Genomic DNA, 243,793 nt, shown 5'->3' on the forward strand with positions numbered 1-243,793 from the left:
ATCTCCAAGGCAATCGTGTGTGCAGTTTGAGGGTTTGGGAGTCAAGTCAGGGAGCAAAAATACCGTATTTCTTCAATAACCAATCACTATGCCAGCTAGCTATGCCAAAAGTAATAGTCTAAGCAGAGAGAACATGAGGAGATTCATCTGTCAGAACTCACCTCTGAGTATTGCACCTGTATTGGTGGTGAGTCTGCCAGCACACTGGAAGGCCCTCCATTTTGTAGTGTAGTTTCAGTTCACGATGGCTGCTGTTAGTGAGGCTCACACACTGTGCTCTTTCATAGAGAGACTTTACACTTGCTCCTTGGTTTGTTGTTTTCTTTAATATTGCAATGAATCTGCCAAGCAGTGAATCACTGGTTTTCTCCCCTTTCTCAAGGGGATACTCGGCTAGTCATAGGTGAGCAGGGAAGGAATTCACTTTGGGGGCATCCAGCAGCAGCCTGAGAGTTGGGACAAAGAGGCTGGGAGAAAGGCAGAGACAGCAGGGAAACAGGCTGTTGGCATGTTGTCAGCAGCAGCTGAATATAAGGGAGGTGGCCTGTAAGCAAGTGGTATGAAGTAATAAGCTTGGCTGGATGACAGGAGAACAATCCTGAGGGCCCCAATGAGACTGAAGATGATGCATTGAATCCTGATGGGACCTACAGGCCAGTATTTAATTGTCCTCCACCACCTTCCTCTCATAAATCCTTCTCAACACCTGCCTCTGCTGGGAGCCTAGCACTGATTAGCCTGGTGGCCATTTGCAGCTACCATAACCACTAATAACTGTGGCAACTATCATATGCTCTGACACCACTCATTTATGCAAACACACCCATCTATTACCTCTCCCGTGCTCTACCACCATTTGCAATTTCTTTATCCACCTATTGAGTCTTGTCATAATTAGAACAAGTTGAAATGTTTCATGCACTAATTTTTCCCCTGAAAGATACAATTTCATCAAAACACAAGTGTAGGCTGGTGGGGCCATCCCTCCATGTCTGCGTGGGCGGGGGGGGGAAGAAGGCATGCCTCCCCACGAGTTTGGTCTGCAACAGCCTTCTCTGAGCAGAAGAGTAGGGGAATTAGCAACTCACACGGGGCCCCATCCTTCAAGTGGGGCGGGATGTACATAGTCTGGGCTCCGGCTGGCGCCCAGGGGGAGCTCCAGCTGTCTATTCACCCAGCTTTTAGGCAGGGCAGTTAACGGTCAGGGCTCTGGCCTGCAATCAGGCAGATCTGTAGCCCCTCTTCCAATATATGGGCCATGGGTTTGGGGCAAGCGTCACACACAGTCTAGGGGGCTCAGGTTTGGGGTTGAGCTGAGGAGCACAGGCCTCCTAGAGGTCTACAGAGGAGAAGTACTGCCATCCCAGGGGTGGGGTGGCAGGAAGGATGCAGGCCTACCCAACTCCACCACATCCTAACCCAGGGCCCTATCAGTGGCAGAGCAGTCTGCCACTGGGTAAGCGAGGATCCACCCACAACACACTGACCTGGTTTCCAGCTCACTCCCCACCAGACTACTGCCTGTTTCCCCTGGGTTACTTCCTTCTCTTCCCCTCGGGCATACCAGGATCCAGAGGTTGTCTTCAATCTCCTCCGGGTACACTGCCAAGGGTAGTGGTAGGAGCTCCTTGGTGTCAAGGCTCCCTGGAAGCTCCAGCTGGTCCCTGGGGCAGTAGCAGTTCTTCTTGGTGCTCGCCTCCAGCGGTGGGGAAGAAGCATCTATCACCTCCAGCAGCTTCTCTCCAACTGAGTAGCTGGGCCGGCCTTTTATAATTCCCCTTCCTGTCCCACCCCTCTGTTTCCATGAGGGAGCATCTACACTATTTTTAGCCCTCCAGCCTGAACCACACAAACCAGTCAATTGACCCAGGCTCTGGGACTCAGTGATGCGGGCTTTTCTTTGCAGGGTAGATATATCCTCAGAGACCTGAGGGAATAACCACTAGGGATTTTGGAAGCGTGGAACTATCTATCAGTTTTAGGGTTTGCCTTCTAGAATAATAATTTTGTTTCTTTCCTTTGTCCCTTTCTCTACAAATGTAATGCCCTAAAGCTTCCCAATAGGAGTTCTTGCAAAATATAGATAAGCATTCACTAGGGCGTTGAGTCCTTACTGTAAATTACAATATGTTGCCTATTTTATATACATCCCCATTAGGGCTGGAGCCACTGAAAACACGACTAACTGATTATATGAGATCCTATAGACTATGAATAGACAATATTATAGTCAAGGTTAGTACCATCCGGACAAAATGATCCTGACTCTTTTCTACATATCCGCTAAGGTCACATAATGGAAGAAGAATTACACAGGTTTCATTTCTATAGTTTAAAAGTCACCATTTATGTTGCATTTAAATTTTAAAAAAAACAAACTCATTTTAAACACCTCTTATTCATTCTCTCTTATTCCCCGTCCATCATTCTTGTCTCTTTTCTTTGAAGTTACACCTGATCCTTCATTATGTATGGACATTGAAGTTACACCTATCTTTTTTCAATTTCAGTCCATAAATACAGCAAACTTAAAGAGTTATCTACATTTCTAAAGCTTCAGCCATTGAAAACATTAAGATACTTATTAGATGACTCAGTCTTAGTACTTCAGACAGGACTGGTGTATTTAATCTGCTTGCTTGAATCTTAAAATAGCACTGCTCCCTTGATCAGAATCTGTTAGATCATAAAGCAACTTCTTTCATGTACCATAGATATCAGAAGAATAAGCAAAAAACATTTTGTCCTGATTTTTTTTTGTCCTATACAGTTACATCCCCTCCTTTAAAACAAAATAAAGCTTCAGAAGTCCTAAGCAGCATGATGACGAGGTGTGCTTTTTCAGTTATGTATTCCCTACAGAATGTGTAATTATTTTCACAAAGCCTAATGTTTAAAAACCTGAATTTTAAACTGGGGGAAGAGGGGAATGGTTAATTTTTTCCTGGTCAAGGAAAATGGCTCTATTGCCTGTGAAATTCTGAACTCACAGAGGTGAAAATGGGACATTAAATAGCAGTTTGCAAATAAAAGATGTTTGAGTCATTGCAGAGGGCAAAGAAACTGTCTTTCAGTCTGACAAAGATATACTCAGTATTGAGGATGGGGGGAAATCCCCAAATTAGTTAATCTTAGACTACCAAGAGACACTTAAGTCTCTTCCCTCACTTTGATTTAAGATTCCCAATGGAAGGAGATAAGGGTTTAAAAAGGAAAATCCCTGGTGTTGCTCTACCTTTTCTTCATGGCATCCAGACATCTAGAGCCTAGGGACCATACCCTGGCCCCAGCAGATCAAAGGTACCTCTGCATTGTCACTGGTGAGAATTCCCCTTGTGTGAAGGAATCCCCCAGGCATAGGAACAGCAACACCCTTGGTATGAGGAAGAAGGGGATCAGGGCACACTGTATTTCAGCTTACCCCAACTGGAGGACAGCTCTGTGGGCTCTAAGCTCTCTTGAGGTCAAAGCCAGTATTAGGTCAGCCAAGGACTGGGGAGCTTCCCCATGCTCTGCCACTTCCAGAGACTGAGCAGAGCAAAAGATCTGGGCCACAGAGTGCTAGAGAAGATCTCAAAGATAATGGACAGTAAGTTTTAATAACTCACTCTACCTTATCCTTCAGGGAAGGATTTTTTCCATATTATAAAAGCCTGCAACTACTTTTCCCCAACACAATTTCTGTCTAATCTACTTTTAGATTCATGTTCCCTCTTGCTTTTAAATTTCTTGTACATAATAATCAATACCAAACCTAAATTTGATTTCACAGGTTAGAATCAGCAGTAGCTCCACGGAAATCAGTGGAGTTATACTGAAAAACTAGCATAAAATCTGAGTCAAGCCCTAATATTAATAATTTTCTCTACACAGCATTACCATGCAGGCAAATCTGTCCAATCCTCATTAGTTGGGACAGACAGGAATCTGACTATCAGACCCAGTGCCTAAGCAAACCTCATGTTTTACACTGGCAAGAAGTCAGAGAATTTTCTCCGCTATGGTGTAATCCAAGAAGTCTTACAGTTTTCCAGGCATTTCACAAGGGTGAGTGTAGAATAAGTTGTGGTGACTAGAGGAGAACTAACACTCAGAGTTCAAGTAATATGAACTTGAACTCCTGTTAAGTGCTATTGTAGCCAATGAAGATACAATAAGGCTAAAAAGCAACTCTTTCAATAACAGCCGAATGATTGGTGTTTTGAAAAAAAGAGCTTGGTGTCAAAGGTATTTCTTCTAGCAATGGAAAACTTGATCTTATAACAAAGGAAAGAACATGTGGGATATTTAAATATTTAGTACTGTACTGCAATAAATCAAGCTTTTTTCAGCATTAATTGAGGTGTAGTACTTCATAGGCTTAGAACTTTGTAGCATGATATAACTGAGTGTTGGCAGTTGAAAAGTTAGTACTCATTTCATAGAACCTTTTAATTTTTTTCTTCTTTCAAGCCTTTGTGAACACTGGAACTGCCAATACAGTAATTCCGCAGTGTGATAAAGACAGTTACAATATTTAAAGACACAGACGACCCTTATCAAGGGTATGTACTTTCATGGTAACTCTGCTTCAGATTTTGATGGCGGAATGTAACTCAAATTTCAAAAGTAGGTGATAGAAAATTCAAAAGAACCACAGTAGCATTACAGCACTGACTCCAATGCTTCAAAAATGCAAATTAAAATGCACAGTCTTCAGTGTGCATGTGATTCCATCAGTGTGACTTGGATGTATGCTGGCATTAAGTTAACCTGTATGAAAAATACAACACATTTTAATAGGGGGAATGAAGGGGAATGATATGAAGGGGAATGATATTTAGGCTTCTTTTGTCATGCTAATGGCTGTGAAAGAAACAAAATGAAGCTATTAACCTCTTAGTGGAAAGTTCAGATTTTTTATTAGACATCTTAGAAGCATCACCCTCAAAATCTGTTGTATTAACCTTTCAGAATCCTTTTGATTGTTGTTGTTTAAAAATGTCTTCTCAAAACAGTACTTCAAAGCACTATATGGCTTCATTTCAGAAAGCAGAAATACTGTATCTATCACCAAGGATAGAGAGAAAAAAAATCAAGAAACATGGTTACAGCCATATCTTCCTCCAATGGCAGTTATAATTCAAGGTAAAAAGTGGGTAAGCCAACTAATATAGTATTAGATTAGATAATACAAAAGACAAAATAACATGAGACAGTAGAATATGTACATGTGACCATACAGTGGGACAATGGCTAGCCACATTATATAGCACTGCTTGAAAAAAATGCACCAAAAATGTCTTTATTTTCTAAGTTGTTCTGTATTATAATAAACCAGAAGTCTGCAACAGATGCTGTTTATCCTAATCATCTGACAAAGAATAAGGTTTTCAGTTTACTCAAAGTTTCTTTAAGAAAAATAGAGTAATTTGGTATTTATAGAGTGAATGTCTGACACTAACTAGTGACTATTAGGAGCAAATTTTCAGTGGCTAGCACCACCTGCCATGACTCATGGATGCAAATCTTAGCACTTTATAGGGCTGGATGGAAAACTGAGTTTTCAATTAAACTAAGTTTTTCAGAGAAAGTGTCTGCTTTCCACACAAAATTTAAACTGCTTGCTAAAACCAGACAGCTGGAAACCAAAACATTTGTGGCCAAACCCAGAAATATTAAAATTTTGAAGTGCCTCATGGGAGTTGTAGTTCAGATACCTCACATGCCCCCATTCTCTCTTTAGGCCAGGCTCCCCAGGCTGACTTCCATTTCCTAGGATGCACCACAATGACTCTTCGAGGGGGGAGCCTGTGGTGCATTATGGGACATGGAGTACAGCTAGATAGCCACTTTATAGAGACAAATAGGAGCATGAGGCACACGTGCTACACATCCCATTAAGCACCACAGAGACACTTCCTAATTGAAGTATTTCATCTTGGGTTTTGGCTGAAATATTTCAGGTTTTTTGTTCTTCACTAAAAAAGCTGAAATTCCCTCCCCCTCCCTCTCCCCCTTCCTTCTTCAATTTTTCTTGAAACTTTCTGACCAACTTTTGGAGCAGTGTTTATATCGTTTACTACCTGACTGCAGGCACAACTCAAGTAATTAAAGGTGTAACTAAGGTATGTGCCCCCATTAATTGTGGGTGCAAATTGCACTAGCAATCAGGGACATAGAGCCTCAGGGCATCTGAGAAATTAGCACAAACAGTGCAGGCAGATACTATACAAAATTCCTAATACCGCTGCATTAATACAATTCAGCCATAACAAGTCCTTTCCAGTTCTAGTAATCTGTGGTGGCAGCTTCACCCATCATGCTGAATTATGTCATTTGTGAACTGGATCAGTAATTAAGCCTCTCTTCTTGCTCTATGAATTTACATTCTCCACAAGGCTTGTTGAAATTTTGCCTCCCTCAGTGAGCTATTTTCTAGTGCATCAGCTTCTTGCAAAGTAGTCCCTTGCAGCAAAAGATTACTTTTGAATTCTAGACAAGGTGGAACATTCATTTTACAGCTTTAATCTATTTAGCATAGTAAATCCCCAACCTGTTTAATAATCTTGTGAGTTGATGCATAGAAATTGGAATTCTTTCTTGCTCATTTAAAATATTCTTGACCCATATTTCTTCTTTAAAATTTAATGTATAAACTAAAAATAGGGTGCATCTTTTTACATATTAATGATCAAATTGGCATGTTTTTAAACCTTTTGGTATGCTGATTTGTGCATGTGAGATATACCATTCACCATAGAGTAGACATGATCTTTAGAGCTCATAGCACAAGCCGCACTGGGCTCAAGGAAAGAAAATGTAAATATTGTTCCATTGTATTCATACAAATACACCAAACTTATATGAAAGCAAAAGGCAGACCAGAAACCCACTATAAATCAATTAGATTATCAAACTAGCCTTAAAGTAAATTTCTACAGGGCTTTCTTCAAACAAAGCCTCCACCACACTGATTTCTTATGGTAAGACAGGACTTTATAGATGCTTCCTATCATACCTTACTCTGAAGGGAAGAGCCCTCTTCCAAAGGGTGTTCATACAGCCTTCCCCAATGCAGTACAATGAAGAGCAGAGCAGAACACAGCACAGTAAAAATCAGTGAGCCACCATGTTTAAAAACAAAGAAAAAAACCAGTACAATAAATGGAAGTTGCAATTGCCATAACAAACAGAACCAGCTATTCACCTCCAATCAAAGGAGAGCCTACAAGACTGATCCAATCATATCCCTGAAACCATCCCTTCCCTTACTGGGAGGAGGGAGGGGGATTGAAAAAGTAACCTATTAAGGTCATTTTATCACATGCTAAATTGACTGCCCTAGCGACACAACATCTTGTTCTCCACAGAACCGGCACAGCAATGGCAGTGTCAAGAGGGACTGCTGGAGGCTTTCAGCCTTGCTACTTGTGATGAGATAGTAGGCATGACTCAACAAAGGAGAAATAGCCATCATCTCAGGACTTCTAAAATATGTGTCCACCATAACTGCCCTCAGTGGCCATTCCAGCAGCTGGGGATCACCAGAGCATAGCAGCCCTTCAGCCATACTGCTGTGCTCAAGGGGAGATGGCCTGTAGGGGATGGACTACATTACCTATGGATTCCCAGAGTAGCACAAGGCGTCTTGCAGTAGGGGCTGGAATCTGGCCAATGGAACCAAATTATGAATCAGCTATGTCACTATATAACATCTACTCACATTGTAATTCCCATTAAAGGTATCTGTGTAACAGAGAGCAGAATTTCTCCAGTAATGCACTCTTGAGTGTCAGAGGCCACCCAGCCGATAGGTTACTCACTGCAAAATTGCAGTAATTTATTCTTGCTCCTTATACCATTAAAGCTTTCACAACTTTGGCTGCCACGGGGTGTGAACTTTTGTTCCTTTCTCTGTATCGTAACAGAGAGGAGAATGTAATGTGGGTTACTTTCATAAGCAAACACCAAAGGAGAAGGTAGCTAGCAACTAAAATCTAGACTTCTAGGTGTACTGCATCAGTGAACCGTAAGTGAAGCTTCCTGAAGGATAATGGCACTTGCAGTAAAATACACACTGATCACCTAATCCCATGTGTAGCCAGGACTGTGACCCTACACACCCCTGTATTCACACCCTACACACTACTGCAGTATTTGTATAAAATATGCCTTGTGAGGTATCACTTGAAAACTAATATCATACTGGTCAATAACATCATTATGAAATGAATATGACAATTCTAGATATGAAGTTATGAATACTCACTGATGTTACGCTTTCAAGTGTGTGACTAAAAGGTGTTTAAAGCAGGCATGTCAGAGGAAGCTGATAAACAGGTTCTCCCCAAAGGAAAGAGGCCAACACTTCAAACCAGAAGTGGTCAAATTCGGTGGGATTTGTACTGAAGATGCAGGGAGAGAACACTAACTTTGTAAAATTGCAGCAGGAAGCATCACATTGGAAGATACCAGAGGACACTTTAATTCAAATGGAGTCAGCCCCCTAGAGGATATAGGAGACTGAACCCCAGGGAATCAATTTTCCCTTGAAACAAAGGCAGTCTTTGAGTTATAAGGGGACACAGAAAGACTTTGGATTACTCTTCACTTGAAAAGACAAGGAAAACCAGCGCCTTGGACTCTGTGGGGACCCTGGCTAAAAGAGTCAGCTATTGCTGGGAAAGGAAGATCGTTGGAGAAACTACCTTGAACAAAGACTGCAGTTTGTTACATCTTAGCCATTAGAAAGTGTAGTTTTACATTTGTTCTGTCTTTATTCCTTTTACTTGGTATCACTTACCCCAGGTTGTTTTGCTAATAAACTTGTTTTATTTTACTGTAAACGAACTCAATGCTGTGTTTGAAGGGAAGGGTGTGTGTACTCCAATTAAGTGAACGTAATGTGCTGACTCTTTAGAAGAGCAGCAAACTTAATATCTTCTGTGAATGTACAGTGATCGAAGCTGCGCATTTCAGAGAAACATCTCTAAGGAGCCCAGGAACTGGAGTTCATTCATTATTACCTACTAGGCAAGGTTCAGGCTGGGAGATCCTTGAGGAGTTTGCTGGTGAGGAAAACAAACTGATGTGGTAGGGACTGACACACAGTTTCGTCTCCAGCAAAGCTCACTCTTGCTGAGGTGGAGAGGTTACATAGTGGCTCACAGCTCTGGGTGTTTCCAGTAGTGTGTTACAGTGACAAAAATCTGCAGATCACCATTAGAAAGGGCTCATCTTAGCATGGTGGTATTCCTACACTCTTCCAAAGCACAAATAAACAGTACATGTGATTAAAATTCCTTTACTTTTATTAACACAAAAACCTCTAGCCCAACCTTTCTCCCAAAGTTTGACTGTTCCAAAAGTTCCTCCCTTAGAACTGCCCAACCTCAGACTCTAGATCCCTCTTTTCAGATGGCAACTCCCCCACCTCCCTTTTATCCAGAGGAGTTAGTCTATATCTGGCAGTGAGTCATCATGAACCAATCAGCATCTCCCAGCATGGCTGCAACACCTGCCAACACCCGGGTCATCAGGAGAACCCAATCAAGTTGTTACTGAACGAATTTTCCTGGATACCTGGGAATCAATATAAGAACCCAAGTGAGCGGACATTTCTTTAGATAAGTCAGAAGGGCAAGATTGCTAGACATCCATGGCAATGAATGTCTATTTTGACTTCCCACACTTAAGAAAAGTCTTTTCACTTAAGGGCCAGATTCAAGAATAAATAGAAAAATAACTTCTGCCTTCACCTTCCTTCCTGCAAACCAAGTTTGTGTGTCCAGTCAACCTAGAGAGAAGATATAATGATCTCTGCAGAATGCTCCAGCAGAACTAAACAAACAGGGGCTATGTGAGATGGCCATCTTTCATCTGAACACATGCAGAGGCTTTCTAGCCCTCAAAAACCTGTTTTGCCTCCTGAAAGCATAGATAACAAGTTCTACTCAGAAGAGGCTTGTGCTTGTTTGGAAATCCAACACATAGCACAATGGGGCTTCTAGGTACTACCATAATACAAATAAATAAAATAAAATGCAATGAGCAGAGCTAGTCAGGAAAAAAGGTAACTCCCTGCCTTTAAAAAAAAATAAATCTAAAAATCTAAATTTGAAAGGTGCCAACCAGCTCTGTAGTTGGCTCAAAAAATGAGAAGGGGGACGCAAAGGGGACAATTGGCGTGATGGGGTTTTTTTTAAATTTCAAAACATTCAAAATATTATTGAAATTTTGAAGTACAAAATATTTCCACTGGTTGTATCAATGCCCTTCCCTAGGACTGCACCTTGATGTGATGGGAAAACTTGTATGTTCCAATGACCCCATGAGCTATGCTGGTGGGAGTTTTAACTCCTCATAGGGCCATCCGAGCCAGACAGGTCAAAAGGCAGGGACTGGATGAAAAGCAGTCCATCAGTCCTTTAGGTTGGGGTTTGAGCAATAGATCCAACCACCCACCCTCACAGAAAAGTTATAAAAAACACAAGGTAGCCATTCTGGCAAACAGCATGGCAGACAGGGATGGAGGACACTTGTTTGTGCTCTAAGCAACCTCTGACAGCTCAGAAAGGATTTGGATTGAATTAATGAGGAAAATCCTATGATGATAGTGGATTACACCCATCAAAGTGTTAGATGTGCTCTAGGTAAACCATTAACTTTTTAAAAAAATGAATTTAAGTGTTAATGAAAGGTGGTGGTTTGACAATTTGTGAGGATGAAGTTATCTGTTTAGATACAGATCAGGAATGGCATAGGCAGTAGCTAGGCAAGTTTCCCCACACATTACTACAGTGATCCAATCCTGTTTTGCTCCGACCATCACTGGGGGTAGGGGAAGAAGCTTAGTCTAGTCTCTGTGCCTATTTAACCTTGGCCTCTGTGAGGAGACTGGCAATAAGGGTGCCAATATATAGTGATAATTTTTCAGGTATGGGTATTTTTTCACTTGAACATAAATTGACACCAAACACTCACTTCAAATTAGTCAACAATTATCTGAATCTTGACATTTCAAAAAAGGTTCAAATTTTGAAATAAAAAAGGTGAATATTCCAAGTTTTATTTAAACAGGAATTTTTTTGGTCAACAATTTTCACAACTCCCTCCTAGCCCACCACCCTTTTTAGGGGGGCAGAAGGACGGGTCTAATATCACAGCAAACAAAAAGTTACTAATTACTTACTTATAGTTACAGCCACCTTCAGACACAGAAGTATAAACAATGAACACCCACTGATGGATGGCCAACATAAACATTAGAGAACAGCACTGTGCCTGGTCCTTAAACTGCATATCACAAAGGAATAGAGTGGAACAGAATGTTTTTCCACATTCATTCCACTCCAGCAGATTAGTACCTTGGCTTGTCACTATGCAAAGAGCCTGCTACTGTTTATGACAAGAATTGAAAGAATAACAATGGTCTTTCCACTTACTGAACAAAAAAGACACCTGACCAGCTGTTCATCCCACGCTCCCACTCAGGCTTTCTCTCATAATACAATTTAAAAAACCCAATTACGTTTCCAGTTTGTAGCACTAGGCCAAGTAGCCTTGACTCATCAAAATGCTGTTCTAAGTCTGAATCATTCAACAGTGCATTTTTACTGTTTTCCTTTTTGATTTATATAGAATTTAATTCCACTTTTCAGCTACTCAAGTGACCCCAAACCCACCCATTATTCTTACACTCCTTTCTATCTTACCAGGAGATCGTATCATCCCAGAGAGATCCACACACAGAGGGAGCCCTTCATGCAGAGATCTCCCATTTTCTGCAGGGAGTGGGAGGGCCTGGGGTAGTGCATCCCTCCACAGTTCCCTGAGGATGTCTCTCTCTGGTGAGGCACCATAAATACTGGGGGCAGGGCTCGGAGTTTGTGGACAAGGGGAGAGGCTGCTTTCTGTGGCACCATCACTTGCTCTGTCCCCAGATTTGATGCAGAAATCCAGGCTTGAGGTAATCCAGTTCAGAGTTGTATTGCTTCTATCCGAGTACTCTACAGAAGCTATTCATTAGCTGGAGAGGAGATGCTGCCAGAAACAGTGCTGTTATGGAGGACGGGACCCAGAAAGGCAGCAGATGACTCAAGTCTCATGGTGGTGCAGCGGTTTCCTTTAAAGCACATCCCCTATATCTCTGAGTGGGAGTAAAGCGTCAAAAATTCACCTTCTCAGAGGGGAATGGTTCTGGGGAAACTGCATGAAGGGAACTTCACAATTTCATACCCTCTGGGCACCATACTATTCTCTGTGTGGGTGGGGGTAAACTAGGTCACTGTCTGGGTATAAACCTCTGAGTGGCATAGATTTGAAATATAGGCGGTCCTATTGTAAAGTTACTGCAGAACAGTGCTTGTTTTTATTCCAATGGTTCAGCTAATTTTTCCCCTCAATTACTTTTATTTCAGCACTACCCTCCATTCCTTTTGTAGCAGGAGCTGGAAGCAGAGTTACCACAAGGGAGATTTTCCTCTCACAGTACTTCCAAGCTGGATCAGAAAGTAAGCATATGAGATTTCCTACCAGTTTTACGGGCTGAGGGAGTTTGGATAGTCCTGATGACTATGCTATACTATTAGAGGGTGGATTACTACAAAATGAGGGCATAACTGGCCAAAAGACTGTACTCAAAGAGTAGTTTTAATGGTTCGCTATCAAACTGGAATTATCTAGTGGGGTCCCAGGACCCACCACCCCCACCGTCAAGTTAATATTTTCACTAATGATTTGGATAATGGAATGGAAAGCATGCTTATAAAATTTGCAGATGACACCAAGCTGGGAGGGGTTGCAAGCACGTTGGAGGACAGGATTAGATTCAAAATGACCTTGACAAATTAGAAAATGGATCTGAGTTCATCAAGATGAAATTCAATAAAGATAAATGCAATGTACTATACTTAGGAAGGAAAAAATCAAATGCACAATTAAAAAATGAGCAATAACTGGCTAGGTGATAGTATTGTAGAAAAGTATCTGTGGATTACAGTGGATCACAAATTAAATCTGAGTCAACAAAGTGAGGTAGTTGTGAAAAAGTCTCATATTCTTGTGTGTATTAATAGGAGTGTCATATGTAAGACATGGGAGATAACTGTCCAACTCTAACGGGCACTGGTGAGGCCTCAGCTGGAGTACTGTGCCCAGTTGTGGGCACACACTTTAGGAAAGATGTGGACAAATTGGACTGAGCCCAGTGGAGAACAAAAATGATAAAAGGTTTAGAAAACCTGATCTATGCGGAAAGGTTAAAGAGACTGGGTATATTTAGTCCTGAGAGAAAAAGACTGAGGGAGGCCCTGGAAACAGTCTTCAAATATGTTACGGGTTGGTATAAAGAGGACAGTGATCCCTTGTTGTCCATGTCCACTGAAAGCAGGACAAGAAGTTATTGGCTTAATCTGCAGCAAGGGAAATTTAGGTTAGATATTAGGAAAAGCTGTCTAACTCGAAGGGTAGTTAAGCACTGGAATAGGCTTCCAATAGAGGTTGTGGAATCCCCATCATTGGAGGTTTTTAAGAACAGGTTGGACATACATCTGTCAGGGATGTTTTAGGTTTAGTTGGTCCTGCCTTAGTGCAGGGGGCTGAACTAGATGACTTCTCAAGGTCCCTTCCAGCCCAGCATTTCTATGAGCATTTAAACTTTAGTCTCTTGCTCAGCTCTCTGAACTACAAAGTTCTTTCCTCACTAGTGTCAAGTTTACAAAGAAAATATTTTCAGGGGACCAACAGTGTTTCAATTTAAGTCAATGGCAATACTCCCCCACACTTCCATGGGAACTGTGTACAGAACAAGAATGTATTTTATTAGTCTGATTACATACAGTGTAATTATACTAATGAATTTAAAAGACAATTTGAGATTCCAAAGAGTACAGATTGAGGCATGTGCAGTTGACAACAAATGTAGAAAAACTTGACAATAAAACAGGCAAAATATTGCGTACCAAATGCAATATTTTAAAAAAACACGTTTTAATTAGACATGCCACATTTAGTTCATTGCTATTTTGGAAAGTAAACTAATTCATTACTAGAACAAGCATCCAAAACTGGTTGATTGCAAAGGAGGAATCTTTTGCCATTCTCCTCAATGAGGTAGCATTAGATTATGTGATTTCCTGTCATTTTTTAGGGAAAGAATGCTTTCTAACATGTAAACTACAAACAGTTTGTGTGTGCACAATTTAAGTATGCACACACACACGACCATGTGCACTGTATATCACTTAGTTTATATAAGTAGTAAAGTCTTACCTCACAAGCAGCGAAGTGAAGGACATTAAGTAAGTAATAAGGGACTATAGTTTGTCCATGTCCAAGTCATTGGAGAGTGTCTTGAGAGCACTGCAAGACTGTTCAAAATACCTACAAACGGATACAATCCATTATGGCTTCCTTTTTAAAAGCATACTTCACTAACACACAAAACACTCTCTTTCTCTAGCCCCAACTGCTGAGTCAGAGTTTAAAAGACAATTACCTTAAATTTAAGGCTGCTGTCACCAAAAATTGAGGTCCTCTCCATATAAGTTTTCACACTGTTCAGGGTAGCTAGGATCAAAAAGTGATGTCTATTTGTCTCAGAAGCCAAAAATATGCAAGTGTCACCCAATTGGTCATCTTCCTCCCCTCATAGGCAAACCACTCCATACTGGAAAGCAAGTCTAATAAAATGTATACCATTGGGAATACTTGTGTATACAAGCAAGGTGCCTGACAAGTGCATGGGGAACTAAATGGTTCTAGGAAGGATCAGGCTTGGTCTACACTGGAGAAGTGCCACTCAAAATTCTACCTGGTTTTGAAACTGCTTAGAGAACCCTAACCTAGATTTTAAAATTGTTGGTTTCTATCTTTGTCTTTCTATATAAACTTAGAGTCATTTCCTCCCATCGTATCCCTTCAACATTTTCATTGAACTTGCTGTGAGTCTAATGTGAGAAGAAAATGTATAAGATGTCTTTTTATGATGGTATGATCAAAATATAGTTAATAATGTGACTATACTTGGAAGATATTAATCTTTACTGTCCTTAATCCTAAATGAAATTAGCATGGAAGAAACATGATTTTTTCCTCACAAACCCATTTCATAATTCAGATATATTTCCTCTATTAATGTTATGCTTAGCTTCCATGGACGTTTGGTAGATCTGTTCTGAGATTAATGCTCTGTGTAGTATTCTCTATGCAGTGAGCAAGATTCTTACAGATAATTCACAAAGTTACTCAGATATGTTAAATTCAGTAAATGCTCAGAAAGCACAAAGGGAGAAAGGAGGTCCTCAGGACTTGATCACAAGATGGGAAAGAGCAGGATTAAAATTGGCTCACTAGTTATTTGTCAGTTCTGACTAAATCTTCTGACCATCTCCGAGCTGAATTCAATCTACCAAAGTCAGACTTTTATAAATATTTGCAGTTTAGACACTTCTTTAACAAAAATTAGGGCTCTCTACAAAAATCTATATATAGAATAAGGGAATTCTTCCTCTAAGTACAAAATAGTGCAAATCCAAATATATTTCTTTCAAAAATTCTATTGCTGTTTTATTAAGACTCAGAATAGAAATCTTTTTCTATGTTTCATACATAAGTACAAGAATTTGAGACAGATTGTACGGCAGTACAGTTCGTGTTCAACTCATTTTGCATCAAACATGCAAAATTCAAATACTATATGAATTTTAATTTATATTTTTGTTTGTTATTTATACATGCTGAAAAATAAATGTTTAAAATGACTATTGAAATGACAACTCTGGTGTTACCTTATATTATGGTGGCCTGATAGTGACACCATAGTTGTGAAGACACTGTCCTAGCTTCCTCCTCCTTTACAGCTCTGCACCTAATTCTTCAACTGCAAAAATTCTGCTAAATCCTATACCAAGCCTTTCTTAAGCAAAAGCTGACAAAATGTTTCAACTTACATGCTGTGGAGAAGTAAATTAATGTATTTACCTTATGTCACAAAACAAAACATCTCTGGGTCTGCTTCACATAAGAAGGATGCTGCTACTGTCAAATTAGGTAATTAAGAACATAAGAATGGCCGTACTGGGTCAGACCAAAGGTCCATCTAGTCGAGTATCCTGTCTGATAGTGGCCAATGCCAGGTGCTTTCTGTTACCAATCTGCCTGAGGTGTCAAGTGATCAGGCTGAGGCCACAGGATCGTTAAAGGAGGAAATGACGGAACACACCAAGTGTCTAAGTTTTAAAGCTTTATTGATAAAATAATAAAACAACAGCAGAGAGTAATGGGTGGTCCCCACGTCACTCAGAGGAAGGAAAAAAGTGTTAGTGCCCCCAGCCCCAACCCACTTTCATACTCACACCCACACTACATGAGGCTGGCCAGGCCTGGGTGTAACATAAGAAGAAGAGGGGGAGGGGTGGACAGAAGTTCTGTCCTGTGCGCACAGGTCATCCAGGGTCTGCTGCCAATCTCCAATTTGCTTCAGCTCTCGGGAGGGTTTTAAACCTTAGGGTCCTTTGGGGGCATTTCAGTCCAGGACTTCTGCCCCCCCGCCCCCCCGCCATGCTCTTTGTACCAGTCTGAGCCGGCCTTTCGTGGCTTCTTCGGTTTTCCCAAAACATCCTGGCTTTAGGGACGCTACATCAGTGGTTTTCCCCCTCGTTGGCCTTCACTGTCTCACTCAGTTTTGCGGCTGCTGCAGGTTTATGCAGTTGAATCTTCTTTTCTCGCGGCTGGTTGGAGTTGGAATCCAGGCCCCCGCCCCGTCTTTCTTGGCAGGCTGCCGAGAGTCAGTTGTGTGCTGTGGCCTTGAGCTGGAGCCAGCGTTTTATCTTCAGACCAAACTAGCCGAAGTGTTGAGTTAACTCGTTCTCTGCTCTCTCCCTCCCTCTTTGGCCCTTTGCAACCTGCAAAGGAACCTTTCACCCACACTCACACCTTTAACCCTTCCCAGAATACTTTGCAATGCCTACAACAGTATTAGCAGCATACAGTGCTGATTTGCCTTCCCAGGGAACCCCTGGGGGGGTGACACTGTCTTCTGACAGTGGCCAATGCCAGGTGCTTCAAAGGGAATGAACAGAACAGGTAATCATAAAGTGATCCATCCCCTGTCGCCCATTCCCAGCTTCTGGCAACCAAAGGCTAGGGACACCATCTCTGCCCATCCTGGCTAATAGCCATTGATGAAATAGATAAATTCAGGGAAGTTAGGTCCTTTTTTGAACCCTGTTATAGTCTTGGCCTTCACAACATCCTCTGGCAGAGAGTTAAGTTCTACAGGTTGACTATGTGTTGTGTGAAGAAATACTTCCTTTTGTTTGTTTTAATCCTGCTGCCTATTAATTTCATTTGATGACCCTAGTTCTTGTGCTATGAGGAGTAATTAAACACTTCCTTATTTAATTTCTCCACACCAGTCATGATTTTATAGACCTCTATTATATCCCCCATTAATTGTCTCTTTTCCAAGCTAAAAAGTCCCAGTCTTTTTAATCTCTCCTAACATGGAAGCTGTTCCATACACTAAATCGTTTTTGTTGCCCTTTTTCTGAACCTTTTCCAATTGCAATATATCTTTTTTGAGATGGGACAACCACATCTGCACCTAGTATTCAAGATGCTGACATACTCTGTATTTATATAGAGGCAATATGATATTCTGAATCTTCTCTTTTCCAGAATAAACAAACAGAATTTTTTCAATCTTCTGTCATCGGTCATGTTTTCTAGACCTTTAATCATTTTTGTTGCTCTTCTCTGGACTTTCTCCAATTTTTCCACATCTTTCTGGAAATATGGTGCCCAGAATGGGCCACAATACTCCAGTTGAGGCCTGATCAGCGCGGAGTAGAATGGAAGAATTACTTCTTGTGTCTTGCTTACAACACACCTACTAATACATCCCAGAATGATGTTTGCTTTTTTTGCAACAGTGTTACACTGTTGACTCATATTTAGCTGGTGATCCACTATAACCCCCAGATTCCCTTCCGCAGTACTTCTTCCTAGGCAGTCATTTCCCATTTTGTAAGTGTGAAGCTGATTGTTCCTTCCTAAATGGAGTACTTTGCATTTGTCCTTATTAAATTTCATCCTATTTATTTCAGACCATTTCTCCAGTTTGTCCAGATCATTTTGAATTTTAATCCTATCCTCCAAAGCACTTGCAACCCCTCCCAGCTTGGTATCCTCTGCAAACTGTATAAGTGTACTCTTTATGCCATTATCTAAATCATTGATGCAGATATTGAACAGAACTGGACCCAGAACTGATCCCTGCAGGACCCCACTCTCTATGCCCTTCCAACATGACTGTGAAACACTGGTAACTACTCTCTGGGAATGGTTTTCCAACCAGTTATGCACCTACCTTATAGTAGCTCCATCTAGGTTGCGTTTCCCTAGTTTGTTTATGAGAAGGTCATGTGAGACAGTATCAAAAGCTTTACTAAAGTCAAGATATGCCACGTCTACCACTTCCCCCCCATTCTCAAGGCTTGTTACCCTGTCAAAGAAAGCTACCCGGTTAGTTTGGCATGATTTGTTCTTGACAAATCCATGCTGACTGTTACTTATCACCTTGTTATCTTCTAGATGTTTGCAAATTAATTGCTTATTTGCTCCCGTATCTTTCTGGGTACAGAAGCTAAACTGACTGGTTTGTAATTCCCTGGGTTGTCTGTATTTCCCTTTTTATAGATGGGCGCTATATTTGCCCTTTTCCAGTCTTCTGGAATCTCTCCCATCTTCCATGACTTTTCAAAGATAATCGTTAAGGCTCAGATATCTCTTCTGTCAGCTCCCTGAGTATTCTAGGATGCATTTCATCAGGCCTGGTGACTTGAAGACATCTAACTTGTCTAAGTAATTTTTAACTTGTTCTTTCCCTATTTTAGCCTCTGATCCCACCTCATTTTCACTGTCATTCACTATGTTAGACATCTAAGAACTACCAACTTTCTTGGTGAAAACCGAAACAAAGAAGTCATTAAGCATGTCTGCCATTTCCACATTTTCTGTTATTGTTTCCCCACCACCACCTCATTGAGTAATGGGCCTACCCTGGCCTTGGTCTTCTTCTTGCTTCTAATGTATTTGTAGAATGTTTTCTTGTTACCCTTTATGTCTCTAGCTAGTTTAATCTCGTTTTGTGCCTTGGCCTTTCTAAATTTGTCCCTACATAATTGTGTTATTTGTTTATATTCATCCTTTGTCATTTGATCTAGTTTCCACTTTTTGTAAGATTTTTAGATCATTGAAGATCTCCTGGGTAAACCAGGGTAGTCTCTTGACATACATCCTATCTTTCCTATGCAGTGGGATAGTTTGCTCTTGTGCCCTTCATAATGTCTCTTTGAAAAACTGCCAACCCTCTTCTATTGTTTTTCCCCTTAGACTTGCTTCCCATGGGATCTTACCTACCAACTCCCTGAGTTTGCTAAAGTCTGCCTTCTTGAAATCCATTGTCTTTATTCTGCTGTTCTCCCTCCTACCATTCCTTAGAATCATGACCTCTACCGTTTCAGGATCACTTTCACCCAAGCTGCCCTTCACTTTCAAATTCTCAATCAGTTCCTCCCTATTTGTCAAAATCAAATCTAGAACAGCCTCTCCTCTAGCAGCTGTCTCCACCTTCGGAAATTAAAAAAAAATTATCTCCAATACATTCCAGGAACTTGTTGGATAATCTGTGCCCTACTGTGTTATTTTCCCAACAGATGTCTGAGTAGTTGAAGTCCCCCATCACCACCAAGTCCTGTGATTTGGATGATTTTGTTAGTTGTTTAAAAAAAAAATCCTCATCCACCTCTTCTTCTTGGTTTGGTGGTCTGTAGTAGACCCCTACCATGACATCACCCTTGTTTTTACCCCTTTTATCCTAACCCAGACACTTTCAACAAGTCTGTCTCCTATTTCCATCTCAACCTCAGTCCAAGTGTATACATTTTTAATATATAAGCCAACACCTCCTCCCTTTTCTCCCTGCCTATCCTTCCTGAGCAAGCTGTACACTTCTATACCAATAGTCCAGTGGTGCGTATTATCCCACCAAGTCTCTGTGATGCCAACTATGTCATAGTTGTGTTTATTTACTAGCATTTCGAGTTCTTTCTGCTTATTCCCCATATTTGTCACACTAGTACACACTGAATAGCTCAGTCTTTCCTTTATACGGCTTGGGCCTTTGATCTTGCCCTCATGTAACAGGTGATCAACAGACAATGGCTCACTCTTCAGGGCATAGCTTCAAAAGGCTGGGGTTTTGCATAACCAGAGATGGGAAATTTGCATTCACCTTTCTCTAGATATTCTGCAGGAAAACCACTTATCACTTTTTGTTCCAAAAGTCCATTCTTATCTGGAACATTTTCAGTATAGTCCTTTGAAACCCTGGCTCTCACATCTGTCACATCTCTCCCTCCGCTTCCCTCCCCCCTGAGAGATTGCATACAATCCTGGTCCACAATAATACATAAACCACTCATTTATGCATCCGATGAAGTGAGCTGTAGCTCATGAAAGCTTATGCTCAAATAAATTTGTTAGTCTCTAAGGTGCCACAAGTATTCCTTTTCTTTTTTCATTTAATACAATGGACCCCTGTGGCAGGGTGGTCCCCCCACCTGGCCTTGCCTTGAAAGGCTTAAAACAGCCCTGGGAGAGGGCTGAAAGGGAAAAATCTGGGCTGTTTGGGAAAAACAGCCACAGTGGTAGCCTGTGTAATTAGGGCCCAGCTGGCCCTTATAAGAGGGCAGTGGGCCAGAAGGAGAGAGACACTCTCTCTAGCTACATGGAGAGAGGAGGACCTGGCTGCCTGGGATGCTGAGGAGGGTACCTAGGGCAGAGCAGTGCTGGGGAAGGGCAGAGGGAGCTGGGGAGCTCCAGCCTAGCAGAGCCCCAGGCTGCAGGCCAAGGTAAAGGCCCACAAAAGGGTACTAAGGCTGCAGAGGAGCAGCCCAGACCTAGATAGAGGCAGCTGGTCCGACCCCCATTGCCGGTGATGAGTGGTACAGACTGCAGTCTGCCTCAGGGAGCGGGGACTAGACGATGACTGACAGTAGCCACTGAGGCAAGGGAGGGATAGCGGGTTGGGGGTTCCCCGGGGGAGGGGAGACCCAGACTGAGGGAGTACTGCCAGGGGGCAGAACCCTAAACTAGAAGGGCACCAGGGTTTGGGAGGGGCACGGGGCCAGTGGCAGGCGAGACACTGACCAGCAAAGGGCGCTCCTGGCTGAAAAGAGCTAGTTCCCTGGAGAACCAGCAGGAGGCGCCGCAGCAGTGAATCATCACCCCGCAACAAGCCCAAACATGCTTATGTTTAATTCAGTGACATCCCCCCGAGGATATGGCAGAAACTCGTCATCTCGGTCAGTTAGCGATTTTGATTTTTAAATATTTGGCAGCACTTGGATACTACAGTAAGGAAAACCACAAGTACCTAGAGATCGAGATCTGCATTTCCTTTGTATGAAGCCAAGTGTCCCCAACACACTCTACAACTGACATGGGAGGAAAGCAGCGGCTATTCGTGCGATTGCTGCTGCAGCCCACTGCACTTCCCGATTTGAAAAAAATGGATTTCACTTCCCAGTCCCCTCCCTCACTTCACAAAGCTCAATTACTCTGACTTTGAGGGTGAAATAACAATACCTCTAGCTTATTTCAGATTCCCATATGATGTCCATGAGTGATTCATTTTGTATTTACTTCTGCAACATAGTAGACGCAGATCTGTTCTTTCACAGATAAGCCAACAGCTTCTTATTGATGATGCCTCTGAGCAGGCTCATGTGTGTTCATTCTAGCAAGAATATAAACAGGGACACATTTTCTACATCATCAAACCTAAGGAAAATTAAGAATGGGATCTCCTATTGTCCATTCAAGGCACTTTAGAAACACTGTGGAGAGAAAGGCTGGTATGCTAGTTTCACTCAGGAGTATGGCCTAAACCCCAGCTATTTGCAACTACAGACATTTAAGACCAAAACTAATGATTACGTTAAGCACTTCAGTTGATTTGGTGAGTTTACCCCTTTCATCATGATGTAGTTTTTTTAAACACACTGTTGTGTGACAAGCCAATTTAGACACTCAAAAATGAAGTCTTTGCTGATTTTTTGTTCTTTCCACTTGATTATGTGATGGCTCATAAAAAACCCATTGAAAAGACCTGTCTCATTATATGTTGATAATTTTGGTCATCACAGTATACACTGACTCTTCCCCCTGCCATGTAACTATAGCTCCCTGGTGGCCAATGTGGAGTCCACTCTGTAGGTTGGCTCCTGCCAAGAAAAGGCACACAGAGGGATTCAGCAGGGAAACTCCCTTCCACCCCTCGGGCACCTCTTCCAACCTCCCCAGAGTAAAAACAAACAGACACTGGAATAGAACAACAAATATAGGAAAGGGATGGGATGAATGGAAAAAGACAGCAGGAAAAGATAGGGGAGCAGTAAAACAGGGTTACATCCAACAAAAGGACCCACGGTTCCAGTGGTACCACCATATAAACCAATAGAGCTGAGCATCACCTCTCAACTCAGAGTTCCAGTGTGGCAGAGAGTCTTGAGGGCTTCTGGTCATCTTTGGTGCCACTAAACTTTCCCCTACAATGCCCTCTCCTGTTGCTCTCCACAAACCCATAGAGAGCAACAATCTCCCTCCTTATTCTCAATGCAAAATCATAAGCCCAAGTACAGTACTCATGGTCCCGTATAGTTCTTGGCAATGGTGACGCAGGCTCCGACTACCGTTTATCCTTCTTAAGTGATTCCATACTGGTATTCGCAAAAAGAAAAGGAGTACTTGTGGCACCTTAGAGACTAACCAATTTATTTGAGCATGAGCTTTCGTGAGCTACAGCTCACTTCATCGGATGCAAACTGTGGAAACTGCAGAAGACATTATATACACAGAGACCATGAAACAATACCTCCTCCCACCCCACTCTCCTGCTGGTAATAGCCCATCCAAAGTGACCACTCTCTTCACAATGTGTATGATAATCAAGGTGGGCCATTTCCTGCACAAATCCAGGTTCTCTCACCCCCTCATCCCCCTCCAAAAACCACACACACAAACTCACTCTCCTGCTGGTAATAGCCTATCCAAAGTGACCACTCTCCTTACAATGTGCATGAAAATCAAGGTGGGCCATTTCCAGCACAAATACAGGTTTTCTCACCCCCCCCCCTTTCCAAAAAAACACACACACACACACAAACTCACTCTCCTGCTGGTAATAGCTTATCCAAAGTGACCACTCTCCCTACAATGTGCATGATAATCAAGGTGGGCCATTTCCAGCACAAATCCAGGTTTTCTCACCCCCCCCCCATACACACACACAAACTCACTCTCCTGCTGGCAATAGCTCATCCAAACTGACCACTCTCCCCACAATGTGCATGACAATCAAGGTGGGCCATTTCCAGCATAAATCCAAGTTTAACCAGAAGGCCGGGGGGGGGGGGGAGTAGGAAAAAACAAGGGGAAATAGGCTACCTTGCATAATGACTTAGCCACTCCCAGTCTCTATTTAAACCTAAATTAATAGTATCCAATTTGCAAATGAATTCCAATTCAGCAGTTTCTCGCTGGAGTCTGGATTTGAAGTTTTTTTGTTGTAAGATAGCGACCTTCATGTCTGTGATTGCGTGACCAGAGAGATTGAAGTGTTCTCTGACTGGTTTATGAATGTTATAATTCTTGATATCTGATTTGTGTCCATTTATTCTTTCACGTAGAGACTGTCCAGTTTGATCAATGTACATGGCAGAGGGGCATTGCTGGCACATGATGGCATATATCACATTGGTGGATGTGCAGGTGAACGAGCCTCTGATAGTGTGGCTGATGTTATTAGGCCCTGTGATGGTGTCCCCTGAATAGATATGTGGGCACAGTTGGCAACGGGCTTTGTTGCAAGGATAGGTTCCTGGGTTAGTGGTTCTGTTGTGTGGTATGTGGTTGTTGGTGAGAATTTGCTTCAGGTTTGGGGGCTGTCTATAAGCAAGGACTGGCCTGTCTCCCAAGATTTGTGAGAGTGTTGGGTCATCCTTCAGGATAGGTTGTAGATCCTTAATAATGCGTTGGAGGGTTTTTAGTTGGGGGCTGAAGGTGACGGCTAGTGGCGTTCTGTTATTTTCTTTGTTAGGCCTGTCCTGTAGTAGGTGACTTCTGGGAACTCTTCTGGCTCTATCAATCTGTTTCTTCACTTCCGCAGGTGGGTACTGTAGTTGTAAGAATGCTTGATAGAGATCTTATAGGTGTTTGTCTCTGTCCGAGGGGTTGGAGCAAATGCGGTTGTATCGCAGAGCTTGGCTGTAGACGATGGATCGTGTGGTGTGGTCAGGGTGAAAGCTGGAGGCATGTAGGTAGGAATAGCGGTCAGTAGAGGCTCGTTCACCTGCACATCCACCAATGTGATATATGCCATCATGTGCCAGCAATGCCCCTCTGCCATGTACATTGGTCAAACTGGACAGTCTCTACATAAAAGAATAAATGGACACAAATCAGATGTCAAGAATTATAACATTCATAAACCAGTCGGAGAACACTTCAATCTCTCTGGTCACGCAATCACAGACATGAAGGTCGCTATCTTACAACAAAAAAACTTCAAATCCAGACTCCAGCGAGAAACTGCTGAATTGGAATTCATTTGCAAATTGGATACTATTAATTTAGGCTTAAATAGAGACTGGGAGTGGCTAAGTCATTATGCAAGGTAGCCTATTTCCCCTTGTTTTTTCCTACCCCCCCCCCAGATGTTCTGGTTAAACTTGGATTTATGCTGGAAATGGCCCACCTTGATTGTCATGCACATTGTGGGGAGAGTGGTCAGTTTGGATGAGCTATTGCCAGCAGGAGAGTGAGTCTGTGTGTGTGTTGGGGGGGGGGGGGTGAGAAAACCTGGATTTGTGCTGGAAATGGCCCACCTTGATTATCATACACATTGTAGGGAGAGTGGTCACTTTGGATAAGCTATTACCAGCAGGAGAGTGAGTTTGTGTGTGTGTGTGTGTTTTTGGAAAGGGGGGGGGTGAGAAAACCTGTATTTGTGCTGGAAATGGCCCACCTTGATTTTCATGCACCTTTGTAAGGAGAGTGGTCACTTTGGATAGGCTATTACCAGCAGGAGAGTGAGTTTGTGTGTGTGGTTTTTGGAGGGAGGTGAGGGGGTGAGAGAACCTGGATTTGTGCAGGAAATGGCCCACCTTGATTATCATACACATTGTGAAGAGAGTGGTCACTTTGGATGGGCTATTACCAGCAGGAGAGTGAGTTTGGGGGGGGGGGTGGAGGGTGAGAAAACCTGGATTTGTGCTGGAAATGGCCCAACTTGATGATCACTTTAGATAAGCTATTACCAGCAGGAGAGTGGGGTGGGAGGAGGTATTGTTTCATGGTCTCTGTGTATATAATGTCTTCTGCAGTTTCCACAGTATGCATCCGATGAAGTGAGCTGTAGCTCACGAAAGCTCATGCTCAAATAAATTGGTTAGTCTCTAAGGTGCCACAAGTACTCCTTTTCTTTTTGCAAATACAGACTAACACGGCTGTTACTCTGAAACCTGTCATACTGGTATTGTGTTCTCCTCCTGTCCTGGGACATCCAAAGTCAGTTGCTCTGTCCTTCCCAGGATTCAGGTTGGTTCTTGAATCCTTCAGTACATGAGGGCCTGCTTGCAATACTGTCTGGAACTACAGACACTCACATGCCTGTCACTCTCCCTCTCTCAACACCCTTCACCCTGGAACAACCAGCACTTCCTCTCCCTTAGGATGGGGTTTTAAAGGGACTGTCACTAAACCCCTGATGTTACACCTGATTTTCCTATGGACCACAAAGCAATAGGACTGTGATCCATTCATTTCCTTGTTCATATGCAAACATAAATGGTATCAGCACAATACAGATGAAGCATATGTACCATATGACTTAAGTAGATGCACAAGTTTCAGCTGGAAGATAATGCCCATTTCAGTGTGACTAATTAAATTTGGATTTGCACATGGCAACATCTATAAACAGGTTCCACCAGTGTAAGAAAATCTGTTTTTCTTCTTGTCGCTAATCTCTATGGTGTTTGCATAGAAATACTGCTGTTACCTAAAGCTATGATCGAATTCTTCATCTCTGTCCATTAAATTCCAAACTCTTCATATTTCTGCAAGTGGTCATTTTACCTTTATTGATTTAATTCTTTTATTTCTTCCTTACTTCATCTTAACTGTCTAGTTTAGATCCCATCCTTGCCACCCTCGTTGCCCTTCATGTGTCTCTTTCCATACACAAAGGGCAACTACATACTTTCAATGAGGCTGTCCTTTATTTTATGTTGAAATAACAAAGCACAAGACAAGTCCCCATGGCAGCATATAGTGTGTCCCCCTCCTCAGTAGCTGCTGACTTACAAACACAAAATGGCAGCAGCATCTGCCGCAGCGAGGGGGACTTCCTTCCATTTAAAGGAGCAGTATGTGGAAAATGCCACAAGCTATTTACATTGTGAATATTATTTGCAAAATATTGTAATGGGCTTCTCCTCCCCCACAGTGGCAGAGCAGCTGGTGACTGTGGTTTGGAAGAGATGCTGGGGGAATAGGACTAAAACAAAGCATAACAGTGGCAGGTGGGGCAGCTCTTGGCAGGCACTCTCCTGTCAGGCCTTCACCTGGGCAGGAAACTGTTTTCTTGTCCTGTGAAATTGTTTGAGATTGTTTCACCCTAATGAGGAACAGGAAAATTTTTTGCAAAGCTCCTCTGAATTTTTTTCCATGAAAAACTAGAGAGACTCCCACCCGAGAATGGCCAATAGCCTAGAGAGGTTAGGGCAATCTTGTGAGAAACGCAGGTTTCAAGTCCCTTCATCTCCTGTTTCCCAGAGGAGGGTCCTAACTACTGGGTTACAGAGTCAATCGCTCTCTCGGGCCCAATGTATATTTAATTTATCATAGAATATCAGGGCTGGAAGGGACCTCAGGAGGTCATCTAATCCAACCCCCTGCTCAAAGCAGGACCAGTCCCCAATTAAATCATCCCAGCCAGGGCTTTGTCAAGCCTAATCTTAAAAACCTCTAAGGAAGGAGATTCCACCACCTCCCTAGGTAACGCATTCCAGTGCTTCACCACCCTCCTAGTGAAAATGTTTTTCCTAATATCCAACCTAAACCTCCCCCACTGCAACTTGAGACCATTACTCCTCGTTCTGTCATCTGCTACCACTGAAAACAGTCTAGATCCATCCTCTTTGGAGCCCCTTTTCAGGTAGTTGAAAGCAGCTATCAAATCCCCCCTCATTCTTCTCTTCTTCAGACTAAATAATCCCAGTTCCCTCAGCCTCTTCTCATAAATCATGTGCTCCAGCCCCCTAATCATTTTTGTTGCCCTTCGCTGGTGTCTTTCCAATTTTTTCCACATCCTTCTTGTAGCGTGGGGCCCAAAACTGAACACAGTACTCCAGATGAGGCCTCACCAATGCCAAATAGAGGGGAATAATCATGTCCCTTGATCTGCTGGTTGTTAGGATATAGATATTCAGGCCTGTCTGTAAAGGCCTATACTCTCAGAATTTAGGTGTATTTTTATCACTTGGCTAGTTATAGAGGTATAAAAGAAAGAATCAAAATCACTGTCTGCCAGTGTAAGGTCCTTCTCTTACTGTGACAGTCTGAGGCCCTGTTCTAAGGCTAAGGCCTTTGGCTAAGCAACAGAGGCAGCCATAAGCTGGGAAGCGAACGGTCACATCCTCACATTCCAAACTAGTTACATTGAAATAAGGTGCTATTGGGCTGTTAGGAATACAATCCTGTCCTGATAATGCCTATCGCCTCCAGAGAAAGGGAAGTGCCTAGAAAATGTAAAAGGAAACTCAGTTTGATAGCATTCTGTCTGGCAAGAACTCACTTATCAATAGCTGGGATGTGAAATCCTCACTTCTGTATTGTTTTGTCATTATAGTTCCCACTTTGCTATTGTTTGTCTGTATAATCTCTGTCTGGTTCTGTGTTTGTTCCTGTCTGCTGTATAATTAATTTTGCTGGGTGTAAACTGATTAAGGTGGTGGGATATAATTGGTTACATAATCATGTTACAATATGTTAGGATTGGTTAGTTAAATTTCAGGAAAATGATTGGTTAAGGTATAGCAAAGCAGAACTCAAGTTTTACTATATAGTCTGCAGTCAATCAGGAAGTGAGTGGGTTGTGGGGGGAATGGGAAGGGTTGTGGGGGGAATGGGAATCATGTTTTGATAAAGGGGGAAATGGGAACAGGGAATGGGGGTGGGGAAATTGGAATCATTTTTGGCTAAGGGCAGGAATGGGAACAGGGATACAGGTGTAAGACTCTGTGGTGTCAGAGCTGGGGAGGAGGACACTAAGGAAGGAAACGGGAATCATGCTTGCTGGAAGTTCATCCCAATAAACATCGAATTGTTTGCACCTTTGGACTTTGGGCATTGTTGCTCTCTGTTCATGAGAGAAGGACCAGGGAAGTAAGTGGATGAAGGAATAAGCCCCCTAACACTGGCAATGCTCCTACTTATACAGCCCAAAATGCTGTTAGCCTTCTTGGCAACAAGGGCACACTGTTGACTCATATCCAGCTTCTTGTCCACTGTAACCCCTAGGTCCTTTTCTGCAGAACTGCTGCCTAGCCGCTCGGTCCCTAGTCTGTAGTGGTGCATGGGATTCTTCCGTCCTAAGTGCAGGACTCTGCACTTGTCCTTGTTGAACCTCATTAGATTTCTTTTGGCCCAATCCTCTAATTTGTCTAGGTCCCTCTGTATCCTATCCCTACCTTCCAGCTTATCTACCACTCCTCCCAGTTTAGTGTCATCTGCAAATTTGCTGAGGGTGCAATCCACGCCATCCTCCAGATCATTAATGAAGCTATTGAACAAAACCGGCCCCAGGACCGACCGTTGGGGCACTCCACTTGATACCGGCTGCCAACTAGACATGGAGCCATTGATCCCTACCCGTTGAGCCTGATGATCTAGCCAGCTTTCTATCCACCTTACAGTCCATTCATCCAGCCCATACTTCTTTAACTTGCTGCAAGAATACTGTGGGAGACCGTGTCAAAAGCTTTGCTAAAGTCCACTGGAATAACACGTCCACTGCTTTATTACATTTATATATATAAATTTATATAAAGTGGAACAGCACTAACAAGAGAGACAGAGGCTCACCACAGAATAGCCCAGCTCCTAGTGGTTAGGACACTCACCTAAGATGGAGGAGACCTGGTTTCAAGTCCCTGCCCCAAATCAGATGGAGCAGAGACTTAAGCCTAGGTATCCCACAACCCAGGTGAATGTCCTGACCATTGGGGTGGGTGTCTCTCTCTCTCTCTCTCTGGTTTGACCAGAAATTCCTTCCTGGACTTGAGAAACCTTCACATAAGTTTAATCAAAGCCAACCCTTCCCCACCAAAATATTTTATTTTGATGAACTGGCATTTTCCAAAGAAAAAACTTTTGGTTGAAAAATTCCCACTCAGCTCTCCCTAGGACTCTGGCTAAATTAAAAGTTTGTTGTGTTTTAGACAATGGGATCTTGCCTCATTCAGTCAGATACCCCCGATGTTATAGTATTTTGCACAGCCCTATAATACATGAGAAACAAAAACCTGTATCTTGAGAGGCAAGGCCAACAAAGCCAGCATTATATTTAGAAATGTATGAGTCAATTTCACAGGTTCCAGTGTAGCAGCTTATGCTCAAATAAATTTGTTAGTCTCTAAGGTGCCAAAAGTCCTTCTGTTCTTTTTACAGGTTCCAGTGAAGATCAAAAGACACAGCTAAGAACAGCACGCTGCTTTTTTGCCGTGGAACAGCTGAAACAAAGGGAATTTGCCTTCCCCTAACAATGTCCCTTCCCAAGGTAATCTTTTATTCCACCATTACCTTTCTGGGTCTGTGCAGTAGAGAAAGGCTTTCAAGGCACCACACCAAAGCACAGAACCACACACGGAGATTAACTTGGGATACTTTTGTCCCAGCTTTAACGTTGCTTAAACAAAAGTACAGTTAAAAACTCTACAGAAAATAGTGCTGCTATACGCTTCTAATGGAAGCCACTTTTTCCCCCATCTTCTGACGGAAAACATCTCCCTAAAAAGTATTCCTCGTCCTCCTTAGCATGACTAATTAAGCCATGGAACTACTCCTCCACAACAACACTGAACTCTGGCTTCATAACCAGGCAGCAATCAGTGATCTGATTGTGCCGCATCTATCCCCTTGAAATGTATGTGCTAACCTCATTCCAGACATATTTCCCTGGGCTGTAATGGATTTACACCCTGGATGGATTTGACCCATAGTTCCCCAAGATCAGAGAGCAGTGGAGATTTTAACCACATCCCTGAACCACTGCCCTGCTAATGTCCATGTCCCTGAGCCTGCAAAAAGTCACGCATCTGTTTAACCGTTTATAGGATCAGGCTGAGGCTGCAGCACATTTGAAGAACATAGTTAAAACAAAGGTTGATAGGACTGAACAGTGTTTTAACAACCTCAGGGAGCTCCCAGGGTGGGTAAACTGCATTTCAGCTGGCTGCTGGGCAACGGATGTCACTGCAGCATTGTAACAAGGATCCAAACCCATTAATGATATATAGTGCAGATGGCACCTCAAAAAAGGGTCAGACATATCCGCACCAATAGGAAAGGTAAGATTTGAGCCACATAGCTGAATGGCTGCTTTGAAGAGTGATCACTAAACAGAATTCCCTTGCCCTTCACCCCAGTCTACGCTGTTTTGCAAATCAAGAAAATTACCCTCAAATCTCCTTTCAGCTGGCTTGTTCTGTGTGTGGTTGGGTACTCTTATTGAATTTTTTAACAAAGAGAGGTAGACTCTTATTTGGAACTGGACTTGAACTTTTCAGGTGCAACTGATGTGCTGGTATGAAGACATATTTACTATGCTGTTAAAATGTTACCACCGCCTGTGTTAATACACATGTATATGTATAACCCTTAGCAGCCATAAAAGGGTGCTACACATTGTAAGAGCACCTAGAAATATTTATAAAGCTTAACATGAGTTAACATTCTGAATAAGCATCTTTGATTATTGTGATACTGAACTAGAAAAATTAAGAGCATTTTTTCTCTTTACTTTCTTTGAACAGGGAGTTTAATGTTATAATCAAAATGACTGTGCAATTTCTACTCTGTATAATGGCACATTTTACGTACTACTCATATACTGCAAAACTGTGTAATAAATATTATCCATTAGACACCAGAAGAAAAAAACTAAAGCCAATGAAGTCTGTTATTTGCACCATAATTATGAAAAATCAGGCCTTATACAATTAACAATTACAATTAAATAAAATATGTAGGAGGCAGGGTTTTGATTAAACTTGAAAAGTGATTCAAAGATGTGCAGTAATATAAAGTATCTGCATTCCAAATTATTGCTTGACACATTAAAATTCCTATAAAGGACAGAAAGCAGCATAGATTGCTATACAAATGCTTATTCAAAGCAGGAATTCTAATCTAACAAATATATGTAAATAATTTGTTCAGTGATAAAACTTACAAATTATCATTATTTTTGCTTAAAGCAGGGAGACAATGAGACTACACTTCCCATAAGTGAGCATGGAGAAATTTGAAAGAAGTATTTCATTAGGGACTTTCAACTTCTGCAATTGCCAATTTTTATTGAGGAACTGAGTATTGCCATTCAGCATTATACCCTTTGCTAAATCAAAATTTTATTCCTGTTTCAGAATTCAGACTTCATAAAACTTTGTACAAACGTTATTTCTAGTGCATCAGAATTTGGCACTGAAGCATAAACTGTACATATCAATTTCATTACTCCTGAGGGAATTCTGCACCAAAAAATAAAAATAAAAATGCTGACCACAATATTTTAGAATTCTGCAAAATTCTGCAAATTTTATTTGTCAATAAATAAATGTAGAGGTTCCAGCATGGCAGTGGGGAGCACAGGCCACTGGCTGCGTGGAGGTCTGGGATCACCCTGCAATGACCTCCTGCATAGGCACCGACTTACCCTCTGCCCGAGGGGTGCTTGACTCCCCTCCACCTCTGGCCCCATCCCTGCACTGCCCTCACCCCACCCCCATTCCACCCCTTCCCCAAAGTCCCCGCCCCACCCTGCCTTTTCCACCCCAGCCCCACCCCCTTCCTGCCCCCATTCCATCCCCCTCCCCCAAGTCCCCACCCTTGCCCTGCCTCTTCTCTGCCTCCTTCCCTAAGCACACTGCATCCCCGCTCTTCCCCTCCCTCCTGGAAAGTCTTAAGCGCGACCAAACAGCTGTTAGGCGGTGAGGGGGCGGGAAGCACTGGGAGGGAGGGGGAGGATTGGGGATGCAGCTTATGGTGGGTGTGGAGCACCTGCTAATTTTTCCCTGTGGATGCTCCAGCCCCAGAGCACCCACGGAGTCGACGTTTGTGACCCCCCTCACCTGGGACAGGGACTTGACAGTGAGGCTGCACCTGACCCTGACACAGTGCAAGGGCCAGGGCTGCCCCAGAAACACCCTGGAGCCCTGCCCCTCTGTGGCAGGCACACACAGCCCAGGAGGATCCAAGTATAGAGGGTCTTAGTGTGGTGGGATCTAAGTGTAGGGTGAGAGGGTTCAGTTACAAAATGGTCACTTTAGAACTACACCTCTCTGTATCTGTAAATGTAAAGGGCCAGTCCCATCCCCTCACCAACTTGTCCCGAGAAGAAGTTCTTATAAAATGGGCAGTATTGGAGTAGGTAGAGTTAGTAAGAACTAGCTACTTGCAAAGAAAGTTATGTCTGTGAATAGAGGCTATATGTTACATGTTGCTGCTCTATCACATGTTTTTGTGTGGTGCATACAAAGGTGTTGCAAATTTTGTGAGCCATAATAAGATAAGCTTTCAAAGTAAAGTTCTTGCTGTTTTTCCTCTCACAGAAGTGGTAATCATCTTCAATAATACTCCCCCTCTTTCTCTTAGATATTGTGACCCACTAGAGCAGTTTTTTTCAAAGTTTGGGTCACGACCCAGTACTGGGATGTGGCATGTAAGGCACTGGGTTGCCTTGCTCAGCACCTAGGGACTCTAGCAGCTCTGGTCAGCATTGCCGACCGGGATGTTAAAAGTACCATCGGCAGTGCTGCCCACCTAAGGCAGGCTAGTGCCTACCTGTTCTGACACCACACTGTGCCCTGGAAGCAGCCAGCAGAGGGTCCGGCTTCTAGATAGGGAGGCCACAGGGTTCCGTGCGCTGCCCCCACCCTGAGCACCGGCTCTGCACTCTCATTGGCCAGTTCCCGGCCAATGGGAGCTGCAGGGGAGGGGGTGCCTGTGGGCAAGAGCCACGCGGAGCCACTTGCATACCTTCGCCTAGGAGCTGCACCTGCTGCTGGCCACTTCTGGGGCGCAGCGCAGTCCATGGTGCCAGGACAGGCAGGAAGCCTGCCTCTGCACCCCAACTGCGCTGCTGACTGGGAGCTGCCGGAGGTAAGTCCGCACCCCAACTCTGTACCCCAATCCCCTGCCCCAGCCCTGAGCCTCCCCAAACCCAGAACTGCTTCCTGCACCCCAAACCCCTCATCCCCGACCCCACCTCACCCCAGAGCCTGCACCCCCAGCTCAGAGCCCTGACCCCCTCCTGCACCTGAACCCCCTGCCCCAACCTGGAGCCCCCTCCCACACCCCTCATCATAGAATATCAGGATTGGAAGGGACCTCAGGAGATCATCTAGTCCAACCCCCTGCTCAAAGCAGGACCAATCCCCAATTTTTGGCCCAGATCCCTAAATGGCCCCCTCAAGGATTGAACTCACAACCCTGGGTTTAGCAGGCCAATGCACAAACCACTGAGCTATCCCTCCCCCCAACCCTCATTTCCGGCCCCACCCTGCAGCCCTCACCCCAACCCTCTGCCCCATCCCTAAGCCCCTCCCACACCCCAAATCTCAGAGCTTGGGTCCACAAACTCAGGCTTGCGCTACGGTGTGAAAAATAGCAGTGTAGATGTTCCCCCCTCAGGCTCTGAAACCAGGTCTCGGAGCCAGAGCAGAAACATCTTCACTGCTATTTTTAGCACTTTAGCTTGAGCCTGAGTCCGTAGACCTGGGCTCTAAGACCCTATGTCATGGACGATTTTTGCGTTGTACACAAACCCTAAGGAATGACTTACATGTTTCTGGATCTCGGCACAGGTATAGAATGACTTTCAGAGGCGTTGAGCACTCACAATTCCAATGGGAGTCGCAGGTGCTGAGCTCTGAGTGAGATAGGTATTACTTAGGCAAAAAATGAACATGGAATTTCAATAGGAATCTTGGCTGGTAAAGAATGCAGGATTTAGTGCAATAGTTGAGTTTAATTGGGACCAATGACTGTTCACCCCAAATGCGCTTGACTTTTTTCTTGTTTTAGCTCATTCCCACTTTTTTTTTTACCCTTCCCATCCTTTCTCCAGCAAGGAGCATAGGTGTGCCTTGAATGCACTGTATATTTGCCTCCTCTGCCCTTCTGATAACTGATTCCATGACTCCCATTCCCTTGTTTTACCCTGAATTGCCTATTTACTCATAAGATTGTTAGACCCTTCTTAATACTGGCAAGGATACAAAACTTAGATACTGGCTTTATCAATCTACTTATTAATTTTGAAATTGTCTATTAGGTGACAAAGTCCCTATTTTACTTTTCATTGAGAATGAGTCTGACTCCAGGGCATCAGTAAACGTTTCTCACATGTTGGAGTCATACAAAATAGGGAAGGTATACACCCCTAGCTGGAACGGAGCAAAATGAGCAAGCACATCAGGGTGGTCCCATTAGGAACAGAGTGAAGGCACTCCTCCTAGAAAAATTCAGATCTGATAACCTGTTAAGAGGGGATGATGCAAAGATCATTTATTGTCTGAACCTTGGAGAGTAAAATGCTAAAAGGAATAGCCAAAGAGGAAGCTGGTTGTTATACTGGTAGGTATAGCATGTACTGACTCCTGCAGTTAAGGATTCTAAAGGATTATTTTCAAACACTTGTAATCCCTGCTTATAGGAAGGGGAAGATCACTGCTATCCTGCTCCGATGAGCCAGGGAGAGGTCTCTCTGCTTCTAGGTAACCAGCACTTTCCCTTCCGCAGATCTCTTCAACTTTCCTCCCTTCTCAGCTGGTGCAAGTGAGAGCTCCCCTACGTGTGTCAGTCTGCTTCAAGCACCACTAATTGTCAAACTTTTACCTTCTAAGATGAAATTTAGCATACTTGTTGTCAGACTGGAAACAAAGATGTCTGGAAAGTGTGAGGAAAAAATGGTTCAGCCACTTTGAAAAATAAAAATGAAATATATTTAGTATAAGAGATGCCACTAGAGCTGTTCATAGAATAAGGCAGGGTTCCTGCAGACAAAATAATATGTATTTACCTACTGTACAGTAGTGCATATGCATAAGAGCACAAAGTTACAGCACTCTCATGAAAGGTAAGATTTGAACAGGGGTTTCCCTTCTCCCCCTCCAGCAGAGGAACAGGGCCCTGAACCTAGATCTCCAACATCCTAGATGAGCGCTCTCCCCAGTGGGCTAGAACTTATATGGTGGGCAACATCACCACCACCACCTCTTCCAGGCCCATTTTGAACGGGACCTTGGCCTCTGAGAATGCCTACCAGATTTGGTCCCACGTACAACATAGGTGTTTGCCTGCCTATCTTCCCCCAATTTGTGAATTGCACTAGGATTAGAGAAGAGAAGGGTGTCTAGACACTGACAGTGGGCACATCCAGAGGCAGAAATTTAGGTAGGGGTGGCAAGTTCTATGGGCCCGTGGTGCCTGGGCACCAGGAATATTCCTGGCTCGAGGATTTTTGAGGCTGGGTCTCTTCCTCGGCCACACCTTTCAGCCCCAGGCGATTTAAAATGGCCTGGGGCCCCCACCCACCACCAGCAGTGCAGGGGAGCTGAGTGGCTTCCTGCCTGCCTACTCCATGTGGCTGCTAGCCCCTGGGCAGGGTGGGCCTGTGTCTATGTGTGCTGCTCCCATTCTAAGCGCCCCTGCTGCCAACAGGAAGCTGCGGGGGCAGTGCTTGGGGGTAGCAGCGCATGGAGACCCCCTGGCCTGCCCAGCCTAGGAGCCCCAGGTAAGCGCCGCACCCCTTCCCAGAGTCTGCACCTCCACCCCTTTCCCACACACCCCCTCCCACCTCCTTCCCAGAGCCTGAACCCCCTCCCCCTTCCCACACACACTCTCCTGCCCCCAAACTCCCTCCCAGAGCCTGCACCCCTCACCCCTCCTATACCCCCACCCCCTGCCCCAGCCCAGAGCCTGCACCCATCACCCAAACTCTGTCTCAGAGCCTGCCCCCCCACCCCCTTCCAACACACCCTCTCCTGCCCCCAAACTCGCTCCCAGAGCCTGCACCCCAGCCCTCTGCACTCCCTCCCTGAGCCTGCACCCCCACCCTTGCCCTAACCCGGAGCCTGCACCCAAACTCCATCCCAGAGCCTGAAACCCAGACCCTCTCTCCCACCCAAACTCCCTCCCAGAGCCTGCACCCCTCCTGCTCTCCAATCCCATACTACCCCAGGCCAGGGCCTGCGCTCCAGACCTCCTCCCCCAACCCAAACTCCCTCCCAGAGCCTTAGGCAGGTTGGGGGCAGAGTTTAGGGGGGAAGGTTCTGGGCACCACCAAAATTTCTACAAACCTGCTGCCCAGAACCTCTTGCCTTGAAAACTTAGTGAGTTTAGCCACCTATAGAGTTTGGCAGGAGCTGTGAGGACCAGAATAGAGCCTAAAAGTGGGACTTTAGGCACCTAAAATGAAGATTTAGGTGTCAAAGTACCTTTGTGGATCAGCTGTCACTAATTCAGTAGTGAGTATCACAGGAACTATATAAATTTCAGTTATCTGAAAAACCCAAATTGCTTGATGAATGACATTCTTTGTAAGAGCATTTGATGCTTAATTGCTGCTGAGATGGTCGCTTCTTTCTAAAACATCTCTCATGCAACTACCTATTTGTATAAAGGAGAGTAGCATTATAGGCAATAACCTTTGAAGAAATTAAGGGAAGTCCCATCTCATTATTTCAGGAAGGGTGAAGGAGTATGAATTCTATTGGCTTTTGTGGGGATATTTATTAATATAGGTGCAATAGGGAGATTTCTAAAAGAATGTTAAGGTTTGAGGTTGGTAAGAAAGCTTAATGGCTTATTGTAGTGTAAAGTACTAAACATGAGAATGGCAGAATCCGGTCCTCTGCAAGTCAAAATAATTAAAAAACATACACACACCCTGCAAAGCCTTACTCCCCCTCTTATTCAGTTGTAACATTGTCAATCCACTTTCAATTTAATAATTGTAAAGGTAACTTACTCCATCTTATTCCCTTTCTTCCTGGCTTCATACCAAATTTTCTTTGTTAACATAGATAAATGGAACTATTTTTCCTGCACGGTTTTCTGTCTGATCCCCCTTTCCTTCTCTGTCTGATGATGTCCTTTCTTTTTTTCACCCACTTTTCTCCCTCTTTCCCCTACCACCCACAGATATTCATCTGAGCACAGACTTTTCCCCCTTATTACATAAAGAGTTGCAAATCTATGAACTCTGATCCCTGACTCCCCCTCTCCAAGAAAGTGTCTTGACTAGGCTGGTCACCAGTGAGGAGCAAGTGACTGAAAAGCCCCACCAAGCTCATTTCAAGCATATTAGCCTTGGGCAAAAGGAGTTTTCACACCCTTCCTATATCTGCAATGGGGCATGTTAGCTCTTAATCTTTATGCTCCTGGTGAGAAGGGTGTGTGGGTGAATATTCATGGAATATAAATAGAAAATAGGTATAAGAAAATTTGCATTGATTTTCCTGCTGCAAGACTTCCTTTTTAAACTTAGCACTTCCTCTGCGTAGCCCTACGTACGGAATGCTGACAGTGCAGCTTGCTGAATAATGCTTGAAGCAAATGTTCCACTCATCTCATTAAGCAAAATAATCAGTGGCTTTTCTAAATAGCTGGTTGAATTCTCATGTAATAGTCATAATTAGAGACCTAACAGTGTTTTAATTAAAAAAAATGCAAACAAGTGGTCTGATTTGGAGTAGTGCTGGGCACCTGCTACTCTCCATTACAGCTGGTCTATTACCACCTGTGCTGAATTGCTCTCATGAATTCATTAATGAATTCATTATGAGGAAGGCATGAGAGACTCAGTGAGGCTAAATTCTTCATTAACTTTACAGTTTGTCCAATGCTACTGAAGTTAATTTGGGATGTTAGTGGAGAAATTGCTCCCCAGTATATAGATATATACAATGATGCAGAAAACACAAAGGCAGGAACTGAAAGGATCACAAAATATATCAGCCCGGGTATTTCCAAACTGTGGACCTGATGCTGAGCATCTGCTAATCCCATTAACTGATTCAAGAAAATCTGTTTTCACCCACACAGCCATTCAGTTACGTTTCCTAGCTCTAGGGACCAAAATGTAGTGTTCAACTTTCTTCCTATAGCTGCACCTGCTCCAAATCCCTCTATCATGCTGGCTTGGTATTCATTCCCACAGGAGTTGATCGGGAATGAGTTAACGTGCCTAGAACAGGGATATGTTTGCAGGAGGATGGAGATTTCCTATTAAACAAGATGGAGAGGAACTGGTGTTGCTCTCAGCAAGGGCAATCAAAAAGGGAGTGACATCCTTGATCCCTGAGGGCTCATATTGTCACAACAAGGCTCAGTAGTAAAAAAGCTTCTACTCCCTATGGCACCAGCAGCTGAACAGTAAATATCACACACATTTCATCCTGTCCCTGCTGGGGTCCTCCTGTGGCTGTCTGGCTGACCCAGTTCATATAGTGTCTATTCTCACTCCTTGTTTCAGTAGCCCCACGCTGCTGCTGTTTGGCATCTCTGAGTGGAATGAGCAGTGGCCGAGGCGAGAGGCGTAACCACCTGTCAGCTTCTTGCATAGCCTCAGCTGAGCAGGAGGAATTGGCAGGAGCCTGCTAGCCCACCCAGCGGGAGCAACTAGTCCCTCTTTTATGCCAAAGCACCAGTATTAGCTCTCCCTTCTTAATGCCTAAGTAAGAAGATGGAATGGGATGAAAAAGTAGGAGCCCCACTGGACCAATCCCCATGTCCTGCGTGAAGGGGCATGCTATCAGCCAAGGCGCTGGGAGGGGCAGGAGTGACTGAGGAGAACCCTAGACACCAGCTGTCCAAGTGTATGGAGGGGGGATGGCAAACAGCTGAAGCTTGTTAGTCTCCCTGGACCATATAAAAAGAAGCGTAGCCTAGGAGAAGGCTTTTGTAGCCGGAGTGGTAAAAACCCTCTCCTTCAGGGGGGATATATACTACTGATGGATTATAACTTGGGGGTTTTTTCTTTCCCAAATAGGTTTTAAATTTGGAAAATAAACCTGCAAAGCCTGCATCCCTGGAGTATGCATATAAGCCTACTGGGCATTATGTTAGAGAAAAGACAGCTTCTAAAGGACTGTAGCTTGCTGACTAGCTGCAACCTCTATTCCACTTTGTTCTCCTTTGCTGTGGGGAGGAAAACAAGTTGCTAGGAGGCAAGTAAGTATGGGATGGGAAAGAGTAAAAGTTGCTACTAACCTTCCTTGGGGTGAATTGGAATCTTTTTTCAGCCGTAATGAATTCCTCTAAAACATCTATCACACCTGCTGGGAGTAGGGGGCAGAGAGGCTGTGTACTGCTATGCTCAGGAATAACTATTTAAAAGCCTAGTCATAAATTGGTGGCTAATATAATTAATGAGAGGGGGATCCTCTTATTAATTGTAACCTCTGTGGAGCAGAGACCATTACTTCAGTTGCGCTTGGCACCGTACTAAATTCTTATCACGGCTTTTAGCTGCTTCTGTAGTACAATCTACATATAAGATGAGACAATATGTGAGTAAAGCAAAAAGACAGAAGGAAAAACAAAGTAACAGTGAGGCAGTTATGACTGGTGTAATAAGCAGTGGTCAATACACACTGCTGTCAAGTAACTTGTAGGCATCGTTCTATGGGTGGAGGTACTCTAGGAAAAGATTTGAAGAAGGAACTGTAGAGATTCCTAGCTTGGACTCTGACTACCATTGCCTATGCTATACCTGTTTGGGGGGGATAACTAGAGAGTTTCTATCACCATCATTGTCAGTCAAGCACTTTTTACCAGCATCAAATTTCTTTGTTTAAAAAAGAACTCAAGGTGTGGCAAAAAAAAATAATGCTAAATCAACATCTCCAGAAAGGCACTTTCACATTCACAAGTAAAAAGAGTGTAATGGTTTCAATTTGAAGCCAAGAGGAGACCACAAAATTACCACAGTTTAATAATAAATGATTATTCCTGTTTAGCAGCAGGTGTGGACAGGGCAGCAGTGAGCTGCATAAAGTGTGCCATGTAAGGTCATTTGTGTTCATGTCAGAACTAAACCTCCACTCATTCGAGGAAGGGGTGGGGGTTACATTATTAGCATGGATAAAACTGTATTAGCTAGTGGCAAAATCTGCAAGACAAAGATTGGATTCAATTTAAATCTGGAATTTAAAATGTGCAATAGTCCTTAGTGACCACCCAAGGAGGTGTCCTTTAACAATGGATTAAAGAACACTTTCCTGGAAACCTGGGAGAAACTACAAAGTGGATGTGGTTGTTAGTGCAGCTTTCAGTGTAGACAAGTGTTTCGTGTAAAACACTTTCTAAGTGATACATAATGCAATTCAACTTTCAGCACCTCTAGCTTTTAAAGCTTGCTTGCTTGCAATGACAGATAGTGCTTGGTTTAGTTGGAACAATGGCTTGGTTTGGTTTGTTTTTTTTTAAATGCAGCTGTTATAAATACTTATGTGCCTCTGTGAACAACAATTTCAGGCTGAAGTGAAGGGAGAGAAGTATGTGATCTATTTAAATACTTTTAACATGTTCATCAGAACACTGGGTGAACCAGATGCTCCTTTATGCAAAGGGAGAGAAGTGAGAGAGGCAGCTGGCAGAGCAGCCTTCACCTTCTAGAGCAAACAGTGCGGAACCCACAGGGTGAACAGCACCATGCACTAGGTGAGCGCTATGGGGGTCTACCCAGTCCCACTCGCCATACTCAAGATGGGCTCCAATTTGGATGACACCACCCAGGGCCAACCTCCTGTGCACTAGCTGGTTTCCAGAGTCTCCTGCAGGAGGATCAGAGTACCCTCTGCCCAAACATGGGAGAGTACCTGACACTTGAGGACACTCACCTACAGCTCTCAATGTTGGACCTTCTTTGGGGGCATGGAAGCAAGCTCAGCAGGGGCCTCCTCTTGAAAGGAGGGATGGAGCTGGGCCGTGAATTATGTTTATCACGCTTACTTTTTGAGACAAGCACCCAGCCCTCATTGGTGATAACAAAAGGAGGGCTAGCAGGGGAAGGCTTGGCAGGTAAGGATGGCAGGATGGGGGCGAAAGAGAACATGACTAGGGAGAGGGAAGGCCTTCCTCTAAGGGGGAGGAGGGGCTCTCCCTTGCCCATCATCACACATGCACCCCTCAAGGATCCTGCCAGATGGCTATCGAAGGCTGGGTCTGCCTGCTCAGCCAGGCAGGACAAGGATTCCTCCTGATGCCCCAGGGGAGTAGGCAGATGTCAGCTTTAGATGGAGGAGGGGAGCTGGATGGGAAAGGTTGCCAACAGTGGTGGTGCTGCTGCTGTCCGGAGGCCCAGGAAGGCCCAGTGCCCCCTCTTTGCTAGGCCAAGGGGGACTACCTTTGGACATGCCTCGGTGCTTGCCAGGGGAAGCAAAGAGCCTTCCCCGGTAAATAATGTAGAAGACCCCTGATGGGCACCATGAACGACCCCTCCAGGCCGCATCGCTACCATGTGCCATTGCTGGTAGCTGGAGGGTATCCTCTCAGCATTAAGATCAGCTGAAGGAGGGCAGGGTCCTCACAGCCCTGTGGCAGTAAGGTGCTATGGGAGACCAGCTTTCCCATGGCAGAGAGAAGAAGCAGAAGAGCAGGAAGGAAGGGTGGAACAGAGGGGAAAACCACCCGTAGGTCCAGATCCTCCAGAGTCTTAAGGTGGGGACAAAGACACCTTCACTGAGATGCCCTTCTCCACATCCACCTGGGCAGCAATCTCCACTGCCAGGGGGAAGATGGCCTCCAAGATGTCTGGGCAGGACATCTCCACAGCTGCGAGCCCCGCTACTTGTGCCAATGCCGCTGCCCCACGTAGGTCTCAATGTGGGGTAGGGCAGTCATGAAGGAAGAAGCAGTTGTGTGGGGAGGGGCTGCGGCAGATGGTATGGCAGGCCCAGCCATAGGCACGTGGGTGAATGCCCCCGCAGCTGGTGGAAGGAATGGAAAAGGAGGGGCATAGCCAGGGCAGCTGTTGTGGAAGGGGGCTTCCAGGCAGGGCCCTATCCAGTCCCTTTTTGCCAGCTGAGGTGGCCGCACAAGTGGTGGCAGCTGTGAAGTCTCCACTTGTACCTGCTATTGGTGTTATGAAAGCACTTGGGACCATGCGGGGGCCAAAACCTGAGGGGTACAGCAATGGTGATTGCCCCCCCTTAATTTGATCCTTCTTACCCTCCCCCAATAAAAGCAGCAGCCTCAGCCCTGGCTGTGTCAGGGTGTGCTGTGGGGGGGAGCTAAGGCTCTTCCCCACTGCAGTGGGGGCAAACACAAGCGGAGACAGTCAAAATAATGGGGGAAGGAGAACCCAGGAGGGGAGGGGACCAGCTCCTTTGGCTGGACAGGGAGTGGGGAACTCCACAAAGAAAAGCGGGCAGGGAAGATTAGCAGCGGAAGGAAGCAACGCATGGCAAAAGGAGAGGAACAAACTGAAGGGGGAAGAGCTGGGGACCGGCTCGGTGGAAGGGAACTCGGGGGTGGGGAGTGAGTGAATAATAAAGGGCGGGAAGGGGGAACGGCTCGGAAAGGGCGGGGTGGCCAGGTGGGGGAAAGGGCCCCCCTTCACCGGGGTGGGAGAGCCCGGGTGCTCGGCAGGCAGGGGGCTGCTGTCCCCGCTCCCGCTGGCTGTAAGGAGCGGTGGGCGGGTGAAGAGCTCCAGGCCTCCCCCCGACAGCAGCCGATCAGAGCAGCAGCCTCCGCCTCCTTCCTGAGCAGCCGCCGCCGCTTGCAGGCTCAGCCCCCGTCCAGACTCAGAGCAGCGGCGGCTGCACTTTGCTCCCCTTGCCATCCAAAGGGGCTCCGCAGCCTGGACTAGCGCCCCGCTCCGCTCCGCTCCGGGAGCTGGCGGGAAGCAGAGGAGGATGCGGGTGTCCCGCAGCACAGGTGAGAGCCGGTTTGCTTTGAAGTGCAGCCAGCCCTGGCGTGAGAGGGGCTCCTGCTCTGGCTGGGGGGCGGAGGAACGCGGTTGAGCGCGGGCGCTGGGCTCCTGGCTCGTTCTGCGCCCACATGGGCTGGCTTGCATGCCCCTCGGTTATACCTGCAGACGTGCAAGCCACTCGCCTCTGCAAACGGTCGGGGTCTTGTTTCTGCCTGCCTTCCGTTACTCATCGCGTGCTGGGAGATCAGTGCACGAGCAGCGTGGACGGCGAAGTGCATTTGTGCACCGTTACTTCGTGTGCCGGTTTACAACAAGAAATCCATAATGTTTCTAACACCGTTTGAACCCCTCCCCCGTTTATCTAGTAGGAGAGTGAGGCTGGGTGAAGGAGAAGACTCTAATTGAAGAGATTTTCCTTCCCACTTCTTGGTATCGGAGTCTTGGTGGCGAGCCTTTAATCTCCACCAAACCCCCTTGCTCTGAATCTAAACGAAAAGTTGCTGCTGCTTGGGAAAGTGGTGGTCTCGAGCCGTCTCCGTCTATGCTGCTTATCTTGCGCTCTGTGTACGCGGAAGCAGGGCAGCCCGCTGTGCCTGCTGCAGGGACAATCCGCATTTCAGCTGTTGCATACAATAGCGGAGCCTGAGTGTGCTGCTGCCTCTCAGGGGCTCTAAGAACTAGTTTAATACTGAGTTAATTCATCTCGCCCTTTCTCCCGTCTGTGTTCGGATTTCTGGCTAACTCCTCATGAAATGCAAAGGAAAATAAACTGCATGGGGGAAATTAAAATTTAGTCGTCTGTGTCTCTAATTTCTCTATAGATTGATGCCTGTATATTCGGGGGGAAAATACTTACAAATATAGTATTTGAAACATAGGAACTATATTAAATTATTAAAGCTGTAGCTCTAGTTGGCTTTTCACTGTTTTCTTTTTCAAACTAAGTGAAGTGTAAAATTTAGCTTAATTTCATTTTGGTCACAGCTTGGTTTTAGTTATTTTCACGTTTTAATGTGCTCCTGCTCTAGCACAATGAACTAATGTTTAGATCCCAATCACAGCAGGAAAATGTGTGTTTAAAAATATTCCAATAAAAGCTTGTTTTTTAAAAACATGTTTTGGAAACATTATATATAGTTCTTAAGTTTTTATATAGCTTGTTTTAATGAACTTAAATTTGGGTCAGATTTGATCTGGTAAGGAAGTTTTATTTCCCCCCTACATTGTTTTTGTGTTTGCATGATATACACATACCATAGATATTTGTGTATACAGTGCAGATGGATTTTTGTAGGTCTCAGAGTGTGTGATTTCATATGCAAAATTTCATCTGAAGTGCAAGTAAATTTTGAGTCTTCACAATGGTAAATCGTAATCTTTCATCTTAATTCTGTTTGTGAATCCTCCACTGATTTACAAAATCATCCCAAACAAATCAAATTGTTTGTATTATCATAGTGCTAAGAAGCTTCAGTCATGGATCAGACTCCATTGTGTTAGGTGCTGTACAAACACAGAACAATGAGAGTTCCTGCCCAAAAGAGCTTACAATGTAAATGGTATTCCTCCACACTATAAGTAGTTAGATTCCATTTAAGGTTCAGAATCATAATGAAATCTGCCTCCAACTTCATGTTCCTGTGGAGTTTCCTCTGAGAAAAGGAATTCAAGAATGCAGAAGTTAGGAACTATATGCAATGGCTGTTAGGTGCAAGTTTATAGTGGTCGAGGGCCTTACTGGATTGGGCATAACATGCCTTTCTATAAAGTATGAGTATCCTGTTTTGGGAGATGTTAAATATTCCTTGTCTTCTTTCTCAGGTATATCCTTGTCTTGTTACACACTCTGATTTCTTAGAACTTTGAACTCTTCAGGGTCTTATCCCGGTCATGCACTGGGAGTGGTAACCTGTTACAAAAAATTACTTTAAAGAACAAGACTATTAGTTTAAAAGCACTGTATCTCTTCACTTGGGAGGAAAAGAACTACAAGAAAAGCTATTTTTGATCTTTGTAACCTGAATGGAGCCCAGGATCATTGGCAGCCTTGTTAAGAGTATGTTCTTGGGAGGTTTCCAACCCAATATCCAGACCATGGAGGATTGGAAACATGGACAGCCATCCTTATGCTTATATTGGAACCTATAGCTATTTAAACCAAGTATGCTTGTATTTGAACCTATCTTAAGAAGCTTTTGTTGTTCACCCATCACTTGCCCCCTTATTGTTAAAAATAGAGAATAAGCAATGATGCAGCATGGAATAAGTAGTAGATGTTGAGCTGAATATCAAGATCTATCGACCCAGGTGGTAAATATCTGCCTTTGGGGACAGCAAGTCGTTTTGTTCTCCAAAACAAGAATCACCACATATGTCACTGTTAAATGTATATTGAAGGGTGAATTATGCGTCCCTCTGCATGCGTGTGTTAGAGAGGGAAGTGTAGGAAGTTGATTCTCCCTCCATGGAGGTGTGGGGGAAATTGATGTTAACCTTGCTGTTGAAACTGACCCCATCCCATTCTGCGTCAAAATCTATGCACTGTATGCAACATATGCAAGAGCTGTAACGCAAGAGGCCTACAGGCCTGTATCCTGTAAGACTTGGCTTAAGATAAAGCATTTACATGTGCTAGGCTGTGGCACTTGACCCAGATAATGGACTAGGCCAATCTCTAACTAGAAAAGAACCAAAAGTCCCTAGCTGTCCATTATAGGCACCCTCCACCCTGCAAAAGTCTGTAGTCAAAACACTGCCACAGTAAACCGCAGATCTTGATAAGATCTTAATAATAACATGGTGCGTCAGCACTGTGCTAGTTATGAAACTGCCCTTCCATTCATTCCTTTATAAAGCTTTATTAATAATGCTTGAGTGGTAAGGAAATGTATCATTTGGCTTGAATTTGGACCTATATAAGTCTAGTATTATAGGGATAGGGCAGAGAGAGACCAAGGTGGCACCTGCACGTGACCATCTCTGTCTCCTTCTACTTGCATGCTTGTATTCAATAAAGGACCTCAGACTGTTTGAACCAAACCGATGGTGTGACTCATTTTCCACAACATAGGGATTGGGTGTAATCTAGCTCTCCCTTCTGAGGCCTGAAGGACTGAGGTGGGTAGCACTAGTGACTTGAGGTGGGTATTGCTGGATGGGCGAGGCTAGGGCTGTGACTCCTTCACTCATGGGCAGTGGGTATCCTAGTACAGGAGAGGCTGTGCCTCCTCAAACAGCCTGGTGTGGCCCCGCCCACGCTCCACCCCCCCAGATCCTCTGCTGCCTGCTTCCAGTTTCCTTCCTGCTCTTCTGTGGCAGAGAGGCTAGGGTAGGCAGGCTGGGGCCAGTGCTCGTAAGGCCTAGGGCAGGAGGTGCTGGGACTGAAGCCAAGTCATGCTGCCCACCCGGTGCTCCAGGGCTGGGGGTGCTGGGACCACTCTGCCTGCCCGGCGCTCTGGGGCTGGGGCGCATGGGGATCCGACGGCCATGGGGTGTGTGTGTGTGCACGCTTGGCTCTGGTGAGGGATGGGGGCTAGCCTCCCCCAATGGCTCATTCACCTGCTTTCACTGTTTTCCAGGAATAGAAAGGTGCACTTTTCACAGTAATGCCCTCATGCCCCTTCCAGGCCTCTGGAGTTAAGTCTCCTCACGGGCGGGTGTGCTGCTTTGCCATTCCTCAGCACAGAAAGCTCAGAGCTGCTCAGGATGCTGCTCCTGGCAGCTGAGAAGGCTGTGGGAGAACTTGAAGGGAATAACAGAACCATAGGCAGGCAGGCACGCAGAGCGGGTTGCTTCAGGAGAGACTGCTGTGCCGAGCAGAGCCGGGGGCTGACCCTCCTGCTGCCTCAGGATAGGGTGGTCAGCCTGCTGTCTCCCCCAGCCCCAGACACCACTCTCCTCTCCTTCTCCCCTCCCCACCCCCTTCAGCTGAAAAAGCGGCTGACAATCTCCTAGGATGCCCCTGGAATGATGGGATTGAGAAACCTGCATCATGTGATGCTGGACCTGCCCCATGAGGCATTGCAAACCCTTCCCAAAGCACCCTGTGGCCAATGTTGATGCACTCTGCCAACACAAGGAGTTAGTGTGGATGTGCAAAAGCGGTTTTAATTAAAATGCTTTAGTTAAAGCGGCATAACTTTCATTGACAAAACTTTGTAATGTAGACAAGGCCAAGGTGGGTGAGGTAATATCTTTTATAGGACCAAGTTCTGTTGGTGAGAGAGACAAGCTTTTGAGCTACACTGAGCTCTTCCTCAGGTCTCGGAAACTTAATCAGAGTGACACAGCTAAATACAAGCTGGAACAGATTGTTTAGCATAAGTAGTTAACACATATTTCAAGGGCCATTTCACCTTGAACAGTCCCATTAACACCCCTCCGGTCATAGGGAGGAAAGGAAGAGGGCTGGGGAAGGAGCTCTGGGGTTTGTTAGTCAGTTACAGATTGTTGTAATAAACCATAACTCCAGTGTCTCTATTCATAGAAGATTAGGGTTAGATGAGACCTCAGGGGGTCATCTAGTCCAACCCCCTGCTCAAAGTGGGACCAACCCCCAACTAAATCATCCCAGCCAGGGCTTTGTCAAACCGGGCCTTCAAAACCTCTCAGGATGGAGATTCCACCGCCTCCCTAGGTAACCCACTCCAGTGCTTCACCACCCTCCTAGTGAAAAAGTTTTTCCTAATATCCAACCTAGACCTCCTCCACTGCAACTTGAGACCATTGCTTATTTAGTCCCTGATTTTTAGTATCTAGCAAAGTTATGAATTTAAGCTCCCATGCTCCTCTTTTGGAATGACTGGAGGGGTGTTAATAGGCCACTTCAGCTTATGCTAAACAGTCTGCTCCACTGTGTATTTAGCTGTGAGACTCTGATTAAGGGCTTGTCTTCCTGTACAGTGCTACAGCAAAGCAGCGCTTTAGTGAAGATACTAGTATGCAGACTGGAGACCTTCTCCTGTCAGTGGAGTTAGCTACCACCTCTCGGGGAGGTGGATTATGTCGACAGGAGAAGCTCTGCTGTTGACATAGCACTGTCTACATGGCGGGGGAGGGGCATGCCATATGACACTTTTGAGCCAGTTATAATCAGCAATTGTGTCAGCACCAATGTGTGTCATACTACTGTTTGTTTTGTGAAATTTAAAGTTAATTAAATATCAAACTTCTTTGTAAATTTATTAATATCGGGGCTTAAATTCAGCTGGATCCATCTGGAGCAGAGTTCCGGTAAATATTTTCAAACCTTGGGAAGCTCCGGCAGCCCCATGCAGAGCTGAAGCCCCATGCAGGGCTGAAGCCCCAAGCCCCAGCAGTGCTGGGAAATACTTTGAGAATTTAAGCCCTGATTAACATGCCATTTTTTAAAATGGCAACATCTAAGATTACTATAACTGAAAGAGTAGAAACCTTTTTTTCAGTTTTGTTGTGTCCATTTTACAACACTTCTCTACACCTGGTTTCACTAATAGTCTGTTTAACTGGTTCTTTATGAACCTTTCACCTAGCAACAGGGGAGAGATGAAAACAACATGGTGGCAAAACCAAAAAGAAACCTACTTTTATGGATGGGTGTTGTACCTGAAACTACTTTCAACACTCTTTTTTTTTTTTTTTCTTTTTAAAGGACTAGATCGCCAGTTGTTAGTTATCCCACAGGGCACCATCTAAACTGCCTGAAGTAACTCGTATTATTATCCACCCAAATGACTGACATTAGGTACCAGACTTAACCTTATAATAATGCAATTTTATTATTTGGTGGGTGGCATCTCATGGCTTCTTGTGCATTAGACTTATTTATTTTAAAATCTTTATTCTTGCCTGCAGGTTGTATGGGTAATTTACTCGGGCAAACAAAGGTTATGGAATCTCTAATTGAAGCTTCAGCAGTTATGGTAATTCTAGAAGAATGCTCATTTATGTCACAGTGGTGCTTAGCAGGAAGGATTCCTCAGCATTATCCTGCAACTACTCTATTAAAGAGAAATTGGTTATGAGCTATTCTACCTAAATATTACATTTCTCTGCCTCCTGGTTCTATTATTTTCAAGCTAATTATATGTATCAGACATAATATTGCTATTTATAATCTGCAAACACAATGTAGAAATAAAAAAGTAGAAATTATTATGCAACAATAAAGCAGGGCCGCCCTTCAACTGGCATTTAGTAGGCTTAGTAAGATGGTTGAATAAGGCTGCTGCTCCTGATGTGCCGAGCACTCTTCATTTGTATTATAGTTATAATACAAAATGAAGACATTCTACAAGTGTTTGCCCTTCAAAATATAAATTTAAGTGTTGCATACGTGAGTGCTGCAAACCTCTATTGGAGGGAATGGGTGGCTATTTCTCTACTCCCCTATTCTTCGTCTCCTTGAAGAAATGCGCACGTGAGCCATGGACCTTCCAAGCTTCATAAGTCTGTCCCTAAAAGGTTGGAAGATAAGGTGTCCTGCTCTGACACCTCTGAGTTTTCCATTGCCTATTGTATAGTTATGTCAGATCACCATTTGGGAGTATGGTGCAGTACCCAAGAGGTGACACAAGGCTTAGTTAGAAGTTGACAATGGATGATATTGTTGTCTTTTACAGTTGTGCATCTGTGTGTCTGCACATATGTAGTCTTTCCACCAGCAGATGAAGTATGTGAGCCCACAGGAGGCTAAACAGCTGTTAATATCAAACGTGGCTTTTTCCTATTGCGAAATACCAGAAACTTGGCACTCAAAGGGGAGCTCCCCAAGGACTTCAAGGGCTTGTCCACATGGCAAGTTAATGTGTTGTAATCGGGGGTGTAAATCTACAGTGCACTAGGTAGCCAGGCACCAACAGGGCATGTGGATCCTGCTATCATGCACCAAAGGTTCCCTAGTGCTCTTTGACGTACTGCTGCTTCAATATGTAGTATGTTGTAGATTTACACCCTAGCTTGCCATGCATTAAGTCTTCCTGTGGACAAACCCAAAGACACTGGATTCACTTATGAATGAGAGAATTTTGGCACAACTCTCAGTGCAATGCTGCCTTTTTGTAAAATACATCTGCACCACACCTTGCTGAATGTGTTTAAGCACTGTTTTTAATCATCAAAATGCAAGATAAATTTCAAAACTTGTGTTTGAAAGGCAAGCAGACCAAGTTGCAGATATGACTTATCACAGTGAGAAATGGCTGCCTTGGCAAGCTCCTGGATAATTCCTCCAAAGATGATCTTTGAGCAGTCTGATGCAAATTCACCCCATATGTAAGAACATGCAGTTCCATTATAACTAGTGGAGTTATGGCTGCTTACACTTAAGGATGGTCTAGATAATACTTAGTCTTGCCACGAGTGCAGGGGACTGGACTAGATGACCTCTTGAGGTCCCTTCCAGTTCTATGATTCTATGATAAATTTGCCCTTCTTTGATAATGGAAACTGGGCAATGATTCATAGATATTTAGGTCAGAAGGGACCATTATGATCATCTAGTCTGACCTCCTGCACAACGCAGGCCACAGAATTTCACCCATCACTCCCGCAAAAAACCTCACACCTATATCTGTGCTATTGAAGTCCTCAAATCGTAGTTTAAAGACTTCAAGGAGCAGAGAATCCTCCAGCAAGTGACCCGTGCCCCATGCTACAGAGGAAGGCGAAAAACCTCCAGGGCCTCTTCCAATCTGCCGTGGAGGAAAATTCCTTCCCGACCCCAAATATGGCGATCAGCTAAACCCTGAGCATAGGGGCAAGATTCATCAGCCAGATACTACAGAAAATTCTTTCCTGGGTAACTCAGATCCCACCCCATCTAATATCCCATCACAGGCCATTGGGCCTATTTACCATGAATATCAATATATAAGAAGCAGGAAACCTACAGGAGACTCAGTGGTTCTGCTGACTCACCAGGGAGCAAGAAGGATATGGCAAAGGAGCTAAATGGTTAAGAAATCGGTCTTCACCACAGAGAATGTTGAGAAGATAACTGTTCTCTTCAGGGAGCAAAGATGAGGCATTATCAGGGTTCAGGGGTCCAAAGAAGTAGTGCTGGAACAAACTGATAAATGAATGAGCAAAAAGTCACCAAAACTTCAGAATTCTTAAGTTTCTTCAGAACAACTAGGGATTAGGAGAGAGCAGGAAGGAAATCAAAGAAGGAAGGAGAGGAAAAAGACAAAGTCCACCCTGCTGGTAATATTCTTCCTGTTAGCCACAGAATAGCCAGATTTGCCATAAGGATTTTTTTCATTAGTTTTCCTAATGTAGGGAAACTGCTGCTGGTACTGCAATAACAAAACTTGACACAGGGGAGAAGAGAGAAAAGAATGTGTTTTTAGTGGTTAAATATTTCCAGCCTGCAAAGCACTTCTGGGAGAGCAAACCAACCCCCCCCGCCCGCCATCATCACCACCTTCTCCTCTCCCCATCCCCCAAATTTGATTTGGGATGAAATAAAAATGTAATCAAGTTTAGCCTCTTCTTCCCCCTCCTCTGCCAATCCCATTTAACTGTGAATCCACTCCAACAGCAATGCCTCTGCTTCCTTAAAATTGCCCCCAGAGGGAACTAACTATTGGAATCTGCGGGATGCTGTGAAGCCTCTAAAGTCTATTCTCTCTCTTTTTCCTGCATTAACCTCAATTAAGTAAGATCAGCATTTGCCAACAGTTGTGGCACAACATTTAAAATGTTTGGCTTGGCCCTTTATTGCTCCTTTTCTTGAGGGGGGAGAAATATTACGTCTTTACTTCCCTGTTCTTCAGAAGAACTGTGGTGGGTTAGTGACCTCACAATAAGCTGAAACCTGACAGTAGGTGACCTTGCCCCTAACTGAGCAGGGAAATAAGTCAGAATTTTTTTCCCACTGAAGAAACAATGAGGAGTCCTTGTGGCACCTTAGAGATTAACAAATTTATTTGGGCATAAGTTTTTGTGGGCTATAACTCACTTCATCAGATGCATGGAGTGGAAAATACAGTAAGCAGGTATAAATATACAGCACATGAAAAGATGGGAGTTGCCCATTCCCACATCCACCGTAACAGAATTGCCCTTGTTAGCACTGACCCTCCAATTGGTAAGGCAACTCCCATCTTTTCATGTGCTGTGTATTTATCCTGCTTATGCCCAAATAAATTTGTTAGTCTCTAAGGTGCCACAAGGACTCCTCGTTGTTTTTACTGATACAGACTAACATGGTTACCTCTCTGAAACCTTTCCCCTCTGAAATATTTTAAGTTTTTGATGGAAAAATCAAAACTGAAATATTTCAATTATGAATTGCTGCTACACTGCCTCATGGGAGCTATATCTCAGGTGAGATAGAGAGGCCCATTCTCTATAGCGTGGGGTTCCTGCTCAGACTGCATCTCCCATGTTGCACCACTGTCTCCCCATTGGTGAAAAGAAAAGGTATATCATGGCTGCATTGCATCATGGGAGGTGAAGTCACAAAAGCTAGTTGAAAATCTAATTTTCTGTTGAAGAATAGTTTTACATTGAATTTTCAACCAGCCCTACAGGAGGTGTTTCTAAGTGATAGATCCTGCTCCTGTTGGATTGGACCCTTAGACTACATAGGAGTCAAATTCCCCTTCTTGCTCTGTTGGGGGCTGTGAGAGCTACAGCTCAAGTTTGTCTGCTTTACAACTACATAATGATTTAGGGAATATACCTAAACCTAGCTGTGGTTGGAATTAAATGTGTGCCTAAGGGATTTATGGTGATAAGAGAATTTGGATGGGTAAGGCAGATGAATTGAAGCTGCTGTGGATATATGTGTTTATCTGATTTCCTGGAGTCTTAATGATTGCATTGATAGAGAATGCACTTGAGCTACCTTGACTCTAAAGCAGGGGTTGGCAACCTATGGCACGCGAGCCGATTTTTACTGGCACCCTGCTGCCAACCAGGGTCCTGGGCGCCGCCGGCGGTCTGGGGTTCTGTCCGCCGGTGTAGTGTATTACATTTCTCCCCATAGGAATGTGCCACTTGCAGAGCACCAGGACTGGCAGCCGTAAGTAGAAAAGGAGGACTTGTGGCACCTTAGAGACTAGCCAATTTATTTGAGCATAAGCTTTCGTGAGCTACAGCTCACATAAAATGCATCAGATGAAGTGAGCTGTAGCTCACGAAAGCTTATGCTCAAATAAATTGGTTAGTCTCTAAGGTGCCACAAGTCCTCCTTTTCTTTTTGCAAATACAGACTAACACGGCTGCTACTCTGAAACCAGCCATAAGTAGTATACCATAAGTAGCACATTCCTATGGTGAGAAATGTAATACGCTACACGAGGGTAGGGAAGGCTGTGCATCCCCAAACAGCTGGCCCACTTCCACCCCCTCCTGCCTGACTGCCCCCCTCAGAACCCTCCACCCATCCAAACCCCCCCCCCCCCCCGCTCCTTGTCTCCTGACCACCCCCTCCCGGGACCCCACTCCCGTATCCAAGCCCCTCTGACAGGCCCCCCGGGACTCCCACGCCTATCCAACCACCCCTGTTCCCCGTCCCCTTACCATGCCTCTAGGAGCATCAGGACTGGCAGCCATAAGTAGTAAACTGTAAGTAGCACATTCCTATGGGGAGCAATTTAATACACTACACCCAGCCCCACTTAACCCACTGATGGTCTGGAGTTCTCAAAATATGTTCTCTCACCCCTTATTAAAAATTACACTGCAATTAGCTTGAAAACTTTGTTTATATATTACAGTAATCGTTAAAAAATGTATAATGTTAATAAATACATAGGTTTGATGAAATAAAGTAGTTGTACTTATGTGCCTGTCCTTAATTTGTGTTTTTGATGATTTACCTTCTAAAAAAATCTCGCACGTCTCGCACCCCCGAAAGGGCATCTTGCACCCCCAGAGGGTGCGTGCACCCCAGGTTAAGAACAACTGCACTAAACTGATAAGATCTGCATTTTAATTTAATTTTAAATGAAGCTTCTTAAACATTTTTGAAACCTTGTTTACTTTACATACAACAATAGTTTAGTTACATAATATAGACTTAGAGAGAGAGAGACCTTCTAAAACAGTTAAAATGTATTACTGCCATGCAACCTTTAAATTAGAGTGAATAAATGAAGACTCGGCACACCACTTCTGAAAGGTTGCTGACCCCTGCTCTAAAGCCTTCTGTGTGGGCTTAAGTGAGGATTGTATCACTTATCTTTAAGCAGTGTTGAAGGCCATTATACACCATCCCTATAGTAAGTATGCTGTATTATATAACAAATGGAAAATTTTCTTGCTAAAGGAATAGAGGCTGTGTTATAACTGTATACTTTAAACTCCAGATACACAGGTTCTGGTTCATGTTGTACTTGTCTTTTCTGTTGAAAAGATGTGGGGAATCCTGTTCATGTAAAGGAAAAATTGCCAAGTTTTTGGTCTGTACACTAAATGAATTATTACCGTATGCAAGCCCTATGATAGCACTGAATATAGGGATGTACTCCCTTGATACTTTTTGAGTTTGTTTATACTAAATTAAATATTCTCTATGTAAGTTTGGCTGGTTGCTAGGTTTTAATATGAAACAAATGATGTGGCATTTACTAAGCAATCTTGTAACTCATTTGCTTGTCAAAATAATGGACTACATCTGACATTGTGTTTGACCCTAAAAGTTCAGAGTGGCTGGGTTCTTTTGTTGACCAACTGTTAGCTGGTGTTGGAAAGGTGCCAGGAGATGCTGACTGTTGCTAACTTACCCTGGTTAGGTGTGGCTCAATAAGACTCTGAAAAGAAGGGAAGTGCTGTTGAGTCTGAGGATATAGAATCTAGAACAGAGAACTGTCCCTAGAGAAACCTTAGCAACAGTTTAGGGAGACTTTAGGCTGAGATTTATTGGTAACTCAAATGTCATAAAGCCAAACCCCAGGAAGTGGATAAGTTTGGATTAAATGCAGGATGGGAACCTGCACTCTAATTGATGACCACATTATTCCTCTTCAGCTGATGTGACAAATCATAGGACTGGAAGGGACCTCAAGAGGTAATCTAGTTCAGTGGTTCTCAACCAGGGATCTGGGGCCTTCAGTAGGGCCGCGAGCAGGTTTCAGGCGGGCCACCAAGCAGGGCCAACATTAGACTCTCTGGGTAGTAAGCTGAAGACCCACTGCATGGGGCTGAAGTCCAGGGCCCTGAGCCCTACCACCTGGGGCTGAAGTTGAAGCCTGAGCAGCTTAGCTTCACGGGGCCCCCTGTGGCATGGGGTTTGCCTGGCTTGCTACCCCTAATGCCAGCTCTGGCTTCTATATGCAGAAAACCAGTTTTATTGTGGCACAGGCGGGCCATGGAGTTTTTATGGCATGTTGGGGGGTGGAAGGGAGCCCTCAGAAGGAAAAAAGGATGAGAACCCTGGATCTTCTTAACCCTTTACAGGTAAAAGGGTTTTTCCTCTGGCCAGGAGGGATTTAAAGGTGGTTAGCCTTCCCTTTATATTTATGACACGCCCCCCCAAATCACAGATAGGGTGAAACGCTGGCTGTGATTTCTTCCTGGAGCTCTAGGAGAAAACAGAGTTAATAAGACACATGCACCTCTAAATATACTACCAAGTATATAAAGACTAACAATATTTTCCACATCTCAAGGACCAGTTGATTCTGGGAAACTTTCACAGGAGAGTGCATCAGCCACTTTGTTAGAAGCTCCTGAGATGTGTTGTATGTCGAAATCAAAATCTTGGAGAGCTAAACTCCACCAAATTAGTTTTTCATTATTTCTGGTGGCGGTATGAAGCCACTGTAACGCAGCATGATTGGTTTGCAGGTGGAAACGCCGTCCCCAAAAGTATGGGCGTAGCTTTTCCAGAGCGTAGACAATGGCGTAACGTTCTTTTTCACTGACTGACCAGTTGTTTTCCCTCTCAGACAGCTTCTTGCTGAGAAACACTACAGGGTGGAGTTTAGAGGTGGGGGGGGGGAATGCTATGAGGTAATTAACAGCTCCCAGGCGCTCCTGGACCGTGAATGGCCCTTCCCACTACGCTTCCATTTTATGGGCCTGGAGTGCCTTTATGACCATGACCTGGTCCCCTACATTGAAGGAATGCTCTCTAGCATGTTTATCATACCAGGCTTTTTGCTCTTTTTGAGCATCCTGTAGGTTTTCTTTAGCAAGGGCTAAAGAGGTTCGGAGGGTGTTTTGTAGGTTGGTTACAAAGTCCAGAATGTTAGTTCCTGGGGAAGGAACTAACCACTCCCATTGCTGCTTCACCAACTGTAATGGCCCCTTAACCTCAGCCATATACAAGTTCAAATGGTGAAAATCCTAAACTGGGATGTGATACAGCTCTGTAGGCAAAGAGCAACTGCTGCAACACTAGGTCCCAATCATTGGAGTGCTCATTTACGAATTTACATATCATGGCTCCCAAAGTTCCATTAAACTTCTTACCACCATCAAACAAATGGCATGGTGGAGGAGTGGCAACCAAGTGATTTACCCCATGGACTTCCCAAAGGTTTTCTTAGTTCCTGCCAGGAAATTAGTCCCTGCATCTGTGAGGATGTTGGAGGGCCAACCTACCCTGGCAAAAATGTCTGCTAGTGCCTGGCACACACTTTAAGCAACACCAGGGCTAAGAGCTACTGCTTCCGGCCATCAGGTGGCAAAATCCATGAAAGTCAGTATGTACTGCTTTCCTCTGGGTGTTTTTTTTGGTAAAGGACCCAGAATATCCACAGCTACTCGCTGAAATGGAACTTCAATGATGGGGAGTGGCTGGAGAGGGGCTTTGACCTGGTCTTGGGGTGTTCCCACTCTTTAGCATACCTCACAAGACCAGACATAGGTAGAAACATCCTTGCCTATTCCCTCCCAGTGGAATGACCTCCACAAACGGTCTTTGGTCCTGTTCACCCCAGCATGGCCACTAGGGGGATCGTGGGCTAAGGTCAAGAACTTTACCCGGTACTTAGTTGGAACTACCAGCTGTCTCTGAGGATGCCAGTCTTCCTGGTGTCCACCAGAAAGAGTTTCCTTGTATAAAAGTCCTCTTAGAAGAGCTGAGAGGCGGTGGGTTGCTCTGTGCCGCCATCCAAGCTCTCTGGAGGAGTTCATCTGCTTCCTGTTTGGTCTGGAACTGTTCCCTTGATGCTGGAGACATCAGTTCCTCATTGGATAGTGGACCTAGGTTTGGTCCCTCTGGAAGTGATGTAGGGAATGGGGCTGTTTCCGTTGACTGTGAACCGCTCTCTGCTGGTGTACTATGTTGGGTTTCAGGCTCTGGCTGAGCCTGTTGTATAGGGTTATCGGCTGCTGCCGGTTCAGGTTCACTGGGGCCCTCTGGTGTTGGGGTTGCAAGTACTGGATTCAGTGCTGGCAATGGGTCTGGTACTGGTTGTTCTGCCGGTTCTGGTTCTGGGACTGGCTCTGTCTGGGTCTCTGGGACTTGATCCACTACTGCTGTTGCAGACATTGGCCTGGGGTCCGGGTCCATCACCTCTGATCGGGTCCTGGTAGAAGTTTCCGGAACAGAGCTAGGCGTGACGGCTTGCTTAGCCTGGCTGCGGGTGACCATTCCCACCCTCTTGGCTAGCTTCACATGATTGGCCAAGTCTTCCCCCAACAGCATGTGGATGGGATAATCCTCATATACTGCAAAAGTCCATGCTCCTGACCAGCCCTTGTACTGGACAGGCAACTTGGCTGTAGGCAAATAGAAAGAATTTGACTTGAAGGGTTGTATTGTCACTTGAATCTCTGGGCCGATTAAATTGGGGTCCACTAAGGAAGCATGGATAGCCGACACTTGTGCTCTGGTGTCCCTCCACGCGGTGACCTTCTTCCCGCCCACACTCGCAGTTTCCCTCTGCTCCGAGGGTATCTGGGTCTGAGGACCTCTGGTGTGATTCTGGTGCAATGAACTGTAATCTGTTGGGATTCTTGGGGCAGTTGGCCTTTACATGCCCCGGCTCGTTACATTTAAAACATCGTCCAGCTGACGAGTCACTGGGGCGAGGTGGGTTGCTGGAGAACGGTGTGGCAGGATAAGGTGTCTGGAGTATTCCTTGGTGTGTAGTTGGGGCCTTGGGCTGCCCCAGGTAGTAGGGTGTGGTCTGAGGGTGTCCCTTCTGGTATCCACTCCAACTGTGACCAGGGTTGTTCCTCTCTCCTCCCTCCACCCGTTTTGTTCCAGCTTGCCCCGCCTCTCTGGCGGTCTGGGACTGCTCGTATCGATCAGCATAAGAAGCAAGACTTTCTGCTGAGTCCATTTCCTTATCCCATAAACACTGTTTTATTTCCTCCTTGGACATATTCAGGAATTGCTCCTGAGCTATCAAATCACACATTCCATCAAAGCTAGTGGCACCCCTTCCTTGGACCCATTTATCTAACAGATCCTTCATCTGGTTTAGATAAGCCACATTACTTAGCCCAGGCCCTCTCTTAAGGGTTTGAAATTTTACTCTGTATGTTTCAGATGTAATTTGAAATTGTTTTAAAACCAAATCCTTGAACTTATTATAGTCAGAAGCCTCATCAATAGGCATCTTATTGAATATGTCCAGAGCTCTTCCAGTCAATTTTGCGACCAATGTGGTCATCTTGTAAGCTTCAGGAATTTTATGGAGAGTGCATAGTCTCTCAAAGGTGAGAAAAATTCAGAAATATCACTGGATTCATCATACTGTGGACACAGTCGCTCCCATTTGTGGATTATTGGGGAAGGATGGTTAGGGTTATCCAGTAGATTCCGCTCAGCCCTTACCTTCTCCAACTCCGGTTCATGTTTCCTCTCTTTTTCCCTCTCCTCCATTTCTTTTTCCCTTGCCTCCATGGCTCTCCTGTGAGCAGCCTCTTGGTGTTTTTCTGCCGCTATAGCTCTCTTGTGGGCAGCCTCTTGGGGTTTTTTCTGCCTCTTTTGCGGTCTCCATAGCTCTCCTGTGGGCAGCCTCTTTGGCTGTTTCTGCCTTGGGCTCTGTCATTTTTGTTTCTCTGTTTTTAACTACTTTACATCCGAGAGTTAGAAATCAAACAAACAAAAACTTGGCTTGTCAAAAAAAAAAAAAAAAGTTGTGCTGTAACCGGATACCTATGTTCTCTGATAGTGATTGTCAGGTTTTTTTTTTTTAAAAAGGATTTTTCTGTAGGCTAACACCTTTTGTCTCCAGGCAAATAGACAGAAAACCCCTCGAGTTGTTCTTAGGTTAAAAAAACAAACAAACAAACTTCTTCAGGTCTGTGAATTTCCCTGCAGGAGGTTAACTACCCTGCCTTTAGGTAGGGAAAACTCCAGCTCACAAAAGACAATTCCCTTTTGTCTCTGCTCTGGCCCCGAAGCAGAGAAAAAAAAACCTCTAATTGCTTTCAGCTTAAAACCTGCTTTCCAGCAGCACAAAGGAAAAAAAATTCCCTTTTTAAAATCTGTGCTTCTGGTTGAAAAAATCTCGAATTGATCTCAAAATGATTTCAAGTTAATCCCACCGCTCTGCCACCATGTCAAGGTTCCTTCCCCACTCTGAACTCTAGGGTACAGATGTGGGGACCTGCATGAAAAACCCCCTAATCTTATTTTTACCACCTTAGGTTAAAACTTCCCCAAGGTACAAACTATTTTACCTTTTGTCCCTGGACTTTATTGCTGCCACCACCAAGCATCTAACAAATATAAGCGGAAAAGAGCCCACTTGGAAACGTCTTTCCCCCCAAAATCCCCCCAAGCCCTACACCTCCTTTCCTGGGGAAAGCTTGATAAAAATCCTCACCAATTTGCATAGGTGAACATAGACCTAAACCCTTGGATCTTAAGAACAATGAAAAATCAATCAGGTTCTTAAAAGAAGAATTTTAATTGAAGAAAAAGTAAAAGAATCACCTCTGTAAAATCAGGATGGTAAATACCTTACAGGGTAATCAGATTCCAAACATAGAGAATCCCTCTAGGCTAAACCTTAAGTTACAAAAAGACACAAAAACAGGAATATACATTCCATTCAGCACAACTCATTTTATCAGCCATTTAAACAAAACAGAATCTAATGCATATCTAACTAGATTGCTTACTAACTCTTTACAGGAGTTCTGACCTGCATTCCTGCTCTGGTCCCGACAAAAGCAACACACAGACAGAGAGAACCCTTTGTTCCCCTCTTCCCCCCCCCCCCCCCCCCCGCCTCCATCTTTAAAAGTATCTTGTCTCCTCATTGGTCATTTTGGTCAGGTGCCAGCGAGGTTATCTTTAGCTTCTTAACCCTTTACAGGTGAAAGGGTTTTTCCTCTGGCCAGGAGGGATTTAAAGGTGGTTAGCCTTCCCTTCATATTTATGACAGGGGTGCAGAAGCAGGGGGACACCCTGACATTAGTCCCCCTCTTTCTCTCCCCCCCCCCCGCCCCGCACCTCACACAACAAGCAGGAGGCTCTGGAGAGCAGCTCCAAGGCAGAGGGCAGGAGCAGCACAGGGCAGTGGGGGGAGGGACAGCTGAACTGCCCGCAATTGATTGCCTGCTGTGTGGCTGCCACACAGGGAACTAAGGGGGGCTGCCGGTCCACCCTGGTTCCAATCCCCCACCACCAGCTCCGACGGGCTGCTCTTCCTGCAAGCAGTGAACAAAGCAGGTAGCTGCCAAACAATGTTATAAGGAAGCATTGCACAACTTTAAAGGAGCATGTTCCCTAATTGATCAGCAACATAAGGACTTTAATCGGGAGGACTTTAAGTGAGGAGTTACTGTACAACATAACATGATACAGGCTTCTCAATCCCATCATTCCTTGGTCATCCTACTAGACTGCAAGATGCTTTTCAACTGAAGTGGGGGGAAGGTGGGGAAGTGTCTGTCTCTCTGCTCTCTTCCTCCCCTCCCCCATGCTCTCTGTCACACAGTGTGTGTTGTGGGAGAGTGGGTGTGTCAGCATGCTGTCTTGTAAGTTCAGTCCTGAGGCGGGGTAGGGGGCAACAACCCCTCAACATCAGTCCCCGCCTCCCTCCCCGGCTCTGCACAGCAGTCTTTCACACACACCTCCACCCCTGCCTGCCTGCCTTGTGTTGGTAGAATGGTAGAGAGCGGAATTATTCCAGGTTAATGATTCGCTCTTTGTTTCCTGGAGCAGAGCAGCATGCTCAGTTGTCAGAAGCGAGTTTTGAAAGGGGAAGGGTGCATGCCTGCAGGGCTACTGAGTTCAAAACAATGAGCAGAGCGGTCAGGGCAGGCATTGTGGGACACCTTCCGGAAGCCAATTACAGCGATAAAATCAATCACGGTGTTTACACTGGCACTTATGGCGATAAAACTTCTGTGTAAAAAAGCCTTATGACTCTCTCGTCAAGGGGGTTTCATTACAACACTCCAACTGAGAAATTTTTGTTGCAAAAAGTGGCTTTGCAGTGTGTACACCTCCAATGTTTTGTCACCAAAAACTACCTTTTGGCGAAAAAAGTTGGCAATGTAGACAAGCCCTTACTAAAGATATACCACATCTACTGCTTCTCCCCCTATCCACAAGGCTTGTTACCCTGTCAAAGAAAGCTATTAAGTTGGTTTGACAAGATTTGTTCTTGACAAATCCATGCTGATTGTTACTTATCACCGTATTATCTTCTTGGTGTTTGCAAATTGCTTTATTATTTGCGCCATTATCTTTCCATGTATTGAAGTTAAACTGCCTGGTGTGTAATTCCCCAGATTGTCTTTATTTCCTTATTTAGAGATTGGCACTAGATTTGCCCTTTTCCTGTCCTCTGGAATCTCTCCCATTTTCCATGAGTTTTCTAAGATAATTGCTAATGGCTCAGATATCTCCTCAGTCATATCCTAGAATACTCAAGGAGCTATTTCATCAGGTCCTGGTGACTTGAAGACATCTAACTTGTCTGAGTAATTTTTATCTTGTTCTTTCCCTATTTTAGCCTCTGATCTTACCTCATTTTCACTGGTATTCACTGTGTGAGACGTCTAATCTCTACTAACCTTTTTGCTTAAAACTGAAACAAAGAATTATTTAACACTTCTGCCATTTCCACATTTTTTGTTTTTCCTCCCCTCATTGAGTAACAGGCCTATCCTGTCCTTGATCTTCCTCTCGCTTCTAATGTATTTGTAGAATGTTTTCTTGTTACTCTTTATGTCTCTAGCTATTTTAATCTCGTTTTGTGCCTTGGCCTTTCTAATTTTGTCCCTACATACTTGTGTTATGCTGTGTTTGTGTTCATCCTTTGTCATATGACCTAGTTTCCACTTTTTGTAGGACTCTTTTTTGAGTTTCAGATCATTAAAGATCTTCTGGTTAAGCCAGCATGGTCTCTTGCAATACTTCCTATCTTTCCTACACAGTGGGATAGTTTGTTCTTGTGCCCTTAATAATGTCTCTTTGAAAAACTGCCAGCTGTCTTCAGTTGTTTTTCCCCTTATACTTGCTTCCCATGGGATCTTACCTACCAACTCCCTGAGTTTGCTAAAGTCTGCCTTCTTGAAAGCCATTGTCTTTATTTTGCTGTTCTCCCTCCTACCATTCCTTAGAATCATGAACTCTACCATTTCATGATCACTTTCACTCCTGCTGCCTTCCACTTTCAAATTCTCACCAATTCCTCCCTATTTGTCAAAATCAAATCTCGAACAACCTCTCCCCTAGTAGCTGTTTCCAACTTCTGAAATAAAAAATTGTCTCCAATACATTCCAAGAACGTGTTTGGATAATCTGTGCCCTGCTTTGTTGTTGAAATCTCCCAGCACCACCAAGTCCTGTGCTGTCAAGTTTCCTTCCCCACTCTGAACTCTAGGGTACAGATGTGGGGACCTGCATGAAAGACCCCCTAAGCTTATTCTTACCAGCTTAGGTTAAAAACTTCCCCAAAGTACAAACTTTGACTTGTCCTTGAACGGTATGCTGCCACCACCAAGTGTTTTAAACAAAGAACAGGGAAAGAGACCACTTTTAGACGTCTTCCCCCAAAATATCCCCCCAAGCCCTACACCCCCTTTCCTGGGGAAGGCTTGATAATAATCCTCACCAACTGGTACAGGTGAACCCAGACCCAAACCCTTGGATCTTAAGAACAATGAAAAATCAATCAGGTTCTTAAAAGAAGAATTTTATTCAAAGAAGATGTAAAAGAATCACCTCTGTAAAATCAGGATTGTAAATACCTTACAGGGTAATCAGATTCAAAACACAGAGAATCCCTCTAGGCAAAACCTTAAGTTACAAAAAGACACAAAAACAGGAATACACATTCCCTCCAGCACAGCTTATTTTACCAGCCATTAAACAAAAGAAAATCTAATGCATTTTCTAGCTATATTACTTACTAACTTTACAGGAGTTGGAAGGCTTGCACCCCGCTCTCCTGCTGGTAATTACCATTTTTTCATGGTCTGTGTGTATAAAAACATCCTCACTGTATTTTCCACTTTATGCATCCGATGAAGTGAGCTGTAGCTCACGAAAGCTTATGCTCAAATAAATTGGTTAGTCTCTAAGGTGCCACAAGTACTCCTTTTCTTTTTTTTTTTTTTTTGGTCTTGTCCCCTTATTGGTCATTTTGGGTCAGGTGCCAGCGGGGTTACCTTAGCTTCTTAACCCTTTACAGGTGCAAGGGTTTTGCCTCTGGCCAGGAGGGATTTTACAGCACTGAATACAGAAAGGTGGTTGCCCTTCCCTTTATATTTATGATGTGATCTTTGGATGACTTTGTTAGTTTATAAAAAGCCTCATCCTCTTCTTCCTGGTTTGGTGGTCTGTAGTAGACCCAACCATGACATCACCCTTGTTTTTTCCCCTTTTTATCCTTACCCAGAGACTTTCAACAAGTCTGTCTCCTATTTCCATCTCGACCTCAGTCCAAGTGTATACATTTTTAATATATAAGGCAACACCTCCTTCCTTTTTTTCCCTGCCTATCCTTCCTGAGCAAGCTGTACCCTTTTATACCAGTATTCCAGTGTTGTGTATTATCCAAAGCCTCTGTGATGCCAACTATGTCATAGTTGTGTTTATTAATTAGCATTTCAAGTTCTTCCTGCTTATTCCCCATACTTCTTGCATTAGTATACAGCCATCTAAGATACTGATTTGATTTTCCCCTTATGTTCTCTCCTGTCTCTCCCTTATCCCTGCGATAGCGGCTCGTGCTTCTCCCTCCTTTCCCCCCACTTTCCTCCGATTCCAACCCTTCTCCCAGGTCTCCACGTTTTTGACTTACCTGTGGGCTTTTGTCACTTGCCAGCATAACACACATCCATTGTAGAGAATGGATGAAGATGATTATTATGTGTTCTTTCATCAGTGGAGACCTCTCTGCAGCTGGCAGGATGTGGAAACTTGAAATAGAACTGTGTAAAAAATAATAAGATTCTTGATACACGTTGGTATGTCCTGGCTCCTGACACACAGCAGCAAGAAGACTCCCCTGCAACTAGGAAAAACACGATTAACAGCAACAACTGTCAATCCCTAAATTGGGGGGGGGCTTGGTACAGAAAAGAAAGTAACCCCTGCTACAGTCATCCCTCTTTTTTGGGGAACTGACCACAGGAGGAGGTGCACGTAGGTCCCTATCCCTCCTGTACATGGACTGCATATGGGAGGATACTAAGAAAAAAATCTTACAGAACCATTTTGTTCCAGGTTTTCTGGCTATGATTCCGATAGCTGTAAGTTTTCAGAAACAGACGGTTGCAATACTTCTTTCAGCGTCACAATATGTGAAGCTGTAACTTTAAAATCACCCTTCACGGCATTGCCTGCTTACATAAAGGGAAAAATAAAAACAACTCAGCAGTGCACGAGTCAGCCAGTGGAAAGAACGCTGGCTTTTAACAGAGGCTGCACTGGACAGAGAACCTTTTCCTTCGCCACACCAACAAAATAAAACAACAAATGAAACACAAGTCCTTAATTAAAGAAAAAACGGAGTGTGTGTGTGTGTGTGTGTGTGGAACTGTATGGTTCAGGAAACTAGTGACTGGGTGGAGGGCCTTTCACCATGGCATTTTCAGACCCAGTCTGTAATGACTAAATTGGGGGATGCAGTTCATTTTCCAGTGGACAGCTTTCCACATCAGCAATACCTGGCTCTTCATCACTGTTGAGAAGACAAAGACTGGGTGAGCATGGTCGCAGGCAAGCCTACAGACCTTCAGTGTTGGGTCTCCATCCTACTTTGCAGCTTGGAGGCAGAAATCAAGCCTGTGATGTACTGGCATAGGACATAGATCTGTCCCTTGAAAAGACATCAAGTTCTTGCTGCCTCCCATTGCTGCAATGGGTAGTCTCATCCTCTTCCACTGTTAAGCAACCTGCTCATACTGCACATCCACAGACGCTTAATAGGCCAGATACTCTTTACTCACCAATCCTTGCTGTGATGATGATGATGCAAAAGCTAATGATGCTTGCTTTGACCATCAAAAAAACCTCCCACAAACCCTTACCTCAGGAGAATGGAAGAGTTGAACTTTGCAAGGCTAACAAAATATTGAAGCTTTTCTTCTTAATGATCACTTTGAGAGTTTGTGTTTTAAGTCTGTGAATCATTTTACCTCTTTCCAAGGGAAATGTCTGCCACTCTGTCCTCCCTGAGGTGTGCTTCTAAATAAATTATCCTTGAATTCATCTTAATGACATCATTGTGTAATGACCCTTCTTGAACAAGGCCCTTTTCTTTTTAAAGAGAGTTAATCAAGCTCATTTGAGTTTATATTCCATTTAAGGCTTGTTTGTTTTTCTGTTAGTCAATCCAGATCATCTCCTCAGATGATCTCGCTGTGAATCCGGGGGACTTTCTGTGAAGTCACATGAAAACTGGCAAGTGCTGGCGGCAAAGATGGCATCTCCATCATCACCGCTGTCTACTTCCTCTTGCATTGTCTAAAACCTTGAGGTTTTTAAGAAACAATTTTAATTCTAAAATTAAGAATCTAAGGTTGTGTTGGTAACATTTTCTTGGGCCTCAAATTTTTGTTCCCATTTCCCACTTCAAAGAACTCTCAGTAAGGCTGCTCCTTGGATAAAGCCAGGTGAAGTGGATAAGGCTCTGTTCAGTTCAATATACTGTGAGCCAGCTGTGGCAAAACAATATACTGTGGCAAAACAGTGATGCAAAATTTTCTGTCCTCAGTTACCTCCTTAAGCTGCATGAGCTTTTGGCACAGAACTCAGTGATGGTTTGAACTGTTTGTAGAGGAAATTTGCCTTAGCGAACTCACTATCTTTGCGTGCAAATACTAATTGAAAGACAAAAAGAAAAGGAGTACTTGTGGCACCTTAGAGACTAACCAATTTATTTGAGCATAAGCTTTCGTGAGCTCTGTAGCTACAGAGCTCACGAAAGCTTATGCTCAAATAAATTGGTTAGTCTCTAAGGTGCCACAAGTACTCCTTTTCTTTTTGCGAATACAGACTAACACGGCTGCTACTCTGAAACCTAATTGGAAGACAAAGATTGGTGGTTTAAATGAAGAGTCTAGTAAAGACAAACTAGGTTTGTGGGCGTTTTCCAGAGGCTGTCTCCAAAATGTGTTTTGATATTTAGTGTTACAAAGAGGGAAAGTGTCTGATGTGCAAAATTGAGGATTATTGAACACTCAGTTTATAGTTTAACAAGGGGACAAAATTAATCTTTTGCACCACATCCTGTTAGCAGAGGTTGGAACCCTGCATGAAGATGCTGATGGATTTCTGTTGACTTATTGTGGCAGTTGTAGCTCATTAATGAACTGAAGACTATAGTGAGGGCTCTTTAAGTCAAAGAAGCTGGGGTCTGTATAGTGAGGTCTCTGCAGGTTGACATATTTGCTGCTGTGTGAGTTACTAGTATGTGGATAAGTTTATGGACTAAGCTGAGCATATGTAGATTCTGTTCAGAGCAAGGTGTGAACTCCATTTGCTTAAGCTACTAACAGACCAAAAACTAATTACAAGAAGAAAAAGGAGGAAAAATTACAAGTTTAAAAAATACTTCCACAATAAACTGGTTGCAAATTGTTAGTTTATCATTATCAATACGACTGCTATATAACTAGGGTAACACACTGATTCACAAATAGACTTTTATTTCTGAATCTCTATTTTTTAAAATAATAAAGAAGGTGATACTGTAATTACTGAGTAGACGGAGTCTTAACTTTTTTTTTTTAAGCCATGTTTAGGCTGCTTCTCGTGGCTGTGAAATGGCAGCTGTGAATTCCAGACCAATCAATGCCTCCAATATGAGAAACAAAAGTTAAAAGGGAAACTAATTTTCCTTACTTTCTGTAACATTCATAAGACTTTAAGAGTCTATATATAGTCCAAGTCAAAGAAAATGTGACTTTACAATGATGTTGTACCTTAATTATCCCTTCTCAGTGAGCTTATGTTTCATTTTTATATTCTTGGGTAACAAATCAAGTTTGCCCTTCATTTGCTTTGTCCTTGATCTTGTATTTGAAAACTATTTACTCATCCCTGTGTTGTATATAGCCATGTGTGTGAAATGAACATAATGCATATACTCATTCCAAGCTGCTGAATCTCTCTAATTGAACAAAAAGGGTGCCCAGCTGGGCTGTAACTTCACCTGTGCTTTCAGCCTACAGAAATGGTATCAAAAAGAGAAGTTTAAACAAGAAGGTAGGAAAAAGGAAAACCAGATGATGAATTTACAGTGAAGTTCTTACTCCTTTTTGGTTTTTTTTAGATGCCATCCTTAGTTTACAGTTGCTGCTTCTTAGTGCTGCACCTTTACTGACTAAATGAAACATGAAAGCATGACATATTTCATTGCAGAAAAGAAACAGACATTAACTTTCAAGCTGAAAATTCTGTAAAGCATGTCAATCATTAATAGTCAGCTAGCAGAACTGCTGAATGCAGCAATAATTAAATCTTTCTTTTTCTTTTTTTTAGGTGGAAACTGCATCTTATTAACTTCCAGGGCTATACTATACATTCTGAAGCAAAAAATAATTCTGAAATTTATAACAACTTCTTTTGTGGGGGATAGAGAGAATGGGGTCTATGGGTAGATCAGTGGTTCCCAAACTTGTTGCGCCGCTTGTTCAGGGAAAGCCCCTGCCAGGCTGGGCCGGTTTGTTTACCTACCGCGTCCGCAGGTTCGGCCAATTGCGGCTCCCACTGGCCACGGTTCGCTGCTCCAGGCCAATGAGGGCCTTTGGAAGCGGTGGCCAGTACGTCCCTCAGCCCACGCCGCTTCCAGCAGCTCCCATTGGCCTGGAGCAGCGAACCGCGACCACTGGGAGCTGCGATCGGCCGAACCTGTGGACGCAGCAGGTAAACAGCCCAGCCCGGCAGGGGCTTTCCCCGCACAAGTGGTGGAACAAGTTTGGGAACCACTGGGGTAGATTATGAAATCAAATGGAACAGGAAAGAAAATATTTATGGAGAAGGGAAGAGGTTGAAATTCATGAAAGCAAAGTCAGCAGTATGAGACATACACACTTCATTGATTAATCATAGTTTTAGTTAGGTGGGTGTGTGAGACCTAATTGATTCCCAAGCACTGGAAAATAAAAATGTTAATTAAGGAAAATGAAAGCAAAGCTTAGACTCAGTCCTGTTTTGCTGTGAAAGTGTATTCTGCCATCCATTAGAATCAAGGTATTGCATGCAAGGGGACTGATTATTTTCTTGATCTTTGTTTGATTGGTCACCTGTCTGGCAGCAGCATCACTGTACAGAATGTAGGCAGAATTGCAGGTGTACCTGATACAGTAGAATGAGTGGGGAAAGACCCTTGTAAGCAGTGTAGAACCAGTGTACCAAGAGATCTTGACTGCAGCCCACTGTCAAACCAAACCAAACACATCCCTGCATGTGAGCAATGGGCATAAGAAAAGTAAGAAAGCCTGGGTGCGCTGAATGGGGAGCTCTACTTCCTACTGCCTTCCTACTACATAAATTACAACGATTTGGACATATCTGTGCATATTTATTTGTTTTTCCTAAATTTAATTAAGTATTTTAGGAAAAATATACTCTGAGGCTACCAGAAAGTTTGTTGTGTGAACCCCTGCTTAGAGCTGTGTGGAAGGTCAATACAAACTATGTAGTCTGTGGGTTTCTTTAACTGAAGGGTGGAACAACAATTGCCCCTTCCCAAGTACAAAAATACAAGCCTTGCAATTAAGACTCTACAGGTTTATCATGGTGATTTTAAGAAAAGACACAAGAAGGTCATATTAAGGGCAAAAGGCACAGAAAAATCAAGGAGTAGAAATTGTTCTCCCCAAATAACCTTTTTATTCCCCTCCAGTTTTTGTCGCAAACAACAAGAGGTGTGCATGTGTTGTGATAATAGTGATTAGTTTGGCAGTGGCACTGTCATATCACAGCAGCCCCTGGATCTGCCTACTCTGAAGCTCTAGGAGAAGGCGAAGCTTGTTCTCCCCTCTTCAGTAATATAACTGGGCAGCTTTGTGGGACCTAGTGTAAGGGTAAGTCATAAGTCACATACTTTGTATCCGCATGGACTGCTGTTCATTGCCAGTGGCTTCTCCTAAGGGATAGGAACTGCAGTTGCTCCTGAGCCTCCCATGAGAAGTACTACTCTCATCTCAGGTAGTCTTTCTGATTTCAGGTATCTACTGTTGGTAGTCAAAGGTACGCTATATTATAGGGTCAACTAAGTGGAACCTTACAACTTGTACAAATATTTGTTACACATGGTGAAAATGTCAATCTGAGATGTGCTTTTTAGAAACCAAATTACTTCTAGTAAACACCATATGGCTCTGTAAATTTTCATAGAATTTTAATAGAATTATTAACCCACCTACTCTGCCCATAAAATGCCCAGATCTGAAAGTCATTGAATCCATGACAAAAATCATGCATTACTGTTAGTGGTGTGATTTATTTCTTAGAGTGGAAAGAGATGAGGAGAAGGCATTTGAGAATTATAGTAGTTGAGTTCTGTGTGTCTTTTTTTAGTAAAAGATCTACTGGAAAAGAAGTGGGGGAGAGATCAATCAGCTTAATCAAATGGGGAAGCATTTATTTATTTTAGAAAACTCTGACTTCATTTTAGAAACTTTAGAATATTGATATCACTTCTGCTGCTGGAATTTTGAGAGGAAAAGATACACTGACTATCAAAGAAATGCTTTTCTGGGGCAAGGGTATTGTGGCCTTATTTTGTTGCATACTTTTCCAGAGAATGGATGCGCGTCAACAATATAGTAAAGATTTCTGCAGGAAATATAAACCCAGTTACAAAGAAATATATTTTTTCTCCACACTACTTTTGAACATTATTTCTGATATTAAAGCTATCTTGGGCAGGACTTGGATGTTTTTTTTAAATCTCTGGCTTTCTATCATGGATTTACCACAAGCTTCTCTTTTATTTCCTGGAAACAAAATCTATGCTGCAGTAGGGAAATATTTAAAGCACTCTAGTTTCCCATTCTCCCCCCCTGCCTTTTTTTTTTAAACTAGTCATATGAGCCTCAGATGGGGAGTATAGCTTCTGTGAGTGTAGAAGGGTCCACATAAGGAAATAATCACCTCTGTTCATTTTCTGAAGATCTGGCGTACAGCGGATTGCTTGTAACTATCCCAATTGCCTGTGGTGTGAAATCCCTGTTGGGCTAAGTAGAGAGGCAAGCCAGCAAGTACCATCAGAAACCTCTGGCATGCATAAAGACAGTAAGACTATAGAAGAAAGCATGCACAATGTTTTACGCACAAGTCCCATTACTGGCAAATGGTGATCAAATGGGTAAAATGGATTACAAATAAGTATATGGGGAAAGTGAGACTAACCACTGTCAATCATATTTGCAGACCTATTCAAAATGTGGAAAGGCTCCACCAGTAGAAATTAACTGTTGTCACCACCCAGTGAATCATCGTTGTTCCTTTGTTACAGGTCAAGGACTGAAAATAGGAGCATCTTGAATTTGGAATGTGAAAACTATGTCTCATGCAACAAGGAAAAGATAGGTATTAAACAATCACCACAGAGCAGGGATGAGGAAGAGAAATTATATGCATAAGAGACATCACTTATTCCGAGAAGAATGAACACATTGCCCCAACACTTACGTGACACCGAATGGCAGACTTTCAATGTCATACAAATTCAAATATAAACCATTCCTATGCCTTCATTTCAGGTGTTCTCCCTTCCTCTGCAAGGAATAGTGACTCCACAAGGGCATCAAGAAAAGGAGCACTTCTGGTTGCCTTGACTTAATTTGCTTCTTCTTTGTAGGCTCCCTCACCCCTTGTTTTTACAAGACTTCATTTGGCAGATGCTACTCTCCAGCATGACCATGTCCGATCGTTACAGTGAATATTTCCAGTTCTCCAGCATTGTGCAGTAGAAGGAAATGGGTTTCAGGTAGAAAGTACAAGGGAGAAACAGGAAGAAATGTGTACTGTGATCATACATACACAACTCCCACCAGGTTGGAGTTTCCAGTAGAATTTTTTTCACACCCATGAAAAACAAAACTAAAAGAAACAACCCTTCAGAAGCTGACCTCTGCTGGAATAAATGTGTACTGTATATATAAAGCAAATATCTTGACACTATTCTATGCTCTAAAATTCAAAACTTCCAGACCTTAGTTGGATTTAAGTGTAGAAACATATTTTTGACAGTCTTCCCCTTTTTTGTAAATATATACATTCAGAAAAGCCCATTAAATGAATCTCTTTGGAAACCTATTTGTTAAAATTATCCAATGCAATGTCTGAAAAATAAAGCAAGGCCCATGTGAAGAATTATCCCTGTCGGTAGCATCCAAGTAAACAAATATTCTAGAAATAGTTTGTATTCACGTCTACCAGTATATGTGGATTTAGCATGGCAGGCACTGTCAATTGTGTCTTTGCTATTGTACTCGTAGGGCCTTGGGCGAGTCAGTTCTCTATCATAGGTACTTATGTGGCCCTCATTACCATAATATTTGAGTGCTTCAAAATCCTTTAATATATTAATCCTCCCCACGCTCCTGGGAGGTAGGGAAGGTTACTCTTCTCCCCATTTTACACAAAGAGAAATGTCGTCATTTTCTCAAGGTCACACGGAGAGACTGTGGCAAAGCAGGAAATGTCTCTGCCCCAGTTTATCAATCTGTAGAATCATAGAATATCAGGGTTGGAAGGGACCTCAGGAAGTCATCTAGTCCAACCCCCTGCTCAAAGCAGGACCAATACCCAGCCAAATCATCCCAGCCAGGACTTTGTTTTTTCTATCTTAAAAACTTCAAAGGAAGGAAATTCCACCACCTCCCTAGGTAACGCATTCCAGTGCTTCACCACCCTCCTAGTAAAAAAGTTTTTCCTAATATCCAACCTAAACCTCCCCCACTGCAACTTGAGACCATTACTCCTTGTTCTGTCATCTGCTACCACTGAGAACAGTCTAGAGCTATCCTCTTTGGAACCCCCTTTCAGGTAGTTGAAAGCAGCTGTCATATCCCACCCCCATTCTTCTTTTCCGCAGACTGAACAATCCCAGTTCCCTCAGCCTCTCCTCATCAGTCATGTGTTCCAGTCCCCTAATAATTTTTGTTGCCCTCCGCTGGACCCTTTCCAATTTTTCCACATCCTTCCTGTAGCGTGGGGCCCAAAACTGGACACAGTACTCCAGATGAGGCCTCACCAGTGTCGAATAGAGGGGAACGATCACGTCCCTCGATCTGCTGGCAATGTCCCTACTTACACATCCCAAAATGCCATTGGCCTTCTTGGCAACAAGGGCACACTGTTGACTCTCATCCAGCTTCTAGTCCACTGTAACCCCTAGGTCCTTTTCTGCAGAACTGCTGCCTAGCCATTCGGTCCCTAGTCTGTAGCAGTGAATGGGATTCTTCTGTCCTAAGTGCAGGACTCTGCACTTGTCCTTGTTGAACCTCATCAGATTTCTTTTGATTAGATTCCTCTAATTTGTCTAGGGCCCTCTGTATCCTATCCCTACCCTCCAGCGTATCTACCTCTCCTTGCAGTTTAGTGTCATCTGCAAATTTGCTGAGGGTGCAATCCACGCCATCCTCCAGATCGTTAATGAAGATATTGAACAAAACTGGCCCCAGGAGCGACCCCTGGGGCACTCCGCTTGATACCGGCTGCCAACTAGACATGGAGCCATTGATCACTATCTGTTGAGCCCAACAATCTAGCCAGCTTTCTGTCCACCTTATAGTCCATTCATCCAGTCCATACTTCTTTAACTTGCTGGGAAGAATACTGTGGGAGACCATGTCAAAAGCTTTGCTAAAGTCAAGGAACAACACGTCCACTGCTTTCCCCTCAGCCACAGAGCCAGTAATCTAATGGCCTTCTATGACGAGATAAGTCAGGTATGACTTGCCCTTGGTGAATCCATGTTGACTGTTCCTGATCACTTTCCTCTCCTCTAAGTGCTTCAGAATTGATTCCTTGAGGACCTGCTCCATGACTTTTCCAGGGACTGAGGTGTGGCTGACTGGCCTGTAGTTCCCTGGATCCTCCTCCTTTCCTTTTTTAAAGATGGGCACTACATTGGTCTTTCCAGTCGTCCAGGATCTCCCCACATCGCCATGAGTTTTCAAAGATAATGGCCAATGGCTCTGCAATCACAACTGCCAACTCCTTTAGCACTCTCGGATGCAGCGCATCCAGCGCCATGGACTTGTGCTCATCCAGCTTTTCTAAATAGTCCCAAACCACTTCTTTCTCCACAGAAGGCTGGTCACCTCCTCCCCATGCTGTGCTGCCCAGTGCAGTAGTCTGGGAGCTGACCTTGTCCGTGAAGACAGAGGCAAAAAAGTATTGAGTACATTAGCTTTTTCCACATTCTCTGTCACTAGGTTGCCTCCCTCATTCAGTAAGCGGCCCACACTTTCCTTGACTTTCTTCTTGTTGCTAACATACCTGAAGAAACCCTTCTTGTTACTCTTAACATCTCTTGCTAGCTGCAACTCCAGGTGTGATTTGACCTTCGTGATTTCACTCCTGCATGCCTAAGCAATATTTTTATACTCCTTCCTGGTCATTTGTCCAGTCTTCCACTTCTTGTAAGCTTCTTTCTTGTGGTTAAGATCAGCAAGGATTTCACTGTGGAGCCAAGCTGGTCACCTGCCATATTTACTATTCTTTCTACACATCGGCATGGTTTGTCCCTGTAACCTCAATAAGGATTCTTTAAAATACAGCCAGCTCTCCTGGACTCCTTTCCCGCTCATGTTGTTCTCCCAGGGGATTCTTCCTGTCAGTTCCCTGAGGGAATCAAAGTCTGCTTTTCTGAAGTCCAGGGTCTGTATTCTGCTGCTGTCCTTTCTTCCTTGTGTCAGGATCCTGAACTTGATCATCTCATGGTCACTGCCTCCCAGGTTCCCATGCACTTTTGCTTCCCCTACTAATTCTTCCCAGTTTGTGACCAGCAAGTCAAGAAGAGCTCTGCCCCTAGTTGGTTCCTCCAGCACTTGCATCAGGAAATTGTCCCCTACACTTTCCAAAAACTTCCTGGATTGTCTGTGCACCACTGTATTGTATACAGGGATAATACTGCTCTATCTTGCAGGCATGTTGTGAGGATTAATTGGTTCATGTTTGTAAAGCACTGTAGAAATGGTAAATATTTTCACTGAAGTTTTTATAGAAATTTTCAAATACCAGAAACCAGTAAGAGGAAGTAGAGTTGCTGCTATAGAAACTATACCAACTATATTGCCTAATAATGGCCCTGAAGCTTTAGTGGTTTGGCTCAGAGGATTGGGCCCAAAATAGCCTCTTTGTTGCTGTTTTGGGGTGTGGGTTGGGGATCAAGTGAGCAGGACTAATGGAGCATAAAGAATCAGTTTGGATAAAAACCTGAACATTCACCCGTGACTCAAACTGATCTTTTCTTGGTGATTCAAATATTAGCCAACTCTGATATCTTTGCTAGAAAACTCATAAGAACAGGCTCTTTCGGGTGCTATTGGAAAAATTGGTTCTGCCACAGTTTCATTTCTGTTTTCCAGATTCTTGAATGGGACCAGAAGGCAGAGAAAAATGAAGATAGCTTTGTCTTCCTGCAGTAACTTCACCAAAAACTCACATGTCTAGTACTTAACAACAAAAGCTTGTGTACAGCAAGGGGGAAGGAGAGGGAGAAATACATAGGTTTTCTCTTTAATAACTTATGAGGCATAGATGTGTGTGTGATGTAAGAATCTAGATAGAGGGGCGCACTAGTATTGCATAGAATTGTAAAGGTATTGAGGACTTGAATAACTGAGGTATGTCTATACTGCAACGGTGAGGTGTGATTGCAGCTCAAGTAGATGTACCCTAGCTAGGCTTGAGGCCTGATGCAGTGAAGCTTTGATATTATGTGCTTCAGCACTGACTAGTCCATTGAGTAGCTATCCAAGGTTTAGGGCCGGCATGTAGAGCCCATGCTGAAATGTGTGCTGCTGCAGCTTCCAGGACCCAAGATGGCTCGATTAAAGATAGTTTGGGTATGTCTACTCGAGCTGTCATCGAACCATGGGATTACAATATAGACCTAGCCTAAGATTCTTGAAGATGAGACCTGCTTGACATTTTCTACAACATAGTATGCTGTCCTGTTTGTTTTTAAATCATATTTCTATAATTTGGGAATCTCTACTTGGAAAACAACTGGAAAAAAATGGCTGAGAGACACAAAAATTGGAAGTGAGTGACAACCTGGTAATAGTGGCTTTTCTCTATATTTCTGAAACAAAGCGCACTGACCATATGGATTGAACATCAGCTAAGCAGAAGAAACCAATGCTAATACGCAGAAGCCCACTTCAGACACGAGAGCTTTCTTCTTTTGCTGCCTCTGAATTCTGAACTGTGTGGATTTTTTTTTTATTTATTTTTTTTAAGCCGTGACACACTGGGAACACTTTCAAATGTTTACTTTATCCCAGGCCTGACCATTTGTAAGAGTGTACTTGAATTCTTAATGAGAACTACTCATTTTTGAATTGCATCATTCTGTAATGTGTTCACTGATTATTTAATGTGCAATACAGATGTGTCCTCTCACTGACTTTATAATTCTCTCATTATAATTGTATACGATTATTGGATGATGACCCAAATGAGAACTCTTTTTGTATACTGAGTGGAGGCTCATCTGTCTTACTCACAGAAGCATCTTTCATTTAAAGAAATAAATACTAAGATCAGCCTGAAAATAAAGCCATTTATCTACAGAGATTTTTCTGTTGTGCAGCATGAGCTATAGGAATCGCCATTCTGAGACCCCCCTGAGTAATTCCAAGGATATGAACAATGAAAAAATAGGATATTTAATAAATTGGCAAAGAAATTAAGAGACAGAAAATCGGCTAAACAAATGTTCAGTTTTGATTAAAACAGCCTTGTTTTGTGGTAGTCGGAAAAGATCATGTTCCTCTTCCCTCTGTCACAAATTGTCTGGACTAATGACTGTCCTGTGAATGCTGGTACTGATTAGATGACCTTTGAAGGACTGAAGCAGTCAGTGACTTTTTCTCATAAGGGTCAGCGTGGGTAAGTGGTTAATCTTGATTTCAATTATTTTAAGATTTTGGTGGCCCTTTCCCTGAGAAGCCCCTGTTTCCCTGCATGCGGTGGCTGCCATATCGTCAATAGCTGGGGTACCCAACAGAAGCACCCAAGGGCAGCACAGGTTGCCTGGAGATGAAACATGCTAATCTCCAAGGGAGGGAGGAACGAATAGTATTGTTTGGGGACAGGAGAATGCCTCTCCTTCCAAACCCATTCCAAAACAAGGTGATACTTGTTGGGCAATTACTCTTTCTCCTCTCCTGTAAGGGATACAACAAAGATTTGTGCTGCTACTTTTCTCATTTGAGGCATATACTCCTAACTGTTTTGCATTTAGTAAAGAGAGATGGGAGGAGAGATCTTCAGCATGCTGCAGAAACTCAGCAATCCATATGTTTTTCATCCAGCCCAGAGAATGTAGTCCGGTATCTTTTCCCCAGTGTCTAGGGAAGACTGGGGCATGTGTATGAACAAACTGGCTGAGATTCAATCCAGATTAGATTGAAGGGATCCATGATGGTTTGAAGGAAGCAATTGCAGGAGTTGGCTGAGATATATATCTACCCTCTGGAGGTTATTCTATTATCATTATTTGTTTGTAATTTATGAGTCTGGTTAGATTCCCAGCTCTTCCTAAGAGGATCAAATAGAGTCATTGACTCAGACTTTGTTTTCTGCCCTATCAGAGTCCAGGAAGGAAGTTGCATGCCTTTTTCTTAAGGGCAGACCTTCCTACTGCAGTCCATGTTTTTTCAGTCTCTATACCTTCTGATCTCCTCATTCGTGATCATAAACTGAATGAGGAGATCAGAAGGCATACAGAGGTGACCAGTGTAGTGCAGGCAATGTATGATGCAAAGCTAAGATGGGCGGGTTATGTAGTCTGCAGGTAAGACAATAGGTGGAAAACCCACATCAGTGATTGGATCCCCAGAGACCATAAGCGATCGCTGGGCAGATGGAAATATGCTGGGCCAATCCCATGACAAAACTCTTTGGCCAGAAATGGAAAGAACATGCTTGCAACAAAATAGAATGGTGTGGCATCAACTTACATTCATGGAGGGACGCACGAGGACAAGCCAGACCAAGGTGACACTCTACTACACTTGGAAGCCATTTTAAAAGCTGAAGTTACTGCATGACATGTCAGCTTGTTTGAATGAACTATCACACTGTGAGCACATGATGCCCCTCTGCAATGACTGCACACTTGCTTCCTGGTGCAGTGTAAGGTGATTTTAACTTAAAAAATGCTAAATACCTGAGAGTTACTGGAGGCAGGGTGCCCTTGATAAAAGAGGCTGAGCTACTGGCCAGGTGTTTTCTGTGAGGGAACCCATGATTCTGGAATGCACTCACCTCCCTCTTGGTCCAAGAACTGTGTGCATTCTTTAATCTTCAGAACCCTTTGCAGTTTCCTGCTTTTTTGAGTGATGTTTGGGAAAGGCTGAGGGGGCTGTGAATGGGGCTTTCTTTGGGAAGTTGTGGGAGGGAAGATCTTGATTTAGTTCCATCTTGCAGCCTGGTGGTTGTTGGTATGAAACAGGGAAATGTGGTACTGATTTGATTCTTAATGACTGTATTTATGGAAATTTTAACTGATAACAAGGGCTCCCAAGACTGGGATAGGAGTTCTATTAGGTGTGTGGTTTTTAACCTTTAAATAAATGTCAGCCATGAATTTTCCAACCCATTATTTAATTTTGCCAAATAGTATGTATGTAATTGATAGATAGGTGACCAAATCTTTACAAGTAAGATTGAAACTGAGTTACCATTGTACATTTCATCTTCCTAGTTTCCTCGCATTTTGCTTTTTGATAACATTGACATTCTTGCCAGGCTTTAACACTCATGTAACTGATTGAGTTTCATCTGGGAATACAGTATGTTGTTAAGAAGCTCACTGGGATTGGTGATGAACAAGAGTCAGGATAAATTTGATGAAGTAGACACACTGTTAGTCCTGATAGCTATATATGGCTTCTTTCTAAGTGTTCAGAATGACCGTAATCTAGCCTCTTAGCAAGTGCTATGGGGCACTTCTGACCTTGTTTCATGCCATTGAGGAGCCTGGTAACCTCTTTTATGACCTCAGCCGTTTTGCACAATGTGCTGACCAGTTCTGGGGGTGGCTGTGCTGGAAAAGGACAAGAGCAGGCACGGCAAGGAGCAAGCACAGAACTGTTTGGGGGAGGGAGAAATTATGTAAATGAACTTCCAGTCCTGTGCAGAACACAATGCTGTCTTTTCCCCTAGCAGGGATTGTGAGGGGGAGTGTAGTGCAGGCAGGAAGAATGGATCAGGGGTTAGTATGCTGATATGGGACTTGGGAAACCTAGGTTCAGTTTCCTTCACCACCACACACCTCTTGTGTCACCTTAGACAGAGAGAGACTAAGTGATTTGCCCCAGTTCCCCATCTGTAAAATGGGGATAATAGCACTTCCCCACTCCACAGGAGTGTTGAGGATAAATAGATTAAAGATTATTAGGTGCTCCGGTATCCTGGTAATGGGGGCCAGATAAGTACCTAAGGCCATGTCCACACTGGCAGAGGTTTTTCACCAAAAGTTTGGTCAACGACCAAAAAGCACTAAAAGAAGATTGTTATTACCTGTTCACACTGTCTTCCTCTCTCTTCAGAGCGCCTCCTCACATGGGGCAGAAGCATCGACAGCAGAGCAATGCACTGTGGGTAGCTATCCCACAGGTCAGCTCTCCACCTTCTGCCTCTAGGTCTTGTGGGAAGGTGGAGCGGATCACAGCGCATCATGGGTCCAGGTTCAATGTCCCATGATCCATTGCTTTCTGTCCCAACATTCCATGTGCTTCCATCTTTGTTTCATGGCATTTTTCAACATCCCTTGTTTTATGCTTGCCCTGCCATCTCTGTCTGAAAGAATGGATCCTGCACTGCTCTCCAGTGCTCTGCTAGCTGTCAGTAGCAAATAGTGAAGTTCCTATCTCAACGGGATTCATAGTTGCCTGATGTGCTGTTTGACATTGATAGGGGCAACATTAGATTACTTTTGGCATTCACAGAACAGCTGCCCATGGTAGACCGTAGCTTTTGGGCTTGGGAAACTAGCACTGAGTGGTGGGATCACATCATATGCAGGTCTGGGATGATGAGCAGTGACTGCAGAACTTTCAGATGAGGAAAGTCACCTTCCTGAAACTTGGTGCAACGCTCGCCCCAGCCCTGTGGTGCAAGGATACCAGAATGAGAGCTACCCTCTCAATGGAGAAGCAAGTGGAGATCTCAGTGTGGAAGCTGGTGACTCCAGACTGCTACCGGTCAGTCACGAATCAGTTTGGAGTCGGGAAGTCAACAGTTGGGGCTGCGTTAATGCAAGTATGCAGGGCCATTAATCGCATCCTGCTGTGAAGGACCGGGACTCTTGGCAATGTGCATGAAATAGTGGATGGCTTTGCAGAAATGCATTCCCCTAACTGTGGAGGGGTGATAGATGGCCTGTTTATTCCAATTCTGACACCGGATCACTTTGCAACTCAGTACATCAATAGGAAGGGGTACTTCTCCATGGTGTTGCAGGCGCCTGTGGATCACCAAAGGTGTTTCATTGACATCACCGCAGGGTGGTCCGGAAAGGTGCATAATGAACGTATCTTCAGGAACACTGGCCTGTACAGAAAGCTGCAAGTGGAGGCTTTCTTTCCAGACCAGAAGATTAGGGGGATGTTGAGTAGGGGATGTTGAAATGCCCACAGTGATCCTGGGAGATCTGGCGTACACCTTAATGCCATGGCTCATGAAGCCTTACATGGGAAACCTGGACAGCCATAATGAGCAGTTCGACAATAGGCTGAGTAGGTGCAGGATGACCATGGAATGTGAATTTGGCATATTAAAGGTGCACTGGGTGCTGCCTTTATGGCAGGTTAGATCTCAGTGAGGATAATATTCCCATGGTCATAGCCGCGTGTTGTATGTTGCACGATATTTGTGAAGATAAGGGTGATAAAGGTGTTTCAGCAGGCGACTGCTGAGGTATAGACCTCTTGTCCGCTGCTTTTGAGCAGCCAGATACCGGGGCTATTGGAGGGGGGGGGTGGGAGGGGAAATTCGAATCAGGGAGGCTTTGAGGCAACACTCTGAAGATGAGAACCAGTAATATATGTTACTATGCCTGGGACTGCAGTGCTTAATGAAATCGAGTTTTGCAAGGAAGCACTTGTGGTTTGTGTGGCCTAAGATTCAATGTAAGCAGATGATTAAACAGCTTGTTTACGTGTTGCTGCCATCTGCTATCACAGTTTGCAGGAGACAAATAAAGATTGCTTATCATTCAAAAATCTTTGCTTTTATTGCACAAAAAAATACACCCTCCCTCCCCATATACACACATGCTTGGGGAGAAAAGGAGGTGTCAGGGGAGGGCTGACTTTCAGAGCTATGCATAAGACCAGCTATCATTTGATAAGGTGTCTGTGGTGGGTGAAGTGAATGGGAAAGCAAGAAATCCGAGAAAGCAGAAAGGAATGTGCAGGTGGAGTTTGGGGAGGGCATGGGAAAGAGTTCTGAATGTGCTGAAGGGGAAGGTGGGTAAACATCTGCTCAGTCTGGAGCGTTATGAGGGACTTCAGCATCTTGCTTTGCTGCTCCACAATTTTAATCATCCTCTCAGTTGTGTCCCTAACAAATGCCTCATTTTCTTTTCTGTCCTGCCTTTCGATTTCCCTCCACTGCCTGCATTCCCTCTTTTTCTGCATCTGAGTATTGCAGCACCTCCTGGAACATGTCTTCCTTGCTCCCTCTCAGGCACTTTCTTATCTGGCAGAGGTGTTCTGCCAGTGGTGTAAGGGGTGCCTCTGAAGGCCATATCTGCAGAAGCACAAGGAACAATGTACAGAAGCCTGAGTAAGTACACGTACAGCACTGAAACAGTACCGTAAAATATGCACCTCTGGTGGCATACCAGTCACTTTCTCACTGACCCTTGACAAGCACACATGCGAGCGAACACCCCAAGCATGGTGAATTTTCCCTGGGGCAGGGGGCATTGTACATAGGGAGAAAAGTAATATGAAAGGGTCGTGTTGCAGTCAACTAGGGACAATATTCTAAAGTTCCCACCCTTTTCCACAGGCGGGGGTCATTGTAGCAAATATCTCACTCCTGAGGGTAAGCAGGGAAGCAAGGCTGTATCTGCTACGTGCTTGCAGCTTCTGCCCCGGTCCCTATGCTGCTCACCTGTGTGCTGCTTTGGTCCCTATGCAAGTGATTCCATGGGGGAAGGGACAAAACAGTTCTTCCAAGGAGAAGAGTTCTTCCAAGGAGAACCTTTGGCAGAGGATTGCCAAGTACCTCCAGGAAAGTTTTCCATTGGCCACTGTCAAAAGACAGGATACTGGGCTAGATGGATCTTTGGTCTGACCCAGTATGGCCGTTCTTATGCTCTTATGCAGAGCTCTCTCTGGAGGATTCCTGTGAAATCACGATGTGCATCAACACCCTGTTCCGCCACAGTGCTTAGCTGTACGGGGAAATGTCCAGCACACAGAAACACAGCAAGCCTTATACATCTCTATGCCCTCAACCCACCTCCGCACTTTACAAAGCAAAACCACTTACCAGGGGTCTCCTCTCCCACTTCTTGCTCACCGGAGAGCGACTACCGAGACTGGCTAGACACCTCTGGAGTGGAAAACAGCTCCTGACTGCATGCAGCATCAGGCGACCCCGCCATGGGCTCCACATTGTCATCTACCTCCACCTCTTCATTGATGACTTCGTCCTCCAAGTTAGGTCCACTTTCTGCCAGCTCCAGCCCTTCCGAAGTATTCATGGGACTCTAGGCAGTGGAGGTGGGGTCGCCGCCGAAGATAGCGTCCAACGCCTTATAAAAATGGCAGGTCTGTGGCACAGCACAGTTTGCCCCCCTTGCCTTCTGGTACCCGTGCCTCAGCTCCTTGATCTTTGCACTGCACAGCAGCATGTCTTGATCATAGCCTTTTTCACACAAGCTTCAAGAAATCTGCCCATAGGTATCAAAATTCCTATGGCTGGAGCGCAGCTGGAACTGCACAGGCTTCTCTCCCCAAATACTGAGCAGATCCAGAATCTCTGCATTGGTCCAAACGGGAGAGCGTTTCCTGCATGGAGCCGCCATTGTCAGCTGGGAATATGCAATGTGAGCTCTCCACGCCAAGCAAACAGGAAGTAGAATTTCAAAAATTCACAGGGCTTTAAAGGGGGAGAGCAGAAGGCTGCTTACCTAGCTGCAGGACAGCAGAATTGGAATTGCTGACCAGAGTGATCAGGATGAACATTGTGAGACACCTTCTAGAAGCCAGTTAAAGCGATAAAATCAAGTAGGTTTTCTACACTGGCACTTTGGCAACAAAACTTTTGCATAAAAAGCCCTGTGGCTCTCATCAAGGTGGTTTTTATTTTGTCACCAACACTGAAGAGTTTTGTCACCGAAAGTGGAATTGCAGTGTGTACACCTGCACCGTTTCATTGCCAAAAGCTGCCTTTTGGTGAAAAAACTCTGAAGTGTAACCAAGGCCTTAGACAGACAGACAGACAGATATCCCCGGAACCATCTTCTTGCATCTCTGTGGACTCTAGTCTACTTAGACTCTACTTAGCTCTTGGGAGCTTGTCTTGCTATTTATTTGTACTGATGGGGGAATATGAAAGCTCTTGCAGAACAAAAAATAATAATCCTATGCGGACAAGATGAGAATGAGAGAGACGGGAAACAGGGTCTCTGCTTTTGTTGTGTGGGACCATTCCTGGCGTGAATTTTCTCCTCCTTTGTTGACAATGTTGGGGAATGGGTCCTCATGGACCCTCCTCTGTTCTACTTGGCTTGCTGCTCTGTTTTGGAACTGTTAGCCAGGAGATCTCTCTTCTGACCAAGCAGCCCATTCAGTCTCTCCATTACTAACTGACCACCTGTTGTAGTAGCCAGGCAATGTACTAACAAACTTCAACAGGACTTTATTTTTTAAAGTGGAAACCTCTTTTCCAAGCTGCTGCTGCACCCTCAGTAGCTCTCCCTCAGCCTCTTCAACTCCTCTCCCCTCCTTCCTGTTTCCTGTCCTTTCAGACTCCCAACAGCTAGTGCTCCCAATTCTAATAATTACAAGCAACATCTAAACACCACATTCCCTCCTTCCTTAAAAACTCTCCCAATTAAAATAAACATTGTTGTTCTAACCACAGGGACAAATAGGAAACAAGGTACTATACTGTTGACAGAAATATTACACTGAAAACACTGTAGATACTACATAACATAGTCTCTAGTCCAGACATGTGGTCATCTGGGTCTGACAGGCCAGTATCTCAAGCCCCAGTTCCAGTGCAATGTCTTGTTGTGTTGATACTACGGTGAAGTCATCCAATGCAGACTGGGTGTTGGCATAATCTCCTCTTGGTGCATAGACAGGTGCAAGAGAAGAAGCATTCCATACCCGTCCATCAGAAAGTCGATAGGTGTAAGGTTCCTTCTTTATGATTTTAAGAGGAGCTGTGAATGTATGGTCCCCCTTGTGTAAAATTCCAGGTTTTCGTATTCTAACAAAAGAACTACACTGAAACTTTGGTTGCTTAGCAACCTGCCGCTTGTCTGTGAAAGCCTTATACTTTGCTTGGTTCTCTTCAACTGTTCTTCTCACATCCTCGGTTGGGGCCTCAGGTCATGCCTTTAACAGTCCAGCAATGTTCAGTTTAGATTCATCTGTTTCCCATGCAGTAACTCTGCGGGTGATCTTTGCATTGTGGCATGTCGTGTAGCCTGGTATGCTTGCAAGAAATCAGTAGTGAAGGTTATCCACAATAGCCCTTCCAGTTTAGCTGTTTGCAAACTCTCTTTCAAACTTCTGTTAAACCGTTCGATTTCCCCATTGGCTTGAGGGTAGTATAGGGATGACCTTCTGTGTAAAATGTTCCTCTCTGCTAGAAAAGTTTCAAAGTCCAAGGAAGCAAATTGACTACCATTATCTGAAACCAGTTCTTTGGGGTTACCGTCCCTGCTAAAAACTGAAGAGAGGAACTTAATTACTGTAGAAGAAGAGATTTGTGATGTAAACACTACCTAAGGCCATTTACTGAAATAGTCTATTAAGGTGATGGCAGTCACTTGGAGCAGTATCAAAGAGTCCTACAATGTCAATCACCACTTTTTCCCATGCAGATTCAGGAAGAGGAACAGGCTGTAATGGAGGGGTACGTGTCACTGCTGTCTTATCATGCATTTGGCAAGTGACACAGGATTTTATGAAAAAAGAAAGAGTACTTGTGGCACCTTTAGAGACTAACAAATTTATGTGAGCATAAGCTTTAATGAGCTACCACTCACTTCCTCGCTCCTTGATCTGCTGTCGCTGCATATGCCCAAGGGTCATGGAGAGGTTCGCCTCTTCCACGCCACCAGCACTTTTCCCTTCGTAGTAAACACCTTCAGGCCACTCAGTGTCATCGCCTCCCTGGGCTGTAAACTGACAAACCTTTAATTCTCTGGAATAAAAGGGCTTTAGAGAATTAATATGGTACACCTTAGGCTTTCGGTTGGAGGTGGGGAATGCTATGAGATAATTAACAGCTCCCAGGCACTCCTGGACCGTGAATGGCCCTTCCCATGACGCTTCCATTTTATGGGCCTGGAGCGCCTTTAAGACCATGACCTGGTCCCCTACTTTGAAGGAATGCTCTCTGGCATGTTTATCATACAGGCTTTTTGCTCTTTTTGAGCATCCTGTAGGTTTTCTTTAGCAAGGACTAAAGAGGTCCGGAGGGTGTTTTGTAGTTTGGTTACAAAGTCCAGAATGTTAGTTCCTGGAGAAGGTGTAAACCCCTCCCATTGCTGCTTCACCAACTGTAATGGCCCCTTAACCTCGCGGCCGTATACAAGTTCAAATGGTGAAAACCCTAAACTGGGATGTGGTACAGCTGTAGCTCACGAAAGCTTGTGCTCAGATAAATTTGTTAGTCTCTAAGGTGCCACAAGTACTCCTTTTCTTTTTGCGAATACAGACTAACATGGCTGCTACTCTGAAACCAAGGATTTTATGAGTGCTTCAGTTTGAGAGTCCATCCCTGGCCACCAATACATATCCCATAGTCGTTGTTTGGTTCTGACAATTCCTTGATGAGTATCGTGTGCCAGGTGTATGAGTTTTGACTGTAATTCTTCTGGCACAAATAGCCGGTATGTACCTCGTAGCACACAGCCATCGAGCAAAGAAAGTTCATCCCAAACTCTAAAATAAGGCAGCAAAACTGGGTCAAGGTTTTTAGGGTCACTGGGCCATCTTTGTCAGAAATTCCTGTAGTTTTTGTTGAAATGGACACGCTGAACAAGCAACTTGAAATTGTTCTCTTGTAACTGCAGTAAGAGTGCTTGTAATAAGCGCAACTACTACATCCTCATCCTCCAGTGGATCATCTGGTGAAGGCAAAGGCAGGCGAGAGAGGCAATCAGCGACCACATTTTGGTTTCCAGGCTTATATTCCAGTTCATAATTGAGAGAGTAGTCTTGCAGACCAGCGAGCAATATGGTATCCGGCTCTTCCCAGTCCTTTCGTGGTGAGCAACGTCGTCAAAGGGCTGTGGTCTGTGCGCAACTTGAACATGCGGCCCCACAGGTAAGTTCTCCATTTTTCAGTAGCCCAGACACAACCAAGTGCTTCTTTTTCAACTGTAGAATATTTCCTCTCAGCATTACTTAGTGTCCTTGAAGCAAATGCAATAGTCCTCTCTGTGTTGTCCTCATGAAGTTGTATGAGGACAGTACCAAGTCCATAATCAGAAGCATCAGTAGTTACAATTGTGTGCAATGCAGGACTGAATAGTGCAAGTACTGGACTACGTACAATCGAGTCTTTCACCGTTTCAAAACTAGCTTGGGCATCCGTTGTCCACACTAAGGTTGAACTTCTCCGTAGTAATTCTTGTGACTGTTCAATGACAGAAGCATAATTGGGAATGAATTTTGCATACCAGGAGCTAAGACCCCAAGAAGGAACGTAAGGTTTGCAAATCTGTTGGAGGAGGAGCATTTGAAATTGCCAGGATATGAGCCAGATCAGGTTTTAGTCCAGCCTGTGAAATTGTATGCCCCAGAAAGGAGAGTTCAGTTTGTCTAAATTTGCATTTGGACCTATTGAGCTTGAGGCCTGCTTTGCTGATGTCGTTTAGTACAGACTGCAGGTTATTGTCATGCTTCTCCGAAGTATTTCCAAACACGATAATATCACCCAAATAGCACTGAACTCCAGGTTGATTCTTCAAAATCAATGACATCATTTTTTGGAAGGCACTTGGGGCTGATGGCAAGATGGTATGGAACACGTTTAAAACGGAATAGTCCCTCGTGTAATAAATGCTGTGAGGTCTCTGCTATCTTCATGCAACATAACCTGGTGGTATGCACTCTGCAAATCAACAGTAGAAAACATCTTTGCTCCACGGAGATCTGCAAATACTTCTTCTATGTGAGGAAGAGGATGGCTGTCAATCACAATAGCTTTATTTGGCTCCCTAAGTCCACACAAAGGTGAATGCCTCCACCCTTCTTCTGTGTCACTACTATAGGTGAAACCCATTCTGAGGAGTTAATCTCTTCAATAATGACCTCTTGAACGAGTTTTCTAAGTTCCTCTGAAACAGCTTCCCTGACTGAAAATGGTAAGCTCCGTAATTTCTGTTGTAGAGGCATCACATTATTCTGCATTTTAACTTTATGCAGAAACCTATAAGCACAGCCGAGTTTCTCCTCAACCTGGTGTTGGGTCCCAGCTGAAACTGGTGTGTGTACCACAAGAGTGCTTTGCTGAGGAAGATCAATTCGTCCATTTACTACCCTGAGATTTAAAGCAGCCAATAAATCTCTGCCAATGATAGGAGTGCCTTTGTGGACAATATAGAACTCTGCAGCTACACAGCAATCACCAAAGTAACTATTACTGGCAGGCAGCCATGTACTGGAATATTGTTTTTCAAATAGCACACCAAGTGAAGCTTGGGCTCAGTAAGAGGCACATCTTTAAAGTAATGCAAATAGATGGAATCGGTATAGGTATTGCTGAGCCAGTGTCCAACATTAGCTGAATAGAGTGTGGTTTGCCTGAGGGTATGGTGTAAACGTTTACCGTGCACTTTATTTGTTCTGAAATATGTGCAGTAGTGATTTTGTCCACGCTCAGCACAGTAACATCTGGTATTGTAACTGCATGCACCTGTTGATTGAACTGGCTACTGTGACATACTTTGGCAAAATGTCCAATATTTTTGCAATGATTGCACTGAGCTACTTTAGCTGGACATCCTGTGTAGCTTGCAAGGTATTGTGGGGATCCACAGCAAAAGTATGCTTTTACTATATTTTGAATTTGCTGATTTGGTGGTTTTTCATTAGTTTTCCTCTTGTAATTGTTTGTCTGCAGCGATAGTGAACTTTTCTGCAAAGGAGTCACAGCCTGGACTGTGCCTCCTGTATCCATGCTCGTTATTTTGGCTTCAGCTGTAGCTGACTCAATCTGGGTAGCAATGGTTATTGCTTTTTCTAGCGTAAGTTGTGGTTCTAGAAGTAAACGTTCTCTTACACAAAGCATGGTTGTTTTCTCAATGAGCTGGTCTCTAATCATCTCATCTGCCATATTCCCAAAGTCACAAGTTACAATCAGACTCCTCAAGGAAGCAATATACTGCATTATAGTCTCTCCTGGTTTCTGCTCATGCTGGCGAAATCTGTAGCAATAAGCTACAACATTCACTTTTGATACAAAAAAGTTCTTTAATGCAGTGAGAGCAGTCTCATATTTATCATCTGCAAGGGGAAAAGTGTAAAATATACGCTGCTCTTCTGCTCCAAGGCAATGGATTAGCAGAGTACGCTTTCTTACTTTAGAAATCTCTATAGCACTGATTGCAAGCAAATAAGTCTCAGACATATGGATCCAGGTAGTAAAAGCAATTGGAGGCTCACCTGAGCTTTGTAGAAAGGGTGCAGGTGGGTTCAGAGGCAGAAGATCCATCCTCATTGCCTGGCTACTACAACAGTTTGGCAAAGTACTAACAAACTTCAACAGGACTTTAAAAAATAAAGTGGAAACCTCTTTTCCAAGCTGCTGCTGCACCCTCAGTAGCTCTCCCTCAGCCTCTTCAACTCCTCCCCCCTCCTTCCTGTTTCCTTCCTTTCAGACTCCCAACAGCCAGTGCTCCCAATTCTAATAATGACAAGCAACATCTAAACACCAAACCACCAAGGGAGGAAATTGTTTATACATGCTGCCTGCCCTGATCTTCGATCCAGAGGCCTAATTGCCATAGATGGGAATCAGGTTTGATATGATACAGGAAGTGGAAGAGGGAAGAGTTAAGTATCTCCATAAGCAATGTGTAGCTGCCTTGAGGAGATGAACGCTTTAAGAGCTGTGCAGGTGTCCTATGGACCCCAAGCAGGTTATGCAGGTCTTCAGGGCTTTATGAAGCAGATGTGCCTGGGATTTCACCCATAGCTGGGGATAAGATTGCATGGGGAGATGCCTAGGATTTCAGCCATAGCCACAAGTAAAACTGGGTGGGGAGGGGCAGGGAATAATGGTAAAATCTCAGCCCTCTCCCTAACCCCTATGTGGAACACCAGGATTACCTGCCACTCACAATAGGTTCTGTACATCTTCATAAAATTACCTTCATTCTTTTTCCATGCTTTGCATGCAGAAATATCAGCTGGTTGTTGTCCTTCCTTGCATGCTTTGAGTGGTGAAATATTGACATTTTAAATTATCACTAGGCTCAGGCGTTAGCACTGCATTGAAATGAATAGAGGCAATTCACACTCCTCGCAGAGCACTTTCAATTTCTGTGTAGACTCAAATGAAGATCACTGCATTGATTTACTCTTGTTTCTCAGTTTGAAATCCAATTTTGCAAACACAAGAATGGAAACTTAAAAATAAACTTAAATAAATATACAGATTTCTGGAGTTCAGTATGTGAACATTCAACTGGCTCAGTGACCCTCCACGACCCAACCTAATTAAGCCCTTGTTTTTAGTATAATAGAAAAGGCTATTAAAAATAATTTCTAGAAAGTAGTTGTTTAGCAGAATTTCAGTCTGAAAGGAATCTGATACAGCACAGATGACCCCATTAATTAGGTCTAGAAGAATGAAAATCCTTAGGCTTGTGTAACTAGAAAAATTGGTTTTACTTTTATAAAGGAGGACTTTCTTTGGTCTGAAATTTTCATTTGTGTAGTATCACCTTCCAATCACAAAGAATGCAGCTTGACTTTCAGATCCCAGGTTTAGGTTGCATGAGTGTACCTCAGAGAGGGAAAAATGAGTGTGTAAAAGTGGCATTATGGGGTTTCAAAGTTATTTTGTAAAGGAAAAACTGCATCTTCTGAACAGGGAGATACATACCTACCTGTTTTAGCCAGTGTGGACACTTTGGTGTGGTTGGAACTTGAGATCTCTGTTTCCCCTGTGCTTCTATATTATGCTTTTGAAAAATCTGATGATCAGATCTCTTACTGGATGCAACCTTATGAAGAGACAACACTAAGATAACTATGTGATTAGTCATAATAGGCTGACCTCTTACCATTTTGGAAATGTCTGCACCTAGGATTTTGCTCATGATTTTTTTCCTCTTTATGTACTTTGTGTGTGTTATATAGGGAGAACATAGTTGTGGACTTGTGAGTAACTCCAAGGGTAAAATTGCATTTGTAAGTCAGTGGGAATTAGACTCCTAAGTTATTTCATGCTTTTGAAAATTTTTGCCAAAAAACGTATGTCCTTGGGGTATATTGTCTGAATTCAGTCTTCGGTTTCATGCATGGGTCCTGACTCAGATCAGTGGGGTTTTGCGGGGATGTAACTGAGGGCAGGATTTTCCCTGTTCTCTTTTGCTATCTAGCAGAATGATGAGTAGTACAAAGCTAGTAACTGATGGCTTAATTTTGGATTTGGTGGCAAATGGTACTAGTCAGGGACCATATAACAGCAAGTTCAGTGTAGGCTCTTTGGATGAGACTTAGACACTTATCACAGCGGTATCAAAAACTTTCTCTTCTCATGGGAAATTGGTTTAGAAAGCATTGTTACAGCAGATTTTTTAAAACAAAGTTAAGCGTTGTGTACAATATGGAGATCAAGAGTGTAACTTGCAGTTTTCCAAGCTACCCCAGTTAGTGTGCCTTAGCGGTATCCTAGTGGGACATACCATGTCAAGCCCTTGGCTTCCGCTGAGATTACCAACCAAGGTGCCAATTGTGATAATGGTTTTGGTGATGTAAATACCTGCCTGCTGGGAATTGGACTAAATAGTATTAACTTGTGTCACATACGGATAGGCCATTGAACAATTGTTGATGTAATAAACTTTTAGTACAACGTGCTGCTGCTGTACACTTTGCAAAATGAATCACATCTTAAAACTGTTGGTATCTTGTGGTGGTGAATAGGGTATAAAATAATACCAGGGTTTGGTTATTGTAATATTAAAAAACTACTATGCAGAGTCTTCCAGGGAGCACTATATTTTGATTGCAATAACTGTTTTCTTCTCCGCTTGCCTTAAAAATCTTTGATCATTCAGCCTACTCTTGAGCTGAAGGAACCTGAGAAGCAGATTGCTAGGCAACAGATGCTGTAAAGTGGACTTTCCACTTAGTCCATTTTAATGATGAGATGGCAGTACAGACCCGACAATGCTGGAAGTCCTCTCCTTCAAAATATTCAAGACAAAGAGAGCTTAGTGTTACAAAAGAGAGACAAGTGAAGCAAGAAATAAGGTTGAAAGCAGGAGTTAAAAATAAACTGAGAGGTAGGTCAGAGAGAATACCAGAAAGATGAAAGAAAAAGATGGAATGGGAGGAAACAAAAGGCAATATAAAATAAAGAGGAGTCAGAATAAAAAGAGTGTGAGAGGAGGTTGAGAATCTAACTAAAGAAATGATAAAAACAAAGGGCAAGAGAGAGGAAAATGGAAACATAAGTATTCAGTCTACTGGTGCTTAAAATGTACAGTTGCCATCAAAAAGGGAATATAAGCTTAAATCTATTGGTGACTTATACAAATGAACCTATTGTTAAAATTCTGGGTATCTTTACAATATAAACAGTATAAAAAACATTGCCTACCTGAAGAAGTTGTCCTCACCTCATCATAGTCTTTATTCTCCCACTCAATCACCCTCTTCTCACACTCAACCCAGGATGCCCCCTCTGCCTTCCCACAACTCTTAGCGGCAGAAGAGGAAGAGATGCTCTGTGGGATAGCTGCCCAGAGTGCACTGCTCCAAATACCGCTTCAAGTGCCGCAAGTGTGAACATGCTATTGCGCAGGCAGCTGACAGTGTGAACACACAACAGCAGTTTCCTTTCAGCACTCTCTGAGCAGTGCTGTAATTGCTGGTGCCAGTATAGACCTACCCATAGAAAAAACAGATTAACTTTGCACTCAGCAAGCTCATATTTTGTCAGATCAACAGGGACAGTGAATTCCAGAGCTGAGAGTGCCCCACCCACTGAGTTCAAAACTTGGGAATGTTAGCAAGAGCACCGCATCTGTTTACAACTGAGGAGATGGTGCATGAGGGAAAGTTGACATGCAAGGTATCCAAGTTCCAAGCTCTGTAGGTCTTTATAGAGCAAAATCAGCATCTTGATTTGCACCCAGAAAAAAAAATTGATAACCAGAGTACAAATCCACCGTGCTTCATGCAGCTAGCTTAGCTAAGTAAGCAAGAGGCTGCGTTCTCTGCTAACTAAAGCTTCCGAGTGGTTGTCAGGAGCATCCTGCAATCATCTTATCTGGAAGTTGTGAACTATAGCATGGTATTGCTCACCTGAAAATGAGCTTTTATTTATATATATATATATATATATATATATATGTAAGTATAGAGCAGTATCATGAATTAAGAACAAAATAAAGAATTCTATTTAAGCCATGTATTCTCCTCACTTATGAGTTTGCTATTTAAAATCTACTGTTATACTAGTTTTTCCTCTGATATGGCCACTATTACCAGCTCCGTGCTGCTTAAATGCTTCTAAACGGCTGTTGTATAATACTCCAACATGTAAGAATCCGAGTGGCACAGCTAAATGCAGGGTGGAACAAATTGTTTAGCATAAGCATTTAGCATACATTCTAAGTGATCGTTCAAGGTACAGTGGCCCGTTAGTGCCTCTGCATTCATGGTACTGAAAGAGTGGGCCAGTGGGTTACAGATTGTTGTATTAAGACACAAATCCAGTGTGTCTGTTCAGTCCATCATGGACTGAACAGCCCCTCTACCTTGAATGGTCCCTATGTGCTAACTACTTATACTAACAATCTGTTCTGCCTTGCACTTAGCTGTGATGCTCGGAGTACCTTTCCCAGACCTGAAGAAGAGTTCTGTGTGGCTCAAAAGCTTGTTTCTTTCATCAGTAGAAATTAGTTCAATAGAAATTACCTCACCCACCTTATTTCTCTAATATCCTGAGACTGACACGGCTACAACTTCATTGCATACAAGTATTTCCCTGACTAAGAACGGACACGAGGAAGTCTAATCTCACCTCTAACTGCTGTTTCAATTCCCATGCACTTTACTACTGTTGTTATTAACTACAGCTGTAAACCCCAACATAGAAAACACAGAAGGGCTGCTGAATGCTCTCCCACTTTATTTAAGTAATTTAGCAGACAGCTAATGCAAGGTCACTCTGTGCAGAGCTCAGGTCTCCAGCATGACAAAATTTAGTCTTATCCACTGTGTCTCAATGCTTTTCAGAGTCACTAAATCAATTTGGATTATCCTGTCTTTAACCACTGTAAACCCTAGTCTTCTCCAGAGACAGAATCCAGGATTTCTCATCCCCCATATTCTACTGCTGACTAGTAAATAGTTGTGTAATCCACTGGGAAGGTCTATGTCAAGTCACCCTCTAGTGGCTGGGTTAAAAAGGGGCTGATAATTACTCCTGTAACTTAAGTCTTTACTATTTCATCAAGGGGTTCAAACCCTGCTGCTGATCTATTGGGGGTGGTGTGTGTGTGGTGGGGGGAAATGACATGGCTGCAAGTAAGGAGACCTGCATCAACAGGTGGAAATCTTGATGGGACCAGTGGTGATTGGGACAGCCCTAGTAGTAAGCGGGAGGAGATAAGGTTGCTGGGAAACTCAGAGATGACTTGCTGGAAGAGGTAGGGAGCTGATTGGTCCCTTGCTTTAGCCTTTCATTAATTTAAACCTTAGCTTGGACCATGACAAGCATCTCTGTTTCATTTCCTCCATGTAACTGTGGTTTCAGAGCTGTGTTTTGCAGATGCTGTGGGTGTAACTGTTTGTTCGCCTGTTTTGAGGTCAGGAAGGAATTTTTTTCTTTCCCGTTAAAGCCAAGTTGGCAGAGGCCCAGTGTGGGGTTTGTTTGTTTTTTCCTCTTCACCTTCCTTGCAGCATCCTGGAGGCACAGTTAAGTTAAATACCAATAGGATTTAGTAATTAGTGGTAGTACTTGGTAGAGGTGTTAGCTCGTTGCAAGTTATGGCCAGTTCCCAGGGTGGTTAAAATGACCAGTTCCCAGATGTAAAAGACATAGTATTTTGCTGATGGGGCTTATGCTCCTGGGATGGGGGCAACCTTGTGGCCTTCATGGGCTGAGATCTTCTCTCCCCTTTTAGTACCTTCTGTCCCCTTTGTGGGAGTGGAGGGTGATAGGACTCAGCCGAGCAAGCTGAGTCCTTGGGATAGGCTAAGCAGAGGGTACCCCGAGTTATGGGTTACATGGAAGGAGCCCTACAACCACCACACTGGAGTCACTTAAAATGCCTTGTACATGAGAGTCTGGGTGAAAGGGTGGGTAGCATCCCTCCCCTGTGCTAAACTCAGTAAAGTTGTGGCCTGTCACTTAAAACTCATCCGCATGTCTGTCTTCATTCACTACCAGGATCAGAACAATACAAAACCTTAACAGTGACCTAGGCAGCATTAACTCAGAATAACTTCTCAAATGCATGGAATGTGTGATAGCCAAATGGCAGATCTGTTGATCTAATGGATATAAACATAAGTGGTCACTGAAGGACTGCAAGTTTGATGAAGTTGGAGTATGTTCTGTATTGCTTTAGGGTATGTGTTTGGGAATGGAAGTGTAAACTCTGTAGAATGGTGGAGTTACTGACGGCGTTGTAGGCAATGTGAGGGTAGAAAGGAATTCACAAGTCTTCCCCTTCACTTCTTTCTTCCATGCTTTTAGGTTTTTGAGTGGAGGAGAGATGTCCTGTTGCAACCTTAGCTAAGGCTATGTCTAAACTAGCAGTTTTGTTGGTGTAACTTGGGTTGCTCAGGGGTGTGAAAAAAAACCACACCCCTGCGCGACATAAATTATACCGACAGACGTGCCGGTGTGGACAGCGCTATGTTGGTGGGAGAACATCTCCTGCTGACGTAGCTACCATCGCTCGTTGGGGATAGTTGAATTCTGCCGGTTGGAGAGCTCTCTTCCATCGGCATAAAGCGGCTACACGGGAGATCTTACAGTTGTGCAGCTGCATCGATACAGCTGTGCCCACAGCTGTAAGCTCTGTAGTATAGATGTGGCCTATCTCTAAATGTTACTGAGCAAACACTACTGCTGTTTTTGTCTAGAGTACTTCACAGTTAGAGCAGGGAACTGGGAATCAAGAATCCTTTGCTACTGATGCCTGTCGTTTAGGTAATTCAAATAACATCTCTGCCTCATTTTACTCAGACTTGGCTTACCGCTCAAATTTGTTGTGACATTTAATATTGGTAAAGTTTTGTGAGATTATGATGAAAGGGACTATGTGAATGAAAAGTACAGTTAATCTGTTTAATTTCCAGAATTGCTCTTTAGAAGTTGGTCACCCTTCAGTTTTGTTTGTTGTTGTTGTTGTTTGGGGGGGGGGGTGTCCGGCTAAGGTCAGTTGGGTATTGGTATTTACAAGGTTTGGGCCCTTGCACTCTTATCTATGTATCTTGCATGCCAACAATTCTCTGTTTCTGTTAGCATTTTTAATCCAGGTAAACTGTACTTCTCTGTTTAACCAAGCCATTTTCCTTCATGTCTATTATTTTGTAGTGCATATGGTATCTTCATTAATTCTAAATGTACTATCTTCTGTAGCAATTGCAAATATATGGAATAAATTTCAATTTTGTGATTTCTGCTTTCAGCCTGATTCTAACTTCCTCATTAACTTTCTTCTTGAAAATTAGTGTCAAAACCATCTTGTATAAGCAATACATATTTCTGTTGTGTTTATTCAGTGAAAAAGGATAGAGGACCTCAGGACTGAATAGATAATTTGATTTAGAAATAAAGAAATATAGGTACAATAAAATGTATAAGAAACCAGTATAGTTATCTGTTCTCTTGAGTTATCTCCATGTAGTTTGCCTTTATAACAATTCATCATTAGTTCTACCATTCAGTTTGATTGACAGACTATTTTAGCTGGGAATAAAGTTTTCTAGCATGTTTTTCTCTGTTCTATGTTGTATTTAATTTAATTTAATATATTCAGCTAAGGCTTGAAAAACTTACTAGATATAAACAAGCTAGAGAAAAATATGAAAGACATGTGAGAAATCTCCCCAGCGGCGCAGGCCGAGGGATGTGCTGGCCGCCCTTCCCGCAGCCCCCATTGGCCTGGAGCAGCGAACCGCAGCCAGTGGGAGCTGCAATCGGCAGAACCTGTGGATGCGGCAGGTAAACAAACTGGCCCTGGCTGCCAGGGGCTTTCGCTGAACAAGCGGCAGACCGGCTTTGAGAACCACTGCTGTAGAGAATTCTCTGTGAGCAGGGGAGTCCTCTGCTGGTGTACTAGGTTCCTGCATGAGCAGGTCCCCCACCCTCAATTTAAGGGGAGGGAGGGAGCTGCTCAAGATGGGGCACAATAAAGTATAGCTGCACTACACACAATCCTCCATGGGTGTAAGATCACAGAAAAACCTTTGTTAGTAGTGTAAGACAGAGCTGTGCCTCAGCAATGAGTTTTGCTGGGGCAGGGTGGAGAATCCGATCCCAAAGCTATTCTAAAATCCAGATTGCCATGCATTTTTTCCCATTATGAAATTTTTTTTTTAAATCTTTGTTCTCCAAACTCCATTTTCCACAAAGTGAGTGTACAGAATGAGACATTTCAAATGTGTTTTGTGCTTTCAGGTATTTAGGATGATTTCTTGTAAGCTAATTGGTTTCAAAATTGTTACTGATTTTTTCATTCTCAAAATTTCATTTTTAAAAATAACTTGACAAAATGGTACGTTTGCAGCAAACTTTGTGTGACCTGGGTTATTTCTGGATATCCATAGCCTATCTTTGTCAGCCTGTCATACTTCAGAAGAAAACAATTTCATATTGTAACAATCAAACCCTCATAGTAATTTTGAGAACAAAAAATATTTTCACTCAGTTTGAAACAGGCTCTTCACAGAAGTGAAACCTCCTGTTAAAATCTGTGTTTCTTCTCCCAAAGGCACCTACTGTATAATGTGAGAGTTTATTTTCTGTTTTTACAGAGACAGTCTAGCAAGCTGAACTGAACTACCCATCATAAACAAATTTAGCTAGCTGAAAATATAACCTTTGAGAAACAATTGTTGCTTTCCCTCCCTTCCTCTAACGTGCAGTTCTACTTGAAAAGTGACTGTAAAAGTAGCTTCTGGAAGCTCTATAGTTATATCCATTTTAAATATTCAGAATTTTCAAGTTAAAAATGTTTTTTCTTTCAAACTGCCAGTTCTGCAAACTCAATCTGACAATCATGCTGGGTCCTTTTCGTGCATAATTACCAGTAACAAAAGTTCTATGGCCAAATTATGCCCTCAGTGGCACTTATGAAATCTGATATTCATCAGTGGTTTCATACAGCTGTTACTGTCCAGAACTTGGTAAACAATTCTGATGTACTAGAAGTATTTGAATCTAATCTGCTGTCTCAGATGTCCGCCGCCATACAGCTAACATAAGAAAATGCTATGAAAATGTTAGTGTTAAAAATAAGTTAGGTATGACTCCAAATACACATAAATAACATACCTGAGTGAGAGGCCATTTATGTCAATCATTTTTCAGACTATAGACTTTGAGAAAGAATTTATCCTCTTGATTATAAATTTTGGAATGATTGGGATTTAATGCTGCTGCTGTTCACATTTATTTCTACTATATAAATAAAATATATTCCTTTTATTGTCTTTAGTTTCTATGATACCATACCAAGACTTACCAGGGGAAAAGTTGTTTTTGTTCTTCAATTGAATAACACATTAAATAGTGTTAAAAAGATCACTTTCTAAAATTTCTATTTCTTTTAATTGCTTTAAATTTCAGAAGACTTAATGTTTAGATCCACTGTGTTGCTCTAAAGAAATAGCATGGATGGTAAGCAGCCAGGGATATTCAGTATTAAGTTCAAAGTAATTTCTCATTTTGTTAAAATGGACAAGCTGTTAATTTCTCATAGACCAGATAATAAATATGAAGACTGTCCACCACACAATGAATATGTTAAGGAGAAAAAATCAGATGGTTAGATACCAAACTTGATTACACCAGTTTAAATTTAAATCTTACATTAATGGACTTACTTGGAATTGCAGATACAACTGAGATCAGAAACCTTCCCAATATCTTTTCAGTGTTTAAGAAGAACTCTTCAGTACAATGAATTGAGGGTCTCATTTTCTTCATTCTTGTAAAGCAGTAACTAATAATTGTCATATTGTATAATAATTCTGATCCCTTTTTTATATTTCTTTTTAAAATCAAAGTACATATTGGTCTAGTGATAAAGCCTCCAAAAGGCTGCTTTGATTGAACGCACATGCCTAATATATTTCACAGTGGGCAACAAATAAACAGTGTCACTGACAAGGGTCTGAGCACATGTGTAGTTCTAACTCATTCAGAAAATCATCCAGTTATCACGGTGTCTTTTACCCACAGGTGGTGTTTACACTTTTAGGTGGAAATGTCTTCCCTATATTTCAGTATGTGTACATTTTCAACAGACTGTTTTTATATAAATGAGAATCAAAGTAAATATTATGATAAACATTCTTAAACCTATCCGAGTGTATATCTTCAGACATAAAGATGAGTGCTTTAAATATGTTTCTACAAAGTTCTTTCCAGTATTATTTTAATGCTTTTGAAATTACCTGGGTGTTAGTGTCAACACTGTGGCGTTTACAAACCTACTGTAATTGATAGTTAATTAATGGATAAATCTTAATGTTTGCTTAAGTATCTAATAGAAGACTCTTTTCAACATACGGATTGTTGATTTCAGCTATGCCAGATGGGGCAGTTTAGAAAATATTTTTTTTAAATGTTAGCTAAAATCTATAGAATCATAGACTATCGGGGTTGGAAGGGACCTCAGGAGGTCATCTAGTCCAACCCCCTGCTCAAAGCAGGACCAATCCCCAACTAAATCATCCCAGCCAGGGCTTTGTCAAGCCTGACCTTAAAAACCTCAAAGGAAGGAGATTCTACCATCTCCCTAGGGAACACATTCCAGTGTTTCACCACCCTCCTAGTGAAAAAGTTTTTCCTAATATCCAACCTAAACCTCCCCCACTGCAACTTGAGACCATTACTCCTCATTCTGTCATCTGCTACCCCTGAGAACAGTCTAGATCTATCCTCTTTGGAACCCCCTTTCAGGTAGTTGAAAGCAGCTATCAAATGCCCCATCATTCCTCTCTTCTGTAGACTAAACAATCCCAGTTCCCTCAGCCTCTCCTCATCAGTCATGTGTTCCAGTCCCCTAATAATTTTTGTTGCCTTCCGCTGGACCCTTTCCAATTTTTCCACATCCTTCTTGTAGTGTGGGGCCCAAAGCTGGATACAGTACTCCAGATGAGGCCTCAGCAATGCCGAATAGAGGGGAATGATCACGTCCTTCAATCTGCTGGCAATGCCCCTTGTGACAGGGTCGGGCCAGATGGCTAGAGGAGAGGCAGATATATTAGCCCAAGGCTAAGTAGGTCCCTTTTCCCTGGGTAAGGTAACAGGAAAGGTTCCAGAACAATCAGGAACCTTCTGGAGACAATTAAGACAGGCTGATTAGAACACCTGCAGCCAATCAAGAAGCTGCTAGAATCAATTAAGGCAGGCTAATCAGGGCACCTGGGTTTTAAAAAGGAGCTCACTTCAGTTTGTGGTGTGCGTGAGAGGAGCTGGGAGTAAGAGGCACTAGGAGCTGAGAGTGAGAATGCAGACTGTTGGAGGACTGAGGTGTACCAGCATTATCAGACACCAGGAGGAAGGTCCTATGGTGAGGATAAAGAAGGTGTTGGGAGGAGGCCATGGGGAAGTAGCCCAGGGAGTTGTAGCTGTCGCACAGCTGTTCCAGGAGGTACTCTAGACAGCTGCATTCCACAGGGCCCTGGGCTGGAACCCGGAGTAGAGGGCGGGCCCGGGTTCCCCCCAAATTCAGACACAGGAGGAGTCGACCTGGACTGTGGGTTCAGAAAAACGGCAAACTGAGGGATGCGGTGAAGCTCCAAGGCGAGCAAATCCGCCAATAAGCACAAGACCCACCAAGGTTGAGCAGGAACTTTGTCACATCCTACCTATACATCCCAAAATGCCATTGGCCTTCTTGGCAACAAGGGCACACTGTTGACTCATATCCAGCTTCTCGTCCACTGTAACCCCTAGATCCTTTTCTGCAGACCTGCTGCCTAGCCATTCAGTCCCTAGTCTGTAGCAGTGCATGGGATTCTTCCGTCCTAAGTGCAGGACTCTGCACTTGTCCTTGTTGAACCTCATCAGATTTTTTTTGGCCCAATCCTCTAATTTGTTTAGGTCCCTCTGTATCCTATCCCTACCCTCCGGCCTATCTACCTCTCCTCCCAGTTTAGTGTCATCTGCAAACTTGCTGAGGGTGTAATCCACACCATCCTCCAGATCATTAATGAAGATATTGAACAAAACCGGCTCAAGGACCAACCCTTGGGGCACTCCACTTGATACTGGCTGCCAACTAGACATGGAGCCATTGATCACTACTCGTTGAGCCCGACAATCTAATCCACTTTCTATCCACCTTATAGTCCGTTCATCCAGCCCATACTACTTTAACTTGCTGACAAGAATACTGTGGGAGACCGTGTCAAAAGCTTTGCTAAAGTCAAGGAACAACACGTCCACTGCTTTCCCCTCATCCACAGAGCCAGTTATCTCGTCATAGAAGGCAATTAGATTAGTCAGGCATGACTTGCCCTTGGTGAATCCATGCTGACTGTTCCTGATCACTTTCCTCTCCTGTAAGTGCTTCAGAATTGATTCCTTGAGGACCTGCTCCATGAATTTTCCAGGGACTGAGGTGAGGCTGACTGGCCTGTAGTTCCCAGGATCCTCCTCCTTCCCTTTTTTAAAGATGGTCACTACATTAGCCTTTTTCCAGTCGTCCGGGACTTCCCCCGATCGCCATGCGTTTTCAAAGATAATGACCAATGGCTCTCCAATCACATCTGCCAACTCCTTTAGCACTCTCGGGTGCAGTGCATCCGACCCCATGGACTTGTGCTTCCCTTTGTGGTTGGTAGATGATGGCCACTGCTTGCTACTTCCACTTTCTGGGCAGAAGTCATAACTCACAGGATTCACTGTCGGGGAGAGGCCTAATTTAACTGTTTACATATAATTTTGGTTTCTCTTAATATGGCTACACTGCTTTGGATAGATCTTATGATTCCGTTGAGTTTCATGTATATGGTTTAGCATAGAATTCTCTTTAATCTTAAATAAGGATAAGAGGGAATGTTAAGTGGGGCTAACCGGTCACAAGTACAGCAACAAATGGTTGTGCTTTTCTTCATGTTATATTGTAATACTATAAATCTCTACAGCTCTGGAAGTACTTGTCTGAGGAGGGTATGGTCAGTTAAGTAAATATGCCAACAGGAAGAACTTTGTTCCAGTTTTTGTTGGTTTTTTTTAAAGCCTCTCTTCTATTAAATTGGTCAGATATACTCCATTAATTTATGCTTTTCGTCCTGAACAGTGGCTTCATCCCAGCAGAAAGCAAAACTTGAGATGTTAGTTCTAACTTTCCCCTTCAGTTGGGTGACTGGAATTTTTCATGTTCAGTCTTTAGAACTTTGGCCTTGTTAGATTGGTGAGTGGAGGAGAAACTGAGTTCCCCAAGGGAACTTCACCATGGTTGATTTCTGAAATCTTGGTTGTGCATTGTGATACCCAGCCTCTCTGAGAAATGCATAATATACACTGACATCTCTCTCATTTAAAGAGATGGGGAGCAGCTCCTCATCTGATGTAAATTGTTATACTTCAATTGACTTCAATGGAGCTATTACAGTGGGGAATTTACCTCATGGTATTCCAGTATATCCACACAGACCAAGGTCTCTGCAGTAGTTGGAGACAAATTTAGTGGTTCGGAAGAGATTAAACCGTAACAGAAATATATAACTTCTTTAGAAATCCAAGAGAAAATAGTGAGCTAACTTTGGAACTGGAGTGATTCATTAAAGGAGTTCCCTGTAAACTGACTAAAGGAAAATAAGACTTGGGGCTTAAAGTTGCTGAATTCCCTCCATTCCCATTGCAGTCAGCTTCTGTTGGCTTCTCTCAACACCTTTGTGAGACTGTAGAACACCCTTGGGGCAAGAGCCATTGGATCTCCAGAATAATGTTTGCAATTGCTGCTGTTTGCCTTGTGCAAAGTATTGTGCATAATGTAGCAACGCCAAGTATATATGTAGTTTTATTATCAGGCAAAATGTATTCTGGAATGGCTGGTAGTTTCCTTACAGACGAAAGAGTCTGACCACTCTTCTGGGAAAGATTTAGGTAAGAATTTGTATACATCTAATTTCCAAACAATAAGTTGTATGCAGAAACAGATATACCCTAGAGAACTCTAAACATGACTGTTTCTAATGTTTTCAGGCAGAAGGAAGATAATTCTCTTGCTTCTTCTCTAACTAGATTAGCTCTAACATTATGAACTTGGCATCCAAGATCTGATTCTGATATCACATTTTTCTCTCTTGTAATAATTGGGTTAGTCTGTAAACAGTATGAATGTTAATAACTTTTCTCTATATTGCTGTATTCCGATTAGTTTTCAGGTGCTTTTTAAAAGTTTGAATAAATGAACAGGGCAAATTCCATAATTAAAATATAAGTTGAGGGGAGTGTTTAAAACAGCCCAGTAAAAAAAAAAAAGTGAAGAATGAGGTACTGAAATGTAATCCTTATGTTTCCTCTTGGTCTCATTTAAAAATTAAATCGGAAAAATAATTAGCCCTTAATGTAATGGATTTGGTTTTAGTGCAGCACATTGTTTTTAAAAAATACATTAAAAAATAAAAAAATATTGAAGTTTGAAAAGTGGCTAGCTACCGTGCATGTGAAATCACACTTGGGCTATTTCTATATTACGTGCCTGAGACACCATAGTAAGCATTTTAAATGTATTATGGAAATATCACTGAGACACTGTATTTTGCTATGTAATTATATGTTTTCAACAGACACACGTCATTTAAATAATGCATATTTTCCCCAGACTCTGTGAACCTCAGCTTTCCACCCCCTGCTTTTGAGGCATGAATCAAGGTCATTTTTCCGTCTGCATAAGGTGAAGTAAACGAGACTCCCAAAAGAGCTAGTCAGTGGTGCTCCTTGATTAGCCAAAGAAGACGGTGTGAGATTTGAGCTGTGCAAGACAGAAGCAAATATGTTGGGATATGTCTGCACTATGGGCACTACAGTAGCGCAGCTGCAGCAATGTCACTATAACGTCCATAGCGTGGATGCTAGAACACTCAAGGAGCTGACTGAGGAGATATCTGAGCCATTAGCAGTTATCTTTGAAAAGTCATGGAAGACGGGAGAGATTCCAGAAGACTGGGAAAGGGCAAATATAGCGCCCATCTATAAAAAGGGAAATAAGGACAACCTGGGGAATTACAGACCAGTCAGCTTAACTTCTGTACCTGGAAATATAATGGAGCAAATAATTAAGCAATCAATTTGCAAACATCTAGAAGATAATAAGGTGATAAGTAACAGTCAGTATGGATTTGTCAAAAACAAATCATGTCAAACCAACCTGATAGTTTCTTTGACAGGGTAACAAGCCTTGTGGATAGGGGAGAAGCGGTAGACCTTGCCGGCACCCAGTGCCAGAGGCAAGCAACAGCGGGGGTTCGTTGCCCTATGTGCGTTACCCAATAATCACAACGGGGTGGAGAAGCGGAAAAGTTTATCTGAAGCTTCAAAGAAGGTACAGGGAGAATAGAATCTCAAATCCTGCACACAGAGCAGGAAGTTACACAGGCTTTTATACATCCTTTTTTTAGCATACTTATCCAATAGCAAGCTGCCCTAAGTATCCATATAGCCAGCGAATCCAGTTACCAGCAAGTTCCCTTGTTTTTTTTGTACCATCTATTAAACTATAGATATAAAGCTGCTTTGTTCAGCATTGTTCTGCCATATTTGCCCTGGCCTTGTTTAGTTTCAGGCAGTTTGACTTTGCAACATATTGTTGTAAAATCCCCAGCATGACTGCTGCGAGTGCCTCCGGGCAGGGGGCCAAGGACACTTGGGCCTAGTGCGAGGGGGCTTCATCGACACTCGTGGTCTTCCATCCCCTCGAGTTACCTAGTGGCCATGCCCAGTGTCCCCAACAACATGGTATATCTTGACTTTAGTAAAGCTTTTGATACTTTCTCGCATCACCTTCTCATAAACAAACTAGGGAAATGCAACCTAGATGGAGCTGCTATAAGGTGGATGCATAACTGGTTGGAAAACTGTTCCCAGAGAGTAGTTATCAGTGGTTCACAGTCATGCTGGAAGGGCATTCCCACAGGGATCAGTTTTGGGTCTGGTTCTGTTCAATATCTTCAGTGTTTTAGATAATGGCATAGAAAGTAACTTATAAAGTTTGCAGACGATACCAAGCTGGGAGGGGTTGCAAGTGCTTTGGAGGATAGGATTAAAATTCAAAATGGTCTGGACAAACTGGAGAAATGGTCTGAAGTAAATAGGATGAAATTCACTAAGCATAAATGCAAAATACTCCATTTAGGAAGGAACTATCAGTTGTACACATACAAAATGGGAAATGACTGCCTAGGAAGGAGTACTGTGGAAAGGGATGTGAGGGTCATAGTGGAACACAAGCTAAATATGAGTCAACGGTGTAATGCTGTTGCAAAAAAAGCAAACATCCTTCTGGGATGTATTAGGAGGAGTGCTGTAAGCAAGACATGAGAAGTAATTCTTCTTCTCAACTCCACACTGATTAGGCCTCAACTGGAGTATTGTGTCTAGTTCTGGGCACCACATTTCAGGAAGGATATGCACAAATTGGAGAAAGTCCAGAGAAGAGCGACAAAAATGATTAAAGGTCTAGAAAACATGACCAATGAGGGGGCTGTTAGGCTCTTAAAAGGGCGGGGGCTGTTAGGTTCCAAGTGCCAGTGCCATTAGTCCAGATTGGTGAGTGACACGTAGCCCACGGAAACTGCAGTTCTTATTTGGAAAGAGCACGGATTTAAGTAATGCTGCTCCCAATATTAGTCTTAACTTGAAAAATTGTGATTGAAGCACCAAACGGGAAGGAAAAGCTTTTACAACCATTACCCCAGTTGGCCCTTGTCACCAAAAGCTGGATGGGAATGTTTAGATCATTGTGGTTGATTCACAGAAACTTAATTTACAGGTAAGCTTGCTTAAATTGTGCACTTTGAAAAAGACAGCAAGTGTTTCAGGTGAATATAGATTGTTTGTTACTGAAGTCTATTGCATCTAACTTCCTCTACAGAGAATCGATGGCTGGCTTTCTTTTTGCATCTTTGAATTAGCAAAACCTTTTCTTACTCTTACTAACTTTTGCTTAGTTTCTTTTTAGATTTCTCACCCATGCTGCTGTCTGAGCTTTCTAGCTTTCATCCTACAAGGTTAATTAGCTGTGTCAATTCACCAACTGAGAGGCATATTTGACACATTCCATGAAATATTATACTGTTGCTATGGTGGCTTTTTGCTGAGAGGTTTCTGACACTTGGTATTTGTTAGATCCCATTGTTTCATTGCTTAGCTTCCAATGCTGAAGAAAAAATGGGCTTTACTCACACTTTACTGTGTGTTAAGAAATACGGGAGATGATCCACATATTGCTGCACAGTCCTTTGACTGTTGAAGAGACTTGGATTGGTATTTTAGAGAATAACACTGGAAACTGCTCTTAAGCTTCCAACTGATTGAGCCCTGCAAATCTGCAGATATCTGCTTTATCCAGGTTTGCGGATTGGGATCAGATGTTGGATTCTACTGATTGAACTCCCCTTCTGTGGTGCTTTGTTTGATTTGGAAGCTCTTGTTGTTATCTGCCTTTATGCTTGGCAGCCTTGATGGTGATGAAAATACACTATTTTTTAATCATAAAAGCACTTTACAAACATTTAACTAATTAGTAAAGTCTTCAATTTTTCTGAGAGCAAGATATGTAGGTATTGTCATCACATTTTACAGATGGGGAAACTGAGGCAGAATTTAAGTGACTTGCTTAAGGCTATGGAGGGAGTGTTGTGATTAGAACAGGGGACTCTATGCATTTGGGCTATGATCATCTCTAGGCTTTGATCCTGGGAAGCGCATCTAAGACAGAGGTAATCAATTTTTTGTCAAGGTACAAATTTCTTGGTCAAGGTATAGTCAGGTCCAGGCTGCAGAGTAAAAGAATAACAATAATGATTATGATAAGTAAATAAAAAGATTTCGCAGTTCATTCAAAAGTGTCTGGCGGTCCAGATTTGGCCTGCGATGCACTTACTGAGTACCCCGATCTAAGTTGTTGTAATAGACCACTTTCTTGAGATGACACTTTAAAAGCTGTTTTGACTCATGAAGCCATTGGTGCTTAAAAAAAACCAAAAAAGTCTTGCTTTGAAACTGGGAAATATTTGTCCTGTGATGCTGTCAGCCTGTGTTGCAGTGCGATAATCCATGAGAAGACAGTGATTTAACTTTGATTGCTAAAAACTCATCAGACACAGTCTGGCAATGACTCTGTGTTGTAATTTGTCAGTGTTGGAGGCCTGGAGTAATAAGTGCATCACAATCTGCATCATTTCCAAAGAGGAATTTGCTGTAGGTTGTCAAAACCTTGTAGAACAGCACTTTCAGGTGTAAGGACAGTGTTCTGTCTCCAGGGATAACAGCTTTCCCTATGGCTCTAAATGTTTTTTTTAAATGTTAGGCTCTTTCCGACGTGCATGCACACTCTTTTTGTGCCAGTCCAAGCAAAGCACTTAGATTTATGATCATGCAGGTGGATAGATAGCATTAGTTGAACATAATGACTTGAGAGGTAGGAGTGGGATTGTTTTCATGGGATTGACTTGCTTTAAGCAACAGCTGAGAGTTTTTTGTTGTGCGGTTCTGAAGGGGATCATGGCTCGATTCGAGGAGAGGCTCACTGAGGCAATCTTGTAGTAAGATGTGGTCTGTACTGTGGAAAAACTTGAGAACCCCTGCCCTAAGGAAATGGGGTGCTTTCAGGGAGATCTACTTATAATAACTTCTTCTCCATAGACTCCCAACTATGAGAAGAAATTCAGATAGGAGCTTTAAGACATGATGATGTTAAAACAGAATCTCTTTTAAAAAAAATTTTTTTTTCTGTCATCTTTGGCTTCTTTTATAGAGTTATAACCAAGGAACAGTGTCAAATGCCTTTGGGGGGAGAGCCCTTTGATAGGAAAAAAATTAAACAGGGAATTTCTTTCATGATTTATAGTCATTTAAACGATGCGTTGTCCCATTTCTCATGAGGAGACCACTAGGCAATGATTTATTCTTTAAAGCAAAGATCCCACAAGGCAACATGAAGTACCTGAAATATTGAACAGCATTTATTTATTAGGTGCAATGATCATAAAAAGTCGGCCCGACTTGTTAACGGTTGGGTACAGATTTAGTTTGTTTGCATGGAGATATGAAAATCTGCCTCCCGTTAGTGTTCTAGTAAAGAACAGAACAAGGTACCAATACCAGGCCTTATTCTGATCTCGTGCTGAGTTTACGCTAGTGCAATTTAATAGACTTCTAATGAGGAAGTGATGCACTGTAGTAGAGATCAAAAGAACATAGAGCCTGAGGCCTAGACGTCATAAGATACAAATGGGCCTGTTAACATTTTTTAAAAACACTTTGACAGAAATAAAAACTAGAATAAATCCCCTGGAGTATCAGTGTACCAAAAGTACAGCCACAAAGAGCCACCTCCTGGGGGAACTGCAAAGAGAGCTGCAGTTTACGATTAGTGAAGAGGTAAAAGTTAAAACTAGATCTTGTTAAGCACCTGCTCATTATGTTTCTGCCCTGTTTCTTGTGAATGTCCCCTACATTCTGTTCTTTGCCCATTTCCCTCTCCCTTGCACATTTTCCATTTAATTCTGGAGTTTAAATCTCTACCTGTGTAAGTTTCATTGTGTTGCTTCTCCTTTGTTCAACTTAGAAGCAACTTTTATGTAACTCTTTTTGTCTTTTGCATAGCTTTTCTTCTTCTCTCTCTCTCAAATCTCCAAGCCTTTACAGTTTCTCTGTGATCTGCTCTTGCTGGATGAGCTGCTGGATAAATCTTTGCTATGTTGCTGCTGTTCTGTTGCACTGTTGATTTTATAGCAGTTGGAATTTAGATAACTTTTAAGGCTCACATAAAAATGTGAAAAATTAAAGCAACCCTCCCCTCCAAATAAGTACAACATTTCTTATCTTCTGTGCTTTTCCTTCAGTTAAAAAGCATAAGAGAGTCTGAGGCTGCAGTGCTTTCAAGCATCTGTAGGCAGCTTTGGTACCTTTTCTGAACAAGACCAATTGGATGCAAAGGTATCCTGTGCAAAGATAACAGGGCATTGTAGCTAGTGCTCTGCTCCGTTTCTGAGGGTGTGAGCCTTAACCATTTAAAGGGAATAATGGTGATTTATGTTTTTCTTCCATTCTTGGCACAGTCTTGTCCACTTGTCTTCCTACTGGGTTCCCTCTCCTTTAGCTTGAATTGGAGGGAGGGACAGTATGGGACCTTTGGGAGGAGCTTGGAGACTATCCTCCTACAGACTTCTCTGCTCCCAAAGCAGCAAACAGCTGGACTGAGACTCCTCCCTAGTTTTCAGAGCTGTCTCTTAGGAATTTATCTTTTTGTTTCTAAATCCAGCAATGCTGACCATCTAGAGTCTTCAATCTATACAGGTACTTCTTGCCTCAAAATCATCAGTTCCCTTGGCTCTTTGTTCTCCTTGTGGTACCTCTGTATTCTTCTCCTCTTGCTACTTCTCAGCATGGTAGACGCGCCTGACCAGAACAAGCCTAAGAGGGAGAGGGGGTTCTGTCTAGCTCAGGGGTGGGCAAACTTTTGGGCCCAAGGGCCACATCGGGGTTGCAAAACTGTAGGGAAGGCTGTGCCTCCCCAAACAACCTGGCCCCCGTCCCCTATCTGCCCCCTCCCACTTCCCGTCCCCTGACTGCCCCCCTCAGAACTTCCAACCCATCCAACCCCCCTGCTCCTTGTCCCCTGACCACCCCCTCCTGGAACCCCCACCTCTAATTGCCCCTCTGGGACCTCACCCCCATCCAACCCCCCCTGCTCCCTCTCCTCTGACTGCCCCCCAGGATCCCCTGCCCCTTATCCAACCCCCCTGCTCCCCACTCCCTTACCATGCTGCTTAGAGCAGCAGGAGCTTGCAGCCCCACTGGTGCCAGCCACGCTGCCTGTGCTGCCCAGGAGGAGCAGCGGGCAGAGCGCTGGTGATGCGGCGCGGCAGCGTCACTATGTGGGGGGAGGACGGCTGCTAGCCTCCCCGGCCGGAAGCTCAGGGGCTGGGCAGGATGGTCCCGCGCGCCGGATGTGGCCCACAGGCTGTAGTTTGCCCACCTCTGGTCTAGCTTCACTACTTACTATAACCCTTACATGAGGGCAAATTATGGCTGCTGGTCTGCTCTATATTAGAATAGCCATGGGCAGATCAAGTCCTATGACAGAGTATCAGCAGAGGGAGAAAACAGTACTTCCAGGAGCCGATCCAGCACTGCCACCAGGAGCAGATCCAGCACTACTGCTGACTTCAAAGGAAATGCATTGTGGATAGCGTTAATGCTCCTTTGCCTCTCAGGAGGAGATCTGCAGGGCAGACACTGATTATCAGTTCATACTTTCTCAAAAAATTAACCTGGATGTCCAAGCCATGACACATGCCATCTACAGCAGAAAGATGCTTTGAGCAATGGGGATCACCTTTTCATGGATACCAGTATTCTGATGTCATTACAGGTTAAAGTTCCATTCATGGGGACTTTGCTTTTGTAGGAACAGCAAGCTTAGATGTGATATATAAAGGAAAACTTTGTAACCTGATCATCTTCTTTTTTTCAGTAGCCAGGCTTCCTATTCCTACTCACCCTTGTAGGAAAAGTGGAAGTTCAGTAATTGTGAGTTCCATGGAAGGATATTTCAGGAAAATGTAACTCTTAAGTAAAACTTCATATTGTTTGTCCTGAGTACTATGTACAATGTTGCAGCTTTGGAAACTCTTTTTTGGGGGTGGGGGAGGAGAAGAGGTTTTCTGGAGAGGGGAGGAATTAGTCATATGGTGATGGACAAATAAGAACTTGCCTTCTGTTCAGCCCAAGGACAAGGAAATCATGAGCCTGGAGCCATAAAGGAAAAAAATGTTACCTCATGATTTTCCTTCTTTATTATGTATTAAGATATCTTGGGGAATTTTTCTCCCAATTTTAGGATTTTCATTGAAGAGGTGGGTATCTGAGAGTGGAACCAAAATATTGTCTTCATATTGCCCATAACATCACTGCTTTCATCAGAACTCTTGTAGCATTAAATCTTGGATTCAAATGCTTTTGCTATTCATAGACCTCAATGGAAAAGTTTTATGATGTGTCATAAATATAAAGGGAAGGGTAAACACCTTTAAAATCCCTCCTGGCCAGAGGAAAAACCCTTTCACCTGTGAAGGGTTAAGAAGCTAGGATAACCTCGCTGGCACCTGACCACAATGACCAATGAGGAGGCAAGATACTTTCAAAGCTGGAGGAGGGGAGAAACAAAGGGGCTCTGTCTGTCTGTGTGATGCTTTGGCCGGGGACAGAACAGGAATGGAGTCTTAGAACTTAGTAAGTAATCTAGCTAGATATGTGTTAGATTCTGTTTTCTTTAAATGGCTGAGAAAATAAGCTGTGCTGGAGGGAATGGATATTCCTGTTTTTGTGTCTTTTTGTAACTTAAGGTTTTGCCTAGAGGGATTCTCTGTTCTGAATCTAATTGCTCTGTAAGGTACTTACCATCCTGATTTTACAGAGGTGATTCTTTTTACTTTTTCTTCTATTAAAATTCTTCTTTTAAGAAACTGAATGCTTTTTCATTGTTCTTAAGATCCAAGGGTTTGGGTCTGTGGTCACCTATGAAAATTGGTGAGGATTTTTATCAAACCTTCCGCAGAAAAAAAGGGGGTAAGATTTGGGAGGATTCTGGGGGGAAAGACGTTTCCAAATGAACTCTTTCTCAGTAATCGGTGTTAGATGTTTGGTGGTGGCAGCGAAAGTCCAAGGGCAAAAGGTAAAATAGTTTTTACCTTGGGGAAGTTTTAACCTAAGCTGGTAAAAGTAAGCTTAGGAAGTTTTCATGTAGGTCCCCACATCTGTACCCTAGCGTTCAGAGTGGGGAAGGAACCTTGACATGATGGAATAAATTCTACCTTAGAATTCTGGCAGAAGAACACCATGTATTTTCTGTGTGCTGAGAAACCGTAAACAGGAAACATGAGAAAGAAATGATAAATTTTCAGTCTAACATCAGTTTGATTAATCCTTTGCCCGAAAATGTCAATGGTTTTTGGAGTATGCATATAGTATATTTAAAAATGTTGGATTATAAAGACCCTTTCTTCTACTACCTGTAGCTATCTGGCTGTGTTGTGCAGATTTTTAATTTAAAATGATACTGGGCGATAGTAAGAGGTTTTGCACATGATGTGCAGGGCCAGAGGTTCATTGTTTCAATTTATGATGAACAGAATTGCTCATCTCAATTGCTTCCACAGAAAATACATGCCACATGATCTGACTATTCAATTAAACTTGGAGGCTTTCCAGACTCTCTTTCTGCTGTATTCTTTGCTTCCATCATGTTTTACTTATTAATATGTATGCTAAGAGCCTCAGTGTGGTTACTAGTAATGTGTTTATTTCCTTTGAGATGTAGTTTCCAACATGTGACTGATTGTAGTTTTTCCTCAATAAAACAGATTTACTCCTTTCTTTAAAAAAGTTGAACTCATTCCCAAAATCTCATGGTGTATTGTTTCTCTTGGTGATGGGTAAATATTTCTAGAGTTCTAGATCCTAAAGTCTCTAACTAGGTGACAGCGTTTTAGCAAGTTTTGCTGTCTTATCTGTTAGGTCTTGTCTACGCTACAGGGAAAAGTCGATCTAAATTATGCAGTTTGCATTGCATGAATAGTGTAACTCAAGTTCACGTAGCTCTCCTGTTGACTCCCCTTACTCTTCTTGATCCGGTGGAGTACAGGAGTCAACGGGAGAGTGATCTGCGGTCGATTTAGCTAAATCGACCGCCGATGCATCAGTCGCTGCACATCAGTCCCCCGGTAAGTGTAGACAGTCCCTTAATCTCTTCCTCCTGACACCCTCTCTCACCTCTGCTTACTTATTGTTAGACGGTGAGTTTTAAAAATATATTGTTTATGGGAAGTTGACCAGATATTTCTTGAAATTACTGACACTTCCGGAATTTTCATATGTGTGAGTGGTTCTCTGGGAGGGAATTGGGGTGTTTTCCCCTCAAAGATTTGTGGGTTAATTTATCTATCTGAACATAGGTATTATAGACTTAAGGTAGTGATTCATGCATTCACATTGGATTGGAGTTGCCTTCATCCATCAAGATAACGTACAGCTTCAGGTGATATCCTTCTTCCCTCTTAATAAAGAATTTTTCCTTCCCAGGCTTTCTATCAAAGCTTGATGGTAAAGATCCTAATGCATGTGCCAATCCTTAGATGAATGAAGGATAACTAAATGCTCACTGGCCAGTCTTGTCATTCTGTGAGAACATTGGGTCACTTTTTTTTGTGGTATTGCAACAGGGCCCTCCTTACCCATGCACAAAGTTCGCAGCTGCGCAGGGCACCAAGAAATTTGGGAACCCAAATTTCCTGGCGCCCTGCGCAGCTGCGTGCTGCTACAGCCTCTGCTCTGGCTCTTCCCCAGGGCCCCCGCCCCTGCTCCACCCCAGCCACACCCCTACTCCCCTGAGGACTGAAGCAGGGGTGGGCCTGCACGCACTGGCAGCAGGAAGTGCAGCGACCCAGACCCAGCCGCACCGCCGGTGAGTGCTGGGGGACGGTTTCCCCCCTGTCCTCCAAGCCAGCCCACCCCCTGCGGTGGCCTGGGGCCAGCCTCTCCCCCATGGAGGCCTGGGGCCCCACACCCCGCCCCCTGGAGGGCTGCGTAGGGCCCCAGAATAGCTTGGGATGGCCCTGTGTTGCCAGACCCAAAGAAAGGCTTTCTTGTTTCAGAATCTACTTCTCTAAATGGATGAGTGTTCTAAATGGATGAAAACCTGTTTCCTAGCTGGATTTCCTCTTCTGAAGAGCTTAGTCTGTTTCAATAGAGACATTGCTATGAAGGTTTCTTCTCTAGAGATTTGCGAAGCAACAATCTGTCTTGGTCTTGTCTAATTTTCTTACGCTGTTAGTTTGGATATTTTTGCTTCCTATAGTGCAGCCTTTGAGAGAAGTGTTCAGGGGCAGACTGCGGTGTCCTCTCAATAGCCCAATGCAAGGGATGAGAAGTTTAATGTTCTTCATTATATACAGTACAGCAAAACTAGAGAGATCCCAAACATGGTAAATTACTGCCTGGGAGCCTGAACTATACATTTATACCAGTTTGTTCTATTTCTTGGTTTCATAATTGGCCCATCCGGAGGCAAGAGAAGAGAAAATGTATGTTTACATAAGAATGGCCATACTGGGTCAGACCAATGCTCCATCTGGCCCAGTATCCTATCTTCTGACAGTAGCCAGTGCCAGATGTTTTTTAGAGAGAACAAACAGAACAAGGCAATTATCAAGTGATCCATCCCTGGCATACAGTCCCAGCTTGTTGTTGCTGTAAAATGTTAAAAGAATTACATAATATTAGTTAAATTATTACCCACTGTTACCTTTTCAAAAAGCATTGTTTGCGGCTGGCTAGGATTTATTTGTACACAACTACTGCTGTTTGTAGCATGGTAGTGCACACAATGTGCTATAAACTCTGAACACATACATAGGGCATGTGCTCAGAAGAGTTTACAATCTAAGAATACCAGAAAGATTCAAATGGTAGGGGAGAAGAATAAAACTCTAAAAATCAGAATATAACACTGTAAAACCTGTGTAAATATTGGCTATCCCAAACTGCTCCACTCTCATGCTGTTGTGAATTGAGTTATTTTGTGTAGCCATTATGGCAGAAGTGGGCCTCGAGGAGGGATTTGAAGGACAGGATAGTGGTCTTTCAGCACAGAGCATATTTCCTATGGAAGCTGAGGCAAAGAAAAAGGCAAAGAATGGTTGAGAGAGACGCAGACAAATGAGAGATCAAGTTTACCATCATGGACGAAATAGAGTTAAAACTACAGGCCGTTTGAGCTGAGGCTTTTGAGATCTTTGTTTCTATAGGAGTCTTTCTGCTCCTGCATATTCCCACTTGAAGTTCTCCTCAGTCAGTGATGACCTACTGTGCTCCTCTTCACACAACCAACCGAGATGTCACAAACAGACTATTATGATTTCAGGTGGGAAATCAGCAGCAGGAGCAGAAAAGCTCAGATGGAACAAAAATCCCTTTATCTTACAAATGCAGTTAGTAATAAAGCTGAGGGAAAATGAAAGATCCCTGCATAGTTTGTTTTCTGATTTTTATGTCTAAATAGAATTTCTTCCAGAAAAATGAGTGTATTTTAATTAACTTTTTTTCAGTCTGTTGGTGGATACAATTTACGCCTGCAAAATTAATTGCTTGTGCCTCCAGTTTATTTGCACTCCCCATCAGGTAATGAGAGGAGCAACAGTCATAGTCAGATTTGTTTCTGCGATTCACTTAGGGTTTCAAATATGTAAGTACAAATTGCACCCACAAAGGAAACCCTCCTATATATTTAATCTTTCACTTATATTCTTTTTTTAAATTTTAGATGTCTATTTTTTCCACAGTTTACCACCAAGTATTAAAGGGTTAATTAAATTTCATTGAAGTAGTTTTCTGAAATGATCCACTGTTTGATTGCAGATGAGATCTGCTAACAGTTCATCCTACATTTATAAGTAAAAAATTATGTTTATGCTCAGTACTGTTCTCCTTTTCTTTCCTCTTTTGCTTCCTCTGCCTGTGCAAAGTGCAAGTATCGAAAGCTGACTGTTTTTGTCTGATTTGAGGCAGGGAGTATTTTGGCATTTGAGCATAGGCTCTTGCTTCCCATCCTCTGTACTTGCCCTCTGGACATTGTCAACCTTGGAGTCCCTCTTTATTCTGCGCAGTCTGCTGCCCTTGTGGATTTTGTTTTCTCCTGGTAGTCTTTTGTGAATTGTTATTAAAAAGATGTGCCACATGCCTCCTTTTGGGGATTTATATAATCATGTTGACCAGTCACTTTCTGACGCTTCCTTCATGGTTATTATAAATTAAGAAAAACAGAACACCCATCCCAAACTCATGCCAGTCTAGTAAGGACAACCTGTCATTTGAGGATGCAGTTGTTTCCACTTTTAATCCCCTGCCTCTGTTCACTGTCCTTGTTCATGCCACAGGATGGGCAATCTCAGAGAAGGATCACAGAATGAGTTCTGTTTGCCTTCTGCAGAAGTTGTCATTCCCTTTGTGTCACCTCTGGCTTTGGGGGAAGACAGAAATCCTGTATTTGATACTGAATCCATGTCTTCTGCTCTGTAGCAAATAGTGCTGCCAGCTGAAGTCTTAATATAGCTGTAGCTTTCATGTATAGTTGAATGTTTTTTCCCCCCATAATTATCTTAATGGAGGATACCATTTTAGAAGTCTCATTTAGCATCCTCTGCAGAGTAAGAAAATCCCTTCCAGTCTGTCATGGAATTGTTGCAGTTGCTATGGTTAAATAGCGAAAGACCTGTGTTTCATATTGCATGCGTTTCACAGACTTTTTTCTTTTGCTTCCCATTATGTCCAGTGTCCTCACAACATCACCGTTTTTGCTGGCAGTGGGGAAAGTAGGAACTGATGATTTTATTTATTTGTTTCTTAGCAGATTTGAGATAATAAATTTTCAGTATGGGAAGGAGGAGAATCTTGAAGGCTTGTTGAGCCATGGAAATGATGTGTTCAATCTGGAGTTGGAGGCAGATGCAGACGTGCTTATGCTGGGCTTTCTATCTAAAGGTAAGGTGACATAATTCATTAATTGAGAACACCAGGATATTAGGCAGATCTTGAATGAGCTTTCTTTGTATAAAAAGAGTTCTGGTTAGTTTGTATAGAATTATATGTTATGGTTTAAACCAGTATGATCAACCATTAAAATGTTGGTTTCTCCTTCTGAAACAAGAAAACAAAGAATATGTAGGATTTTGAAATGGAGATTTTCTAAGGAGCCTTTTCTTATACCCTGGGGGATCCTGCCTTAAGAAAAATTACCTGGGTTGTAAATCACTTAACTGTGATTCCGAAAGTCCCCATTCAAACAATTTATGGTAAATCTCCCTCTTTGTAATCTGTTATCGGGATAACTGTTCCAGAAATGATCTGATACCTGGATTGTTAGTAACTCTAAATCATAAGGTTACTGACTGAATGTATGTTTTACTGATTGTTCTAGCAAGGGTCATAATCTGACATGGAGTTGAAATGTGGACCTGGATTTGATACATGGACCAGGACTTGTTTTATTATAGCGTAGCTGTAAGGCTCTATTAGTGTTCTAGTTACAAATCATTGATGAAGTTTGTTGTACACACAGCAGACTGGAACATCTGGTCCATGTTCCAAGAGACTGACTTGCCTTGTAATTTAGTAAAGAAAATCAGCTCGGAGTCATAATGTGACGTACACTGGATGATGAATTGATGGTTTGATTTCCAAAGAGCAACTATGGTATCTAGAAGATTCTTCTACTGATTCTTCTAATAACCAAAGCCTTCTTTCCTTAGGGAGATTATCATTGCAGAAAAAAGTGTGTGTGATTTTAGGCAAGATTTGAGTAAAGAAAGTTGGCTGCTTGCAATGCAAATGGGGACACGGAATGTCAGGCATAAATAGCAGTGTGAAAGAAGGTGTGAAGATGAGTACAAGGAATCAGAATGGGTTGTTTAAGAGGGACACCTGGGAGAAGCAGAGGCATCAGGTGACGGTCCTGTTAGAGGACAGTCTAGAGTTTGGTTGGGGTGGAGCTTTGACTTTGGCTAGAAATGTGAGGTGAAGTCTGTGGAATATCTGGCCAGAGCCTAGAAATTATTTTGGCCATAAAATCTTACTTTGGGCTGAAATTCGGTATAGAGGAGCTTAGACGAGATCAGAGTTCACTTCCCCACTCTTAAGCCAGCTTTTTAAAGATGGAAATCCTTTCAGCTATTTTAAGAGGTCCCCCAAAATATCCTGGCTCTGGTTGTTTCTTGTATTTTAATTTAGGACCCAGTTCTACCTTGTCCTTTGAGATTACACTAGTGGGAAGGGGATAAAGAAAGGTTTTACCCAAGCTCTTCCATGCTGAAGCCTGGGTAAATGTTGTCATAAAACTCTCCTGATCACGTCTGGCTTGTGGCTGTTGACATACCCATAGAGGGTGGCTTGCTTCACTACCTGCTGGATCAGCGGGCAGCAATCAGTCTCCGAGTGCTCTCCCGTCGACTCCTGTACTCCAGTGCTGCGAGAGGCGCAGGCAGAGTCAACGGAGGAGCGGCAGCAGTCGACTCACTGCGGTGGAGACACCACGGTAAGTCGATCTAAGTACGTCGACTTCAGCTACGTTATTCACGTAGCTGAAGTTGCGTAACTTAGATCCTCTTCTCTCCTCGCCCCTCCCCACCCCCCTGCCCCCCGTGTAGACCAGGGCTCAGTGCTGCATATAGTAGTAGGTGTTGAGGGAGCACATTCTGCACATTTCTGCAGCAGTGCTAAACTGTGCTGCCCTCAGTCTTCTCTGATCCATTCTACCTTGCTCAGGTCTCTGTGGAGTTGCAGAAATGCTGAACACTGAACTCAAGCCTTGAGAGAGGGAGCTCTAGGGTTACATTTTAAAATATACAATATTGCTGACAATTACATTTTGTTGGCTACTTATCCATTACTAGGCAGGAGACCATTTTATTTTCAAAATATTTCACAAACATTAAAACAAATACACTAGCAGGGTTCAAATGGCTTTTACTTTTTCATAATGTTTTCTTGCAAAATGAACTTACCTTAAATACACTGATGCACATGACTGAGTCTGTAATTCTAAATTCAGTGGGTACCTTCAGGGTGTTTCATTAGCACTTTTAGCAGTAGTTAAGAATTATGGACCAAATTTTTAAAGGTATCTAGGTGTCTAACAGTTAGTTCAGCAAATCTGGCCCAGAGTGTCCAAACCTGCCTTGCCTAACTGAAGGAACTGTGTGACAGCAGAATCGGGATCTGGTCCTTAATGTCGTGTAAAATTGTACAACAATATGTTACTATCCTGAAAATCTTTACCAGAGAAGGTCCTGTAGCATTTGTGCTGTGAAAACTCATCCGTAGCGAAATCATATTCAACTGCACTTGCTGTTAGTTTTCATTTTAATTCTATTCTGAATTAATTACCATATTGTTCTTTGATAACATGTGAGAAATGGCTTATTTTACCTTTCTAGAGGGCCTTGATCTATTTTTGGTATGGTAACAGGGGTTTTTTTTCTTTTGTTTAATTTGTTTTAGTTATTGCGCTTATGCTTTCAAATGAAAGCATCTTTGGTATCTGATACGTTTTGTTTTTAGATGCATTAACTATTAGTTTTTTTAAAAAAAAATTGGAATCATCTTTTCTTTGTAGAAAAGATGTATTTCTCATTTTGCTTTGCACGTTTTCTTGCACGTTGCTTCATTGGATGGTTGCATAACTGAGCCATCTCTCTCTGGAAAAACAAACCTTTCCATGTTTTGATTACACAGGATACAATACCATGTATTTCAAAGAACTCATGTGCTGACACATTAATGGCATATGTTCTTGATTCTGCAAAGTACAGAGCACTCAACTCCCACTGAAGTCAATGGAAGTTTTGGGTCCTCAGCACCTAACAGAAAACACTTGAGTATCAAGCCCACCTTGATAACGAAGGATAAATTCAGCTGGCTTGGCTACAATAAAAAGTAATCCAGACCTCTGTTCCTTTGTCTGAATGTTGAAGTACAGAAAAATCTGGTTCACTTTTCTTCTTTTCGTTTCTATTTGGGGCCAACAGCCAAAGTACAGGCGACTGCCAGAGAGTTTGTTTTCATGAGAGTTCTAACTGAATTTTACACGCCAAAGAATTTCAGATAGCTGAGCTTAGGGTCTCATGAACATTGTGCTGCTTCATTGAAATAAACCGCTACACCTTTAGAGACTGACCCATTGTACCCATTCTTGGGAGTTTAGTACATGAAGAAATCCTGGAAATTACAGATTTGAGGCTTACGATTTTTACTTCCTCTTTGTCGCAGTAGCTTCCTAGAGGTCATATATACTTGTAACCCTGTGCTTTATAGTAGGCACTTGGTAACATCCAGTCTAGTCAAGGGTGAATTAATTCCGGCTTCCAGTCTAACTCCCAAACTTTCTTGAATAGGGGTAGAATTTCCATGCTAGTTTAAACATGGAAAATGATGGATTGCTTGCCCTCGCCATCTGCTGGGAGCCAGTGTGGGATTTAGTCTGTGTGCAGAGCTAGGGATTACCTAAACTATTTAATGGGGTGCTCACTAACTGAACTATAGACGATCTAGCACAGAGCTTAGAGTTGTGCTGAGCCTCCTCTGTGAGATCAACTAGGCTAGAAAGTGGTGCCAGTGTGTGATCTGAGGTGGTGACGTCAGGAATAGAGAGAGAAATCAGAGGTAGGGGGAAGGTTTAGTGATAGGCCTGTTGGTAGAGATCAAAATATGTAGAGATACAGAAAGTTGTAGGCCTGCTTGGGAGGAGAGGTCATGGAGGACAATGGATCTTTGAAGAGAAGGTTGGAGGGATTTGAGGCATGGCACAGAACTGGGAGTCAAAGCTCAGAGTTGTACTCCTAGATCTAACAAGACTCCCTCCATGGCTTTGGGCACCTTCCTTAAACTCTCAGTGTCAGCTCCCTCATCTGGGAGGGAAGAAAAGAGTGGGGGAGGATAATAATGCTTAATTATTTCACAGGGATGTTGTGAAGAATCAGTTAATTTTTGTAAAGCACTGTGAAGATGAAAAGCACTGTGATACTGTGTACTCTAACCAGCCAAACCTCAGAATGCCTAAATGGACCTCCTAAACCTTTTGATGTTAATAGATCACAAAGCTTCCTTGAACAAAGATTAATCACTCTTATGTTGTCCTGTACTCATTTTGCATTTGTAGGTCTATGTAATTTTTTGTTTTGTTTTTATATCCCTGCACAGTGTGTTCATTTTGCAAGGAATTTTTTAAAACAAACAAACCCCCCCAGAAAGTAAGATTCAAGCGCAATAGTTTAATGATAAATGCTTGTTTCTTAAAGTGTTTCAGTGGTATAAATGCAAGAATATTTAAAAACAGAACTGTAAAACTGCAGGTCACTCTCTGTTGAGAGAAAACTGTCTTGTCATATAGAGACATGGAGAATAATATGCCATGGAACAAATGTAAATGTTCAAGTCAGTTGTCTGCAACAATCACACATAAAGAGATGATTGCTCATAAAATTCCTGAAATTGCACGTACCCACAGGGAGTAGGGAACTGCACTATATTTTAATATTCTAGATAACTCATCCTCTTCTAGAGTGTCATATCAGTCTCATTACTTGTCCTGCTGTAGCATGAAAAAGCTGCCAGGTGTTGACTGCTCCCAGTCTTCAGTGGGAGTTTAGGGTACTTGGCCCCTTGCATGATCATGCCCACAATGATGGTTTTTGAAAGAGTTGGCAGAGTGCCCTTTTGAAATTCTTATTCAAAAAGAAAAGCTTTTTTTTGGTGTTTTTCTTTGATAAATTGTTACGTAACAAAAACGATTACTGTAAAATGCCTGAAAGAGGGAGTTATTTAACTGGTTTAATTAACAAATTATACATATAGATTTTAATGAATGAACAGTATATATCTGTGGGGGCACAAGTAAACCATCCCCTTCCATCTCCAGTCCTCAACTCCACCTTGTCCAGCCATGCAGGAAGAAAGACAGGCGGTAATGGATATGGTTTAATTAGGTTGCAGTTTAGTCAAGTGAAGTATCTGGAAGTACCTGGCAATAAATTGTCAGGTCATCATTCTTTCCTTAATCATTTCCACATAATCCCCAACCTGGTCCCAAACATCCTGCTGCTGAGACCCCAGTGCCCTCCCTCACATGAGGTGAAAGGGGGATATAAAATGAAGGCGAGTCAGCTCCCTGCTGTACTAGATGTAGGAGACCCAACCTCTCATTATTCAGCTCCCTTCAGGGATGCTTTCCTTCAAATCCTCATCCCGACCATTTTATCCACTAACGCTATCCCTTCCACAACAAGTACATCTGTAGCCTGATCCAGGTTAGAGGGCTTTTCTGGGACTGCACAGGCCTTAGAATCTATAAAGCTATAAATACTATTCGTGGAGGAATTCTGCACCAAAAATTTCAAAATTCTGCGTATTTTATTTGTCAAAATAATGCAATATAATCACACTAGTTTCAATTGTTTTGGTAATTTATTTAAACTACAGCACAAAAAGAAGTCACAATAACTATTCAGCATTTCCTAAACACATGAAAATTAAGTTACAAACACTTGGTAACTAATACCCTGAATTCAGTTATAATTCTGGATTTTTATTTAAATTACATTACAGAAAATCAAACAGCAAAAACAAAATTGAAAGTCTGATCAATTTAAAATGACATTCTCACATGAAAGTCATACAGTTTTGCAAATCATTGTCCTGTATTTCAGTGCAATCCAGTATTTTCATTTAAATGATAGTACAGAAAACAAAGAACCTTCAACTTTTTCTCACTTCGTGATTTCCTTCTGCTAGAAAAGATCAAATTGTACAGTGAAAAACTTCTCTCTGCTTCTGCAGAATTTGAGACCGCATTTATGCAATTCAAAGGCCAGCTTGGCAATATTTGGAATTCTCTCGGTCACTGAAAGCCAAAACACTTGCAGATCTACAGAAATAGGTTGACTTTGAATAGCTTCAGGGACAATCTTTTCCGTGTACAATTTTAGCTCCTGTTCCGGTACCTCAGAGAAACCAGGTGTTACTTGAAAGTATTCACAGTGTTCGTGCAGGATATAAACACAGTGAGGATCGAATAACCTACAAGCTATCAGAAAATTTAGATCTGGTTGTCCAAATTACAAATATTTGTCAGGCTTTTCAGATGCTGCATGGAATGCCTCTTTAAAGAGATCTAGACAGGCAAATCTTTTAACATGAGATAAGTTTTCTGCCTCCATAAATTTCAAGAACTCTGAGGTGCTTTCTGAAGGGAGCTCTAGGTGTGAGCTAAAATATATCTGTTGTTCTTCCAGAAGGTCAAGTGCTTTAACTGTGCAAGGCTTCCTGCTCTCAAATGCCAGATGTAAACTGAGAATTTGTTCATATTTCTGTGCTAGAAAAGTGATCTGTACTTTCAACAATGCATAATTAGTTGGCTCATTCAGCATTTTCTGAATAGTTTGCACAGAAACTGGGAGCTGCTGTTACACTCTTCATTAAGAATTATTTGTAGAACTGAAAGTTCTTAGAGTGATACTGGACAGCATGGAACCAGCTGTTCCAGCGTGTTCTACCTGAACTAGGAGGCATGGATGCTTTGGCATCTGGAGACTCCTCTTGTAGTTTCTGGTTCATGAAATAGAGGTACCTTGCTTTCTGACTACCCGAGTTATAGAACATGTTTTTGAAGCACCTTACAAATGTATCAACCAGCTGAAAAGACTTTCTAAATGATTCAGCAATTAAATTAACAATATGTGCCAAACAGGTTATATGCACAGAATTTGGAAACAGTGTAGAAAACACAGAATCAAATGCCTTTTTCATGTAACTAGCATTGTCTGTTTCAATTACTACAACATTTTCATAATCAATCTGGTACTCATTTACTCCTTTGACTACAGCCTGTGAAACAGTTGAGTGATTAACAGCCTCTAAAAACAGTGTTAACCATGCCCACTGCAATCAGGTTGTAATGGTGCAAACAGATACATTCAGAACTGATCTTGCCTCATCATCACAACATTTATCAAAGAGAACAGCGATTTTCTTGTCTTGAAGCTTCAGTTTTAAGTTTTCCTTTCCTTTGAGGGTAAGTATGTCTCAGTCAGTTGTGTCCTACCAAGAATCGCACCACCATTGTGGACCCTGCTGTCAAGAAGTTCCCTCACAAGTGGGTGGTCAGTCTTTGACAAGGGGATGTTGGCACCCGCTAGTGTCTTCACCCATGCTGTACAAATCTGAAAGTAGAAGAAGTTAGATAAGTCTTGAGTGAGCACAGATATTTACCATCCATGTAACATCTTTAATCTTAGATTAATAATTTATTCATATATTTCTGAATTTCTAGATTTTAATTTAGATTTATAGTATAGTAAATGATCACACAGTTATCACTTACAAAAAAGTAGTTTAAAAACAGAGCTATCTATTCAAGATCTCGGAGCAAGTGAAGAGACCCCATCACTATGACTGTTCTATGATACTTATCTTATTTTTCTGTATTATAACATTTTCTTATATTTCCACTCACCTCCACATGTTCTTTCTCTGCCAATGTTTTGTTTTCAAGTGTACTTATAATGGTCTTCTAATGTTTATTTCTGCCTTCCTCTTAAGCCGCATCTTCCTTCAGTTTGTGGGGTTTTTTTATGCAAAACTATCCACAATTACAGAGCATCGTTCATGATTGAGAACAACATTGTACAATGTGCAAAATAATTTGTCCCCGTCCGCATGCAGTTTTGTAGGAAATTCGTGAGCACGAGAACCTGGAGTAGCTGTTTTTGATGCGTGATGTGAAGGACATTCACGTTGTGCAAAAGAATGAATATCTCTTTGCCCTTTGGTAACTTCATCTGGACCTGGCTGGGTACTTTGGGAAATGCTTGGTTCTGATTGTCCTGACATTTAATTGACTGCTTAATAAATGTTTTGTTTGCCCTCAGTCTCTTTTTTTTTTTTTTTAAAGTGGGTAAGTAAATTAAATTCTTAGCTATAATCTAACCCCATTGTGCCACTTGGTCACAGGAAAAAAGTAAGAAAGCACATAGATCTTCCTAGCTGAGGATTCCCTTACATCATTTATAATAAGACTCCTTTACATCACTCTAGCAATGTAGGGGCCTTAAAACTTTCACAGGTTTTATGCTTCTGGGGGAATTGACTAAGAATGGGAAAATGTTAACTAACAATAGCAACATTAACATTAGCAGTCAGGCTGCTTCATTTCTGCCTCAGAGAGTGAGCTCAATTAACCATCAACAGCAACTTTAACAATGTTATTAACTACAGAGTCAGCTGCTACATTTGTGCCTCAGAGAATGAATCAATTAACTCAGGCAGGGCTGCTACATTTGTGCCTCTAGCCTGCCTCATGCATAATAAAAAGCCCTACCTTTCCATGCCAGTGAGCTGCAGTAGCAAGGTAGAGGGACACAGGTACACCTAGCCCCGCCCCCCTCCAACAGTGATCATGCAGGCACACATGCCCCGCTCCCCTCCCCCATCTCTGAGGCTGATAGATTTTTAAAAAAAAATAAATATGGGATTCTTTGATTAGAAATCTATTTAATTATGCTCATTAGAGCCATGACTAACTCATAATTGGCTAGTTATGCTTGCTTTTTGTCTTCTCTGAGAGAGCGTATGGACTATAACAGTACAGGACAATTTGGTACATGGTGATTGTTCTGTTCAAGTTTTATTTTAAAAAAATTGTAGAAAAAGTTGGTTAGCTGCTTTGCTTGATCATAGGAGGATGGGGATTTAGAATTTAAATCTTTTTTCATGAGCAACATCCATGAAAATGAATCAATCCTGTTAAAAAAAAACTTCTTGCCTCTTCCCAGTCTTTCAATGAGCTGACCACATTGATGATGTCCCCCTCAGGGACAATTATCATCAATATGGACTAGAGCAACCAACCCCTTCTTAAAACTCTGAATAACAATTACCTAAGTCAAATCCAACAGTAAATCGGTCATGAAAATCTGTCATATTCCTTCTAGTGGATAGTTCTATAATTTAATGAAGATTTCATGTGGGCATGTTGGAGAATAAGGTCCTTTCAGAGGTTCATTCTTTTCAAATGAAAGAGTTCAGCTTCATTGAATGTTCACGTAAAAATCCAGGAAGATGTAAAATATTTCCTGACTTGGTGGACTGACGTTACTTTAGAGAGACACCACTAGTGGCAGCCAGTGCAACTGTCCTAAAATGCAGCGCCTGCCTTAGAGGGTGGGTAGCCTGCTCCGGAGATGCCTCAGTCCAGCAAATCTGGTCAAACGATAGGAGAAGTCACATCAGCTTCATGGAGCTGAGGGATGCAAGACTGACTCTAATAAAATTACTGTTTTTCAGGTTTTTCTCTAAAGTAACCACAGTCTGGTATTTGAACTGACAAGGATAAAACAGCATCTAGAGATCACAAGTCTTTTTCATTGTATGGAAGCCCGTCCCTTAGAGCATAAAGCCAGTCTCAAATACCAAAGTGGACTCCCTGAACAAAAGCTGCTGACAGCCAGGGAATGGTCCCTGAACCAGAAAGAGGATGTGGGGAGAGATTCTTGGGTGCTCCAAAGATAGATCGATTCACTTCAGCTGAAAACTTCCTAATATCAGTGTTCTTCTCCAGGCCAGTCAACAGAAAGTCATCCAGACTTGGTGTCCTGATGCACCATAACTGATATATACATATCCCCTAGTACCTCTGGTAGCCAAGGTAATGCAGAAGATGTAGAGGAAAACAGCTATGGTCATACTCGTTGACCCACACTGGCCAAAGAGACCATGATTTAAAGAGAGAATACAGATGTCAGCGTGCTTTCCAATCAATCTCCTGATGAGATCAGATTTCCTGTGTCAGAGACCATTGTGTCAGGTACCTCAATCACTGAACTTAGCCTAGCTGCTAAAAGGGAAGCTATGAAAAATAAGTCAATAAGGCAAAGTAATATATCACTGATTCACATTGAAAAGGCTCTTACAAATCATTGGCAGAAATTCTTGCACTGGTCTTGGACGGGACATGAGCCCTAAAAACCCATGAACTTCAGATGTACTCAGCTTGTTACAAGACAGTCTCTCAGATAAACAAAGACACTCATCCTTGCACATCATCGAAGGCTTGTAGGGGGAATATGATAAATCCAGCATTGCTGGTACCTCAGAGTTGAAGTTGCATCCTCCCCTAGAAAGGAAGGAAGGATCTGGTGGTTTAATAGACTGGCAAAGTCATGATGTGCAAGTTCTGGGGCTTTTTTCTTTGCTCTGCACCCTGGGGCTCATCTCATACATGGCAGCAAAGGCCTCTTAGATTTCCTGCCATTGACTACTCGCAACAAGTCTGCCAGAAGTAGCGGAAGGAAGTTAATACTAATTCCTATGCACATTTCCATTCAGACAGTTCTTCTGTCCCCAGAGCAATAAACCCTCGAGACTAATGGTTGCTTCCGAGCACCACACTGCCTCTTCTTCCTTCCAGGACTCAAGGGGAAGAGATGTGGTAGCTTGAAGGGCTGTGTGAGTACTCTCAAGGAAAGGCAGGGAGGTATCTTTCAAGCTCTGTTTTTCCTTCCTGAACTCTCCACTTTCCCCTCTTTTGCTCCTCTGTACTAGTGGAGAATTGGTCCCCGATAACTTTCAGCAGTTCAATTTTTTGACAATAAGCTGTTTACATTTGTTTTCTCTCTAGCTAAGAGAGCACTATTCTATTTTTATACTTTGTCATGGTAAAACTGCCATTGATTTCATTACCACCCACTAAGTCAGTGCTTCTCAAACTTATTTGATCAGCCCCCCCTCCTTTGTGTCTGAAGTTGTTTATGCCCTCCCCCCCCCCCCCCCCCACATACCGCCACCCAGCTCTGAAGGCAGAGCAGAGAGCAGCGATGCTGGCTGGGCACCCAGCTCTGAAGGGTAGCAATGTGATTTGTCAGTATCGCATTTCACAGCAGACTTAAAAGTAAAAGGGCAGCAGCGCAGAAGTAAGGGTGGTAATGTGAAAGGTGATACTTCTCAATATCACTTTTCACAGCAGACTTAGCGCCCCATTGCCACCCTTACTTCTGTGCTGATGCTGCCACCCTGGGGCTGACAGCTGGAGCCCTGCCGCCACCTCCCGATGAGGAACTGGGGGTTGGGAGGGGGGGAGAAGGAGAGCCTGAGCATAGGGATAGAAGGAAGGTGGAAGGAGAGCCCAAGCCTGGGCTGCCTCCTGGTGAGGGATGGGGTAGGGGTAAGAGACTGAGCTCCGCTGGTGTGGCTCTGACTGTCCCTTTTATCCCTGCGTGTGCATGGCCCTTCGACATGAGGCCCAGCAACCGGGGGCTGACAGCCAGAGCTCTTCAAAAATAAACCAACCATAAGACACACAGCTCGTGCCTCCCTTGACACATTCCCATGCCTCTTTTGCCCCATAATTTGAGAACTGCCGCACCAGGTCTTGCGGAGCGCTCTTTTTGTTATAAGTGTAACTGAAATAATCTCTTAAGCTGGGAAAGGAAGGAGAATATTTTGTTTAATAAAATTGCTCGTGAATGTTTCAAAGTCTACTTTAATGAGAAGAAAAACAGTATTTTGGGGGTATGATTTTTTTCTTTTCTGCCTCTGTACTCCTTTCCTGCAAAATTGAGAGTAAAGGTTATTTTTTTATAACATGATGTAGTCCTCTGAAAATAGCAAAATGATTCTGATGTTGTGTTATCTAATTCTCTCCAGTCACATTTTGGAACAAGTGTCAGTAGCTACTTTCGGATGCATTTAAGCCAGTAATGCAATAGCCATTAGCTTACTTTAAGAGGCTCAACGTTTTTCCTTGTTATCCTCAAAGTGTTGAGGACTTCTAAACTAAATGTTGAGATTATAGTGCATGATTATTTTTTCAGTTATCTTGTCTCCATATTCTTATTCCGATGCATATATTCTCTTAAAATATTATTTTTTTGAATGAACCCTTACTAAAAAGTAATGCAGGAAAGTCTCTTGTGAAAATGTGTTGCTTCATTGCCAAGTGCAATTCAAAATAAAACGATGTAGACACCTAATTGCATGTTTTAACAGAAAATTTTCAGTGAAGTTTTGGCACGAGGGGAAAAATTACTTACTAACTTTTTAGCATTTCAACTCTTAACAGCTGTGTAGACCAAACTTAAAGATCCTGTTCATAAATTTCTTATATTTCAATAAGGTCAAAATTGACACAAGTTCTATGCCTAGCAGATAGCTTTTGAAGTCCCATTCCTTGGAACACATTACAAGGGTAATATTTCAAAAGGATGTGCTGTTCTTGAATCCTTTCTCCAATGTAGTAAACGCTAACATCGTTCAACATCAGGCAGGCATATCTTGTCCCTCTTCTACTTTGTTTTGAATATTTACATGCATTATAGCCAATGTGAGCAAAATCCAAGTCATTGTTTTTGTTAGAATATGGCCAGGACTTTTTAATGTTCTCTCAGGGTACTATTGTTGTTTTTATTAACACAGCATGTTAAACCATCTTCTGATTGGGTTATAAGTCACTGGTACTGATCTCATATGTGATTCAGTTTTTTTTTTTTTTTTTTTTTTTTAATTTTGGGTCCTGTTCCCCCCCCCCCCCCAACTGAGTACAGTGCAGCTCTGACTTTCTGAATTCTGGTTAATTGAAATTCCCAGTTTTCAAAAGTTTAGGAATATCCCGCAGGAGTCACGTTGCCTGACACTCAGTGCCCATATCTTTGATGCTCCTCTACATCTCAATTGGGGATCTGCTAGGGAGTTTCAGTCCTGCAGAGCTCCACAGGGGCTTAACTTCAGCCTTCCAGAGCTTAGGAGATCTGGAGTGCTCTAGCTCCCTCATAGCCATGATTATGTGACTCCTGGATTTTTACAAAGGTTCCAGAGGTCTCTAAGATTGGGATTTTGTGGTATTAATGTGTACAAATCACTTAGTGCCTCTGAATCCTCTGAAATATGCAAGAATACTCTACAAAGCACTCTGTTACTTAAGTATTGTATTATATTGCCAATTTATCAAGCGCATATGCAGTGTCCCGCATGGAGAGCAGATCAGTGGTAAATCCTCAGTGGAATTTCCTAAATAATTGCCACAGTGCTGATAGTGGAATTAGAGAATTGTGAAATACTTTGCTGCATTATCAATAAACTTGACCACCTCCGGCAGCATTTGGACACTGGCTTGCAATTTTTTGTATAGCTGATTCTTTTCCAAAACACAGCTGTTTTATTTATGTAGTTGTCCACATGAGCGGTTGTCTGCATGAACTCTGTAGTTTGTCTAATGGCCACCTTCTCTGTTTTGCACATGCATTTTGGCAGACTGAAACTCTGATCTATAGATGTTCGTGTATTACGTCACTGAGTCAGTGTTAGCACTTGTCTTGGCTCCTTTGAACAAGGTACATCTGACACAAATTAAAATTATTGATTGATTTAGCGCAAGTCTGTGGCCGTAAATTCTTCTCAAATTGTATGGCATCTGGTTTATTCTTTGTTGCCAGTCCTTGTCTCAATAGCTGTATCTCTTTGGCAGACATACTGATATTTCACTCGGATGGCTTTTCGGTTACCATTATGGTAAATGAAGTTAGCATTAAGAAAATAAGATTTACAAATTTTATACTAAAATATGGATAGGCCTTTTGTTCACTGATGGGCTTGATTCTGGTGTGACCTATACCAATTTATGTAAATGAATAATTTAAATCAGCAATATTTTGTTTTAGATATTTGGGATACTTTTAGTAAACACAAATTAGCAGTGTTAATTATGTGTATACTCCCAAGAACAGGCAATTTTGAATATTTTTCCCTTTTACTTGCACATATTTTAAGAAGTTGTTTGGGGGTTGGGGGGGGGTTATTAATTGGCTTTTTAAAGTAGCTGCTAGTTTCTCAAATTTGACCTTGAAGTTATTTTAAACAAATCAGATTATTCTAACTAGAAGTTATCTATTTATATCAAAAGTTACAGATTTTTGGTTTAGAAACTGAAACGGTCATATCAGAAGATTATACTTAGTGACATTTCAAAAAGATGTCTGAAAAGCTTACCCTGTTAATTGCTTCTTTTATCAGGTATTGCAAGAAATGCATTGTTACTGCTATAGGTTATAGTCAATGTAGACTCTAAGGGCCAAATTCATCCATGTCAGATATTCACTGAAGTCATTAGAATTCCAGTGGGGATGATTTTGGCCCTATGTGAACAGGGATGTTTATATTTGAGTCAAAAGAAAGTAAGTTGAGGATATTTTTATAAATCAACAATGGGCTGGATGGACCTTTGGTCTGACCCAGTGTGGCCATTCTTATGTTCTCAACCAGCATGTGGGAGGCCCAGATTCAAATCCCTCTCTGCGTGTTGTGGAAGACTTTAATCCAGGTCTCCCACCTCCCAGGTGAGTGCCCTAACCACTGGCCTATAGGATATTCTGGGGTGGGAACTCACAGTGTCTCTTGTTGAAATTGTTCCACTTTGTATGAATAATTAAATAACCATTGAGGCAGACAGTGAGTGAGAGTGCCTCTGTAGCCCAGTAGTAGGACATCTTCCTGAGATATCAGAGAGTCCAGGTCCAGTCCCCATCATGCAATGAACACGTCATATAAAATACTGTAATAGAAGAAGAGACTGAGATATACACGTACATAAGACATTCACCAGGGAGTTAAAGACCTGTGGTCAAGTCCCTTTTCCATGTAAGGCAGAATGGGGATTTAAACCTGGATCTTCCACATCCTGGGCGAGTACACTAAACACTGGCCTGTTTGTGAGAAAGTGCTGACCTGGTTTATGCACCTAACTCCAGGAGAAAGCTCACAACTGTGAATTCCAATTGAAGATAGGGGCCTCCGTCTGGCCTGGACTTTGGCACCTAAATTCCTTTGAGGGGCAGGCCTGATGCTACACCCCTCTCCTTGGCATTTCCCATTGGCTAGCTTAGACAGCTCCTCACTCAGCAGTCTCATTTTTGTGCTCCCTTTCTTTGGTATCGAACTCTCCCCATACATTGTATAAGGATTATGGGCGCCTAATTCAGAGCTGTCAATTCCGCTTGGCAGCAGGGCACCTAAACGTTCGGCATTGCAGTGCTGAGCCTAAGAGCCTAAGTCACTTGAAAATGGAACTTGGGCTCCTAAGTCGCTTTAGAAATTTGTACCCACCTTGTATGTTTTGCTCATTTTGCTCAGACCAGCGCTTGAAAAATTCCAAAGATAGGAAGCACTTTCCACTTGGAAAGTAGGGAAGTAATGTGATCCATGGCCTCCGGAGACCCTTCATCTCTCTTCCTCCTGTCACCATTTGTCTGTTTTGTCTTTTAGATTGCAAGCTCTGCAAGGAATGGGCAGGGTCTTTCTATGTATTTTTGCAGTATCTGATCTCAAGTTCGGGCCTCTAGCCTCTGCAGCCATACAAATACCAATAATACATACAAAGATAATTAAAAGAATGTTAAGGGTCAAGCACTCAAAAGTTAGGAAATGCCAGATTTAAGGTTGCGTGTGCAAATATGCTTTTGCCCCCTTGTACATTATGATACACTCCATCACATGATCACATACAATTTTTCCCTACAGGATGCTGCCTTGTTTGGTGCACAGAATGAACACTGCTCACTAGTAGCTATTCAGTAATCCTTTTTATCATCATCATTTAACGTGTAGTCCCAGGCATTATTTATTGCACACTGTCCAAACCCAGCTCTAAATACAAAATTATTAATTTCCTCCATGTCCTGTCTCCATTCCCTACCATCTCCATGCCCCAGTTTTCCCACCCTCCAGGCCCAGCTTTTCAACCCTTTGCATTCCAATAAGGCTGCTCCTTTCTCTCCACGTTGCCTGCGTACCAGCCTGTGAAGCATTGAGAGAGAGTCTCCCTGATCTCAGTTTCTGTGCTAGGCACCCCTAGCTTTGACTACTGGGAGCAGCAATGGCATAAAGCCTGCTCAGTCCCTGCAACCCAAGGATGAAGCATGCTCAGTCGCTCTCTGGTGATGGCTCACATGCAGCCCATAGGGGCTCAGTACAAATGGAATTTTCAGAGAATTACTGAGCATTTATGAACTGCAATTTTCAGAGGCTTACAGCTTGGCCAAATTTGGGTGAAAGTTCACAAGGGCAGTAAATGACACACCCTTGATACCAGGAACATCTGCTGCCAAATTTCAAGTCCCTGTTGTGGAGCACGGAGTTGCTAGAGCTTATCAAAGAAACAATTGTAAGAACTTCTTAACATGGCCAAAACAATGCATTTTCCCCAATCCCATTCTGAAAAATGGCTGAGCAATGTTTGCTAAAATATGTATTTATATGTAAAACAATATGAGCCTGAGGCAGACACCTAACATGGAAAATTTCAGCCCAGATAATTAATTGGGCAAATTAATAAGCAATTTTAAAACAGGAGCTTAGAATGGAAATTGTCAGGCAATTCTAACTATAGCATTTACCTACGCTGCCCATAAAAAGAAAAATGGGCTTAACTCTGCCCTGGCTGAAATCACTGGGTGTTTTGCTATTGACTTGACTAGGAGCAAAAACAGGCCAAATATTTGATGTCTGTTATCACAGATTTTAATTTTTTATTCACGTTGAGAAAAGTTTCTTAACTTTTGAACATTCACATTGCTGGGCTAGGGGGAAAAAAGTGAACAGTCTCCTTTTAACTGTTTCCAAACCCCATGAGGAGTACAGGAGAACCTAACACTAGAAATGGCTTATGTAAAATGTAATATATATTGATCAAGTAAATTGTACTGCTAGGGTGTCTGTATTTTGTTGTTGTAAATCAGAAAAAGGAGATGAGAACTAGGGGAAAATACTCTGTATTCTGGCCATACGTATTTTGCCAAAGCTGTTTGAACCCTTTGGTTTCAGCCATGTTGTTTATTCGTCTCCTAATACGATGAGCAGTTGTGTGCTGGTCTGTTACATCTGGCAAAGAAAAGAATGGGAAACCTGTTGTGGATTAGTCAACCAGACTGCGGCAGATGTTTAAGTTGAAACCCTGACTATAAAAAGACAAAATAAACTGACCATGGTATGTGACAGCATTGCTGATATGCCAGCAGCCTGCAGAGGAAAATGGAAAGTGACCATATCCACGAGAAAGAAAGGGCAAGATTTGTCAGAGAGAGACACTGCGATTTCTGATGTGCTTGTTTGTCATCTTTTCCCCCTTTTATTTCAAAAAGCAGAAATGGAGCCTAAAACTTAATTGGTAATTTCCATTCTAAAGGAACAAAAAGGACTGTGCGGTTTTGAGTCTGCAGATAAATATGATGAATAAAGCCCTTCTGCGTGCTCCTCCAAGTGAGTATTTTAATAATTAGCTTAATTAATTGTTGCATTACACCTAGAAATATTTTGACAAAGTACTATACTGTAAACAATGACTAGATACAAGTGAATGTGTACAAGGAGAATGCATGTACACTACATTATATAGAAATACCTTTTGGAGGTTACTTATTAATCACATTCATTACAGTAGTGCATCAGGACCAACCTAGCCGGGAATCCCAGTGTGTTAGGCACTGTACAGATGCAGAGTAACATGCAGTCTCTTCTCCAAAGAGCTAAGTAGGAAAGAAAAGGGGAAAGGAGCATAAATCAAATTCTAGAGGACTAAGGCCTTGTCTACACACACAGTTTGCACCAGTTTAACTAAAATTGGTTTTGAAATATATGTAGTTACACCTGTGCGCACCCAAGTGTATTCAGACTTAAATTCCTTAACTTCTGGCTTGTATCAATTTAGACTTTTTTGGGAAATATGATTCCTGCAAGATGAGCGGAAACTAAGTGGGGTAGGCAATATTTTAAAGTGTGTTGCAAGGAAATTGGCCAAGAACTTGCCGTTGTAATTAATATGGGAGATCTGTAACTCTGGCCATTTAGACAGCTCAGTTCTTGTGTAACTGAAATAAGTGCCATCTTTCACCTGGTCCCTGCATGCTCCTTCCTTTCTCAATCACTCTGGACAACACCACCATCCTCCCTGTCACTCAGGCCTTTAACCTGGGTGTTCTCTTTCACTTGGACCTTGCTCTAGATCCTCACATCCAGGCTGTGTAAATTTTGCCAATTCTACCTGCATAATATCTCTAAGATATGGCCTTGCCTAACAACCCACACAGCCAAAACTCTCATCCAGGCCCTCATCGTTTTGTGAATTATTGCAGTGCCCCCCTTTTCTTGCCTTGACAAAGGCACTCTTGCCCACTCTGATTGATTGATTCAAAATGGTGTGGCAAACATGATTTTCCTATCTCATTGCTTTGACCATGTCACTCCTCTATCTATATCCCTTCAGTGGATCCACCATATCCATCATGCCATACATAAACTAATTTCACTCTCCTGGCCTAATCTGTTATCTCTCATATGCTATTGAGATGTGGATTATGAGAGGAAGGATGGTCCAGTAATTAGGCAATAGCCTGGGACTCAGTTCAGTGTTGTGACCTGGGCAAGTCATTTAGTCTCTCTGTGCCTCTGTTCCCCATATGTAATAGCACTTTCCTACCTAACAGGGGTGTTGTGAGGATAAATACATTAAAGAATGAGGCACTCAGATACCACAGTAATGGGGGACTATATACATATCTGTGATGGATAAGACTTCTGCCTCCCATCTGCTAAGAATGCCAGCTTTTTTCAAACACATGTTCAATTTTCAATTAAGTACCTTTTGTGCTTTCTCCCAAGCTGTCCCTCACACTTGGAAGGAGCTCTCCATAAACATGAACAAATCCACCTTGTTGGCCTTCACATCCTTCCTTAACATTCACTTGTGCTGCGATGCCTACAAAAATACGTGGCAATGTTTAGGCTGCTGATGTGCTGTGACCACAGCATGTCAGACTGACCACTACTGTCTCATTGTTTCTCTGTGCCACCCCATCTCTCTGTATCCAGCTGTTGTTGCTTGTCTTATACTTAGATTGTAAACTCTTTGGGGGCAGGGACTGGTTGTTTTTTTTTGTTCTTTGTACAGCACCTAGCACAGTGGGGACCTGGTTCATAACAGGGGCTCCTAGCTGCTACTGCAATAAAGATAATAAATATTAATCGTGATCTCTAGATTTCAAAAAGTACAATCTTACCTAAAGCCTACCATTAGGTCTGCAGTCCCCCCCTGGAATTTCAAACTGAGAGCTAAAGCACATTGTTCAGATCCCTTTGAACCCCTCAGGTCTCTCCCTTTCTCTGCCCACTTCAAGAAGTTTTTTAATAGCCATCACTTCTGTCCATGGAGTAAGTGAACTGCTGGTCCTCACTTGTGACCTATCTGTCCTATCCTGTCTGGATTTTTACAAGGAAAGGTGGCTCTTTGTACCTATCTCAGTTTTCCCCCAAGGGAATGTCAGTCTCAGTCAGGAAATCTCCTCCTTAACTTCTTTTGCTATCCCAAATTACAGATTGGCATTTCCTAGTTATCCACTGTGCCACTCAGACTTATCTTGATCACAACAGGGAGTCTGAGACATTCTGTTCCCTCTTCATCTTATCTGAATGTCTCTCAGAAGGAGGGCAAGACCAGATGAGTGTGTGTTTAGGCCTCTTCCATTGCTGGCATCCCATGGCCAAGGCTAGTGCTACTATAGCAGCTTGCTTTGTATCTCTGCATTTAGTATATTAAGAGTAAAATAAAAAATCTATGTTTATATATTTTTCCAAATGTGCTGAATTTTAAACATATCACATGGCAGAAACACATATCTTGGTATTCTAACTATGGTGGTAAATAGTGGTGTTATGCTAGGTAAGCAGCTTGTTCTTACATTCTAGAGAAAGTACAAGTAATAAATTAGGGAAAGATGGGGAAAAAATCCCTATTACTTAGCATCTTCTTTTGTAAGTCAAACTATAAACATCTAAAGCATATAGAAGAAAGTCTTAGGAAACTAAAATTCATCAGAGACTTTTTGTGCCATGGGTTGGGTTGAAATGCTAGCCTTATGCACTGACCCTTTTATCTCTTTCCTATTACTTATTTGTTACAGACCACAGTAAGTGACTCATCTTAATCTGACAGCTTGATGCTGTATGGGTTCAGGTACTTCCTTCGCATATTTCAAATGTTACAGTATATAATATTATGATGCCAGCATGTATCATTTATTCTCAATTGGGGAAGGTGAAGGCTTAGATTGGAAGCAAGTGATGAAAGGGTCAAATTGGCATTGAGACAAGAGATGGATGGAAATGCCAAAGGATTCTGTTTAACAGCAGTCGAGAAAACTACGACTGAATCCAAAGCTGCTGATTTTACCATGTTTTTGTGATTGTAACTTATATGTGGTCATTTTGTACACCATACATAGTTGCAGGAAACTGAGATTATGCTTGCCAATATTATAATTAACACTGCTGTTTGCTTCAGTCTCTATCATCCCAACCCACACCATTTATTTCTTCAAATGAAGTTTGAGAAACAATAAAATGTTCCAGTCCAATTCTCCAAGACTGATATGTCCCATGCTCTACCTCAGATGAGTCTATTAACCATCTGGAAAAATAACTCTAGCTTAAATATGAGAATTCCATTGCACTTCCTATTCTATTCTTGTTAAAGGTCTTTTACATCACTGCAATGTACTACATGTTTTACAATAACCCATTTTATAATTAACTTGGGTTTAAACTTGCAGCAGTATTTCTTGTCAGTAAGTTTTGTTACATAACTTTACAAATAAGTATTTTATTAAAAACTGTTTTCCGATATTCTATTTTCCAACTTCTTAAATTACTTCCTATGAAAACATGCAAGAGATATATAAAGAGACTAGAAAGAGCCCTACAGAAATATATTGTGGGGAACAATCTAGCCAATGGATACGTTAGATGACCTAAACATGTTTTTCCATGTCTAGTTGTCAAGACTAAAAGACATATTGTAGCAGCGCACCAAACTCAAAACAAATTAAAAATAAGTTTTTATGCTCTAACACAAAGGCAAGGTGGATATTCTCTTAAAGCAACAGGATGGGTGCATCTTACATATATCAAGGGTGGAATTTTTACCTTTCCATGGAATAAGATCAGAGTAGAGAATCTTCCCCCTTCAAACAAAATAAAAATAGCAATACTCTCTACGCATATCAGTAGTAAGAAACTTGAAAGAGTGGGTGGGTCTGCTAGATCAGTGGTTCTCAAAGCCGGTCTGCCGCTTGTTCGGGGAAAGCCCCTGGCGGGCCGGGCTGGTTTGTTTACCTGCCGTGTCCACAGGTTCAGCTGATCGCGGCTCCCATTGGCCGTGGTTCGCCACTCCAGGCCAATGGGGGCTGTGGGAAGCAGCGCAGGCTGAGGGATGTGCTGGCCGCCCTTCCCACAGCCAGGGGTGAAAGTAAGTATAGGGACTTACCGGTACGGGGCTGGGCTGGGGTCGGCTCTGTCCCCTGGAAGGGGCGGGGCCTCAGGCGGAAGGGGCGGGGTTGGGGGGAGGTCAGAGCCAGCCCCGGCCCACCCTGTACCGGCAAGTGCCTCTTTCCCACTCCCTGGGTTAATAGCAGCAGCCGGGGGCTCTGGCAGCGGTTTAAAGGACCCTGGGCGGTAGCGGCGGCCAAGCCCTGGGCCCTTTAAATTGTCCCCGGAGCCCCGCCACCGCTTCCCCGGGGCTCCGGCAGCAGGGCTCTGGGGATGGGGCTCCGGCCACCACTGCTGGGCCCTTTAAATCGTCCCCAGCCCTTTAAATCACCACCCCAGCCCCACCACCACTACCCCAGGGCTCCGGCAGTGGGGCTCTGGCAGCAATTTAAAGGGCTGGGGGCTCCAGCTGCTGCTGGGAGCCGCAGGCCCTTTAAATTACACCTGGGGAAGCCGATCCACCCCGGTACGGTGCACTGGCTCTTGCCTGTACGCCGTACCGGGGCGTACCAGCTTACTTTCACCTCTGCCCGCAGCCCCCATTGGTCTGGAGCGGCAAACCACGGCCAATGGGAGCCACGATCGGCTGAACCTGCGGACACAGCAGGTAAACAAACTGGCCCGGCCCGCCAGGGGCTTTCCTTGAACAAGCGGCAGACCGGCTTTGAGAACCACTGTGCTAGACGACCAGTGAGTAAGGAGAGAAGTCCAAGTTGAGGATAACATTGCACCATGGAAGATGATGAGCAGATACCTTTCCTGTAACTATCCTTTGCTGGTAGTAAAGAAAGAAAGTGTTGTCAGAGACTTACAGATTCTAAATTAACTATAACCACTCAGGAAGAAGACTTCAGTATCAATTTGAATGCTGTGGCAGAAATATCTGCTCAGTTCAGAGTAGTGGTCAAAAAAGCATAAATGATGATGGATTGTATATTAAGAAAGGGAGTTGTTTGACTCTCAAATTAATGAAGCCAAGTATGAATGTCTGGGAAAATTCACCTGTTAATCTAGTACATAATGAAATACCAGAACTTCAGTTTCAAGTGGTTTTGCATTTCACTATGAATGTAGTGTAGCGTAGTGTAGAGTAGCTCTTTCCTCTACTCTGAACACCAATTAGAATTTTAGCAACAATAATTCTCTGTTCACATAGCTAACCTTAACCAATCAAGTAAGTCAGATTAGTTCTATAGGCTTGGGTTGAGCCCCCTCTCCATAGATCAGCAACTGTGCTGTGAAGGCTGGTTTGCCCCCTGGAACCCTGATTGGCTAAGGAATGGGTAGACCGGAAAAAATTGGCCTCTTCAACACCCTAAGTGCCTGGCTGACAGGAAATCCCACCCCTACTCTGTGCTGTCAGCTGTCCTCTGATTGGAGGAGGAACTGTGTGGGTTACAGAAGAGGGCACGTGCTGCAATGCAAGGGTGCAGCAGGCTAAGAGTCCGGGCTCAGGGTTGGGGGACAGGCCAGGTTGCAGCTTGAGTGTGTGGTCCCTCTGAGCCTGCACCTCATGTAAGAACTGGTCAATGCCCAAAAGGAAGGAGGTAGCTTAAGGACAAATGAATGGAGGCAAGACGATCTATCAAGACTCCTTGTGACTGATGGAGGTAGAGTTTCATTTAGGCATCTGGGATTTATGTCCTTCTCCCATTGACTGTTCTTTTCAATGAGACTGGGGTTCTATCCATTCTAATAAAGGTGTTGGGATAGATTTACCCAGAGTGGTTCCTAGGTGAATTTCTACCTCCCCAAAGATAGTAGGAAACTGGAACAACCTCAGAGATAGGGGAGCACCTACCACTAAGCAGGGCTGAGAATAGGCAGCACAGAAGTGTTCAACATACCTTAGCACCACTGAAAATTGTAGCTTCATAACCATAAGTATTACCACAAGGACCATTAGTGACAAACTAAGTATCTTAATATTTTTGTTTGGGACAAATCTTGAATGTTTTCCAGGAATTCACACCACAAGGAAGGTGGCTGCTCTTCGATACAGATAAAGGGACCACAAGCTGGTCTCAGTTATGCTAGTGTACATCTGTAGTGCAGTTGAATTTCTCTGAATTTATACTTGCGTAACTAAGATCAGAACTGGCCTCTTTAAGCTTAGTAAGCTAAGCATATGCTATATTGTAGTAATAATGGTCTGGTCTGGCAGACTACTTTGTTATTTATATCTTTCCTCTTTAATATTAAACAGCTAAATACAACATGACTAATCTTCAAATAATCACATCTAGAATAGAAGTTGCAGTTGTTAAACTTTATCCAAGTTTATGATCACACTCTCAGTGATAACCACCTGGGATGAGACAATACTGTTAAAACCCTATAGGATTTGTATAAAAAGTATTAATATTTAATACACAATTTGGTTACAACAATAAAAACTTTGTATTTACGGTAACTTGTGTTTTGAAATCCCTTGCTGGGGCTTCATTCACACTGGCATTTAGCACTAAGCAGTGAATTAATTTTGTTTACTTTAAAAATATTCTTATGTATTAAAATTTTTAAGCTTTAAAGGATCATGTATCTTCTCTGAACACAACCACTTTAAGACCTTTACTAAGTATGAGAGAGAACCTTGGGTCCATTTTCCAAATTCCGCTTTACAAAATCTTAGGAAAGTGTTTATAATTTAAAAGGCCATGGAGATAGTCTGGAGCCTGTTTGTACTCATTATTTGTTTCAAAATGGTTTCTTTGGAAGCACAGTTAATAGAGCAGAAACAAATTAAATGTCCCTTCTAATTTCACTGAGGAAATGGATCTTTATTTTATAGGTCTTTGACTACAACCTTTGACAGCTAAAATTAGCTTAGCCTTATTGAAACAGACAATGAACTTTTCCCATTATATGTTCATGGATAATACAGTAAATACCAATTAGCCTTAATATATTGAGTTTATAGTAGAACTGTTTTTTAATTTGTGTTACTGTGAGTCAGTGAACAATGTCTAACCACTCTTTAGGCTTCTTTGTTGTAATTTTATCATCATTTGTGTCTGTTTTAGTGGTTCATTTTTTTTTAAATTGTGTGTGAATATATAAATAATTTGTCAAGCAAGCTTTCATTCACAAAAAAGAGAAAAAAATCTGCTATATAGATCTCTGATGAGCATAGTGTAATCTGTACTAGCTCTCCCTCCTTTTCCATCTCAGTAATGGGATTGTGACATCAGAAGCTAGTGCCTCCTTTCAAAGCTAAATCAAAAACTGAAGCGCACCAACTTGGGAGGATTAGTATCCATTTTAAGGGAGTGTTTTCTGTATCAACTTGTATTTACATTTGTACAATGCCCTGAGTGCTCCTGCCTGGTGACAATTAATACAAATTGTTTTTCAATTTAATCTAAGGGTCACTGACTTTCCACAGTCAACACCTCCCATTAAAGCAGGAGCAGAAACATGGTTGACTTTTTAACAGCTATTTATTAAGTCAGACTGACAGTCTTGGGGTAAATGTTAGAGTGAGTAACTCGTGCTTATTTAGCCCTTTTCACACTTGAGGATCTCAAAGCAAATTTTGTTTCAACAGACCTCTGAATTAGATTAGAATTAGTTCCATTACAGATGGGGAAACTGAAGTGCAGAGTGGTGAAATGCCATATATAATGATTGTATTCTGCCTGAAACTCTCCTGCTGTTTCACAGGGAACCCTCCATATGGATCCTCTCCCATCTCCAAGGAGAGGGGGAGCTCACCTGCTTCTGTGGGACAACCTCTTTCTACCACAGAACTTTCAGGAAACACCCCCTCCACTCCTCGACAGGATCAGGATGGAAAGGAGTGGGAGCAGGAGGACTGGGGGAGGGGCATCCATCATTAACTCTGCATTATTTTCAAGCCCTGTGGCAAACTAACTAAAGAGTTAATGCAGCCTGCTAACGCATTAAATCTTCTGCAGGTCTCCTGGCTTCTGCACTGGGGATACCTCCTTTATATAGGGTCCCTTGAGTAGCAGCTGAATGGGATCCATTCATAGAGCAGCATTGGCATAAGTCTTGGGTAAAGTATGTCGTCTCTTTTCTCATGAGCCAAAAGTACCATGGTGGTATATGTACCTACCTTGTTGTTACCCGTTCTTGGAATCAGCCAAGAAATAACTACGAAGAAAGAGTGAACTAGAGCAGCACTGAGGGTTTATTTATTGCTTCCTTTATTTGCGCAGTTATACTCACACACACAACTCATTCATGCTGGCAGGCTGCAGGTGTGGGTGTTGGTTTTGATTTCGCAGGTGGCTGAGGCTGGCCAGGCGACAGCTGCCCAGAGATTGGCTGCAAGGCGACGAGGGTCCCTGAAGTCCCTTCGGATCTGTGGGAGGGCTCTACTGCTTCCAGTCTGGTCCTGAGTTTAGCATGCTGTTACATTTCCTTGTTGATAACCTTCCTGGTTGCCTGTCTCGAGATTTATACCTTCACCAAGATAATACCATGGTTCCATAAAAGGTGATATTTGCTTCTTTGTTTTGCCATTGGCTGTTGTTCACATTATCTCACTCATTCCTTAAATTAATTGATTACAATTGGTGATATAGAGCAATACAGCTTTAAGCAAGCATCTAACATCATGGGGAACTTACGCTACTGCTTGTGGTTTTGTAACAGCGTAACAGGAAACTATACAAACTACACTTGAAAGAGCAAATGGGGGCCCACGTCTGGCTAAACTTACGATGTTTTAAAAAGTGTCCATTAGATAGATATGGTACGTTGTCACCTATGGGAAAACAGTGATCCCAAGTGAAAGGGATGGGAGGAAACTAGAGGTGGACATAGCAGCTGCACCAGAGCATTTATTTGCACAGACTGAGTTTCTCTCACATATCTCTTCATAGAACCATAGTATTTGGTGAGAGGAGGGTGGTCAGAGGGTCAAACTCAGACTTACCTGTTTTTGCCTTTTATTGTGTCAACCTCTCTGCTCAGCCTCAACACCTTAACTCTGCCATACTTTTTCCTCTTTCCTTCTGTAGAGTGTCACTCCCTTGCCACCCAATGGAGTGCTGAAGCCAAAACCCCATGTTTGTTGCCAGGGAGAATGCATTCTTCTCTGGTATTACATTGATACATATCACTCTTGGAACTGCATAAAATGTAGGAATTCTGAGCTGTACCTATTGCAGTCTGAGTGCTGCTTTGTCAGTCCAGTGCACTTTGAAAAGTGAGCGAAGAAACAGTATGTATGTTAGGACCTAGCTGTCTTTGGAGAAACTCACTTTTAGTTTCATAGACTTTCTCGGAATAACTTTTTTCCATGTTTTATTTACAATATTTATGGAAGATACCAAAGTTTGAATGTTTGTGTAAAGTACAAATGATTCATCTGAAAATGCATACATGTAGCCAGGCACAAAAACTTAATCTGGTACAGACATACTGTACTGCTAATGGGAACAATGTGAGCATTAGTAAGCACCAGACTGTCTCCCATATTTATCCCTAGTATAGCAGCAGTCGGTCTACAGGATGGGGTCTGGAGAAGGAAAACAATGAATTGAAAAGTAAAATTAAGCTGCTTCTTGGGCTTGTCTACACTGGAAAATTACACCATGTTAACTAACACAGTCAGTGAGTGGTTCAAGGATCTTAGACTTAACTTCATCCAGCTGCCATGATGTTAATAATGGCAGTTCTTGTGTATACTTAGTGTTAAACCATGTCAATTACCATGTGTTGTAACATTTTTCCCAATTCAGACTAGCCCTTTGTGAGAGCTTTTGTAATTCTTGGACATGAAATTATAGAAATGTAGGACTGGAAAAGACTTTGAGGTCATATAGTCTGGCTCTCTGTGCTGAGCTAGGACCAAGTGAACCTAGACCATCCCTGATAGATGTTTTGTCTAACCTGTTTAAAAACCTCCAGTTACGGGAATTCCACAGCATCCCTTGGAAGCCTATTCCAGAGTTTAACTATCCTTATCCTTAACAACATTCAACTAAATCTCCCTTGCTTCAGAGTTAGCCCATTACTTCTTGTCCCACCTTCAATGGACATGGAGAACAGTTGATTGCTGTCCTCTTTATAGCAGCCTCTAACAGATTTGAAGACTTATCAGGTCCCCCTTTAGTCTTCTTTTCTCAAGACTAAACATATCCTATGTTTTTAGCCTTTCTTCAGAGGTCACGTTCTCAACTCTTACCATTTTTGTTGCTCTCCCCTGGACTCTCTCGTATTTGTCCATATCTTTCTGAAAGTGCTGTGGCTCCTAGAACTGGACAAAGTACTCCAGCTGAGGCCTCACCAGTGCAGAGTAAAGTGGGACAATTACCTCCTGTGTCTTACATATAACACTCCTGTTAATACACCCCTGAATATTATCTTTTTTTTGCAACTTTCTGACATTGTTGGCTCATACGCAATTTGTGATCCACTATAACCCCAAAATCCTTTCCAGCAGTACTACTGCCTAGCCAGTTATTCCCCATTTTATATTTGTGCATTGGATTTTTCCTTTCTAAATATAATCTTTGCACTTGTCTTTATTGAGTTGCAGCTAGTTGATTTCAGATCAATTCTCCAATTTATCAAGATCCATTTGAATTCTAATTCTGTCCTCCAAAGTGTTTGTAATCCCTCCCAGCTTGGTATCATGTGCAGATTTGATAAACATACTCTCCATTCCATTATCCAAGTCATTAATGAAAATACCAGACCCAGGACTGACCCCGTGAGACTCCACTAGATACGTACGCCCACTCTGGCAACGAATCTTTGATAACTACTCTTTGAGTACAGTTTTTCAACCAGTTGTGCATCCACCTTATAGCAATTTCATCTAGACCACATTTTCCTACTTTACTTATAAGAATGTCATGTGGGACTGTGTCACAATCTTTTTTAAAATCAAGATGTATCCCATCTACTGCTCTCCCCCCTCTCCTTCCATCCACTAGGCCAGTAGTGCTGTCAAAGAAGAAAATTAGGTTAGTTTGGCATTATTTTTTTTCTTGACCAATCCACACTGGCTATTATTTATCACCTTATTATTCTCTAGGTGTTTACCAACCGATTGTTTGTTAACTTCTTCCGGTATCTTTCCAGTTATTGAAGTTAGGCTGACTGACCTATAATTCACAGGGTACTCTTTGTTCCCCTATTTAAAAATGGGTACTATGTTTTCCCTTCTCCAGTCCTCAGGGACCTCACCCATTCTCTATGAGTTTGCAAAGATAATCGCTATGGTTCTGAGGTTGTTTCAGCTAGTTCCGAAAGTATCCTAGAGTGAAGTTCAGCAGGCCCTGGTGACTTACTAAATTATTTAAAGATTCTTTAACCTTTCCTTTCCCTGTTCTGGCTTGTGTTCCTTCACCCTTTTTGTTAATAATGTCTTTAAGCATCTTTTCACAATTAGCCTTTTTAATGAAGACTGAAGCAAAATAGACATTAAAGATCTCGGCCTTCTTCATATCATCCATTATTAGCTCTCCTTCCCTGATAAGTAATGGACCTATAGTTTTCTTCATTTTCTCTTGCCCCTCATGCATTTATAGTATCTTATCTTATTGCCTTTTATGTCTCTTGCTAGGTGTAACTCATTCTGTATCTTAGCCTTTCTCATTTTGTCCCTACATGCTTGCACTATTCTTTTGTACTCCTCTTTAGCAACTGGTCCGTGATTCTTCTTTTTGTAGGATTCCTTTTTGATTTTCAGGTCATTAAAGAGCTCCTGGTGCAGCCGTGCTGGTCTCTTGCTCCAGCCTTTCCTTTTTGCCAGGATAGTTTGTGATTGTGCCTTTAACATTGTCTTTTTGAGAAACTGCCAACGCTCCCTAACCCATTTTTCCCTTAGTGGCCCATGGGAAGAAAGCTTCATTGCCCTGATTCTGCTGCTTTCACACCTTCATTTCCTTAGAATGATGAAATCTATTATTTCATAATCACTTTCACCCAAGTTCCCTTCCACTTTCAGATTCACAATCAATTCCTCCACTAGATTCTTCAAGTCTAAAATGGCTGCCCACTAGTTACTTCCTTCACCTTCTGAAACAATAAGTTGTCCCACACACATTCCAAGAACTTGTTGGATATTTTGTCCTTTCCCATAGAACTTTAACTACCCAGACATCTGTTGGGGAAAAAGTCCCCCAATACTGCCAGGTCTTGTGTTTTGGATATTTCTATTATTTGTTCTAGAAATGCCAATCCACCTTCTCTTCCTGATTTGGTGATCTGTAGTAGACCACTACCATGACATTGTACCTGTTTTTTCCCCTTTTATCTTTACCAGAGACTTTCAACTGGTCTGCCTCTCACCTACTTCAGGACCTCAGAAAAAGGACCTGACCTCAGAACATTCTTGATGTACAATGCAATACCACCTCCCTTTTTTCCCTGCCTGTCTTTCCTGAATAAGCTGTCCCCCTCTGTACCAACGTTCCAGTCATGAGACTCTGTGGTTTGAATTAAGTCATACTTTAGTTTGTGTACTAAGGGATCCAGATTTTCTTGTTTATTCCCCATATTCCTTGCATTTATGTATAGATGTCTAAGATGTTGACCACATTCCCCCTCTGTATTCCCTCTTGTTGATCCTATGACCCTGTTGTAATTTTCCATTTCCTTCCCACCTCCAACTTACAGGCCTCTGGCAAGGTCAATTTCTTTATATACTTACCTGTGGCCTTTCATCACCTGGCCCCTTTGAATCTAGTTTAAAGCCCTCATCACTAGGTTAGTGAGTTGGTGGCTGAGGATGTTCTTCCTCTTCTTTGTAGGGTGGACTCCATCTCTTCCTAGCTGTCCTCCTTCACAGAACTGCATCCCACGGTTGAGGAAGCCAAAGCCCCCCCATGGCAGCATGTGCACAGCCATACATTCGTTTCCAGAAAGTGTGTTCGTGCCCAGGTCCTTGTTCTCAACCTGCAGAATGGATGAGAATATCACCTGTGCCCCTGACCATTTCAGCCTTGCTTCCAGAGCCTTGTAGTCACTGCTGATCTGCTCAGGGCGATACTTAGCAGTATAGTTAGTGTCCATATGGATGAGCAGCATGGGGTAGCAGTCCAAGGACTAGATGAGACTTGGCAACCTTTCCATAACATCTTGGATGCAGGCTCCAGGCTGACAGCACACCTCTTAGGATGCCAGGTCAGCAAATGGATGCCTCCATTTTCTTCTGATGGGAGTCCCCTAGCACCACCACCCTTTGCCTCCTCCTCCTCCTCAGAGGTGGTGGCCATGAGCATCCCAGCCTTAGAGCTAGGTGACTCCTCTTCCCCATCTGTGGAGATCTGCTCCTCTCCTCCTGTTGACCATTTGAAGAAAAACTGTCTTCTTCCACTAGCAAACTCAGCTGGTTAACTCCCTGGTCTCCCAGTGCCCTTGTCTCACCCGCTACATGTCTTACCAGCCACTGGAAGACTGTGCTTTTTAAAGCCTGGGCCCCGTGCATGCTCTAGGGGTCACATCTGGAACACTGGCATGAAGGTTCTCTTTCTCCACAAGAACAGTGAACATCTGAAGACTAACTATCCATATTAGGACTGTGCAAGGGTTTGAAATAGAGCCCTGAACTCATCCAAAATCATTGTGAGTTGGGTGTCGTCTTGCCTTGGTGAAAATCCAGTGAGATCTGAGAGAGGTCCCTGAACCTGAGAATGCTGTTCATCTATTGCTGTATTTCCCAGTCCTCCATGCAAATGTCATTTGAACCTCCAATCATCTCAATGCCTTTTGATCTCTCCTAAGGGTTTGGCAAGGTGACGGACCTCCTCCCATCCTTGAGCTGGGTGTTTGGGGATACTCAGTAGCTACTCCTCATCTACCAAGAAGATTCATTGCAGGTACTGCCTTATTTGAGCCACTGTCCCCAATTGCATCAGGATCTTCTGTCGGGGCAGGAAGCCTCCTTAAGGCAGCAGAGTTGGGAAATACTCCCCATGGCAGTCAGTTTACACAGTGAGGCTGAAGAGAGAGAACCCATACATCTAGCTTGGTACTTAATGTGTTCCTTAGCAACAGAGCGCTAGGCAAAAGAAAACTCATCCCTACCATGTTAGGGATTATGAACTGTCTCTGCCCTGGTCTTGTTCTGTGAGATGGCCATAATTTGGAGCAAGAGCATTTCGTAGCACCTGCTACCACAAGAAAAGGAGAGTAGACTCTTTCCATCTTCCCTCCCCTCCCCTACTCCAAAGATCCTTATAGACTTAGAGGTAGAGGAACAGTGGTCCAGACGGCAGTATACCTGGGATAAGGGGTACCAAAGTCCTCCAAAGACTTTTAACGAGAGAGGGAGAATGGCTGTGGGAGGGATTTTGACATGGTGAGCATTTATTTGATGGTTAAGTAGAGGGAGGCTTATTCAGGTATAGATTAGTGAAGATGATGTTTTTATGTTAGGGATGGAGGAAAGTCATGTGGTTAAAGCACAGCACTGGGAGTTGGGAGTCTGTGTATCAGCTTTTTGAAATTATAAAATGGGCATACTAATGGGGTTTGATTAACTAACCCTTTGAGGCCCTTTGAGAGGGACAGTGATGTGGAGTAGTAATGTATGATTCATTAATTGGAAGGTGGATGGTTTGTTCACTAATACTTATCCATATACACTTTTGAAGGGCATCTGTACCCAAAGAGGGATATTTCTAATCTCTATGCCCCTCCGAACAGTCTGTTTGGTAATTAAATCTTGACAGTTAAATTGTAGTTTATGGAAACAAGCTATGGCGTTTTGTGAGGTTGTGCCTCTGCATATTAAAAACAGCACTTGACCAGATGGGTTTTTATAGTTCAGTCAAGTATGCATTGAAAGCGTTATTATCAAGGATAAGTGGTAGCTATTTTCATAATGAGAACACTGTGTGTTATAGTATGTGGATGAGGCGTAGTACAAAGCTACTCCAAAGAGCCCACAAAGCTGCAAAACAATAATGATTTCTATGTTTTTGTTTTGCTATGAGAAACTATAGATTATTTAGACCACCAGATGACTTTCTGGTACTCTTCCTCATCTACCGTTGATAGTTCGTCTGACATGCACAACAATTTGCTCTCATTACCATTTTCTTTCACCTTACTGACCTGTATTGGTTCCTTGTTTGCCTGTAAGACTTTCAAATTTAAACAGGCTTTAAACTGTACTGTTTGATTTTATACTTATGTTAATAGATAACTCCACCCATTCCTTCTAGAATAAAAGAAGTTACTGATGATTTTTCATCTTCTTACCCAAGAGCTGAAAACCAGTTTGAAACACCACTCTGATAGCTTGATTGAAATCCATTCACATTTTAAACTGATCCCACAAACATCTTTGTTTTGTTAATATTTTTTAATTCTGTGATGACGGAGTGAGAAAGCAATGATTACAGACTTACCATCACCCCTCCACCCCTCCGCCAAAGGATGTATGGCAAAGCCTTCCGAATCAATTTTTACTTGAGCTCTGAATTTATTTGCAATACTGAAGATTTTAACTTGCCTTACTCTATAGTTAATCCCTGAAAAACTCAAAGCAGGTAAACAACCTGAACTGAGGCAGTAACCCGTTTGCTGACCACCAGAAGGTTATACCTGTCCTCATCAGTATGTAGGCATCAAAAAGGAAACACATTAATTAAATTTCTGTGGATCTAGAAAATATAATAATTGAATCAGAGAAACCTTATTGCACCACCCATACTAAGGCAGGATGGTGTCGAGATTACCCCAGAGACCTCTTAAGTAAAGCAGGCATCCCCATATTACTCCCACGTACTCTGCAGAACAGGCATCAGTTAATGTCGGGACCTTAATGCCAGCCTTAATGTACTGGGATTCTTCCAGTCAGGATATGGGCATCTGACAGTCCCAGGATAAGCATCTCCTCCTCCCTCCGATGGAGAGAGACAGAGCTGCAACTTTGGTTAGAGCTTTGTGTGACATCACTGTTCATGTCCTCCCAAAGCTTTTGCTGTGGTTATCCAACAAGGGGACAGGGATTTTACTATGTATACACACAGCTTGATAAAGGGCAGTAAATAGGAATGACTTTATATTTTTGTATTGTATTTCCTATTTAAAGTAATAGGGGACAGATTAATTAATTATTGTGTTCTGGTTTGGGGATAGAGGTTGGGAAAAGGCAGTAGAAATAGAATCTGTAATTATTAAAATAGAGGCATTCAGCTGTACAAAAATAATAAAGCTATAAACAGAAGTGCATTAAGATTTCATGATGGGGTAGAATTAACTTGAAAATTTGTCTTATTCAGATTGTCTTCTGCATAGCTTATGAATGGCACCTAGATAATTAAATGGATATTATGTTTCCTTTTTCAGTCTAATTAGTTTTTTTCCATGCTCCCAATAACAACTTCATAAACTCAGATATTTGTGTGTGTTAAGAAACAGCAAATTAAAATCTTTTAAAAAATATTTTATGCAAAGTGAAGTTCCAGTTTAAACCAGAAGCTCTTTTTCATAGTTCTGCATGACTTAACTTTATGCTTCATATCCAAGAAATATAGAAAACTTGGCAGGCTGACGTTTCTAACAAGCAAAACCGTTAAAAATATCTTTAGAACAATCTGTGGATTTAATATGTGATATAAAATGAAGGAAGATGTATGTCTTACTTTTATTCTTTGATCTTGGGCAGAGATGGTTTCTGCTGGCTATAAACATAGAAAAAACTATTCTAGACACCCCCAGCACAACTGCAGCGTCTGAATGGAATCTGTTAACACTGAAGAAGAATAATTCTTGGAGGTCTCTTCTGTTTTTAGTCCTTATCCATTAAGAAGTTTTTCTTTATACTTTATTGCTTTTTGAGATTTGTTTTGTGCACAACATATGCATTTCAGTGTACAGTACAACACCCAAATATAGCACTGTGATTTTTGTTTGTTTTATTTTTGGAAGGGAAGTAGAGTCTTCATGTGCATGTATACTACATTAATAATATCGTATTAAAAAAAACTGCGTTAAAAGAAAATTAAGGATGCAAAATGAAGCACTGAGAAAGTAGGAAATGCCTAAATTAAGGTTTCCTGTGCAACTTTAATTCAGGCCCCATGAGCATATGCATTATTGTTAGAACTGGATGACATTTTTTAGGATGAATAGTTTAGTCATGAAAAATGCAATTTCGAACAACCTGAAACTATTCACAAATTCTTGTCAAATTCACTGAATAGTGTTGGCCCAAGAACTTTTGTTTTTGGAGGGGAGGTGGGGGGAAGCTAGATTCACAAGAGAGATTAGGGGCCATTCACAAAATGGAGAAGGTGGGGGTGATGGTGCTACATAGACCATCCTCCACTCCTTCATGCCCCATCACCCCCAGGGTTAGAGCACTCATCTGTAGCGAGGGAGACCCAGGTTCAAGTCCCCAGTCTGCCCGACTCTCATAGCAGGGACTTGAAATTGGGTCTCCCACATCCCAGGTGAGTGTTCTAATTACAGGGTTGTAATGTATAAGGAGGCCACCATTACCGCCACCACCTCAGTTTTGAGAGTGGCTGAAATCCAAACATTTGGATTTTTCAGGTCACATGAATAAGTGTTTCAGTCAACCTGAAACCATTTCTCCCGCCCCGTGGTTTTTCAGGAAAGCCAAAACAATTAGTTTCAGGTAGATCCTGAACAAAAGAAAAACAACACTTTTTTTTTTCATTTTGGCCAATAAACTCTTTTATTTACAGGATCATACCTCATTCAGTGCATGGGATGGACAGCACCCACTGATTGAGCAGCTATTCACTATTTTGTTTTATCCCCATTGTTCAGTGTGAAGCCACGTGACTTATTGACTACACATTATTCAAATACTGCTCCAAAACCAGAATTATTCATTTCCTCATGGGCTGTTCCATGGTGTTCATCACTATAATATTTGAGTGCTTTGCAAACGTTTACTAAATTCAACTTTAGGTGATATTATTCCCCTTTTATAGATGGGGAACTGAGGCCCAGACACATTGTCACAAATGATCACTAATTTTGGGTGCCTATTTTCAGATACCAGTGGCCTGATTTTTCCAGCTATCTTAGTATTTTATGTCACTTTATTTTTAAAGCATTATATTTATCTCATTGATTTCAGTTTGCAGTTGCAAATCAGACCGCAGGGTCTCATGTTGGGCACCGAGAAAATGGGGAACATACAATTAGTGACCACTTGTGAAAAGATTGACTTAAGTGAATTTCCAAGTATCACAGAGGAATTCTGTGGAAGAGGCAAGGATAGACTCCATTTCTCCAGTGCATCGTTCAACTGTCTTAGCCATAAAACTATCTTTTCTCTTCCTGCAGTCCTCTACCTCCTACACTACACTACACAACCGAGGAGCACCATCCATCCTGTATACACACAACCTTAATTCTGGTACTTCCTAACCTTGGAGTGCTTGACTTTACAAGCTTAGCAATTTTTTTTGATGTAGAGTGCTTTTTTATGTAAATGCTTTCTTTAAAAAGCTGAGGCAAACTTTAAAAACACAGAAATTCCCTCAAGTGGCATTATATTGATACCCATATAGGCCATCAGCTGGGCCTAAACCCTTACATCCCTAGCCCAGACCTCTACACTTGAGCGAATAGGGTAACTAGTAGCAATAGAAGGTTTCAGAGTAGCAGCCATGTTAGTCTGTATTTGCAAAAAGAAAAGGAGTACTTGTGGCACCTTAGAGACTAACAAATTTATTTGAGCATAAGCTTTCAATACAGTGGGGAGATTTATATACACAAAGAAAATGAAACAATGGGTGTTACCATACACACTGTAACGAGAGTGATCGCTTAAGGTGAGCTATTACCAGCTATTACCAGCAGGAGAGTTGAAGAATTGCAACTTTTAGGTCTGTAATCGAGTGACCAAAGAGATTGAAGTGTTCTCCAACTGGTTTTTGAATGTTATAATTCTTGACATCTGATTTGTGTCCATTTATTCTTTTACGTAGAGACTGTCCAGTTTGACCAATGTACATGGCAGAGGGGCATTGCTGGCACATGATGGCATATATCACATTGGGGGATGTGCAGGTGAACGAGCCTCTGATAGTGTGGCTGATGTGATTAGGCCCTATGATGGTGTCCCCTGAATAGATATGTGGACACAGTTGGCAATGGGCTTTGTTGCAAGGATAGGTTCCTGGGTTAGTGGTTCTGTTGTGTGGTGTGTGGTTGCTGGTGAGTATTTGCTTCAGGTTGGGGGGCTGTCTGTAAACAAGGACTGGCCTGTCTCCCAAGATCTGTGAGAGTGATGGGTCTCCTTCAGGATAGGTTGTAGATCCTTGATGATGCGTTGGAGAGGTTTTAGTTGGGGGCTGAAGGCGATGGCTAGTGGCGTTCTGTTATTATCTTTGTTGGTCCTGTCCTGTAGTAGGTGACTTCTGGGTACTCTTCTGGCTCTGTCAGTCTGTTTCTTCATTTCAGCAGGTGGGTATTGTAGTTATAAGAATGCTTGATAGAGATCTTGTAGGTGTTTGTCTCTGTCTGAGGGGTTGGAGCAAATCCGATTGTATCGTAGAGCTTGGCTGTAGACAATGGATTGTGTGGTGTGGTCTGGGTGAAAGCTGGAGGCATGTAGGTAGGAATAGCGGTCAGTAGGTTTCCAGTATAGGGTGGTGTTTATGTGACCATCACTTATTAGCACTGTGGTGTCCAGGAAGTGGATCTCTTGTGTGGACTGGACCAGGCTGAGGTTGATGGTCGGATGGAAATTGTTGAAATCATGGTGGAATTCCTCAAGGGCTTCTTTTCCATGGGTCCAGATGATGAAGATGTCATCAATGTAGCGCAAGTAGAGTAGGGGCATTAGGGGACGAGAGCTGAGGAAACGTTGTTCTAAGTCAGCCATAAAAATGTTGGCATACTGTGGGGCCATGCGGGTACCCATAGCAGTGCCGCTGATTTGAAGGTATACATTGTCCCCAAATGTGAAATAGTTATGGGTGAGGACAAAGTCACAAAGTTCAGCCACCAGGTTTGCCGTGACATTATCGGGGATACTGTTCCTGATGGCTTGTAATCCATCTTTGTGTGGAATGTTGGTGTAGAGGGCTTCTACATCCGTAGTGGCCAGGATGGTGTTTTCAGGAAGATCACCGATGATTGTAGTTTCCTCAGGAAGTCAGTGGTGTCTCGAAGATAGCTGGGAGTGCTGGTAGCGTAGGGCCTGAGGAGGGAGTCTACATAGCCAGACAATCCTGCTGTCGGGGTGCCAGTGCCTGAGATGATGGGGCTCCCAGGATTTCCAGGTTTATGGATCTTGGGTAGCCGATAGAATACCCCAGGTCGGGTTTTCAGGGATGTCTTTGTGCGGATTTGTTCTTGTGCTTTTTCAGGGAGTTTCTTGAGCAAATGCTGTAGTTTCTTTTGGTAACCCTCAGTGGGATCAGAGGGTAATGGCTTGTAGAAAGTGGTGTTGGAGAGCTGCCTAACAGCCTCTTGTTCATATTCCTACCTATTCATGATGACGACAGCACCTCCTTTGTCAGCCTTTTTGATTATGATGTCAGAGTTGTTTCTGAGGCTGTGTTCTGCACGGCTGAGGTTATGGGGCAAGTGATGCTGCTTTTCCACAATTTCAGTCCATGCACGTCAGCGGAAGCACTCTATGTAGAAGTCCAGTTTGTTGTTTTGACCTTCAGAAGGAGTCCACCCAGAATCCTTCTTTTTGTAGTCTTGGTAGGAAGGTCTCTGTGGATTAGTATGTTGTTCAGAGGTGTGTTGGAAATATTCCTTGAGTCGGAGATGTCGAAAATAGGATTCTAGGTCACCACAGAACTGTATCATGTTCGTGGAGGTGGAGGGGCAGAAGGAGAGGCCCCGAGATAGGACAGATTCTTCTGCTAGGCTAAGAGTATCGTTGGATAGATTAACAATATTGCTGGGTGGGTTAAGGGAACCACTGTTGTGGCCCCTTGTGGCATGTAGTAGTTTAGATAGTTTAGTGTCCTTTTTCTTTTGTAGAGAAGCAAAGCGTGTGTTGTAAATGGCTTGTCTAGTTTTTGTAAAGTCCAGCCACGAGGAAGTTTGTGTGGAAGGTTGGCAATAGAAGGTTGCCATCCTGTGTGTCACAAAACCCACATTTTGCTGGTGAGCTTCTCCACTATTTTTGGGCAGTAGAGGAATGTCGAAATTAGAGAATCTCGGGTTCTATTCCAGGTTCTGAGGGATTGTACTCTAGTTATTACAGACCCTTCTGTCCTTGTCCCAGTCCCCCACCACCTCGGCTGTTAATCCCAGTCTCCCCACCACCATATATATCAATCTCCTGACTCACCAGCCCTCCAGGCCGTGCCTCTCACCCCTCTACATTTCAGTCAGGCTGCTTCCTCCCTTTTCGTCCATGCTTTCTGGCTACCAGCAGGGAGAGCACTGAGTGCACCTAAGAGAAAGTCTCCCTGCTGTCAGTTCTGGTGCCATGCACCACTGTAGCTTCTTTCTGAAAGTGCTGAGGAGCAACTGCATGGAAAATCAGGCTCGGCCCCTTCAGCCCTGTGATGGAGCACATTCAGTGCATACAGGGTCTTCAGAGAATGTAGTGGCCAAAGTCTAACATGTCTTAACTGAACATGTGCAAACAGATATTTTAAGTCTCATAACTTGGCTAAATTTGGCCACGTTTCACCTGAACATCACAAGGCACATCCTTGATAGCAAGGTGACGTCCCTCCTTGCCCCTTTACTAGATTTAAAAGTCCTGTTCTGGAGAATAGAAGTAGTAGAGTGTCTCAACAAAATTGTTGTTTTAAAAAAAATAAAATCTTACATGGGCAAAAAAACCATATCATTCCCTAACCTCATTCTGTGAAATGGCTTCCCTCCATCCCTATTGCACAAAAGCATTAGTTGAATTGTTCTTGTATGTTTAACAGCAGTAATTTAATCAATAAAACCGGCATTAAATGCTCACAATCAAGTTTCCAAGTTAACATCTCATTAAGAAGAAAGGGTGAAGCTCACGCCCTGCTTAATGTTGTTGTTTTAGTCTATGGATACATCCATACTGATATAAACGGATTCTGAATCTGTTTTTAAGAGCCAATATTCGGGAAGATAGTTCAAATGTAATTTTAAATTGTATATCCTGTCCTCAGTGGCTGGCACAACTGTGCTACTTGTAACCACTTTCCGTAGCCATTCCTGAAAATAGCTTCCAAACACAGGCATTTTCACAGCATAGGCTGGGCTAAATTGCATGCATACCACAGCAGCCGTTAGTTAGCATTGTGATTTTTGAAGGCGGTTTTCCCCGCAGCCCTTCTGACTATACTTAACTGAACTTTAAAAAGAGAGTTTTTATTATGGAGGATGTCACCGGTGTCTAGTGTGGGTCACATATGTGAGTGCCACTATTAGGGCAAACTGTCCTTTCCGCAACATGCAGCCACTTCCTGCGTATTTGGTGGGCTTCTTTCTCAGCTTCCAGCTGCTTCATCCATCTTTGATGGGCTTTCTTATTCCTTTGGTGAGCTCTCTTCTCTACTTCCCCAGCTGCTTTTTAATTTCATCCAGGCTTCCACCATCTGCATTTCCTGATCATGTCCTTTCTCGGCTGCCCTTATCTACACTCTGATCACTTCTGCTGTAGCTGGCAACTGGGGCATGGGAAGGCGGAGAACGTGCTTTCTTATCAGAGTTCATGAGCAAAGCTCCCAGTTCCTGATCTGGGCGTTTCTTCTTACAGGGTAACCCCCTTTGTGAGCACAAATCTTCAAGGGTTTTTCTGTTGAGACCCTCATATGTCCATGGCTCACTCATTGTAACTGATCTTTAACCCTTATAGACTCATGGTCCCTTCTGACCTTAAAGTCTATTATGATCATCTACTCTGACCTGCGCAACGCGGGCCACAGAATCTCACCGACCCACTCCTGCAATAAACCTCTCACTTATGTCTGAACTATTGAAGTCCTCAAATCATGGTTTAAAGACTTCAAGGTGCAGAGAATCCTCCAGCAAGTGACCCATGCCCCACGCTGCCGGGGAAGGCGAGAAACCCCTAAGGCCTCTGCCAACTGCCCTGGAGGAAAATTCCTTTTGAACTCCAAATATGGCGATCAGCTGAACCCTGAGCATGTGGGCAAGATTCACCAGCCGGATTCCCAGGAAAGAATTCTCTGTAGTAACTCAGATCTCACCCCATCTAACATCCCATCACAGGCCATTGGGCCTATTTTACCACTAATAGTCAAAGATCAATTAATTGCCAAAATCATGTTATCCCATCATACGATCTCCTCCATAAACTTATTGAGCTTAATCTTGAAGCCAGATAGGTCTTTTGCCCCCACTGCTTCTCTTGAAAGGCTGTTCCAGAACTTCGCCTCTGATGGTTAGAAACCTTCATCTAATTTCAAGTCTAAACTTCCAGATGGCCAGTTTATATCCATTTGTTCTTGTGTCCACATTGGTACTGAGCTTAAATAATTCTTCTCCCTCCATGGTATTTATCCCTCTGATATATTTATAGAGAGCAATCATATCTCCCCTCAGCCTTCTTTTGGTTAGGCTAAACAAGCCAAGCTCCTTGAGTCTCATTTCATAAGACAGGTTTTTCATTCCTCGGATCATCCTAGTAGCCCTTCTCTGTACCTGTTCCAGTTTGAATTCATCCTTCTAAAACATGGGAGACCAGAACTGCACACAGTATTCCAGATGAGGTCTCACCAGTGCCTTGTATAACGGTACTAAGACCTCCTTATCTCTACTGGAAATACCTCGCCTGATGCATCCCAAGACCGCATTAGCTTTTTTCACGGCCATATCACATTGGTGGCTCACAGTCATCCTGTGGTTAACCAATACTCCAAGGTCCTTGTCCTCCTCTGTTACTTCCAATTGATGCATCTCCAGCTTATAACTAAAATTCTTATTAATCCCTAAATGCATGACCTTACACTTCTCACTATTAAATTTCATCCTATTACTATTACTCCAGTTTACAAGGTCATCCAGATCTTCCTGTATGATATCCCGGTCCTTCTCTGAATTGGCAATACCTCTCAGCTTTGTGTAATCTGCAAACTTTATTAGCGCACTCCCACTTTTTGTGTTGAGGTCAGTAATAAAAAGATTGGTCCCAAAACCGATCCTTGAGGAACTCCACTGGTAACCTCCCTCCAGCCTGACGGTTTACCTTTCAGTAGGACCTGCTGTTGTCTCCCCTTTAACCAATTCCTTATCCACCTTTCAGTTTTCATATTGATCCCCATCTTTTCCAATTTAACTAAATTCTCCATGTGGCACCATATCAAACGCCTTACTAAAATCGAGGTAAATTAGATCCACTGCGTTTCCTTTGTCTAAAAAATCTGTTACTTTCTCAAAGAAGGAGATCAGGTTGGTTTGGCACAATCTACCTTTTGTAAAATCATGTTGTACTTTGTCCCATTTACCATTGACCTCAATGTCCTTAACTACTTTCTCCTTCAAATATTTTTCCAAGACCTTGCATACTACAGACGTCAAACTAACAGGCCTGTAGTTACCGGATCACTTTGTTTTCCTTTCTTAAAAATAGGAACTATGTTAGCAATTCTCTTGTCATACCATACAACCCCTGAGTTTACAGATTCATTAAAAATTCTTGCTAATGGACTTGCAATTTCATGTGCCAGTTCCTTTAATATTCTCAGATGAAGATTATCTGGGCCCCCCAATTTAGTCCCATTAACCTGTTCGAGTTCGGCTTCTACCTCGGATATGGTAATATCTACCTCTATATCCTCATTCCCATTTGTCATGCTACCATTATCCCGAAGTTCCTCATTAGCCTCATTAAAGACTGAGGCAAAGTATTTGTTTTGATATTGGGCCATGCTAGATGATCCTTAACGTCCACTCCATCCTCAGGGTTTAGCGGTCCCACCTCTTCTTTCCTTTTTTTCTTCTTCTTCTTTATATGGCTATAGAACCTTTTACTATTGGTTTTAATTCCCTTTGCAAGGTTCAACTCTACATGACTTTTAGTCTTTCTCACTTTATGGCTACATGTTCTGACCTCAATAAGGTAGCTTTCCTTGCTGATCGCTCCCATCTTCCACTCCTTGTATGCTTTCTGCTTTTTCTTAATCACCTCTCTGAGATGCTTGCTCATCCAGCTTGGTCTACAACTCCTACCTATGAATTTGTTCCCCTTTCTTGGGATGCAGGCTTCTGATAGCTTCTGCAACTTTGATTTGAAATAATCCCAGGCCTCCTCCGCCTTTAGATCCATAAGTGCTTCAGTCCAATCCACTTCCCTAATCGGTTTCCTTAATGTTTTAAAGTTAACCGTTTTGAAATCAAAAACCCTGGTCGCAGATTTATTTTTGTTCATCCTTCCATTCAGTTTGAACTGAATTGGCTCATGATCACTCGAGCCAAGATTGTCCCCTACAACCATTTCTTCTATGAGGTCCTCACTACTCACCAAAACCAAATCTAAAATGGCATCCCCTCTACTCGGTTCAGCGACTACTTGATTAAGGAATCCATCAGCTATCACATCTAGGAAAATCTGAGCCCTATTATTATTACTAGCACTTGTCCTCCAGTCTATATCTGGGAAGTTAAAGACTCCCATGATCACATAGTTCCCATTAGTATTTACTTCATTTAAAACATTAAAGATGTCTCTATCCATTATCCACATTAGATCCAGGCATTCTATAGCACACCCCAAGCACTATCCCAGTGGAGGCTCTAGAAGCTTTCTTCCCCAATGCGATTTTTGCCCAGACAGACTCTGTCTTATCCATTCCATCGCTTCTTATTTCTTTACAGTCTACCTCATCGTTGATATATAATGCTACTCCACCACCTTTACCTTTATTTCTTTCCAAAACAGCACATACCCTTCAATATCGGTACTCCAGTCATGACTACTGTTCCACCATGTTTCTGTTATCCCTATAATATCTGGTTTCACTTCCTGCACCAGTAGCTCTAGTTCCTCCTTTTTGTTACCTAGGCTCCTCGCATTTGTGTACAAACATCTTAATTTTTGCTGTCTGGCCTCACTCACTTTCTTCACCTGATTAGGCACGGACATTCTACCACCAGTATGACCTATTAGACTGGTATCCACACTGCCCTTCCTCCTTATGTCCATTCTCCTACCCACAGCTGTGTCCTTTCTTACTTCATTTTCTTCCCTCTCAATGCCAAAATCTGGCATGGAGATTACCTGGACATCTCCCCCAAATTCCTAGTTTAAAGTTCTCTTACTCAGTTGTGCAAGCCTCCATCCTAGAAGTCTCTTTCCCTCCCTACTCAGATGGAGTCCATCCCGAGAAAACAGTCGTCTGTCCATGAATGCCTCCCACTGGCCATACATCCCAAAGCCTTCCTTATAGCACCACTGCCTGAGCCATCTATTGAGCATCATAATCTTGTCATACCTTTGTTGCCCTTCTCTAGGAACAGGCAGAATCCCACTGAAGATCACCTGAGCCTCGATTTCCTTAAGCGTCTTCTCCAGCCTGGCATAGTCTCCCTTGATACATTCCAGCGAGAATCTATCGGTATCATTCGTTCCCACGATCAGTGTATTCTTTCCTGCTCCCTTTAGGATCCTCTTCAACCTAAGGTCCACATCCCGTATCTTAGCACCCGGTAGACAGCACACCCTTCTGTTCTCTGGATCAGCTCTGATTACAGGCCTGTCTATCCTTCTCAGTAAGAAGTCCCCAATCACGTAGACCTGCCTTTTCCTGGTGAAGGTGCGATTTGCCGGTCTATCCCCTGTTCCCTCTGGCTGCAAGTTCTTTCCATTCCTATTCTCCCTTGCAATCCTCTTCAACCCATCCTGTAGCCTCCTGGGGCTCATATTTGATGTTGTCCCCATTGACTCTTCCCCTTTTCCTATAGGACTAGCCGCTCTTCTCTTCTTCCTTACCCTTCCACCTTCAGTGTCCACCTCCTGTACCCCTTCTTCATTTTCCAACTGTGCAAACCTGTTCTTGAGCTCTGTTTCTCCTTCACTAGCCCGTCTTTTCCTCTGCCTGGTTCTCTTAGTCACATGCTTACACTGTCCATTTTCTTCACCCAGGAGTCGCCCCTCAGAATTCTTTGGTCCTGCTTCCATCTGCAAGTCTGAGCTTTTCCCTTCAGCCGCCTTCTGTCTTTACTCCATAATCTGCTCAAACCCCCTTCTAAACTCAACCAGACTTTCCACCTGCATCTCCAATCCTCAGATCTTTTCTTCCATCAGCTCTACCAAGCGGCACTTCATGCAGACGAAACTCTTTCCAGGTACTCCTTCCAGTATCATGTACATAACACAGCTTCCACATCCAGTCATCTTCATTGTGTCCTCCACTGCTTGAGTCATTACCATTGCTGCCTCTGTATCTGTCATAGTCTTCCCACCCTTGAAACTCTCCATTATCAAATTTAAACTTTATATTAGTGTTGGGTTCTGATCTTTAAGCCCAATTGAACTGTGGCGTGCGACTCCTGGTCCAACTATGCCAAATTGTCAACAGTGTCTAGTGTGGGTTACAACTGTGAATGCCAGTATTAGGTCAGACTGTCCCAACTGGGCAGACACACTCCAAGCTGGTGGTATATTCTATAATTAGATGTAACAAAACCAGCAATAAACTGTGCTCCTGGAGCACTAAACTAGCTCACCATGGAGCTACAGACAGTCCCCTTAGCGCTCCAGTCTCATTTACCACCCAGACAAACTGGACTACGGTAGAACCTTACAGTCAGGAACACCAGAGTTATGAACTAATCAGTCAACCACATCCGTCACTTGGAACCAGAAGTACACAGTCAGGAAGCAGCAGAGACCAACCAAAAAAAAAAAGCAAATACAGTACAGTACTATGTTAAATGTAAACTACTAAAAAAAAAAAAAAAGGAAAGTAGCATTTTTTTTCTGCATAGTAAAGTTTCGAAGCTGTATTAAGTCAATGTTCAGTTGTAAACTTTTGAAAGAACTCTGTGTTCAGAATTACGAACGTGTCAGAGTTACAAACAACTTCTATTCCCTGGGTGTTTGAGAACTGCTGTTATAGGCAAATCTGATGTCCCCTCCCCCTACAAGGCCTAGCTAATAAGTCAGGGATCCCTGCATCCCCAGCAGATAATATATGCCTGGAAGAACATATGTGCTGCAATGCCTAGGAAGAAAGGGGAAGATTTCAAAGTTATAAGCCCACTTTGCATTTGCATTTTGTTGCATATTTGGATTTATTTCACAACTTCAATGTTACTTTATAATAATCTGTGTTATTAAAGGCTTTGAGATATGAAGTCTACAAAACCCAGGAAACTGTGTGTCCCTTTTAACAGAAGAATACTTCATGCATAAGAAACCTGAAATAAAGTGAATATAATTATATTGAAGTTACCAGTATAACTCCACTGTAGTTTTGCTTCAATACCTGTAATTTCTACTAAATCCTTATAAGTGGAAGGCTAACTTCATGGCAAAGAGTAATTACAGTGCCTCAAATTTTCAAGTGGCTACTTATTTTGGGAGCCCAGCTAGAGTCTCCATTAAAGGTTTACAGACATGCCACATGTCTCCATCCCTCTTCTCCACGGTTTTCAAATAATGCCTATTTAAAGTCTAGCCCCCTTTTGTTTGCAGGGCAGTTAGCAAATCTATGCAGTAAAGTCATTGCCAAGTGCCATTAACGACACAAACGGTTTGGTATATGGCAAACAAGCTTCCATTATTATGAACAGGAGTGTGTTACATTGCCTCAGATATGGTTTAATATATTAATAGGTATTCTTTTTTCATTCTTATTTCCATTAGTTAAGTTCTGGATATTTAGAACTTAAGAATCTGTAAATAACTCTCCTGTATTATGTTGTCTTCTTTAAACTATATCCTTAAGACTGGTCATGTTTTTTAAATAGAGAAGAAAATGTTAGACTCTGTGTAATTATTTTTAACTAAGCAGATTATCATGATACAGAACAATGGTTTCCTCAGTAGGACCACACAGAAAAGATTTTGGTAGAGTTTTGTGAAAGCAGTTTGTTTCAATAATATTTAACATAGAATTAAATATTTAGAAAAAGGTAATTAGCCGTCATCTTCACGTACTACCCCTGGTATTTTAAACACAGTATGCACAACACTGGAAATGATACCACTGACCATATTAAAGTTGTTTATCTCCCACATTTGGTTATATGTGATTTAAGCATTGTAGAATAGAGTTGGCAATACCAACATTTAGGCATGTTACACAATTCTGTTTCTCATTAAGAATGTTTAAGTAACCATATAAAGGTGCTTCCTGTTTACATGGTAAAGTCTGCATGTTGGACTAGCTAAACTATGAAGCTCAAGGAAAGGAAGCTTTGATGATATTGTAGCAGTGCACAATTGGGGACTTTTCACTCCAGCAACAAAAAATATCCCTACACTCAGCATGTTTAATGTATGAGCACAAGAGAATAGAAATGAAATATGTATTTCCCCTACCCTTACCACTGAGTGTGTTTTTTGTGGTTTGTTTGTTGTTATTGTTGGGGGGGGGACGACATAAGTTCCTAGCTGCAGCCAGTCCTCCTCCCCCAATTTGAGTGAAGAATGAAGGGGGAGAGGGAGATCTACCACAGTGAATTGATTTTATTATACTGATTTTACAGCAAGTTTGATGAAATGGCAGTAAGAAATTCAACTCTCTTCGTTTTACATTTTGGGATAGTCCGAGCATATGATTTTGTGAGAGAGAGGAGAATTGGGAAACAGGGCTGGGGCTAGGAGCCCAGTGTTTTTACATGGGGATGGAGAAGAAGTTAACCTACTTGGATCTGCTTGTTCACTATGCTAATGCTATCTTTTTGAATAATTTCTGTGTATTTGTGTTAGCCTCTGAAGGGGAATACTTGAGTGCAGTTGAGCCCCTGGTGAATCCTGATAGTTGTTGGTTTTAATATAATCAAATTTCATATAAATACCAGGCAGGCTAATGATTTATAATAAAATCTTTGTTTTGGCCTACCTATAAAGTCTTCTACAATGCAGAAAATTGCATCTGATATTTGCATCTTTTGGAGCCAAAATTCTAGGGAAAACCCTCATTTCCATTTCAATTAATTAGTTTCCTACTTTGAACAAAATTCTCCCTCCTGGCTACTTCTAGATGTTGGCTTTTATGCAACTAGAATGAATTATAGTCATTTCAAGAAGATATTATACAGTTACATATTTTATATTTGTCTTTCTCCCATCTGGAGAAGAGAGTAAACTTGTGTGTGGAAAGATTACATCAATCTGTGCTGAAGCCTTTAAAACGTTATTTATAATTAAAATCTTTTTCAAACAAATATCCAAGAAAAGAATAAACCCATTGAAGCATTTATATATTTTATTATCACATCATGGTAGTGATGCTGTATTTATGGTTGAGATATTTTAATTTTCAAGGGCTACAAAACATTGCTTTTTGACCTGAAATGTCTCATGCTGAGAGGTGCATTGCGTGTTTTTTAAATGACTAACCTTTTTAAAATGTGGTGATAAATTTCCCCAGAAGCATTTAGACTTTCATTTATCCATGTTCTCCAAGTGGCACTAAAACAGTTTTGTCCTCCTCTTTTTTTTTTCTTTTTTTTTTTTCTTTTTTTTTTAATTAGTCTTCTCATAGGAGTACATCTGCTTGTTTGGTATGGTCTGACTATAATCAGAATGGTACAGAAGCAACACAGGGCTTTTTGTTTTTCCTGCTGGGCAAGAGGACATTTTGGAGACTGTGACTGAGAGACTTCAAGGGACCTGATTATTCCTGACCTTTAATACATACAGCAAGAGAGTAAAACGGGTGAAGGAGGGAGTGGACTTCAGATTGGCAGATGGACTCAATTATGAGAAGACCAATGTTTAGGTATAGCAAAACTGTCATAGGTTCAGATACTGTGGAAGGAGGGAACAGGCTGTAGATCTATAGTGGTGTAGGAAGGATAAAGCAGAACGAATATTAGAGATCCTCCATTTGTGAGATCTTCTGCACCTAAAGGCCGTGCTGACTAAGGACTGGATGTTGTCTTTATGATGCGGTGTGTGAATGATAGCTCAAGTGGAGAGTGCAAGTAAGAGGTTCTGTTCGGAACTGGGTGCAAAACAAATCCTTGTATCTGATGGAGGTGAGTTTGTTGGCACTGGTGTCTTACATGAATGACCATTTTGACCCATCTGAAAATAGAATCCTCGTATGCTTCGGATCACTTATTCTGACTGCAGTAGAAAGAAAAGGTTATTTGGTTTGTAAAAGGAAAGGGTGATTTATTTATTTATTTTTTGGTCAAAAAAGGTTGTGTGGGGAGAGAGTATATGAGAATGACATGAACAGTGTGTGGCTGTGCTGGATAATCTCTACACCCCATCGGTCTGGAGTATTCCTTTCCAGGCTTGGGTGAAAAGATAGTCATGGCTGCCCCAATGTGCAAGGCTGTGGTTTGTAAGTCTTCGCTCCTGTTTGTGGATGCAATTGGCAGAGGAGGAGACCTGATACTGGACCTTGGTGAATGAGAAATATGACTTGGCCCTGGAATAAGGAAAAGAGTCTCTGCTGGAGTTGTGAGGAAACCTGCAAGAATTTAAATCTGTATGCAACCTCTTTGACTTCTCGTAGTGCTTCTTTCTCAGGTCAGAAGAATATTGAATTCCCTTGTCCGGAGTTTCTCCAAAAAAGGTATTGCCCGTCAAAAGGTCCTTGGTTATGACAGGTTGTCAGGCTAGTGCGGTCTGATCCTGGTCCCTTGCACTGGTTTTATACCTGTGAAATTCCTTCTTATTCATACAACTATAAATGAGAGCAGAATCAGACCCACTGTCTGCTTTCCTGGCTCTGAACCAAATAATTCAGTCTAGCTACAGTGGAACAAAGGAGACTGAAAGAAAAATGATGGGTGTTTTCACATCACATTCATCACAAACGAAGACTGTGGGGAGGGATATAATTTTCTCTGTGATGCATTTGGGTTTGACTTTTGCTGTAAGCATCTTTGCAAGGAGCTTAACCCAGGTGAGCAATGCCTGTGCTGTAACCATGCTAGTCAGTGAGCCCTTCAAAGCTGTTACAGACTTCATAGTCTTTGCCTGAGTCGTGTTCAATCTGCTTGTCATCTAGGTTCTTCAGAGAGGCAACACACTCCATAGGGATATCAGTCTTCTTTGTAAGTCCTTCAGGCTCCTCCCTTCTATCTCCTTTTATTGTGTGATGCTTTTTGGCACGCCTCTCTGAGAGATTTCTTCTTCTTGAGGTGCTCTGAGACCACAATACCTTGTAATGGCTCAGGTATAGGAAATTCTACAGCACTTTTGAAAGGATTCTCTTTTCCTTCTTCATGCGCAGTGTCTTAATGACAGTGGATGTTAATCCAGCTGTTTTACCTTGAAAGAGTCTGTTGCTGTCAGACTCCTGCAGACTGAAAGGAGTAAAGACAGAAAGTTTACACTCCTCAGAGGAGGGAAATGCATTTGCTTTATTCTTTTAAATGAAAACACACTTTTTGGCTTTTTAGAGTATTTACACTTTATAGGGTTCAAAGTGTTTCATTTTGGCCTTCCTCTGATGGCAACATTGGAGGGGAGGGGATGTCAGGCTGCTCTGAGTCTGAAGCTAAGCAAGTATGATTCCAGGAGGAGGTGTAAGTTAGGTACCTGCTGAATAAAGTGCCAGGTAATAATGAGGGGAGGCCCCTTAAGCATCAGGTCTAATATTCAGGAAGGAGAGGAGAGTCCTTTAGAAGTGCTTTCTCTGAGGACTGAAAAGGGCAGGGGCTGGTTTTAATGTCAGGGAGAGCTGCAGACTCATACTGCTGGGAGAGAGGTGCTGCCGCCTTCCTCCTTTTTGGAAGAATTCTTCCAGCTTTTGTTCTTTTCAGTCAAGAAGAGCGACAAAAATGGGGTGCCTAAGGTGTGTCAGGCTAAACATTCTGGCATCACACTGGTGGCCCACTCCCTGGGGCACGCTTCTCCGTCCTCCTGCACTAAGAACCTTATCCAGTAGTTAGTGGGCTGTGGTTCAGTCCAAAAGAGAGAAGAGGAAAGAGAGAAGGGAAAAGCCAAGAAGAAAAAAAGGAAAGAAGAGAAAATGCCTCTGACCCACATGACTAGGCCTGCCATTGTCCAGTTCCAGCAGAGATGCTGCTGCTGCTGTCTCCATGCCTCTTTGACTGTGGGCCTTGTGGTTGGCACTCAAGGCTGGTGTACATGCTCCATTGGAGAATGTACCCTATGAGTGGGTTAAAGGGCGCCAGGGAGAAAGGAGGAATGTCTTGTGATCAAAGCACAGGAGCAGGAGTCAAGAGATTTCAGTTTAGTTCCCAGCTCTGCTATGTGACTTAACTTTGCTGTGCCTCAAGTTTCCCCTCTGTGAAAACAAGAGGATAATATTTAACAGTGAGGATTAGTTCACTAATATTTGTAAAGTGCTTTGAAATGCTGTGATGGAAGGCTTTATAGAAGTGCAAAGTATCCCTATTAGTCGTATATTAGTAATCCATTTTATACCAGTAGTGGCCTGGCAGTACACAGAAAATCTGTGTGCCCGAGATTTTTATACAGCAAGAGAGGAGCACTGAAAACTTGAACAACATGATGTACAAAAATGGAGTCATTTCATCCATGTCATAACAGGACAGTGCTGTTTTGAAACATGTTTTGAGCAAGAGGAGGAGATTCTGTCATGCACAGCTGTGCCATGGTGGATAAAACATTTTGTCCTGTCTCTGTTTATAGAAGTATAAAAGAGTGAGAAGTTGCAAGATTATTGACAACAGGTTGTCATATCACAAAATGTACTGTTCATGAACTGGAACTGATAGTTTCAAAATGCTATAAGACTCAAGTTAATTCACACTAGAGGGAAACAGCCCTCAGTTGTGAGAACCAAATAGAAAGTCATTTCAAGTACCCAGCTGGTCTACTTTGAAATACTTGTCCTATCAAGATTAATTATATTTGGCCAATCTGAGGGTGAAAAGGTCAGACGACAGCAATCATTGCTGCGTAGAAAATAGACTTTCAGCTTCTTTTAAAAATAATGAATAAAACAATACTGTTTCGGTGTACAGCAGCTTGTAATCTTTAATACTGAACACTTACGTCTTACTGTCAGACAGCATACAAGTTTACTTACAGTAACTGCAAAAAATAAGGTAGCCAGATCATTATTAAACTTCATTGTGGCCTCAGACTTCTGGAAATCATTGATAGTTCCATGGTGTGAGGGACTGGAAAGGAGACGTGACGACTGTTTGCATGTAATAAATCAGAATGGATTTGTGGCGTGCAGATTCATGCGAGGTAGCATCACCACATGCTATCACCCATTGTGGTTGCCACATTTGAGACCATGATGTTTGGATGCAGCTCAGCAGAGGAGAGCATGGTGGGTTGAATGACTTCATGAGCTAGATATAGCTATGGGCCCCCTTGTTGTAAAACATCTAGCTGGACTTGGTTTGAATTGACACAAGGTGCCCAGAGCCTCCTCTATGCTGTTGGTGGCTAGCACAGACCTCAAAGTAGAAGAGGGAGCCAAAGCAGCTGAAGGATGTTTCCTATTCACTATATCCCCTAGGCAGCCTCTGCCAGTAGGGCTCTTGGGTGCACTGACCAGGGGTTAAAGCTGACCTCTCCACGTGGATCACCTCAGGGAGATGCAGCGTTGCCAACTCTGCCAGTGTAGCAGTTGCTGCTCCCTAAGGGAGGTGTCATTTGCCTCTCCCCTGCCCCAGTGGGAATGAATAAACCCAGCAGAGCAGCTCTGGATCCAAATCTTTCCACTGGACGGAGATCACTGCACCCTGCTGATAATTTGGGTGCTTACTTGTTGCAGAGTCAGCTCGTCTTTATCAGGTTAGTGGCAGGATTTCTGAGCTGGCATCTTTTGTGAAAAGGAAAAGAGGACACTGCCTTCCTGCGCCCCCCTTCCCCTAAACTTAAACTTTCCTAATAATACGTGTGCTTGTCTGCAGATCTGCAGAGTCTGAGAGACCCTTTCAGCAGAGGTGGCAAGACAGTAAAGTCCAGCTGTAGGAGCAGAGGCATTTTAATTTTCAGAAAGTAAGCGTTGTCTAGCAAAATCAGTTTGTAGGCTTAGCTGATAATGGGATAATTCTCATAGTCTAAGAGAAACTGGCAGCATCCAAAGAGACCTACGTAACTGGCTAATACTTCATAAAAACTGACCTCAGAGATTTTTAGTAAAGCCCCAAGTTTACAGTCAGGGAGAGAAAGTAGTAGAGACCTAGTAGTGATTCAACTTTCTTTTTTTTTTTAAACCCATACTGTTCTTGTGGGAGCATATTGTTGTTCAGGAGTTAAGGATAATAGACAGTCTAGTCAAGATCCTCACAGATGGTGTAAATTGGAGCTATGCCCATTTATACCAGCTGAGGTTCTGGCCCTTCTGTTAATAGTTTTGGGGCGTTTCTTATTCCCACAAGCAGATTTAATTTTTCCATGTAAGAGGGTGTGCGGGGGGGAGGGTTGCTACTGCACTGACTAATCTTGGAATATAGGAGACAATTCTGTTAAAACATGAGTTTGAGTGTCAAACATCAGTAGACTCAGATACAGGTTTATGAAATATTTTGTGCTGCCATTAGTTGAATTGTGGGTCTGCAAAGTGCCTTTCACTGTGTCATTTGTACAATGAATAGCTCCTGCCATCAGGATTTAGCTTCCAGCTGGCCTCTATAAAACAAAGGTCATGACCAGAAGAGCAGAGCAGAACTCATTGTGTTCAACAGAATCAGGGTGCTCCATCCAGCTGCTGTTAACACTTACTCTGCCAGTGGTGTGCTATTGTGACAAATGCTAATAATGAAAATAAGTGAAGAGCCTCTTTATGGTCAGTTGAGCCTTTCCTTAAAAAGGTAACCAAGTGCATGCATGGCAGTTTGGCTACCTGACGTCAGCAAGATTATTTACAGTAGCGAAAGAGAGTTTTCTAGAGAGTGTTGTTTTTCCACCCAGCATTGTTTTCTGAACCAGAATAATGTACATGATTTCATAGACTGATCTATTCAAGCAATTATTTTAATTGTTTTTTATTTCAGCTTGAACAAAACTATTTTAAATAAGTGCAAGTGTCATTTATCTGGATATTTTCCCTGTAGAACTAGCACTACCCTTGTTTGGTTAAAATGTTTAAAGCACTGGACTGAGGGAGCCAGGAGATCTAGGTTCTGTTACCAATTCTGCCACTGACTTGGAGTGAGATGACAGGCCGATCAGTTAGTCTTTCTGTGCCTCAGTTTGTCCATCTGTAAAACTAGAATAGTACCCACCTCATGGGGCTGTAACAAGGCTTACTTAATATTTGTAAAGCTCTTCAAGATTTTAATGCACATAGCACGGTCCTGCACTGTCAGTGCTAAACTGATTTATGGAGAAATTGCTGTGGGAAACTGGAGTTTGAAGACTCTGAACGAGCTGAGAACCTAAGCATATAAGAATGGTCATAGTGGATCAGACCAATGGTCCATCTAGCTCAGTATCCTGTATTCCAACAGTGGCCAGTGCCAGATGCTTCAGAGGGAATGAACAGGGTGATTATTGAGTGATACATCCCCTGTTGTTCAGTCCCAGCATTTGGCAGTGAGGGGCTTAAGGACACCTAGAGCATGGCGTTGCATCCCTGACCATCTTGGCTAATAGCCATTGATAGGCCTATTTATCCTCCACGAACCTATCTAATTCTTTTTTGAACCCAGTTATACATTTGGCCTTCACCACATCCCCTGGCAACGAGTTCCACAAGTTGACTGTGCGTTGTGTGAAGAAGCACTTCCTTTTGTTTGTTTTAAACCTGCTGCTTATTGATTTCATTGGATGATCCCCTGCTGCTTTTGTTATGTGAAGGGGTAAATAACACTTCCTCATTCATTTTCGCCACACCAGTCGTGACCTTACAGACTTCTATCCTACCCCATCCCCCTTATTAGTGTGTCTTTCAAGCTGAACAGTCCCAGTCTTTTTAATCTCTCCTCGGGTAGAAGCTGTTCCATACCCCTAATCATTTTTGTTGCCCTTCACTGTACTTTTTCCAAGTTTATTATATATATTTTTGAGAGGGGACAACCAGAACTGCACGCAGTATTCAAAGTGCAGGTGTATGATGGGTTTATATTGTGGTATTCTGATGTTTTCTGTCTTATTATCTATCCGTTTCCTAATATTTCCTGGCATTCTGCTAGCTTTTCCAACTGCTGCTGCACATTGAGTGGATGTTTTCAGAGAGCTATCCATGATGATTCCAAGATCTCTTTTGTGAGTTGTAACAGCTAATTTAGACCCCATCATTTTCTATGTATCGTTGGGATTATGCTTTCCAATGTGCATTACTTTGCATTTATCAACATGGAATTTCATCTGCCATTTTGTTGCCCATCACCCAGTTTTGTGAGATCCCTTTCTAACTCTTCACAGTCTGCTTTCAACTTAACTATCCTGAGTAATTTTGTATTTTCTTCAAATTTTGCCACTTCACTGTTTACCCCTTTTTCTAGATCATTCATGAATATGTTGAACAGCAGTGGTCCCAGAACAGATCCCTGGGAGACCATGTTATTTACTTCTCTCCACTGTGAAAACTGACCCATTTATTCCTACCTTTTTGTTTTCTGCCTTTTAACCAGTTATTGATCCACAAGAGGACTTTCCCTCTTATCCCATGACTGCTTACTTTGTTTAAGAGCCTATGGTGAGGGACCTTGTCAAAGGCTATCTGAAAGGCCAAGTATAGTATATCCACTGGATCACCCCTGTCCATACTTGATTGACCCCCTTCAAAGAATTTTAATAGCTTGGTGAGGCATGATTTCCCTTTACAAAAACCATGTTGACTCTTCCCCAACAAATCATGTTCATCTGTGTCTGATCATTCTGTTCTTTACTATAGTTTCAACCAATCTGTCAGTTACTAAAGTCAGGCTTACCGGCCTGTAATTGCCTGGATCACCTCTGGAGCCCTTTTTAAAAATTGGCATCCCATTAGCTATCCTTCTGTCATTTGCTACAGAAGCTGATTTAAATGATATAGGTTACAGACTACAGTTAGTAGTTCCGAAATTTCACATTTGTGCTCCTTTAGAATTCTTGGGTGAATACCATCTGGTCCTGGTGACTTATTACTGTTTAGTTTATCAATTTGTTCCAAAACCACCTACATTAGCTTCTCAATCTGGGATAGTTCCTCAGATTTGTCACCTAAAAAGAATGGCTCAGGTGTGGGAATCTCCCTTACATCCTCTGCAGTGAAGTCCACTGCAAGTAATTCATTTAGCTTTTCCACAATTTATCAAGTTTTCTTTTAATCTCTTGTGGGAGGAGATAGCTGACTGCATTCCCAGAAGTGTACTCAAGGAGACCACCGTGTAAGCTTCAAACTTATATGTTTTGCATGTGCTCAGTAGGATTACGATTAAACATATAAATATTCGTACATATTGCTGTTATAATGGAGAAGAAACATATTACACTTCTTGGGCTGGTTGAAATAGACCTGCAAGCACCTTTTCCTTCAAAAAGGTGACTTTCATACCTACACGTAAAGAAGAAGATTTAAATTTAATTTGGGAATCCTTCATTCATTTTTGAAAAAGGAATCTAAATAAATGGCTACAACTGTACATTCTGTGCCCCAAACTGGATATTATGGAGAAAACAATAAAAAAGGCAGCACAATTCATTCACTTGGGCTTTCAAGTCCTGTTAAAATTTGTACTGTCTACTAGAAATGATTGACCTTTGGCAGTCACAACCCAGGAGGTTTTGTTTGTTTGTTTGTTTGTTTGTTTTTTATTGCATCATTCGGCCACAACATTTAATTAGATACAAGTTTGCTTGCATCTGTGAACCTCTGAGAACCTTTTGATGGACCTTGGCTGAGCGCAGCTGGTTTTAGGTTTTGTTACAACTGTTAAATTTTGTCTTATTTCATGTTTCTTTTGTAGAAGTTCTGAATAGCAACAAAGGCAGTAGAGCAGTATGTAGATTTAGAAAGGCAGCATTGCATTGGTTTACACTCAGTTTGTGTTTGGAAAGTGTGTTCCCCCTCGACCCCCAGCCATATGAGCTGGAAAAGGACTCATTAAGTTTAGGTTAGGAAGAAATTGATAGCATTCAGTAGGTGGAATTTTTGTGAGAGGTGGACTTTTCAAGGCCTGTGGCTAACAATTCTGTATTATGAACAATGACCATATTTACATTAGTAGGCTATGTCTACAGTGCAACTGGGGGGTGCAATTTGCAGCTTGTGTAAGCATACTCCTTCTAGCTTGGTAACAATAACGATGAGAATATGATGACACTGGCATCAGCATGGTTTGCACAAGCCTGCTTAGGCCTCTACTGTGTCCCCACTGATATTTTTACCCAGCTAGCTAGATTAAAGCTACTTTGGTACATCTATATGACCTGCAAATTACACCAATTGCAGTGCAGACATAGCCTCAGTTACACCTGTATAAATCAAGAGCAATTCCATTGAAGCTTTGAAACTCTGGATTTGCAACAATGTATTCTGAGCACAGAAATGGACCCAGGGTGTGGTCAATTCACTGTGTATCCCATAATCTCCACTGTTTACCTTTGTACACTAAGAATCTATTTGTACACTTAGTTTTACTTGGCTTATTACTAAAAATATAATTTAAAAATTTATTTTAAAATCCTTTTAAAAACCTGAGAAATGACCTAAAACAACAGTCAAGCAAATCAAGAAAGAATTTATCGAGCCAGTAAAATGTGCTCATTTAGCAAATTTTGTCTGCATATAAGTGATTCTTAATGGCAAATAGAGATTTGCTAATAAGCTTTTCCCTATCATTAAGCATTAGCTTCACTCATATGTGTGTTCATTGTACCCATACAATTGTCCACATTTTAATACTTTTTGCAACAAAAAATAATGCAAAAAATTATGTAATTGCTGCTTTAAAAACCAAATGGTTTGCATTATAACAGTCAAAATTAATGCTAATGCCCAGTAATTAAATTCTGCAGCTGGAGTTTCGTAGTAACTCAGCAGTTCTCTTGTCTGAGGACAAATGAATGTTATAGGATACAACATAAAGTTTCTGGTTCTAGAGTTTACTCTCTGATATGGATATTGCAGATAACTTTGCAAAGTGTACTCTGAAAGGAGGTACAGTCCCCTCCATTGCAGTATTTCCTCTAGAATCTGTGAAAGGCATTCTGTAGATCCAGGAATCTCTGCAGGGAGAAAGACAGACCAGGTGGGGCCCATATAATCTCCCATCACTCTTGCACTCAGTGGAGATTGCCAGAAATGGAACACAGTCAGAGGCTGCCCCTCCTATGTGGTGAATATCCCCCACTTTAAAAGGGATCCTGAGGGCAGCCGTGCCTAGAGAGGTTCCTGGTAGAAGAGCTTCAAAGGAGCTATGCAGTCATGAAGCAAGGCCTGATGTGCAGCAGAGGTGGTCAGAGCTCGTGTAGAGGCATAGGTCCTCCACATGTGGAAAGCCAATACCTTCTGTAGCTAGTAGAGGTCCCTGATGACGGGATGCCACCAATCCCAACTAACGAATGCAGAGGATCTACACAAGGGGAGCCAAGCAAGGTTCCCTGTCCCTCAATGCAGTTATTATCATGTAGGAGTATAATCTGGCCCACGGCTTTTTAGAATATAACTAGTATAGTGAACATTAAGATGCTCAGGAGAATCTTAGCTACATGAATAGGAGTGTTACATTATTTGAAGATGAAGAAAAGTCTGCCATTTGCCAATAACATTCAGACCGCTCAAATGTGGGAAATATTCATATGTCGTCATCTCTCTAATTATTAGAACAAATCTGCAAGTCTGGGGAAAATGTTAGGTGCCTCAGGAAACTGTACTATTATGTAGTATTTTGAGATTAGAAGAAATTAATATAGAAGACAACACATATCTGAAGGTGAAGAGATGAACATTGAAGCATCTTACCTAAGCAGATGTTTTCCAATATTCTTGATGCTTGTAAAATTTCAGACCAGTCAATCTGATATTACCTGTGGAGAAAGTTGCATAATATTTCTGGATGAATTGGAGGAGATAATTAAATAAACTCTGCTTGAATTAGTACAGTTTATACAGCGTCAGGAAGGTTAGTCTAATTGTGACTAAAACTACCAAGAAGCCTGTCTCAGAGGATGTAATATCAAAGTAAGTTAATATGCACAGATTTTTTTTAAATCCCAAAAAGTAGCAAAGTTATTTTAAACAAATGGATGAAGTAATAAACTCCTTATCAATTTAAAATATTGGAAATTACCATAGTGCATATGGTACATTTTAAAGACAGATATTGAGGGCTTTCCTGTCGTTAGAACTGAATCTGTACACTCATGTGCGCGATTAGTTTGAGCTGCCATTTTGAAAAAAATAAAGGAGCAAATACTTTATTTTCAGACTTGTTAGCATGTCCCTTATTGAGGAAATACATTTTGAAATAGATGGAGTTTGTACTGATCAGTGATGGATATGTAAGTGTTTGAATGGGTTGGTTGAACTGAAACCTACATTCTGAACATGCACCTATATCTGGAATACGTGACCTTCACAAAAATGCAAGCCAGGCTGCCCCAGGATAATGCCACAAAACAGTGAAAAATACTAACAATCACACCCTCAGCTGGGGCAGAAAGGCACTAAAGCCAGGTCCAGATTTGGGGGCTTCTCTATCTATCCTGGTCAGTCCCAGCTCTGTTTAATATTAATCTTTCATATTAATTTCAGTTGGAAGCTGTGAGCTTCTAAACAAGGTTTGAAATCTAGAAGCCTCTGTTCATTGGCTGAGCCTTAGTCAGGGAGCGAGACTATCAAGGAAGCCAGGGCTTTATAAAGCAGTGAGCAAGCGACCACGAGCCACTAACAGGGAGTTTCGAGAGGGAGTTGGGAAGGGGAGTGGGAAGCGGGCGAGGTACACTTGCCATTCTTTACAACCTTTTAAACTAAACTATAATCAAAACTTAGTATGCCAACATTTTTATGGCTGACTTAGAACAACGCTTCCTCAGCTCTCGTCCCCTAACTCCCCTACTCTACTTGCGCTATATTGATGACATCTTCATCATCTGGACCCATGGAAAAGAAGCCCTTGAGGAATTCCGCCATGATTTCAACAATTTCCATCCCACCATCAACCTCAGCCTGGTCCAGTCCACACAAGAGATCCACTTCCTGGACACTACAGTGCTAATAAACGATGGTCACATAAACACTACCCTATACCGGAAACCTACTGACCACTATTCCTACCTACATGCCTCCAGCTTTCACCCTGACCACACCACATGATCCATCGTCTACAGCCAAGCTCTGCGATACAACCGCATTTGCTCCAACCCCTCAGACAGAGACAAACACCTACAAGATCTCTGTCAATTATTCTTACAACTACAATGCCCACCTGCGGAAGTGAAGAAACAGATTGATAGAGCCAGAAGAGTTCCCAGAAGTCACCTACTACAGGACAGGCCTAACAAAGAAAATAACAGAACGCCACTAGCCGTCACCTTCAGCCCCCAACTAAAACCCCTCCAACGCATTATCAAGGATCTACAACCTATCCTGAAGGATGACCCAACACTCTCACAAATCTTGGGAGACAGGCCAGTCCTTGCTTACAGACAGCCCCCCAACCTGAAGCAAATATTCACCAGCAACCACATACCACACAACAGAACCACTAACCCAGGAACCTATCCTTGCAACAAAGCCCGTTGCCAACTGTGCCCACATATCTATTCAGGGGACACCATCACAGGGCCTAATAACATCAGCCACGCTATCAGAGGCTTGTTCACCTGCACATCCACCAATGTGATATATGCCATCATGTGCCAGCAATGCCCCTCTGCCATGTACATTGGTCAAACTGGACAGTCTCTACGTAAAAGAATAAATGGACACAAATCAGATGTCAAGAATTAGAACATTCATAAACCAGTCGGAGAACACTTCAATCTCTCTGGTCACGCAATTACAGACATGAAAGTTGCGATATTACAACAAAAAAACTTCAAAACCAGACTCCAGCGAGAGACTGTTGAATTGGAATTCATTTGCAAATTGGATACAATTAACTTAGGTTACCTTGCATAATGACTTAGCCACTCCCAGTCTCTATTCAAGCCTATTTCCCCTTGTTTTTTCCTACCCCCCCCCCCTTCAGACGTTCCTTTAAACCCTGGATTTGTGCTGGAAATGGCCCACCTTGATTATCATACACATTGTAAGGAGAGTGATCACTTTAGATAAGCTATTACCAGCAGGAGAGTGGGATGGGGGGAGAGAAAACCTTTTGTAGTGGTAAACACCCATTTTTTTCATGCTTTGTGTGTATAAAAAGATCTTCTATACTTTCCACAGTATGCATCCGATGAAGTGAGCTGTAGCTCACGAAAGCTTATGCTCAAATAAATTGGTTAGTGTCTAAGGTGCCACAAGAACTCCTTTTCTTTTTTCTTAAACAAAAACTCCTGCCATTAACCTAGGTAGCTGTAGGAGAGAATGTGGGCAGAAGCCCAGCAGCAGAGTGGGGGCTATCCTGTTTATTGTGCTCAGTGTAGCATGCATGATCACCTGCCCTGTGGGCGGGTGGTTTATGTGTGTATTCAGTGCAAGTAGCTCCTGGTCCCCAGAGACCGCATACGGGCTTTGGAGGCCAGGGTGGCGGAACTGGAGGAGCTGAGGGAGGCAGAGAGGTATGTTGATGAGGCTTTCCGGGACACTGTAGATTTGTCCCACTTCCAGTCAGACAGCCCCGGTGCCGTTAAGGAGGATGAAAGGCCCAGGGAAGGAGAGCAGTCAATGGGAGCAGAGGGAAATTTTCCCATAGTTGGGACCCTCCTTCCAGATGATGTTGGAGTGTCCTCTCAAACTGAGGTTACCTCTCCAGGGGAGGGAACTCCAGTCATTAAGAAAAGGCAGCTGTTAGTAATGGGAGATTCGATCATTAGAAACATAGATAGCTGGGTTTGCAAAGACCGGGAGAACCGTATGGTGACTTGACCGCCTGGTGCAAAGGTTGCAGATCTCTCGAGGCATCTAGATAGACTTATGTATAGTGCTGGGGAGGAGCCGGTACAGGTAAGTACCAATGACATAGGGAAGGGTAGGAGAGACGTCCTGGAGACCAAATTTAGACTGCTAGGAAAGAGACTGAAATCCAGGACATCTATGGTGGCAGAAGTTACGTACTTTCCCCTGATTATTTAAAAAAGCAGCCTTTAACGCAAAGTTTTTGATAGACGTTCATGGGTTCAGCATATTTATTTTCAATTTAAATATTTTAAGAGATTATAATAAGTTTAGGCCTTAACATATTTTGTATTAAAATAGCTTTTCATTTTAAACAGGGTTATTTTTAAAAAGAAAACATTATTAAATTAAAAAATCTGTTTTAAATAAAAATAATCCAGTTTTTGATTATTTTCCCCCCCAAAATGAAATTTTTTTATCAGTCTTGGGAGAAACACACACAGCCTCAAAAAGGAGAGAGAAAATCTTATGTCAGCTGATTCAAGGAGCATCACTGTAGGTCTCCAGAAAGAGTTGCATTGAACTTTGTGGCTAGGAAGGGAGAGTTATGACTGCAGTATAGAGATTGAGCAGTGGTAAGCAAATAAAGGGGAAAATATGTGGGTTTGGTCGAAGAGGAAGGTGGTAGAAGAAGTCTTTGAGAGGAATTATGAACCACAGTCATACCAGGCAGGAGAGAATTTTTAATCTGGAAGAGAGTGGTTTCCTATCTACTTCTAGGCACCCAAAATGTAGTCAATTGCCTCCTGCAGGACTTAATCAAATATATTGTACAGAACTGTGTATATAGATGAGTTAAAATTTATGGGTGTACTTTATTAATCTGGTTGATACAAAATAAAGTGTCCTCCACCTGAGATTTGGTTTATTCATATTAGTTAGAAAGTTGGGGACGTATTATTCATCCTGCTTTTCGTTTAACCTGGCACGCTGTGAAAACAGGTCATAAATAAACATGAGTGTTCCCGAGGAGAAGTTTCTTCTCTGCAATTTATGTTCTCAATCATCTGGCCATTTTCTGCATTGTGTACCAACGCACTTTTCTTTCCTTCTTCACCAGTCTCACTCATGTGAGTTTTTTGCTGATGTGGCACAGAATATTTTTTTTCCAAGTAACTTCTTTGGTTTTGTAACTTGTGCTTTTGCAATGGATGTAAATGTTGTGAATGTAAAAGTCTTAAAGAAAACCCTTAGGGCTGCTGAAGCCAAAATCTGCATGGGTGTCATTTGGTTGAATTGGTACCAGTATGAGTTAATTTAGATTTCTTTTTTTCCTACTGTCCTCTTGGGAACAGTCAACCTAGTTATTCTGTGATAATGACAGATTCTGTGCTAATGAGTCTGCCCAGCATCCAGCGTTCTCTAATAGTCTAATAGAAGCCAGGCTGAGAACTGAATCAGATGCCTGGGATCCATGAACGGACCTCCCACGGAAAAAGTGTCACTCCTATAGCATCATCCACCTATCCCCTTCCTCCCCAAAACCCTACAGAATCCCCTGTGCTGAAAGAGTTCGGTGGAGTCCTTGCGGGTAGCAAAGAGGCTGGGGACAAGACGAAGAGGACTAGCCACATCAGTGGTGCCATCCCCCATCCTGCTGGATTTCTGCTGGGCCATTCTGTGAGGAGTTAATACATTATGGAGGTGTATTAACTGTCCCCGTGTCCCATTTGCAGTTGTCAGCAAGAGATGGGAGCAGCACAAGCAAATGGCAAATTGAGAGGTCAGAAGCAGCATGGCTCCTGGTGGAACTATGTTGTCAGCAAGAGAAGGGCCAATCAAGTAGCGTGAAAGGGTAGCTGTCTGTGCAGATGGCTCCTGTGTCCATGGGGCTATGGTTCTGAAGGATTCCTATGATTAGGAGTTCTCTCCTTATGACCTCAGCCAGACTCCAAAATGCCCTTTGCCTTTGAAGGGATGGTTGGTAGGAAACACCATAAGGGGAAGCTCAAAGAGATTTCTTGTCCCATCTGACTCTGTTCATTGGTTCCTCTCCAGCAGCAAGCTGTATCCAGGAAACGCATGGAAATCCCACGAACAATGAGGTAGCAAGGTCCTAGTTCTATGCAGATACCTTTGGGATAGGGAGTAGGAAGAGGGGGGAGAGATAGCTCAGTGGTTTGAGCATTGGCCTACTAAACCCAGGGTTGTGAGTTCAGTCCTTAAGGGGGCCATTTAGGGATCTGGGGCAAAAATTGGGGATTGGTCCTGCTTCAAGCAGGGGGTTGGACTAGATGACCTCCTGAGGTCCCTTCCAACCCTAACCTTCTATGATTCTATGAAGACACAGTGGGAAGGGTATATGTTCTCCCTTCTTTGATTTTAAAACAATGTTCTTGTGTATACTTGGACTTAAAACTATGGACGAGCAACAAGTGCTTTGCAAACAAAACCACTGTGAGACCTCCTGGCCTCAAATGCCCAGCCCCCCGGCAATGATTTCCTCTGTGAGAGAAAAGTTTCTCTGTGTCACAAAAAATTAACAAAATAAATGAAAAAGGTCTCATATGAAGCAACTTTTGCCATGTTAAAGTTACCAGTCTTTTAAAAATGGGACATGAGCTTTTCTATCTCCTGAGAATCATTGTTTTTACACAGTCAAGGGCAATTGCAATCTACATTGTACAAATCTTTGGACCCACATGTTGACGAAAAATCATGCAACTCATAGAGCAACTTATAATGCCACACTTTTTTTTTTTTTTTTTTTTTTAACATTTACAGCATTGACTAAATAGGTATTTGGCAATTTCCTAATATTAGACTGTCACCTCAATCCCTCCATCATCAGTGCATGCCATTGAGTGTGCATGAGCCTAGTAAATTCTTTGAGATTTTAAATTGTAGTTTCATTTTCGACTTGCCTGCAGATTTTGTACACCACTGTCTGACCGTTATCTTTCATTGGAGCACACATTTAACTGGTATACCTCTCTTTCTTTGAGAGACTACCAAAAGTAGGATGACGACATGTCCCAAGTGGCATTGTATAACATTTTCTGACTAGATGAGAGGAGGAGAAGGAAAGTTTTAATGTTGAAAGGGTTATAGGAGAGCTCAGGTGATCTAAGCAAACAGTCATGAGGATAAACTGAAATTACATGAAACCTTAGCTCATAATTGCTTCCCAAGTTAAACCCATTTTGTAAGGATGCAAAGGTAACTGGGAAACTCTTCTGATATTAAATTTCCAAGAGAAACAATCCCTGATGTTAACCTTACCTCAGATCTACTTTTAATAGCTATTTGTGCATTGTTCTAGGACTAGCAGAAGAGTGATGAGTTAATTCCGGTTTTAAAATAAAAATCAATGTGTGTTCCTTTACTTGTATATCCTTACTATACTTTCATATTGGATTAGCTATCTTTTTCATTAGTGCAGCTAGGCAAGACTAGATTGGAAAATTGTTTCCAGAGGCTCTAAATGTTTCTGTAGTACATTTCCTTCTCGGATAAACTGCCAGTTGTGATGGCATTGATTTTTGTGATGCTGTTGGTGACATAGTAAAATTCCGCTTGGAAGCCCTTCGTCACCTTTGGTACATATCTTCTGTTTAACACTTGGTATTTTCCCTTCTCATTTGATCATGTGCTAACTACTTTTACAGTAATTGGATGGCATTTTAATTGGTGCTATGCTAAATAATTCAGCTATGGACATGCTCTCATTTTGACAGTGCAGATTCAACCGGACAATGAGAACATTAATTTGCTCTTGTTGATGAAGCAGGCCTACAGTGGCTGGATTTGCAGACTGATGTGGCCTTTTAGTCTTTCTGCATTTTCTAGCCTTCTCTTTAATAATATGCCCAAATTTCTTCATGCTCTTTGGTATTTTATTTTAATATGGATCAGTTCGAGTAATGTGCATTATTAGCTCATCTTAGATTTTAATTCACTTTCAGTTTGCTATCTACTATTTTATTTTTATAAATTCTGAATGTCAGACTTAATTTGCTATGATAGAAGCCTTTCAAGTACTAGACACTAGGGGAGTTAGGGTGGCTTGCAAGCCACAGCTTACAGTAGGGGAGGTGATGAGGAGTGAATGCAAGGAGTGACAGGACAGTGAACAACGCAGCAGCCACTCCTACACTCTTTAATAAAGAACAATATAGATTGCTCCACTGTACTAGTTCAGCCCCACTGACCAGTGCAAAAGAGGAGGCAGGGCCATGATCCGATCCAGTCTTGCTCCTAGACTCAACAGATGCAAGTCTTGGGGTTATGGCAGCAGGCACCAGCAGGCGGAATCCAGATCCAGAGTCTCTCCATTGGACTTCAGTGGGCTTTGGATCAGGCCCTTGAATAGGACATTCCCAGGAAAGAGGATGGAAGTTGAGTTGAGATTGGCTTTAACAAGGATTCTGACATGCTGTATCCAGAGACCTATCTCCTCCACAGCATTGACCCCCTAATCTGGTTGTTTTACAACATCTGAAAATTAGCCAGTTCCAACAGGGCATCATCTTGGGAACTAGCTGAGCTTCCAAAGGACTATACCTTGCATGATAAGCAATTGATAAAGACAAACCTGGCTATTTTTATTGGATCTGTAGGAATCTGCGCTATGATACTGTTAGCATTAAATATTAATTTGTGGCATTAGGAATCCATTTCCCCACTGCATGGAATTTATGCCTAAAGACTCATTTTGCACTTACCCTGGCAAAAATACTTTTTTTTTTTTTTTGGGGGGGGGGGTCCTGTTTCTAGATTTTGTACATATTCCTATATATTACATATTCGCTGACTTATCAAATGGGGTTTGAGTTATGTATTCAGTCACTGATGCAAACAGATGTCAGGGACTGAAATGGCAAAACATATAAACAGTATCAATTATGCTTGCTATTGCTTTAATCCTTCCCCAGGCTCTTGATGAGATAGACTGAGGCCTACTCCGTCTGAAACACTGAGATAAAGCACTGCTTGAGAGAGAGTCTGCCAATTTTAAATGTGACTTAAAAGTCAGAGTAATCTGTGCAGCTTTTAAGGCTGCTTCTCCTTTCTAAATTCAGTGTGTATGATTTGTTTGCTAAAGCCAAGAAAAGTGTGCAGATAGGCCACAGAGGAGTCGTAACTGTCTGTAACACAATGTGTGGGATGAATAACTGCTAAGAGGATGACAAGGAAGCTGCCTGATCTGGGGCCAGGTTCCACCATCGTTACTTCAATTGGCTAGTCGTCCCTTCACCAGTAACCCCATTGATTTCAGGGGTGCTGTCTGCCAGAGGCCATTGAAGACCGTAGGAGTTTCGCCACTGATTTGAATGGGAGCAGAAATGAGCTCATAGGGCACATCTACACTGGATCTGGATGTGTAATTTCCTTCTCGGGTAAACATCGCTCACATTAACTCAAAAACAGAAGCACATCTGCAGCAATGCAAGCAGCCAGAGGGGCTAGCCAGACCAAATCCATGCCTGGGGTTTCAGATGGGATCGTACTTAGGGTGGCTTGCCCCTCCTGCCACTCACGCCTCCACAGCTATGCTTCTATTTTTAGTGCTATCACTCGATCCTGTTTACCCGAGCTGGATGTGACTGAAGAAAGGGTGGCAGAATCTGGCCCTTTGAATTGTCATTTTTCAGCCACAGGTTGCCAATATAAGGGGTACTGATACAAATTTAGTACCAAAAAAGTCATTCATGGGAAAATCTGTTGAAGTTTGATTTTAAGTAAAAGTTTTTCAAACTTTATTGGCTGGAAATTATCCCAGGCTTTGCTGTGAATGGTTGGAACCCTGGTGTATACTTTGCCTCGACTATAACAAGAAGAAAGAAAAAAAAATTCAACCATTTTCCCTAGAGTCCCTTTCTACCATCTTTCCTCACCAGGAGTAATATTTACTCATCAGAGTGGTCCCTTTGACATCATTGAGAGTACTTGCATGATAAACATCTACCCACAAGGTGAAATTCACGCCTGTGTACAGAGCTAGTACAAAGCTATGCACCACTTTAGTCTAACCGACACCCTATCTGGAGGTACAATTCATTCCCTGCACTCTCCCGGCTTAGGGGGCAAAGTCACTAACTGCAGCCTTACCTAGGGCATAGTAATTTTTGTCCCCTTCTGGTGGCTGGATCTGTAAGCCTGGAAATCTAAAATTCAGAAAGTAAATAATGTTAGTTCTATAGCGAGACACATCCAGAAAACCGAATTCACAGTTAATGATTATATCCCACTCAGTATTGTGGCACAGCTGGTGGTGCTCTTTTAGCAAGTGTTTCCTCATGGTTTGAGCAGAAGGCTAGTAAGCAGAATACTTAGGTTATAGTCCCAGTTGGCCACTTACTTAACTTGCAGCCTTGGGAAACTCACTTATATGTGCCTCAGTTTATCTACTTCACAAGATATTGTAGGGCTTAGAAGATGCTTTGAGATGAAATACGTAAATACAGAGAACCATTAATAGTCATCCATAACTGAATTTCCTTGTCACAGTGGGTTTGTTGGGCAGCCTTGAAACTTATTGAAGTTCCTATGTGTTCAGTTCTCCAGGTTCCGTAAATGGTCCCTATGTTCTCAGTGTTCCTTACTAATTCTAGAAGCCCACCACTGTACTTTCATCCCCTCTGTAACCCAAGCCAGCGTGTTTTGCTGTACACTGACTCCACATCAAACAGCCTGAAAGAGTTCAGAGGATAGTACTGTAATAGTTGACAAAAGGAGCCTCAACCTTTCTGAGCTCCTGTTGAGGCAGGGAAGCAGGCTACGCTTTTATTTTGAAGTTCAGAAGGAGTTGTACTTAAAGTTTCCCAAACTGGGGAACACTTACAGATGATTTAATGATGAATTATCTGCTACACAGTCAGTGAATTAACCTGTGCATTGTTCTAACTAAATTCAGGATCTATATATGATCATGCCACAGCCTGGATTTTCACCTCCTCATTAGTGAGGGCTAGGAAGTGGGGATGAAGAAGGGAGTGTTCTGTCCATTTGTAGTTAAGGGAGCCCAACATCAGAGTATCCCAAAGCCCAGTGATTAGAGTAGTCACCTGAGAGATGCAAATCCCTTCTCCCCTTCAGGTGCGGGGGGGCTTGAACTGGGGGTCTCTGACATCACAGCTGAGTACCCTAACTATTGGTCTAAAAGTTATGAGGGAGGTCCTCCTCCTCTCCTCGGCCTCTTGTAAAAATGTCGGAGGCCGCTAACCCCAGGAGAGTGTTTATAGCTGAGAATCCCAAACAGGTGAAGGTGCCTCCCTGCAGCCCTGATTTAGACTAGGGATGTAAATATCGGTTAAAGTTAACCCGTTAAATGATTAAAATTATATCTTTTAACCGGTTAACAGTTACACAGGTAGCTCCGGCAGGCCTGGCATGGCGTGGGCTGGGGCTTGGGTTGCTCTGGCCGCTGGCCCAGCTGGGGTTAACGGTTAAGGTTGGTTAACTGGTAAGCCTAATGCTAACCTTTTACATCCCTAATATAGACATCAAACCCCTGAGAGGAGCGGGATTAGGACATACCTCTTTCCTTGGCATCTTCTATTGGCTAGCGTAAGCAGGGAGCTGTGCAGTGTGTTGGCTTTTGTGAATCCTCCTCTGAGGCACCTGTCTCCCTCCATTCACTGTATCGGGAGTCTTGGCACCAAACTCAGTCTTTGTGAATCCCAGTGATTTTCGAGGTGCCTAAAAGTTAGGCATGGTGCCACTCAGCATCACCACATCTAGCTTTCTTTGTGACACTAGCCCTTACACCCCAGTTAGCCACACACTAAATATCTGTGTGGATAAGCTCTAAGTGTAACAGGAGGGTCAACAGATATATATAATAAACAGATGACAAAGGCACTATTAAATTGCTATTAATTCTATTAAATTAATAGAATTGAAGTTTGGGGATAATTTGTTACCGAATTATCATCACTTAAAATCTTTAAATCAAGACTGAATGTCTTTCTAAAGAGATGCTCTAGCTCAAAGCAGAAGTTATGGGCTTCATGCAGAAATTATTGGGTGAGGTTCTTTGGCCTATGCTATGAAGGAAGTCAGATATAATGGTTCCTTCTGACCTTAAAATCTATGAATCTGTAAACCGAGATTCAGGCAAAAACAAGTGGTTCACCTGGTTCCCTTTGGCTAAGGTTAACAAATACAAGTGTGAAAAATGTTGGCTGTCATTTTTTAGAAAATATGGTTCTCTCACATTCCCCTGGATTACCATAATTACAGTGTTTATAGGGCTCTTTAAATACAGCAGAGCATTGATTTATGCCATATAAGACTAAGCCCAGGAGGAGGAAGAAATAGTTTGTTTTTAGTTTTGGTTTGGGGTTTGGTTTTTTTTCATTGAACCTACAGATGCCGAAGAATTAATGATAAATAGAGGAGGTAAAAAATGCCCTGGATACTGATTGAAGATGTGTCTTTTGTGTTTTGATCAAGTGTTTTTAAAGGGCAGTTGGACCACCAAGTGAAAAGCTAAAAAATGAAGATACTGTGTGAATTTCCTAGACTGACATTTTTACTATACCCAGAAGAAAGCTGACAGTCCCTTTTTTTGCTACATAAACTCCAAATATCACTTCTGGGGGACACAAGCAACATGTGTGAGATTCTTTAGGAAGATAATAGATAAAAAGTAACCCATATAAATACTTAATAGCATTGCTTACAAAACTTTTCAAAGGCAGTTGTGTTTCTCGTGATGTGCCTTTTGCTAGCTGTTCATGACTGATCTTAAGTCACATGAGCATAAACATCAACTGTGACAAATTGAGAGCACTAAAATGAATAAATATTCCCATATGAAAATATCCATCTGCAACTCAATAGGTATTATTTATCATGAGCCTCCAGCACAGCCAACAAAACCAGCTGAAGTAGCCTGCAAAATAATCTCTTGTTTCTGATATTAAAGGAAAAAGGCATACAGAAGTCCATTAACGTCTACTAACTACAACTTCTTAGTCTTAGACTGAAAAAATCCTTTAGTTTCATCTTGCTACATAATCAAGCAAATAGTACAAGTGCCCAGGGTACTATTGGTTTGATAAGTCTGCATCCCACTATCTCAGCAATTATACTTTAAACATTCATTTGTCATGACTCCATCATGCATCTGAGCCGCATTCTAGGTTTATTACTATTTTTTCCCACTAAAACATTCAGCAGCTCTGCTCATGCTTTCTTTTGAGTAAGGACTGAATCTCAGGTACCATTTTTCTCATTTTTGTACGTTAGCCAGAGCACAAGACTTAGAAACAATCAAACCTCATATGCTACCATTTGTAGGTATTCCATCTTGAGGAGATTCTGCAGCATGCTTTGTGGTCCAAGGGACTGGTTAGTAACAGTAGTATGAGAGAGACTATTTGTGTCTTTAAAAACAATTCTGCTATTCTCTCTCTGACTGGGCAGCCATTCGGCAAGTTAGTGAGGGATTAACTAACACCATTATTGGCATGGGATAGACGTGGAACGCTGAAGGGAACAGACACAGTCTCACTAGCTGGGAAGAGAGCTATCTCAGGGAAAGAGCTGTGAAATAATCAGCTTGTGTTTCCAATGCCTGACGGCTCTTTTGGGAAAAACCCATCTTATTGTTTAGTCATGTGACCTATCTATGCTCCCAGGATGGTGGAGGAGAGAGAGGGATGAGGTGTATTTGCTGCTTTTTATTGGAGAAAGTGGTGCTAATGGAATGGCTTCCCATGGTTCTTAAATGGCTCTGGCTGTGGCACCTCAGGTTTGTTTCAGATTTAGATGTGAACCAGGCTTTCAATAATTACTCAGCTCCATAAGGGATTCTCATGCACCATGTGAGCGTTTTACTTTGGCAATATCTGTAAGTATTAAATTTTGTTATTTTAGAGCTAGTCTGTGGTTGGACTATCTAGATTTTTATGACACTTTGCACCAAAGTATCTGAGTACTGTCTGTTGAAATTAAATTGATCTGCTGATTAAATTAAAACTTGACCATGATCAGGTCTGAGAGAGTGATGGATTGTATATAAAGTGACAGACCCCTTGAATCAGATCCTGGCTTCTGCGCTTTTCAGGAATTCTATCTTCTTTATGTGACCCCAGTCACTGTAGTATTTGAGCACAGCATGGTCTTTAATGTATTTACCTTCACAACGCCCCCGTGATGTAGGAAAGCACAGGTATCCCCATTTTACAGATAAGGAATTGAGTCACAAAAAGACTAAGTCACTTGCCCAAGGCCATTTATGGAAGAGGAGGAATTGAACTCCGGTGTCATGGCCTCGGCTAGAGCCCATCCTTTCTCATGGGGTCCAGAGGATGAGGAGGGTGGGTCATTGTCACTGTGGGGAGGAAATGGCCTCAGGGAGGCAATGTGGGGCTACTGTAAAAAGCCCATTCTACAGTCACCAGTTTCAGGCCCAATGCTGGACTTTCTGGAGGAGTCGGGTGGAACTCCTGAACCTCTATATTCCTGAAGGAAGAGGGAAGATGTCCCATGATATTTCCTATCTGGTCTCTTCCAGGAGCCTGGGAAATGTAGTGCACCCTGGTAGCTTTATAGCGCTGCTTGTGGGAATATAGGACAGAGATGCTACTATGATTCGAGACTGGACCATAAAGACAGTTCTCTTCATTATGCGTTTTATATGTATGGCACACTTTGTATAGAAGGGCAGCAGAGTTTTTGTGGAAATCATCGTTTTACTTTGAGTAAAAAGCGTACCTTTTTAGTTTACACCCAAAGTCCCTTCCTCTATATGCTGGGGAGCCTTCCTAGAATCGCAAGCAGCCAGTCTGGGAAAAGATCAGCAGCGTGGTTGATTCATATCATCAGACAGTGGCAATTTTCATGGTTTTATTTTAATATGTATATTCTTATTGTGGCCTTTATGTATGTGAAAATATATTGTGGTGTAAACAAGACCAGACCCGTCATGAAAGCCTTCCTCTGTCAGGGTGCCATACCAAACTGAAAACCTAATTAAACGTGGGAGCAGTTATCATTGGGAAGATTTGCATTCTGCCCCTCTGAGTGAACTGAATCTCTTTTGAATTTATTACTGCATGTCATTGCACAGCGGATAAATATTTTTCATAATGTTTTTTAAGGCTCTACTGAGGAGAATCCCTAAACTGCCACTGAAAAGGTATTATACAAGGGCACAGTAGTCTGACAACTGCAGTATCTCACTTTTTCTGACTTTGTTCTCAATTTACAGCATAGAAAATTATCACTGTCTCTATCAGCATTCTCTGAATCTGTCAAGAGAAGCAAAGCATCATTTGCATATAAACATATTTTTTTTTAATCATCCCAACTTTTATACTCCTCACTGGTTGATACCTCTTCCTTCCATTCCCCCTCCCCCACCCTCATGGGCACAGCAAAAAATTGAAAAGCCAGCATAAACAGCAGAAATAAGAACAGATAGCCTTGTTTAGTACCCATTTATTTAAAATGAGGTTGACATGCAGTCCCTACATGAGTACATATCATAAGATTGGTATATAGTAGTTTAGTGACCCTATTAAATGCAACTGGAGTATTCATCTTATACATACATAACCACGTGTATCATAACACTGAAGTTACTGTGTCATAATTGTATATCCCACATTATTTTTACGATTTGTTGGAATAAGACTCCGATTGTATTTGACTTAAGTGTTTGCTTACATTTATTCCCTATACTATACAGAACTTCTGATTGATCTATGTGATACCACATCTTAGTGGTTTAAATATTTGTGATCTGCACATTTATCTGTATACAGTGGGCCCCTTTAATTCCTACCATTCTGAAAGAGGTTACCATTTCTTGAAGAATTTCCCAGTATAGAGATAGGAAACAAATGTATAGAAATGACACACTGGTTCTAAAGGGAAGAAATGCGTATGCAGTGTGCAATTCTTAAAAGACAAAACAGACTGCCTTCATTAAAACCCAATCATATAGCAATGGCATAATAAAAAGCTGCTTATTCCTTGCTTCTAATGTCACGAGCTTCCCTCAAATACTGCTGATCTTTAGATTATGCACTCCAATCCAGTTTGATGTGTACTATGGTTGTAGGGCTCAGAATGCTTGAAATCTGTGGACCAGATTTGCTGTGCTCCCTCCATTGCTATCTGAAAAATGTGTATAGGATCAGGATTGAGAATAAGGCTATGTCTACACAACTAGGCTAAGTCGACCTAAGTTACGTAACTCCAGCTATGTGAATAACGTAGCTGGAGTCAACATAGCTTAGGTCGATTTACTGCAGTGTCTACACCGCACTGGATCGACGGGAGAGTGTCTGCCGTCACTTTACCTTACTCTTCTTGTTCGGGGTGGTGTACCGGGGTCAACTGGAGAGCAATCTGCGATCAATTTGGCAGGTCTTCACTAGACCCACTAAATTGACCCCTGGTGCATCGATCGCTGGAGTGTTGATCTGGCAGTAGTGTAGACATAGCCTAAGTCTTTTCAATACTTTTAAGACAGCAAGTACAGTGGGGGTTTTCCTCCTTCCCCCTTCTTTGGCTGTCAATTAAAAATTTTGCACATTCCTAATAATGCTGTACTCTCATAACATCCTCTATGATTTGAATTGAATTGCAACTAGTTGCTGTGCAGATGGCTCCCTTAAGAGGTTTTCTTCTGGACAGCACTGGGTACACGCCTGACCTGGATTAAGCGCAGTGAAGATCAGCACTGTGGCCATCCCCAGCTAAATTAAAGTGATCAGAGAAAAAATTATAAGCATGTGTTCTCATTAAAATTGTATTTCTGACTCAGCAAATTCAAAGGGTTTGAGAATACAATTTAGCTGTGCTAATCTTCTTGGTGATGAAGTTTTTTCATTACCATCAGATATAACAGGAAGAAGTCACTGGAATAAATGATCTCAATAATAGCAATATTCTCCTTCTGCCTAATACAATCCATTTGAACTGTCTTTAAGGATAATAAATATTGCAATAGAGGTCAGGCAGTGACAAGCTTCCGAACTGCAGCTAATTGTTGTAGAAAAATTTTGACCTAAAAATATGGGGAAGTAAATGTTTGTGGAAAGGAGAGAGCTTTTATGCAATACATTTTCTCTCTTCAGATGCTGGCTGCTGCATTAATTTTATCTGTTCCAACAGCTTCTTCTAATGAAGAGAGTCATTAACTGGACCTTCAGGGCTCAATTATCCTCCTTATGAGGAAAAGTAGTGCTAGGCCTGGGGAGGAGGTGCACCATGCATGTGACAATGCCTGGAGCATTAAGCTTTCCAATAGCTTCCAGAATGGATCATGCTGGGCAATGAGGCTTGCTATACTTGTATTACAGGTGGAGCCAGATTGCCCCCTTCACAAATTTGATTGTGTAATGGATATGATGGGTCTATGGTGCCACCTACCCACCCATAAACTTCTATGACTAATACCAGTTTTGGGCCCCACACTACAAGAAGGATGTGGAAAAACTGGAAAGATTAGGGGGCTGGAGCACATGACTTATGAGGAGAGGCTGAGGGAACTGGGATTGTTTAGTCTACAGAAGAGAAGAATGAGGGGGGATTTGATAGCTGCTTTCAACTACCTGAAAGGGGGTTCCAAAGAGGATGGATCTAGACTGTTCTCAATGGTAGCAGATGACAGAACAAGAAGTAATGGTCTCTGTTGCAGTTGGGGAGGTCTAGGTTGGATATTAGGAAAAACTTTTTCGCTAGGAGGGTGGTGAAGCACTGGAATGCATTACCTAGGGAGGTGGTGGAATCTCCTTCCTTTGAAGTTTTTAAGGTCAGGCTTGACAAAGCCCTGGCTGGGATGATTTAGTTGGGGATTGATCCTGCTTTGGGCAGGGGGTTGGACTAGATGACCTCCTGAGGTCCCTTCCAACCCTGATATTCTATGATTCTACCCCTGCAGGCTGTGCTAATTTTACCCCCGGTGCTGCTTAATGGTGACAGCCAAACTATAGCTGCATCTTGCACAAGTACGTTCTCTTAAGTTGCACAAGTCTAACACTAGACTTTTATGCTGTCTTCATTCTTCACTCTACAAAGTAGTAGTTGAAAGAAAACAAAGTTACTATAGATCTTGGCAGAATTAAACAATGTCAGATGTATTCAAACTATAAATGGATGAGCAGCAATATAATTGTACGGCAGTGTCATTCCAGTTTGCCTCTGTCCAGAACAAGAAATTCTTTGACTAAACTCAACAACAAAGCAAATAGCTCACCGAGCAGCTTAGAATATTTGGGCAAGGCTGCAAGTACCCTTACCCCATAAGACCATTTTGGAAATTAAAGATACTAAATGTACAACTACGGTCTATAATAAGTAGTGTTTTATGCAAAGAGCATGCCCTGCCTGTGATCTTTTGGTGCTGCCAGTTGATTTCCAAATGAAGTCCTAGATGTTGATTTTGCCCTACCAAGCCCAAAAGACAGGCTTGGCTTGTTTAGAGACCCTCTCTTTCCTTGTGTGATTCCATGGCTTTTGTGATCATCCAATCTAGTTGTCATGGTTTTAATAAGGTAGGGCTACTGGAAGGGCATTCTCAGTGAGGGATCTCCCTTCAGACAAAAGCCCAGATTCAGTGGCCTTCAGGGCATGCTGCAAGGCTCATCTCTTGCCCGCGCATTGCTAGTCCTGAGAAGTGCCTTGATGCAAATAGCTGGAGAGATTGTTAAAAGAAGGAATCATGTGAGATTTTTAAGACTTTCTCCTGAGTACCTCACAATTGTCTAATGTTTTTAGTCTCAACCCCCCAGTCAGGTGAGAAATTGAAGCAAAGAGAGATTTACCTATGGCATAGTGAATTGAACCCCATATCTCAGCCTAGTGCCCTAACCACTCGACCACCCTTCCCCTCTAAGTGCTAATGTAAAACTACTGGAGAACAACAATGCAGATAAAATAAACAAGAGAAAACATTCATAGGAAAATATCATCTATAAATTTTAAAAAATAAGCTTGGAATTAGATAAAAACCAAGTGTTAGACTTTTAAGGGAAAAAACAGAGACAACAAGGATGAAAGGTAGTGTAGGAATCAGAGGAGTCTTTCCTACAATTTTAAATTTGCAGGTGTGTCTGTGTAAAATATATTTATAAAATTTTGTAATTAATTATACAGGTTAATTAATGTAGCTTGTGATATAAGGTGCCATTTTATGTGCAATGAATCATGGTTGTCACATTTTAGCTGGTTGGGATGTTGAGGGGTCCTATATTAAATGGTCATTTAAGAATCTGTATAAGCGTTAGACTTGAGGCGAAATAGGACTGTGTGTAACACCAATACAACGTGTTTTCTCCTGTTCATTTATTTAAGTAGGTTACCCTTGTACTGAAAGCATCAAATGACAGTCACATACATTTACTGAAAAGGGAAAGAGGTGCGATCAACTGCTGAATTATTTGCTTGTCACTTGCGGAGCCAAAAGGGAAAATTCTAAGTGAGCCATACTGGGATTTTGATAAGATCATTGTAGTTCAGGAAAATATCACTTTGTATTTATCACAGACTTGTGTTTTATTCTTTTTAGAGTTACATAAACTTTCTGGTAAAGTATATGTATTTTAATTGTTCAGTATTTGTGTTTTGATATGCAAGTTTGATGATTTTGAGTAAATGTCTTCTCCTAGTGAGAATTTTTGTTTTGTGATAATGTGTGCTGCTTCCCTGTGGTTCACACAGAATATTCTTATGAGATTCCTTAGTTTAATGGTTTCATATTCCTTATGAATATTCAGTTAAATTGACTGCCAATGTGCAAATCAGGTAAAATCCTGCGTATTCTGACCACCAGTGGAACCACTTGACCACAGAGAAGTGAAAGATTTCTTGAGCTTGCATGGGGAAGGGGAGGGCACACCCATGTACATCAGGTAGCATGGTTACATAGGGATTCCGGTCACATTTCTGCATAGCAGGATTTAATTTGGAGAGCAGGATAGGAGTTTAGGCTGCTTGTTGTGAATTTGCTGACCATTACCCTCGCCAGATCAGGGCCACACAGTAGGGGTGAGTGCAACCTCACGGCAACTGTGCAGATGTTCTTCCAGAAGATTTTTTTCTCTCTGTTCCCCCATCCTATGAAATTTCACTTTACCAAGCCCTTGTAGACCTGAGTGTTACTTACTAGGTCTCAATCATGTCTGACCCAGCCAAAGCAGTAGGATGAATTACTCAGGGCAAGCTCCACGTAGCGATTTAGGTTCTTGACTGCCACTTTATGTACCCAAGTCCCAAATTTAGATCCTTCAGACCCCTGCTCAGCTGCCACCTAACCCTGTAGGTACCTAAATTCTGCAGGTGCCTACGTTTCCAGTGGTAAAGTCCCCATGACACCTAAATTTCTGCTGATAGGCATGCCCAAAGTCCTGACACACACAACACTGAGCTCATGCCTAAGCCCCAGACTAATTCACAAACTAGGCTTTCTCCACCTGTCTCACCTGCGGTGCCTAATCTGCTAGACTTATTCAGAAGCTGCCTTAAAGATGGCCTACTAGCTTGGGCCCTGCACAAAACAGAGGTGGTTTTGGTGGTGGCAGCCCAAATCCCTTATGTCTCACAGCTCATTGGTTAGAGCACTCTTCCATGGCAAAGGAGACCTGTGTTCAGATCCCCACTTGGCCCCATTCGGATCAGGAACTTGAACTCAGCTTTCCTAGGTGAATGCCCTAACCACTGACCTATTGAGTCATTCTCACTATCTCTGGCTCATTGTGTATTTTGTACAAAATAGAACAACTTCCACAGGAGAGATTGAAAGACTCCCCGTAGAATACTCCATAACCCAATGGTCAGGGTGCTTACTTGGGTGGGAAGAGATGTGTCTTCAAGTCCCTGCTCTGAACTAGGGAGAAGAAGAATTTCAACCAGGTCTCCCATATCCTGGGCAAATGCTCTAACCACTGAGTGTAAGAGGGGTGCCATCACCACCTTATGCTTTTCTCAAGAAAAGCCCTAATCCAGTGGGGGAGGCAGGCTTCAGAGCCCAGGCTCCAGCCCAGAGGTGGGCAAACTACGGTCTGTGGGCCACATCCAGCCCATGGGACCATCCTGCCTAGGCCCCTGAACCCCCGGCCCCTCTCCTGCTGTCCCCTCTCCCCCACAGCCTCACCTTGCTGCGCTGCCAGCGCTCTGGCCCGCTGCTCCTCCTGGGTGGCGTGGCTGGCTCCGGCCGGGATGTGAGCTCCTGCTGCTCTGAGCTGCATGGTAGGGGGCTTGGATAAGGGGCAGAGGGTTCCTGGGGACAGGGAGCAGGGGGCGGTTGGATAGGCTTGGGCGTCCTGGGGGGCCTGTCAGGAGTTGGGGGGTATGGATAGGGATCAGGGGACAGGGAGCAGGGTGGGTTGGGGGTTCTGAGGGGGAGAGTCAGGGGCCAGGCTGTTCGGGGAGGCATAGCCTTCCCTACCTGGCCCTCCATACAGTTTCAGAACCCCGATGTGGCCCTCAGGCCAAAACATTTGCCCACCCCTCCACCAGTCCAAGCCCACCATGTCTACATTGCTATCTTTAGCTCCTGTCAATCGAACTCGGCTCAGACTTGCTGCCGCAGGTGAGGTGTTTTTTTGTTTTTGAGGTGTAGACATTCCCTAAGTGGCCTCATTCATTGTACAGGGAGCCTGGACATCTAACTTGGGACTGTGGATTCTGTTAGGTGGCACAGCACCTACAGCTAGGTGTTGCAATGTTAAGCCTAACTGTCCTTTGTGCATTAACTTAGAGGTGGCCAATCTATGACAGGCAGTGCCTGCCCAGTGTTCAAGTGGTCTGCATAAACCTCACACGTTTTCCATCTGCTTTGATACTGTGTTTCATACCCATCTTCTTGAAATCTTGTCCTCCTTTGCTTTGCATGACTCAGGGCTAGCTACACTACATAACTTTGCTGGTGTAGCAGAATTGCAGTGCATACTGGCAAAAGCAGTTCTTTTGCCGTTATAGTTAAACCACCTCCCCCAGTGACACAGCTCTGCTGGCAAAATTTGGTAGTGAAGACCTGGACTCTTTCGCTCCAGGTTCTCTTCAATAACGCTAGTCATTCCAGTAGGTCCTCCCACAAAGCTATGTCCTTTGCTCACTCCTTTTCTTCCTCTACATACACTCTCTAAAGGCAGTATCCATTCATAAGGCTTTAACTGCCAGCTCTGTGCTGGTGACATACAGGGTTTACTCTCCACTCCTGACTTATTTCCATCCAGTCCTGCATCTCACCTTGTCTCTCCAATAGCTCCTGGATCTTGTTTTCTATGCAGGAGATCCATTTCCAATATGGTACAGTAACATTTATAAATTCTAAGTGAGTCATTGCAATAAAACTTAATTATGCTTGTATAGTTAAAAATATGAACATTCAAGAATAACATTACGTATTTTAGATTTATGTATGTAATCAGTATAGTTCATAAACACCAAAATGATTAGTTATACTGATACAAGTTTTCCACTCCACCAACACAGCACACTATAAGAACATCTAGAACTCTGGCTTATCCAGGTGTACCCAGGGAATATATTCCGTTAAATCTTTTCTACACATTCAGTAATAATTATATAAAATCAGGAGTATGCATCCAACAAGGTATATCCATTACAGAACAAAACAAGGGGGCGAAGTTAAGGCTGGGTGGGTGGTGTAATGGCAATGTTACCAACTAACAATTTTATCGCAAGTTTTACAAAAAATTTTCTTAAAGCCCCAACTCCTGTAGCCAGGTGATCACAGGAGAATCTCTGGGAAGGCGGCGGGGAGAGTTGAGTTGTGGGTAAAAGCTTGAAAATGCAACCCAAGTGCATACTAAAGGCTCAGAAACCAGAGGACCAATGAAAAGAACCCCAACATTTTGTTTTAAAATCTCATGACTGAATGCTTAGGGTTGGCAATGCTCAAATTAGGTGGAGTAAAGAAGGATGATACGGCAGCATAGAACTGGCGGGATCCCTTAATTGCTCATTTCCAGACTTGCTAACATTGTATATTCTTTGAAGCTGCAAATTGTATGTGAAGTTTAATTTTGTGGTACTGTTAGACTAATACCTTTGAAGCACTTTCAACCATAATTTCTTTTAGTAGGCGTACTAGACCTATCAGCGGCTGGGTAGCACCATTTAAAGTGTGGCAGGAGGCCTGCAGAGGTGTTGTCCCCAGGGGCAAGAGGTCCCGGGTGATGTTGGAGTGGAAGCTCACCCCGCAGTAGCTTCTGGCCTGGCTCCCTCTCCAGCGCATTGGCTCATACCACAGCTTATAAGCAGGGTCTTCCCCCTGCAACACTTCACCCCCCCTTTCTGCAGCTATGCCTATTAAATTGTTTGTGCACTAATTTTGCTGTTCCATAATGAAAGAGCGTTCAGCTTTGCCTTGCAGCATTAGTTGATTTTATTTGTTGACACATCCATATTGTCTATTATACATGGTTCCAGTATACTGAAGTTCAAGCTCTCTCTCATTTAATCAATTATTTTACCAAGGACTGAAGTTACAAGATAAAAAAAAAAAAACCTGGAGTCACATTTGTTCTTTTCCAATGCCTTGGGGGCTTTTTTTTGCTTGTTCGGTTGTTTTGTTTTCTTAAAAAGCAGCCATGGTTGAGTGACTGCAGTTGCTAACTCCCCTAGGAACTGACATGCAAATTAGATTGTTAGATCTTAGGAGCAGGGACTAGGTGTTTCTTAGGCCTGGTCTACACTACAAAGGTAGGTTGACTTAAGCCACTTTGTGTCAACCTAGTTGGGGCACGTGTCTACACTTAAATGTGTCTCCTGCCAACGTATATGCCCCATTACAGCAACACAGTACCACCACCTCCCCTAGTGGCATTGAGCCATAGTCTGTGTGTACTGAGGTCAACACAGTGCAAGAGTAGATGCTACATTACGATGTTAACCCTCATAGTCCTCCAGCAGCTGTACCGCAATACCCGATGCTGACTGCTCTGCTCACAATTGTGACCTCCACTGCCCCAGGGTCACAGAGACCGGAAGGGCCACCTCTCGTTTAGAGCCCCATGAATTTTTGAAATGCCTTTTCCTGATTGCCCAGCTTGGTGAGCACACGTAGCAGCTCTCCATTCTGGTGTGCAACTGCCCAGCTGACCATGCTGGCTACACGCTCCAAGCACACTCCAGTTTGGACTAAACAAGAGACATTGGGCCTGTGGCGAGAAGAGACAGTGCAAGCACCACTATGGATCCACCGTAAGAATGTGGACATCTACAAGCAGATTGCACGGGGGAGACAAGGTAAGGGATGCGGCAAGGATGAGCAGCAGTGCTGCATGAAAGCAAAGGAACTGCGGCAGGCATATAACAGAAGGCTACAGAGGCCAACATTCAATCCAGTGCTGAGCCTTTTGGCAGAGACCCCACTCCTATCTCACAGAGGCACTGTGGAGCCTGAGTTACAGGCCTGTGGCATGAACAGTGTGGAGGTGGAGGATGGTTGACATGCAAATTGGGAGGTGCAGCTGTGTCGTGAGCCAGGACCTGTTTCAGAGTAACAGCCGTGTTAGTCTGTATTCGCAAAAAGGAAAGGAGTACTTGTGGCATCTTAGAGACTAACCAATTTATTTGAGCATGAGCTTTCGTGAGCTACAGCTCACTTGACCTGTTTGAGACTCCACCCCAATGCAGTTAGTCCCAGTGCAGGGGAAGGAACACAGGCATGCACCATATGGGCCTGGGTGGCTTCAGGGCACTAGCAGCAATCGTGCTTTCTTTGCTTTTGTCCCCCTCTGGAGTGAGCGAGCAGCTGGAATCATCCCGGGCTGTGGGAAATGGTGCCAGTATTCATTGCCAGCACCCTATACTCATAGTTTCATGCAATTGAGCAATTCCCTCATTTTCCTCACTGCTGGCAGGCCATACTCAGCGGGGCTGGTGCTCTGAGTGGCACTGGGCACAAGCACTCCAAAGCAGAAGTGTCAATAAGCATGCCTTGTGTAAAGCTTCTGGGGAGGAAGGGAAGGAAGTTCTGAATCTTAACTTTTGACTTCTGTTGTGACAGTACTGACAGTGGTACCTGCAGGTGTTTTAGCTGCAGCTGCTGCCATTGCAGCGTTGAGGGATTTCCCCTCTCCACAGCTATGGAATGTCCGAGCCAGATAAAAAGGAGAAAGAAAAGGATGAGGGATGACTTGTTCAATGAGATCCTGTAAGACAGTGCGCAAAGGGCTTGGAGGGTGAATATTGCAGACAGTTTGAAGAGGTAGACTGGAGAAAGGCCCCAGAGTCTCAGCAGAAGGAGAGGGAGATGCACCAGGACATAATTTGGAATCACAGATGCTGCAGATTCTTGTGGCCCTACGTGTTCAACAATCACAGGTTCACCTCCTTTCGCAGTCCATGGAGAACTCCATTACAGCGCCTCCCTTCACACCCCTTGCCACTCTTCCACATTGCATTGGATGCAGGGAGAGGGGAAAACAGCGTTCACCACCTCTTACCTGTAAGTGGCTGCTCCGTGCAGGGGGCAGTAAGGGATGGGGATGGGGACAGGCAGCCCAGATGTGCCTACCTTTAAGATGGAATACAGGCACAGTATAGTATTTGGGGCGGGGGGGAAATCCCTGCTGCTGCCTGATTGGTTACTTCCAGTTCCCTATGGTGACCGGTTGACCGGGCAGTCCACAACCTCTGATGTATCTCTGAGGTTCTTCTATAGCTGAATCTTTCCTTGGTGCTGTCAAGGTGGCTGATATAGGGCTTCATGAGCAAGGGGTATTCTGCGTCCCCAGGATCACTTTGGGCATTTCAACATTGCCAATGGTAATCCACCCATGGGGAAAGGAAGTCCCTGATTGTAGCTTTCTGTATTCTTTAGAGATGCAAGCTTCATGCCCCTTCCCTGACCAGCCAGCAATGAAACATCCCTGGTAATCCACCAGTGCTTGAATAAGCATACAAAAGTAGCCTTTTCTTCTGACGTACGCTTGTGGCAAGGTGGTTGGGTGCCAAAATAGGGACGTATGGGTTGTCTGTTGCTCCACCACAGTTCAGGAACCCCATAGCTGCAAAACCATCCTGTGTCCTGCACATTGCCAAGAATCACTATCTTGCATAGCAGGAAACTATTTATTGCCTGACAACGGCTCCCACAGTGGAAGTTTCCACAGTACGATCTCCAGTCGCATCTCCATTGTCAGTGCAGCTCTCATTCTCCTGTCCCTGAGCATTCATAAGTTCTGCAGCCACTGCTCATCATTCCAGGCCTGTGTTATGAGGCAACCCCACCACTTACTCCACGTTTCTGAGGCCTAGAAGCAGCACTCCACCATCTGCAGCTGCTCTGAGAATGCCACCAGTGACTTTGAATTGATTCTTGCTGTGTCCCAGAGCAATCTGTCCTCCAAGAAACTGTTATGCTCTACACTGATGAGGTTCTCCTTACGGCTCTGCAAACTCCAGAGGATCACACACCCTGTGCTTGCAACACTTATAAACAATCATGCAGAGCTGTGCAGACTCCAGGCTTCTGTCAGAGATGGTGGATGGCAAGGAAGGCCATGCGGGTTAATGAGATATTTAACAAAGGCACCAAACTTATTGAGGACATTATGGGATGGAGACAATTGCATGCTGGGAAGTTGACCCCTTGTTCCCAGTCACTCCTGCGTGACTTGCTTCTGTCCCACCATGCATTGCCAAAACTTCCCAAACCACACTGCACTGGCAGGTTGCACACTGGGATACCTACCCATGGTGCACTGGCACAAGCAGTCCTAGTGAGCACACACACTGCCAACACAAAGAGCCGAGTGTGCACAAGCAATATACTAACTGCAGCAACTTTATGCGGACTTAACTTGCAGCAACCAAAGTCTGTGGTGTAGACATGGCCTTACAGTGCCAAGCACAATGGGGCCCTGATCCTTACAGAGGCCAGTGGGTACTACTGTAATACCCAAAACAAGTCTTACTACAAATCATCAGTTTTCCCAAGCATCTCCTCATCTTTTTATTCTGTAATCAGCAGCTTCTGCATGTTGACAAACTCTTTGTTACTTCAAAATGTTCAATCCTCTTTTCCTTATATTGTTAAAGGCTGATCAGAAAGGAGCTGGTCAGTTGTTTAGCCATCTTGGACTTACTGATTTTTGGCTCCCTCATTTTGTAGTGGGGTCTGCATTATCTCTGGTATTTTTTTTTTCTTCGCTTTCGGATTCACTTAAACATTTTCAACAAACCCAGCTGTGAAATTTGTGTGTGCTGTCTTGCACCAAAGTGAAGCATTTCAAAGAAATATTGTGCAGTATAGAAAATGTCCGTTCTTTTTAGCTTCTAATGTCCAGAAAAAACAAAGCTTGTGAAATGATCATTCCTTTTCATTAGAATTTTCTTATGCAACAGGCTTTGAAAGTCTTCATTAGATCTAAAGATAACAGCCTCAGACTACCCAAGAATTTTCTACTTAGGCGGCTTAAAAGGGTGTGGGGAAGCAGTCTACAGGCATCCTTGACAGTCCAAACATAAAGCAGAATTTAAGCTTTCTTGTCTTGAGGTATTTAAAGGCTTTGCTATTGGCACTCTTCTGAATATCTTCTAAAAGATCACACTAGTAAGGTTTCTGAAGTAAAAAAAAAAAAGTATAAAAACTTGCAATACACTTCTAGAGGTAGTTTTATCCTATGGCTACAATATGACTGGAGATTTTAGCAGTTCTAATGAAGCACAGGTTTCCTGGTTTGTGTGTATGCCATTTGAAGTTGTGCAAATGGTGTTAGACAATCAGCAACCTGTTTTGATTCCCCTAGACAATAATAAAGTTGTTTCTCATTATTAATTCTGAATCATCAGCTTAAATTTTAAGTCTTTCATTGTCATCTATGCCATGTGTCACACGTATGTTAGAAAATTATGCAAAGGAAAAGGCTTTGTGTGACAGTCTGTTATTTTCCTATCAGAAATGAAAATGAGTTCACCAAGCACTAGAAGCTTAAAAGGCCAGATTTAATAATCAAAGTGTCTCCAACAGAAGGCCTGACATACCCAGAAGTGAGACTAATACAGAAAAGTTCCTGTAGAAAATAATTCTTACCTGTTTCTTTGGTCTACATTCAGATACCATTTCCTGCTGGTATTACTCCTCTTAAAAGCAAACTTTTGTACAAAATATATTTCCATGAATTAGAATGTGTTACCCATTCTAACTGTGGCATTTCCCACCTGTTTCCAGAGAAAAATAAGCTATGTCAGCAAAAGCACCTTTATGTCAGTGTAACGGTCTCTGCACTCGGGCTTTTGCCAGTATAGAAATGTCGTAAATTCAATCAATCACACCCCTAACAGACACCATTATACTGGCAAGTTTCTAGCGTAGGCTAGACCTTAATCTACCAAAAAAGCAATTGCTTTCCAGGAAGCAAACCCTAATATGGGGTCTAGACAGAGTCTAGTCACTGTTTTTAGGACTGTCCCTCTAAGGCACATTCCCAGGCTCAGATCACTTGTTTAACTCCCTTCCCGGGGACATGGGATACACCATAAAGGTGGGTTAGACTGTCAGTGGAAGACCTCCCGAGCCTTCCCCCAATCCCGCTCTTGGTTGCTTATGCACAACTTCTCCAAAGTTGCACCTAGGCTGTGGCCCCACGGTTACTAGTTTAACTCCTTCGGGGTAACGTGGCAGAAAGACAAGGAACACAGGTGTAGTAGAAGAATTTCTTAACAGACAACTCCCTCTTGGTTAGAAAATGCCAATTTGCTGAAATCTAAACGCTCTACAGGTTTGTGGTGATTTTTGACGAAACTTTTGACAGAAACCTGCCTGTTCTTTGGCCAACTCACCCAGCTGCTTCCCTGGCAGCACAGGCTTTCGGGAGCCCAGGGAGCGTGGGAAGCATATTTCATTTGGGAAACATTCCCAGTGTCAAAACATGTCATCCTTTCTGAAACAAAATTTTGGAATTTGACTTCCACACAAAAAGGTGAATGTTTTGGCTTTTCATCTCAGGTAGGGTGGGACTTTTCCAAAACCTCAGCATTTTTCACAGCCAATTCTATCGGTGAGTCTCATTCAAAGGCTATAGCTCCAGATTGCTCTCACTGATGGGACTTCTGCGAGGCATCAAACAGCTTTCCCAGGCAGGAAAACTGTTTAGAATGCAATACAACAAGCTGCCCTTGGGCAAGTTCACATTTTGAAATCACCATATCCCTGTCTGTCTCACATGAATGCTTACAGAACCTGTAAAATGGACACCATCGCGAGAGAGGAAAGCTTACCACCATATAAAAAGTCCAAGTCAATAATATTAGCGATATTAGACAATGATGAAGTTAGAGTAAATAAAAAGGGACAAAACTACGAGATGACACACTTGTGTGATACGATTTGAGAAACGTTATGTAATCTTATTAGTGGTGAGCTGGAGCCGGTTCGCTAGAACCAGTTGTTAAATTTGGAAGCCCTTTTAGAACCAGTTGTTCTGTGAGGGACAACCGGTTCTAAAAGGGCTTCTAAATTTAACCAGCCAAAAGTGGCGCCTTAGACGCCGACTCCATGGGTACTCCAGCCCTGGAGCACCCAATGGGAAAATTTGGTGGGTGAAGAGCACCCACCAGCAGCTCCCCGCCCCACCCCCCGGCTCCAGTTCACCTCTGCTCCGCCTCTGCCTCCTCCCCTGAACGAGCCACCCCGCTCTGCTTCTCTGCGCCCACCAGGCTTCCCGCGAATCAGCTGGGGCAGGCTGCGGCTTCCTGCTCAGGCCCAGGAGGTGGAGGGGAGTGCGAGGAGGGCCACCCGTGCCGCAGCAGTTAACCCGTGGGCGGGGGGGGGAGCGCAGGGGAACCGCTCCCCGCCCCCGCTCACCTCCGCCACCCTCGGCCTGAGTGTGAAGCCACCGCCTGCTTCTCTGCCCTCCCAGGCTTCTTGCCAGAACAGCTGATTCGCAGGAAGCCACGGTTGGGGGGTGGGGGAGCAGAGTGGGGCAGTGCATTCAGCAGAGGTGAGGTGATATGGGGCTGGGCGTGGGCTGAGGAGCTGCCAGTGGGTGCTCCAGTCTTGGAGCACCCAGGGAGTCGGCGCCTAAGGTGTCACTTTTAATGTGATCAGTGTGGGAGCGACTGCTCCCAGGAGCCAGAGGGACCTGCCAGATGCTTCCTGGGAGCTGCACCAGGTAAGCACCTCCGGGACTCCCCACCTCGCCCCCCGGCGGGTGCCTCTGGCTCTTAGGGGTGGGGTGGGCACCCACTACAGTGGCCCACAATACCCTGCTGCCCAGTTCAGGGGACAGGGCTCCGGGTGGGAGAGGATGGGCAACGACCCCCTCGTGGGGTGAGGAGGGAACCCGTTAAGATTTAGGCAGCTCATCACTGATGCTTATGGATTATGATTGTCTATAAAGGGAGCAAAGTGGGGATTGTACATACAAATTTTAACTTTGGCGTTTTCCAGGGTTAACCATACACTGCTTAATGTTCTCCTGTTTTGCACAGAACAGTTGAATACTGGCATGCTCGTTTTTGCTTGTGACCCCCAATAGAATACTTATGAGAGCAGCTTTATCTCAAAGGTATCTTGGTGAGCAAATAGAATCTTTCTGGAGGGCCAGTCAATATTCTGAAAGTGCAGCTTTCTAATTCTGTAGACTGAAATATATGGATCTTTGCCAGTTACGGGGTTGTCTGTGCCATGTGTTGTGTAAATAGAGCTCATTTGTTGCCACTTGAATGATTTAAACTGCCCAGATTTTTATAGATCAGACCGAGAAACACATGTTTTAAGGAGCCAAGACTCCACTGTGTTCAGTTAAGTGTTAGCCGGTCACATTTGACATGCTGCCGTGAATTATTAATGTACATTTGCTAGAGGCTTAGGCAGTGAGTGCACATGTTTTATAAAAGTCAAAGTAGATGTTCCACCAACATATTTAACTAAAAAGGACCATCTTTCCTTACCACCACCTTCGCAGGTTGGGGACCCCTTATTCGAAGTCAAGTGTTCCCAACTCCCTTGTGTGTGTGTGTTCAAAAGGTTGACAGAGGATACTTGGACATGAAGGATAAGGTTGGGAGTGGGAAGAAAAAGTGTCTTTGCTTTAGCTGATAGTGCCTTTCATGACCCCCTAGGGTTCACAACATAAATCAAGATGTTTTATGGTATGTCCACTCTTCAACCATCCCTGTTCCAGTTCAGTTGAGAATTGTGAGGGGCAGCCTCCTACACAGGGTAAAGTAACTCAGGTGGTTTACATAGATCCAAGTTTCACAAACAGTGATCCATGGACCATGGAGGGCTGGTTGGTTAACAGGACCTGGCTCTCCTCCTTGTTTTTTCTCCGCAGGCTTAGAACAGATGGCACAGGGAGATGAAACGAAGAGCAAACACAGCGTGACTAATTTTTTTTCCCCCAAAAAAGAAACAGTCAGGCATGCATAAATAACTTTCCCAGTATTATTATTCCCTGTAAGCAATTGCTGTCGTTGCCACTGCGGTGGGAGGGGAGATGAGTCAGACTATCACAAATGTGAGGGGCAGTGTCCCTGAGGCACTATCTCTCATAAGAGCCCATCCAGGCTAAAATACCAAACAGTTTGAGAATGCTTATTGTACACAGTTATCACATTCTTGCTTGAAGATGCTCTTTTGTTACAGATGGAGAAACATGGAGCAGTCACTAATCCCTGAAAATTACCCCAGCAGGCACTCCGCCACTCCGGAGAGGTACATGTCTGAGGAGACTAAGAAAAGACTGTCATGAAAAGACAGCCAGGGTTACAGCACTCCATAGTACCCACAGCTTCAGTAAAACATGAAGGTGAGTTCACTAGCCATCTGTGAGTGCCTCGGTTCTTTTTCTGTTGGCTGAAAGTGAGCATTTAAAGAGCTGTCTGAAAAGGAACACTTTTTACAGTGTGTCTGCCCCAACACACATTGATGAGAAATTTGTTAGCTAGATTTACAGACCTATTATATAGATACAAAAAATACCTGAAGAAGGTTTGTTATACATCTAGTATATTACCCTGGAGTGTGGTAATTATCAGAGTGTGGTGGACTTCAAGTCAATAGCCCTTGGATTTGTACATCTTGCATGGGAGGCATTCTCAGGGGACTCTACCCTTTACCTTCACCTCTTGGTACACTGGCTTTCAGAGGCCATGCAATGTGCTGCTGTTACTCAGGCTTATCACAAGAGGGTGGTTTGATGATGAAGTTCTTTATTATCTTTAGTTGACACTAGTTCTGCTGATACGTGTGTGGTTTTACAGTTATTTTTGGTGTATGGGCCTAGAAGGCCACCATAGACCCATTTCTGCAAGCTGAAAGGATAAATAATTCCAGTTAAGTGAGGCTCAGCTGTGAGAGCTAAATTGGTTTTGCAGTATTGTTCTTCTAGCTGGCCAGTAAATTTTAGGTCCAAAATCTACTACCTAGAAATGCAGACAGCAGCCGATGTGCCCTTGAACATTCCTCCAAATACCAGCAGGAGAAAAGCTAATAGCAGAGGGGTTTCCCCCATCTGGTTAAAGCCAGGTTCAGCTTCAGTACCTGCCTCAAGAATATTTGTTTTAAAGCTATTTGTGGAGTGTTTCACTTTGGGCTGCTTCAAAGGTTATCATCTTTGTTTTTTAAATCAGATGACGTAGAAGGTGTTTCTCTAGAAATGCAGGCAGCAGGAGAGGTGTCCTTGAACATTCCTCAGACTACAATACTCTGCTTAAAAAAAAAAGGCAAATGTTACTGGATAGCTTACTTTTGAGCAGGGTAGTTCACACTGAAGAGAAGACTGGCTCTGGTCGGGATGCCGTGGATGGCAGCTTCCTGACCCCCCAGTGCACAGATACCTCATATGTTCTCTGTCACTCCTTGTCCAGGGGTAGAATTGTATGATACCTGAGGACCATGGGAATGGCAGTGTCTCCCAATCTATCACTATTTGGCTAAGCGTTACCCTTTTCTCCCACCTTACATTGGGAGCTGGGTCTTAGGCAGGTGTGGGAACACAGTGATGAGTAGGTTTGTGCCTCCTCAATAGAAATATTGTGGGGGCTGCTCTGTGTTTCTGCCCCCCCCCCCCAATCAATCACACACCGCCCCCTGAGGCCCAAGCCCTGCCTCATTCTCAGGAACTGGGAGCAGCTATCCCCAGACAACCTAACCTCCCCTCCCGTTTGACACTCTGACCCCACATTCAAAGCGAGCTTCCACTGCTTCTGGGATTGATCACTCCAGGATGGAAGTGTTCTTGCTCCGGAGTTGCCAGGCTCTTCCCCCTTTGCTATTACAGTGGTACACACCAGAAACTAGTGAGCACCAGACTGAAGGTCAGGAAGGAGTTTACCTACTTGGCTTAGTCCAAAAGGATTCTTTGCCTTCCAGTAAATTCCCATCATCCCTTCTGTTGGGTGTGGTCCTCACTGGGCAACTGCCATTTGGATGACAAAGATTTTTGTTTTGTAGATGTCTGGGCATGGGGATGGTCAAAATGCATCAGGCCCATTTTCAAAAGTGAGTTAGGCTTTTAAGTGCCATGATAATTTTATCTTTTATTTACAAAAACTCATTTTAGGGCTGGTCTAAAATATTGCTGTAAGTTATGTCAACTTTAGTTACGTAACTGGCATAACTTATCGCAGTGTAGACACCACTGTAAGTCTACCTATGTCGACAGGAGACACTCTCCCATCGACTTAGCATGTCTTCACCAGACCCATTAAATCGACACCGCTGCATTGATTTCAGGTAGCGTAGACATGGCCTTAGTTTAGATACCAGTGGGTGATTAGGTATTGAACTTACCTGATATCCAGAAACCAGGCTTAGTTCATCTACATCCTGGACCAAAGAAGCTAGCAATAGGACCAGCAGGAGGGCAGAATAGACCTTCATACGGGTATGGAGTCTTTCCTGGAGGGAGAGTAGTATGCAGGATTGACTCCTAAGGTATTGGGGAGACATGGCTGTGCCTTAGGATGGGTCCTGTAGGGTTAAGAAGGAAGAAAACAAGCCAGTTGGAACCAAGAGGTCCCTGGGTCACACTTCCTTAAGACATAGGGACAAGGTGTCCAATTAGTAGTTTGAGTTTATCATTCTCAGGCCAAATTAAGCTGGTCTAAATAAAGTTATGGACAAGAGCTTTCTACATTATATTAGTAAGTTTTTAATATATGGAGCAGAAAAGGGGGTATTTAAACTGCGGAGATTAATAGCCTCATTTTAGAGAGAAATTCTCTCCTACAGCCTTTTCAGCCCTAAAAATGTCCAATTAAAAAAAATACCTGTATCAGCTTCTTAATACAGTATCGGTTGCAGCCAGAAAATAGGGAATATTACTTTTAGGGAAAAAGACAGACTTAAACCTTTGAAGTATATTTAACCAGGCAATTTAGTACCATGCGGTAAAATATTTTCTGATTCCTGCTTCATCCCTTAAACAAAAACTGAAATCCCCCTCACCCACACCAACAACTGCATTTAAGCTGATAGGGTGGGGTGACATATCATGCAATATAGTTCTCTGAGCCCTGCCATCAGGAATTGCATATACCTTGTGATATCAATAAATGTGAGGAGATCCCTTTGTCTTAGAAATATATTGCAGATAGTTTCTACTCATTTTAAATGTGTTCCACTTGCAAATATTTTATTCTACGGTATGTTGACTCTAAACATATTACGTTGTCAACAAAATACATTGTCTACAAAGATCCTGTCTAGTTCTTTGGGTTTTTTTAAGTTGCTGTTGCTATGCCAGAAGTACAGCTGGTGCTTTACAGGAAATACAAAGAGAAGGAGCTTGATCCTCTTCTGTGCTGACCTCAGTCTGTGCAGCTGGTTGGGAGGCCGCTTTCAACCTTCCCTGATCCAATGGTCAGCTAGTTTCTGTAACTTCTACCAGTTGTTCCACTAGTCCAGGACAACTAAAGCACAGTGCCTTCCAGCCCTAGCTCACCCCAGCATTCCCTCTACACCGCATGGGGGAAGCTGGTGGTGCAAGTTTCTGGCCCTGTGCGTCTGTGCTTTTCAACACTGGGGGATTCCTCTACATCAGAAGCTCAAAACTCCCTTCTAGGCTGTTAAAGTCTAAACAAAGAGTTTAGTGCTCTATAATATCAGTCAGCTAGATTATAAACAGAAGAGACAGCAGGGATGGTCACTGTTGGGAAACATGAAGATACAAACTCACATGGAATAGTGAGATTAATTCTATCTGTTGCTGTACATCCAAAGTTACTAGCAACGATAGATACTCCCCCTATAAGGGTAAAACATTTAGATGAAACTTCTTAATGCATCAGTAAATTGCATGTCTGATGTACATAAATAGACACATAGTTTGCGGAGTAAAATGCTCTGTGGGTTTCCTGTAGGTGCAGGTAGGGTAACCAGACAGCAAGTGTGAAAAATCAAGACAGGGGCTTGGGGTAAATGGTGCCTATATAAGAAAGACCCAAAAATCAAGACTGTCCCTATAAAATCAGGACATCTGGTCACCCTAGGTGCAAGCAACCTACTGAATGATATGCCATGACTCAAAACAGTCATTTGCCGCATCAAAGGACATTCATAAAGGCACTCAACCAGAAGTTGCCTTAGCTAGGACTGCGTATGTGGTTTGGTTCACCTTGAGGCATACCATGTCCGCTGTAGAAAAGAACAAGCTGAAACCTGTATTAGGAGCCCAATCCTACAACCCTGACTCACATGAGTCAAGTCTGCAAGCTCAGGCCCTTTATTTGCCAAGAAATGACTGAGTAAACTTCTCTTGCAGATGTGGTGCCAAGTAACAGGGCTTACACATTTGTAAGCCATTAAAGACTATGCACTATGAATTGTATGTAGCAAGTTAAAAAAAAGGAGTACTTACGGCACCTTAGAGACTAACAAATTTATTTGAGCATAAGCTTTCGTAAGCTACAGCTCACTTCTTTGGATGCATGCAGTAGAAAATACAGTGGGGAGATTTTATATACACAGAGAACATGAAACAATGGGTATTACCGTACACACTGTAACAAGAGTGATCAGGTAAGGTGAGCTATTACGGGGTGGCGGGGGAGGAGAGAACCTTTTGTAGTGATGATCAAGGTGGGCCATTGGCATCTTGGGAGACAGGCCAGTCCTTGCTTACAGACAGCCCCCCAACCTGAAGCAAATATTCATCAGCAACCACACAACAGAACCACTAACTCAGGAACCTGTCCTTGCAACAAAGCCCGTTGCCAACTGTGTCCACATATCCATTCAGGGTACATCATCCTAGGGCCTAATCACATCAGCCACACTATCAGAGGCTCGTTCACCTGCACATCTACCAATGTGATATATGCCATCATGTGCCAGCAATGCCCCTCTGCCATGTACATTGGCCAAACTGGACAGTCTTTACGTAAAAGAATAAATGGGCACAAATCAGACATCAAGAATTATAATGTTCCAAAACCAGTCGGAGAACACTTCAATCTCTGAAACGTGTCAATCTCTTTGGTCACTCGATTACAGACCTAAAAGTAGCAATTCTTCAACAAAAAAAACTTCAAAAACAGACTCCAACGAGAGACTGCTGACTTGGAATTAATTTGCAAACTGGACACAATTAACTTAGGCTTGAATAAAGACTGGGAGTGGCTGTGTCATTACACAAAGTAAAACTATTTCCCCATGTTTATTCCCCCCCCCCCACACACCCCCGGTTCCTCACACGTTCTTGTCAACTGCTGGAAATAGCCCACCTTGATTATCACTACAAAAGGTTTTATCATCTCCCCCCACCCCCCTTGCTGGTAATAGCTCCCCTTACCTGATCACTCTCGTTACAGTGTGTATGGTAACACCCATTGTTTCATGTTCTCTGTGTATATAAATCTCCCCACTGTATTTTCTATTGTATGCATCCAATGAAGTGAGCTGTAGCTCACGAAAGCTTATGCTCAAATAAATGTGTTAGTCTCTAAGGTGCCACAAGTCCTCCTTTTCTTTTTGCAGATTCAGAGTAGCAGCCGTGTTAGTCTGTAATATGTAGTAAGTTGTTTAGTATAAAGGATGCAGTAGAGGATAAATATTTCCTGGAGTATAATACTTGCAAGGCATAACAGAGTTAAACGTAGAGGTATGGCTCTCCCAGCAACATATCCCTGTGGTGTATGTGTTTGTTTGGACATGCTGTTTACTGCAATACTTTAATATACCTGCAGACAGGAAGCCAAGATGAAATCATGGGGAAAAACTTGCAATCAACAAGGTTTCTCCCAGGATTGTTAGTGTTTATAGCAGGAAAGTAAAATAATTCCATAACTCTGGATAAACCTTCACCTTGGAGGTTAACCTTAATCTATAACACTGAGGGTAGAGGGTATAACCTTCTCAAAGGCATCCTGAACCCATGTCCCACGAACACCATGTTAAGTTTTCTGCATCAAATGTAAACATGGGTGGGGTGTGTTTTTTGAGGGGGGGTAGAGGGGGGAAGGGGAACTCCTGTACAAAATTGAGAAATTGTGCCCAGTTCTTGTTTTTTTTGGCTCCCCAACAGACAGATTTGGTATGTCACATCTGTTAATACACCCCATTATATGCATCTTTTCTTGATTACATTGTACTGTATATGCATTTTCCATATGCATCCTACATATTGCCAGTATGGTAAAATGCATGTACTCACATAGTAAAACACCGTACCTACTGTCATATTACACTACAAGCCATTGCAGTGCAAAATAATAATAATGGCCTTTCCTAGAACTGGATGCTTCTTCAGGGCAGCAGTATTAGTATCCACAGTAACAACGGATTCAAATGTGAATGTTGTTAGTGACTTGCAGCTTCTCCACCCCCCTCCCCACACACATAGGGTTGAGAGAGGCTCTGGTCTAAGTGCCAGAAACTTAATATCAATTGAATTAGCAAATTCATGTTTCAATAGCAGTTTTGTAAAATACTCTTAATTGCATTAACGTTTATTGTGGCAGGGAAAATACAAAGCTAACTGGCAGGGCTTCTTGAGCTGATTCTGAGGAAGAACATAATGCAATACCCTGTAGCAGATGCTGTAAGTCTTTCAAATATCTGCTATTGTCTTTTACCCTTGCCCTTTAAAAATGGAACACAGTTCTTTACATGTGAAAATCTCTCCATGCAGCTCGTATACCATTGACTAATGGATACTGTAACCTTGGTCCCCCTCTTAAAGCATGGAGTTCAAGGCCACTTTTGTCAAGCTTGCAAGAAGCTTGGATTTTGAAAGTAATTTTGTATAAGTACATAGAGTGTGTTGCTTTACTGTCTCCGTAATCACTTTTACCATGTGAACCCTCTTCAATACAGCATGAACACAGATGGTTTGTTTTGACTCATCCACAGATGAAGAGGCTCCCATAAAATGCTCTGTATGTTGTGTAAGGACCTATGTCATAAATAGGGCCTTGCATGCAGCCTCTGCACTGTGATAAATTTTCATGCAGAGACCTGGAAGTTGAAGTTGACCACTCACACAAGTGTGATCCCATCGCAGTAACAACAAAGCCTGCACTTAGCCCTATGTTCAGTAATATTAAAGCATCTAGAAACACCAACTGAGATTAGCTTCATTGTAATAGGTAGTGTACACTTTTCAGGGCAAGGACTATGTAGATAGGAAAGGGTGGGAGAATGGAAATAGTGTCAGAGGGGGTCAGGAATTTTTCCTTCCTGGAGAATGCAGATTCATCATAGAATATCAGGGTTGGAAGGGACCTCAGGAGGTCATCTAGTCCAACCCCGTGCTCAAAGCAGGACCAATCCCCAACTCACTCATCCCAAGTAGGGCTTTGTCAAGCCAGGCCTTAAAAACCTCTAACATCAAAACTATGTTTCATGAAAGCCTCTCTGTTTCAATGAAATTATCAGGAAGATGTCTCAGTTCCAGAATGGAATTCCTGCTGCAAGTGAGAGGAGAACCCAGAATCACCAATAGCCTAGGGCACTCACCTGGGATCCGGCTCTTCCACATCCCAAGTCCCTGCACTGCCTGATTAAGAGCAGGGACTTTGAACCTGGCTCTCCCAGCTCAATGCCCTAACCACTAGACTATTGACTATTCTGAGGCAGGTATCTTGGTGCATGATTCATGGTTTTTCCACAAAAATTTTTTAAAGGGCTTTGTTCTGATCTGAAATAAAAACAAGTTTTGAAACCTCTCTTTTACAAAATGGAATTCTTGTTTCCCAGCCATGCCTACCCATCACCATTGTGCTTTAGTTTCCCTGAGAGATTGTGACTTTCCCAAATTCACACAAGAAGCTTGTGGCGGAGTGAGAAGTTGATTGATTTGAATTTAGCATATTGATACCCAAGGCTAACACATCCTGGAAGTGTCTATTATACAGTGTGCTAGCTGTTCAGAGCTGTCCAGTGCCCAGCTGGGCCTGTATAAATTCCAATGACTTAAACAGTATAGGGGAAATTGCTATTAACCTTGCTGTTGAAACTGACCCCATCCCATTCTGCGGCAAAATCTATGCGCTATATGCAACATATGCAAAAGCTGTAACGCAAGAGGCCCACAGGCTGTATCCTCTAAGACTTGGCTTAAGCTAAAGCATTTACATATGCTAGTCTGTGGCACTTGACCCAGATAATGAACGAGGCCAATCTCTAACTAGAAGAGAACCAAAAGAGCCTCCGGAAGAGTCCCTAGCAGTCCAAATTATATGCACCCTCAACCCTGAAAAAGTTCCTAGTCAAAACACTGCCACAGCAAGCCGCAGATCTTGATAAGATCTTGATAATCATAGAATATCAGGGTTGGAAGGGACCTCAGGAGGTCATCTAGTCCAACCCCCTGCTCAAAGCAGGACCAATCCTCAACTAAATCATCCCAGCCAGGGATTTGTCAAGCCTGACCTTAAAAATATCTAAGGAAGGAGATTCCACCATCTCCCTAAGTAACTCATTCCAGTGTTTCACCACCCTCCTAGTGAAAAAGTTTTTCCTAATATCCAACCTAAACCTCCCCCACTGCAACTTGAGACCATTACTCCTTGTTCTGTCATCAGCTACCACTGAGAACAGTCTAGAGCCATCCTCATCAGAACCCCCTTTCAGGTAGTTGAAAGCAGCTATCAAATCCCCCCTCATTCGTCTCTTCTGTAGACTAAGCAATCCCAGTTCCCTCAGCCTCTCCTCATAACTCATGTGTTCCAGTCCCCTAATCATTTTTGTTGCCCTCCGCTGGACTCTTTCCAATTTTTCCACATCCTTCTTGTAGTGTGGGGCCCAAAACTGGACACAGTACTCCAGATGAGGCCTCACCAATGTCGAATAGAGGGGAACAATCACGTCCCTCGATCTGCTGGCAATGCCCCTACCTATACATCCCAAAATGCCATTGGCCTTCTTGGCAACAAGGGCACACTGTTGACTCATATCCAGCTTCTCGTCCACTGTAACCCCTAGGTCCTTTTCTGCAGAACTACTGCCGAACCATTCGGTCCCTAGTCTGTAGCAGTGCATGGGATTCTTCCGTCCTAAGTGCAGGACTCTGCACTTGTCCTTGTTGAACCTCATCAGATTTCTTTTGGCCCAATCCTCTAATTTGTCTAGGACCCTCTGTATCCTACCCCTACCCTCCAGCGTATCTACCTCTCCTCCCAGTTTAGTGTCATCTGCAAACTTGCTGAGGGTGCAATCCACACCATCCTCCAGATCATTTATGAAGATATTGAACAAAACTGGCCCGAGGACAGACCCTTTGGGCACTCCACTTGATATCGGCTGCCAACTAGACATGGAGCCATTGATCACTACCCGTTGAGCCCGACAATCTAGCCAACTTTCTATCCACCTTATCGTCCATTCATCCAGCCCATACTTCTTTAACTTGCTGGCAAGAATACTGTGGGAGACCGTGTCAAAAGCTTTGCTAAAGTCAAGGAACAACACGTCCACCGCTTTCCCCTCATCCACAGAGCCAGTTATCCCGTCATAGAAGGCAATTAGATTAGTCAGGCATGACTTGCCCTTGGTGAATCCATGCTGACTGTTCTTGATTACTTTCCTCTAAGTGCTTCAGAATTGATTCCTTGAGGACCTGCTCCATGGTTTTTCCAGGGACTGAGGTGAGGCTGACTGGCCTGTAGTTCCCAGGATCCTCCTTCTTCCCTTTTTTAAAGATGGGCAGTACATTAGCCTTTTTCCAGTCGTCCGGGACTTCCCTGGATCGCCATGACTTTTCAAAGATAATGGCCAATGGCTCTGCAATCACATCCGCCAACTCCTTTAACACTCTTGGATGCAGCGCATCCAGCCCCATGGACTTGTGCTCGTCCAGCTTTTCTAAATAGTCCCAAACCACTTCTTTCTCCACAGAGGGCTGGTCACCTCCTTCCCATGCTGTGCTGCCCAGTGCAGCAGTCTGGGAGCTGACCTTGTTCATGATACAGTGAGTCAGTTATGAAGCTGCCCTTCCGTTAATTCCTTATAAGGCTTTATTTATAATGCTTGAGTGGTAAGGAAATGTATCATTTGGCTTGAATTTGGACCTATATAAGTCTGGTATTATAGGGGCAGAACATAGAGAGACCAGGGTGGCACCTGCGTCTGACCATCTCTGTCTCCTTCTCCCTGCATGCTTTTATTCAATAAAGGGCTTCAGACTGTTTGAACCAAATAGATGGTGTGACTCGTTTTCATTTTCCACAACAACAGGTTCACCAGCCTAGTACACTAGGAAATCCAAGAAGCCTTGCCTGCAGAGCTTGGTATTTTCAAAAGATCCAACCCCACGTGGCATGAGCAGGTGGATGGATCTCTAACCTATAGCTGGAAGTCACCAGCCGGACGGCAAATCTAGTTCATACTGCCAGGACACATTGTCTCAGATGCTGCTAGATTAGTTGGCACACCCTAGTTGTGCAACAGCAACATCTGGATTGGTATTCATAGTGCTCTAATGGAAGTGCAGTTCAACCGTAGCAGAGCTTATAAATCACCAAGTACAAACAATGGGTAAATTGCCAGAAGGACAACAGGAAAAGGACAGACCTCAGCTTAGCTGAGAAGATGCCTCTCTAAACAGAAGAGAAGACTCCCAAGAAGGTGTATATATGCACCACGAGTGTAGTAGGAGGGCTGTTGTAGTGTTGTAGAAACTAGCAGGTATTAAACTATCCACATACACCTGTGCAAGACGGGACCAGTAGAGAAGCATATACAGTGCTGTTTTGGTAAGGAGACATATGGTCGTTATTCTCCCATAAAGCTCCTGCAGTATGTTCTCAGTGCAAATCTAGCAGGAGGAATGCGCAGCCTGTCATCTAAGGAAACCCAGACTCCATTTCTGTGAATCTACCTATGCCACTTTTCTTAATGATAGAGCTCGCTCATACTCCACTGGCTCCTACATAAAGCCTACCCTACCTTTCCAACCCGGTTACTCAAGTTTCATTACTTACAAATTGCTTTTTGCGAGCTGGTAATTTAGTAATAATATCAGGCAGTCTGAAATGCATAAGATAATTGACTATGTTGGATAGTTAAAGCTTTCTAAGGTAAGACTAGCTGCTGGACATCATCAAGCCAGGTTCTCTCAAATCTTCTCACCAAGAAATATATTAAGAAAACCGTTCTTAAAAGCAATTAAATGAGTTTTGGTCAACTAAAATAACTACACTTTATTTCACTAGTAAGTCCCTAAAAGATTACTAGCCCCATAATATTTCTCCTGCTAATTACCATTGCTTCAGAAGGTATTAACATAATACTGGTGTGATGGTGAAGGAAAAATGTTTCTGTTCATTTAAAATAAATTGGGAGTTTATATATTTTTAAAGGGAGAGATGAATCATTATGTTTAAAGTATGAACTATACATACATATGCCAATTTTCTGTTCATAATGTAGGTACTTCTGAAAACTGTACCTAGCCTAAAGTAGGTTTTAAAATGTATTTTCTTAGTATTTAAGTGCAATATATTTTCCTTGCTAAATTTTCTCCTGCACAACTTCTAATAGTATGTAAACCAACCCTTGTTTACTTTTATGTGAGGGTATGGTTTATGTATGAGCTCAGAAAACCTATGGGGCTTTCCATGGGACATTGGGCATATCTGCACCTGAGCTGGAAGGTGTCATTTCCAGCTTGCAAAGACATTCCCTGTCTCTCTGATCATGCTAAAAATAGAAGCGTATCTGCAGCGGTAGAAGAGGTAGCCACTCAAGTAAGGACCGCTGGTCTTGGTTGGGATTGTGCTCAGGGCAGTTAGCTGCTCCTGCCACCACAGCTACACTCAATCAGACCTTCTAGCTCCAGTGTAGACAGACAGACAGATTCCTACGTCGCTTTTGTAAATGGGACTTAGGCACCTTCTAAAATGTTGCCTGTTGCCTTTCCAGAAGACCCTTATGGGCACACTTTCTGAATTGTGTTTCCTTTTCCACAGGTGTCTTCCTTGGTTAAACGTCACCTTTAAAAGGAAACATGGATCCCATAAACTCAACTGAACAAAATTACACATCAGAAGAACTGTTTAAAACAGTGACATCAAAGATTCTTGTTTCATTTACTCTTTCTGTGCTGGCACTAATGACAACGGCTATCAACTCTCTGGTGATGACTGCAATAATTGTGACAAAGAAGCTCCATCACCCTGCCAACTATTTAATCTGCTCCCTTGCAGTCACTGATTTTCTAGTTGCAGTCCTAGTGATGCCCTTCAGCATTGTGTATATTGTGAAGGAGACCTGGATCATGGGACAAATAATGTGTGACGTTTGGCTGAGCGTTGACATTATGTGCTGTACCTGTTCTATCTTGCATCTCTCTGCTATTGCTTTGGATCGGTACCGAGCAATCACAGATGCTGTGGAGTATGCCAGGAAAAGAACACCGAAACACGCAGGCATCATGATTGCAGTGGTGTGGATCATATCCATTTTTATCTCTATGCCTCCTTTGTTCTGGAGGCACCAGACAACCAGCAAAGATGACGAATGCATCATCAAACACGACCACATAGCTTTCACTATTTACTGCACATTTGGAGCCTTTTACATCCCACTGGCATTGATTCTGATCCTTTATTATAAAATCTACAAAGCAGCAAAGACATTTCACAGAAGGAGCGTAAGCCGCATTGTAAGAGAGGAGGTAAATGGACAAGTCCTCTTGGAACCGAGTGAGAGAAGCACCAAATTGGCTTTGACGCACTACACAACAGATAAAACATCTGATCCCTCGACAGACTTGGATAAAATCCATACCACATTGCGAAGCCCTAAGTCAGAGGCCAAACAAGAGAAAACCTGGAAAAAACAAAGAATCTCCAGCACGAGAGAAAGAAAGGCAGCAACTACCCTGGGCTTGATTTTGGGCGCATTTGTGATCTGCTGGCTCCCCTTTTTTGTAAAGGAAGTTGTTGTTAACACCTGTGAAAGATGTCACATTTCAGAAGAAATGTCCAATTTCCTGACATGGCTGGGATACGTCAATTCTCTTATTAACCCGCTAATCTATACAATCTTTAATGAAGACTTCAAGAAAGCATTTCAGAAGCTTGTGCAATGCAAGCAATGACAGAGTATTTGGTCTTCTAACACTGAACCTGAAAAGAGATTTTTTTTAAAATATATATAATTGATAAGACTTCTAAAGAGAGACATTTGTTGTGTTTAGGAAAGACATACACATACATGGCAAGGTGCGACTGATACAAAGGTAAGCTGTAAAGAGACAGATTCTCTGGGGTCAATGTTGTGCTAGAAAAGGAGAGGTTCCGTATGGCCCCAATCCTGTATAGAGACTTATGCAGCTGCTTAGCTTTAAGCACACAAGTAGTCTTAGTCAACCACTTATATGCTTAAAATTAAGCTCATTCATAAGTCTTTGCGGGATCGGAGCCTAAAACATCACTCACTCATCATACAACAAGGCTAAATGCTGCGTTGCTTTGCTTAGGCAAAACTTACCGCCATCAATGGGTGTTTCGATCGAGTAAAACACAGCCAGGATTTGGTCCATAAAGCATTTGTGAAAAGGGAGAATACCCCTTTTCATTAAGGGCTCGATCATACCGTTTAAGCACAGGCCTGCAGTGGGGGCAGTGTGGAGCCACCCTATCCCACGCTAGGTAGGGGGCACTCTTAGGATATGCAGCATCCTACCAGAGCCTGCTGGGGTGCAGCTATTGCCCTGACTCCTCACACCTCCTTTTGGGATGAAGTGTACCTCTGGGCATGCACTGAGGGACCACTACCCCCTTGCAGCACAGAAGCAACCTCCAGCTGTTCGCGAGCCTCGGCAAAGTAGTCCAGTGAGAACAAGCATTACGTGTTTTCCATGGTCTCTCACGCCCACACAAAGGACGGTCGCAATCTTGACCTAGGTAAGATGAACCAACAGCCGGAGCGCCTAGGATGAGGGGAGTACAGTTCATTGTTTAAATGGTGACAAGTAGCAGCAACTGAAGAGTCTCTGAAGTGTCCGATTGCAGCTGGCCAAGGTATGGGAGTGCAAGTGGTGAGGAAGGTGTAAAATGCCTCCCTGCTTGTGCCTCCTTCCCCAGTGACCTCAGATGACAGGCACAAGCACAGTCCTTGTACTCCCGATGCCCAGGGCTGCTCCCTGCTAACACCCCTTAGTGCCCCAGCCATCTCAAAGGTGGGGTCGGGGTACAGCCCTAGCCCAGAGGGGCTGGAACAATTTTTATAGCGAGGATGCAAGAGCCACTGAACCAAAATATACATACATGACCTGGATTCCATCACACACATATCTTCCCTGTGTATGATGGAATCCACATCAAGCTCAGGGGTGCAGCAGCACCCCCAGCACCCCTCATTCCAGCACCTATGGGTATGCAGGGAAACTACCACCCCTGAAAGACTGTTGGTTGCACCCCCAATGCAGGTCTGTGGCTAAAAGCCACAATAGAGCCCCTTGTTAGACTGCTATAAAAACTTCAGACCAGTGGTTCTTACCCTTTCAGGACTAAATATACCAGTTTGCCAGGCTAAGCCATTGGCTTTATTAGCCTGTGTTCACTGCCTACCACATCCAACTGTGTCTTCTAACAGCCACTGGAACTTGGGCTACTCCTAATGTCAAAGTCGAGTGCAAGCAGCAGCAGTGCGGTTCCTAGCTAACACAGGGCGCGGTAGTTTAGGCCATCTGTTACAAAAGCCTGAAGTACAGTACTTGGTACCCATACCCTTGGTTTGAAGAACTGTTGCTTCTATAAAGTGTTGCTCATCTTTAATTTTAAGAGACATATTGCACTCAAAGTATTACACACAGGATTTTTTGTCTAACCAAAGGAAAGCAGTGTTGTTTTTCGTGTATTCTGAACTCTAGAATTAACAGCTTTTTGTATTTTGTCAGCTAGTTACCAGCTGAGACAGCAACAACATAAAAAAAAGAGGCATTTCTTGCAAAACAACTATTGGATTCAAAGCTTGTTGTGTTTAGCTTATGTTTCTGCCACTTTGAATTTATTGCCGGGGTTCCTGCCTCCACACCGAGATTTGATTGAGAGGTTACTCAGGTGTGTCAGACTAGCAACTGCACATTTGCCTCACTATTGATTCCAGACATACATCCACCAGCTTGTCTAGGACTCCAATTCAAAGCTTAGCTATACCATCTACGTAGCTGAGTTAGATTTTAAAAACACTAGGATATGACAGAATGGATCGTGGCTGCATATAAATACTTTTCATGCTCCAGGTAACCCAAAGCATCGCAGTGAGCGTACACTGACTCAGCAGCCACTCTGTCCTTAGCAACAGTCTGTAATGTCCAAATCCATTGTGCTGCAAGAGAACATCACTTGTCCCCTCCTCTCTGCAAACAGCGCCATGGAATCCAACTTTCAAAAAGACAAACCACCAAAGGCATCTCCCTGTAACATGTCAATGGAAGGATTTCACCTCCAACAGTGCAGTGCTTCCCGACTACCACCATCTCCAGCTTGGATAGCCTGGGGTGGGTCTTGAACTGCTCCTGGTCCAGGAGCTGCTAACCCAGAAGTCAGAGTGTTACTACCTGAGCAGTCCGTGGTGGATCCCGTCCTTTTTCAGAGCTGTTGCTGAGGGCCAGAGTATATTATTTTCACTGATAAGGAACTTGGTGACACATTGTGAAAGCGGATGAGAGACAAAAATAGGCATTGCTGTTGGGGAGAAAGGTCCTGAAGCTATCAGATCTAGATACAATGGCTCAGGCTCAAAGAATGGCACAATATACAGCTAAAGAGAGAGTTGTCATTTTTGCATCTTGCTAGTAGTATACACTAACTCCGATTAAGTTGCTAAACAGATGCAGAGGTGGTTTCCTTGTATTGTTTTCCCAGCGCTGCATCTGCTTATCATTGAACACACCAGTAGTGTAAGATGTGACACCAACAAATCTATGGTAATTAGTGGGTAATTTTCCTATTTAAAAACAAAAAAAAACACCCCACTTGCAGATCATGGTGTACCATTTCTTTAGTGGCTATCTGCTTCCCATCACTTGCAGTTCTCTAACAGCATCCAGGATCTCCCTCCTCATACACACACACGATTTGTTTCACCTCTGGTGTTTCTCCAGCATGCTGTACGTGTATGTAAGAGTTTAATTTCTTCTTTGACTGAAGTAGTTCTGGATCAGGTGATTCAGTACCTCTGCTGTATACAGCCTTGTGCTTTCACTCACACGCAAAAGTACACCCACAGCAGTAGGCGTACCCTGGCCTGACGTTTTGCTAGCAGAATGGGCTACCTTGGTTTTACATTTCATTTGTTTTTAAATGCATGATTTTAGGCATCCAACTAAAATTTGACTGCACTTAAGTCTCACTGAAATTTTACCCTGTAACCTGCCCCTATGAAAAGGTTCTTAGTAAATGGGAAAAAGTGTGCGTGTATGGATATATATAAAATCAAAATAGTAAGCTTTTTATAGCCCCCTCCCCTCGTTCTCTGTCTGGAGTAATTGATAGCAGTAGTAGGTTGTCATCCTCTCTGTGGACCAGCACTTGAGGGGGATAGACACAGGGGATTTCACAGCTCTTTGTTGGCAGTAGAGAAAGGGTGAGACTCAGGAACTTTGGGTTCCATTCCAGGTCCTGGTGGGGAGTGGTCTCTCATAGGCACAGACTTCTCCCCGTTCCATCAAGTGTGACCCCTTCTGCTAGGAGGGGGTCACAGTTGGATCAGCTCCACCCCCTCCAAACTGTCCCTGTCTTGTCTCTTCCACACCCCTGGTTCCTTGTCCTAGTCTCCTTGCCCAGCCAGTCACAGTTCCTCCCTTCCTTCTCCCCTTCCCTGGCTTCCAGTCCGTATCTCCCTTCAGCATCTAGTCTGTCTCCCACCACTTCCCGGCTTTTTGTCCTGACAGTCCCAGTTCTCCCCCCACACTCCAGTGCCTTGTCACATCTTTCTTCCCTCCCACACGACTTCCTAGGCCCAGTCTCCTTGTCCGAACAGTCCCAGTCTTTCCCCCACCTCCTCCTCAGATCTCAGTGTTTCTACCCATGACCCAGCCAACTGCCTCACAGTTCCTTTCTCTCCTCCTGTCCACCCCATTTCCCTCACCAGGTCTTAGTGTCCTTGCCCAACCAGTCCCAACGCTCCCCCTCCCCAAACTCTCAGTCAGTTTGTCTCCCCTTCTGCGGTCCCAATCTCCTTTTCCTCCCCCTACTCTGCTGTTTGTCCCCTCTGCTTTCAAATCGGGCATCTTTCTCGTCCCCTGGGCACAGACCGGGGGGAGGGGAGTGTCACAGGCTCCCTGCTCTTGAAAGCAGCTGCCCAGCCTGACCCCAACCTGGAGGATTAATTAGAGGGAAAATTCAGCTTTGATGCTGGAGACCCGAGCATGCTCAGTTCTGTGGGGATGGCACAGATGCCATCTGATCAGCAATGGGAGCCGTGAGAGGCTGGAGCATGCTCAGTGTGCATGGAATCTTTAATGTTAATAGACAAAAATCTCTGAAGTCTGAACAGGTGAACTGTGATTTTTCAAAGGCTTAGAACTAGGCTGGGATGGATTAGATTTAATTGGTAAACATCCATTTCACTGTGTATACACCAAACAAACAATATTTCCATTGATGATCATTGAAATTTACAGATAAATACCACTCTCTCTTTCTTTGCCTGAGAACACAGTTTTACTTTTTATATGTTGACATATGATGTTGGCAATTTGTGTTTTAACGGTTGAAGCTTCAGCTTTTTGATTCTCAATATCTACTGTCAATTGTGGAAAATGGGAGGGGGTCAGATCACAATGGTGAACATTTACATCTATAAAGATCTTTAAAAAAAAAAAGATTGCTTAGAAATCAACTGATATAACCTATCCACACGATGAAAAAAATAAAAATTGAATTCTGCCAAGCCTTGTGTGGATTTTCAGAGGGATACCAAAAGGGACATCCTTGACACCAGCCACCTCCTTGCTATATTTCAAGTCCCTGCCCTAAAGCATGGCCTCTAGAACTTTTCAAAGAAAAAAATCTCAACAATTTAACATGTGCAAAACCAACATTTTTCCTAGCCTCATTCTCAGAAATACCTGAGCCCTTTTGGGTGAAGTTTTCCAGAAATATTCAGCCTGAGACACCTACCTCACATGGAACATTTTAGCCCAAACGGTTAAGGTTTGATAAAGGTAAAAGCAATTAAAAACAGTGTCTTATATTAGGAAGTGCCAGGCAACCTTAAGAGATCGTGCTACTAGTTCCTGCTATTCTGAAACAATTTGGAATACTGAACAGTTAGTCCCCAGTTTAAATTAATTTTAACTGTAAAAAATGAAGTAGTTGAAAAGGCCACACCTAGTATGTGAGAGCAGGTAGTCTCAGTTGGGTCACTTTTTCCTCTCCCCAGGTTGCTTTATTGTTCGTTTTCTCCCTGAATGCCTCCCTGACCCCCCTTAGAAGGGCATGAAGATTTGTGTGCACGTTTATTTTAGTGAGGAGGTCTCACTTGTATACCATTGTGAGCTGGGGCACAATTGCATCAAGAGACACACCCGTCCAATCGATCAGAGTGTGCTTTTGGACAATCAGGATCTGCAGCCATCCTCTAAACTCTTAATGCCATTATTTGCAGTATTAATAGTGCCATCTTTGTAACAAAGAGGAAAATCACTCAACAGGCAACTCCAAACTCAACATATTATACCTGTCAGAATACACTTGGTCTTTGCTGTCCATGTGACTATGACAGTATAAAACCCTGGTTGTGGCAGTGTGAGGGAAGATTCCTTTTTTCCCCTATACAGGGTATGTGAAAAGGACCGTGAGAAACCTTGTAAAGATTAAAGGCAAACATTTAATGCTACATTGCTACGGGTCAGATCCTGCAACAGCCAAGCGGTTTTGCCCAAAGCAGCAAACCCATTGAATTCTAGGGACCAGGATTGTGTAGGGCGTCCCGCTCTTTTGGCCCTGTGCCACTTCCTCTAGCTCCGAGAGAGTGCAGAGGCAGTTTTTTCTGGCAGCCATAAGCAAAGACAATGAATCACACCTCCCCCATCCCCCCCACGCAAAATTATACATGAATACACGCATACCTAATCCTGGATCGGTCCCTGCTGACACAGATATGTTACAGAGATGCCTGCCCACCGATATCCCCAGATTCAGTCCACATCAGACCCCCTTCTTGCCATTATGGCCACACATTTGAGAAGCAGGAGGGGTAAGTTAGGAGTTAGCACATGGCGCAGAGGGTAGATGTACAGGTTTGGTCTTGGAGCGTTTCTTCATGCACCGGCTGTGGGTATGCAAAACCCCACAATGCACCACAGGGTGGGATTGGTCTCTGAATAAAGGGGCATAGTTAGATCCAAGTTCTAAGCCTTCCACTGTTGCCAACCACAGGGTGCACTTAGGTCACATTTTCATGCTTTTTCGTGCAATCATGAGGGTTATAAACATTTTTGGAAGTGAAATTTGATTCTCTTGTGTAGCTACCTGGCTCAGGGGCTTTATGACATATTAGGAGATTTTCAAGACTTGGGAAACTTGATGCAGCACAGGTTTGCCAAGAGGCACCAGGTTACAGATTTTGATCATATAAAACGGTGCAGAAAGAAGTCAGTAACGTCGGTGTGAATAATGCGGCACTAAACAGAAACTCATCTGTGTCAAAATGATCTGGTGCCAAACCTTGTAGCTGAGCAAGTCAATAACATTAGTGGAGCAAAGTAACAACACTAGTACAATCTTATTGAATCTGGAGTCTAAAAAACCAGAGGCTTCCCCTCTTTCTTACGTTCCAATCAATTTTTGTTTCAACTATAAACCTTCGAGCCCCTGAAGACATTTCTAACAGAAACATTTTTGGATAAAAGAATAGTTGGCTTGGTTAGTTAAATAGCTGACATACTAACTGCATATTAAAATTCTCGAGACAGAGTAATGCCAAAAAAAGTATTTAAGTGGTGAATCACATCAGTTATTTGAGTGATGATATTTTTAATACAATAATAGTTCAAATCACTTGAATCCATGTTTTAGGGAAGGTATAATTTTAGCTCCAGTTCTGAAGATATAAGAAGTTGCTACATAAAAAATGAACAGTATTAGCAAATATGTTCTCATCTCCACTTACAGCCCAAGATGGCTTCTAGGGCCATAGTAACTTGTCACCATCCCAAAATTAAATATTGCTTTCTTCTTTCTAAATATCCATTGCATTGAAACTCAAGTTAATCTTTATCCTTTAGCTTTTTAAAAACAGCAGTTACTCCTTTTTATAGCACTAGTGAAACAATTAAGGTGTAATCAGAAGAACTAATAATTTTCATGCTTTAGGATATAACCAGTGGTAGACAATTTTTGCAATATCTAGAGCTTCATTGGCAACACCCCAGCATTTGAAGGCTGCACCTACTTAGTGGTGCCTGCTAGCGGCCACTCTACTTAAAATTAGTTTCCATTATATTACAGAGCTCCAAGGATCAGTCCTCAACTATTTGAGCTAAAAGATCAGCCATAGGAGGTCTCGAGTTCTTTCTGTGCTGCAAACAGCTGATGGAAGAGGACATGTTCTCCCACTCGCATACACAAGCACACAGATCCTGAATCAGTGGGAACAAAGGGGGGTCTCTAGCCACCCACAACAAAAACCGCCACAAATTACAACCTATTTTCTTCAAATGAAAACAGTATGCAATTTAAGGGGGCACAATGCTGAAGAATCTGAAGTGGTAGTAAAACAGCCAGCCAGTTCTAAACATGGGGAAAGACAAATAAGTATGAAGTACAAAATTCAAATTAGGCTATTTATTTATTTTTTTAAATAACCTGTATCTCAAGAATAGTTTGATGGATTTTTCTTCCACATTTGCCTTCAGGTTAAATCTGATCATTTCCAATGTCCCCAATCAATTCTCCAGGCGGGCAATCTATTGCAGCTAAAGCTGAACTTTACATTAGAAGATTCTTGCAACCTCGACTATTGAGAGTCTTATCTCCCCATAATTTCACTTTATGATGTCAATGCACTGAAGAAATATTAAGTAACTAACCCTCACTGCCTCCCTTTGAGGTAGGTAGGTATTATCTCCATTTTACAGATGAGTGAAAAAGCACAGAAAAAAGAAAAGTTTAATGCCCAACATTTTCAAAAGCTTGGACAGCAGCAAATAGTCACTTGGGTGCCATCCAGGAGGCTGAAAGATGGTGACTGGTCCACACCCAAGCTAACTGAGCAGCCAATGGCTTGAGCATAGGCACCCAGTTAGGTGTCCCCGTGAACTCCGGAAAATGCTAAAGGTCTGCACCAGGTGCTCAAAAATTAATTGTACTAAGAGAATGGACTATGCCAGGAGGTGCAACAAAAGCTATTTAAATAGCAGCCCTGATGGGTTGCTTGCAGTCTGTGCACCCTTAAACCATGATGGTGCACAGAGCAATGACCCACATACACACTGAAGAGAGAGAGAAAACGAACACAGGATTTAGTGAGGGTTTATAGAATTAATACAGGGAAGGAGGGAAAGTCAGGATTAGGGCAGGGGCTACATAAGGTGGGGAAGAGATGGAAAGGGCTGTGGCTGACATACCCAACTTTTGAGAGAGAGCAGGACAGCAATGTGGAGAGGCCGCAGTGTCGCACCTAACAAGTTCCATGTATACATCATGAGGCACCGTGGATTTTAAAAAAAATAATAGATCTATTATACATTTAAAAAAAATAAACCTCTTTCAAATGAAACCTGATTTCAATACAAAATGGGTTAAGGCCTATTCTACTTGTAATCTCTGAAGACATTTAAATTAAAAAAAAATATGCTGAACCCATGAGCCTGTATCAAAAACGTTGCCTGAAAAGTCTGCTTGTCGAAAGAAAGAAAGAATCAGGGGAAAGCATCTAAACTTTTGAAACAAAGCTCTATAAATAAGGCACAATAGGTCTTTCATGAAGGGCTTGATCTGGTAAGGGACCCAGAGGCAGTGCTACTGGTGCAAGAAATTGGCAAAGTCATCACAGGCATTGGGACACAGCCTCTTACTCTAGGAGACACCAACAGGATCATCCACTTAGCCCAGTTGGGTGGTCTCAGTCTCCTATTTTATAGCAGCTCCCTACCTGAGCTCTGATTGGCTCAGTTCATAAATTACAAATTTTTTTACTCCAACCACCATGGGCACTTACTCTCCAGCTCATGGAAAAACACTGATTGCTCGGTAACTACCAGACATTGTGTCTGGGTGACTCGTCACTTCAAGTAAATGGCCTTGTTCTGTGTCCTTGCATGCTTGCAGAGAGACACAAATCCATTAATTTCTCAACTGCCCCCCCCCCCGGTCTCTAAACAATCAAATACTGCAGTGCAAAAGGCATGTAGGTTATACGGGCAGAAGCCTTGAGTTGCTGGTAGTTGGTGTGTTTTTCTGGGGGCAGAGGAGTTCTTAACAAGGGAGCAGGAGCAGAGGGCGCAACCAGCAAGGAGCAAAACTGGTGCCAAAGCAGGACACCGGGGGAAGAAGAGACAACATTCTTCAGAGTGCAGCCTCTAGTGTTGATTTCAACACCTGGGAACTTGAAGGAAAAAACCTGCCATGGGGGCAGGTTGTAAAAAAGACCCTGTTGGGGAATATTTTCAAGAAATTCCTGTACCTCTGGGTAAAAAGGAGCATGTGTCAAATGTAAGCAGTGCAAGAAAGAGCTGCAAGGCCTGGTTGTCAGAATAAAACAACATGATGAAAAATGCTCTTCAAGAGGCAATGACTTTGAAGATGATGTGGACAGGTCTGAACTATCTGGATCAATTGGTTAGTAAACTTATTTTTGCACAATTCTTATGGACGACCCACCATGTCTTACTATGTTGCTAAAAGATACATTTGTGTTTTGTGTGATTACTTACTTCTGAACTTCAAAATGTTTGTGTTCAAAATATAATTAATATGTTAATTAGTTGTGGGAGTATTTATCAATTACATTTTTACTGATACTGCTGGACTTCTGAAGTGATTTTTTTATTGCTCAATAGTGCAATCATCCTAGGTGAAGATTTCCTGTTTAATAGTAAAGTTTTATTAGGCACTTATGAATTTTAACATATAAAAAGTGTTTTCCCCCCCCAATATGTTTGGTATGGTGCTAGAGGTAAGGGTTCAAACAGATTTAAATAATCCTTACACTAGATTAAGTATTTTCAATATAAACTGGGTTTAGAATTAATTGTATTGCTTCAACAGGGTATAAATAGCTGCAGTAAGAGGAATCTTTCATTTACAATCTCATGTTTTTAAAGCAGTGCACTGAGTAATACTAAGGGAGTGACCGTGACTTTTTTTTTTTTACCATATTTTTTTCCCAGAGTCCAGGTTACACATAAGGGGCTACGAATGTCCATCATCTGCAACTTCAGAGTCATCTGCCAACACCACAAGCAGCACGGCAACTACACATTTGTCAGACAGTAAATTACCTGTAATAAAAAACACCACACAGCCTTTCGTCATCATCCGGTAACACCCTAGATGACTTAATAATCAGGACCAGCAAATTCCAGCAAGACTCCAGAGATGAAAAGATTGCTTGGTTCACTTTTGCAACACATCTTCCTTTTTGTCTTGTTTAGAACAAACATTTCATTGATAAGTTTCGCTCATTACGACCAGTCAACGCTCCACCCAACAGAGCAGACATCGCTGGAAGGTTCCTGGGTACAATCTATAAGAAGTAAACTGAATAGTGTGCAATAAATATTGACAGGAAATTCATTAAATTGAGTCTTGATGGGTGGAGCAATATACACAATGATCCAGTAGTCTGTGCTTGTGTGACAACAAAGACGGAGTTCTCTATCTTACAGAAACAATTGATCCATCAGGAAACATGCATTTAGCAGAACATTTAAGCAGCAGTAAAATCGATAAACTGTGAACAAAAAATTCAAGTGTATACCTTTGTCATAGGCAATGCTGCAAATGTAGCAAAGATGAAACAAAATCTAGAAGATAATGAAGGAAACCTGAAACGTACAACATTATGGGTACAGTGCTCATTTGACGCATCTTTTAGCCAAAGACTTACGTACAACTCCAAGAATAAGAGAAAACATTGCTGAAATTGCAAAATATTCTCATCACCACCAGTTCGCTTCAGCAAAGAGAACAGCAGGGTCTAAACTAATTTTCCTCTATGAAGTACAATGGAATTCAGTGGTTGACTGTTTTGAGTTATTTATTAAGAATTGTCCTATTCTGATGACAATTTGTGAAGAAAATTGCAACAAAACAGATGGAACTATTATAGCCAAAGTAGTCAACATCAGACTAAAGAGAATATACATGATGTACTGAATATACAGATATCTATTTCCATAGCCTTAAACAAACAGTAGAACGACTACTGCTGTATTGCTGAAGTTGTTGAAATTTGGAAAGAACTTTGAGACATTAAAAAAAGAAATACTCAACAACAAAGTTAAATTGCAGGCAGTAAAGAAACAAATGGATCAAGCACTTACTGCACTTAATTTTCTTGCCAATTACCAGGTATATATGTAACTGCTGAAGAAGCAGCAGCTGCTATGACATGGGGTATCACCAATCATACCAATAATAAATTTCAGGGCTGGACGTGAACCATTCAAGCAGTACATGTTTGCTGATGATGGTTTAAAGAAAGTCACACCACTGAACTGGCGGAAATCACTAGCTAAGCACCTGGAACCAGATTTTGATGAAGTGCTAAACCAGTTTTAGACAGCGGTAGCCTCTTCTGCAGGTACAGAAAAAATATTCTCTTTATTTGGATTCATTCATTCCAAACTGAGAAATCAATTGGGAGTTGGAGAAAAAACAACAACAGAAAAACTTGTCTGTGTCTTCTAGTCCATGAATAAGAGTAAGGAGGGAGAGGATGAGATGTACTAGTTGAAAAGTTTGAAAGACAGTTTAGAGTAACTTAGGAAACAATCTCATTTTCAAGAGACTTGGGCAAGTAGGACCTTAAGTTCCAGTCACTTTCACTTAGGCATATTTGAAAATTTGCCCAGGCTGACCCCAAATAACCAATTTAATTCACTAACTACAGTTAATCCTTCTGTTTAATAAATCATTTAGCTGTAAATGTGAAATGTGTTTTGATGAGAAATTTATGTATCCAAAACATTTAAGGTTGTTTTGTTTAATAAAATATATTTTATATGCTGTTTTGTGTTCAATTACATTTTAGTTTCCATCCTAATGTAGCCTGACACAAATCATGAGCAAAAAGTTAATTCTCTAGTAAATAAAAAATATCATTCACCATTTTCTAGTATACTAAAAAAAAATGTACAATTAATAAGAATCTGAAAATATTAAGCTATACAATTCCTTGAATAAATGTATGTAGTTATAGTGTTCCCTTCTAGGAAGCAAAACGAGGTACCAAGGCTAGTGTAAAGGCTCTATTGAGTTGAAAAATCAACATATTTTAATAATTCTATCAACCAATGAGAATGCACCTTTCTTTAGAAAATAACTGAAGTCAAATGGAAATGTGGCTTAAAATCGATGATTTAAACCAAGACTTTCCATTTGGTGAAATTATGATTAAATCAACCCACCCTGTTATGAGGCGAGTCATGGAAAAGGGGAAGGTGGCAAGAGGGAGAGAGAGACTCAGCAGGAGTCTCCTAATGAGATCCATTAGCCACAAAGGCACTTCCTTGACTTTGCTGCACTTCTGTACGAGCTATGCAGGCCCACTCCAAAGTCAGCCGGCATCTCCAGAGAACTGAACAGGGAGCTCGACCAGCCGCCACAGACACCAACCCCATCCCCTTCAGAGTCACCACTGCACTTAGCACCTTTACTTACTGCATCCTTTCAGATGACATTACTGGCCCCGGCTAGTCCATTGTTTGTGTGTGCCTAGGAGCTTCCTAAGTGCTGTGATCTGCAGGCCTCCCACAGGCCTGGGTACAGACCACGGGATAAATTCAAAGGCATAAATGGCCTTTAGGCACCTAACTGCCATTAAAAACCAATGAAAACTAATGCTTGAATGCCATCTGTGCCTTTGAAAAGTCTTCCCCCATATTACCACTCCTAGAGATAGGCAGATCCAACATCAGATTATGCTGGAATTCTAAGCCAGGGCAAAATTCTCATCTGCCTTGGACGTGATAGGCGGCATGCACACAACCTTCAGAGGAGGTCCAGGAGAGACAGTGCAGCCAATAGCGTGTGTTATGGGACACAAAGACAGAATCACACAACAACTATTTTCCTCTCTTGCCCTAACCTAAACAGGTCTCCAGTTCACTGGATGTGGAACTAAAACACAGTAGAACCAAACTCACTTTGCTTTCTGCTTTCCTCCGCCCCGCTCAACTGAAGTAATGAGAAATCATTGAAAACACTCTTTCAGTTGCAGGCTGAAGCTTGGAGAGACAAAAATTTGAGATCTCCCTACATACAATGAAATATAAAATTGAGTAACATTTCTGTGATCCATCCCTTCCATTTACCCTGCTCCAAGTCTTGACTGTTCCCACCCACAGCAAATGTGCACAATGGAGCAAGCAAGAGAGTTGGTTTAAATAGAGACATGAATTTCATTTATTTTAAATAATTAGACAAAAGAGCTCTTTTGAAAGAGTCTCTAGCGGGATGAAGTAGGGTAGGAAATCAAGGAAAAGATATGGCAAAGGATGAGAGGGTAGAACTTGTACAGGGGCGAAGAGTATACTGGGGTTGTGGGGGAAATTAAGTATTTGTGTACATGCTGTGAAAGAGGATATAAATAATCTGGGAAGATGAGACAATCCAACAGGACAAGAGCAGATTATTCATTTAGGGCTAGATTCCAACCCCCCCACCCCCACCCCAACTCACTCAGGTTGTGCAGTACCTTTCTCTTTGAGTAGTCTCCCTGACATCTAAAACTGCACCTGAAGCAACAGCATGTTTGCACTGGCCATGCTATTTCTACAGGCGCCATCTCACTGCTTCAGTTACCAATGGTTCAGAAACAGCCAAAGGGTGCAGTGAAAGGAGGAATCACTGCACAGTTGTACATGGATGACAATCTAGTAAAATAGATGGAGGGCTCTGACAGGGTTTTGAAGGTGTGGACCTTACAAAGGGCAACCTCTGCATGCTTGGCAATGGGTTTGGGGAAGAGCTCCACTCTGCTACACCTAGGGAGCTTTGCACCTTCCAACCTTCCCAGGAGAGTGGGAGAGAGACTCAGTTGTAGTCATCACCTCCTCTGAGACGAGGACCACCAAACATGGTCCAAAAACTACAACACCTTGCACAGGGAGTTAAAACTAGTCCACAGAGAAATCCAACAAGATCCTTCAGAGCATAAAAATGGCCTCACAAAGATTTTTTTAAAAAATGGTTTAGAAGGCATCTAAAACCAATACACAACAGTAACTAAGGAGGATGTTAAACAACAGCTGCTAAAGTCAGACGTGTTTAAATCATCAGGTCCCCAGATACTTGCCTCCAAGAGTTTTAAAAGGAGTTCTCTGTCCTATTAATGTTAATTGTCAGTAAGTTTTAGGATCCTGGGGAAGTACAAGGACTGGAAGAAAGCTCATTTTGTTTCAAATTTAAAAGGGGTAAAGAAGATGACCTGAGTAATTATAGGCCTGTCAGCATGACATCAGTCCTGGGCAAAATAATGAAATAGCTGATGGGGACTTGATTAATAAAGAATTAAAGGAGGGTAATATAATTGATGCCAATCAACACAGATTAATGGAAAATAGATCATGTCAAACTAACTGGATTTTTTCTTTTAAAGAGAGATGGCTAGATTGGTTGAAGTTAATTGATGTAATGTACTTAGACCTCAAAGGCATTTAAGTTGGTACCACGTTCTAAGAAACCAGAATATGCAATTAATATAGCACACATTAAATGGATTAAAAACTCACTGACGGATAGGTCTCAAAATGTAACTGTAAACCGAGATCATCATTGAACAGGTGTGGGTCCATCGAAGTCCCACAGGAATCAGTTATTATCTTTATGCTATTTAACAACCTGGAATAAAACATAAAAATCACTAATAAAGTTTACAGGTGACACAAAGATTGAGGGAGCAGTAAGCAATGAAGAGGACAGGTCAGTGATACAGAGCAATCTGGATCACTTGGTAAGCTGGATTCAAGCAAACAATATGCAATTCAGTACACCCAAATATAAAGTCACACATCAAGAAAAACAACACAGACAATACTTACAGGACAGAGGAATTGTTCCTAGGAAGCAGTGACTCTGAAAAGGACTCGGGGGGGGTTGTGGTGATTAATTAGCTAAACACGAGCTGTAAGTGTGACACTGTGGCCAAAAGAGCTAATGCAATCATTAGATGTATAACAAGTGTAATAAGGTGTGGGGGTAGGGAGGTTATTTTACCTCTGTGTTTGGCACTGGTGCGACCACAACTGGGACACTGTGTCCAGTTCTGGTGTCCCCAATTCAAGATGGATGCTGATAAATTGAAGAGGGTTCAGAGAAGAGCCCCAAGAACAATTAAGAATTGGAAAATATGCGTAACACCGTAGGGCAAGGAGCTCAATCCATTTAGCTTAACAAAGAGAAGGTTAAAGGTCAACTTCATCACAATCTTTAAATACCTCCATGCAGAACAGAGATTTGATAGATGGCTCTTCTGCCTAGCAGACAAAGGTATGACAAGATCCAGTGGCCAGAAGTTGAAGCTAGAAAAGTTCAGACTGGAAATAGGGCACAATATTTTAGCAGGGAGGATAATTTACCATTGGAACAGTTTGCCAAGACTTGTGGTGGATTGTCCATTCCTGGAAAATTTTAAATCAAGCTTGGATGTTTTTCTCAAATGATATGCTCTAGTTCAAAAAGGAATTAATTCAGGGAAGTTCTATATAGCATACATTAAATAGGTAGGACTAGAGGATCCCAGTGGTCCTGTTTGACCTGTGAATCTATTAAAAAAAATAAAAATAAAAAGCATCAACGGACCCAGAAAGATCCCTGTAACATCTCTGCTATCTTACCATAACAATCTGGCAGTGAATAGCTTTGCAGATCAGACCCCACAATCTATAAGATTCGCCTTGCCACTCAAGCTCTACTGCTCCCTTCACATCAGTGCAGATTTTCATTTTTACGTATTTGGGTGTACGTATTAGAACGGAGCTCCTCTTAAGGCTTTGAGGGCCTGATTTTTATTTAAAAAAAGATATTATAGATAATGATGCAGATAGGTGCTTTTGAAAACCCCACTAGGTGCCTCTCATTGATTTCAATGGGAGTTAGGCACCTAAATAACTTGAGGATCTGAGCCTTACTGCTTTTGGCCTTTGATAAACCCAATCACACCAACAAGGATAAAACCAGCAGTCTTTCCTCACCCCAAACCGGAAAGTAACCAACCAAAGTATGAAAGACAAGCCCAGGCACTGCTCCCTCTACCCACGAGTACCAGCTCTCTCCATACCCCTCATTCCCCCAAATCCGAGGAAAACAGAGGACTTTTTCCACATCTCCTGAAGACCAGGAGGTCTGAACTGTGTCAGAGCAAGACAGGGAAAGGACCTCCCAAGTTAAGAACCTGTTCTTAAGGAACACCTCCTTGCTAGCATCTCCCTTGTCTAGATCAAGGAAGCTCCATTTTGAGCACCTCTGCTGAGCACAACTGCAGGGTCTGGCATGGGAAGAAGCGGTGTCTCAAGTAACCAGCTCCAAAACCAATTAGGGTTTTGCACCTTGAACTCCACGCTGATACCTACAGGCAGCGCCTGTAACATGCAGCCCCGTGTAGCGCACAAGCATGACCACCAGTGGTAAGGCCCATTTACGAAAGAAGTGCCCTATCCTTCCACACAAGCTCAGAGAGAAAAAAGCAGCTTCCCCTACTGCTGCTACTTAACAAGACCTCCACTTTGTCTGAGTAACAACCAACAAACTTCCTCCTTCCACCCAGGGAGCTCATTTCACCTCCATCATTTCTTCTCATCGCTTCCCCCAACCTGCAAGCTAGCCCTCCTCTCTGAACAATTATTACACCGAGAGATGCTAGGTAAGATGCTCACCCAACCCAACCCGGGCAGAAGAGTTGAAGATGTCAATCTGGGTATTCTAAGCAAGCTAAAGGCACTGCAGCCTGTACCTCTGCTCGAATTCTCCTATGAGCATCATGTGCACATTAAAGTCAAGGAATGACAAGATCAAAGCTTGTAGAACACAGCACAAGACGCCTTTTGGGGCGGGTGTACCTTGTGCTGTCCTCTGAGATCTGTCAGAGAAACTAAAGGAGCCACCCCCGTTTTAGCTGCCGGTACCAGCTCCAAAACATTTCTGTTAGTGTTAGTTATTTCAGTTCTCAAGACAGAAAACAGCAACTCTTTGGTAACACTGTGGTTTATCAGGACCAATCATTCTGCAGAGAGGACTCATATGTCAGTAAGGCAGGAGAAAGTTTTTCTAATGTCTCTCTACACACCGTGGGAGAGTTATCGGCCAGAGTCCCTTCTGCCTTTCTCTGCCCACTTCCCATGCATTCCCATCATGACTCCTGCTCCCAGCATCTCCTATCCCCATCAGAACTATCCTCGGTCTAGGGTTGGTGTCATCAGCAGATGGTAGAGCCAGTCTGAACAAAGGTCAGGCTTGACAAAGCCTTGGCTGGGATGATTTGATTGGGGATTGGTCCTGCTTTGAGCAGGGGGTTGGACTAGATGACCTCCTGAGGTCCCTTCCAACCCTGATATTCTATGATTCTATGAAATCAGCAGATTCTCCTTCTGATGAATATACTCTCCACGTATTCATCGTGCAACCAACACACCCTACACTCCATTAACAGAGCCAAGACTCAGACCAGGACCGCTGCAGTCCATAGACAGAAGCCGTACCAGGTGAAGTAAAGGGGAAATCACCTTCTGACTGAGCAAGCAGATGCCAAGCTAAGCATATCTCAGAAGCTGAACTTTGCATTTCTCTCCCTTCTAAACTCTGGTGTCATTAGGGTGACCAGACAGCAAGTGTGAAAAATCAGGATGGGGCGGGGGGGGGGGGGGGGGGAGAGAATATGCTTCTATATAAGAAAAAGCCTCAAATATAGGGACTGTGCCTATAAAATCAGGACATCTGGTCACCCTAGGTGTCATTCAAACACCTTGTTGTACAGTCAACAGTTACTGTTTCCTGGTTTGGTAGTCCCCTCTAGTGGTTTATAAGATGTACTACACAAATACTAAATTGAAGCAAAATAATTGAGAATTTTTGGTTTAATTGCACACTAAAATTACTGCAAAGATGTCACTTGGGTGGGTGCAGGGAGGTGGGTAGACTCTTGAAGGCTCTTCTTTCTCTCTGGGAGCTCAGTCAGAAAGAATGGACCTTTTGAGCTCATTTATATCAACCTAGAAAAGCATTTTTAAAGCCATTCAGGAAAACTAAATTCTTACTCCTTTAAAAAAATAATTCCCTAAAAATAAAGTCAGATTAAATAAACCCTAAACCCACATGGCCTAACTTAAATTTAACTGTGAGCCAGAGGCCAAAGTAACCTTCCAAAGGGTTAGAGGGGGATTTGGGGGGACTTTGTACACATTTATAGTTAACAAAATAACAGGGAGGGCACACAAAGGAGGGACCTCATACCCTTACAAGACGCAATGAGGTGAGATAAGAAACCTCACCACCCTACCCACAGGAGACAGATTATCCGAGGAAAACTCCCTGTTGGAACAAAAAGAGCCAAACCCAGGAAACTCTCTCCAGATAAAGGGCCTCAGTCCCTCTGAGCTACTTTTACAACAAACCAAATCACTAACACAATACATACGATTTGAAGCCAGGACAAAGAGTTGTTTCTCTCTAGAGGAGTTGGTTCCTTTCTGCTTGGTTTTGCTACAGGCAAACTGCTAGCAAATTAATTGGGTCCAGCTGCCCCTGCTTCCTCCCCCTTGAGCACCTGAGTTCCTCTGGGTTCTAGGATCTCACTCTCACACAGATATTGCATAATTTCACAAAGGGAACTAGGATTAGGGGAGCTATCACCCTAAAGACCCCCTTTTGAGTCCCCAAAGGGTCTGTGCTAACTGCCACAAACACCTATATCCTATCAGGTCTTATTCAAATGGATGACATGGCTACTAATTAGAACTCTGTCCATTTATTTAGATTCTTACTGTCACCAGTTACACAATGCAGAGATTTCAGTCTTTATATCAGCATTTATGAAAACAAAGGAAGAAACAGCAATACACAGAATCATTGGCAATCAAATAAACTCCCATTCCGAACCAATCCGGTCTCCAAAGGCACAAGGTGAAGATCATTAATCAAGCACTCAGTTCAGTTTTAGTGTTACAAGCGAGCAGTGCTGGGATACAGTTTCCTTTTGAGATAATAACAGTCCCACTTCTCCTGCGGGAGATTACTGGCACTGCTGACTCCCAGGGGTAGTCTATTTTTTGTCAAGGTTTAAATTTCTTGGTCAAGGTCTAGTCAACGTCCAGACATCCACCCAGCTCCCATCCCCTGACCCTCCAATGCCCCCCACCCCCCCGGCCAGCTCCCTGTCTACCCTGCCTGGAGAGTTAGGTGACCTTATTTCCCTAAACTGAAAATGGGACACACAGGAGTGACCGTAACCACCTGGCATTGCCGCTTGCCCACCCAAACATTTCTCCGTGCCCCCAGTTGAGCCAAGTATCTGAGATGGGGCTGAGGAGGAGAGGAATGGGTGTGGGCAGCAAAGCAGGGTGTGAGTTTGGAGCCAGGAGGTGAAGCTATTTGACTATGATCCAGCCTGCGGTGTGATGTATCTTTGGGGGCTGGGATAGCAAAGGGGCAGGAAGGAGGCTCCGGGTAGCGGGAGGGACCAAGGAGACACCAAATAACAGCCCTAGGAAGATGGGGGGAGGCCGAGATGTGGCAGAAGCGGGTGACTGGAGGCAGACTGGGAAGGGAAAGAGGCCAATGGGGTTGGGGGGCTGGCCCTGAAGGACAGGGATGGGGAGGGCATAAGGCTAGGGTCGGGGGCTACTGGGATCGCTTGGGGGGAAGGGGCATGAGACCTGGGGGAGTGGGGGGCTCCAGGGACTGCTCGGGTGTGGGGGGCACAAGGCTGGGGGGGGGAGTCTGGGGACCACTCAGGGGCAGGGGGCTCTGGGGCTGCTCGGAGCACAAGCATGACTCTGCATGGCTCCAGCCCCAGCTTCAGCCCGTGCACAGAGGTGACACATAGCTGGGGCTAGTGGGAGAGAGGCATAGATGAAAAGCTCTGGGGGGGGGGGTGTCACGTGCCCCTCCACCACCCGATTTCTCGGGACACCCAGAAGCAAGGAAGCAGCTCTGCTCCTGGCAGCAGCGCTCTCCGTGTGTCCCTGCAGCACAGGGAGGGAGGAAGGAGCAGGCAGCTGGCTGAGCTCCTCCTTCTCCTCCCACTACATGGGGCTGCTTCCAGGGGCGCTGGAACCATTTGTATAGTAGGGGTGCTGAGAGCCATTGACCCAAACTGTAAACCCTGTACATGATGGAAACCACTTCACACCAGGGGGTGCGGCAGCATCCCCAGCACCCCTAGTTCCAGGACAATCCTATGGCTGCTTTGCCTTCCTGCTCCTGGGGTCCCACGTCTTGTCTCTGCTTCCACCCTGACTCACCTCCGTGGATGGTCTGCAAAGTAGGCAGCAGTGCTGGGACTCCAGGAGCAGAGAAGGTGAAGCAGCCCCATGTGGGGCGGGGCGGGAGCTCAGCCAGTCACCCTGCTCCCTGCCCCAACTGCAGCTGCAACGGGGAGTGCCACCTCCTCGCTTCTGGGCATGCCCTTCAGAGGCATCCGGAGCAATCGGGGGGGCACATGACCCTGCGTACCCCGCCCACATCACCTCTGCCCCTGGGATCCACCGAAAAGCATCTGGCGGTCCGTATTTGGACTCCGGTCCGTCTATTGACGACCCTTGGTTGGAGATCTGTGATCTCTAAAGCCAGCTCAGTCAGAACACAGATGAGAAGTGAACAGTAATGACGCACAGGGAGAGTTTGAGAACCTCTTTCACACATTCCAGAGAAAACTCACCCTGCCAGGCAGAGAGAAGCAAGGTAGCAATACAGAAGAGTGACCAATCTACCATGAGACAATGCGGCCGGGGGAAAGAAATATGCTAACAACCTCTCATGTGAAGGAAGGATGGTACTTGCAAAGTTCTACACTTGTTCCCCAAATGTATATGAGGGCTGCTTCCATGTGAAGCTGTGATTCAGGAATGAGCAGTCTGGTAATTGCAGCAGACTTCCTCCTACTCTGCCTGTCATCTCTCTGTACATTTTACTTCTATCCTTCAAGGATTGCGCTATAAAATAATCCCTCATGTTTAAGGTGCGTTCTGATTACACCCTCTCTCTGAATTAATGATTCTCCTTTACCCTGCAACTACAGCCATGCTCTGCAATATGTCACCGTTAAACTCGTGATAATAAAATATTGCAGAAATATGGGTGCAGATTGAGACTAGCATACTGTAGAGATTATGGGACCTCATGGCACTACTGTAATATAAATAATAGTACAAAAAATAAATCAACCAACCAACCTACTAGATGCCATTTGAAGGAGCAATGGCTTGAGAAGTTGGTTGTAGGAGTAGTCAGAATAGGCTTAACTCCATCTGATTTTATAGAAGAAGAAAGGAGGGAGCCTAGTTTCATCCCTATTAAATTTTGTGGCCTAAATTTTCAAAAGTGACTGGTAACTTTAAGTGAGACAACACAAGGTGGGTGAGGTAGTATCTTTTACTGACCCACTTCTGTTGGTGAGAGAGACAAGCTTTTGAGCTCCACAGAGCTGTTTCCCAGACCTATAGAAGAGCTCTGTGGAACTCAATAGCTTGTTTCTTTCACCAACAGAAGTGGGTCCAGTAAAAGATGTTACTTCACACACCTTGGCTTGCTCATATCCTGGGACAACAACATTAGTAACATCTAGTGCTTCCAACTTGAAACACTTTAACAGGGCCTGATTTTCAGAAAGACCTGAAGTACTCACCCTCTGAAAATCAGACCTCTTGAAGGAGGTTCAGGTTGAGCACCCAGAATTACTAATCACTTTGGAAAACGTAGGCCTGTCGGACTTTCCAATAAGCTCTGCAAATGTCAAATCCTTTCACCACCCTTATAAAAATGTCTCCTACAATTTAGATCCCAATCCTCCAAACACCCATGTGCTTATCTTTACTATTATAAGTAGGCCGATTGATTTCAGTGGGACTACGCATGGTAGTCAAGTTAAACACTTATGCAAGTGTCTGCAGGATCTGAGCCTTAATAGGGACAAAATCAACAGGATCAGACAGAAATTTCTCTTAAAACCTAAAAAATTCAAGAAAGAATTATAGCATTTCCATAGTTGTTTTAGCAATTACATAGACTTCTATAGCAGGGATATACAGTAATTTTCTATTGCATTTCACGAGATGGTTAAAAATTTCAATAGAAAAGTTATCCCTGTCTATTAAAGTCTATAGGGTTTTTCCATTAGGATTAACACACAAAAAATGGTCACTGCATACACATAGACTTTAAGGCCAGAAGGGACCATCAGGATCACCTAGTCTGAATCCTGCACATTGCAGGACACAGACCCTCACCCACCCACTCCTGTGATAGACCCCTAGTCTCTGGCTGAATTACTGAAGTCCTCAAATCACAGTTTAAAGACATCAAGTTACAGAGAATCCACCATTAACACTAGTTTAAACCTGCATGTGACCCATGCCCCATGCTGCAGAGGAAGGCGAAAACCTCCCAGGGTCTCTGACAATCTGACCCAGGTGGGAAATTCCTTTCTAACTCCAAATACGGCAATCTTTACATGCAGAAATGCCCACTGGTGGACACATTTACCAATTTTGTCAACGCAAATACAGACTTTGGCTACACAATGGGTGCAGGTACTAATTTACGTGGCCAGTTTTGAAACCTGGACTCACACATGCACAGCAAATATCAGAGACGTGAGTCAACAGACTCCAACCCTCACATTTGGAAACAAGAAAAAAAGATGAAACCGAACACGCTTTGCGTCAAACAGGGACACACTACACTCTCCACCAGCAGTGCAACAGCAACAGCGTTCTGCCCAGAGAACTAGAGGACCCAGAACAAAACCCCCACAGCTAAGACGGGGTTGACAGGAAGAAGCTGGCTTCACTGATACAGTTAGTATCTCACCTGCCCACGATTGCTGCCAGCTGGGAGACTAAGCTTAACACTCTTGAACCCAGTAGTTTAATTAATGTTTTTGTTTTCAGTCTTTTAATGTCTCTTTCCACAGATTTTATCACTGTATTACTTCCTGTTTCTACAAAATGTTTAATTACTCTAATGTTGATTGAAACCCATTTAAAAAGTCCCAGTCTTCTCTTTTCCCAGCCCAGAGATACTCACAATGTCATTTGAGAAACATGACCAATGAGAGCAAAAAGCCAAGGTTTGTGAATGAAAACAGCAGCAGGAGATGTAAAGGAAACTGTTAAGATTAGGCTTTAAATGTCATGTAACTTTGCCGTTCTTCCATTTGGTAATACCTACCTACCTACCTTAAAGGCTGGCTGTACTCCAGTTTTCACCTTTATTGTACCACCTTACAATAGGAAACAGAACTGATCCCCTGCCTGGGGTATCCCATAGGTAATACATCTTTGGATTCACCTAACCAGCCATTGTGCTACCTTTCGAGAAGAAAGAGGACCTGAATTATGAAAATCAGTAGAAGTGCCTGAGGCCTGCTCAGGAAGAGGATAACATCCTACTCAGAAAGCATTGGACCAGCAGGAGTTTTGCATGAAACCCCCAGAGCTATAGTCACAAAAGAACGTAGGTACCTAACTACTACCTTAGACATCTAAATCCCAGAGTCAGGCCCCACTGGGATTCACTAAGCTCCCATTCAGCTGCCACAAAACCCTGAAGGCGCCTAAACTAGGGTGACCAGATGTCCCGATTCTATAGAGACAGTCCCAATTTTTGGGTCTTTTTCTTATATAGGCTCCTATTACCCCCCACCCCCAGTCCCGATTTTTCACACTTGCTGTCTGGTCACCCTAGCCTAAACTTGCTCAGCACCTAAATATTTGCAGTAAAGTTCCCTGGGTGCCTGGTTTTCTCCTCCTGTGCATGCACACTGCTGCTTCCCTCCAGGCATCAGGACCCCACCTCATCCCCAAAGCCATTCACACACCAGAAGACAGGTGTTTCTATGTCTAACTTGCCTGGGGGACCCAATCGGGTAAGCATTCTCAGAGCTCACCTCCTGAATCTGGTGCCTATAGATGAGCTTACAGAGAGACGCTAGGTGGGAGGAGGCTGATTTCCTTTGTAACTTTTAGCCAAGTGATTAGGGTACTCACCTGGGAGTACTCACATGGGAGACCTCTGGTTCAACTCCTCCCTCTGCCTGAGTGGGAGAAGAGCTTTGAACAGGGTTTTGCCACCTCTCAGGCCAGTGGCCTAGCCACTGAGCTATGCTATGGGGCTCCCTCAGGGTCTCCTGTTGAAGCTGTTCCATTGTGGATAAATAATGAAAGGATCATTGGGCCAGAGAGAGAGCGCACACACAAGCATGAAAATGACTCTGTAGCCTGCACCAGGGAGGTAGGAGACCCAGCATCCAGTTCCCCTGCTCCAGTTACTTTTTAAATTATTTATCCACACTGGAACAGCTTCAGCAGGAGAGACTGAGGGAACCCCACGTGCGGGTATCCCATCGCCCAGTAGTTAAGGCACTCAGAGAGAGAGAGCAGATCTTTGTTCAAATCCCTTTTCTCCCTCAGCTGGCGGGGGGGATTTGAACTAAGGGTCTCCCACATCCCAAGGGAGTACCCTAACCCCTGGGCTAAATGTTATGAGGGAGGTGGGCTTCTCTCTCTACCCCCACACTTCCACTTCTTGCAAAAATGGCATAGATAGTGTCAAGCCAGGGTTGCTGCTGAGAATCCCAAGCGAAAAGAGGCACCTCCCTGCAGGGTGGACTTAGGCACCTATTCTCCAAATGGTGGGAGGGGCTTAGCACACGTCCCTCACAGCTCCCATTAGTTAATTTAGGCAAAGAACAACCTAGTGTGCTGGCTTTTGTGAATCCCATTCTGAGGTGCCTATCTCCCTCCATTCACTGTATCGGGAGCTTAGGCACCCAGCTCAGGCTTTGTGTATCCCAGTGATTTTCTAGGTGCCTAAACGTTAATTTAGAGTCCTTTAAGTTTTGTTGTGAATCTAGCCTCCAGTGCCAGAGGGACGTACTCCAGGAGTCCAGGAAACATAGAAGAGAGGGTAGTAACAGAAGCCAAGCTATAAGCACAAAACAGATATATCATTCTTGCTCTTCTCCAGGAAGGGAACTGGAGAGAGAAACTTCGAATTCCCTCTTCTTCAGCCCCAAAGTACAAATGATACTCAAATAGTACATACTGGCCACTTTTACCTTTAATACCTCTGTGATGTCAGGCTTTCACATCTGCTGGAGGCTAAAAGGGCACGTCAGAGACTGGACATCAGGGTACAACCACCATAGGAAGGCCCAGACAGTATAATGAAGCCCAAGCATGCACCCCAGCACAAATGGCAAGGGGGAAACAGGGCGTTTCCTTCCCACTGTACATTGTCAGGGATGAGGCACGAGGGCATTTCTGTGGGTTGAGACCTAGTTGGTATCAGGGCACTGAGGCATTTCGCTAGGTCCAAGAGTGGTCAGTGTCTAGGTTCCGAGTGACTTACCTTGGCATCATAACATGCAGCCTCAAATGGGTACTACGATGAAAATACAGAACGAAAGTCTTGTGAGGAGATAATGGAGTATGGAGGAAACAAGCTCATCCTTTGAAAACTCTGGAAGGAGAGAAAGAAATAAAATGAAGAGAAAAGTGACAAGCATAAGCCCTGGTGGGCAAT

The 243,793-nt window shown here is 42.9% G+C and overlaps 1 protein-coding gene and 1 long non-coding RNA gene across 14 annotated transcripts; one reads left to right on the forward strand and one right to left on the reverse strand.

The window, feature by feature from the left end:
* Positions 1 to 42,824: 42,824 nt before the first annotated feature.
* HTR1F (5-hydroxytryptamine receptor 1F) lies at positions 42,825 to 230,059 on the forward strand. Of its 9 annotated transcripts, none has more exons than XR_006288008.1 (5): positions 42,825 to 43,272; positions 116,083 to 116,216; positions 205,080 to 205,242; positions 216,845 to 218,118; positions 228,223 to 230,059. XR_006288008.1 is itself a non-coding variant. In XM_043538405.1 (5 exons), exon 5 carries the CDS (start codon positions 216,883 to 216,885, stop codon positions 217,975 to 217,977), a length of 1,095 nt encoding a protein of 364 aa, XP_043394340.1. In that variant the 5' UTR covers positions 43,000 to 43,272; positions 116,086 to 116,216; positions 133,412 to 133,526; positions 205,080 to 205,242; positions 216,845 to 216,882; the 3' UTR covers positions 217,978 to 230,059. The 9 variants fall into 9 exon arrangements, 6 of the variants coding, with proteins under 6 accessions (XP_043394340.1, XP_043394338.1, XP_043394336.1 ...); XR_006288007.1 differs by having other exon boundaries at positions 43,000 to 43,272; positions 116,086 to 116,216; positions 216,845 to 227,671; XR_006288006.1 differs by having other exon boundaries at positions 43,000 to 43,272; positions 116,086 to 116,216.
* Positions 205,626 to 242,291, reverse strand: LOC122464117. 5 transcript variants are annotated; one of them, XR_006288013.1, is made up of 4 exons: positions 236,688 to 236,887; positions 207,228 to 207,407; positions 206,774 to 206,853; positions 205,626 to 206,141 (listed from the first exon to the last, which is right to left on the reverse strand). It is a non-coding gene; the product is annotated as an uncharacterized LOC122464117 (long non-coding RNA). The 5 variants fall into 5 exon arrangements; XR_006288012.1 differs by having other exon boundaries at positions 205,626 to 206,144; XR_006288009.1 differs by lacking the exons at positions 206,774 to 206,853; positions 236,688 to 236,887 and adding an exon at positions 242,157 to 242,291 and having other exon boundaries at positions 205,626 to 205,747.
* Between the last annotated feature and the right edge of the window lie 1,502 nt (positions 242,292 to 243,793).

The sequence above is a fragment of the Chelonia mydas genome, chromosome 1 (assembly GCF_015237465.2).
Source record: "Chelonia mydas isolate rCheMyd1 chromosome 1, rCheMyd1.pri.v2, whole genome shotgun sequence".
Lineage (NCBI taxonomy): Eukaryota > Metazoa > Chordata > Testudines > Cheloniidae > Chelonia > Chelonia mydas.

Excerpts from the sequence above, each read along its gene's own strand:
- HTR1F (XM_043538403.1), top strand. The coding sequence starts at position 216,883 with ATGGATCCCATAAACTCAACTGAACAAAATTACACATCAGAAGAACTG.